The following is a 233693-nucleotide window of genomic DNA, read 5'->3' as shown; positions in this document are numbered from 1 at the left end:
TCCATGTTTACCCAGCTGTTAAATGCTGGAGTATGCCTCTAAATCAGACTACTAGACTATACATCTAGTTACAGGCTTGTTGCACCTCTAACATGTGAGCTCCTCGGGGGCCTCTGAAAGGCAGACAGAGTACTCACTCCCAACACCACGCCTTCCATGTAGTGAGCACTCAGTCTGCGCAGCTGACTTTCTCCATGGATGAATGAATGAATGCTAAAAGGGGCTAAGAAAAAGAGTCACCATGTTTATTAGCATCTATCTTACAATGTGATTTCATTTTCAGGAAGATATTTTCTTCACTAATAAAATATCCCTTTAAATTACCATTTTGAGAAGCATTTAAAACTCATTACTTTTGACCCAGTGATTCCACTTCTGGGGATATACCCTATGAATCCCAAAACACCGATTCAAAAGTATACATGCACCCTTACTTTCATAGTGGTGTTATTTACAATAGCCAAGATCTGCAAACAGCCTAAGTCCATCAGTAGCTGAGTGGATAAAAAACTGTGGTACATTTACACAGTGGAAAACTACACAGCTATAAAAAGAAGGAAATCTTACCTTGTGTGACAGCATGGATGGACCTGGAGAACATTATAATAAGTGAAATAAGCCAGTCAGAGAAAGACAAATACCATATGATCTCACTTATATGTGGAATCTAATGAATGAAATAAACTAACAAAAAAACAACAGAAACAGAAGCAGGGACAGCTGTTAGTGGGGAGGGGAGGGAAGGGAAGGAGGGGACTGGATGAAAGAAGGTGAAGGGATTAGCTAGAAAACATGTATGCATAACTCATAGACACAGACAACAGTGTGGTGATGGCCACAGAGAAGCGGGGGTGGTGGGTGGGTGGAGGCAGGCAAAAGTGGGGAAAATGGGAGCATCTGTATTAGCGTCAACAATAAAAATAAATGAAAAAATTAAACACATATATATTTTTCTCTGAGTGGTTATATTTCAATGGAAAAAGTGTACAGATGCATAGAGTACTTGCCAGTTTCTATATAAGCAATACTCTTCCTTTTCCAGTGAGCCTCCCCCAAATACCTTCCAACTGATCCGTAAGATTTTCCATTTCCTCACACCCTAACCTGCATTATCAAACTTTTTATTTTTGCCAATCTGATTGGTGAAAAGTGCTCTCCTTTATATTTTTTCATTTGAAGACTCACATGCAGTTGGGAGAAATAAAAGAAATCCTGTGTACCCTTTATTCAGTTTCCTTGGCAAGTAACATCTTACAGAACAACAGTACAGTTTCACAATCACGGTGTCAACAACACTGGCCAGATGGAGGACTTTCCATCACCACAGAGACCATCTCACTGCCCCTGCGTAACTGTAAGTGCTTCCTGCCTGTCTATTCCTAACTGGTTCTCCCTTTCTATAATCTTGCCATTTTAAGCATGCTACATAAATGAAATAAGACTGTTTGAAACCTTTCACAATTGGTTTTTTGGAATTTTTTACATGTCCTAATTTGTCAAATATGTAATTTGCAACTATTTTCTTTGTAACTTATCTTTTCACTGGCTTTAAAAAAAGAAAATATTCTTAAATTTTGATATGTTGTCATTTATCAACTTTTTCTTTTATAGATCACACTATTTTGGGGGTCAAGACTAAAAACTCTAACTAGCCCTAGATCCCGAAGATGTTCTGTTATATTTTTCTTAAAGTGTTATAATTTTATATTTTCATTTAAGTCCCTGATCTACTTTAAGTTAATTTTTTATGAGATGTAATGTTGAGCTCAAGGGTCATTTTATGCTACAGGTATCCTAGCACCATTTGTTGAAAGGGCAATCCTTCTTCCACTGAACTGCTTTGCAGTTTTGTCAACAATGACAACCAACTCACAACTTTTAACAGCTGAACCTAAAACAAAAACAAAAACAAAAACAAACTAAGCAAACAACTAGGACAGGAACAGAATCACAGAAATGGAGATCACTTGGAGGGTTATCAGCTGGGAGAGGGGACAATGCAGGAAAAGGTACAGGGAATAAAAAGCATAAATGGTAGGGACAAAATAGAGAGGAGGAGGTTAAGAATAGTATAGGAAATGGAGAAGCTAAAGACCTTGTATGTACAACCCATGGACATGAACTAAGGCGGGGAAAGCTGGTAGGAGGCGGGGTGCAGGGCAGAGGGGAATAAAGGAGCGAAAAAAATGGGACAACTGTAATAGTATAATCAATAAAATTTACTTTAAAAATGTGAACCTACAATTATCTTTAAAAAGCTTAATTAAAAATAACATGTTTGAAGATGAAGGGAATGTTTTGGAACTAGACAGATATTAATAGTGGCACATCACGGTGAGTGTGCTGTATGCCAGTAAGCTGCATACTTTAAAATGGTTGATTTTGAAGACTATACTTCCAGGGAGCATTTCTATAGATTGTTTAAATGGTGGATTTTGTTATGTGAATTTCACTTTAATTAAAAAAAAAGTGGTAAGATTATTGGCTGCAAGGTTCCAACCCATATTTTATACAATTCAAATAAGGTTTTCAAAGGCTGTATAAAAAGTCTCTTTTCATCACATCATCTTGGAACTTATTCTTTACTCTGTGTTGGGTTATACTTTCCAGATCTCCCAATGCTGGCTAGCTACCGTCCTACTGTCTAACCTCTGAGGGAAACATTTTTCACAGTGAGTCCACATGTAGGCAGTTAGAGAAGTTTTCAGTAGACCTAATATTTCCTGGCCATCAATTTCTGCATGTCCTTTGTCACCCTTTGAACATCATTTATATTCTCACTTGTCTTCATCCTTCTGAACTAAAGTGCCCTGAACAGAACATTCTGCTACATCATGGGCTGATCACTGCCTTTTCCTCTGAGCACGCAGCCCTGGAACAATGTATTTTATCACTTTTCTGGCAAAGAGTTCATGGGTCTCTCCTAAATAAAAGCAACATACTGAGTCAAAGGCAGGAGAGTCTAAGAACTCCATGACTTGCTGAATTTCTAGACTGTCCTGTACTGGAACTTTTTCTTTTGCATCCACTTTAATTAATAGCAGAGAGGGTCAATGTTTAGATCTGATCCCCAGGAATCCTGGAGATGAAATGTGGGTTTATATTATTAAGACCTACCTTTAAAAAAATCAATGTGGTATTTGTATTACTACATTCAGATCACATCCAAATGGCTGATCAAGGTCAGTCTGGAAAAAATATATTTTTTTTCATATTAACATATTTTCATTCATACTTAACATATTTTTAAATACTTTCTGGAAACAAAAAAATGAGCCTTTTACCTTCAAGTCATCTAACTCAAGACACCCCAGTCATGGCCACCCCAGTCATAACCCTGGCTCATGTGGCTCAGTGGATTTAGCACCCAGAGGTCACCTGTTCGTCCCCAGTCAGGACACACTTCTAGGTTGTGGGCCAGGTCCCCAGTTGAGGGCATGTGAGAGGCAACTGATCACTCACATTTCGATGTTGCTCTCCCTCCCTTCCCCTCTCTCCAAAAGTAAATAAATTAAATCTTTAAAAAATTGTTAAAAATGAAAACAAATAAAATTACAAATTTAGTCCAGAAAACATGGCAAACAGGAGCTGAGCTTTGCACAGTGTCCTTTACTCCAACATCTCAGCATATAACAGGGCTGACATGACTGGAAAGGAGAGGAGACATTTGCATTTCTCCGCAGATTAAGCTCTTCCTCACCCCAATATCCTGAACAGAGATGAATGGTGAGAGAATAAAAGTTACAATATTACAACCTGATTTTCATTCTAATTCACTGTTACCATTCGTTTATGTCCCTATTTGTCATTTCTTCTTTTAAACCTTAATGGCATCTCCATCAGGTAAAGGCTAGGCAGCTCCTATTAATGCATTTAATCCCTTTTTCCCTTCATGTTGTCATGAAGCTTCTTGAATAGTTTTCCCATAGTGTGCTTTGCTGAATGTTTTCACTCCAAGGAGATAACTGACAAATCTTCCGTGAAACATGTCCTACCTTGTAGTAAGTGTGGGACGTACCATGTACTACCTCTCTCTTCCGAAGTCATGATTTTTGTAAGTTCATTAAAATATTGGAGAAGTCCTATAATAAAGAAGGGTGTTTAATTCTGTTTCTTAAACTTATTTTGGCCATAAAATATCTTGTATGTATTTCCCTTAACAGCCTTTCTGGAACACCAGTGCCTGGAATGCTGTTATAAAACAGCCTATGTGTGATGGCTGCATTATGTTCTTATTACTGTATTAAATTTGCAATCTCAGAGTATACCAGCAATTTCTCAAAAATAAAATATAGTTGTTGATTTTTGTTTCCTTCAATGGTTATTTCTTTTGACTTCTCTGAGGTGGCTTACACAGTCACAGTCAATAACATACACATTTTTCAAACTCTTCTCTGTGATTTCTTAATTCTTTATCAGTTTTATGAACTAGATATCTCGACTTCCTTCTGCATACAATTCCCAGACTTCTAAGCTGGCATTCAGAGACCTATACCATACAGACCCAACCTTCTCTTGCATCCATAGCTCTTTCTAATCACATCCACACGTCTCATTTCTCTATTCAGACTGATCCACATACCATCCCACCAAAATATCTGGTATGTTTGCATCTCAGTGTGTGTGTTCATGCTGTTCTTCAGGAGACTGCTTAATATCTTACAAATCCCGAAAGCTGACCCAGCCTTCTCTCGTCATTTTTTTTTGGTAATGTTTCCCCCCATCTAGACTAAGCTCTATATGGACAGTAGCCTTGCGTGTTTTTCTAATTGCTAAACATCCAGCTCAGCTCAGGATCTGATCATTCTTAGATGCCTGATAAAAAAAGATACTGGGTTAAATGTAAATATTTTGAAGTTCTGTAGTACACATGTCTCATTGCCTTATGTATTGATATTTTGTATTTGTGTGTGCTGCTTATGTTGATAAGTATCAATTTGGTTTGTGCATCACATTAACCACCTGTATGTACAAGTTCTTCAAGTGCAGAGCTTGAAAATTATATGCATTAATAATGCCCTCAGCAGCTGGGGTGAGCACTTGTACATAATAAGCGCTGACTAAATTTTGATAGATTGGCTAGTTAATTTCAGGAACAGCAAAAGTCTCTTATCTCCCATGAAGCTTTCCTGTGCTGTGGCAATATTGACATTCATTTCCTGACCCCTTCCTAGCAGTTACTGTCTCTACAACTCACCTTGGCTTGTATGTGTAGATTTGTTTCACATGTGTTTCAATTTTCTTTTATAAAGCCTGTACATTTTGAAGGGTGAAAAATCTGTTTTTCATGAAGTTTTGTCTCCTACACAGGTGAGAACAGAGTAGGAATTGGTTAAATGGAAAGAAGCTGACATGGTCATACTACATTATACTTTATTGTTATTGGCATTTATGATACAAGGTTACTATTCTAATGTTTTACGCAAATAAAAATGACATAAAATACATAATACACTTTGATAAATTTAACCATACACAAAATGCTGAGTGATTGAAACTATGTTACATGTATATTTTACAAGCAAAAGAACAGAGTACTTGAATAACACCTTTGGATGAAATTTGTCATTATAATTTGGATGTTATACATTGTTAAATATGGATACATTTAAAAGAATTATTATTTATAGGCCCAATTTTAATATTTAAAATAATGAATACTGTGTAAATGAATACTTACAAAAATACTTTTAAGCAAAAGCTACGTTCTACTCATTTTACTTAGCAGTAACAAAAATATATATTCCTCTGAAACTCTAACAAATTTGCTTGAAGCATTAGGTATTCAAATTTAAATGTATGTTTTCTACAGCATTTTATCAACTTAATGTTCTCCACTTAATACAGTATATATACCTCAATGGTATTAGAATAGGTTTGCATTACAAATAATGTTATTTCAAGTAACAAACATAGGCCATCATTAACACAGAAGAGACACTGAGAAGGTGTTGACCAAACACATCCAACACATAAATAAAGCCCAGGTGCTCTGCCTCCTGCAGTGATCTCAAGCACATTTGTTGAATGAATACACAAGTGAGTGGCATTTATTCAGTTATTTACAACCAAAATTAACTACAAATTACAAAGCTTTCTACTTCTAGTAGAGATATCATTTAAAAACTCAACACTTTTATTTAATCAGCTACTTCTTCTGGGCAGCAAAGTTGGGTAAATAGATTCCAGGCTGAGTGGCAAACTACTGTCTGTGAGCAAAAAGATGCTGTACCAGGAGGTCTTACTGTACATGGAGACAGCTCTGACGTCTACAGAGCAGACATGCAATACACTGAACAACTCCTTCTATCGTATCGTCATACAAAACAAAAGAATCTAATTTCTATGTGTCACTATAAAAAATGAAAAGCAGTGAATATAAATGTATATAAAATGCATTTTATATACACTAGTAGACTTAGTAGACCTCGGGCGTTTCTTCTCAGTGAGAGAGGCCAGCCGTCCTGAGTGAAGCGGGCCACGTGTCTGTGTAAGGACAGATGGAGGAGGCACAGGCTGAGCAATCTTCCCCGCATGCGCAACCTGGCAGCATGAACTCCGGGATCACTGCTCAAGGTACCTTTGAAGTAGTGACATTTTTCTAAAACCAAAGTCTAACCAGCAACATTTATGGAACTGCAGCACCTAAGAAAACTGTGGCCATTACATACAACGGAATCAGCCTGAGCCCGTGCTTGGCGCAGCCCCCTCTCCTAACTTGCCCCGCCTCTTCAGCTTCCTGCGGGGTCAGGCATCCTGAGGCTCGTCAGTAAAACTTCAAAAACTTAGTAGAGTACAGAATATTTTCTTAATCAAGTTCAGATCATCCTAAACCATTTCAAAGCTCTTTGCCTTTATATGTTAGCAGAGCACCTAAAAATTCATTCAGCAAGTTGGTTAAAACATTTACATGTTAATGAAATAACTACTACTGACTTTGAGTAAGGAAACTGTAATTTAGTGCACCAATTCACTTACAAATAAGTCTTTTAAAATAAAGCCTCCAAAAGTTCAGAAATAATTTAGTCACATATTAAAGTTAATTTCAAAATTAGTAAATACCACTAATTAAAAAAAACATAAAATATGACCTGTAAAGTAAAATGTAAAGTAAAATGACTTAAAGGTGATTCATTTAAAATTTCAATATTGTTTTCCAAAAACACAAGGGAATAAAAATATGCCCTGGAATCTCATTAAATTGTGCTATATAGAAAAAAAAAAACCTACAGGAAGTAATGGAAGAATACTTTAGTATTTTCAGTACAAATATATTATCTCCAAATCCATGGAGTAACTAATTCTCAACCAAATGCTTTCACATTAATAAATACCATTTTTCTTATACAATATATGTTCCCAAAGGGTTGAAAATAGTTTGTTTTCTTACATTAGTTAACATACCCCTCAGGGTTTTTATACCCATGTACTTTCTTCATTTTTTACAGTTAGTGTCAAGATCAATTTTATTTCTTTCTAAATTTAACTATCACAAAATTTAAATGAGTAGAGTGAGAACCAATGTCATTACAATATTATATGCAGTTGACCCTGAACAATGTGGGGGTTCAGGGGTATAGACACCCGCTCAGGCCCCACAGTCAGAAATCCTTGTATAAATTTTGACTCCCCCACACCTAACTATTAATAGCTTACTGTTGGCTAGAAGCCTAACTGAGAACATAAACAGTTGATTAATGCTCACTTTGTATGTTATATGCATTATATGCTATATTTTTATAATAAGGTAACCTAGAGAAAATAAAATATTAAGAAAATCATAAAAAAGAGAAAACATATTTACAGCACTGTATTCATTTATTGAAAAAATCTGCATGTCAATGGGCCTGCACAGTTCAAACATGTGTTGTTCAGGGTCGGCTATGTATTATAGTGTCATGGGATTTAAACTAGTTGTGAATGCAATACTGTGCCTGCAACTGAATCTAAGTGGCCATTGGAAAAAAAATTTATTTAAAGAGACAGAAAATAGTATGAGACTTCTTATATTGGGATATTGGCTCCTAAAATAAAGCTTATACTCTAAAGTAAACATTACTATAAAATATAGAGAAAAAGAGTATGAAAACTAACTTTCTTTTTCCTTTCTTCTCCCTTTTTAAATAATAATGGGAGTATATGTAAAATTCTAGTCCCTAAAATTGCTCATATACCTAATATTAAATTTTGTAAGTGTGATGTTAGAAATCTTTGTAAGATATAATACAATGTTTAGGATGTACTGATGAGGAGTTACTCATTAACTCATAATTTTGAAGTGGTCCCAAGTTAAAACACCAATTTTCTACGCATGACCTTCCCTTTTGGTGGAGAGAGGTAGGATGTCCAAACCCAGAACATGGAAGAACTACTGTCAGGCTTCAGCAACGCTTAAAGGAGCACTGGTTGTAGAGGGGTATATGAGCATTTAGGTAAACCTATTCTAAAAACTCACAGCCAGTTAAATGTCCAGTGTCACACAGAGGTACATCATGGCATTGAAAATTGTTTTATTCATTCATTAATCAGTCATTTATTACTGTTACCACTGCTTTAGAATCATAGTCAAATTTTATATGATGTACTATTCCAGACTTTCAAAACATACCTAAAACTGTTACCTTCAATTTGAGGAATATTTTCTTTTCATATTGCAACAGCATTGAGTTACCTCAAAATGTGTATTCAGAATGTTTAAATGTCCTGGCAATCTTAAGATTTTCATATATTAAAGGTATTTTACAAATTTTCATTCACCTTTTTTCTCAATATAAGATGTATAATTTAATGGCAATACACTTCATGTAACTCCTACTTTAGTAACAAGTAATTGGTAACATTACAACAGTTCTGATGGTAATAAGAAGCAGACTTCCTGGGTTCAAATCCTGGTTCTACCACTTGTCAGTCTCATAGTCTTGGGCCAGTCACTGCGCCATTGTCTGCTCCAGTTCCTCAACTGTGTAGAGGGGGTTATGAAGCAAGTACCACCTCAGGTCGTCATTATAAGGATGAGTGAAGCAGTAACAACAAAGTGCAGGTAAAGCACTGGGATGTTTTGCTTGGCACATAGTGTTAAAACTTATCTGTTTTATACAATGTTTATTATAACAAAACATGACAGTGACTAATGATAATATAAGCCATTACTAACTTTGGAGCATTTAACAAATGCCAAGCACTTATTAAAGTAGATGCTAAGCTTATACTATGTTTAACCCTTAAAATAATAGTAAAAACATTATATTACAAAAAGTGTAGGTCTTTAAAAACATCCTAATGTATACATATCACCATAGAAGATAATTTCCCCCCTGGAACATAGCAAAGTGTCACCAAAATGTTTAAATGACCCCTTCATCCCTCTGAGAGATTACTGCTTCCAGGATCATGGTTAGAAAACACTAATGACAATATGAAAAGTACCTGCTAGTTAATCAGTTTTGCTCACTTATCAACTCTTGATTATATGGAATATAATCAAATTTTCAGTATGGGAAAATCACAATTTACTAATATCATGGAACTTTAGGATTACTTGCTGATAGTATTGAGAATGTAAAGTCCCTAAAAGTAAAGGATATACTTAATATAGATATTTAAGTTAAAGTCATCTGATTAATACAAAGTATTCAACTTTTTCTTTGAAAACTCTGATGTTAGTTTCTTTATTTTTTATTAAACATATGAACTTATTGCAAAAGTTTTAAGATCTTTTGTGCCAAATAACAATAATTATTACCTTGGCCAGTATATAAATATCTCATACATCTCATATGTAAACCCAGTATTTTTGTTATTCAATACACAACTGCTAGCCATGAAGGTTTTTAATGATAGCTTGAAAACCATAAACAAATTTTATAAATTAAAATTTAATAATGGTTTGTATATACTTTAGTTATGAAAAGCATTTCACATACTAAATTAGTCTGAGTTCATAAAATTATAACAGTCACAATATGGACATTTTAATATTTTGAAAATTATGAATTTGAGCTCAGCATTACTGTATTCACTATGCTAAGAACAATGTTGTTTTATCAATGTAGAAATGATAAACACTATGCATAGAATATGCCTTGTGCTCCCATGGATTACCAAGGTCTCTAATAGTCCTTCTAAAATGCAACAAATAAAGCTTTATTTTCATACCTAACATATACACCATGATAGAAAAATTCTGGGCATGGTGTATTCTGTTAAGAGTCTGACATATAAGAAAGCCTTAATAAAATTAAGAGTTTTAGAAAGTATATTTTTTAAGTTTAAGGTTGAGTTTTTAAATGAACTCATTTTTTCCCTTTTTTTCCCTCATCTTCCTTCCCACCTCCCCAGTCCCTGCCTCTTCCCACCCCCTGCCACATTTGACACAGCATCTGCCCACATGGCCCAAGACAGCCACATCCACTTCAAAGACCAGCAGACAGCAGGGACCCCTGGGACCTTCCAGGAGCACAAAGAAACCTGGAAGCAGCAGGAAGAGGGTCTTGACAGAGGCCTCAATCACTCTCTTCTCCTCTACTGACAAAAACACTCTTCCAGAGAAGAAAGCAAGCTCTTTGCCTTTGACACAGAGACCACTTTCTCTGATACAGAGGAACTGAGAACCGAGGACACCAGCTGTGGCTTCTGTAGTGTTTCTGTATGTCTGAGAAAATGCGGCCACGTTTCTTCAGGGACGGGCTTCCTTAAATGGAAAGATCCATTATTACGGGTCCTACTGGGAGAAGACAAAACCAAATGCAATAACATAATTTCAATAAATGGTAGAAGAGGCACGATAATAAATTTTTTCTCTGGTATTTTTTCCCTAATTTTCCGGGATAGATTTTACCCTAAAAATTAGTTTGTGTCAATACAGAGAGAGACCAGGTTGCGAATGAAGGTCTATCCATTTTCAGCAGAAGTATCTAAGTACAGGCTGATCATTAGTTATTTACACCATGGTGAAAGATTTAGAGAAAAAATTCTTTTTTCATATAGCGTGGAGAATGTTTGGCCCGCCAGTCCTTTGTCTAGTCCAGTGTTCAGAAGCCTCTGCTTGCCTGGTTCCTCGAGGTTCTCTTCATTCCTCTCCAACAGGGGGAGGCGGCTGGCACAGCTTGTACAGCCTAGAAAGGGGCACGACAGAGTGTGACAGTGGCCTGACATATTGACAGTACTTGAAATGTTTTTATTAGTATGACAAATACATTAGTATGATAAACACATTGACAATAATTTCTTGGTTTGAGAGGCATGACCATATTGCCTATTTCACTAAAAATCGCATATGAATTAGCAAGCTCTGGAATTTCAGTTCTATTATTGAGAAGATACCATGTCTCTGCACACAAGTATGATGACTGGTTGAGCAACGCTGCTTTTGTGGCACAGGCAGCTTCTGCTCCGATGCCCGCTATTCCTCTCACTGGCGGCAAAACTGATTCTCTAATTCCACAGGACGACATTGTTGTAATTATCATAATGTCTATCATCATCTTGTAGCAAGATAACACCTGTCTCATAGGGGATCTACCAATTTTTCTAACCGGTTGTAGAAATTGGCTTCATTATGTACCATCTGGTGGTACGGCAGCTGGTTGTGGAATGGCTGCATGGCCAAGTCCTGAATCCTGAACATGGAAGGCACAATTACTTGGTTTTCCTAAGATATACTGTATTTTTCAGACTATAAGATGCACCCCCCCCCAAGTTTGGGAGGAACAATTGTTGTTAATGCTGCTGTTGAGTTCTGTTTATATTTACATTGGTGAAATATTATGTTATTTATATTATTAAATATTTTACTACATTTTTTTGCTTCAAAATTTTTTTTCCTATTTTCATCCTCTAAAACCTAGGTGTGTCTTATGGTCCAAAAAATACAGTGTATGCCCAGCTTTGCCCATCCTCCTCTCACCTGCCCACAGAATCAGGTGGAGATGCAAATAGGTCTGGGAATCTAACTGAATCAGTGGAGACATTGGGAGATTGGAAAATGTTAGCTCTTTGAGTCCCAGGTCAAGTTGCTTGAGACCATACAGCCTTGAGGCAAAGTTCAGGGAACTGGCCTAGGATTATACAAGTTGTGCTCCATGCCCCCTCACTGCCCCTGCCAATGGTGGAATCCTAACTCCAAAACAAAAGGGAACAGAGCTGCAATAGTGACCATATAGGGCACACCCACTATTTAAGGCTTAGTCTGAAAGATCAGCTGGCTTAAGGTGCCTGGATGTTGGACTCCAACTGTGGTCCTCAGCTCTGCTCATGGCCATGCTGGTTCTCCCTCAGAGTTTGGTCTGATGGTCTAAAAATAAGGTGCAGGCTCCCACTTTGCTTCTTTTTAAAAGCACTCTAAACCCAGGGGTAAATGAGTTGTTGACAAACTTAGCAAATTAAAAATTTTTTCTCCCTTCAACACTTAATCCTATGCTAATTCTAAACCAAAGAGAAAGAATGAGAAAGATTTAATATTGGGTTAGAAACCTAGTTCACAAAGTGAACTTTCTTAATCTGGAAACACATGGAAGAACTTAATGCCTTGGAGGTTTGTAAAATATACTTCAAGTCTGGAAGGTATTTAATGCTCCACACGTCAACTCCAAGGAAGAAAACAAATATTGAAATAAGGATATCTCACATCAGAAAGGCTATTTCATCCTTCCGGAGAAAAGAATACATTAAAATGAGCTGGAAGACTTCAAAGCTGCCTTTTTTTTCCAGCTAAAGGTTATGGTGTTGCTTCAAACTGCCTTCCCGGGCTGGGATAGCAGAATGATTAGAGAGGTCTTTTCCTCTTGAATGCCTATCCTCTCATTTCCCAACATGCTGCCTGGTGAGTGGGAAGGTGCAGTGGCTGTCCTCCTGCAGAGCAGACACAGTCAGGTGGGTGAAGGACATCCTACCTGGCGAGATCTGGACTGAGCCATCACAGTCGTTTACTTTGAACTGCATGTTCCCACAGAATGTAACTAATGCCACTGGGCAGGTGAGTCTTTGAAATGTCTCCTTTGCAACCTGGTGAAAAGGCTACTGCCTATGATCAGCTAATGAAATAACAGCTCTGGGTACTGCAGAGCTGGGCAGATTCAGCTTCTGTGAGGCTTCTTGGAAGCAACTCACGGTAATTTGAATTCAAACACATTTGTAATGGAAATTGTGGGACTTGGGGAATTTAGAACAAGCAGATGAAATCTGGAAGTAAAATGAAATAATAAGACTTGGACTTTTACTCTGCATGGAGGCATTTGGTTTGGGGCAGCTAAATTGTTGGGTAATGGCAGTCTTTGTTTGCCCCAAATTTGGGGGCTCTTTCTTTTCTCATTCCACTCATGCACAGCAGTGGCCCTGCACAAAAAAAGGTTTGGTCCTGGCTCCACTTCTTTTCCTGTTGCAGCTGGTATTTCAATACAGCCCAAATCTAAATCTGCAGAGTAAAGCTTTCAAACTGCAGTCTATAGATCATGCTCTTCATCTTTGTGCATGGCAAAATACAAGTTGTGTTAAAAGGAGCCACAAAGCAAATGTCTCTTCCAAGGCTAAAGTCCAACAATACTCTGCCGCAAGGCAATTTCCCCATTATACAAACGTTAAAGTGTCTCAGAGGATGAATAACCTGACTAAATAAGGTCACATAACAAGAACTGGGGCTCAAACCATCTTGTCACTTTTAACCACTATAGTATGCTGCCTCTCAATTATACAAATTAAAAAAATAAAGCTTTCATTACACAATAGTTTAGAGATTTTGTAATACAATAGAAAATAAGACTAGCATGCCATTCCATCTGAAATATGGTATTTAGTTCTTGGTGAAGATATGCTTATTGCTCTGAAGAACCAATGCACAAAAGGAAGGGGATGAACCTTATTTGTCCTGCTCACAAAAGCATCTCCACATGGATGTCCCATTGATCCTTAGTCTGAACTGTACCACACTGAGTTTACAACCTGTTCCCTATAGGTGCTCTTTTTGCTGTGTCTTCTATCTCAGGGACCAGAACCATTAACCCCTTGTCACCCAAGCCAAAGATTTGGTGGCCATTCTAGGATCTTTCTTTAACCCTTCCTTCTTTATCTAATTAGTGTTCAAAGACTATTAAGTCTGTTCACTAAACATTTCTCTAATTCCTCCTCCATCTCTATCCTCAATACTATTATAATCTCCATTCAAGCTCCTGCCTATATTTCCTCTTAGCATTCCTCTGATGGACCCTCTGAATGTGGCCAGAGATAAATTTTAAAATTTGACTATTCCAGATACAAAGAGTGCTTATTAATACCTCCCTATAGTCTTCAAGTTAAAATCAAAACACTTCAATATCTCATATGAGTCTCGTTGTGGTCCAGCCCCTGCTTATGTTTCCAGCCTCACTCTGCATCATTTTTTAAACACATTCAACCATCAATCACAGAGGTCTCGGTGTAGCTTTCAAAGTGTGATGTGTTATGCAGGCCTTGGCCTCAATGCATCAGCTGCATAGGACATCTATTGCCATGCTGGCTGGGCCAGAGCTACTCTGCTCCTCCCATCTCCCTTCCCCAGGCTGAGGCATGTGCCCCCTTCTCTGTATTCTCATGGCAATCTGTGCCTATTTCTGCCACAGTTCTTAACTGTATACTATTTCCATTTCATTCAACTGCCACTCTATTGTTCATATCAGTGACTAATGGAAAAGACTGTATCTCTAGTTTTTAACAATGAACCTGACCCCTACAAATGCATAGCTGAAATTCAATAGATGTTTGCTGAGTGAATTTTTTAAAGTGAAAGAAAGTAGATGGTTTTAGAAAAACTATGAAAAGATTGGTTAGAGATTAGAGTCAAATATTATCTCAGGCAGAGGTAGCAAACTTTATCTCCATGAAGACATTTGAAGAAACAGGACCCTGGATTTGCCTGTGGGTGGTCTGGCCTTAAAAGCCAAATGTGTTTTTCAGTTAAATGCCTTTGGGAAAGGAATCCTCCTTCCCAGCTGGGAGGGAATCCCAGCCCCTTTGTGGACCTTAGCACTCTCTTACCTTCTACCTATTCTTATACTTAAGTTTTATTCACTTCATCTCATCTCTTTAAGTGAAAGCTCCTTGAGTGGTTAAACTATTTCTATCTCATGTTTAGCTTTCCCACAGAGGATAGCAGAGTGCTTTGCATTTCTTAGGTCCTCAATACATATTTGTAGAGTGAATGAAAGAATAAATACAATAAAATTTAAAAGTTACTCTAGCTCTCTCTCTCTGAAGACTATTATTCCCTTGAATAAAAAAGTCCACTTTATAACTGGCACATTTTATTGAGTTTTATTTCAAGTGTTTTAAAACACAACCCAATAAACAAAAAAGTGAGTTCATCACTTTCTTTTCTTATATTCAGCCTTCTATTGGTTTATTGATTAGGATGCTAAAGTCTTATCCTACCCCAGTTTATTATTGTCTATAAGCTCTAGCTAAGAAGACCTTGCTGAGGTATTATCTTGTTTTCTTATTGTAAATTTAACAGTGCACTTGGTCTATTATTCAAATATACCATATCTGTTCCAGGTGCTAGAAAATGAATTCATATGTGAATGGTGAGTGATTATTTAGCAAAAGAGAGTCTTAGATTCATCTAATGAACTGTGAAAGATAATATAAGTAAGACTTGAGGATTAAATAAGTTTAGGAGCAGCACTAAAAATAGATGCAATTAGAACATGAAGGCTTCATCCGTTTTTAAAGGAAAATATGTTTTGTTTTTTTAAAATACTTTCACTGCCCACACAGATTTTCTGGAATGAAGAATAACTTCATAAATGCTGCAGTTATCATTTTAATGCTGGTAACTGCTTTGTACACAGAAACAAAGAGTGTCTCATCTACGGCAGTGCTTGGAGGAGCCTACTTTTTGTTAAAATGCAAATGTATAAAAGCAACCAAATGTAAAAATATTACCTAATTTTTGTCCTACTTGAAGTAGGACAGATGGCCGCTTACCCTAATGTCACCAGGGAAATCAAATTACCAATATTTCTTTGATGGTTATTGCCACGTTCATTTCTTTTAAAGGTGGATTAGAATCTTTTCTTATGATGATATGTAAACTCTGAATATTTGGTTTACTAACAAACAAAATGTTAATTCATTCATGTATTAATTCACTCACACATTCTTGAAATCAGATATTCATACATAGGCACTATGATGAGCAATGAACAAAACTGAAAAACTGAAAACATATTCCCTGCCTCCAAAGAATTCCTATTCAAGTTGGGCAAAGGGACATGTCGCAATATCTCGCAACACAATTAGGGTTCTAATCGACCAATACAGAAGATGCTAACGAAGCATAAATAGGCAGAAAACTCAACCAAGGCTTCAAGGAAGAAGTAACATCAAAGTTGGGTTTTGTGGTTAAATAGGAGTTTTTCATACAGAAATAGATGGGAAATGCAATCATGCCAGGGGGAATAAATAGCATGCACGATCATAAAAGTATAAATGAAAATGGCATTTTGGTAGTATGACACCATTGGAATATAAATTTTCATAGCAACTGTGTGGAGTTTTGTTTTTGAATTCATAATGAAACCTACAAAATAAAATAATGCCAGGACTTGCTGTTTGCTCCTCTCAGTTTGCTTCAGCTAAATTTCCATTTCACTCTGAGAGCATTTATGCCTTCTCACATTTAGTCACAAAATGTTTACAAGGCCAGTTGCTATGACTACCGTCAGTTCCACATGGGGCATGACCTGGAGCAACTACATTCACTGAGACACTGCCCTGGACAGGGTGGAAGCCCTTTGGGAAAGAGCAGAGCTGGGAAGTCACTTACTTACCTGGGAGCGGACTGCGGGGTTCTGTCTCTGACTCCCAGATTCTTTGCGGTATTCTGAACTCTTGCTCCCTGAAAAAAAGGTAGGGAAAATCACTCTTAGTTCTCCATTGCATTAGTAATTAACATACCGTTAACATTTGAGTGTAGAATATTTATTCCAACCAGGTATTTAACATCAAGGGAGATGGGTTGGGTAAGAAAAAAATCATCATCTGAGCAGTTTCAAAATGAATGCTTTGAACAATCAAAACATGCTGATACATTGTTTAAAGGGATGGGTATGTATTCCAACAGCCATTTAAATCACTTGAAATGAGTTTAAATACAGCTTCCTGTTCACTGTTTCATCTATGCCTCTATTCCTAGAAGCAAGCACTACGTAGGACAGTAGGAAGTGAGCGGGTTGTGAATACCCGCTGCGCCTCCACTTTCGTGGAACAGGAACCACAGCCCTATCGCTCAGTGTGCCTGTTTTGTCCTCACTGAAGAGTTAGCTATTTTAAACTTTATAGTATTTATCAAGAAAATGGTTTGTTTGTTTGTTTGTTTATATTGTTGTGCAATTACAGTCGTCCTCATTTTCCTCACATCACTCTCCTCTGCCCTACCTACCCCCATCTTCCGCATTCAGTCCTTCCCTTCCCCATTGTCTTTGTCCGTGGGTCCTTTATACATGTTCCTTACATGTTCCTTTACAATACCTTTATACATGTTCCTTGATGACCCTTCCCCTTCTTTGCCCCATTATCCCCATCCCCCCACCTCTGGTTATTCTTTATTCTTTAGTTTGTCAGTTTGTTCTTTATTCCCATGCAGTTCTAAAACAATGTCTGGACCAGGCATATTCACGTAGATTTCTGAAATGCAAGAATTCTGCCTCAAAATTTATAGCACAAAGACAATGTACTTCAGTAATGAAAATGTCTTTCTAATCTGTCAAGTTCATGAATGAAGCTATAATCACTGTTCAGTTCCTAATGGGAATTAGTTATCACACAGAACAAAACACCAGAGTGTGGGATGAGAACAGATAAAGAGGAGGGGTCTGAAGAAAGGTCTGCAGCTCTCTCCTGCTACCACATTCTAACTTACGGGAAGGGAAAGAAGGAAAGAAAAAAGGGAGAGAGAAAAATTCTCTCAAAATGGGCCAAATACAGGAAAGCAAACAGAGGAAGGGGTGGGAGGGGGTAGCAAAAAGAGATGGAAAGGAATTTAGGAATTGCAATTAGACAGTTTTTTTAAACAAAAAAATACCCTTTATTTTGAAGTAATTTTAGACTTCAAGCAAAGTTGTTTATAAAAGTAGAACAGAGAATTCACATACTTTTTTATTTGTTTCTTGATTTCTGTCCTGATAGACTTGGGTTATGCACCCCTTACAGAGCTTGCCTGCTGGTGCCGATGGGGTGGTGTTCTGCCTACACGAGTGTCCGCCAAGGCACTGGGCGAGAAGGGCGTCCTCCCAGGTCCTTGGTCTTAGTGCCCAGTCCAGTGCCCTGATACCCTGATACTGTAGCTAAGGAACCAGAACCCTCAGAAATCCAAGTTTTTACTAAAATGGTCAAAAAAGAATTTTGGGGTAGGCTTCTACCAAAGAATACTTGAAATGTGTAATTATTAGACAAATAACTTTAAGTTTATAATGTAAATGGAAGTGTCTACCTCAGCCTTTTATTAATCAGATCAGTTGGTTATCCTGAAGATTATTATAATCATTACAAAAAATTATAAGGAGCACATTACCCTTCCTTCTATCTTTTATCTTTCCTTCTAACTCAAGCAGTTAGTTAAAATAATTATGTAAAGTACATATACAGAATCTGTACGTGAAAACTATACTGCAATTAGAAATAAGAATAAAAAATCATGCTGAAAAAGTTCTCCCTAAAAAAAAACTAAAGATCTTAGAAAATATAAATCATTAACCTGGCAAATATTCTATTCAGTCTCTGGAAACAGTCTCAGTGGTTGAAAGGCCAAAGGAATATCTTTCATTACACTTACATCCCAACTACTGGGATCTCAGGCTGGTAGGAGTTGGCTTGCAGATTGGATCCCAGCCAGTAATCCCACTGTCTGAAACTGCTGCACACTGGTCAGAGGATCAGCAGCAGAAGGATTATTGCAAAGGTCTACCCTGGTTTCTCTAAAGAAAGGGCCTGGGCTCCATAGTCTTTCACAAAGAAGGTGGAAAGTAGTACTTGTCTCTCAGAACCACTTAGAGATGTCATAAAAACTTGAAGCGGCAAACAAGCAACAGAGGAAGGGTTAGGATTCTAAATGTATTTATTCAAAAACAATAGGAGGAAGATGGAGTGATAAATACTAAAAATGGTGTGGATTAGAAATCAATAGGGGTTTTATATGGAACTTTGTAACATTTTAGTCTTTTTAAATCATATTTTATAAATACATAGTAATGTATTAATACAAATACAATATATATTATGTTTTAAAGAGGTTCACACCAGTTAAACAAGTCATTAAGACCTACATAATATTGTTTTAACTTTTTCTATTTTCTCTATCCCCATTTTCAGTTATGAGAATTTCAAGGTTTTCAATGTTTAAGTCCATTAAAATATATATGTAGCCAACTCATAATTACCCCCTTACTAGATTATTATTGAAAGAGGTTAGTACAGTCTCAGTCTCCCATAAACCACAATTTTGAGGCGGCTTCTGCAAGTTTGATTGCAAACTTAATCTAATAGTAACAGAGTGAAACAGAAAGGTTAGGCTCTTTCTGTATGTTTCAGCACCCAAGCTCCAATCCAGATATAACCAATCACAAGTTTACCTTGGCCTACTTTTTAACACTGAATTTGTATATCCACACCAAAAAGTTCTTTCTAAACCCACTACATTTACATCTGTATATGCTCTTTTCCAGCTGAGCTACAATGTCGTGTGCTTCTCATGGAACAAACCTTCATTTAACAAATCCTCTTGGAGCTTGTGAAACCTCGGTTTTCATTCTTCCGGTCTGGGGTCCACAACCTGAAGCTACGATGTACGTGCATCTGCCGTGCCTCATGTCTGTGCAGCAGACCCCAGGTCAGCACTGGCCTCACTTCTGTTTGTTTGTTTGTTTGTTTGTTTGTTTGTTTTCTCCCACCCCTTCCCCAGTCTATTCCCTGCAATTCCCAGAAAGTGACATGTGTCCTTTTATGTCTCCTTCTCATTTTGCCCCCCAACCACCCCTGCTCATTTTGCCTAGCCAATTCCCTTTTTTTTCTCCAGTTAACCTCTTAGACATCCTTTTATTCAGGTTTTCTACGTTTCTTGGACATCTGCGCTGTCTTCTTCCCTGGGATTGTTTCTTGTTCATGTCTTACTCTCTCTCCCTGGAAAAATGCCCATGCCCTGCAGGCACCTGCCAGACACCTGATAAGTGAACAAATGAACATTGAAAACCCAGGTCCTGTAGAACAACTCCCTACAATGTGAGTGAGGCTCACCTGCTTCCGCATCACGTCTGTAGCCTGCATAATGTAGCGAGGAGGCAGTCCGTGGCTTCTGGCCAGAATGATGGCCTGCTCCACTGTCACGCTCAGGGTGCACCTGCATGTAAAGGCAGGGGCAAGTCAAATCCCACCGGTTCCTGGTAAGCACTTCAAGACAGAAAATGCCTCCCCCAAATTTACCACCTTGGGGAGTCACTCATTTTCCCTTGGGTATCTCCCATGAATACATGATATATACATGTTTTATTGTATATTTACAATTTGATGTTTTTAAATTTGTTTATTTTTTTCTTCTTAATCTGTCTCTTATTACAAGGGTCTCAGCTAATAACTTGGAAGAGTAAAAGGAAATTTAATTTTCCTCCCTTACACTAATTTCAAAATAAAAAGCACCAGGCAAAAGTAAAGCAACTGGACAATAAACCATTGATTTTTCTACATAGTACCTGTTTAAAATAGATTCTAAAGAGCTATACTGGTGGGGCCCAAAATTAAGTATTTAAATTTAAAACAAACCCATAATGAACTATGTTTATGAAAAAGTTTATACACAGAAAATTAAATAAGCAGAAATATAATAAATTCTATTATCAGAGAGCATTCTTTGATTCATAGGTCGGCACTCAATCCACTGAGCCACACTAGCTAGGGCAAGAGAGCATTGTTTACTGATACTTATGTAATTAAAAAATGACTTCTTAATATTTTTCATTCATATTTATAAAAAATAGATCTATACTGATTAATGCTCCATCGCTTAGAAAAGTAAACAGTGAAATTAATATTCACTAAGATCAGAATTGATTTGAAAAGAAGCATGTTTCTTGGACTCAATCTGAAAGACTGTAAAATTTTCCAAAGGAACCTTTCATTTTGATTAGTTATACAGGAATGTGGTGCCCAGAGCAGCACTGAGAAAATTCAGAACTCAGTCCCTGAGTTCAATGATTGGTGAGCCTTGTGTCTTTTTCTTCCCTTTAAAGCATTTCTTTTTATTTATTTATTTTTAAAATATATTTTATTGATTATGCTATTACAGTTGACCCATTTTTCTCCCCTTTATTCCCCTCCACCCTGCACCCCCCCACCAGCATTCCTCCCCTTAGTTCACATCCATGGGTCATACATACAAGTTCTTTAGCTTCTCCATTTCCCACTCTATTCCTTACCTCCCCTTGTCTATTTTGTACCTACCATTTATGCTTCTTATTCCCTGTACCTATTCCCCATTCTCCCCGTTTCCCCTCCCTGCTGATAACCCTCCATGCAATCTCTGTTCTTCTGACTGTGTTCCTGTTCTAGTTGTTTGTTGGGTTTTTTTTTTTTTCAGTTTCAGTTGTTGATAGTTGTGAGTTTGTTGTCATTTTACTGTTCATATTTTTGATCATCTTTTTTTTCTTAGATAAGTCCCTTTAACATTTCATATAATAAGGGCTTGGTGATGATGAACTTCTTTAACTTGACCTTGTCTGGGAAGCACTTTATCTGTCTCTTCATTCTAAATGATAGCTTTGCTGGATACAGTCATCTTGGATGTAGGTCCTTGCCTTTCAGGACTTCTTTTATGTTCTTTCACACCTTTCTTTCCAGTAGCTCTTAGGGCCTGTGGTTAACAATTTGTTAATAATTTTAGGTGCTAACCTCTGAAGTGTTTTTTCAAGGGTAAGTTTTGTATACATTTAATATAAATGCTCATTATTTTTAGATGTTTTTCCTAAAATTTATATCAGATATTGTTTTTATTTCACTTTTCAATTTATTATTATGTTGATGCCTTTTCTCCATGTCTGCATTTATCTCCCTATGGTTTGGTGTCTTACACATGTATTTTTCTAGATCTGTTTAGTTTTTCCCTACAAACGAAAGCAAGTTCTATAATGCAACTGCTTATATGTGATGAATATCTAACCCATTTATCCTTGGTTATGAGGTGGTACTACAGAAGTCTAGTATAGTCTGATTCTGATGAATTAAGGAAAAAAGAAGACAGATTTAAAATGTTACTGCTGTAATTTTAGAAAGAATTTGACAAAGTGCAACTGCATTATACACATAATTGCATTCTAAGGAGAAACATGTTACGTTCCATTGGTTGTTAAATGACTTGAAAAGCAGCTTCCTCATTAACATTACAGAGAATTCTTTGGAAAGGATTAACAACACATATTCAAAGGCTAAGGTTTTATAATTAGCTTCTAGTAGTGCACGGTGTTTACCGATACTTAGTGTGTGAGCGTGGTAACAGCGTACATTGTGGTTTTGCATGTATCTGCTGCTGTGAGACACCTATGCCCCTGAAGGCCCAGAGTATCATTGACAGTTCATGTTTCAAATCAATTTTTTACAAAGCATTTAGGTTACTTGACAGAGCATAACCTTATTCTCCTTCCTTACTTCTCCTCTACTGCAATTTTAAGTCTTTATTGATCCTAACATTTTAATCAATAATGCTCATTGCACTAGCTGAATAAAGCTAAACATATTTTTTATCTTTTTCTAGTCACACTGAAATATTGGTGTGAAATTTCTTCCACCAGCATATCCAAAAAGTCAGCTTTATCTATATTTGCTTTTCATACTAACTTTTATATATTCCAATTACTGTAATATGCTGTATATAAGGTGCCCTTTTTTTGCCCAAACTTTTGAGGGAAAAATAAGGATGCACATTATACATGGGTAGTACTAATTGTGTATCTAATTCTCTTATTTATGCTTATGTGTTAAAAGTGTAACTCTAGAAATCAATAACAATATCCATATGCAAGATAATATACTGGAATATGATCATTGTTTTATATATAAATAAAAATGAATTAAAGAACTAAAATGAAAGATTTATTTCCCTGAAAGTTTGGGCCAAGAACATGGGTGTGCATTATACATGGCAAATACAGTACATCCCTAAATTAATTTACACTCATTTAAAAGTGAGACATTTTATTTTTTCTTTATTTTTTAAGTTAATTTATTGTTGTTCAATTACAGTTGTCTGTATTTTCTTCCTACCCCTCTCCACCACCCCATCAAAATCCACCTCCCTCCCTTGCTTCCACCCTCCCTCTTGGTTTTCTCCATATGTCTTTTATAGTAGTTCCTGAAAACCCTTCTCCCCACTGTCCCCTCCCCACTTCCCTCTGGCTATTGTTAGATTGTTCTTAATTTCAATGTATCTAGTTATATTTTGTTTGCTTTTTTCTTTTGTTGATTATGTTCCAGTTAAAGATGAGATCATATGGTATTTGTCCTTCGCCACCTGGCTTATTTCACTTAGCACAATGCTCTCCAGTTCCATCCCTGAAACACCAATCCAAAAGAACATGTGCACCCCAATGTTCATAGCAGCACAATTGACAATAGTCAGGTGCTGGAAGCAACCTAAGTGCTCATCTGTAAATGAGTAGATCAAAAAACTGTGGTACCTTTATATAATGGAATACTACACAGCAGAGAGAAAGAAGGAGGGCCTACCCTTTGCGACAGCATAAAAATAAGACATTTTAAAAGAAACGTGCAGGTCAATGTGGGACACATTGCCTGTACCTGACTCACAGTTGATGTTTCCAACGAAAGCTCAGTCTTTGCATCACAGCATCTCAGAAATCCATTTTTTTAAATTAAGCTTGTGAAAAAAACCTTGTCCTAAGTCCACCACTTCACTGTTGATATGTCATTATTTGCCTCATAACTTTTTATTATCTCTCAACTATCTCAATCTGAATGCCAGATGGGAAAACTCAGTATTTGCAAGAAGCATTTCAATTTGGGCATTCTCTGAAAAATTCCAGGTCCCCAAAGTGGCATGTGGTTTTTCAGTGGTGCATTCATGTATACACAGAGTCAGGTTTTATGAGAGAAGATTTGATTTTGTAGGTAGTTCTCTGATTACCAGTGAGACTGATTTGTTAACCCTGGCTAGGCTTGAGAGTGAAGGGAGAGTACCAAAGGCCAGCATCCTAAGCAAATCCATTCAGTATGAGATTTCTTGTCTGGCCTGCCAATTTCCTTCCTAGCACAATCCTTGTTCTAGCATTAGACAGGAAATTAAACTTTAAATAAATCTGTATTTTTACTCCATCCTGAAAAATACGTATCTTCAATTTTTCAGCTGCTTCTACCTGCAATACCACTTAAAAAATTTTAGACAACTGTTTTCTTGGGAGTAACAAAAAGAAGTCCACAGAGTAGAAACTGTTCTTCATAAAAAGACAAATGTAACATATGCATTGAAGAAAGCTGTTCCATAATTTTAGCAATAAGACATTCTAAGTAGTAGCTCTGCTTAGGACATACACCTGAAGAAGTGTACTTAACAGGTTGCAAAATTATGCAGAACTCAGTAATTTCCCCATAGAAAGAAAAGGCAAGGGGTCAATATATCTGTCATAATGAATACATCTTATTGACATATTTTGTATTAAGAACAAATACCACATCACTCACAGATATAGCATAGATTTACTATGTAAATATAATCTGCACCTCGTTGGTCCAATTTAATTTGAAAGGCACTTTGATTTAGCAATACTGTGGAATAGTCATAAAGTTGTCACTGTGTATTGATCTACCCATCCAACCATCCAACAAATATTTCTGGGTGTCTACTTTGTACTTACAAGTGCCATTAGGTGCTGTCAGAAGTGGATTTACTATCGAAATAGAAAGGTTGAGTTTCAGTGTCCCTTACTTGCCTAGGAACCTGTTTACATAGTTACGTGCTTTTAAAAACTCACGAAAGCAAAATATTTTAATTGCCTTTTTAGGCAATTAAAAAGGCAACCACTGTTGCCTTTTAATATCTCAACTTCACTCCAGTGTGTTCTGTACTGTTCAGCCTATGGTTATTTCTGGAACTAAGCTAAATGAAGTAAGTTAAGGATACATGTAGATTAGGTTTACTGGGACCTATGAATATAATTCAGTCACTTCCATTTACAGTTAGGTTATTATAATATTCTCATGTAGGAATAGATTCTAGAGTATACCTATTGCCCACTATACAAATTCACCCAGTGCTGAAAAGGAGGGGCAGGACCACAGGCTGCAATGAAATATATTCACATCCTGGGGCACCCAGGACTGTAAGTGTGTGTGTGGAGGAGGGGAAATAAGTTTGTAAACACAAAGAGCAAGAAATGTACTAATGTCATTTATATCATTCTTTGCTACTGAGCTCATTTAGTAAGTCTGTCCATATGAGCTCACATGGGCAACACATAATTTAGAAAATCTGAAGAACATGAGCTTGCATAAATCCCAATTCCTCAAATTCCACAGTATTTTTAAAAGCTTTCTACTTTTTATTTTAGAGAGATGTTCATTAAAGTAATTCCGTGGTAAATTCTTTTATAAGATTTTGATGTTACAGGATTATGATAATTACATGGAGTTAATGACAAACTTCTACCAATATTATTTTATAAATTGGGGTTTGGTTGAAGTTGAGTTTATCCGACTATAATTTGGTACTTGCTAATATGAGGCTTTTATTTCACATGTCTGTTCTAACTGATCTTAGACATTAGCTATCAATTTTATTTTATGTGTCCAACTGTGAAGCTATGGGTCAGAAAAGCATGTGAGATGGTCTCCTATGTGCCAGTTCTATCTAGAGGTGCCAGGGATGAAAATGACCGACATCCAAACCTTCTCCTCAACTAAGTCTCACTGCAGAGACAAAGCTTGGCTTCCTATGTTGGTTTAAAGGGACAATATTATATTTCAACAATTTATCAAATCATATCTAACACACTATATTTAGCTGAGTTTGTAAGACTTCAAATCTTACTTGGATCAAATTATATGTATGTCTTTTAAAAAACATGCCAAACATGACATTTCTATAGTAAATTAGATAAAGGATTTTGAAAGCTAAGGACATTCTATATATTTGGTCATTTGCCATGATAACAAATAAAAACATTGGCTGTACTCTATTACACTTTCAAATCTCCACAGGTCTACTGCCTCGTTCAATGTTGATTCTAATTGTACTGAACAAGGAAGCCAATCTCCCAAAGGTTGAAATATGTTAAATCCAACACTTGGGGAGATGAGTCACACCTTTGAGTCCACAAGGGTGGCATTAGTAGCTGAACCTGACATGGGGAACCAGAACAATGAGAGGTTCATGGCTTTGAGCTCTGTTTTCCTGTGGTGAATTTGTTAATTCTTAGCAAGGTCATGGTCAGAAATTCTAACCTTTTGCTTGGTAGCTAATGATTATATTGTTATCTCTTGAGGGTGACCTCAAATATCCTTATTATTAGTGGAGGAGGGACATTCACATTCTAGTTATAAACTGATGTTAAATAAATCACATGAAAACCTTATGCAATGAAGATTTTTTAATTCTGAGCCACAATAATTTGCCATAAATTAACATAATGAAGGTACTGAAAAATTTTTTAAAGTAATTAAAATTACTTTTCAAATGATACTTTGTTTTTATTTCTCTGTTTTTATGTTATTTCATTTTATTTTATTTTAATTAAATTTATTGCTAGTGACACTGGTTAATAAGATTATATGGTTTCAAGTACACAATTCTACAATATGTCATTTCTATGCTGCATTCTGTGCCCACCACCTAAAGTCAAATCACCATATACTTGGCCCCCTTCACTCTTCACTCCCCCTTCACTCCCCCTCACTCCCTTCCCTCTAGTAACCACCATCCTCTTGTCTGTGTCCATGAGTTTCAGTTTTACATCTCACGTACAAGTAAAATCATATGGTTCTTAGCTTTTTCTGACAGACTTATTTCATTTAGCATAGTATTCTCAAAGTCCACCCATGTTGTCTCAAATGGCAGTATTTCATATTTTTTATGGCTGAGTAGTACTTCATTGTATCCATGCACCACATCTGCTTTACCCACTCCTTTGCTGAAGGACACTTTGGCTGTCTCCATGTCTTGGCCACCACAAATAATGCTGTAGTGACCATAGGGGTGCACATATCTTTGTGAATAAATGTTTTCAAATTTTTCAGGTAGATACCCAGAAGAGGGATTGGTGGGTCTTTATGGTAACTCTATTCTTAATTTTTTGAGGGACCTCCATACTATTTTCCACAATGGCTGTACCAGTTTACATTCCTACCAGAAGTGAATAAAGGTTCTTTTTTCTCCATAACCTCTCCAACATTTATTATTACTTGTTGAGACTGAACATTGCTTTCAAAATTTCTATTGGGCTCCTCAATAATGTTACATACTGAATTACAACTAAAAACTATCCTTAGAAACAAAACCTACTGGAGTCACTGACTTTGGGGAGACATGTTGTGACTTCAAAGGTTACTTGAGCAGTGATTTTTCACTATGTTGTGCATGAATATTAAAATTGAGGCACTTGCACAGTATGTTAGCTTTTTGTGCCAGTGCAGTATAATTAGTAGAATAATATGCTGTGAGAAAAAATATGATATATGAAAAACACACACCCAAAGTCTTAAGGCATGTACTGGGGTTTTCTGAGTTTAAGGGACTATGTGTCACACAACAGTTTTAATCAACTATGGAAATGGCAGTATTATACATGAGACCTTAATAATCTATGTAAACTGGCTAAACAATGAAACTCATTATGAATTATTTGCATTAATATGAAGGTTAATTTGATTTTATACTGGATAAATATAAAGTAAAATAAATACGTAATGATTCTGAAATCAGTGAGCTCTGTATTGATATTGAATTCTATCCAATGATAGGAGTTGGATTTTGTTTTTCAGCTCTGGACTTCTGAGTGTCTGGCTTCATTTTCACCATCCTTTATAACTATGATGCTGCTTTTGGTCATGGGAACAAGAGTGAGAAAATTCCCTTAGGGTAAATGCATCAATCACCATATATCTCAACAGCCTGAGGCATCTATTATTTTGATAATATTCTTCACATGGTTTATATGTCTTTATATAGTTACAGGTCTATATTTACAAGCTTACAGATTTATATCTTAAAAACATGAAGTCATTCTTCCTTATTCTATGAAGTCATCTTCTTTTCTCCTTTAATTAAAAGCCAGGTTCATTATCTTTATTCAAATAACTGTCACATATAAGTTATTAGGAATCTAATCAGTTGTCATCTCTGATCCTACAGCATGGGGTAAAAGTAGGATTCCAGTTGTTTTTATAGAAAATAATATAATAATTAATACACAATACAAGAATAAGCTCTGTGTTTCATGTACTCAAAACTGGAGACCTATGTTTGCCCTGCCCTATATACTATGCTCAAGTTACCTGCACAGCATCTAACATTGGAGAGGAATAATGAGCATGTATTCCAATCCCAAGAGAATGAAGTGGGTGGAAAAAAACTGGACTATCAGAAGCTTCTACTGCTATTTGTATACCACTCTGTTACACACAAAAGATTTCTATGACAGATGGAAGGTATCTGCTTATCACTTGACAATATTTCTCAGTTCAGAAGCATACATTTGCATACATTTGCCACCCTAACAGAATCCGTTTTTGCACTGTCAAAATGACATGCTGTATGTTGTTCTCCTCTGTTGTAATTTGAAAAGTCTATATCCACCCCTCTGTGATTTCACTTAAAAACGCAGTCCTTTCATTGTCTTGCTTCTATTGTCATTGTTAAAGAGACCTAGTGTCAAACAGTGTGGCTGCCCGGCTTCCCCCTGCAGCTCTCCTGCCAGGACCTGAGACTGGAAGTTTTGAGGGAGGCACAGTTCTCTTGTCTCCCTGGTTTGGTGTAGCACAGTGTTTGGAGCTTGCCAGTGCTCCATACATAGTTTTTTCCCCCAATTAATGAAGGAATAAACAAATGCTAGCTCCTAATTGAAGTCCTAAATATTTGTCTTTATTCTAAGATATACTGTACTCTGGGTTTTGACACTAGGAAAGAAAACCTCCTACACCCTTGAATTCAAAGGGAGCCTGTTCTGCTGCTCTGACTTTCTATAAGCTATCAAGAATTCTAAAAATAAGCTCCATATAGAATAAGATTGTTTAAAATCTTATAACCTAGTCGTTACCCTAAACTAGTTTAAGTATATTGTAGAAGACAGGGGCAAACAGGAAAGTAATCTCCAGGAATGGTTGAATAAGGCTTGACATTTCTTTACAGGGCGGGGTTATCACCCACCCATCTATTGGCACCCAATAGATGTGCCAATTCAAATGGCATTGAATCTGAACAGAAACAGTGATCTTGTTGTTCAGAGCTTCAAACCAATTTACCCAGGTCCCTTTGGGACCATGGGTCCTTCACAGGGGAGCTGGAGGACCTGCCACTGTTTCCTCCTCCTTCCTCCTCTTTCACTTAACTCAGACATTATTGTCCTTTCTGAGTCAGTTTCCATACGATTTCTGTTCCTGACTTCTTAGATAGTGAGTTGATTACTAAATCTTTTTATTGCTACAGTCTGTCCCTGTAACTCTAGCCAATCTCACCAGGGTTGCATGTCATAGCGACTTTACATTGATATTCATTAGTTGGTTCATTATTTCATTATTTAGCAGACTTGAGCTTGGATGGTCCCACAGCACAGTAAAGAATCACAACCTAGCCTCTGTTTCATAGCAATGCTTTGAATTTTTTATTCACACCACTAATTTGTATAATGAGTAAAAGTACAAATCACATATTACATGGTCTGTTTTTCAACAGTTTATGTAAAACAGTAGATAGGGAAAACCATATTATAAAAAAATAGGGTCCAGAGTTCTTTGTATTCTATTTCTTATAGATCAGACAAGTTAGCTCTTGTATTTTTCATACTCCTTTTTCATCCTTTCATGGCCTATTACTATGACTTTTTCCAGCTTCATTAAGAAATCACTGAGATACAACATTGTCTGAGTTTAAGGTGTATATGTGTTGATTTGATATACTTATACATTGCAAAATGATAGCTACCACAGCATTAGCTAACATCGGTATCACATCACACATCTATAGTTTGAACACTTAAGATCTACTCTTACCATGTACTGTGATTTTTAAAGTAGTTCTTACAGGAGTTCCTCTCTTTTAGTATGATTCAGTCATTTTAAACATATGTATTCTGTATTTCTAACTCTAATTCACTATCAGAAATACAGATTAAGGTTGAAAAATGGAGCATTCACTGGTGCCAGGTCCTGTAGTATATACTCTCATATATATTGCTAACTTAATCCTCATGCCAACTTTTTTTTGAGAAAAACAATCATTCACATTTCACCCACAAGCTTCTGAGAGACCGGGTGATGTAATCTGGGTCACACAGTGAGTAAGGTGTGGGGTTCAAAACCAGTTTTCTGATTCAAAATTCAGGTCTCTTTCCATTATTCCAAAATTGTAACATGTCGATGACTGCATTTAGAGATTCCAGCTCTGCACAGACATAATTCAACAACCACAGTCTTGGCTCAGCATTTATATTTAAATGAATTGTTTTCAGAGAGACTGATTCAGCCAGCCCAAACCACTTCTCTATGAATGCAGATCTCATCACACTAAAATGGATGTGTTTGTGATTAAAAAGGAACTAGATGTGAAGCATGTTTAAAAAAGTATATTGACGGTAAGGCAATCAAGTAGTAAAAATAAATGGAAGGGAGACTGTGTTCCTTCTCTGCGACAGATTTACATTTTTCGGTATAAAATACACTGTTCTGTATAGAGAGTGTTCATTCCTGTGGTGATGTCATTTATTCTGGCGTCTAATTACTTTCAACTACTGAGCACAGGGCACCACTCTGAAAAGTCTACTGACAATTAGAATGAAGCACCTGATTGAACAAACTAATTTTTGAATGTTGCCCGGCTCCCTTTTACTACCTCACACAGAGGGAGAATGGTACACCCGAGGGCTGATGCTGGATGTTAAATACCGCTCAGCCCTGGAGCAGCTGCTCCGCTTCTGCACAGGCAGAGTGTCTGTGACATTACTATGCAAGGGCCACTGCTGGCCTATTGACCTTTTCCACCTTGGTCAGCCTTAGCAATGCATTTGTGACCAATTAAAAGTTTGGCAAAATGGTCACGGGTCCACAGGGATTTAAAAAACCCAACCCCTGTGTCCTTGATCCCTATAACAGAGAAGACACTTTTGTTAATAAAACACGTAAGTATTTTTATGTGAAAAAGGGGCAGATTATTTATGTTCAACAATGAAGACTTCACTTATACACACACCTACACACACAGATAAAATATTAAATATTTACACTCTCCCTTTAGGAAAATGTGAATGACAACGATGTAACCATAGGAAGATCCATAAGCCAGTAATCATTCCGGCAAGTTTCCAGTATATTCTATAGAAAGAACTTCCGGATGTCTACTGATGCTGACAATATTATTACTTGACTCTTGCCAGACAGTACTGAAGAAACCTTCCCGTGACTGCCCTGGGCTCCTAGGTTTCACGGACCGAGAGCTGAAAGACAAGGGGTTGCTGAGTGTTTGAAGAGACCGCACAGTGGTGGCAGGCAGAGCAGGGCAGGGTGAGAAAGAGCTGAGCCTAAGCAGAAGTAAACAGAACAGCGGGAGTGAGATCCTAGCAGCACACTCAGAGCAAAACTGAATACCCCACTTGCTCTGTATACCTTAAGGCAAAAAAAGTCATCAAATGTAAGGAGCACATCTTTAGTAACGCACATGGGATTAGCCATGAAATTTTCATTGAAGATAATCGGACTTTCTATTGCAACTTTCAATACATGCCCTGAAGTTCTCAGCCTAAGAGGCCTGTCCAGAAAGTACCCCGTCATGTACTACGAGAATTAGAGACATTTCGTGAAGATACAAGATACAAGAAATACTATACATAAGACAATGACACCTCAGTCCCCTTCAAAGTGGGAACCTTGGGACCTCACACAGTTCTCCCAATTGCTATCAGCTGTCCATCATATTTTCCTGAATCTCATCACCAATCTGAAACCTCTTCCCCTTCAAAGGTGATTTTAGTTTTTGCAAAAGCCAGAAGTCACAGAACACCAAATCTGGGCTGTAGGAAGGCTGAGTCACCTGGGTGATTTAATGTTTTGCAAAAAAACTGCACGAGATGTGATGCATGAGCAGGTGCATTGTCGTGATGAAGCTGCCAGTCACCAGTTGCCTATAGCTGAGACTTCCTGAATCATGAAGTTTCCATGGAGGAATGTTCAAGCTTAACTCAAAATGATACAGATTCACTGCTCTGCTTGCTAAGTCATTTTGAATGTGACAGCCACACAGTACACATGTTCACTCAAGGGCGACTACTACCCCCACTGACTAGTACAGTGAAGTCATCATTGTTCACACATGCACATTTCAGTCCACTCTCCTTGGCTGCCAGGTTACATCAATGTTGGACAAACGGTTCTCATTATATTCACAATGGTTGGAGTTTTTCCAGATGGATCTCATATGTCTTTAAGTCAAGGCTGAAAAATCAACAGCTAGGCAAAAACTCCCCCATCCTTCATTCTTTCTACTCAGGAACATTAGGGTGTGTTTCCCTTTGTCTCAGACTCATGGCTGTGTTTAGCGCAGAGGTGTCACTGACCTCTGAGTAACTGAGCACTCAGGCTCTTGAGGAACTATTTGCTATGCTGAAGATGTGTATGAATATGAAACATCCCCATGTAAATTAGGCCTTAGCCAACAGGTTTGAATTTGCTTCTCCACATTTTAGATTTTTCAGCCCGACAGGCAGCTACCTGAAGTTCCTTGGCATTGCCTCTCCATTCCCACCTTCTCTATTTTGCTCTTCGACTTTTGTCCTTGTTCCTTACAGGTTTTTAAAAATGACATCAACACTTAAGGGGTGCCCAGTATGAGATTTCATCTCTCTCCCTTGTTCTTTGATACTGGACCATAGTTGTTTTCTCTGTTTATCCCAGATACCAAACAGACTTTTGTTTGAATATTTTCTGACATTTCTGGGGGATGTTCCAGTGTTTTATTCCATGGCTCCCCTTAGCAGGACACACAGAGGACTGGGAAGCAGAGAACTAGGGAGAATAATACTCTTTATGTGCTTCTAGCAATTCTTTCTCAGCTTCCTTGGTTGGCAGCTGATTATTCTTTGTCACTTCTGTGACTTCTCCTGCGTTATCTCTTCTTACTTACAATACCTAAGTGTATTAATTCCCCAAAAGTTCTTAGTAATATTTCTTTTCTTTTTTTTTTAAGATTTTATTTTTAGAGAGAGAGGAAGGGAGGGAGAGAGGGGGAGAGAAACATCAATGTATGGTTGCCTCTCCCACACCCCCCACTGGGGACCTGGCCCACAACTCAGGCATGTGCCCTGACTGGGAATTGAACTGCAGCCCTTTGGTTCACAAGCTGGCACTCAATTCACTGAGCCACACTAGCCAGCACAGCTCTTAGTAATGTTTTAAACCCTGCTCACAAAAATCTCTGAGAAGTCTTCTCTGACCCAGTCCCCTTGTCCTCTCCCTGTGCTAATTTATCAGCCCCTCAACCCTGCTTCTGGTTTTCCATAGCTTATTGGTATGTATGTGTGTGTGAACATGTTTATGCATATGGATCCTTTTACTCCTTGGTGACTATAAATACATCAGACGTCATCCCATATAGGTCCACCATGCACATCCAAAACTCGGCAGGTAACAGATTAATTCAATATCCCTCTCCACGATCCCCTCAAAGAAAAATGCAGATTTGCCCCTGTGACAGGCCCCTTTCCCTTGCCACCTTCCCAAGCTGGACCATCGGACCGTCAATTTCTGTTCTCTGTTTCTCACCGGTCACCTTGTCCCGTTGACAACCATTTCATACCTTTCCCATCTATTCCCTCCCCTCTCACCTCAATGCCAGAGTCTTATTTTTGGGTCTTGTCATCTCTTACTGTACTATTGTAAAATCCCAGCTGTTTCCCTGCCACTATTTTTGCCCTATCATAGACTGTAAGAGTGACCCTCACTTTTAAAAATACCTACTCATGGTATTCCTTTGCTGCAGCCCTTCACTGGCTACCTAGAGCCTTCAGGAGAGAGTCCCAAGTCCTTAACCTAGCAGGCAGGGCCGCCCATTCTCCAATCCCGGCTACTCTGCTAGCCTCATCTCCCAGCTCCACATCCCTCTCATGTCATTACCCACAAATAACAAACTACTGACTGTGACCTCTGCCCATGCCATCTGCTATTTTACACCTGGGGTTATATTCCCACACTAGTCCTTTGCCATGAACCATCCTTCTGCATTTCCATCACCTGGTAAACATTATTCATGCTTTAAATCCTGCAGCGGGCATTACCCCACACTCTCCCCACTACCAGGATTCAAATCTCACCGCTCTGTGTTTCTCCTGAGTTTGTCAGGTCACTGATTTAACATTAATATCGGAAAGGCCAAAATTGCAGCTTCCTTCCTGCAGCCTTCTCCACACCACCTGCCTCCTGCTCTGGGCTCCCAGAGAAAAGAGGCAATTCCTCAAGGGCAGACAAAAGTGAAGCAGCTAGACTTCTCTCCTTTGGGGGCTGGGAAATTTGGTTTCTGACATTCATTGGAGGAGTTATAAAGCCCCCAGAAATGTCCCAGAAAATGACCGGGATTTTATTTTGCTTTTAATGTAATTTTGCAGATTTATGAAAAACAGTATAGTTTCTTTAAATAAGTTTTGCAGAATCATGCCATGCTTAATACTTTATAAAGTAGATTCTGTATTTATCACTGTTAAATAGTTACATATAAATAAATTTTAGTGAGGTAAACACTTAAACTTTACTCATATGCTCAAATAGTAAAATTGGGTTTGACAAATATAGATATGAATTATTAACTATAACTAACAATTAGTTATAGTTAGTAATATATTAATTATAACATACTAAATATTAAATTTAATATAATTAGACAGTACAGATATAAATATTAAATACAACTAGTTATTAAATATTTAGATTATTTTATGAAGATGTGTTTAATATATTATGATTACCTAAACTTTCCCAATTTTAATGACGAAAAGTAAGCATGTACAAGCTCTCGTTTTAAATGTATTGAAGACAGATGGGTGTAACAAAATGACCAGTGATGTCAAGTACATGCGTGCAAAGTACACCTAAAACTAACACAATGTAACATTGAATGTAAACTGTAATTTTTTATTAAATGCATTGGGGTACATTTTTCAAATGTACAATTCAAGAAAAAATTGTCGGTGCACTACATCGTGTGCCCATCACCCCAGGCAGCGTCTCTGTCTGCCCACCTGCACTTACCCCACCCTGCTTTCCCTCTGGCGGTCACCACACTGCTGTCTGTGTCTGAGTGTTACATATATCTTTTGTTTAGCCCCTTCATTTTCTTAAAAAATAGAATATAAAAAGAAGGCGCATGTCCTGAAGCTAAGGCTCGTTTGCACACCACCACACGATACTGGAGGTCAGAACTAGACACCATGGCAGGAAGCCGTCACTCTCATAGTTACTGTTTTACTTTTTTCACAGTAATCCAACTTGAAAAAATAATGAACATTAAAAATAACAGAATTTAATGTACTAAGTTTAAAGCTTCACATCAATCGCAAAGAAAAATCTAGGCAATATATATGTAAATTTGACCTCTTTAAGGTAGGGAACTTTTGTAGTAGAAAACTTTTTATAAAAGGTAATGGGTAAAGATAAAATAATGAAACTGCTATCGTCTTTGAAATATTTGATTTCTTCCTATAATTTTAAGGGAATATACATATATTATTTATCTAATTGTTGAAATTAGCATAAATTATGGAGTTTTATCTGCCTATTTTATGATTCAGTATAATTTGAAATTCTAGGCTTACTTTTCTTTTGTTTCCTAGTTTTATGGAGGTACAATTGACAATTAAAAATTGTACGTATTTATTACATACAACTTGCTGACTTATTATACATATACATTGTGAAATATTCATCATAATCAAGCTAATTAATATATCTATCACCTCACATAGTTACCATTTTCTTATTCTTCTCTTGTGTGTTTGCGTGTGTGTGTGTGTGTGTGTGTGTGTGTGGTGAAAACACTTCAGATCTATCTTCCTAGCAAATGTCAGGTATATAATACAGTATTCTTAACTACAGTTATATCATTGTACAGTAGATCTGCAGAACTTACTCATCTTGCATAATTGAAATGTTGTGCCATTGACCAACATCTCCCCATTTCCCTCCTCCAAGAGCCATTCTGCTCTGTTTCTATGGGTTTGAAAGAGCAGTTAAGATTTATACTTATATTCTATTGTGAGTAGGATGTACTCACATTTTGTCTTTCTCCCGGAGTCCTATTAGTATAGCATTTTACTTTTTTTGTTCTAAAGATTACAGCACACTATTTTTGTTTTGATTCATTAATGATTTTATTAGATATCAAATATTTGATTAAATCATAATCATAACCTAGCTGTTAAAGAGAAATAATAATAACTACAGTTATATTTAATGACAGTTTTAAATGTCTGCTCTGTCATTGCTAGTACTACCCTTATATAGAAGAAGAGTTTTAGACCAATATGTTTCAGATTCTTGGCTACAGAGCATAATTTTAGAGCTTCTTATTGGGAATGTATATTATCTTGGCATCATGAGTCAGCAGAAACATTTCTTCTGTTCTATTTAGTCATCTTCGTGGAGCTTCAAAATTCAAGCACTTCTAATCTTGTTAGTGCATCTCTCAAGTCATTTTTTGCAGCAAAAGTAAATGGATACATTTGAAACCTACATTTGCTTATTGTAGTAATTTTTTTTCTGTCCCACGGAATCTAACCTACATATGGAAATCTCCAGAGTAAATCTCCTTCCTTTTACTTGATGTTTCAAATTACAAGTGGAGAAAGATGCCACTTTATCATCTGCCCTATTAGGGCTCTGATTAGGTTACCTTGAGTGACCCACTTTTGTAACATACTGTGCTTTTTAAACAAGGCTTGTTTTGTCCATTTGTCCTCTGATGTCATAGTGATGACAGAATAAAATGTTGAAAAAGACCTTTAAAGTTCAAACAAAAGTGGTTTTCAAAATTGTTCATTGATAGTTACCAAAAAGGTTTTTTAATTGCTTTATGAATAGTGATTACACTGTTCATCATCATTTGAAATAAAAACTGTTTCATTAACCAAATTGCTAATATATATTTTTCTTTAGTTGTTTTGTATTTTAACTCCCAGATTTCATTTTTCTAACAAATGCCTATACTCATGCCTTGAGTGCTATACTATGGTCAAATGATGAATTATATAAACTTCAGCTGGTTGGGGAAGTATTAGGTGGGACAAGAGTCTCAAGGTCTGGGCGTTCCTTACTAAATGTTATTCTTGCTAAATGTTAAAATGTAGCATAGTATTTTGCAGTTGTAGATCCAAATGGATGAGCTTGACAGCAACTCAACTAGTTAGGTGTAGCAGATCTCAAAGAAGAAATCAATGTATAATTAACCAAATGGTGTATATGAGCAATGGCTATGCCTACCTTTGGCGAGACAGAGCTTTGGATATAAATCCCGTCTCCTTTGCTTGCTGCAAGTAAAGAAACTACCTTGTGACAACCATGTCTAGTTCTTGAATAGAACATCCCAATCAACAAACCCCTTGAGTTCTGTAACAGAAGGGGAAGAAGATGACTCTGAGAATTTCACCACCCTTTGTAATACTGTCCAATGTGAAAACAGCTGTCCATAGCTCAATTTCCAATTGCTTGGTGTTCATCACCATTGTTTTTCAATGATGAGAACCCGCATTGTCACAGACTATTTCTTTCTCACACCCGGCTGTGGCTCCAAAAGACACAGTGGGGACCCTGACTGGTACTGGTGAACTGAGGATGTAGTGACCTCCTCCTGATGGCACTGTTCACAAGACCCCCTGGATGTTAGTAAAAAATACAGGATCTTACTTTCTGGAAAAAAAAAACCAGCTCTCACAACAAAGCATGAAGATAAAAGGTAATTTATGTGTACAGACCTCCGAGATTTTTTATTTTGCTTTATTTTATTTTAATTGTTGTTCAAGAACAATTTTCTGTCTTTTACTTCCATCCCAGACCACCCCTCTCAGCCCTCCCCACCTCCCTCCCATTTCCACCCCCCCAGTTTTTGTCCATGTGTCCTTTATACTTGTTCCTGTAAACCCCTCCCCTTTTCCCCTGAAATTCCTTCTCCTCTCCCCTCTGGTCACTCAGCCTGTTCTCTGTTTCAGTGTCTTTGGTTATATTTTGCTTGTTTGTTTGTTTTGTTGTTTTAATTCAAAGACATCGCAGGCAAGTCAGAAGCACGAGGCTTGTGCTCAGACCACGCCTGTCTTTCAGGGCTACCCATGGGCCCGTGGCACCACTGAAAACCCATTATTCATGGTTACTGGGAGTTTGTGGACAAAAGCCATCTGGAATAAATCTACAGGGAAAAAACTGATTCCAGATCTTTTGCCATCACTAGAAATTTCTCTGACATACCTTTTCAGGTGGCCTCTGGAGTTTTCCACCCACTTGTTCACCCTCCTGAAGCTCATGGAGTGAGAGGAAAATGGCATCTTTGTGTTTGGACACACTAAGCCTGGAGCTTCAGGTTGTGTAACATTTTTGGTCTACTGATTTATATTGGTTAAAGAAAAACAGTTAGCTCTGAAGCAGGGGGTGCAAATAAAGAACCAAAGCAACATGAGACACCCACGCTGAAGAAAAGGATGCTGCAGTATGAGGGCCATGGGAAATTTGGAAATCCCTGTCGCATACTTTTGGATTGCCTGCACCAAATAAATCACTGGCATGAGGCCAAACGAGATAATTAAAAGCCACAGTGCTGACCCAATACTTTATTTATTTATTTATTTATTAAGATTGTATTTATTTATTTTTTTTTAGAGAGAGGGGAAAAGAGGGAGAAAGAGATGGAGAGAAACATCAGTGTGTGGTTGCCTCTCCCACACACCTCACTGGGGACCTGGCCCACAACCCAGGCATGTGCCCTGACTGGGAATTGAACTGGTGACCCTTTGTTTCTCAGCCTGCGCCAATCCACTGAGCTATATCAGCCAGGGCCCAATACTTTAAAAATGTTCACTTAGGCAAAAAAGTACAAAGTTTCACTTTGTCAAAGAAGTAAAGTTGTCTATAAGGCAGGTATATAGACATTATATGGCATACATCTTGGTAGCAAAGAAAATTCTAAAGACATTCACATGTTTGTATTTGTTTACCCAAGAAGTGTAAATTAAAGCACTACTGAAATACCAGTGCACATCTAGGAGAGAAGCAGGATATGCACAGGGGTGGGCAAGACCAGGCCCATGGTTGCTTGTATGGAAAAAATAATACAATAATTAATAAATAATAAAACAATAATACACTCTGTCTCATGTACTCACAACTGTAAAGCCTCTTTTGCCCACCCTTGCAGATGGGGTTTAACACCCTCCGCAGACAAGGGAAGGGTGAATGGGCCCCCTGCTGCCCGACCTTCTGGTTGTGTCGTGCATGAGGAAAGCCCTTCTGGGAACCTGAGGAATGATGTACAAACCAAAGAGGTTTACAATCCAGTAGTTCCTCCTGGAGGATATTTTTGCTTTCTGTTAGTTTAATGGAAAATGAAATTGAAATTTGAACAGCTACATAAATAAAGATGCCTTTTATGTACAAAGAATAAAGAAGAGAAACCACTAAACTAATAGTTGAGTAAACTGTGTGGAATAACAACTAGTTGTAATGTTAAGTAACAAATGAAAGTGATAATGACAAAGTAAATGTGTACATTTTGGAAATACATGTCTAGTTGCTATGAGCAAAAAGCAGATTACTAAATTATGTACAACAATAAAACTATGTTCCAATGTGTGTTGTTTGATACAAGTTGCAAGAGATGATATAAAATGAAAGTTTTAAAAAAGGCATGTCAGGATAGGAAATTTTGGGAATTTTTCATTATTAAACTACTTCTTAACAGCATGTTTATATTGTTTAAAAGGCAAAATCTGATGTGAAAAAGCGATAGTCCTGTTCTTCTACTACTGAAAAGCGATTTAAGGTGAGTGAATGATGGAAGTGAGTGTGGGCAGGAAAGTCCGTCAGGTGAATGTAACTCACACAAAGGACTATCCTAGGAAAGAGAATGTAATAAAAGCAAAGCTGGGCTAAATGCTGGGAGAAGATGTTAATATTCATCCTGAATAGAAATTCCAACTAATCTCATGTTCACGGTCGTATGCAGTCCCGCCATGTAATTCAGTCTGCATTAAAACGCCTAGACATTACTGCTAATCAAGTCTGTCTTTTCATACTGAGAAGCCACATTCTCCTCTCTAATATCAAACATATGCAGTATAATACAACACTTTAACAATATTTCAGATTCTTTTTTTTTCAAATAAAATCAGAACAGGTAGGAAACTAACCATCTAACACGGGTATCATATAGTCAACAACTTCTCATCTTGATTTTACAAGTAAATTGTAGAACCAGTCTGTGTAACATGTATCCTGACTCACACTGCGAACTTCTGCCCTTGGCTGGAGGGAGCCCTGTCCAGTGTGAGTGCAGGTGCGGGTCCAGCTGGGCTCCTCTCTGAATGATAATTACCAAGGAGTCACTTTATTTTTTATTAAATTTATTGGGGTCATATTGGTTAGGAATTATTTTAGAACCAATCTTATGTTTTAGAACCAGTCTTACGTGGAATTTCTGTTTCCAAAAAATTATAAATTGGCATTTTTATCATCATGAAAAATCTAAGCATAGCCTTCACCAAAAGATCAAAGATAACACTAAACTCCCATTTTATCCTGCAAAATGGGAAAACCAAACCTGACCATTTTCAAATAGTTTTAACCTTCAGGTCAGCATCTGTCATGGGGAATTTGTGTACACACCTCAGTAAATGTCTCCAAAATGAAGTAACTGAAACTGTATTTATTTTGAATTGTAGAAATGGAAAACATCAAACTACTTTGAAATTCCAATGTTAGTTGTGATTTTAACACACTTATCAATTAATACAGCAACTGCAAAATAGCTGTGGGGCACCATCTTCTCCTACACAGCATCAGTCAAGTTCTCACCTTGGCTCACGGAATATCTGAGTATCATTTGAACAACCTGGCCAGGGTTCCAGGGCTGAATGGCAGATTTGTTTGCATTGACTTGCAGTGAATTAATCAGGGGGCTGTCACAATGTATCCAGGCCCTCAAATGACTATGTTCTTGCACCAAAACACAAATGATCAAGGTGATGGCCCTTGGTTGAGGCCACCATGGCCGCTGTGCCATTCCTTGAGCACATGAGGCCCACCTCTCTGTAGCTCCACATCTGCAGGACTGCTCCCGTGGTTGACTGAATGTTCTTCCCCTGAGATTTCTGCTCGATTCACTCCAGTTTATGCAGGTGTCTAATGAAAGCCCCCCGCCGGAAGGTGCTACTTCTTCCTTCCCATCCTGTCACCTTCTACCCCTCTGACTTCTAATCTTCTCTGTCTTTATTTCACCTGTCACATTACATATTTATCTGTTTACTTTATTATCTGTTTCCCCAACACAATGAATGTTATATGAGAATAGAGACTTTATTTTTTCAATGCTGAATCACCAGCCCCTAGGACAGTACTGTCACATAATTGGTGCTCAATGAATATTTACTGAGTGAATGAATAACAAGTGAATATATAAATGAATTAATGGGGCCAGAATGAATGAACATGATCATAAAAGGGGACATCACTTTTCTGCTAATACAAAATAAGTCTATATATTTAGTTACAGAAAATGTTTTCAATTAAGTTGTTAATAAGCTTGCAGCAGAACACAAAGTACATGGTAATTAAAATAAAGAGGGAAATTCTGTATATTTTGTCAGCCCCCCAAAATTGTAATGCTCCTTTCAGAAAAATAGTCTTGCCATATTTCATAAGCCAAAACATGATGTTTAGGACTTAAAAGCTAAAATTCAGGCATACCAGTTGAATGGCATTTCATACATGAGTACCTGCTGCCTTGAATCATCTTTTCTCCATTTTTGCCCCTCCAACCTGATGCAGCCAAACCCAGTTCACCTGCCAGCTTCTCCATGGAAACTTCCCAGTTCTAACCATCACACAGATCTATTTTCCCTCTGCATCATATTTTTTTCTTGGTAGCTTCCTAGATCATTTACATTTTATTGTAGTCTTGATTTGTTCTTTTTATCATAGCTTTTGCTATCTTGTTGTTATATTATTATTAATAATTTTGTTATTGCTTTCTGTTGTATGTTCGTGCTTTGTCTCTAACATGAGCATCACCACTTTGTTACCCAGCCAACAGCACCCACTGCAGTCCACTGAATGAGTTAAGTACTAAGTACATTGTGATAAATACTAACCACCATCCACAAATCTAACTGGCCTAGAACTAAGAAGAGACAATGACTGATGACAGAAGGCTCTCTGACTTCTCAGATTATAATGAGGACTAAATTCTTCCCTATTTTTCCATTTATATGGTTTCAGTTCCTTTTGAAAATGGAGAGTTGACAGAAGAGGAGCAAGTAATTATTTTTAAAAAAGGCTTGATCTGTGATACTGCACTCATCATTTGGATCTGATGTAGCTACATGAAGTCAGACACCTACCTTGGCTGTCCCAAACAGAGCACAGTTGCAGAAGACAAACCACTTGGATAGGACCCATCTGGGTGCCCCCTTACATTTTCAGGAACAACATACTATATGGGTTATTGGACTATAATTCTGCCAGGCATGAGAAGGCAGTCATAACCCCAAGACAGCATCCAGCTCACAACATCTGGGTAATAGGGATCCAAATCACTGAAGAGTGATAGGATCACCAAATACAATGAAAAGCATTTTGTTTAATTAGTTGGATCAGTTCCTACCAAGCAAGTTGCTACAGTGAATAAGGTCAATGCAAAATTTTGTATCTAATATATAAATCTTATAATGTAAATATAAGGGTTATAACACTCTGGGCCACAATGGTATAAATGCAGGATTGCATTCATTTGTATGAATAAATAGTCATGGAAAATATAGGAACTAAAGCTAGGAATTACTATGTAAGAATTATCTAATTCCAAAATTTTCTTCCAAACACATGAGTTCTTTGAGTGTTTCCACTTAAAATGTCATGTTGCCAAAATGTAAACCCAACCACCAAATGAACTTGGGCACACTCACATACCGGTGCACGCCGCTGTTGCACATGATGACGTGGCACGCCCCCAGCCTGCTGCACAGCTCCGATGACACCGACAGCAGCCCCACGCCCGAGGCGCTGCACGCCGTGTTTGCACAGGTGGCTGTGCGCTTGGATCTGATAAATGAAGCTACCAGGCGATAAAGTTCATCCAAGGCATTGAGAGGCCTCATGAGCTGTAGAACAAAGAGACAAACATGAAGTTCACATGTTATGGGGAACAAAATCCTTTCAGATGGAATATAATTTACTGTTGTTATAACTTTCAATGAATGGTCTAAAATACTTTATTATGGAGGTAACAGAATTGGAGACAACCAATATTTATAATTACATACACATTTCTCAAGAATAAGAGCAGAAAAACTAAATAAGGGAGGAATGTGCATTACAAGGAATAAATAAATGCTATCATTTATTTTTACCTTATCAATGTAGGCAGCCTTGGATGTGGAATTGGGTGGTGAATTTGACTTGTCCAAGTAGAATGCTCTGTGAGAGTCCAAAGAATAAATGATCATTTATTGTGAAAAAAGTTAAAATGCATGAAAACATATACAAGTTTCACTGACTTCCTTTTAAAGACAATGAAGTGTTGTCTTAATGTTCAACCAAGTGTTGAACACTAGGGTGGGTGGGATTGCAAAAAAAAGTGAATAATTTTCAGTTTCAAAACAAATGTTTAAAGCTACCAGCAGCTCCATTAGATATTATGTGTCCTCAGAGAGATTACCCAATTTGTCTATGCCTCAGTTTCCTCTTCTGTAATTTGGGAATAATATTAGCATTTACTTTACAAGGCTGCCAAGAAGATTATGCATTAATGCAAATAAAATGCTTAGAATAGTACATAGCACAGAGTAAGTGCTCATTAATATTTGCAATATTTAATATTATTATAAAAGTTGAAGAAATGTATTTTCTTGTGACTACTGGAGGATATTATCCAGTTTTCATTATTGTGCAAGTGTGTGATTATAAAATAATACTCAAAAAACTAATTTTAAAAAGACTACTGATGGATTATTTCAGATTGGAAGTTAAACCTCTTCGAGGATACAATGGCTCTCTTTTGTCACCAGGGTGGAACTGGTAACTACTGTTTTAATACACTGCATGGAATCCCACCTAGCAGTAATGTTGTTTGGGTTTTGTCTAAGATCAAGTAGTGTGGACTAATCAAGTATTACACTTTACATTAGGAAAGCTTTAACAGTAACTTCTAAGTGAAAATTAGCTTATTCATCTCTCAAAGACAAACAATAACAAATGTTAAAACAGTTTAGCATCCAAGATTCTTTGTTACTCATTATAATTCATTTTGAACTTGTAGATTGCCATTACCATCTTGGCACAGAGGTGGTCCTTCAAAGCTGGAACCCACTGAGATATCTCAGTAAGATGCCTCTGTGCCCTTCCTCAAGTGTGCTTGGTACACAAGTCCATGGACAAATTATTCCCTCAGCCTGAACCCCACGGCTACTTTTGGTCCCGAACACACAACACTTCGAGGAGTGTGGGGACCAGAGGGACCCAGGACAGTGTTCAGCTCAGGATGACTGGGTACGGGAATGTGAACCACTGAAAAGGGAACATCCACCAAGTGCCATCAAAATAGTTTTGTTTACCTGGTTGAGTCAAAATCTACTAAGAACACAGGATGGAGAGCAAAATCAAAGGAACGTGAACTACTTTAAAATGTTCCGGACTTTCCCCAGCACCAGGAAGAGACAACAATGACCTAAGAAGATTGCTGTTGCAGGAAGAGGAAATGAGCATGCATTGTGTGATGTACAAAGGACAATGTGGCTGGAGCTCGGCTGGAATGAATGAATGAGCAGCTTAGAAAGAGGCTTGAACAGGCATGCTCTGTAGGGCCTTGTAAACCCTGATAAAGATAAATATTTAGGCATGGATTTACTTTTATTTATCCAGAGAGTTTCAAAAACAGAAGACAGGCTGTTTTATATACACTTTATTGCTGTGCATAAAAATCCATGTTCTCCTGAAAGAACTGAGTGCCTTTTTATTTCAGTTATATAGGTAGGTACACATTTAGGTGAATACTGTGAAAACCTATGCATGCACCCCATCTTTAACAATCTTAGCATTTTGCACTTTGTTTCTCCTTTTAAAGAAGTGAAACAGTACAGATATAGATGAGCCCTTTGCTGCTGACCCTTCTCCACTCCCATTCTGGCTCCAAAGGCTCCCTCCCCGAGGAAATACCACCTGGAAGCTGACACGTTACTTCCACACTTTACAAGGTCACCCACATGCTTGGCACAAATGGAGGTACCGAAGAATAGCTGTTTTCTCTTTACTTCTTCTTCTTTAAACCCACACATTCTTTCTAGGCCTGCTTCCTCAAGAAGCTCATTATTTAGTTAACATTTTTTGGTCAGTGTCCATCAGTATACTCCAGCACAGAATTTTAGAATTAAATTGACAGAAAATTTTTTCGCCTCAATACTGCTTTGGGATCTGCTCGCAGTCCACTTGTATTTGAGTCTTGTCTGTATTTTTTCTCTAATAGGTTAAGATTTTCTTTTTATCCTCAATGTTCTAAAGTTTAATCACAAAATGTTTAGGCATTGATTTTCTTATATTTATCCAGAGAGTTTCAACGAATGCTCTCAACATGAGGGGGCTTGTCTTCCCTTCTAGAAAAATCTCTGCCATTATCTTTTTACAGAATCTCACGTGCATTCTCTCTCTTTCTCTCCACACAGATACACAGACACACAGACATTCACAAACACAGGTGCACTTTCTTTTAAGACTTTATTTTTCCATTATCACATTTTAGATTGTTTGCTAAGTGATGCCTTTCCAATAAAAAAACTCAAGTATGGAGCTTATCCTTTCTAAAGAGAATTTTATTTCAATAATTAGCTTTTTGTTTCCAAGATTTCGGCCTATTCTCATTTTATTGCTACCACTAAAAGGTAAACTCCCTGATGAGAATGTAAACTTTCTATGTTGTTATGGATTTGATTTACTTTTGTTCACCGCAGCAGCTCTAGCACCTAAAATAGTATGAACTTAATAAATATCATAAACAAATGTTTGGACAAAAAGGTGAAGGGATTAAGTAAAAAAAAAAAGAAAGAAAACTCAACAACTCATAGACAGGCAACAGTATGGTGATTACCAGAGGGAAGGGGGAGGTGGGAGGAGGCAGGAGAGAGTAAAGGGGGTTAAATGGTGATGGAAGGAGACTTGACTTGGGGTGGTGGACACACAATACAGTGTACAGATGATGTGTTATAGAATTGTACACCTGAAACCTTTATAATCATATTAACCAATGTCACCCCTAAAAATTCAATATAAAATAGTCATAGAAAACAAAATAATAATCAGATAACTGACTCTATTTCAAGATTTTCCTTTTTTAATGGATTGCAATCTTTTGTTTATATTTTGAGCATCTAAAATATACTTTGCCAGACTATCCCAACATTTTAATTTCTTCTGAGTCAAATTTACTTCCAATTGTCAATTTTGTTGGCTCCTTCATAGTGTTAGGCTCCCTCATGTGGTTTGGAATTTTGTTTTGCAAGTTCATTTGCAGTGGGATAATTTTTAATTTTTGTTTTTAAATAAAGCTCCATCCCCAACCTCTCATCATGCTTATCTCACAAGTGATTGTGCGCTCACCTTGTGCCCAGAGACACCCCTCTACAACCACTCACATTGTGCTGACACCTGGGTTACGACTAGCCGCACCCCTGAGCCAGTGAATGACTTGGTTCGGTTCCCAGTTTAATTGCCACATCAGCTTCCTCCACCACCTCAGTCCCTCTTCCGTCTTAAGTCCACAAGAGCTACAGTCTCTCAGGAAGTAGCAGAGAGCAGATTGTTCATCTTTTGCTCAGAAATGGAAGAGTTCTTCTCTACGCCCTAGTTTCCAACTGTGGGGCTGGCTCTGGATCTCCACCTAGTGTGAAATGACTTTAATTTCTCATTTCTGTGAGGAAGTAGTATGGATCCCTCTTTCCACCACCAGAAGGCAACAGGCCGGGGGCTTCAGCACAGCTTACAACACATTGCTTGCATTTCCCTCCCATTCACAGGTCACTAAGATGATAAACTGTGGCCTCAGCTGTGACTCTTACATGTTCTGCCTTCATATTTCATCTAGCACTGATATACCTTTGGAACAGAGGTGGTGCTTCAAAGCCAGAACCCACAGAGCCACCCTGCTCAGATGTCCCCATGCCTTCCTCAGGTATGCTTGATAGAAAAAGAGTCAACAAGTTAGTTAGCCTCCCAGGGTCTCAAGCACCACATCTTTGCAATGGATATTAAAACTGTCCTACGTATTGATAGTACTGTAGTAAGCAAATGGGCTTCATTCCATAGACAACTATTATTCAAGTGCACACAGTAGGAGCCCTGTAAGCCAAAATGCCCTGCTTCCAAGGCCATCTAAAATATTTTATGATCCATGTAAACATGAAAATTAAGGTAGATATTTGGCATCTACATAATTCCAGGACCACTACACAAACAGGTTCAGGTCTAAAAGGAAAGCAACCTTTTTTGGGTCAAAGAACAGTATGATTTAAATGGCTTACTCAGGAGCATTGGCTGTGGAAACAGCAGTTCTTTTTTACCCTGAATAGTTCGGGAAGAAAAATATTCTGTAAAAGTCCAGGGATCATTAGTACAACAGTACGGTGATTATCAGAGGGAAAGCGGAGGTGGGGAGAAGGGAAGGAAAACTTCACTGCCGGAACCTGCCACTACAGCTGGGCATGTGGGACACTCTTCGTGCTTTCTGAAAAACGTTCCTTAAAAAATAAAGTTAGGAGCAGAATCATGTTAGTATAATTCTACTACATTTACTTAAAATGACTTGGCATATATCTTCAACTTTTCAATGGGGCAAAATATTTAAAAACACAGTTGATGAAGAGAGCCAGTAGAAAAAATAACTTTTATAGATTTAAAATAAATAAGTGAAACCTTTTTCAGAAACAACTTCACCTTTCCTATATGGCAGAGCTAAAGTAGAAAAATCATTGTATAATATAACTGCACCCTTGAAAATACTCCTAGAAGGGAAGGGCTAACTACAAATTCAGAGTTAAATATATTACTGGTCCAGACTTGGGCAAGCAGCTAATATTTGTTAGTCCATGATCACAGAAAGAAACAAATTATTATAAAATATATCGATGAGCTGATGATGTCTAGAGAAAATAACCATGAAATATAGATGCCTTGTTACTGTCAGGAAATTTATATAGCCAACAAATATTTTAATCAATTACTTCTTAAAATAAAAATTTGGAACTGAGACCACAACTAATTTTAGGTATGCCCTAGCAGGAGAAAAGTTTGTTCAGCCCGATATTTCACTATCCCCAAGGTCTGCAGGTATTGACATAACTTCTGTCTTTTTCAGAATATGACAAACTGTGGATAGGAAATGAATTTCTAATGCACTTCTCTTAATTGCAAGTCCTACAGTGCCCCTTAATCAAAATTTATGAGAAAGTTAATGGCAAAATTGGATTAATGCCAAAACTGACCATAGATTATTATGCTTCTGAGGTTAGTAAGAATGAAGTCATGGTCCTTTGTCTCAATGCAGCAAATTTTATTAAGACCACTTTGGAAGTGCTGCTCCTGTTTTATAGAAGCTGAACAGTAAGTTTCCTTTCATGTTGGATTCCATCAGCTTCACTATTATAATTTTATAAATGGATATATTATAATAATATATTTCATTAGTCCTTATGGATTAAAATACCAGTGAAAGGGGTGATAATGTTATAAATTACAATTTGTACTGATATAAAAATGCCCAAATCAAATAACTACAATGAAAGGAATCTTGAGTAAACTAATCTCATACAATCTAATAGTGAAGACAAGTACACAGGTATCTGTAATGCAAGGTAGAAGTGACAGGTAAGTAAAAGGCACAGGAAGTCACTAGGATATACTTGCATGAGGAAGGAGGAAGGCCACATAAGAAAATGGCACAAGAGCTGGACTTTGACCCATGGATGGGATTCCGGACAGGTCCAAACGGAGAAGCAGCATTTCAAGTGGAGACAAAACCATGAACAATGGAATGGATATAGAAGTAGATGGAGTCGATTAGGCTGAAGCCAAAGTTCACGTAGGGAGGGAGAGAGAATGTGTGACAAGTATGCTAGGTCCATATTATGACAAAATTAAACACCAAAGTAAAAAATTGTAACTAAGTTATTGAGCAGTGGCCCTGGCTGGTATGGCTCAGTGGATTGAGTGCTGGCCTACAAACCAAAGGGTCGCTGGTTCAATTCCCAGTCAGGGCACATGCCTAGGTTGTAGGCCTGGTCTCTAGCTGGGAGTGTGCAAGAGGCCACCACACATTGATGTTTCTCTCCCTCTCTTTTCCTACCTTCCCCTCTCTCTAAAAATAAATTTAAAAGTATTTAAAAAAACAATTTGTTAAGCAGTAGAGAAGCACTACACAGTAAACATTTAGCTACCAGCAAAAATGTAAGAATAAAAATTATGTGATATATAAAATATGAAAATTTAGGGAATTCAGAGCTTCAAGAGATCCTAGAAATGAAAAAAATCACTCAATATTCATAACAAGACCATGGTAATATAAATAGGGAATTGATGTTTGTCATGAGAGAAAGAAAATGAGTTTGGGGAACAATGAGATGTAAATTAATATACTAATTTAAGAATCAGGAGAAAGTTTTGTTAAATGGGTAAAGACTTAGGATCATAGCTCTAAAGGGACAGGCTGGTGCTCCAGGGATGGTCAGATTTTTATACGAAGAGAGACAATGCCAAGAGCTTGAGGTAAAATATTGAAACTTATTAATTTTGTCATTGGAAATACACAGGGGTTACACAATGACAAATGTGACATTCTTCTCATTTGTCACTTCCTCCCTTCCTTTTCTGGGCATCTTGGGTTATATGCAATTTTCCAAGAGGAATGATTAAGGCATAAGAGCCCCTGGCATTTTATTGCAGGGAAGAATAACTCCAGTATTCAGCTCAGATCTCTGCTATATTCTTGTTTCTTCTCCAGATCATTGCTCATGAGATCATCTCTATTTTTTTTAATAATCATGGAAATTTCTCACTTGGCCAGACTCATCTATACTTCTCCTAATATTATGTCCTATGCCAAAATATTCTAAACTGTCAGGTAGCTTTTGGATTTTAGCATTTACTCTGCATTTCAAAAAGGAACTCTAACAGTGTTTGCTTAATTATGGCTATTAGTCATAGAAATGATTCAATATGTCATTATAACAGAGGTGCTGCAGTTGACTACAGGTGTGCATAGGTGTCTCGTGTTATTGTTAAACTGCATTTGACTACTGTAGCACTGAAATTAGAAAAATTATTCTACAGAAAATCTTGTTAAAGGACACTGATCTCTTATACAAATAAGTATCACCAGACAGGTTCAACTTGAGCCCACGTAAGGGGAAAGAACACATGATGAGTGAGTAGGCAGGAGAGTGGTGATTTGCACCTCCACACCAACCACCTTCCATGCCCATAAACATTAGCCTTGACTTCTCTGGAGCAGGTTTTACTGAAAGTTACGTGAAGAGAAATCCTGAATAATGAGATCACCTTGGATTTACTTGGACAAATGTGTGTTCTGGCTCATCAAAAATGGAGGGGACTGTCATTAGAGAACTGCCTATTACCAATTAACAGCTACATTCCTACTGGAGCATCAGACAAAACATTGTTGGGAGGCTGATGAGACAACTGTGTAATGACAGAGGGCAAGACTTGCCCACATTAAGAAAGCACCGCCAAGACCTCTCTGCTGCCCCAACGGCAGCACTGCAGTGTCAGAGGTAATGGAGATGTTTCCCACTGCTCCCTACTGCGGCTGCTGGCCTCGTTTCACTCTCTGTTTCACGGCCTTAATCAGCAACTTGACTGGACTGGAATTCTATTCTCTGCTTTCCAAACACTCCTTTTCTTCACTTTCCTTCCGTCCCCCTTTTCACAAGTCTGCCAGAGTGATGCCCCTTCCCTGCATCTGCAACGTGTACACGTCACCACAGACACCACCTGCTATTACAACCTGCATGCAGTCTACATGTTTGCCAATGGCAACACCACGGCCCAGATTCGGACACACATTCACAGCAGAAACACACAGAAATGGCAATTCTTTGAAATAAGAAAACCTTTCCAAGAATAATGTTTAACTATGTTAGAAAAAAATCTCATATGCCCAGAAAAAAAACAGTAAAGTCCACTCATATTTCTATTTTTTTAATTAATTTAATAATATATCTCCAGAAAGTGTGGCACTTCCATGTTAAAGGGTAATTATTAGGTTTAAAATCATATAAGTCTTATATGGCTCAATTTTTATTAAGTTGACAGGTTAGGTCCTTCTCCACCATGTTTGTATTCCTTATTTGACTCCAGTCAGCCTTCAAAATTACCTTTCTAAAGCATAGATGCAAACATTGTATTACCTCATTTGAAATCATTTGAAAGTCGAACAATGATTAAAATAAAATTTAAAAAAAAGTAAAATAAAATCATTTGAAAGTCATTTAAATTTCCCTAGCATCCAAAGTCTAAATTTGGGCATTCAATGCCCCAAATCCCAACAATCCACCAAGAGATCGCCCATCCCCTCTCTCCCCTCTTTGCCCTGCATTTCATGCTTATTTCCCCACCACACCATCCACATGAAAATCTCCCCGCCTCCACTCATATTGTGTCCTCTGCTTCGACTCTGTCTTACCTCTTTCTGCTTGGCAAAATTCTTCTGATCCTTCAAAATCCTGCTCAAATATGACGTCCTCTTAAGAACTTCTCCACTCAAACAAATGTATCTCACTGTATGATACTGAGTTACACTCATTCTGTCATCTTTACTAAACATCATACTCTTCAGTGGGCAGAGACCCATTTCTCTCTTTTTTTAAAAGATTTTATTTATTTATTTTTAGAGAGGGAGGAAGGGAACAAGAAAGACGGGGAGAGAAACACCAATGTGTGGTTGCCTCTTGTGTGCCCCCTACTGGAGACACGGCCCCAGACCCAGGCATGTACCCTGACGGAGAATCAAACCAGCATCCATTTGGTTCTTAGGCCAGCACTCAATCCACTGAGCCACACCAGTGAAGGCAGAGACCCATTTCTTAAAATTTGCAGTTCTACAACCAAAGACAGTACCTGACACATAGCCTTGAAATAGTACAGAATGGAATTGAATTTTATGTCATGAAAGTGATAAAGGAGGTGAAATCACCATAGTATCCAGCTACTAAATATACATGTGACCTAATAAAGGGAAAGAAATATATTAAATGTCTTAATTTAAAAAACAGATAAACTAATTATTATGCATATTAAAAAGATTTTTTGTCTGCAAGGAGTCTTCTTAAGCTTATAAATTTTAAGCTATATCTCAATTAACACTGAAGCATGATATTTTTTAAGATAAGTACTTAACAATCTTCAGGACTTAAAATTAGAGAGAAAGGGTATTTAATAACCCCTCCTCAGTAAGGGACAACTTTGATCAAAAGAAAAATATTTATATAGTCCCTAAAAAGCCTCACAACAGTGCTGACTTCACCTGAAAACAATGCTAACAGCCAAATCCTTTCTTCAGTTTTAAGTAAAAAATACTAAAATAAACACGATTTAGTACTATTACATTATTCACACTCTGAACACTCACTTGGGTTCTTTTTTCCTCTCAGTCACACAGGTCTGTACATGTCTAAATTCCAGATCATGTATTTACTTATGTGTTCAATGAACAAGTCATAAGTCAGACACAGTGCTGGCAGTGGGGATAAAAGGGTGAAATAAGAAAATATTTACCCACAAAGAACTTATGTTTGGGAGAGGGCGATAAATAGGTAACCCAGTCCAGTGTGATGAGTGATGTAAAAAGGTTTGGCAGAGTGCTGCAGCACATTTGTGAGCACATTAGGATGAGAAGTTACTAGACAAAGAGAAAGAATGGTCTTTATGGCACAAGGAGAATCTTAACAATGAGAAGAGGAATAGTTCATTGAGACCAGGGACCTTAAGTCTGGGTAACACTATTTAATTCCCTGGAGAAGGGGCAGGAATGAGAAATGACATGAATGAATGAATGAATGAATGAGGAAGCAAGGAAGGAAGGAAAGAAGGAAAGAAGGAAGGAAGGAGGGAAGGAAATGCAGGAACAAAGAAACAGAAACAAAGAAAGAACCTGAAGGAAGAAGGGAGGTGGCGATAGATGGGACAGAGGTCAGGGGCTGGAAGGAGGCAGTGAGGGAGAGAGGGGAAGAGAGGGAAAGAGGGAGGGAAGGATGGGGGGGGCACTCTATGCCTTTTTTGGTAATGGATTCTCCCCTGTTGAATTAGATGGAAATGAAGAATAAATCATGTGAAACTTAAAAGAAATTTTCCCTTGCCTTAATTGTTGATAAACTACTGTGAATATGTCTAACCTTCCTGAAATCCTTACGGCATTCAACAACAGTTGAGAGTAATACAAATTATTAATCCTGCACAATGGCTTTCTGGACATCAGGATGTGTTCTTAATGCTTTTCATTCAATGACTTCAACCAATATTGTCTGAACATCTACAGCAGTATAAAACACTGGTCCCTGTTTTAGGAATACTGCAATGAGCAAGAGACAAAGCTTATTCCCTAGGGGACGTGAACACTCAGATGGGAACACATCCTTCCTTCCCTGGTAAGTATCTGAAGAGCATGACTCCAGTAGCCTTCCTTTGTGGGAAAACAGAAACTGCTAATGCTGGTTCTTCCTAAATCTGCTTTTCTACTATGGAGCAGCCCTGTCCCCTGTGTTGTTTCCAATAATGTTTCTTCACCCAGGCACAAGACAAGCTTGCTATCCCTCCTTTGGGATCTGCTCTTAGCTAGTTTCCATCTTTGTTTAGGGATGGAAACACGTATATGAAGGCGACATCTCTCACCAGCAACTATTTATTTTAAATCCAGCCTATTCTTCTAACTCAGTGCCACTCAAAATGTGTCTAATGGACTTAAAAAATTGCTAGCAGGAATTTAGAAACTGCATACAAATTTATATTGCCTCAACACGCAAGCATTCAAAGCACTGGTCTTACTGACAAGGGCGCAGACCCATGCAGGAAGCCCCATGCTGTGCAACTGCAGACCAGTCGTGCACAGCAGGACTGCATTGCAACACATCATGTTTGAAGGTTACTATGAACCAAAGGTGTATAAAAATAGAAATCAAACACGCGCATTCATTTTTTGTTTAAAACTTGTCATCTCCACAGTTTTAATTGTCAATCGGAAGTTGAAAAGCTGGTGGTTCAACCTAATTAACTAGAAAATGCAACTGGTAATATTTAGCCATAATTTACAGATGACAATACAATGTCACTGGAGTTTTGTTAAGAAATTGCTTTTAAATCTTTGCTTCCCTCCTATCAATATATCTCTGTGAGACTGGATTTCTTCTACTAGGAGGGTGGAAAGACTATAGCGGTGCATTTCCCCCTGTAGGCCTGGCCGCTATTCCAACCCAACCCAGATTAGTCACCAAGGAAGAAACTAGCGCATTTCTCATGCTGAAAACTTTAGATATTGGTATATGCAGTGTTGTTCAGAGCATATGTGTACGTAAAGACACACTGAGTATGGAGAATTGCGATGTCACTAATAACTTATTTTTGAATGCAGTATAACAAAAATGACTCTCATGGCACTTATTTATTGCCTAAACTAAAGCATCTGGTAGCATTCAAGTTCAGCAGAGCAGAGCTGAATGTGAAACTTTCCATTTTAATTACACATGGCATTGAAAGTTTCTGCTTCCCACACCCTCACTGGAGGTACTATCACTGCAGAAGTGCGCTGCACTTCTTGGTTGTAGCAGAGTTGGCCAACCACATTTTCTGTCTTTAGGCTAAATCCAGCACTGGAAGCACAGCTGATATCCTTCTGGATTGAATGGCTTCTATCTTCTTACAGTTCTCTGGTGTGAATCAAATGCAATATCTGGGTTATTCTCATGAGTACCTCTGTACACAAAAAAAAATTCTTCCAGCTCCATTTTGCATAGCTGTTTTAGGCAAGTGCCCTCTATGTTTTCCCCACTGGGCAGTGAGATCAGCTGCCCCAACACCCAGCTCCTTGGGGAAGCCCTTCATACTAACTTTATTCTTTGAGTAAGCTCCTTGGCAGGAAGCCCATGAAACCCACCTTCAGAAACAAGTTTTTGTTACTCTTTACATTAGGCAAGTATTGAGGACTGTATAAACCCTCTCTCAGCTAATACTCATAGCAGCCTACGAAGCACCACTAGTTCCAATGGATGAATAAGGACATCAGGCTCAGAGACAGGAAGAATGTACCCCAGTCATGCAGACAGTCAGTGGAAGAGTGGGGACTGGAGTACAAGTTTGGACTCATTTTTTTCAAAGAAGATTTCATATATTTGTGTTGTATTTTACTCTTGTTGCAAGTGACTACAACTTCATTAAGTCAGTTCCCCAAGCCACACATATCATTCACTTGTTGGGAGAAGTAGTGAAGCATTCAAATAAAAGCCTATGCTTTGGAGCTGAAAATATCTAGTGTGAGTCTTGGCTCCATTGTACAGTTCAGTGAGCCTCTGTGTGTGTGAGATGCTAGCACCTGGGAAATCTCATGCATTATCGTGATTTGAACTATTACCTCTGTGTTAGTGACTCCAGCCTACTAGACAGAGCCTCTTGGATTCAATCCCATATCTCAAATCCAATTAAATTCAGTCTCTTGACACTCCCAATTCCGAATCCCCATTGAACTCCTCTGGTTTTGTCACTATCAGATAATGATACAGGCACACAATCCAATGTGTCTGTCTCCTTCTCAATGCAGAATCAAAACATTTTCAATCAAGATTTTTTTCCTACTTCCCAAATATTTCTAAAATCTAGACCTTCTTCTCCATTTCCATTTGCTTCAACAACTTCCTAACTAATCTCTCAGACTCTAGTCTTGTTCTCACCTCTGATTTTTCCTCAGTGGTACCACCAGGATGCTCAGTTTAAAATGCATGACCCCTCCCTCTGCACCACTTAAAACTCACAAGTGAATCACCTCACTTACAGGCATAAGCCTAAGTCCCTCAGCTGGTGTCTGAGATCCCCCGTGGCCTGCTCCTGCCCACCACTCCTGCTTGCTGTCTGCCCCTCGTCACTCATCATGGCTCTGTGATGACTTTGCTGACATTGTTCCCTCCCCCTGAAAGGGCCTCTCTGCCCTCCTTCACCTGGTCCACTCACAGTTATCTGTCAGTGCTGCACCGTGCTGAACTTCTGGGTCTTTCCTAAGTCCCCTTTTCTGCATGCCCTGTGCATGTACCCTCTTACTTGTGCCATGGTGTTTAGTAGTGGTTTGAAGTAACCTGATCACTGCATGTACTCTCCCTCTCCTTTAAGATTCTTAAGGACATATTATCTGATTCATCTCTGTATCCTAATGCTGTATGCATTCCTGTACTTGAATAAAGTACATAATATATATTGTTGACCCATAAAGAATATTTCCAAAATAGAATGGGAGTGGCTATGAGGACCTGCTGCACACTGGTGTTGGAGTCCGTCCTATTCTCCAGGAATGGTGTTCTGCTGACGCCGTCATGTCGCTCAGGAACCCACCACAATTCACATTGGAATGTGAATTGGCAGTTCACAGTGGCAGTTCAACTGCCCAAACTTTTGGGCCTTTACATGTGTACAAACATTCATTAATCATCAATTAGTAGATACCTTATCAGGAATGGGCAAATAAAAAAGAAAAAGAAGGTGAAAATGAAAAACAGATATACATTAAAAGAATATAAGATATGACAGGATAAAAGCTGTAATATAGGCATTGAAGGGAACACAAAGAAAAAGATTAACTTAGGGAGGGATGGCTTTTGAGGTATGCCAGGACCGATGGGTAGGAATTAGCCAAAACAACTGAAATTAGAGTCATTCTGGCTAAAATGACCAAAAGTCAAGCAAAGATGTGTTTTATTTTCTTCCTGAATGATAGTCAGAATCTCACAACTACAGTAGAACTTTGCCTTGCATTGAAGTTGTGTGGTCCATGCTAATTTTAGAAACATAATGCTCAATTCTACACACAAATCACGATTTTTAGTAAGCCCATATTAATTTCTTCTAAGTTACAATAATGGTTTTTGAATCAAAAGCTCTGGGCCCCAGCTAATTTCCTCATTTGTGCAGAAGCAAAGCTTTGAGAGGATAACTTGTGATTGGTCCCCCACCTTCCGTGGGACATCCACCAGACACAAGAAGTCTGAAGTGTCAGCCAAAGGAACCGAACAAAAGCAATGAAAAAAAATTCACTCAAAGAACTTGACAAAGATGCCTTGAATACATTTTTTAAAGACTGATTGTCCTTGTGATGGGCTGAAAAAGTCAGCAGAGTTAAAAATAAAAATCAATCTTGCTTCCAGAAGCACTGACAATTCTTCCTCACAGAGTATATATCCTTAACTGAATCTTCAGGTGAAGCCTATTTGATCCTTAACATCTCCAGCCCTCATTTATCCCAGAGGAAATTCTGAGCACAAAGCACTCTGTGTTTCCCTTTGCTTTAGTGAGACAATGGGCTTTCTTAGCTTAGAGACAGAGGTTATTCAAAGGATTCGTTTTAAAGATGATTTTACCTGCTTCTGCTTGTAAGCCAGGGATTCTATTCATCCTTGATGAATATTATCACAATAAAAGACTTATCACAAAATGTGAAAGCACAGTTGTTGAAATCTCACTTGCTGCTCTTATCTAAAGATTGTATTAAAAATTCCTTTCATGTAAAAGTAAAATAAAGATTAGACTTAAGTACAAGCAAATTAATTAGTCTGAATGCAGATAAGAAAATGTGCAGATAAATTAAACAAAATCACTTGCATAAATGTAAATGCGGCTACATGATATTCTCAGAAAGCAATGGTGGTGACATTTCAAGAATCATAGTATTCTTCAAATAAAGGAAAGATATTGCTTTCAAGATTGTCACTATAATTTCAAGTTTATCTGCTCTTGTCTCACGTGAAACTTATGAACCTTGGTTATGTTGATGAATTTTCTTGAGAGAGGTTTCCAACAGAGTCAGCATCTGTGCCCTTCAAATGGCCTAGAATGTTCTAGATATAAAAAGTAGACTGTATTCTGGAATAAATTCAATAAAATGGTAATAGCACAAGAAAAGAAGACTGCCACACTACAATTAATCTGATTTCTAATTCAATTCAACTGTTTTTATGGTCCTTACTATGTACCAAGCACACTGGCGACTAGGACCAGGTTGCCCTCCTATGTATGAGCAAGGCAGACAAGTAACTCACAAGTCAAAATAAAACAAATGAAAAAATAAGAGGTTTTAAAGCTTTAAAGAAAGTGACTAATTCCAGCTGATGCTGTAATGACTGAAGGCTTCCTGAGGGAAGATAAATTGGAGATGGGTCTTAAATAATCAAACCCTCATGAAATGGAAATGAAGCTGAAGCATGCATTGGTGTCAGCTGGGTCCAAAGAAGCTGAAGAAGAACTGATTGTAAGGAGGTACAGGTGGGCACATTGATTCTGTTCGCTCACCTGTTTCATGGCCCAGTTGCTCTTCAATGCCAACCTCCACACCACTGTTATCGTTTCTCCGTCCCCCCATGTGATTTTCACACATACAGAACATGCCCCTGACCCTACCCTTCTCCCATTCCCTTTCCCTTCAACACCGAAACCTCAACATCTTTTTCAGATCTCAGCATAAGGGTCACACTTCCTCAAACAGTTTGCTCCTAAGGCCTTCAACCACTTCCCCATCCTGCCCCCAGGTAAGATTGATTCCCTTCTTAGGCACATGCATAGCACCTTACACTTTCCCTACAATATTTTCCCACATACTGCTACAAATTATTAGTAAAATTTTTGTGTAATGTTTAGCATAACTCAGGCGAAATGTTCTCGGAAGGCAGCAATCTTGCCTTCTGGGATACCCTGGTGTGAAGTGCTGTCCCTGGTACTTGGTAGGCACACGGGATCGGTTAAAGAAATGTAAGTATCTAGCAATTCCTTGACTATTACTTTGTGTGAGAATTTGGCACTTGTGTATGACTTATATTTTGTAAATATTGGAGCCTTTATATATATCACATATGGGAAAGAAGTGTACAAAACATTTAAGCAATATAAATGAATTCAAGTTCTTTGTAAACTTAGCTATTTTTTCCTGGTATTGAAGAACCACTTCTCATATAAAACAAAATTTACAACTCTAAAAACTCTGTGTTCCTAATCTGAAAACAGAAGGAAATTGAATGTCTACATTCAGTTTACAGTTTGTCTTAGAGCAACAGAAATAGGGATGCATCTTAAGGAGTAAAAAAACAGAATTCATCCGAAACACAAACTAGAAAAGAAATATAAAACTGCAATAGGGAAGATGAATATGCATCTGAAATATTTCCAGTTAATTTAAGAAGAAATCCCAACACTTAAGAACTCTAAAGCTACAGCTTCATTAAGAAAAAAAATGGAAGGATAAAGGAATTATTTACATTCCAATTAATGGTCTCTCTTACTTTCTTTCCCAGGTTTTATTTTTTTTATTTTTTTTAATATATTTTATTGATTATGCTATTACATTTGTCCCATTTCCCCCCTTCCCTCCCCTCCACCCTGTACCCCCTCTCCCACCCACATTCCCCCCCTTTAGTTCACGTCCATGTGTCATTCTTATGAGTTCTTTAGCTTCTACCTTTCCCGTACTATTCTTGCCCTCCCCCTATCTATTTTCAACCTACATTCTATGCTACTTATTCTCTATACCTTTTCCCCCTCCCCCTCCTCCCACCCCCCCTGCTGCTAGCCCTCCATGTGCCCTCCATTTCTGTGGTTCTGTTCCTGTTCTAGTTGTTTACTTAGTTTCTTTTGGTTTTGCTTTAGGTGTGGTTGTTAATAATTGTGAGTTTGCTGTCCTTTTTACTATACATGTCTTTTTCTTTATCTTCTTTTCTTAGATAAGTCCCTTTAGCATTTCATAAAATAAGGGCTTGGTGATGATGAACTCCCTTTAATTTGACCTTATCTGAAAAGCACTTTATCTTCCCTTCCATTCTAAATGAGAGCTTTGCTGGATAGAGCAATCTGGGATGTAGGTCCTTGTCTTTCATGACTTGGAATATTTCTTTCCAGCCCCTTCTTGCCTGTAAGGTCTCTTTTGGAGAAATCAGCTGACAGTCTGATGGGAACTCTTTTGTAAGTTACTGCCCCCTTATCTCTTGCTGCTTCTAGGATTCTCTCCTTCGTTTTTACCTTGGCTAATGTAATTATGATGTGCCTTGGTGTGTTTCTTCTTGGGTCCAACTTCTTTGGGGCTCTCTGAGCTTCTTGGATTTCTTGGAAGACTGTTCCCTTTGCCAGATTGGGGAAGTTCTCCTTTATTATTTGTTCAAATAACTTTTCCACTTGTTGCTCCTCCCCTTCTGGTACCCCTATAATTCGGATGTTGGAACGTTTAAAGGTGTTCTGGATGCTCCCAAGGCTCTCCTCAATTTTTTGAATTCTTATTTCATCATGCTTTCCTGCTTGGTTGATTCTATCTTCCTTCTGGTCCACTGTATTGTTTTGAGACTCAGATTCCTTCCTTCCTCTATTGGCTCTCCTCCGCGTATCTTCCTGCATCTCTTTTATGGTAACCTGCATCCTTTCATCTAAATTGCACCCAAAATCAACCAATTCCGTGTGCTTTCTGATCACCAGCATTTTGAACTGTGCATCTGATAGATTGGCTATTTCTTGGTCGCTCAAAAGGATGAGTCCTGGGGGACTGATCTGCTCTGTTGTACACATGTCTTATGTCTTTCCCTGTCTCTCCTATTTTTTTTTTTCCGGTCTGGTCGCTCTTGTTATGGTGGGGGGCGGAGCCTTAGGTGTTCACCAGGGCTGGGCGCCCCAGTCGCTGGATTGTGACGTTATATGTGGGGGCGTGGGTGGGGGCGGGACGGGAGGGAATCAATGGCGGCAGTTCAGTTCTCCTGGGCCCAGACCCTTCCCCGGGCTCCTGGGCTGCGAGCTCTGCTCTAGTCCACAATCGCTGCCCCACTGGGTCCGCCAGCCGCAGCTTGCGTACTCAGGGATCACCGCTGTGTTCTTGCGCCCGGATGGCTGTCGTGCTGATTCCGCGCCAAACTTTTTCCAACCTTCGCGCGCCTCCGACCCGCGCCAGCCCCGCGCCCGCTAGGCTCGTTGTCTCCTACCAGTCTGGATGAACGGGTCTACTTCAACTTCTTGGCTGTCCGACTTCCATTCAGATAAATCCTCTGTCAGTTCTGTGTGTTATGCTGACCGTAATTTATTGTTGTTCTAATCTTGGTTGTGTGAGGAGGTACGGTGTGTCCACCTATTCCTCCATCTTGCCGGACGATTTGAGTGAGTCTCCCCCAGGTTTTATTAAGTTCACACTCTTGTTGATTTAAGATAGTTTCCACAGCTCCTCATCAACAGAATAACCAACATCTCCCATTTCAAGCTCGGACACACTGCTGTCCAAACAAGGGATGAGAAAGAGTGTTAATGAACTGAAGGCTCTGAGGGAGAGAAGACTGGGGAGGGAGTCACATGTCTGGGCCTGAAGATGAGGCATGAAGGCTGCGGTCCCACTGTGCGTTATTCACTCACACTGTGTGATAGCCATATTTAAAGACATGAAATGGCAGCAAGCCCATGATGTCCTTCACATCTACCGCATGCCCGGAGAACACATTCAGTGACAATTTCTTCCCCCTCAGAGTGGAGAGAAATGACACACTTCACAGAAGAGCTATCATGGGAATAGCCAGGACTTCTGACCAGACATTTTTCAGTTGAAAAAGATTGTTCACAATACATGTTTCTGTGATTGGCATTCATATAGCATTTCTTATGAATACAAATAAAATATCATCTATCTATTTGTTATATAAAATGTATTTTGGCTCCTTAAAAACTTTTTTTAAAGAAAAATGTGCCATTCCATATCCACAAAAGCACACCGTAAGAGAATTCATGCTGTGAATGATTTTCTTATCTACCTTCTGCAAAGATGTTGACTTTACATTTAGGTATCCCAAATCATAAGCCCTAAAAAGTTTCAGTCTGAAGCTGCTGCTTCACAAAAATAATAAATGACTTCAGTAACTAGTATGCAACTTGCTTCTTTTTGATTTTTCTGCTTCATTTTACTGCTGGCTTTATAATAAAAATAATATTTAAAGAATGATCTAGAACCTTCAAATTGAAAGCAGTATGTTAATACAAGGAATAATGTTCACATCTGCATTACATTTCACCTCACCGGTCACCATGCAGTGGCACTTTGGGCCAATATCCAGGACACATTAAAATGAAAGGGTTTGGTAATGATAAAGCACATTTATGTAGGGCAGGAAAAAAAACAAAGCTAATGGGGATGATGGCTTATGTCCAGAGGGAATGAATAAAAATGAAAACCTAAGTTGGAAAAAGAGAATAAAATAATTTGAGGATGGTGAAAGTAGGAAATGAAAATGCCCTATCTTGACTTTCTTGGTTAGAATTTTTGAGTTAAACACTTTACATGCTGTTATTTCTCAATAATCAGAGGGAAATCAATCAAGAACTGACTTGGCACAGGAGGGAATATTTAGACATAGCTGTCAAACATTTCTAGTGGCTTAACATTGTCCGTGGAGAGTAACAGTGAAAGAAGGCCATCTTTGGGCCACGGGTGTCAGGGCTCTGGCATAGGCGGCAAGGACGCCCCAGGTGCACTGCCTGGTCCGAATTCCCACAGAGACTGAGGAAGAGTGGTCAGACCAGACAGCTGGCCTCTGCCGGCTGCATTACTGCCTCATAAGAACTTTAACCATTTGGAATATTGCCCTCGTATCTGCAATAGAAGGCAATTAAGTAAAAATGTTCCAATGGCTTCTACATTGTACTTATAACAAAAGCTGACCCCCTCCAATAGCCCACAGTCCTACATACCTCTCAGCAGGTATCATCTGTCCCAATGCACTAGAATTCCCCTGACCTCCTGTGTCTTCCTCAAACATGGTAAGCTTATTCCCAAGATCTGTGAGCATCTACTCACTGTTTTAGGTAAGATCTTCCCCCAGATTGGTAAGGCTGTCTTGTAATTAAGGCTTCTGTTCAAATACCACTTAATATTTAAGTCCTCCCTGACCACCCACTCTAAATGACCAACCTCCTAGGACAGCCCTTGTTTTAGACTTTCATCCCTGTATTTTTCACTGTCTACACTACTTTATTTATGTGTTCATTTGCTGTCTTTCCCATTCTCTTGAGAATCAAAATGTCATGAACACTGAGTGAATGACGCAGTGATGGCACAGAGTCAGAGCTGCTGGGGCACCTGTTGACATCTGAGACCTCATCAGTCAGTGACACAGAATTTGTTTTAGTGTATAATGTTCACTCCACACACTGAGACGGCCTGGTGTAGCCTTTAAAGAGGAAAAAAAGGCCTTTGATTTAAATCCAGTTCTCACTACTTATTATCCAGGTAAACTTGTATGTTTCCCTTACAGTGGAAATTATAATATGGAATTTACTGTCTAATCAATCCACATAACTCACCTAGCATCAGTGGCCTTTAACATGTTCTTAAAAGTTGGCAGGTATTGTGGCTATCACTATCTTTTCTTTTAAGTAGCAAACTATTCCCACCTATTATTATGCTGTTCTGGAAAAATCTCTATAACTGGAGTGAATCCAATGCTTATGCTTGTCCAGCCTCCTTACTCTGCACTTTTTGTGACAGTCCACTGGTCTCTGTAGTGTTGAACTCATCAACAGTGGGCACGTGACGTGGGTCTGGCTAATGACTGACTCCTCAGGACTATGCTGGAGCTCTCAGTGGGAGAAGTGGGGACCATGAGGGCCACCTTCTCTTCTTTGAATGTAACACTGGTCTGTAGTGACCATCATTACCCAAATGTGAGACAACCCTGCCTGAGAATGAAGCCCACAGAGAGCAAAGGAGTACATAGAGGCAGAAGGGGAGAGAGTTTCTTAAAGACTCATATCCCTGGATACAGCTGTGCCTGAAGCAGCCCTGTTCCCTGGATATACCTGTTATCTAAGCCAACACAGTATTTTATTTATACCAGTTTGAGTTTGGTTTCTGAAATATGTTGTCTGGAGAATGTTTTCTAATAAAATAATAGTTTATTTACTTATTTGTGTTTGCTTGTTGTAAGGCTACGGAAATAAAAGCCTTTCCTGAGGTCAACTTAATAAACAAATTTTAACATCCAGAATGAAATGATTTTCAGTGATAGTGTTAAAAAGGCTGTAGGACTATGAGGAACTAGCAATCCCTCTGGGCTATTTTTTAAACAGGGACAGTAAGGGGCTTTAAAGAAATGATCAGCGTTGGCCTCTGGCTCCAAAAACCGAGAACAGATTGCCAAAGAGCAATTTCGGAGTGTTTGTGGTTATGCAGAAAAGGAAAATTAAGGAAGAAATTAACACCCTTATTCAAGAAATAACAGGAAGAGAAGGCATTATTGGAAGTAAAGAGGAAGATAAGTGTCCTCCTGTGCAAGAGAAATCTAATATGCAACGAACGGATGTGCTGCAGGTGATTGCTGACAAGGGCGCATCATCTATACTGAGGAGTTTGTACTTCAGAAATGCTTTTTCCAGGAAAGATACATTAAAGTGTTTTCTTAGCAGCTAGCATGCAATTAATACACATGCTGTTTATCTTTTTTTTAATATTTTATTTATTTATTTTTTAGAGAAGGAAGGGAGGGAGATAGAGAGAGAGAGAGAAAAACATCAATGTGCGGTTGCTGGGGGTTATGGCCTGCAACCCAGGAATGTACCCTGGCTGGGAACATGCTGTTTATCTTAATAAAATATTTAAACATCTTGTCATGTATGTTATATACAAATATACATTATTTTTGCTTTTTTTAAAGAACAAAATTTACATGGGTGAGGTGTGAATGCTATTCTACAGTCCCTTCTTTTACTAGTTATACCTAAATGATCTAATGCAATTAAAGGTTTATAGAGAGCTTCTTATGCAAAGTACTTTGATAAACACAATGGAAACACCAAGATAAGCATATTCCTCATCTCAAAAAGGTTATAAAAGAATACATTTCACTTATATGTGGAATCTAAAGAAAAATATAAGTGAACAAACAAAACAGAAACAGACTCATAGATACGAAGAACAGACTGATGGTTGCTGGTGGGTAGGAGGGCTGGGATACTGGGTAAGAAAGGTGGAGGGATTGAGAAGTAGTTAGAAAATAGTCATGGAGATATAAAGCACAGCATAGGAAATGCAGTCAATAATATTGTAATAACTATGTGAGGTGCCAATTGGGTACTGGAAAATCAGGGGGTCCACTTTGTAAAGTATATGATTGTCTAATCACTATGCTTTACACCTGAAACTGATACAAAATAATGCTGAATGTAAACTGTAAGTGAAAAATTTAAAACATACACATGCACACACACACATATACACACACATTATAAAAATGATTAAAGAAGATGAGAGATCTGTACACATAATGTATCTTTGGGGAGAAATACTGAACTCTGTAATAGCCATAAATAAAGTAACATGAAGGACTGCAAGAGTGACCTGACAACCCTGTAGTTCAAGGCCTCGTTTACAGTACGGACTGCAGTGCCATCCATGAGATTTTTAACAAGTTTTCAAGTGCTGCTGGTGCTGCTGATCTGGGGATCATCCTTCGGGAGCACCCGGAACTAGGGAATTGGTTTTCAATTCTAGCTGCATGTTAGACTCTCCTAGGGGACTTCTAAAAAAATCTAATGCCCATGCCTCACCCCAGCCCAGTAATAAAAGAAAACTATTTTATGAAGGAGACTGGCTATACTAGAGCTGGACATGGAAACATATGAATAGCAGTTTTATAAACAGAGACAGAGGAAGCAGATGCTAAGTGAAGGGTGAGAAGTTGAGGAAGAAGGAAAGGACAGGGAGTGATTAGAAACAAAGAGAATTGAACATGGCTGATGCATGGGCAGAGCAACCAAATCCTGGGTCAAGTCATAACAGACCCGAACTACACACCAAGGAGCTCGTGGCTCCTTTGGAGCAATAAGAAATCACCGAATGCTCTGAGCAAGATACTGACATGGTTCGAGGTGGTTTAAAGTTATTATCTGGAAGCAAAATCCTGAGCAGATAAAACCACCCCAGTTTTTGGAGAAAGATCAATTAGGTGCCACAGCGATGACCTAGTACTATTTTCTCAAACTGGACTCCAGGGATGTATTCTCAGGGCCCATGTGTTCTACACAAATGCTTTAATTTTGTGTCCTTATTTGAAAGATAAGAATCTATTTAGTCACACAGGCAAAATTTCTCTTTTCTGAAGAGAGTATGCAGTGGAGAGATTTTCACAAGATTGAACTTAGGCTTCTTGAGTTAGTATTCCTTAGTCAGTAGACATACTGTTTAAGATTTCAAGATCAACTTTATTTTTTCCTGTGGAAGGAGTCGGTATATCTCATGTATGTGAGACAGACTGATCTAGACAAGGGAGTAAAATTGGGGCAGCCTCAGAGACACGTGGGTCAGAACCATCAGGACCTCCAACTACAATTTGGGCGGAGGAGAAAATGAGAAATAAAAAATATGTGGGGGGCTTTAAGACTAGAGCTTCAGAGGATAATAAAATGCTGGGAAAAGTAAAAAAAGCATAAAATTAGGAGAAGAGAGAGGTTTGTGTGAGGCAGAAGTAGAGGAACAAAGCAGTTTTAGTGAAAGGAAGCCTATCCATTGGTCATAACCACATGAACCAATACCTGCTCCATGTCAGGGACTTTGGACATTATTTTCACAGTTTAACCATATTGCAGACAAAACCAAAATAATGTCACAATAGTATTTTTGAGTTATTAGGGCTTAAGGTAGAACAAAAATATTTTCTTTAAAAAATAAGAGCTGTAATCTGCTAGTAATTTTAAGAGGCAATCTGTTAGCAGAGTAATATTAAAGGAGGGAAATATATGTGTAGAAAATTCAAGCTGCTGAATTGTAACACTTATTGGGGTTAATTTTCTCTGCCATTGATCACTGTTAACATTATGTTTAGAGGGGGAAAACAGTAAAATGCAAACATTAACATCACATGTATTTGAAAGTAGGTATATATTTTTCCGATACCATGTACAAGTTTCATCCATGTTAAACATCCATTACCCATCATCAATTCCCTTCCGTGTTACACATCTTCTTTCTGTATGAGGGGTCAGTCATTCAATGGCACATAAAAAAAAAATTTTACCCTTAATCCACTGAACATTTTGGAGGACACCACTGTAAAACATCAGTGCTTTTTCCCCTGGAAACAGTCAATGAAATCTTTAACCCCTTGCTCGTCAACAGAAATTAAAACAATAGCATGAAAACTTACATTTTTTTTATTTAGAAAAAGAGTACCCATTAGAATATTTGAAACAGTAAACCCTAAACAGAATTTTATATAAACTGTTTTATATCAAAAAAATATTATGATTCTTCTAATATAATGAATAATGTCAAAATCTCTAATTATCTGTGCCTGTCAACATATATAGAAACTTTTTAAAAAAGATTAATGACCACATACCTGAGCTTCTGGTTGTATTGTTTGACCTTTTCCAATGAGGCTGCATTTATTTGAGCTTGAAATTCTTCCACTGAAACATTGTCTTTATAATAATATCCTTCCATGCTCTCCAGTGCTATGTAAACAAGTAAATGTACTTTTCAATTTCTCCACATTTAGTGTGATTTTATTAATTATTAGTAAATGTATTAAATAGTACCAACATATGCAAGAAACTATCTTTCACCAAACCAAGAGTGAATAAAACTCATTTTCTGCTCCCATAATAAATAACAAGCATTTGATGATTCTCTGTTAAGTAGGGAAAGGTAATTTCTAATTTAAACTGTCTTCTGTTTTTAAAACATTTTGTATATGATTTTTGCAATGCTAAACTCAAATTCGTATATTATTAACATGTAAACACAAAGACATACACATACATATATATGTATGTATGAGAGGCAGAACTGTACATTAACATACAGAAGAGTAAAAATTGATATTGTCATTATGTATATTCACATTCTTTTATAGCTGTGATTAAATTATGAAATATTAGTGCAATAAATAAGCAATATAGATAAAGTGAAATCTTAGAAAATTGCTTCTACCCCAATGGCTAGTAAATTTAATTAAAAATAAATAAGCATAAACATATACATAAAATATTTATATATATATAAATTCCATCGATTTTAAAAGTCTTTTGATTAATATAGATTTCCTTCTTAACTAACATTTTTGGCTAAGTAGTTCATTTTCCTTTAAACTTTATTCAGTGATATTTTTAACCTTTTAGAAAGGAAATGAATCACATGGACTTGCCCAGAAGTACAAGATTTCCTACAGAGAGGTTGCCAGCAACAGAAATGGCAATGGAATCAATCTGATCCAATGTAAATTATTTCCCCTTGAAATTATTATTACTAAAGAGCCTCACTTATCAGCAGACTATTTCAAAATTGATTAAAAATTAATCTTATTTTAAAACTTATAAATGCAGTAGTTTCTGAACTAAATAATAAGGTTTTCTTCAACTGACAGAAAGGTATCACCATTTGGAGGGCAAAAATAAGAAAGCCACTGCTAATTTTAGTTGTGCAATATTTTCTAAACTAGTCAGATTTCCAGAGCATTGAAGAAACAACACAACTTTCAGAGTATTGCCAATTTTGAGATTTTTAAAATAGAATTATTGGCCTGCAATTGAGAAAAGCAGTTGTGCAAAATTAGAGAGAAAGCCTACTATATTTACGTCAGTACAGGAAATAAAATCTGTGAGCTTGTTTCAAGGATTGTTTGTTTATTACTTAAGATTTCTGCATTAATTAAAATATGTGCATTGGTTCACCCAGCTTCTGGTCATGAATACACACAAGAAACTTTTAAAAAAGCCTTCCTAAAAAATCACTCTTCAAATACATGCCACATTCACTTCCATTTACAATATATTTGTGAAAAGCAAATATTCCAGAAGTATTCAGTCTATCAATGGTCAGACTTCAACATGCATTCCTCTTACTAGGGGTGAGGGTAATTATGAAGGCTCTTGCATTGGAGTGAAACCACCACTTCCATTCCTTGGTACCTATATGACCTTGGGCATGTTAATTAATATCTGAGAGTCTAAGATTCCTCACTTGTAAAATGGAAAATAAGAGTATTGACTAATTACGGTTCTTGGAAAAGAATTGAGTTAAATAATAGGAGTAAGAGAGCCTATGACTACCCTTACCATTCATTACCCTTGTGTTTCATGTATGAGGCAATGGGCCTAGTGCCCTGCAGGCATTATCGAATTTTCAGGACCTACAGATGATAAGTGAGTGTGCTTAAGGAACGGAGAAGTTGTGGGAACTGAGAGGAGGGTCTATATAATGACACTTCAACATGTGACTTGAGACTGGGAAGACTGGAAAAACAGTAGGAAGGAGCTAGAGGGGAGCAGGGTGGGCGGGTGGGCATGGGGGGCGGTAAGAAGAGAACACCTGGCATCTAATTTTTATAAAAATCTGGATGGCTCAATTTTAACCAGAATGTCCAGTCCTGCTCTAAAACTTTGTCATAATATAAAAGCAAACTGACATTTTCATTAAGTTTCTTGACAATATTTCCAAGTTAACAATAGTTAATATAATGTAAAAAACTTTTTTTAAAGAGAAGAGAGTCTCATAATTTGCCAAGAGCCTCAGCAAAATTTTATGGTATCTGCATGGTGCTGTGGGGAAATGAACAAAAAAAAAGATGAGTTCTACATTTTAAAAGTAAACTTTGTATGGCAAAGTAGAGAAAGAAGAACATTTCTCCTTTACGTCCATAGCTTGGTTATTTATTGTTCAGAAAAAAATAAAATAAAATTACATTTTACCAAATTAATTTTCTTCTATTCTCAGAAAAGTAGGTTAAATATATAATGTCCAAACTTCAAAATTTGATCTCTCCTTCGCATTTTCCTGTCCAGTTACCTTCATTCTCATCCTGTGGACATCTTGATTTCAGACTTCTAGCTTCAAGAACTCAGAGAATTCGTTTCTGCTGCTTTAAGCCACCCAGCTGGTGGTCACTTGGCAGCCCTGGGAAACTAACACAAATGCAGTTCTGAAGCCTCACTTGGGGAATGTGTGCTTTCCATCCCTGAACTCTGGCTCTGTGGGTTTAAAGGTGCTGATACCCAAAGGGACACACTTTCCTTAGGAGACAAAGCAGGGATCCCACTGAACCATAAGCTGTGCTTGCCTCCTGGTCATTGGATGCTCCTTGTGCCAAGGTACTAGCAGTCAAGAAGAGTAAATACTACCATGGTGAGTTTAATAGACCCTGATCATCATAAGGATACTTCCTTATGGGCTATTGTGATATAATGAGAAATATGTTTGGACTATTGTTATGTAATGAGAAATATGTCTGGGTCCAGGTAATCCACTCAGGTACCTCTTGATACTCCCTTGCCCACTTTTGATGGTGACTGGACAACTGCAAGGACCTTGGCCTGACAAGGACATAGTGACCAGGGAACTGGCCCCTCTGGGATAAACATCTTAATCATACCACAGACACCAGTGGGGGTTCAGACTAAGAATGAGGCTAATTTACAATGAATAGCAGAAGAAGAAAAATGAAATTCTATTGCAGCTCCAGACCAGCTGTAACAACAAGGCTATAGCTGTCCATTTACATGTTTCTTCTAAATTATCCTCCCAGAAAGGGAGGTCCATCAGTCCTGAAGGACACGCTCCCAATCCTTACAAAAACAAATGGATCTGAGAGTGCCAGATGAGCACTGTGGCAGATGCTCTGAGAGTCACCCACTCAGATTCTCCTTCAAAAATAAAGTGCTTGTTGCCTGGTTGCTATGGCAGCCAGAAGACATCCTCAACTGTCAGCTCTCTAAGGCATCTGCAGCCTTTGCTACAGAACTGTCCCACCTAGTCCCATCTTTTTCAGGGGCAACCTGCATTCTAATGATCTAACAGGGCAGAAGCAAAAAGGCCCAGCCCCATTTCCCAACTCCCTAGAATCCAGAAGCATCAAACATCTGTGAAATGGATTATTCTAGTTAAGCAAACATCTGGAAAATTGCACTGCATTTCATAATCCACATAGACCTGTGTTTTCTCACTCCCAGTGGACATTTAGAATCACTTGGAAAGTTCTACAGTAGACTGGTGTTTGGGCTCCACCTCCCAGAGATTCTGATGTACTTGTTTGGTATGGGACCAAGCATGGGTATTTTCTAAACCTTCCCAAGGTGACTAATATGCAGGCAGTACTGGGAGCCACTGAGTGACAGAATGAAAACAAGCCAGGGGGAAGTGGGTAGAGGAAGTGACCCTGACATCTTCCTTCACTCTCACTTTTTACTTCCTTTATCTCACCAAGGGCTGGGGGATCCCAACAGAATTAATTCCCTGACCTGTAGGAAGTACTTAATGGAAGGTTGCTTTAGTGTGATCTTCACATTCTAGCTTTTGGTTATGCTCTGTGCTGACTTTCCTGACTGTGTTTGAGCTCCTTCCCTTAGAAATCAATGTTTGTGCCCTCCTCTGCCCAAGGATCTGTCCTGGCAAGAAAACTGGGAAGAAGGCAGTGCATTTGCTTCCTGTTCTAAGTATATGATACCACAGATGACTTTTGGAGGGTTGACTTTAATAAATATCCCAGGAAATTTTCAGATTCATCTAATATTTCTTATTGTTTTATTTGCCAGGAAAGAGCCATGTATACCTGTACACACAAAACTAAATCCACCCCCCATGTAAACTTTCACCCCAGAATAGACTCCATTTGGACTCTCTTCCATTTACCACTACTTTCAGTTTCCAGATGGTAATCTCCACTCGAACTAGAGCTGTATTTACTGTGCTTCCTTCAATCTGATAAATACTGAGAGCTACTAATGGTTCCTCATGGAAGCTTTATCAATGCAGAGGAACTTCTGCAAGCCCTTTCAATAAACTGCCTTATCAAAGAGAGATTCCTAATGAATCTCCCTAATGAGACCAACAGTTTTCCAGTCTTTACCTGTCTGTGACCTCAGCTGCAGAAGTATGTCTACTGGTTCTTATTCAATTCATTTTTTAATATTTTACTGCTGTGTAAATATTTGCTGTAGCTGCTCTTTCAATTACATTTTTAAAGTGATATTGTACTTGCTGAAATAATAGATACTCAGGGATTTGTTTTAAATTTGTTTTAGCCACTATTATAAAATAGAGGTTACTTGCAAAGTAATATTTTTCCTGTGCACATTTGCTACTGGGTGTGAATATTCAGCTATTTATGGCTGATATGTCACACAGGTAATAATTTTTTTTTAGAAAAAATGTCTAATGCCATCTGTTATCTCAGTAACGATTGAAAAGGCAGGATTTTAAAAAAGAGACAAAGGAAAAGGAGGGAAGGGGCTTTAATGACTGACTGTGAGCTCTAGTAGAGCTCTGTGAAAGTTAACATCCCAGACCAGCATCCTCCCCTCTTCTAAAGCTGTGTCTCTACGATGGCTTTTCACATACTCTAGGCTTACCAGTTCTCTTAACATAGCTCCAAAGGTCTATTTCTGCTCAATTTTTTCTTTTTTACTCCTTTTATTATAGAATCTTGCAACACCTTTATGAACCCTACTATAGTCCTAAAAAGAAAAAAAAAAGGAAGGGAGGGAGGGAAGGAGGACTGGAAGGAAGGGAGAAAGAAAATGCCTTCTCTTAACTCCTAAGATCTTCCCTTCACTGAAATTTTCCTCTGCTTAAATGTATTCTTGCCTAGAATCCGTTCACAATGGTCATTGTTTTCAGAATTAATCTGCATGTGGTACAAGCAGAATTTTCACTTGGTAGTGAACTTAGATTGTATATGCCTGCCTGTTCTTCAGTTACAGAGGTTGATTTTATTCCTCTACTCTTCTCATTTTTTATTAGAATATAAAAATTCCACAGCAAAACCAATGCAGGTCTTGAAAACTCAAAAGAAGAAAAATGAAATGTTCTATGGTACCACTCAGAAAATTGATATAATCTGTGACCACAGCATGAATTAAAAAAAAAAGACATAGACTAGAAGGATCTACACAATAATCTTGACTTCTGATCTTTTCTAGGCAGCAATTATGCCTCCAGAAATAAAAAAGACCTGGGACTTTTCATTAGAAAGCAGTTTACTGCAAGAAGCTTCTCATTCATGTTAATCTTAATTTTGTCTACTGCAGTTGAAACTCATTGCTCATTGTCAAAGACAATCTATTTACAAAAGAAATAGATTTCATTGACAAAACTGACAGAAAAACTCAAAGAATAAGAAAAATCATTATTCACCCAATTATACTAAAAGCATTTTACATACACATAAGTAAATACATGCATGTATGACATAATTGAGACTATAATTTAAATTCTTTTTTACAATCTGCATGTGTATATTGTTAACCTTTTTCTCTCATAAAATATCTTAATCATATGACTTTATTGGTTCTACCACCATTTATGCCAAATTAATTTATCTTTATTTCAACCACTCATGTCTTGTTTCTCCCTTACAAATAATGCTGCAATCTTATTTTATAAATATTTAAACCATACATGATTCTTTCCTTAATAAACTTTCCCTAAAGTAAATATATTACTTAGACACTATGCAGGAATTCTTCGAGTTCATGAAAAAAATCATGATGATGATTACAATAAAATTTATTTTCTAAAATTGATCAAAATAAAATAATTTGTCACATGAAGCATAAACAAGGACGTAGCTTACCTTGAGCAAAAAGCACAGGGTGAATTTTGAACCCTCCTCCATTCTTCAGCCGTTGTGGCAGTTGTTCAAAATGGTAAGCATCGATGTAGAAGTAAACCTTCAGAGCTTGCCGGCTTCCTTCCACTTGATATGTAAGAGGGACGTCTAAAGTGACATTTAATGTTATATTATTTCTTAAAGTCAGGATATGCTACATAGTACATTTGTTAACCTCTAAAAAGAATCCTGAAAATTACTAGAAACTAAATATCTTAAAAGTACCCCTGTTTATCAAGTTCAGAGTTATTTAGGGAAAGACCATAAATCAGTTTCTCATTAGCTAAAGCAACAGATCTAACATGGTACTGTACATAAAATCCTGTAAGAGGAAACTTCGTTACACTTTGACACACCAGATGTCTCACTTAACTAAATGAGAAGTTAAGCTAAACATGGTTTAGAATCACAATCTATAATGGCCACTGCCTCACTCACATTTCAGTGGAAACGAGCCCATGGGGTACGCTTCTTAAGTAGTGTGCAAGAAATTGAGTGCATAACAACTGTTATCAAAATCTGCATGGGCTTTGCAAGCACCATTCCTTGAGCCCGAGATCAAAACTGGATCATCTCTATTGATGCCCAACAGTCATTAGAGATTATCTGTCTAAATTCTTTTAGCTTTTTTTAATATCTTAAATTTACTTACTCAAAAAAAAAAAAAACCCAGCTAATTTGAGAAGCTAAAATGCTGCAGGAGTATTTCACAGGGCTATCATAAAACCTTTTCATTTTATGATAATTTGCCATGATAAATAATTTCCACATATTAAAAAAGTAATGTAAAATCTCTCTTAAAAGCTAGAATAGTCACATTAACCAGTTAAAAAATAAGGCCAAGATTTAGTGGACATTTAATATATGTTTTTGTCTCAATATTTATTTCTAATAATATTGAAATAAAACTGTATAAAAGTAGAGTTCAAGGTTAAATACCCTTAATAACAGATTCCAAACTTCTTATTAAATGTATATAATTCTGCATATCAATAGAAGCATTGTAATAACATCTACAAGTCTCTTTTATTCACATCTAATACTGCTTATTTTGCTTTGCTTCTTTTTTCAAGGGAGATGAAGGATTTTGGTTTAGAAAAAGGAATAAATAAATTTCTCAGGTAAAGATTTGGAAATTAACTACATTTTAATCATTGGGAAAATCCATTTTTTGTTTTCCTGATTCTAAAATGAAGAAAAAAGATACATGGACACCAAAGAAAATAAAGATTTACGTTGCATATTTTAAATATTGGTATCTTCTAGCTCCCCTTTTAATACAATGTCTTTCATGCACATTTTAATTCCATTTCCTTACTCTTTGGCATCCACGCAGCCAATTTCTGCATGAGCAAATGAATAATGTTATTGAAAGGAAAATAATAATGCAGTAGTGAGTTCCATACTATAGGACTAACAAGATCAAATAAAGATGATTTACCAGAAATTAAGAAACTGAAATGAAAATAACGATGTTATTGAATTTAAAATGAGGTAAAAAACTAAGAGTACTGTGTAAAAGAATGGAAACCCATTTCTCTCAAAGTATTAAGTGCACCTGAAAAGTGTATAATAATGTGGAGTTGAAAATCACTGCCTTTTAGTTATAATTTATCTTATTTAGTTATAATTTATATTATTTAGTTATAATTTAGCTGTGGAAAACAAACTTGATGATTAGGACTACATAATGATTGAAAGCTTCAGAAACATTATTGCATAAGGAAAAGGTCTCTGGTTCCATCCTCTAGAGATGCATCCTTGAGAGAAGTTTCAATGGCGGGGCCCCATCCCTGGAAACAGGGGCCCCCATCATGGAATGGGCCAGTGAGTTTGAAAATAAGTCTTGGACTAGGAAGTTGTTAGTTCTGTTTGCCTGAACTGCATTTCCTTTTCCCTGGACAGGGTTGGGTCTTTCTTATCCTTGAGATTTCAGCTTAAAAGCTACTTCTGCTGAGTGCCCTTCACTGGTGACTTCTGAAAGGGCCACCTCACCCTTGTTCTTCACGCCTTACTTATTCCCTGTGCAGGATTTATCACAATTTGTCCCTAGTTGTCTTTGTTGTTGATTCCTCACTTGTGGTCTTCAAACTAGACTATGAGCTCTGTGCAGACAGGGACATGTCTATCAGGTTCACCAAGGCACCCACAGCTCCAGGCACGTATGGATGGAGTGCAGGCTCAAAAAGATTCATTCCCCTAAGAGTTCCTATCAAATTACCTTTATCACAGTTGGAAAGGGGAAGGTGTGCTGTCATTATACTATTCTCCAAAAACATAAAGATTTTCTTTAAAATTTAATTATATACAACCTAATCATTTAGTTCCTTTATTCTTCCTTCACCAATTACATAGGAGGTGGGAAGTACCTTGGACTTTTCCTGTACTGAAGTAGGTCAAATTGTCCATTCATTCCTTTGTACTTCTCCCTGGGCTCTAAGCTTTACGCCAACAGGGACTTTGTTTCATGTAGTCATCATTATATCCCCAGAACTGAGTTTAACACTCAGCATGTTGTATATATGTAACAATTATTTCTTTGAAGAAAATGAACTGTCTTCAGTCCAGACATTTGAATTCTACTTGCTCGGTATATGATATTTCTTCAGAATCTCAGTATTCTTTAATATAAAAACAATACTATGAGTAATGTTAAATATAGCTTTTTAAAAAGAATACGAAGTAGTAAATCAAGGAGAATGGATTGGAATATTTACTGACTACTACGGTGAGCCTTATTTAATACTAGAGACTTTCAAATAAATATATTACTTTATTTAAACCTCACGAGCCTTTGAGTCAGGGAAAGACAATATTCTCATGTTTGTGAATAAGAACAGAGCCAGGATCTGAACTAAGCTTTCTTGATTTCAAGGTCGATATTCCCTTGTTCTCTTTATATCTTCCTGCCTCTACCCCTCTGCACTCAGTCCCTCTCTCAGAGGCATGCAGCCAACTTGCTTTTGTCACAGTGACACCAATTAATTAATCAATCTTGTTTCTCTGCTTCTGTAGATATTAAATCACATGCAATTAATGACAAAGCTATAGTTTTCTTACCCACATAACTAAGATGCAATGACCCTTGAATACAGAATCATCCTCTTCTTTCCTGATTATGTCATTCTAATTAACTCTGAATGATAACTATAGTCCTATTATCGCTATTTTTAATCTAGTAATGTAGCAGTGGAACTACTAACTTTTCACTAGGTGAGGTTATGCTTCAGGGAAATACATAAAAGTGGACTGTCACATGCATCTCACAATTTTTGTGTTTGTCACAGGTTCATCATTATTTACATACTAATGTTACTTAATGGTCTTAATCATTTTCAATATGCCACAGTTAAATCTCACAGTAGATATGCAATAAGAAAATATTTTTATCAAGCTTATGATACTAGTTCCTCTTTGGCTTGTTCGACAAACCAGTCACCAGGAATGTCATATTTAAACCATGGAAAACAGTACTATTGTGAGCTTATAGTTCCTTAGGCAAAATATGGGGAAATAAATACATTAAGTTATATTGTAAAAACAAAGTTTCTTTAACTTTAGTGAAGTTATGCCTACATTTCATTAAGTAAATGAAAATGTATTCTATTTTATACATGCCCACAGAAGACTATACAATTTGTTCAAATAATATTATCCTTATCAAATAATCCCCTTTATCAGACAAATTCTCCCTTGAATATAACTTCTATTCCTAACTGTTTAATTCATGTTCTTGTTCTCTCATTTATCAGGGAAGGTGAAACTTGAATAAAATTCTGTTCTCTTCCTTCATAATTTAATACCTACAGAATAAACTAATTTTACCACAGCCACCCTCAAGGTCAAGTCACCACCATCTTTCACCTGGGTCACTGCAGTAGCTTCCTAGCTGCTCTGCTCTGGCGCCTGGTAATTGTATGTTCAACACAGCGGTCTGAGGCAGCCTTTAACAGGTAAGGCAGACCATGTCATTCCTCTGCTCAACGGCTTAATTAGAAAGGCAAAGTTCTCTCACTGGTCTGGCCTCCTCTTCCTTCTTACCTCTTACTCTTTTTCCTTCCGTCCCTCCACACCAGCCATACAGGCCTCCCTGCTATTTTGAGAGCACCGCTGCACCGTTCCAATGAGTCTGGGACACCTCCTTCAAATGTTTGTGTGACTCACTCCCTTAAGGCCTTCAGCTCTTTGCTCTCCTCCTATAAGGCTTCCCCCCACCCCACCAGCTTGTTAAACGTTTGTACCCTTTCATCAGCTCCTTCATTTTCATCCTTTGTTTTCTCTCATTTACATTATACATTCATAGTATTATCTTCTAACGTATTACCAAGTTACCTCATTTGTCTTGCTTCTTACTCATATCTCCCTACCTAAATATCAGCTCTGTGAGAATTATCCATCTGTTTATTCTCTACTTTATCCAACACCTAGATTAGTGCTTGATTAGAGTGGGTGTTCAAGGAAGTTTTGATGAATGAATGAATGAATGAATGAATGATAATCATTCATAAATCAGATCACGGATTAAATGAATATTTATTGGGTCCCTATTTATTATGCTAGACATTAGAAATTTGAAAATAAGTAAGAACCTTTCCCACCCCTGGAGAAGTTAACATCTACCATAATATATAAGATCCCCACACTCATGCATAAACAAGAGAGAAAAATAACAAATTGCTAAATATTTCTTGGACTCATATATAAATTTTAAACCTACTTACAACAATGTTGAAATAGTAAATCAATGATAATGCGGAAACTAAAAGATATAGAGATTAAACCCTACTTATTGCTATTTCTCCAAATGTATACTTCTAAATTGCAGGTATAATGATGGCAAATTGTTAAATCAAAGGAATGCTTTTCAATCCTTCAATTTATTAAGTAACTTCTTTGCAACATTACATACAACTATGTTCTGTTGAAGTTATCTTCTTCTTTCTTCACACTGTTAGTTTTCCCTTCCACTGTCATAATCATAGAGCCCTTCTGCCTGTGCAGTGCATATACTTCACTGATACTTATTCATTCATTTCCTTGGGAAAAAAATGTTGCCTTTTCTGTTCCAGGTACTCTCTTGGGTGCTAGAGACACAACAATGAATAAGATAGGAAAAGGTTTTGCCGTCTTGGATACTGTAGGAGTTAACTAAATGAATTAGGATAGTTATCGTGATTATATTTATACCCATTAAAATGATTGACACTCAGATGAAGTGATTTTCAATTTTCATTTTTAAACTAGCAAAAATACAGAATATGTGTCTACTTCAAATTCAAATATAACTTTTATCAATTATTGTCAGATCAAATAATTATAATGTCTTTCTGAACTGGTTTAGATCTAAATTGTATACATTGTGAGCATAACATAGGGCTCTTCTGTTTCTTACTGGCCCTAAATACCTGTTTTCACTGCCTGCTAACACATTCTCTAAGGAACAACAGAGATAATGAGTGTGCACTCAATTCAGGCAATTTTGCTACATACTTAAGAAAAAGTTTGGGAATCTACAGGGTTTAACCACACAGCCAGATATATTAGGGCAGTTCTTTTATTTTTTAAAAATATTTTGATATAAAAGCAGTACAAAGAACAATTATCCTATGGTCCTATTCGTATGAGACACAGCACAGGCAAATTAATAGAGACAGAAAGTTGAACAGAGGTTACCAGGGACCAGAGGAGAGGGTAATGGGAACTTAGAGCTTAATGAGTATGGAGTCTCTGTTTGGGAGAGTGAAAAAAATCGTTGGAAATGGTTGCACAACATCACGAATGTACTTAATACCACTGAACTCAACACTGAAAATTGGTTAAATGGTAAATTTTATGGTATGTATGTTTTACTGCAATAACAAAAACAAAAAAAGAAGGGAAGAAAATCTTGCTAGCACAAAATTTGATGTACGTGCTCAGAAAGTTCTGGAGGCCAAACTAATAGGTAAAACTAAATGTTAAGAATTATCTGTAGACTTAAGTTATATATTCCTCACCTCCAAATTGCTCTTATTATTTTCCCTACACATGATATTTTATATAAAACAATTTAAACTTCATATTAAATATATTCATATAAAAGTATTACCATATGTTGTTTTATGACAAAGAAATTCTATAAAACATTTAACTACGTACTTGCAACCAGTGGTTCTTCTTTTGATGGTTTAAAATAAAAAGAGACCTTTTCCAAATCAAATAGTGCAACCAGTGTATCTTCTAGCATGGCCTGTTCATCTGTCTAGAAAGAAAGAAAAAAAACAGTACATGATATTATAGGATTGTGTCAACCATAGCATAGCCTACCCAGCCTAGCCTAGCCTGGCAGAGAGTACCATGACATTACCAGATCCAGACTAGCTGCACTTGTGTTTCATTCATATACAAACCAAATTATCAATGCTTAACTAAGTTTGCTGCCTTAAATAAAATGAATAAATCTCTCAAAGTTATACATTTTGCTTATAGTTTCCATTTTCTCAATTGTCTAAATGGTTCTACACAACTCTCCAGTCTGTTTTGTAGGTAGAGTCTAATCATATTTATTTTGTTTATACTTACAAACATATCTGTACAAAAAAACAATGCTGTTTGCTCTAAATTTCTATAATCTTATTACAGCTGAAAGGTGAAAATGTTGTTTTATTAAAAAGCCAAAGTACATAATGGTCATCCTATTTTATAATAATATAACCTATGCATTATTCATTTTGCAATTTATTAAAACTGTGATAAAGGCAATTTACATGTGTGTGATGATTTTTCTTTCAAAGGGCTTAGTGATAAAACCATTCTTACCTCACTTGCCTTTTTTGGGGCCTTATCCTACAACCTTGTGAATGTGAATCTGATTTGTTTTACAGCATGTTATTTTCCAGCTTAGGCAGGTAAGTCTAGACGTGCCAACAAGTTTAGTGCATGTCTTGGCTATATCACTCTCCTAATAATAGATTCTGGCCTTCCTGTGAGCAGCTTAGTGTATTATCTGGAGTCTTTTACTGATTTCCTCATGAAAGAATAGTGAGCCTTATCATATATACTTTTCTTTTAAAGATGACATTTGTTTCCTTAAGAAGTCAATGATCCTTTATAATATTAACATGCTTTACATATATTTTTAAAAAGTTCTTCTAAGTTTATAGCCATATTTTGGGGGCAGCATTAGTAGAAACTGCAGAAGAGATGGTGAAGAATTTTCATTGTGTGACAAAGAATCACTGAGTGGAAACCAGGAGGTTAAGAGAATTGTCACCTTTAACCTTGGTGTGGTACTGAATACAGTGTATACAGGACAGGGGAAGTGCTGGATAAATGCTCACTAAACTTTTCCTTCTTAAAGTCCTTTGAAGCAGAAGAAAAATGCCATGAACAGAACAGAAGGACAGAACTAAAGAATCACAATTTTCCAGAAGAGGAACATGAGCAGGAAGGAACGCCCCACAGGGGCTGGCCTCTGATTGCTTAAGTGCATGCCACAAAGCTCCAACTGATATGACTGAAGCCACAACCAAGTGACCAGGACTGTGCCCTGGTCACAGCTAAGAGACACACAGACCACCAGAGCCTGCAGCTCCCTTCACAGGCATAGGAGGTTTTTATGCTCTGGTTTCAGAGGCAGAAACAATATGGGTTTCTTTGATTTTTTTTCTTGCAACCTTCAGATTTTTAATCCATTCTGCAATAAAATTAAATGTTTTGCAAGGGCAACATAAAGAAAATACAGTTTTCTTGAAATCCGATTCACATACTATAAAATTTACTCATGTGAAGTATATAGCTCAGGGGTTTTTAGTATATTCACAGAGCTATACAACTATCACCACCATCTAATTTTAAAATATTTTCACCACCCCAAAAAGAAATTCAGTACCCATAAGCATTCACTCCCCACATTCCATCCTCCAATTCTTAGCTCCAGGTAACCACTGGACTACTTTCTGTCTCTAAAATTTGCCTGTTTGGCACATTACATAATAATGCAATCACATGGTATGTGGTCTTTTGTAACCGGCTCACTTCATAATATTTCAGCATTTACTCATGTTATAGCATGTACTGGTACTTCATTCCTTTTTACTGCTGAATAATAAATAGTCTACTGTATGGATATACCACAACTTGTTTATCTACTTGTCAGTTCATGAACATTTAGGTTGTTTCCACTTTTTAGCTATTATGAATAATCTCTCTAGAAACATTTATATACAAGTTTTGTGTAAATATAAGTTTCATTTCTCTTGGGTATTACCTAGGAGTAAAATTTCTGTGTGATATGGAAATTCCGTTCCGAAATTGCTCCACTCCTTTACTTCCATCACCTCACTGACAATTGTGAGTAACTATCTTTCTGGATTATAGCCATCCATCCACATCATGTGACAAAGTATCTCACTGTAGTTTTGAGTTGCATTTTCCCAGTACCTAATGATGCTGGTCATCTTTTTTTTATGCCTCTTGGCAATTTTCTTTGTAGAAAAACCATTCAAATCCTTTGCCCACTTTTTGAGTTTCCTTTTCATTGTTTAGTTTTTAAGAATTCATTATGTAACCTCGATATGTCACTTATCAGATATATGAATGATAGATACATAAAATTTCAAATAAAATGAAGTTTAAAGTTAAAGTACTGGCACTTGATTAGACAATGGTGGTGTGGAAGTAAAACTCAGAATAGAACTAAAGCCTCATTCACTCAACACTTAACCCCTACTATATGTTAGGAGGTGGGCTTCCTATGTTTCATAATTTCTGCTTTTTAGGCAATGGGATTAATTAATATTTATTTTTAAACATTATCAAAAGTTCCTTATTTTAAAATTTTCATTAATTAAATCTTTTATTTGGTTGTATTAGCAGAGTCTTTTCAAAAGAATCTAATTGTTTCTCTGAAGTAGACGGAGGTAGGCTTCCTTATCATTGCAGAACCTTTTATGACCATGCAGTGATCTCCTCCCTATCCTCAATGTCACTGAAGAAAATCCGTAGTTTGATGTATATACTCGCGTACATTTGTATAACATCTTAAGCATGTTACTTGGTAGCTGCATTTTCTGTGTACTTTAATAGATAAAATAGCATCTCATGTTCAAAATCACCATTCTTTTTAACTAGCACCTTTATATAAAAAAGTTTACTATATTTGCCTTAAATATCATGACAACTATCAGAACTACAGAAAGTATGTGCAAAAAAACTCTAAGTTCACCACAGTGTAATTTATCAAATATTTCGAGAGGCTTTCTTCATACCCACTGTGGAATGCTAACAGACGGAATACTCAGTGACTAACATTGTGACTAACACAACGTTCTTAGATTTAACAGGACAAACATGCACACAAAGGAAGGGAAAGGAATCATTTAACACATGCAGATTTGAAACAGATTGTCAGACAGTATGACGTGCAAGTTGTCAGAGCTCTCTATCAAGAACATTCCAGAATATCAGCCTCAGTGGGAGGTGGGGTTCCATCGCATGCCATCTTTTCTGGACTGAAAATAAGGACTCGTAGCAGGAAGACTTTTGTTCCTCTAATGACCTTTTCAGTCAAGAGCTTAGGGATGCAGGAATTAATAACAGATGGAGGCTTTCACAGCTGTTAGCAACCACTGAGAAGAGATAAAAATCAGGAAAGAAAAAATTCCTCCTCCATGCCTATAAAAACTCTATTTGCCCATGGAAAAAGATACTCTTTTAAAGTAGCTGAATGACTGCTGACACAATCATGAATAACCCCTTTTATTTGGAAATACACTACAACAGAAGTTTCAGTTGACACAGACCGTGGTGTGCACTGTGTCTCCTTACCAAGTTTGGTGACAGAAGTGACTGGAAGTGGAAAAGAACGCCCGCGTTAGCGATCTGCTCCAGCCACCGCCTGCTGGCTTCCCACGTCTCCATCTCGTGCTCTCTGCTGTTGTCGAACATCTGGTTCAAGGCTGCCATGAGCTGCTCAGAGAAGGCGCAGACGGTGGCCACGAGACTCTGGCAGAAAACCACGTCTCTCCGGAGCTGTGGCTCACTGTCTGTGATCCAGGAGAACATCAAGACAGTTTTGAGAAATGTCATATGAATCACACCAATCCATGAAGCACTTATGCTTGCTGTTATTTCATCCCGGCACTAAACTCACGCCCTGCGAGGGATGTGAATTGGGGCTCTCCGAAGGAGCACATACACTTGAGCAAATTTATTTTTCAGAAAACATTAAATACCAATATTTAGACACATTAAAATAAATTGTCTTAATTGATATTGTGGCTTTATTTTGTAATTACTAAATTGCTTTATAAAACCCAAGGGGAAAAAACTAAGGCTTCATTTATTTACATTTTTCCCCCTCAGGGTCCACAATTTGCATTTGTTGCACGAAACTTTCCTAAAGGAAACTCAAAGCTGAATTTTTCATTTTGTACTGGCAAGCAAAATACAGTGTTATTAATAATACATTTTCCCTACTACACCTATTAAAATATTTATGTGAAATACACATGGGGAAAGAGTATCAATGTCCAAGTGTCTGTAAAAATCAGCAAATCTGTATCTCCTGAATTTGCTGTTCAACTTCACAAGTTATAAATATGTCCATTTCCTAAACTCCTACATTGCTTTGAAATAAGTAATGCACTTAGAGTTTTAGCACAAATTGATTTTCCCTAGGATTCTTATTCTGCACGTGACTGGAGTTATCCCTGACCTACTCCAAAGGCATGTTTACCATGCGAGCTCCGCTCCTGGGCCCCAGGCTTTTCAGAGGGAAGAGGCTGTGCCTCTGACAGCCTGGCCACAAAGGGTTAACTTCCTTGGGTGGTTGGACATGTACAAACTACATAAATAATATAATGCCAAGCCATGTACTATATACATTGAAAAATCACTTCTACTAGAAGAACAAAGGTAAACATAAGCATATTCCCAAAAGCCTACTAAATATTTTGAGAGCTCAGACTCTTCTGAAACATCTTATCCATATTAGTGTATCACACAGTATAAATGCTGCCTTTATTCAGTGTTGAATTAATGCTTTATTGATAAAAAGGCATAATTCATAAGCTATTTACCAAGAACACAGAACATTTGCTTTTAATAACCATTAAAGTCATGTGTACACGTAATGTAAATTAAAAATATTTAATTTTATAATATAATTTTCATTTATTAGGTTAAACTATAAGAATTTGCTATTTTTGCAGGTCAAAGTAGTTGAATATGGCAATTCCATATGGTTCAACTTATTAATTTAACCAACAACATGTGTTAGACATTTTCCTTAAGTAGTTATATACCATGGGCCCTGTTCTAATAGATGGAAAAGAATATTTTATAAGTTACTATAAAATAGCTAAACTGGGAAAGAACTCTGTCCAAGTCTCAATTAAGTAAAATGCAAAACACTTATTTTTTTGTTGTGCATAATTTCGAATAGAATGTACACATTCAATAAATATTTACTGAATTAATAAATGAAAATAAAATACTAGAGTAACTAACAGACAAATGAATTAAGTGAAATGGAAATGTCTGAGTTTATTCTCAGGTTTCTTGAAATGCCAGGATTTAGTTCCACTTAAAAGGGTACTTCAGACAGTTTAGCCCAAAAGTGCAGCTAGAGGACTGAGGTTCAAAACTGAGACTAAAGAAGAAGCAAAAACTGCACTATATCTTCCTTGAACATTATTGCTTTGCTTTTTAAAAAAATAATTTTTGAATTTTTTATTGTTTTTAATTTATTGACTTGAGAGAGAGAAAGAGAAACATCAAATTATTGTTCCACTTATTTATGAATTCATTGGTTGCTTCTTACATGTGCCCTGACCCGGGATCAAACCCACAACCTTGGCTTACACCACCGAGTGGTGCTGTAATCAACTGAGTAACTTGGTCAGAGCTGTTGCTTTGCTTACGTGTTGTTCTATAATAAAGCAGAAAATCTGGGGCAATTGTAAAATATAGTTCAATAGCTTTGGCAGGAATATTTCCACCTATAACCTGAGAATAATTTCTTCATAAAAATCTGAATGAAAAGAAATCACTTATATCAACAGCAGAAGGATAAGGCCTGGAGATGGAAGGATCTGGTTCCACTGTGAGCTTTAGGACTTTGCCACTACAACGATTATTTCCAAATTGCTTTTGAGAAGAAATTCTCAGAGTTCTTGTTCTATTTTAAAACAAATACTTAGGTGTTTCTTCTACTCTCTGCTACTAAATTCTACATGCATTGTAAGCCAAATTAAAATTTTCATTTAGCTCATTATCAAATCAGAACTAATCACACACAAGTTTCATGTGTTCATCAACTCAAACTGTTAACACTGGATGCCCCACAGGAATTAAACAGCACAGCGGCTACTGGGGGTGCACAGGAGTCCGAGTCGGGGCCCGGCCATGCCTGTGCTCCCAGTGGATTGAGGATGGACAAACAAGATGCCTTCGGTACACACTGCCATTGAAATCCTAAACCTATATATTTTCAAATAAAAAACACTTAATAAATTCTTATTACTTCATGAGGTGATTTCCAATTGCCACCTTCCAATTTTTAACAGAGTAAATGACTAGTTTGCATAGACTTCAAAATGCACATCATATATTAAGAGCTTTTCAAGTGATTTTTGACATGTTAGTATCTACCAGTGAGTAACAAGGGTAGAAAACTGAATAGCGGACAGGGGTCTCTATCTATATCCAACTCATGTTTACAGCTTCTCAACATATCGCTTCCACCCATCCCAGACAACCAGCAACAATCTCCACAAGATAGTTGTGAGAATATCATAAAACAATGCAGGATAGTGGCTGCACAGACCCCTCTGAGCCACACCGTACTGGTCAGTGCTCCTCAAACACGAACTGCCCTTCCAGCCCACACTGTCAACCACAGGCCTCTGGATGCAGGCCCTCTTTTCTCCCCGCCTGCAAACTTTAACTCATTGGTCAAGGTAATGGGGGACCTCAAGAGTTGGAAAATTTTAGTTTTAAGTTAATAGTTAATAAGCTTAGTAGTTAATGCATATAAAAAGCTATTGTTTCAGGAACTGAAGGTACAGCCCACCCTGACTCGAGGAGACCACAAGCAAGTCAACCTTTGTGCTCCAGAAGAGACCACAAGCAATCAAGATGGTATCTGAGCTGTGTGTTCCAGGGAGAGACATCCCACCACCCAGGACACAGATGAAGAAAATCACCCAGGACACAGAACACAGATGAAGAAAATCACTGGTCAGTGGAAGGATGTTAGGGAACTGGACTGCAGCTTTTATCTGATTAAACTCTTTCTTGAATTCCAAATCCCTTACCTACTTTTTCCTCCTTACAAAAAAGGCTGACTTGAATGGAAACGTAAGACACTCTTTCAGGGTACATAACCCACTGTCTTCTCAGATCGCTGGCCATCTGACTCAAGTGTCCATAAAGATTCAATCTCTGTATTTGCTTTTTGGGTCTGGTGGTGACAGGCAGTACAAACACCAAATTTTCTGGTTTCAGAGTTGACTTACTGAACGTCAGTAGGTATTGCAGGTGAAGTCTAATGGTGAGTATGTGGATTGGCTTTTTCTGACCTTGAGAGGCCATTTTAAGTTCAAGATGAGGATTCCTCATGAAAAATTCCAGCAAAGCAAGTTTTAAAAAGCCTATGTGGTTAATTACTATTCTTGCTGGACTTATACAAATAACCAGGCCAACTTTATTGAAACTAGAGTTATTCTTCAAATAAGTCTTAATTTGGCTATTTTTGATAAAAATGAGGGTCATTTTAGAGAGAAAAATGATTTAATAGAAACCATACTATACCTTTATGGATATTAGATTCTTGGGCTATTGTCTTTTGAGTTTATTTTTAAAAATTTTCTACCTATAAACTGAACTGGATCCTGAATTTTACTAGTTTTCTTAAGTATCTGGCTGCAACCCTCCAAACTAACATTTTCATTTTCCCATCCTTTGACTTGGAATCATTGAGAATTAAAGCCACCCTTTTCCAAGGCCACGCAAGCTAACGTGGAACAACCTGACACAGACCTCAGAGAAATAACAGCAGCTCATCTACAGACAGTCTTCATAGTCTCCATGCCTGTTGTAGAAACATCACCAGGGACATTTGAACTGCAGACCAGTAGAGTCAGTCAGTCACTGCCTGACCCACTCCATCTGCAAATTTTCAGACCAACATCTAAAAATCTTGACTGCCTGCCTTTAGAACTCAAATAGCTGAGATTATAGTCTGCTCCAATCATTAACCTTTGTGTTTCTTTCATTTCCATAGAGATGCCTCATTAAATTCATGATCGCTTACACCATCGGCTTAACTTTGGGAGCCCACCTGCATTACCACCTCCTGAAATGAGATACAACTGTTTACCCAACTGAACTTTTCTCAAGACTAAGGTCGTTTAATGAGATACAGAACACTAACTACCAACTCCAATTCAGGAAGGATCTGTGGGGGTCCAGAATGAGTCACCCCAAGATGTGCCTCTGAGCCATGCAGATTGTTTTGAACTAAAGGCAACTATAGCAGGCACACACTCAAGATAAACTTCCTCTTTATTGAACTGCCTGGAACTTGTATAGGTGCCTTGCCTATAGGAGGGCATATATACTAAATGTTTGTTCTTATCATCCTACAATGGCCCTTTGAAGCCCCCAAGGTACATTACCTCATCCCTAGCTCAGAATGTCTAATACTCCTCAATCCCTCTTTCTGTCTCTGAATCTCTCCAGCCTGTGGGGTCTCTGAATCTCTCGTGTATGTAGTGTTACCATACATATGCATATTTTAAATTTGGTTATTTCCTCTTGATTAAAAAAAGTCATCTAGAAACTTACTGATTATGGGCATCAGATGTTAATCCTCAAGTTCCCCTCTCATGTGAATTTTCAGCATTTTCCAGGCCTTTGGCCAATATTTCTCCCTTTCTAGTTAGTTTCCTCATATGTACAAATCTATTCTACAGTTATTTTTATTTTTGTAAATTATAAAGAATGACACATGGTTCTACCTTTAAAAAAAACTCTGAACTATTAAAATATTATCTCCCCCTGTGACATTTCCCCTTTCCTGGAAGTTCTGTGCGCTTCTATCTGCAGCCAGGGCAGGGCATCCCTGTACTAAATGGCTAATGACCTACCCTGGTGAGAACTTGTTTCATGTTTGTGAGCCCCAGGGCCCTCCAGCAAGAAGGTCAGGGGAAGTGGCATATATCATATAATATGTGAAGTACTCTTAGACTTTAGAGGCATATAATCTGCTTTTTTCTACCCATTCCACCAATTTTAAACCACATAATCGTGTTAGATTCTTATATGTGAAATGGCATATTCCTAATTCTTATATCTGTGGTAACAATAAATAAGATACAAACATTTAGAGCACTTAGCAAAGTGAAATTTTAGCAAAGTGAAGTCGAACAGCATTATTATAATGATTCTTCTTTTCTCTAGCATCTAGCAGGGGGCCTGGCAATGAGTGGGTGCTCAGTTGTATTGCTGATTGGGGAAGGAACATATGATAAGTAAGGAAACCAAAATAAGCCAACTCCCAGCACAAACACATAGGTCTTTTCCTTTGATTTCTGCAGCTGTTTGAAATTCACAAGTGTCCATCCTTTCCAAAGCTATTCTTATTCTTCATTTTTATCGATAAGAACTACAGCAAGAATCACAAATGCTGCTTCTGGCTGCTAGCAGAAGAGAAGCAGAGGACTGTATTCTTTTCTGACAGCTTGTTTACTTCTTTTGCAGAATAAGTATGCTCTTGTAGTGGAAATACACTAAAAAGTTGATTTTTAAAACTTATCAAGTGATTCTGTTTCATTTCAGCCTACATAAACTTATTGTCTACAAACATGTTTTAAAATATTAAGACTTCATTACTCTTGACTGTTTTAAAAGGTCAAGTTCAACAATTATCTGGCTAATCTAAAAAAAATTAGATGGTTTCTTGATACACAAGCAATCCCAGTCATTCTTCTGAGATGGTACAGAGAAAATAAAGCAAAATAAACAAGAAATAAAGAAGATCAGAAAGAGGCAGGAATAAAAGTGAGTGAAGAAAAATATTTAGCAGACAGTCTACCCTTTTCAAGTGAAAAGCGTAATTAATTTCTCAGCCAACAATATGGAATAATTTGGTTCTGTTTTGTTGCCATGCTTTGTATAAAAGGGAACAAAGAGCAAGTGAAAAAAATAGAAAAAAGTAGAATTATGGCAGGAATAAAAAATAAAATTTAAATCACAATAAGGATCTGTAAGAAGAACCATTTGAATATTAATGAATGAAGTAATACATTCCAGGACCACTTCTGAAATTGGCATAAGTTTGAATTTCAAATCTTCCCCCTTTATTATTCATGTTCTCAGTAAAGCATCTATTTGCCTAATCTTCCAGATGATCAAAAATATGTGTTGAATGAATACCAGGTACTAGCTATTATTAATCTGTCTGATTTTTAATTTTAAGTGTTTGATTTTTATTTATTAATAATCACCTGATGATTAATTTCTCCTCTTTTAAAACTGTGGAAAATAGTGATATTCTATTATTACTAATAGGACCAATGAAATACATAAAAATTAGGTCCATCAGCTTTGCGGTTATTAGTAAAACTTAAATGTAAGAAGTTTATGGTATTATTATTCATTCAAAAAGCAAAGCAAAAACATTTTAAAGGCAAAAACCACTCAACAAACACAAAGGCCCTCTTGGTTAACTTGGCTCCTCCTCTCATTTATTTATAATTTAAAATTTCCAACTGTGGTAGATTGTACAAGTGGTCACAATGCCCTCCCTTGCCTACATCCATGCCCTTGGAATATGATTTTGAGACGAGGCTCCTCCTATCCACAGCTCAGTCCATTTCCCCAGGCCTTGAATCGGAGCCCACCTACACCCTTGTTCATATCTAAAAGTTAGACACAGTTTCTCAGTATGTCCCATTTTCACAAATAACTTTATCAAACCTGCTTCCCTTCTCTTTTTAAATTGTATTCTATATAAATGCTTATGTGTGTTTTTGTGCTTCTACTTGTAATTGAAGGTGAGTATACATTTTTGTGTTTTTATTAAAACTAAAGTTTTCTTTCTAACTTCACAGGACTCTAGAGAAGGTAGGGATCATATTTCCATCTATTTTGCTGATGGCCTTGCCTTGATATCTATCATGAAATTTTCTAAGGTCATCGTCCACAAGAATTTTAAATAGTAAAAATAATAAAAAATATTACCTGAATATTCAAGAAGTGCCAGAAGTATTCTACACTTCACTTCTGCAGAGAAAAAAAAATATATATCACTTAACTGTTCAGTCTTTTTCTGCTGCATTTTAACTGCACTTTAATAAAAACCAGCACAATCTCATTACATAAGATGATAAAAGTTCCATTTGCTTGAAGTGCTATTCTTTCCTATTTGCCTATATAAATTTTACTCATTCCTCAAGACCCTAAAATGCCTCCTAGACCTGAATTACGTGAGCCTGTGAAACATTATTCAGATCCTACTAACTCTGTAGGTCTTCCTCAGCTGCTACAGCTTACATGATATTTATTCTCTAAACTTCTACAGTTGTCATAGTCTTGATCAATGAACTATCAAACAGTGTATTTCTTAGTGATTTAAACTTTTAAATATCATATAAATAATAAATACAACTATATACATTATATTATGTATTATATATTAGAATTATAGTTTATATGTAATTCTATAGATTATTTTTATAGAAAATGTGGAATATATATAGTCTTCCTTGCCTATCTTAAGTCCAGATACTGCCCTAAAAGACAGAAAATTACTAAATGTTTCCAAATATTCATCCTCCCAGCCCATCTTCAAACAGGGCCAATCACAAATATTTCATAAGTTTCAATCAACCTCATTTCAAATATTTCAATCAACTTCATACTCATTACTATGTGTCTAATGAGTTATGTGTCCATTTACTTTAAATTGGCAAATAGTTTACTAGCAGTAGGTAAATAAAAAACCTACAGAGTTCTTTACATGCCCAAGATTATGGGAAAAAAACAAAGGTTAGCGTGCATCCTATTCTACATAAGTTCACAATAATCAGAGCAACAAAATTAACCAACAAGAAATGCAGAAAATACCTGAGAGCATTAAATTTTACAAGTGAGACTGCAAAAACAAAGGATTCAGAGGTCTAAATTTCTTAAGCCTATCAGCCTTTAAAAAAATATAATGATCATTTTTGCTACTCATTATTTGGGGGGATTTTTAAATGTGATCTTATAATGTGCCTCAAGTAACCTTTATATTTAGCTATAAAATAAAAACACAGGCAAGAAACCCAGCTGTCAAGAACAAAACAATTCACTACACAATACAATTGCTGTGATTTATTTGGAGTTTTTAGCATCTGTACAAACTCCTCTACTGATCTCTAAATAATACCTAAGCTGTTATATTTGAGTACATTTCTAGGCAGAAGATTTAGCAATCACAGAAGAAGGCCTCCAAAAATGAAGAAACTGAGGCCCCAGGGGGTTCAGTGACAGGCTCAGGCTCTGTGGAGTTTAAGAGCTACCTTTTATCAACGTTGTTAAAGAGAAAACCACAGACCCAAAATGGTGTCACTTGTGCTAAAGCTCATGATTCCAAACCTAGGTTTAATACTGACTTAACTGCTGTTTCAATCTTTCCCGAAAATACAACCATAATCAACCGGTCTGGAACTTCCTGGTCAAGCAATACTAAGGCTATCTGTTGAGTGAGCCTTCTCCATCCCTCAGAGAAGGAAGAGGCAGCCTGCATGATCAAAGCCCCTGCAGTTCCCCTTCCTCCAAAAGGAGATGTTCTGGCCTCTTCTTTTGTTAATAGCTCCCTTGCCCCACACCTCTTCCTGTACAGACTTTCCATCTTGTACACCCCCTCAGAGCACCCTTGTAGTCTCAATTGCAAATCACTTAATAAAGCCAATTAGATCTTCAAAATTACTTGGTTGAGTTTTGCTTATTCACTGTATTTAAAAAACCCAGTATATAAATCTCTCTAATTTTCCCTAAAATAATGGTAATGACTGGAGTTATGCTGTAATTTTGCTGAATAGTATGTACCACATCCAAATGATGTACACATGACTGTGGAATAAAAATTTAAACACAGCTTAATACTCATTTATTTTACAGGTTCCTTGGCCTTAGCACTCTTAACATTTTGGGCCAAATAATGCTTTGCTGTGAGGGACTGTCCTGTACATTGTAGAAAGTTCGGTAGTACCCCTGGGCTCTACCCACTAGATGCCAAGAGTATAAATGCAGTTGTGACAACCAAAATGTGTCTCCAACCATTGGCCAAAAATATTGGGAAGCAAATCACTGAACTAGACATTAAAAAAAAATTAAACTTCTCATTTCATCTTTTTCACCATAACTGTGTTGGCAACTCTCAGAATTTTCTACTTAATAACTCTGATCCTAAACACACCATCATGTTTATTGAAATTGTCTTGACGTTCTAGCTCTAGTTGAAGGTTTACCAACTACAGGGTGTTGAAGAAATACTGCCGTGGTGGGTAATACCACCACCAACTCAGAAAAGCAACTCTGAAAAAGAAACTTAAAAACAAACGATGCAATCTGTGTCATTTGGTTGATTCTCACACAGATGCACAACTGACTTTTTAGACTTTCTGTAAAATTTAGTTTCATGACTTCTGTGAATCCTTGATAAATTTTTCTGTTGTTGTTTCATGTGATAACATATGAAACTCTCTCCGTATCTCATTTTTCGTATTTGTTGCACACTTATTTCAATCACTTATTCTCCATGATACTGGTCATTTAGATCCTTGAAACACATGGTTCTACAATCGTATTCCTTCTTTCTGTCTTCCTGCATCATACTTTATAGTCCTTTTATTTTCCTCTTAACATGAAACACTGAAACAGCAATCAGAGCCTTACTGAACTTTTGGTTTTAATGGGTTTTTAAATGATGACTGCGGACGTCATGAGCTGTTCTTTGCTTTTATCCTGACCTTCAACAAATTTTCTGAGGTTCTGAGCAAGATTCCGGACGCTGCTGGGAAGATTCCAAGGATCCTGCTTGATGTGAAGCCTTAATCTTTTTGGACAACTCAGCTTTGGTTCCATTTCCTGCTGAAATTCTAAATAAACACACAAAAAATGTCTCTTAACTCTCAACTATTTACCAATTAGCAAGATTATAACCTTCAGAATCTTCTCCTTTCCCTTGCTATTGCCCTGAATTATCATCATTGTGGTAATTTCTTTGGCTACATCACAGGTGAAATATGTGTTAAAGCCAGAAAGCCAAACCTCAATATTATTTTCTTACACATGTTTAAACAAAGGAGCAAGTTTAGATGAAAAACGACACTTTAAACACCCTGAACTAGACCTTGGAACTGGAAGCTCTAGGTCCTGTTCTGTTTGCCCTCCCGCACTCCCAGCCCCCCTCCCCCACCCCTGAGATGTGAGCAAGTAAGCACCACGCGGGATTTCAGCCTCAGCAACTCACTACTTACACCTCTTCGATGAACTCATTTTTAATTCAGTCTGACCCTGATAAGCATGAAACATTTTAACATTCATAGAAGCCTAAAAGGTCTGATACTGAGTTCTTCCTTATCTTCAAAAATTATCAAAAAAGAAGTAGTCCGAAGTTAAGTTATGAAACATGAGCAACCAGAACTTTTCTTCTTGTACTATATATACTCTTGCTTCATAGCTACGTTGTCCACCACTTTTCCCCCAAATGTTTCTAACAGTTGTTTTTTAAGCCTTACCCTGTAATCCTCGGCCTGGGGTAAGGTGCTTGGTTTGCTCAAAGGCTCTGACCACAGCTCGTCCTTTTAGAAGATTGGTAATCGAATCCACCTAAGAAAATAGTAGAGATTCTATGAGTTATATATTCTCATAACATAACATATTTTTCCAAAAGTAAATCTTGCAACATGTTTTTCTTAAATATGATTATTTTGAAATCCCGTAATTCTTTATGAAATCTACCTTTAAATAAAGTATTGGAATAAATTCACCTGATAACATTTGCAACATTTCTTACTAACCTACCATATGTTAATATAAAATATAAATTCACGTCACAAAAGAAGTAAATGTTCTTGAGTTATTAAAAAACTAAAATTTATCAAAACTATTTTCAAAGTAGTAAAAGATTCTACACTATAAATTCTGGCTATGGATATCAATTTTTTAAGAGTATAAAACAGCCACATGAGCCCTGAGATAATCTTGTGCTTTTTGAAATTAAAAATAAAATCAAATAAGAAATGTCATAAAGGATTCTGAAAACCCATACAGAAACAAACAATAAAAAGAATAACTCTTGTGTGTATAACTCTTTACAGTATTCCCAGGACTGTAAAACACTTGGCATTACAATGATCCTTTGGGTTAGTTGTCTGAAAGAATATTTATTCCCATTTTAAATTGTGGAAATTGAGATAAAGTGGTGGAGGAACAGACTGGGGCCTTTTTATTCTCATTTCAAGCTCTTTTCACTACGTCTGAAAAAGAGATTCCTGATATTTTGATCTACAGAGAAAACACTCATGACTGTCCCAGTCTCACCTGGCTGAAAAGATGCTCAAGGCAACTATGTATCTTGTCCTGTTTTTCATGAGAAATGCGAACACTTAGTGGAAGTTCATCACCTAGATATAAGAAAATCATCACTCTCACATTTAACATTCCAATTTATTTTAATATAAATAAAATTTTAAAATTTAAACAAAAAGCTTCTATTCCATACATTAGTTCTCATGTTCAGAAAATGAATTCCAGAGGGGAGAGTGGAGGGAATTTCAGGGGAAAAGGGGAAGGGTTTGAAGCAACTAGTATAGAGGACCCATGGACAATAACAAGAGAGGGGGTGGAAACAGGAAGGAGGTGGGGAGGGCTGGGGGGGTTGGGCTGGGATGGAGGTAAAGTGCAGAAAACTGTACTTGAACAACAATTAAAATAAAATTAAAAAAAATGAAAATGAATTCCAAAAGATTTCATAGCTATGAGGATATCAGCTTACTGATCCTTGGAAAGTGAGGTAACAGCAGGCCACACAGAAAGAACACTGCACTGTGTTAATTCTTCTAAATGGCACATTTTTCTAATGGTTGAGATAAATTACAGATTTAAAAATTAAAATATATCCTAATTGGCTGAAAAGTTTTGTTTGCAACACAAACAAAACAAGATATTTAGGAGGCATTTATATCAGCCAGTATTTTTCTCACCTGCGTCCAGGCCACTTCAGGTTCACCTACTGTCACCGAGTCCTTAGTTTCAAAGCCCTTCCCACCTCAACGCCCAACCAAGGAGCTTAATGCTTAGGAAAGCCTGCCTCCTGTGCACCTATCATCCTTCACAGTATCACAGAAAGACCATAAGACACATACTAAGATAATTTAAAAATCAGTTGTTTCCTTCATCTCTTTTTAACTCGCTGCTTATAATGGGCCTGGGAAATGAATTTTAACAAGCACGTGACACTGAAATGCAACCTGTGCCATCATCAGGGATGGCTGATGAAGCTGAACGTGCATTAGGACCAAACAAGGCAGTCCTTGGAGAGAACCTGCAACTGGACTAGCACCAAAAGCACCAATGCCTTCTCTAAACGCACCTGAGTCCATGTCATCGCTGTGAAAATACGAGCTGCACTGGCTGCTGCAAATGCTTGTGAAGGAGGCGATGGAATTCCTGTTGCTGTTGCAGTCGCTGAAAAGGAGTTAGTTACAGTTACTTTAAGACTGCATTTGCCACACTTGCCCTGTGATTTCCTATGAGAGAAACTTACTAAACTGGAGCTATATTTATTAATGTTTTGTAGAAAATGATGAGAGAGATAAGCTTGTCTCATAGTCAATCTTTTTTAAAAATGTACTTAAAATTGAATATTTTAAATTTTCTCATCATATAACATAATCTGAAATGAATTTTTAAAATGCACAGTTACAGAAGTTTTTCTAAATGAATAGACATAAAACTAGGAGTCAAATCAAACATAATTCTTCATAATCTCTTTGATGGTATATGCCTGTAGTTAATTTGTTCATAGAAACAAATAAAATCCTGTTTCATGATCTCTGCCTTTCAGTCCTTCCTGGCAGCTTGAAATACAGCTTCTCAATGGCACTCTGAGCGCCCTGAGCGGGACCAGGGCCTTCTCACCACCTCAGAGCTCAGCACAGGATTCGAACCCGTACACGCTCGACACTGGGGGATGCTGCAGGGAAGGTTAAAATGGTTGTGAGTGAATGTGGATATACTACCGATATCTGAAATAGTGCAGGAGACTAAATAAATATTTTTTCCTCTCACCATAAATAAAAATTACTTATTTAACTTTTAAATTTCATGTAAAATGTCTATGTGTGCCAACAGAGAGACTGTGAAGGTAATTTCAATTACTTGACAACTTGAATTTGAGGTGAGAAAGTATTTTTAGACAAGTAATTTCCCTCCAGAGAGAAACCACAGGTTCCTACTAAAGAGTATACATCCTTAGAAGCTAAAAGTAAATGAAACAGTAAAAGTGGTCAATCTGTGTGATATACTATTAAATCTCTAGGAATAATTAACTCCTATGTGTTTGTTAAAATCCCTTCCACATAGAAATTGGGAGAGTAGAGGGTTAAGAAAGATCATGTGGTTTCTTAAGTAACTTAGGTAAGTACTGTGGGCCTTAGCTTCCAAAAATGTAGTTAATATCAGAACTGGCCACATATGATTGTGGTGGGAATTATGTGAGATCATTCTGTTCTTCCACATATCTTGTAAAAATATGTTTTTAATAGCTATTAGCATGCACTAAACATCTCTGATGCAAATAACTTTGATTGAACAGTAATTACTTAATACCTTTTCATTGTGAAACACTGTATAAAAAATAAGAGTGATTAAGAGAGTTAGCACCTTAGTTAATATAAATAAAATGAGAGCTGCTGAGGCTGAACACATAGCATAGACGGCAAGCTACAACAGTCCTCGGTGACATTCCAGGTGACACAAGGATTTGAAGGAGACAAGGCAATCTCAGTTAAGAAAGTTCACTGGAGGAGCCATCCTTTGAGAGTCTAGTAGGAAGATGACAGATTCTGGATGTTGTACGGTGTGACGGATTGAAATGTGTCCTCCCAAGACTTGTTTCTTGAAGCCTAACACTCAGAACCCCATCAAGGGACCATATTTGGAGTGAGGATCATTAGAGAGGTAATCAAGTTAAAATGAGGTCATTGAGGTGGGCCCTAATCCAGTATGACTGGGGGCCTTCTAAGGAGAGAAAATTTAGACACAGAGACATGCTCGGAGGGAAGAAGATGTGAAGAGACAGAGGGAGAGGACAGCCGCCTCCGAGCCAAGGGGAGAGGCCCGGAACAGAGCCCTCCCTCCCAGCCCTCAAAGAAGCCAACCCTGCTGACACCTCACTTCCAGACTTCTAGCACCAGAACTGTGAATGACAAATTAATAAATTTCTGTCATTTAAGCTACCCAGTGCTTGGTACTTTGTTACATCAGCTCTACCAAAATTATACAGAAGGCATGCAAGGGCAGAAGAAATACACAAAGCTGGTCATGGAGGTAAGCCAGTGAGAGTCGTCCAATTAGCTCGGAACATAAAATATAAGATGAAAGGGGAGCCAAGCAAGACAAAAGGAACACCTGTTCACTACCTGACTGTCCAATACTCAGAAACAAATATTGGGGAAAACGTTAATATAGGCACAACTTGATTATTTGCCATAAATGTTGCACAATCTAAAAAAGAACAAGTTTTCCAAGTTAGGTGCACACAGCTGGAGAAAAAAATGCTTTTTCAAAATTACTCCTATTATAAAAAAGAAGCATTTGAAAGGTTATGTTGTCTCACCACACTTTGTCTGAGATTGGTCAGAACTAGCAGTTATTTTGTGAGCAGTAAACAAAAACAACCATCAAACTGTTTTTTCAAGACCCGTTTGGAAAACACAGAATCACACTTGGCTTCGTGGATGAAAGGCGTTTAAGGAACTAATAAGTTACCTGTACGAGTCTCTGTTGCTGATGGTGTCATGGCCTGAATCTTCCTGCTCGTCTCCTGCCACATTGAAACAGACTCGCTTGCTGTTCCTTTCCCCCTTCTCGTTGTCACTGTCTGGCGGTGCTATGCATTCAGATGTCTTACGTTCTAATTTAGGAGAATACATTATCGAAGACAGAAGGCTGCAGCGTGATATAAAAAAAAGAAAAAGTGCACGTTGTACAAACTGGCTGCTTACTTGTTGATAAGACAGGCTTACAGATATGTCTAGAGTGCATCTGTGTTTCACACGAAGTGAATATCCTGCCTCATGAAAAAAACTGTCATATGAAATTTACTATCTCCTCTCAGAATAAGTAATAGAAACAGCACACAATTTAGACTAGACGCTGTGTTTGAATCCTGGTTCTCCAATTTATTAGCTTTGTTATCAAAGCAAAACTACGACGGTCTGTTGGACATGTGTGAGATGGGAATAAAAACAACCCCAGGACTGCAGTGAGGCTAAAATGAGAATGGCACATTCCCTGCTACATTCCGGGACTCACGTCTCTCCTGGCCACTATCTACTACCACCACCATATGAAGATACTGGGGAAACTTTAAATGGCTATCCAAATGTCAAAATAAACAGTAAATATGCTTTAATACCCTCCCTGGCTTACCCTCAGATTTTAAAAAAGCCCCCTGCCCACCCAGGCTTGTCTCAGCTGTCTCCCTGGCTTTCTCCATTTGTCAGTCCTGTCTCATGGCTCAGACCAACAGGAGTCCTGGCCCTTGTAATCCTAAAATGCTAATCAGAGCCACACATGAGGCGAGGACAGGAAGCCAGCAGGGCTTCCTCCCACGTCATCTGCAGGCAGCCTGGATGAAGTGTCACAAATCTGCCCCAGTGAAGGGTTCTTCCAACTTGGCTCAAGGCTAAAATGCCACCTTCAGATGCTGAACTGCCGTGAAACTCGACTTTCGACTGAGGAGCACAGCTTCCACCCCTCTAGTCAGGAATGTTTGGCTGGAAAAGGTTTCTGTTAGAACTAACTCAACATGATAGAAAACTGGAATTGGTCTTTACTATCAAGCAAGATGCTATAAAACTTAAATCACATCTGAAAAGGGGACCCACGTGTGGCTTCTCCAACTAACCATCGCCTTCTCATTTACGAAGGCGCAGTGACGTTCTGTTCTGGTCAACCGCACACGCACAACACGAGACACTCACTTCCCACAGCAATGTCCTGCTTGTTTTATTTCAAGTTCAGGAAAAATGTCTCAGATCTCTTGTATCTCTTGTATTATGTCCCATAATATCAAACCCAATGCTGTGTTTGAGCAAAGATTTGTTAAGTGATTTTTACTAATTAATTAGACACATTCATTGTAGTATGCATTGGTCTCAGTTCTGTGGGTACCAAAATTTACAAAACAAAGAAAAGCCCCTACCTTCTTAGAACTTAAAATCCCAGGAAGAAACAAACAATAAACAATTAAACTGTCTAGTCAGTACATCAGATAGTGACAAACTTTAAGAAGAAAAATCAAGAAGAGAAGGAAGCCAGATCCACATCTTCAAATTGTGTAGTCTGGTACGGTCTCCCTGTGATAGGGTACCGGACCTGGTAGTTTGTGGGTTTTAGAAAACAGGAATTATCAGGAAGCTGTGGTCCATTGCTCAGGGCTCTGTGAGGCTATGTATTATTTTAAACACAGTTTCTATTTGGAAGGATATTTTTATGTCTTGTAAAACAGATGGAATATGCATTCAATCCCTCCACCCAAAAACTGAAACAGGAGACAAACTCCAGTTACCCAAGCTGCACGCTGCACGGACAGATAAACCCTGAATACCAGAGTTTGCAGGTGTTCTCGTTCCGCAAGGGTCAGCTGTGCTCCATGTATCTTTTAAATGAGAAGCCATGGGGTAAGCATAAATATTTCTTTCCAAGTCATGTGAACTGTATTCGTATTTGCTTTTCATTTGAAATAGCTGCAATCATGCCTACACTGACCCTGTGGGAACAAGTGCTACACTAACAAATATTTGGAAAACAGTATTTGACACTATGTTTTTGCATAAAATTTCTAGATTCTTGAAAGCAGTAAGAAGGCATAAAACTTAACATGTGTGCATGCGGAAACATCTTCCTTTACTTTTGCTCATGCATAATATTAAGCTACCTACGGTAGGTCCATTAATTCTGAATTAAAATCCTGAGCAGCCTGCCATTCCAAGTCAATCTTTTCCTGATGCCCTCGATTAATAGAGTTTTGTATTTTGCATATCATAGATAACATTTGGTGTTAGCTAGGCTGAGTACTTAACAGGCATTAATTCATTCAATCCCTAAAACCACCTTATGAAGTTGGTACTATTGTTATTATCATTATCATCATTTTAAATTTGGGTCCCCCCTTGTATACATACACTTTCCAAATTCAGCAGAACACCCTTTCCCTTCATGTCACTCTGACACTCTGCAGGGAGAAAGGTGGTCACTAAAGCTGTACCCCACATCCCAGCTCTCCTGGACACTGGACTGGGTGGCTTCCCCGACCCCTGTGATGATGGGAATGACCATGGGACTTGCTTTTATTGTGAGCAGAGGTGACATGGGTCCCTTCCAGGTGGACACCTTTATGCCAGTGTGGTCTGCCTCATTCCCTCTCCCTGTTCTGACAATCAGAGGCACCCCAGTGATGAGGGCTGAGGGCCTGGACTCCGAGGGAGGTCACTGTGGAGCAGAGACCCTGCAACCCAGGTGGGCCTGGAGAGGGAGCAAGAAAGAAACCTTGTAGTGAGACTTTTGAGTTAACACAACAAGGAAGTGGATAAGAAGAGTTGTACGTAAAGCAGATGCCTAAGAAAATGTGAGGTGAGTGACGGGACACAGGAGTATCTACTCTACAGAGCCTCTACACCTGGGCCATTAGTCCGACACTTAAGTGCCTAGAAGGCCAGACAGAGAGACCTCAGGGAGCAGGGCTGAGCAGGCAGCTTGCCAATTTCCTGGGACAGAAGGGATTAGTGCCACAGGAGTTCAGGGAACTGAGTTTACTGGGAGAAGGACAGGAGCACAGGTAGAGCCGTGCAGGCCACGATGACACATTCAATATTATTTTAATGGCACTGCAATGCCATCAAATGGTTTTCAGCTGGGAACTAGCTGATTTCCCTTTCCAGACCCTGCAGCACAGGTGAATGTCTCATGTATCAGAGAGAGGCACGCTGGAAGCTCCTACAGTGGGCACATGCAATGGGACGATGGTGTCCCCTTCTAAGGTGACTGAGTAGATACATTCTGAGGTATAATTGACAGAACTTGATGGAATACTGGAGGTGAAGGGGAAGGAAAGGGAGTCAAAAATGAGACCCAGATTCTGGCTTCATGAACTGAAGAGATGGGAAATACTTCACTGAGCAAGGGAAGACCTTGAAGGTGGAGGGCTTGAGATGGATTTGAGTATGGGAAAGTCCAGAATTCAGTTTTGAAAAGAAATTTCAGTTTGATGTGTCTGTGATACTTCCCAGTGGCTCGTTAGCCACATCACAGAGGGACTGTGAGAACAAAGTCAGTGCATAAAGTGACGCATTGTGCCTGGCGCACAAGCACCTACAATAAACGTTAGTTTGCATGACACTGTGCCCTCTTTTACACATTTACCAGAAAAAGGCTTGGGAAACCTCAAAGTTAATTCCACCACAGCCCTACCATCCACATCTGCAACCCCCAGCTGGCTGAACGTCCTACAATGTGGTTTGTTCATAGCTCAACCCTGGGACGTCGGGCATCTGTAAAATTAAGTTTGTTCTCAAATTCCCTATCTTCATTAGCCCCCAAAGCTCTTTATTTCTTTCCTCCCTGCATTTTGAAATACCACAGAAAGTTTTAGACTGTCCATGAATTATTTTCCCCTTTATTTACATCTAGTGCCTAAGTGTCATTAATCAAAAAGTAGCCCATTAAAAGGCAAAGTATTTAGTGTGCCACCAAGAATCAGGAATCACACAGCCTTGATTTAACCCATAACATCACCTTATTTCATGGTACTAGACAGCAAATCCATCTCTAGTTCCATTTTTGGACCTGAACAAAAAGGGAGGATTCAGCGGAATGCCCACATGTTAATTAAAATTTTAGTTCTAGGAGAAGTGTTCCCACATGACAGGGTGACCAGATGCCTGAGGAAGGCACGTTCTCCACAGGCCCTTTCACCGGAATGAATGGCTTCTGGGAAGGCTAGCAATGTTCTGAGACAGTTTCTCTTAAAACTTGGCAAAGCATCTGAGATCTGCTTCTCCACTCAGCAGAGATTTCTATATCTGACTAAGAATAATTACTACATGGTGAAGAAATTGTTTGGTAACTAGCTTTTCAAATAATGCGGTAAGCTTGACTGCACTGCAGCATCTCCGAATTCTAGGGGCAATGGGGAATGCAGGCTCCTGGACAACTGTACTATTTAAAGTGATTATACTGCACATTGAACTATGTGGAGCGTGCTTATATCTGTGATTAAATTACATGGTGCACACAGAGAAGATCATGAAGTTTTTCAAATCATTTGCTCATTTCATGTCACTTTCCTAATAAACATGCCCGGTTGGGTAAAGGGTTTTAAAAGAAAAGAAAAGACTAAAGAAAAGAGTGAAGTTACCTATTTTTATCTTAAGTAAAAATAGGTAAACATTTTAGGTAGTTTTGGATAATAAATAACTCCTTTCTGCAACTAATGCTTTAAATCTATAGCATTTGACACCAAGGAAAGGGAGCTCCTTGGCTCTAACCGTTTTCTTGAAAAATATTATCTACATTAGCAGAACTTAGAAATAAAAAGTCAAAATATTAACACAGATGGACAAAGCCTGGAAAACTGCCAGGCAGTACTGAGTAGTCAGTGCATGAGAGACCTTGTCTCTGCAGCAGCGTGCACTCAGGCACATCAATAATCCTGCCGTTGCCAAAGGCCCCTTCTGAAGAGTAGGAACAAAAACTCTAGGCCTGATTGGAAGTATGGGATTGGTCCAGATGTTCTCCTAAAACCCTTTGAGATCTAGGATACATGATTCAATGCCACTATTTATGGCCTTATTGCCTATAAATCTTCTTATATGCACTTCCTAAATATTTCAGAGGAAAAAACTAATTTCTAATACAGAATAACTCATATAATAAAATCTGATTTATTAAACAAAGGAAAATATAATGCTCTAAAATATGAACTTCTCTGTTACAAGTTCACATGGTCATTCTATGATAATTCAGAAGTATCATATAATTGTTTAAAAATAACTTCCTGTTCTCAGAAACCTCAAACTATTGAATTCAGCTGTGAGTGGGACAGTCGCAATATAACATACAAATATTATGTCATTTTTAAAACTTAGTGTATTAGACATAGGAAAACAGAATTGTAATTCTAAATTAACTCATTAAAACATCAGGGAAAAATATCCTGGTAAATAGTAAATATTTATAGATAATCTTACAGAAATAATGCATCTGATATAGTGATTTTGATCTCTAAATGTGTAAGATGTGTAAAATCAGAGGTCATGTCAATTAAAACTTCATTAGTGTCTAACTGCAACAAAGGCTTAGAATAAGCTCTAAATATTTTGTCAAAACTGCATTACCCATGGAAGTATGGGAAGATGTTGGTGTGCGTGGACTATGCAACAACACCTGATGGCAATGTAAATCTGTAATTTCACAAAGAGGTTCAATAAAAAGAGGATTAACAGTGCTTCTATCATTTTCAGATTCTACCACCTTTGGACAGGCTCAATAATTTCACCCCCTCGAATGGTGAGCAAGTATGATGTTACACACGATGTTGACTGCTTTTTGTGTTCATTTTTATAATTGCCACCACAAGCTTGTAATGTGTTATTATTATTCGTCCTGTTGTATATACAAGACACTGTGCTACCCCACACGTTGTTTTGACCGTACGGAGCTGCCTTCACGAGATATGATGCAGAATCACACACCACGATGTGGCACATCGTCCTGCAGAGCTCAGGCGACTCTCCAACTGTTAAACTCTTCAAGAATATTCAGAGTTGATTTTTTCAGAAAAATTATGATTAACTTCCTTTGTCTTGCTTGGTAAAATCTTTCAAATTACTGGCACAGCTATTTGGGTTACTGCTTACTGGATCTTTAATTCAATCAGAAGTGAAAAAAAGTGTTGGTCATTGGTTCGAAGGATACGATGTTTGGGATTTACTCATTTAAGAAGTGTAAGGATTTGTCACAGTTTATGTTTCTCCTCAACATCAAGCATGTACACGTACAGCAAATACCGTGCCCTGCTCTGTAGTGGCTGCATCTGTAAAATCCTCACACACGGTTAATAATCTTTCAATCATACTTTTCAATTTAATATTTTCACACTAAAATTTATTTGGTGTTTGCCTTACAATAAAATTTTGTCATTCTCTTCACTGGTATTTAAGGCTTCCTGAAAATATATATGTATGTATGTTTTCATATATATGTGTATATATATGTGTGTATACATATATATTTGCCATGTTTTATCATTTCTAAGTTCTTAGAAGAGGATCTCTCTGACCAGCAAAAGTCTCCTCCATTTCCAAGAACTAAAGAGAGTGATAAATGTTCAAAAGTCTCATTTTCTACAGCTACATTTAAAAATAAATTAAAAAAACTTACTCATCTATTTGACACACACACATCTCCACCTCTTTCAGTGCAGTCTGAAGTTTGCCCAGCAGTTTCTGATAGATATCTTGGGTTTCTAAGTCTTCTTCTTTTAACAAATACCGGAGCCCGTGCCCATCCTGCTGTGACAGAGACAAGCCTGAGGGGGCTGCCATGGTTGTGATGGTGTGCTGAATATACACCATAGGGCTCAGCTTCCCTGAGGAGGTAAAATCATTCCACAGTAGTAGTTACTGCCTTTAACTTACACTCGCAATCCAGGGCAATTCATTTGAGAGGACCAAGCTTACATCAGATAAAATGCCAATCCAAGACTGAGTTTAAAACATATGGGACATTGCAATTCAAGGGGAAGAATGAGTTCGATCCCACACCCTGCTGAAGTGGTGGGAATTACATCATGCACCTGTATTTTTCTCAGAGTTACAAAGCCATTTCAGAGTAATGGTTTTCATAGCAAAATGAGTTGTGCCTATCATGAGTAAGAAAGGCAAAACAGTCAATCCTCTTAAAAGAAAAATAAAATAATAAAAATGTATACCCCATTTTCATTCTGTAAATGCTTATACGTGATTATCCAAATGATCATGGTGAAGAATCTTTCTTTTTTTTTAAGATTTTATTTATTTATTTTTAGAGAGGAAAGGGAGGGAGATAGAGAGAGAGAGAGAGAGAAACATCAATGTGCGGTTGCTGGGAGCCATGGCCTGCAACCCAGGTATGTAGCCTGACTGGGAATCGAACCTGCGACACTTTGGTTCGCAGCCTGCACTCAATCCACTGAGCTACTCCAGCCAGGGCAGAATCTTTCTTTACAAAAGTTCAGACTTGCTTACACCCCAGAAATCTATCCCATGTGAGGGATATGGAGACAATTATGATTGATGAAATTACTTTTCATGATCTGACCAAGTGTCAAAAGCTAACATACCTTGCTCAGATTTGTTTTCTTTATCGTGAGCATTGTGCTTCCTATTATCCAGCTGAACACCAAAAGCACTCCCCAGGGAGGTCGATGTTTTGGGATAAGAAACTTCCATTACATTGACATGGCAGTTGGTAGGGCAGAAATCACTGCTGTGCAGTGGAGATATTTTAGATTTGGCTTGTTTAAAGGTGGGCCAAGCTCTGTTCTTTAGTACACGAGAAAACTGCAAATTAGAGAAGAAATACACAGCCATTGAACACAGGGATAATACAAATGCTTCATTCCCATAATCTGTAGCAAAATCAAAACAAAATTAAGTCATGTCAAGTGGAACAAGCAAAATAAATTATAAGATGTTAGAATTTGTTATGTTAAAATTCACACATTTCTTTTTTTTTAAGATTTTATTTATTTATTTATTTTTAGAGAGGGAAGGGAGGAAAAAGAGAGAGAGAGAGAGAGAGAGAGAGAGAGAAACATCAATGTGTGGTTGCTGGGGGTCATGGCCTGCAACCAGGCATGTGCCCTGGCTGGGAATCGAACCTGCGACACTTTGGTTCACAGCCCGGGTTAAAATTCACACATTTCAATAAAGCAAAGCAATATGGGCAGCAAATGCATATGATTCCTTTGAAACTCTGACTGCAAGGTAGGTGCTAAAAGCAATTAGGTGACCAATATCACTTCCTAGGATTCAAATGCACAGACTCCTAACAGCTGAGAGTCTGACAGAGAAATTAGTGTCTTAGGACACCAGTATAGGGAGGGTCTCTATCTTTAAAGTGAGGTGAGGTGGCAGAATAGGGTAGCTATCAGGTCAAGGGTGGAAGAAGATGGGATTATTCCAAATACTGTCAGACAGCCAATCCAAACCTGAGCAGGTTAGACAGCAAGGTGTGGTGCATTTGACCCAGAATGGCAGGATGATGACAGACAGAACCAACTGTACTTCCCACACCTTCTCTTAATCACTGCTGAGCACTTGGGTCAGGATCAGCCTGAGGACTGGAGTGGACTCTGCTTTTATGCCATTGAGAATAAAGCAATACTCAAAGATTTACATGGCTTCTAAGATAGCCTCTCCACTGCTTAAGACCTCACAACCCAAATCCATCCAATTCCTGCCAAGTTCTCTACAACTACCCAAAGTCTAATCACACCTATCTTGTATATATCTTACAAGCTCTCTTCCCTTGCTCCCTGCACTCTTGGTCTTCACTCAGTTCCTCTCATGCACCATCTTCTCTCTCTTTGTACACACTAGTCAGGATGCCTAGAATGTTTTTCTCCCCCTCATTACCAAACTCATTCCTATGCATTTTTAAGTTCTATGAAATCATCAAGGAGCCTTTCAAAGATCTGGTCTAGGTTCAAAATCTCTGGTTATGTGCTAGCTTATAGCACACTGAACTCCCCCCCCCCCATATAGTTACAAATAATTTGCCTATTTCTATCTCCCATAGCATGTGGTAAACTCCATGAGGTCAAGGCTGATGTCTGTCTTGTGCATTGTGAACAGACATCTCATAAAGTTGAACTGGATCCCAGCTTCTAAAACAAATGGAGCAACAAGAGCCACCAGCTACTTGTGTTGTAGTTATGTTGTTCCAGTACCTGATGCGATGCTGGGTAAGCCACGGTCTTTTTATCATTCTTAGTATAATCAGGGGTATGGATTAAATCAGCTCTGTGCTCTCTTCTTGAAAACTATAATCAGATCCTATCTATTTATTTTACTACTAGAAGAGTAACTTTGGCATTGAAAAGGATAAAAATAAATACTGGTTACTGCTAACTTTTGTAGGTAAAGTTCAAGAAAAAAGATATGACATCAAAAATCATATCTTGAAAATATATGCTCAGCATTAGAATATGAACTATCTTATGTGTACATTAAACTGTGTTTTCATGCTTAATATGCATATAATTACATGTCAGAAGCTATATAGCTGAGTAAACTTCTAGGACATAGTAGGATCTAAATGCAAATGGATTGAAATGCAGGGCACTTATTAACATAGTTACTAATGAATTCAATAATAATGCAAACTTTAGTCAGAAGTTCTTTCCCACTATAGTTGAGGCCAAAAATCTCAGATAAATCTCCCATGGCACACAGAAAGGCTCGGAAATCAATTTTATAATATATGGATATTATGCCAAAGCATCTACCATAGTAGGCAGTTATGCTTCTCTTCTTTCATTTTAACAAACATCCATTCGTTCAAAAATATGACGAGAAGCATCTATTTCAGATCTTGTGCTAAATGCTAGGATTACAGCTCTCGCCAACCTGGAGTTCATGCTCTCATAGGGAACACAAATAAATACAGTATAATATTATGGCTACAGATAACAATTATTTTATTATAAATACAATGACAACAGTGGATGAGCTTTGGAAAAATAAAGGTCATTGGTGACCTAAAAAAGAGCCATTTCAGTTACGTGGAGGGGACCAGAGCCCAACTTGGCTGATTGAGAAGGAAAGGTGAGGGAGCCAGCAGGTATAGAGAGCACATACAGGTAGCTCTTTTCAGGACAAGGGTCAAAGAAATGGAACAGTAGGCAGAGAGGTATATGGAGTTCAAGGGAAATATTCATTTTTTTAATATAGATGATAGGAAGGCATATTTGTATAGTGATAGTAATAATTAACTATTGAAAATGGAACTTCAGGATTTTAATGCTAGTTAATTCATGAATTATTGACCATGACAACATATTTAAATCCAATTATAATGACTTGATTAAAGGTCAAAAATAATACAAAGGTCATTCAACTTGTCATTCAGTGCATGCTTTCTCAAAGAGGCTTCCTCTAAAAAGTTACCTGTCTAAAGTTACCATCTCACCATTTCCCACCATAGCTCCCTATCTTGATTTCCTCATAACTCTTTTCAACACTTGAATACCCCCTTTGAAGATATTCATTTACTTCTTTGCTCCTTCCCCACTCAAACATAAGTGCCACCAGAGGAAAGATCTTCTGTCTTTGCTGCCATTTCCTGGACCCAAGGACAGTGCTTAGCATATTAAAGGTGCTAAAAGGTATCAAATACATGAAACAATCGATCAATTTAAAACAGCCAATGTTCCATGTACACTCTGAATAAGGGCTCTGATCCCTCTGTTAGGAGAAAAGGAGAACTATAGTGTAATTCTAAAAGTGGTCTTTAAAATTAGGTGGCCAGGATTCAAAGCCCAACTCTTATCTTTTCCTAGTAGGTAATATAATTCTTTAAGCCTCAGTTATTACATTTGGAAAATACAGAATAATTCTCTGGCTTACAGGTTTGCAAAGATGAAATGAGGTAATAGATTAATAGGCATTTAAAAAACTTTAAAAGTGTTGTATAAATGTTATCATTTCAATAAACTGGTACATAAATAAGTAATGAAAATATCAGGAATTGAAATAAATTTGACATTTAAATAACAATTATATGTAAAATATATACATAGAACTTTTACCTTTTTATAACTGGATATTCTCTGACATATGTGCTCAACTTTTTCACTGCAAATGGCACTGAATTTACTCTGAAGGTCAGCGGGAATCACCTCATTTAAAGAGTTAAGGCTGGTGCAGTTTTGTACAAAATGTTCATCGCTTTTAGCCAGGGCTTCAAGAATCTGTAGTTGCACACACATGCACATGCAGGCACACATGCAAACAAGACAGAACAAGAAAATGAAACCTTTACAATTAATCAAATAAAATGTTCACAATTCCCCAGCACAGGTGGAATTGTCCACAGACTGCTCCATGGTCTCCTTACAACTGCCTAGGATTTCCGTGTTCAGGGGCGCCCTGGCAGGGAAGTGATGGGCTTGCGTATTTGGCATCTTGTGCTTTGCCCTCCGCTGGCTGTTAACAGGCTCCCTGAAGGGGGTGAGTACACGTCTCAGACTCCTTGCTGGATAAATCAGTACACTTTGATGTGGAAAAACAATGCCTATATGTTACTCAGAACATTTTTTCCTCAACTTTGTAGAAAAATAAAAACTAAGGAAAAACAATGCAACAGCCTCCCTACTTGCCCAGTACACAGAGTGCATTTAACAAATGTTTGCTGAAGGGATGAATAAATGAGAAGTTCTCTTGCAAAAGTAACAGTCAATGCTACCTGCAGTGTCTGAGCTGTGTCTGACAAAAAGTATCCGATTATGTGTCCAATTAATACATCTTTCTGGCTCCTTGAACCAATAGTAAGGCAGCGTGGGGCTGTAGATGTGTGTGTGTGAGCACGCACGTACATACCCTGGATCACTGAGAATTTCCAATGAATTGAGAATTATTTATGTGTCATATTTATATGTAGCATTTTGATTGTTCAAAGATCACAAGGATTGATTACATCCTTATGTAACATTTTTTAATATTTTGTGAGAAATGTATAGATGGCATTTTTCTGAACTCCCTCATCACCTCCACTTCTGTCTTACAGAGTGTGGAGAATGAGTTATTTATTTAATCCATTAATTATTATGGAGTGTGAGTTACTAGTCTAGAAATGTGAGCTCCCTTTATCATCTTTGACTTTCTTTTCTTCATGTGTGAAATGGAAATACTTAAGAGTACTTACTAAGTTATACAGTTGCTATATATAAGATAATCCATGTAATACTGTAAATTTGAAATAACCAGAAAATGAGATAAAATAATTATAATAAGTAGATCACAAATTCTTACATGGATCCCCTTTAACAGTTTAATGCAACTGGAAAGGTGCTGCATTTTTAAAATATATGTTCTTTATCAATAGATACATATAGTGGTAAATGTAATCAGAATAACGGGATTTTTTTTAAAGATTTTATTCATTTACTTTTAGAGAGAGAAGGGAGGGAGAAAGAGAGAGAAATATCAATGTGTGGTTGCTGGGGGCTGTGGACTGCAACCCAGACATGTACCCTGACTGGGAATCGAACCTGCGACACTTTGGTTCGCAGCCCGCGCTCAATCCACTGAGCTACGCCAGCCAGAGAATAATGGGATTTTTTAAGTTGACTGTCAGAATAGAAAACAAAAAACATTAAAAAAGTATATTTGAAATAGTACATTTATATATTTATAATTATTTTCTCCCACTAAAATTTTTTTAAAAATACAGCTATAAATGTTTTAAGTCTATCTCAACTACACATACATAAAACAAGGATTCAGATGAAGAAATAAAGGCAGTGAAGCTATGTCATACTGCTTACTCATAATACCTGAATCCTCCTCACAGGGTGATATAAAAGCAGACGAAACACTGAAGTCCTAGCCTGTGGAGGGTCCCTTAGGAGTCTGATTGATTTCCCTTGTGGAAGGATCATGGAGAGCAAGCACAGGATCCCCTCTCACTCCCTACATAATTCATACATTTGGATGAAGACTTGCTTCTCTTCTCCCTATCTTGCTACAGTCTAAGGACTAGGGATGATATTCTTTACTACCAAGAATTATATCAATGTCTGAGGATCTATACATAAATAATCTCTAAGCTTCATGAAATTTTATGAAATAAACGAGACTGGCAGAATTTTTTGTAATGTATTTCATGACTTCAAATACTCTTCAGAAGATTATATACATTTTTAAAAGCACACCTGTTGTGAAAACCATGTAAATATATACATGATACAGGTAGTAACAAACAGCAAACTTACTAAACGCAGAGGAGACTTACCAAATCAACTAACACTCCCCTGGGCCACAGTCCCATCTAACTTAGCACGGTGCTCCAAAAAATATCAATGAAAACGAAGAGTGTACACATACTGAGTACTGGGAGAAAATAGAAGTTGAATAGGCTGATGGATGAAACATACACAACTCTACATTTTTTAAGGTGGGAGTGGGGGAGGGCTTCAGTTGCTTTACTTAGAACACAGTCCCCTGTTCCCAGAATCACCCTTACCTTAGCAGTGAGGCTGAAGAAACCCTTGGGCTCAATCATCTTCTCCACCACATTGCACTTGATCCCAGCAGTGCTGTCGTACTCATACACGACCCCGTACTCCAGGTGCACGTTATCCACCGTCAGACTCACGTGCTCCTTCTTCCCGTCGATGATGGCCATGGTGTTGAACTTGTCAATTACTTCTGGAGTAAAGACAATTTTAATTTTGCAAATTAATGAAAGGTTTCTTAGTCTTTGCAAATAATTTGAGTCTCTTTGAATGATTTTAAAGAGTTCTTTACAGGGTGGCTAAATCTGATGTGCTAAATGAAACATCTAACCTTGTTAACATTTTTTAAATGAACATTTTTTAAAAAGATGCTTGAGTGATCCAAATCTCACCATTCTAACATGACTAGTCTTATCTTTGCATCTCCATGTTGATAGATAGACCATATATATCCCTATTTACATCAATCTAAACATTATCCACACAATTTTTTATTTTCTCATTAAAAACATACATAAATTAAAGTCAGCCTTCTTAAAATTGCCTTAAACATTGAATGAATATTCCCTGAAAGCAGGAAAAAAATACATGGACATATTGAAGAATCAGAAAGGAGATGAAATAATCATTTTTTTTTCAGCAGAGAGGGCTCCTGAATTCTCCCAAATAACATCTTCTGGAGATAGCTCATTGAGGAAATTTGTCATCATTCACTATAATAACAGTTGCATCTGAAATGTCTTCTTATAGGCTTTGGTCTACAACCATTCAGCTAGTAAAAAACAAAAACAAACACACATCTAAAATCTTAAGTAAGAACCACCAAGAATCCTAATATTAAATATTAAATAAGCAAAAGTAGATTAGTTTATTTAAAAGAACTAAGTCCTAGAACAGTGAAAACAGCACACACAAAATAGGCAAAAGCAGAAAAGTGGTTTACCTTAAAATCATTAAGTCCTTGAATAGCCAGAAATCAACTTCCAGGGTATTTCATCAACATAATCTCCCTTTCACTGTGATGGCAATGAGGATTAGCAACAACTAAGTCTATATGGGAAATAAGAGCCTCAGGATAAGGTCCTGAGGTTCATCCTGTTTTAAGCAAATGAGAGTTGATTTATCATAACAAGCTTGCTGCTCTAATGAGATTATATATTTCTAATGCTGTCCATGAACTGAGTGGCTCAGTCATAGTGGCCTTCTAGGATTGGTGGGGAAACAGCGTGATGTTACACATTATGTTGATTGCTTTTTGTATTAATCTTTATAATTGTTGTCAGTGTATACAGGGAATTCTCTACCTAGGCTGGTTTTGAAGAAACTAAAAATTTAGAGTCACCCACCAAATATATGAGTGAAAAGATACCAGGAAAATGGAAGAGAAGATTCAAGGATTTCTGTTAAAAACTGAAACAGTAATTCAAGGCATTTGTCAAATGGAAAGTAATTGCCTGGGCCCCTTTCCCCTTGGTGAAGAAGCCACTGGATACAGCAATCTGCTGGTTTGCTTCATGGAGAAAAAAGAATGATGGGTCCTTATCAAAAGGTCTCTCTTTCTCTCATTTTCATATCAGTTTGCCTCTTTCATTATTATCAGTGTCAGAATACAGTAGATGTTACTTGAATCAAGAAATTATTTCCAGAGGAACTGTGGACCTTCTAAACTAAGGCTTCTCAAATATTAGTGTGCATTCAGATCAGATCTTATTAACATGGAGATTCTGAGTCAGCAGACCTGGGGTGGGATTGAGATTCTGCATCTCTCTCTTGCTTTAGGTACTGTTGCTGCTGCCGCTGTTGCTGCTGTTACTGCTGCTGGTCTGCAAAGCACATTAGAGAGGGAAGTCCTACACAATATATAAACTCAAAACAAGGAAAGATATTATAACTTGGGTTTGAATCTTCATTCTACCTTGTACTAGCTTGGGCAACTCCCTTAGCCTTGATTTCTATTCTGATAAAAGGAGGATGGTGATAATGGTATCATCCTTATGAGATTTTCTTTTTTGATGACTTTATGAGATAATCCACATAAAACACTTAGTAAAGTGACTAACAAAGTACAGCAGCTATTACATGTTAGCTATAATCTATTATTATGCTTTTGACATGACATCTGTTGCTGACAATGACTTAAGGAAGTGACTTGAATGGGAGGGTGGGCAAAAAGGTGAAGGGGATTAGAGATACAAACTTATAGCTTTAAATTAGTCATAGGGTTACAATGAACAGCATAGGGAATGCAGTCAATAATATCATAATGACTCTGTATGGTGATAGATAGTTACTAGACTTCTCATGGTGGTCACATTGTAAAGTATATAAATTATGTCAAATCACTATGTTGGATACCTGAAACTAATATAATATTGTATGTCAACTATACTTACAAAGAGCTTCACATTCTAGAATGAAAACAGAAGTGGCTTGAACATAAGGGATTCCCAATAACTGGGAATAGGCACAGGCACATTGGATGATAATACTACTATAAACAAGGAGAAAAGAAGGAACCCACCTTCCACTTTGCAGTCAAAAGCATCGCCTGCTTCATCTCCAGGGGATTTGGAGTTAGATTTTTGAAGGTCTTCTTGAGCACTCTCAAGGCTGTTATAAACCCATTGTATGGAATCTTGCTGGAAATGAGGAAGGAAAAACCTCAGAGGTAGTGGTGCTTCTTAAAGCACACACCCATTTTATAAACCTGCTTCAGAAGGAGAGCTGACAATCTTTTTCCTTTTAGTTTAGAAAAATAATAAAATTTGAAAAACAAAGAAAGTCAACATGAGAAACTAATACAAAGTGGGTTAAGAAATACAAATATGTAGTAACAGAATAGCCATGGCAATGTCAAGCACAGCATAGGAAAGGGAGTAGCCAGAGAGCCTGTAAGCATGACCCATGGACACGAACAGTGGTGTGGGGAATGCCTGAGGGACTGGGGAGTGCTGGCTAGAAGGCGCCAAGGGGGAAAAATTGGGACAATTGAAATAGCATAATCAATAAAATATAATTTAAAAAAGAAAGTCAATGGCAATGATTGTTATTAACAAATTGACCCTTCAAAGTTTGAAATTTTATCTTCTGAAGGTATGTTTTTATGTAAGATACACTCCCAAATGTCTTAGTTAAATGCTTTAAGTATATCTTAAAATAAATTATAAATTACATTTTCAATAAATAATTGTTAAATAAATAGTTTTTTAAAGAATCACTCATCTATAATCATACAAACTATTTAAATGCCCTCTTGTCACATGAATTTTAATACATTTAATGCTTTTTTAATCAAATTAATTAAAAACTTGGAAGGACATGTTTCATCTTATTGGGTTCTAAGCAATATAACTATCTTTTAATCCTTCCATGTCATAAATCATACCATATTTTAATTGAGATAGCAGTCCCACTCTTATTGAGATAAATGGGAGAGATAATGGCTATCAAGTAAATGCTTTCAGGGTTATATTACTTTAAGTTTATATTTTTCCTAGGTAAGATGATAAACTGAATTGTGTTACTGAAGTGTGATATAATTCACACTATCCATTTTTCTCCTGCATCATTAACTTCTCAATTGTGTTTAATTGTTATATCTCTATGCATCATTAAAATGCTAGCTCATATTTGATCATCCAAATTCATCTTGGTAACCTGCTGTGTCCTCGTCCTCCAATGGCCCATATCCCCCAGCATCCACACTTTTATGGTAACTCCTTCCCACCCTGACTCCAGGCTTGGTCATGTGGCCTGATTTTTCCAAACGGATATTAGAAGTATGATGTAAATAGTGAGTTAATTGATCGTAACATCCCCTCTTGAAATCCAAACGCCATGTCAAAAGGAAAACCCTGCTAATGACTGAAAGGAAGGCCACGCAGCGTAGTCCGGAGCGAGAGGTGGCCTGCAGCAGTGGCATGCGGCCAGGTCAGGGCCCTCACAGGAGCCAATACCAATCACCCGCAGAATCAAGAGAAATAATCAATCACTGCCGTTGTAAGCCACCAAGTTGTGGGATGGACTGTTTGTGGCAATAGATACCTAATAGAGCATGTTACTCATTTAGTAAATTTTTCTCTCCATTTATTGTTTTTCTTAATCACTTTATTGATCAACAACACCTCTCCAAGAAGGCAAGTAGAAAAAAATAAAAAGGAATAAAAGTCAAATCAATTTAGTCACTTATTAAAATTCTGATGTAAGGGGAATGACTTGATAATTTCAGAAGTGCCCTTTTAAAAAATTCTCTCAATAATACAGTTCAATAAATATTTATTAAACTACTTACTATCAACCAGAAGAACCTATGCATTGATGTGTGAATTCTAATTTGCTATACTAGTCTGACCTTATTAGTAAGCAAAATCAATGAGCTATTTTCTTGTATGTTCAGTATTTTGCAGGGTATCATGCTCAAACTATAAGAAAATAGCCACTCATCTTTCTGGTTTGGACACAAAAATCATATTCTCAAATCCAGAAAATAGTACTTCACTACACATAACAGAAAATACACAAAACCTCTCCTTTGAAGTGTTTTGCATTTAAAATCCTTTGGCATTTAGTTGAGTTAAATTTTCTCTTTTAGTCCAATACTCACTCACATGTAACTCATGACATAAGCTTTGTTTATATTGTAATTTTATTTCTCTATACCACTTGAAATTTGGATCAGAGGACAGTGCTAAAAATTTTAAATAATGAAAGCACATGTAGGTATTTTCTTTTCATAGCCAAATTCAATTGCCTAAATAAGTATATCCAAAATCAATTTCAGATCCCATAAAACCCACAAGTTCTGCTTTTCATGAAATCTAAAAATAAACATTGTAAGCACTTATAATTCATATATACAGACACAGGAAGACCATTCTATATTCTAAAGTAATTACAAGGGTCAAGAAAGCAGTTTAAAGCTTTGGGTTTCATTTTGAAAAAGTTAGCAATTTAAAAATGCAAATAGCAATGAAAATGGAAATATGCCAGAGCACGTTTTAAACAGGTGGTAACACTACAACGATAAAGTTTAACCATGTAAGCATAATCAATTGTAACTATGCCAATAAAGCAATCATGATGAGATTTACAACGCTGTGCTGAAATGTGAGCCTAAGAGCGAAAACCACAAACATCTCCAGAACATCCTGTGTTGTCCCCTGGGGTTTGTCTGCGAGCTTGGAATTGGATGGAGATAAGCTGAGAGGCAGCTCACCTTCATTGGCCTCCTGTACTTCCTGCAGGCTGTGACATGCGCGATGACACTGGCATGCGTCTCTTTGCTGACATTGATCCCGTTGACTTTGATAATGCACTGTCCAGGGTGAAGACCGGCTGCTGCGGCCACAGTTCCTTGAAATATGAATGAAAAAATTGCCAAAAACTAATTTTAGGGATAATATTTGTTTTTATCACATATACAATAAGGAAGGTCATCTTAAAATATGATAAAGATCTAACTAGGGCGTGTTTGATAAATTTGGTTCTGATAGCAATGCTCTCTCAAAAGTTTTCTGCTATTTAACAGGCGATTCAAGCCGTGATAAACAGAATATTTTTCCATCTCCCTATGAATTAATTTGAAGGGATACTGAGAAGTAACCTTTATAATGCTAATCAGTTATTTTCCCTTTAAAATGTCTAGTCAATCTAATTTTCAAAATATGCATATAAAAATAGCAAAATGAGAAAGCCAGAAACATGCTGTATTTATCTTTCTTTAGTTTACATCTCTAAGTAAATGGTAATGGAAATAATACAATAAAGATAAAATAAAAAATAGTATTCATTTTCATTTCTAAAAATGCCAACAATTAAAAGAAATTCTCAAGTAAAAAAAATCAAGTCAATTAGCAACCACAAATGGACTGGGTTTGCTAAGGAAATTAAGTCAGGATATGTACAAAGGGTCAGGAACCAGAGAACTGGTGAAGAATAACATTAATCAGATAACATCAACTGTCCATAATTTATTTGGATAGAAATAGACTTAACTATGGAAGTGGCATATCTTAGCCAGGGGATTAAGATTTTCAGAACTGCCCTGGCTGGTTGGCTCAGTGGGTTGAGTGCTGGCCTGCAAACCACCAAAAGGTCACCAGGTGGGCTCCCGGTCAGGACACATGCCTGGGTGGCAGGCCAGGTCCCCAGTTGGAAGTATGCGAGAGGCAACCAATTGATGTTTCTCTTACACATCAATGCTTCTCTCCCTCTCATTCTCCCTCCCTTTCCCCTTTCTCTAAAATATAAAATCTTTAAAAAATATTCAGAACCTTCCAATCATCATTATTTGGTATTCTGAACAAATCAACATGTACAAAGCACCATTAATAAAAACAATGAATACAACTAATATAAATTACTATAAAATTTATCATGAGTATGTTAGAAGTAATTTCTCCCATGGAAGAATTAAACATCTAGACGGGCATAATTTATAGTCAAGAATCGTCTTCTCACTAAAATTCACTCCCAAAAATATTAAGTACCTTTTCTAGGCTGGACTGATTTTTGGTGGAGTGAGGGACATTCCCAACAGGAAGAACAGCCTGAAAATAGGCACTGGGTGGAGAAATAACCAGACATTTTGGAATATATAGGCAGTTGGGAGTGTGATCTTAGAACAGAAAGAGACATGGAGAGCAGAGCAGAGTCAGGCTGTGAGGCCCAGGGTGCTTTGTGTGAAGGCCTCAGAGTCTGAACCTAACTCTCTACGGATGAGGAAAAACATTCAAGAATTTTAAGCAGAGAAGTGACATGATCCCCTGAAATGGGCCGAGTGTCAATGGAGTATGAGGGGATAATACTGAGTGTTAAGGTGCCCGGGGGCCATTACGTGTATAATAAACAATTAAATCTGGACTGTAGAACTCAGGAGAGAGGTCTGGGCTGGAAATAGAAATGTAGAAATGCTCTGAAAAGAGGATCAAAAAGATTGCTTATGGAGAACAAGAAGGCAGGGAAGAGGATGCCAATGGTTAATAACTCAACAGATGAAAAGATCAGGCAGAAGAGGAGTAGAAGCAAAATCTGAAAAGTACCATCTTGGGAATTAAGAGATGAATGGTTTATGCAAATGGGAGTTTTCAGTTTAAACAAATGGCAGAAAAAGCTCAGCTAAGATAAGGATTATCAATATCCATTATATTTTCCAGTTAAATCCATGATAACTCTTACAAGACAAATTTTGGAGACATGGGTGGGAGGTGGGAGGAGATGGCTATAGCACTGGGTTAAAATTCAAGTAGGAAGTGAGGAAGGACAGATGAAAGAAAATTTTGGCCAGTATTTCAGGAAGTTTGTCTATGACAAAAATGAAAGTTATTACAGCATTAGTCTAGAGCTGAGCTTTTCAATCTTTGTCATGCAGACATATCACCTGGGGATCTGATTAAAATGCAGATTCCGACTCAGTATGTCCTGCATGGGGCCTGAGATTCTGAATTTCTAACCAGCTCCCTGGTGGTGCCCATACTGTGGGTCTGTGGATCACATTTTGAGTAGCAAGGATCTAGAGGAGAAAATAAAGGAGAGGTTTTGTGTTTGGTGTTCTAGTTTAAAATGGTTTTGTTTCTTGGTTGATTTTAAAGGGAAAGAACTGACCCTATAATATAATAATCTAATGAAGAGAAAAAGCTAAAAATTTTGGAAAGTGATATCTGACAGTTCAACACTCCAGAGAAGGATCAAAGAGATGGGATCCAGACATCTGTGGAGAGATTAACCTTGAACTCCAGAAAAGAGAAAAGACCTCTTACTCTAGAGTGGGACAAAAGTTGGTGGTGGTGACCCAGCCAGAAACATGTGTGCACAAGGAGGGTGTGGGGCTTGGAGGGCTTCACACCTGAATTTGTCTGTGAGGTGAAAAAGGAAGTTCATCTTGGGAAACAGGTGGCAACTATGAGGAGAAAAAGAGGGAGCTGAACAGAGACAGATGAAGATCGCAGAGTAGTCATACAGGCCCAGTAAAGACAAGACTGAATTGGGATGGATGACACTAATTCCATTCCTACGACAGTTTTTCCCAGCTGCTCAGGAGAATGAGCAAAGAAGGTGCTTAGGTTGATCTGGCCTGGATGTACCAGAAATGACACGGCCTGGATGCACCTGAGAAATAAGGATGAGGGGATCTCGATGATGCAGCAAGAGGGGCTGAAGTGACCCACCATGGGGACAAGGCTAGCTAAGGAAGGAAGTGCAGTCCTGAGGGGTATAACGAACCAGGAGAAAAAAAGAAGGATCCAAAAAATGGAAGTCCCAAAACTGAACTGAAAAACAATCTCAGAACATCAAAGTTGATGAGACAAAAATAAGAGACTGTCATCAGAAACTGGCATATTGGAATTTTGGATTCCAAAGGTGAAATTCCAGTAAGTGATATACTCTAGTGGTGGCCGTGAAAAAGAGCTGACAAGTGGAGGAGAAAGTCTCTTTTTCTTATGACAAAATCACAGTGCAAAAAAAAATCACTGAATAATATCTTTTTCTTTAATATACAGCTGAAAGGAAAAGCACAGGAGCATTTCTTTTACTCTTCAGAAACAAAGAGCACCATGACCAGAGTTGGGCATACCATTCCAAAGGGAGAACCCTCCTCTCTGCGTGACATTGTACTAGGGAGTGAGGTTTGACATGATTTGCTCAGGTCTGCACTTATTTGATAGTACTGGTAGTGTGACTTACTCCATTCTGGTTTACTAAAAATGAAGAAGATATCTGATATATCAAATATCCCATTTTAGTATAAAATATATCCCATTTCAGTTTGATAATATTAATTAGTTGTTAGAAAGGTTTTATTTCTTTATTTTTTTGAAATGTTTACTAATCCATATATTTTAAAAATCTGAGTGAAAAAAACAAGCTTTTGAAATAAGGTACATTTTTGTCATATATACACCAATGAAAGCATATTTACAATCTAACCTAGCATGTTCTTGATAAATTTGATTCAGATAACAATGCCCTCTCAAAATTTTCTAGTCTAATGTTTGGGTGATCATCTTAAGGTGCTTTACAGTTTATATTTCTTTGTAACAAAACTAAGAATGCCTTTTGATGAGATAAACAAATGGCCTCTTCTCCTTATAGTGACTTCTTACTACAGCCCCAAGGTATTTACTACATTTGGCAATATGAGATTTAAACAGTTATTCCCTTAAATCATTACAATGTTAGTACGAAATTTAAAAGTACATAACAACAAGAGTTATCAATAGCTATTTTGTCCATTACAAAAAGAGGATAAAATATAAACAAAGATTTTAGTCACTAAAATTATTAAATTTAAAATGAATTTTATGGTTTATAAAATGCATGGCTTATAGGAATACTTGAAGTAATCATTTAGTGATAGGCCATAAAGTACGTAAATCATTCTTAAACCTAAAGCCTATATCTCTGAATTAGTAACAAAAACACAATTATTTGCTGTCAGAGAAAAAGACAAATTATATCCTTTGGCTAAATGGAAGCACAGAGCAAAGTGATTTTAGGAGGCATCATTTGCTTATAAATTATTTTAAAGACTTTATTTATTTATTTTGAGAGAGAGAGGAAGGGAGGGAGAAAGAGAGGGAGAGAAATATCAATGTGTAGTTGCCTCTCGTGTGTCCCCTATTGGGGACCTGGTTCACAACCCAGGCATGTGCCCTGACTAGGAATTGAACCAGTGACCCTTTGGTTTGCAGACTGGCACTCAATCCACTGAGGCATACCAGCCAGGGCTGCTTATAAATTTTTAACAGTGATACATATGCCTTACAATTTTTAAGAATTTTAAAAAAATATTATTTTAAGAATATACTACTATTGACTTAGTACTATAAAAATATGATGGAGAAAATTCATAACAACATTATTATACACATTTTAAACACAATCTTCTTTATCAAAAAATACCAGAAAGGCTGGGAAGCTGTTTACCACACAGGTTGGACTCACCTCTTCCTACCGCATGCACAACGGACGGGCCATATCCCCGGATCTGGAATCCAAGCCCCTCAGCTGAATCTGGGATTTTCACTGTCCTAGAACAATCGGAAAATAAAGTCAGATGACTTCAAAATGCTACAATTGGATAAAACAATAATTGTCCACACTTCTATTTATTCTTTCAATACATTTGTATTGAGAGTCCACCATGTGAAAAACTCTGGGTTCGAAATCCTTGAAGGAGGTACGGTGGTGCATGTCCTTGCGAAGGCAAATCGCAGACACACCCTGCTGAGTTCCTCACTAGACACAGGCATTGCATAGTACACTATGAATAAGGAACAGGCCCTGGGTTTAGACACACTACACTTTGCTTTTGGTTGTTGTTTGTTTTTTTAGAGAGAGAGAAAGGGAGGGAGGGAGGGAGGGAGAAAGAGGGAGGGAAACATCAATGCAAGAGAGAAACATCAATTGTTTGCCTCCTAGACACACCCCAATCAGGGACTGAATGTGAATCCACAACCTGCGTACGTGCCATGACTGGGAATCGAACCCCAACCTTCTGGTATATGGAACAATGCTCCAACCAACTGAACCACACAGGCCAGGGCCACACCGTACTTTGAATCCTCATTTAGTCACTTGATAGTTGGAAAACTTGAATGAATTCCTTAACTTCTCTGAGTCTGAGTTTCTAAGAAAGGTGATGGGTTAAAATTTACTTTGCAAGGTGTCAATGGAAATTAAAAAAGATAGCTTTGGTAAAAAATTGCCCTGCATTGTGCTGTGAACTACCTATGTAGGTACTTAACGAAGTGGAAGCATCTCTCCTTCGTTTACTATTACAAAGAAGACATCAAGCACTGAGAAACCTCTTTGTTAACATTAATATAAAAGAAACACAAAGCTAATAATACATTTCTACCTGTTGGGAACTCCATCAAAAAACAACAACAAAGAGCTAGTTATAAAGAGCAGATATGTCAAACACTACATCAAAATATTTTAAGAATATGATTAACCTTAGTATTTATTCAGTGGAATTTTAAAAGATAATACATCAAAGGTAAACCTGCATAAGTAAAAGAAAAATTTTCAATGAGTCCACATGGAAAGGAAGATAAAGGGATGGAGAACTTGAGTAAGCTGTCATGGCAAATCAGTGAGGGATGTCCAATTTGGTACTAACTAATGAGCTACTCCAGAGAAGGAAGCCAGAAATCAGAAAATGACAATGAAAAGCAGAAAACAGGACATAAGTTGGAACCTCATAACAATATTAATGAGTATGATAAATTGCAGAGAGCAGACAAATGAATACAACGCAATAAGTGTTGATGGATAGCCCTTGATGCCCAAGAAACAAAAGTGTTCTCCAAAAGTTGATGAATGAATCACAAAATAAATGCAACAGGAACATTAGAATCTCAAGTTGGGTACAGCAGCTCTTATTTGCATCTTTTAAGCAACACAGTGGCTAAAACACTTGAGAAACCCAGAGAGTGCATTTAGTCCTGAAGGCAGGGGCTGGCACTGTAACCTAGAATGTAACATAGGCAAGCATTCAGGCATTCAGTCACAGAAATGCATATCATCTGTTCCAGGAAACCTTGAAAGTATTACTACAAATTAGATGATATGCCATGAAGTTATCTGCACATTGGTAGGATGGAGGGCACATAACTAATTCATTTATCCTTTATCTTTAATTAAATATTTCTTGGTATATATAGCTGTATCTGTTTTCTCTGAATAGCAACTTGTTGCTATTGTCTGTCAAAGATACACTTGAAAACAGAAGATAGTTAAGGAAAAAAAGAAAGAATAAAGACATTTTCTGAGCATGAAACAAAAAAATACAGGTAGCTCATGTTTCTGAATATTATCAATGGAAATTCACTTTTGTTTAAATAACTTAGAGCTTTCAGATTACAGTGGCTTCTCAATTCTTTTTAAGCAAGGTTTTCTGTCCTTCTACTATGCTACAGAAGGCTGACCCTATTCTAATCTTCTAGAATATTATTACTATTCTCTTAATAAAATTTGTATGAAACACCATGAGATGCATTTGGTCATAATTTGGGGACTCCCTTCATAAAATGCTCTGTGGAAAACCTGTTTTCCTGTTGGGAACACTATGATGCTTATTAAAACAAAAATTAAATTTATGTAAGAAGGATGGTCTATTTCCTGCTACAAAGCCACTGAAAAATTCCTTGATATTATCTGTCTTAAAATACAGCTATATTCAACAGAAAAATTCTGTTGTATTTACTTCTCATATTGATTGCTTTTCCCCCATACAAGATACTTCATAAATCATAAGTAGCTATTGCAAGAAAATATGAGAGTGATTTATAAAAATCATATACTAGAATGAAGACATAAAGGAAAGGTTATAAATTTCAAACAAATTAAAGAGAAACAGAAAAAATAAGTACCCCATCCTCAAAACAGTTTTAAAATACAATGTAAAATATGCTCTTGATGTAATAAAGAAGCAATGGAAAAAGTGAAATGAGAGAACAGAAAAACATCGTAGATCACATCACTCGGGTACATGTTATGAGCTGAGCATGTCACTAAGTTCTTTACAAACCTAGATTTATTTAGAGTTCTTAGCAGCGCCGTGACATAGGCACTCTTATCATCCCCATTTTTTATGGATGAGGATGTTGAAGCAACACAATTAGCAAGCAAGTGGTGGAAGAGAGCCTTGATCCTGGGCCAGAAATATCATTCTAGTTACTGTACAACAAACTCCAAGGGAATAATCAGAAGACCTAGGTTCCAACCCTCCTCAGCTAGCAACTACTTCTAGGACTGAGGATTTGCCCAGTCTACTTAGTTTTGACGCCCTCTACCTGCTGAAATGTTTGTAATCAGACCAGTATTCGTAGGCTTAAATCAGGGGTTAAGGGGCCATGGGAAACCTTCATGGCCACTAATGAATGCTTAGGAACACTACTCCCTTATTCCTTTCCTGTTAAATGTCCTCAAAGTGTCCAGAGGTGGGCAACTAGGTAAGCCTTATCCCAGAAAGGGTTGGATAAACTGGGAGCATAGAGATCGTATTGTTTTAGAGATGGCATTATTATGTTTATTTGCTGCTCTCTAGCCCAAAGTCCTTTTATATTAGTAACTTGAACGAGTCCCACTCTTTCAGACACCTTTGTATGCTGTTGGTAGAAGCATCTACCTTGATGACTTACTGCAGAATTTAGCATATTACACTGCATTTTGACTCTTAAGATAAATAAGGCACCTAGCTTTGCTGAATATATATATAGGCAGGGAAGAATATTATATTACGTATACTTAGAGTCTATAAGTAGTTAAAATAAACTATTTAGTTTTTGAAGTGGTAACCTTCATCTATCGTAAAAATAATGAAGTTGCTTATCACAATGGTAAGTACAATTAAGTATTAAATAGTAATTTTGATATCATCATTGTATACTAATACATTATGGTAAGTACTTTATATGCATTATTTCAATTACCTAATTGGTTAAACACATGGAAACCTGGTAAGGGAACATGAGATCATCGATGATTTATGGAAGAGAAGCCAATGTCCAACAAGCATATCCATAATATCTTATTAATTTTTTCTAAAAAATCATAAAGTATATCTCATTTTGTAAATAAATGATTGTGCATAGGTGCCAGTACTTATAAAATTCAATTAACACTGAATTTCAAAAGAATAACAATGTATATAATATAAACAAAACTATAATTGTAACCTAATCAACAAAACAAACAAATGAGCAAAATAGAACCAGAAACATCGAAATAAACAAACTGCCAGTGACCATAGGGGAGGGGAGGGGGTAACAGAAGAAAGAGAGGGAAGGGGCCAGCAAAGGAACATGAACAGAAGACTCATGGGCATGGACATTGGGGGGGTATTTACTGTGGGACTGGGGGACAGGGTAGGGGTGAGCAATGGGGAAAAGGCAGGACAACTGTAACTGACCAACAATAAAAAGAATAACAATGGTTATTTATGAATGATATGATTATAGGAAAAATATCTTCCTTTAGAAAAGTCTGTACTCTAAATTTCCTATAATGAACATGAGTTTTTTCTAATTATAGGCAGACATATTTTTTAAAAGAATGGACCTATTTCTAAGTACACACAGGCATGAAAGACCTTACCCCCAGTCTGGATCCCATCTCCTATCAATGTTTAATTATCAATGGTGTCAAATCAACTCATAGCCCCTGAAATTCTTAGAGTTGAACATAGAAGAATGAAATTCTTTAATATCAAATGCACTATTAGTTTTCTTCACTCATAGTCAGACTCAACCCAACCCAGAGGAAAATGTAGGCAGCAGAGGGAAAGGATTATTTCTGCTGAAACTACCTTATTTAAGTAGAAAACATTTTATCATCATTAGCAATGTCGTTTTTCCCATCACTTAAACACCAGTATTAGTGATGTGGGTTAGGTTTAAATGTTCTAAGCAATGAGATACTTAATTCTAGGCATTTGCTTAGTTAACTTTTCTATTTTGTTCATCTATGTATAATTTATTTTTAATCCCACACAAATCGTACAACTTACTCCCTTGGCTTTGTGCTCACAAGAACTCTTAGAGGCTTTCTGCTGTTTAAGCATGATTTCAGGAAGCAGTCCACTTCATTGAAAGGTCTCATAAAAACTAGGTCACCATTAATAGCAAAAATTTTTTTCCCAACTTCCATGCCAGCCATCTAAGAGAGAAGTAGCAAGAAAAAAATCAAATTATATTTAATAAGGGATCTATTTTTTCCCAGAATTAGAATTTGAAAAGGTTTAGAACTTACAGATTTTGACATTTTAACACATCTGCAATGTTTTTATACAACTTCGTAAAACAGAACTGTGGGCAAGATAACATTTATTCTCTCTGACCTAGTTTAAAATTTGATCACCCATCTTGACTAAAATTCTCCCTCCTCCCTCCCTGACTTAACATTATACTCTTCCCATGACCCTTTCTTCTGCTGTATTTTAGTTATTTTTTACATTTCATTCTTTTTAACTATAGTCAAACCCCAAGTTAATTTTTTTTACTGTCTTTTCCATGTACATCCAATTAACTCAGAGAGTTTCAATCTCAATACAGATGTCAATGACAACCAAATGTGCACCGTTAGCCTGAGGAGGTGTAAGTGTCTCCAGGGCAGGAGAGACAAATGGCCCAGCATCCAAGGGGGAGCACTTCAACAAGAACAGACTACAAGATGCTGAAAAGATGACAAAGAAGACATTCTCTCTCCATGCCAATCATGCTGCTCTTCTTAACCTACACTACTGCCTTTAAACAATATGCTCTTTTAGTTAACAGATAAATGATGGAAATCTGGGAGGAAGCATTTAATCAGGGGCAGACCCAGATGAAGCTGTGCTCTAGGAACATCCTCTGAAGCTATCTGGGAGAAACATTGCCTACTCACAGAAAAGTACTAAAAACAGTCATTTATTGACCAGGCCCACTAACAGAGTATGAGTTGACAAGAGTTACTTTGTTTGACATGAACGTGCTGTTCATTAAACCTTGTTTTACGTGAGTTTGTGATCTGGTAAAAGATAGAGACCTTGTGCACCACCAGATGAGTAGATGACTGACACTTTATTACTAACCGTAAATAGATTCAAAGTTAAAAGCCATGTTTCATTCATTACCACCTTCTCTATGAAAGATTAATTACTGAGAAGTTTGCTGGGGGATTAAGCATTTTAATGCCAGGAAGCAAAGTGAGAATACTTGAATTCTGATAATTATTATCAGAGGAAATTTTGTCTGTTTTGTTCATTGCTACATTCCCAGACTCTAGAACACTGGTTAGCATATAACAGGGGCCAAATAAATATTTCTGAATGAATGAACAAATAAATGATCAGGAGATTTCTTGGTTTAAAAGGCTGGTGAGGTGAGAGAACATCAGTCAGTATTAACCCAATTCAAAAGTAAGTCAAAGCATGTGCTTTACTGATGGAGGTGCTATTTGTATGACAGTCCAAAGTGATAGAAAAATAGACACAGTCCTTAATTTAATGGAAGAACCACCTGACATATATAATATAGTCCCACCCTATGCAGTCTCCACAGGGTTACAGGCTGGCATTAGTGAGCAGGGACATCCCGGGGGCATGGAATGAGCCATTCGGCCTCTCAGGAGATCAGGAGGGGCACAGCTGCAGATATCGCCAGTACTCTCCCCCAGCTGCACCTGAGTACCCAGACACGGGCTCCTCTCACAGACTTCAAGAGCATTTGGTAGAACCTCAGAATAAGATTATTCAGTAACATTATTTTCAATAAAGATACTTAAAGGCTGATTTCAATTAGTTTAGAAATCTATATTTATATGTCATGGGCAACAAATTTAAATAAAAATGTTAATTTACATTACCTCAGCATTAGACCCCTTTTCTACCAACTTAATTATTGGAACTTTATTTTTGTCTTCTAACCCAAAACCATAGCTGCCTTCATTGGATTTAATCTGAAATGCAAAATATTAACATTATTAATAAAGCAAGTAGGAAAAAGTTTGCAAATTAACCAGAAATAATATGCATCACTACCAAACATGTTTATGTAATCTCCTGCTAATATCTAATCGAGAAGAAAACATTAGTAAAAAACTTACCAATAGTGATTTAGCTATAACATTTTCCACAACTTTTAAATCATGTTTCATAAGTCGATGTTTCATATTGGACCCTTCCATTTCCTCATCCGCAAAAAAACGGAAAAGTAGAGGTTCGTCTTTGAATTCACTTTTTTCAAGGACTAAGGAAACAGAGATATATTCAAATTGTTTCAATTAATCCAAAAATCCAACTCTTTGTCCAAACTGATAGACATTCAGTAAAATAATACCAGTACCATGGCCTCAATCTGACACTCCTAGAACAAGTTACGCACACTATGATCCATATGATAATTTTCTATTTCTTTGTATAATTTTCAGCCAATGTTTCCTTTAATTTACTGTTACCTAAAAACTTTTGAATTTTTAATATAAGGTATTTTTTCAATGTTAACTTTTTTATACTTAACCAAGTCTTTCAATTTCCACATTAAAACCTAAATTTAAATAGATTATATTAAATAAAAAATTTATACATTCCAAAACATAGAAAAATATAGTGTTTTGAATTTGTAGTAAACATTTTAAGTATGTTTTTTAATATCCCGCACAATGGTGGGAAAATCCAGCTGGATTAAGTGTTGTCTTTGTGTGTGTGAGCAGCTCCCTCTGCGGTCGCTTTGTTCTAATGCTTCAAACCAGAAATAAGTCTTCTGGGTGAAATGTGATTTTAGTTTTCGTTAATTCCTCGATCTCTTCTGTTTAAAAGCATTGTTTTCAAATAACCTTATTTTTGCAAGGGTCACTTTTTCCCTTTCATCTGAACATTAACATTTTCTTTCAAATTCAAGGTTTATGTTTTATAAGCCTTTTTAAAAATAAGGGTTAATACCAATAGAAAGCATTTGTATTTGGTGAGCTACTGAAAGCAGTCAAAACATATTAAATGGGGAATCTTTTCTATTTCCATTCACATTCCTTAGAACCTTGAAGAGAAGTTTGTTGGGACAGGTGATTTATCAAGCCAAGGAGTTAAAGGGGAGGCAGTGGTCCCCAAGCACAGCAGAGATGTAAGTCTTTATGATGAGACAGACCTGTGTTTACATTCCAGGTCTGGGATTGATTCTGGTTTAACACTGGGAAAGTTACATAAACTCTTTGAACTGCAGTTTCTTCATCTGTGAAATGAGGACCATAAAACCTTCCTCATAATGTTGTATAAAACCAAAATGAGGTAATAGTGTAAATAACTTGGCATGTAGTAAGCAATTAAAGATAGTAGCTATTTATTTCATTATTTTTATAGGGTTCCAAACAATAATTATTGACCAGGTAATTGTATGTACTTACTGATTTCTGGATGAAAGACTGGTTGGCAATGTGAGTTAATAAATGAAATTATGGACCACAAGTTAAACAGTAACATAAGTCATAGCTAACGATAGAAATGAGAATATACGTGAGATCGAGTTAGGTCTTGTCTATGTAACATAAGCAGTTTCCCAAAGCTCACATGGTACTTTGCTACTGTTTTCCTCCCCAAAATGGTCTGTCTAAAAGGAATAGGAGAAGAAGACATCAGAAGGGCTAGGCATGAGTTGAACTGATTGTGCTTTACTGACAGAGACTTTCATAGGAAAAACCTTTGTCGTAACTCAACATTTTAAAATGTGTTGAAATCAAATTATTGTTTATTTATTACTGCTTGTTTTCAGCTTAAAATTATAGTTTTAATTCCCTAGAATGATATCATTGCTTCCATTCAATGGTTTGCTCTTTAAGGATCAATATTTCTGTATCACAACTGACACTGTGCTCTAGAGATAGTGGAATGTAATGGAATTCCCAAAGTAATATATAATAACCATGGATGCAGTCAAAATTGCTGTAACTTTTGCTGCAGTTCCTTCCTCATAAAAAGGTAACAACCTTTTGAAAGTAACTGACAAATAGGTATCAAATATTTGACAAGTGCTATGAAATACATGTCTATAAAAATATATATGTGTGTGTGTATATATACACACACACATATAAGCAATCAAAATAGATTGTTTAGGTTTATGAAATCTCTAAGATGTTACATAGAGGAAAAACTAAGATGTTATTTTTTATAAATTTAAGGGTAATTAAATCTTCAAACAAAGAAAGAAAACTAATCTTTAATTAGTAGCCAAAAAAACAGATTTCTTCCAGAGATTTATTATTTTGTTCTGTTTAAAAATATTTTTATAAAAAATAAGAATATGTAACTATACATAATTCTCACTGAATCGTTTTAATACATTCTAGCATTCAGAAAAAGTGAGTCTGATCTGAAATAGTTTCAAAGCATATAATCTATTTTTCTTCAGAACACCTAAACTCAAGCCCTTGCTCTTCTGGAATCAGTTCTATTCTAGAAAAAAAATGGACAAGTAGTCATGACAACCGGGAGATAACACAGATGTGGTGACCCCACGTGCACACAGGGCAAGGCCCAGACAGTCTTGCTGGTCTGTCTCTAAATGACTTCACTGGAACACTGAGATATTCCCAGAGTCCTAACAAAAACAGAATGGTAACATACACCTGTAAGCTCCCAGAATAAACATTCCTACCATGGTGCATAAATCCGTTGTCACAGAGTCCAACGCCAAATATCATTGCCTCTTCTCTGGTACGGCAATCCCCCTGTGAACCATAAAAGCACCATACAGGTTAATAGGCAACCGAAGGCTTGCATCTCTATTAGCACTAAGCTGACAAAGTCATTCATATATTATGGTATGCATTGCTTTCATAAACCCACAATATATCTATTTGTTATAAAACATTCACTTGATAATGAAAACATATCCCATTGACATTAATATTCTTCAGAAAAACCATACTTTATTAAATATGAAAAATGTGAAGTGCCTAAAATTTATTGCTACCAAAAATTATTCCTTTCTTATATTTCTTCAGTCCTGTATCCCAATTTTGCATCAAGGAAATATCCTGTACAATGAAATCACATTAAATAAAGCTAAGTAATCATTATGTGTGATCTCAGCTAACACTTCCCTTCTTCCAAATGGCCTTGCTCTTTAAACCCCTAAAGAAACCTACTAATCTAGGGTGACTGGCTGGTAAAACCCTTACAGTAAATTGTTTGGCTGAGCCAGCAAATGTAAGCTTCTTTCTCATTATCTTGCCTAGAAAAAATAATCAGAATGTATAACTGAACAGAGAAAGAAAGCCCAATGCAACCTCTTGTCATGGTACCTACTTTATTCATTTAAGTATGGATGCATATACACAAATATGTAAGTGTATACGTATGTGTGTGTATGTAACCCTAGATTTGTATGTTTTACAGTTTAAGAAGTGCTTTCCACATATTATCTCATTTTTCCTTAGTCCTTTTCGCACTCAGGTACTACCTAAGTGCGCTACCTTAGGTTAGGTAGATTAGGCACTACCTAATCTGTCTTCTCCCCTCTGTCTATTCCACATCTGTGTCAACACTCCAGCATTTCTGCATCTAAGATTATCATAATTTTTGGTACTTTTTCCAAAATATGCTGTTACAGAGTTAAATTTTATTACACAGAAATGCCATGTTCCAAAACTTTAAACGGGCTCTCTTTTTTACAGCCATAACACATGAAAATTTTCTATTTGACTTTCAAGGACATCCACATCCTGGCTTCATTCTCTCTCCAGTTTACTTTCTAAATATGCACACCTTTTGCTCCAGCCAAGTTGGGCCCTACTCCTGCCTGAACTCTGTGCTTATTTTCCTTCTTGCTTTCACTCATGTAATTACTCGCACTTACAATGCCCTTCTCCTTACCCTTCACCCATTTAAACACTAGCTTTCTGTCTATCAAGGACTAAGACAATTCTACCTCATGCTGTGACACCTCCTACCCTCACTAATTCTTCAGTTAACTAACAAAACACTTACAATCTGTATCTGCAGACAATGCATCTGTGTCCTTTTCAAATTCTAGCTGTTAGGTAACTTTTATGCATTCATTTGAAAGGTATTTATATTTTTGCCACATAATATGCCAACTGATAGAGATAATACAGTAAAACATTTGAACATAAAATACTTTCCTGCCCTCAAGAAGTTTGAATCTAATGAATGCTACTTAACATGTGGTCTATAATAACTACCAATGAGATATTATACTAGGTACTGCCCTTAGTACCTAGTACTAAGTACCTAGAAAAAGGTTAAATAGGTCCCTGCCCTTAAAAATGTGCATGTTAGCACACTTTCAATATATTACGGTATTTGCTGAAACAGATACACCCAGGAAACTGGGACCACAGAAGAGGACCCTGGGCCCAGTGTGGAGAACCCAGCAAAACTTCCTGGGGGAGATGACGCTGGAGCACAGTCTTAGAGGAGACAGAAAAATCATATCAATTCACTTGAAAGAAGGACTTAGGACTACTTCCTGTTTTGTTGGCTTGTTTTATTTTAATCATTAAAGTACTTGTGAAACTTACCATAAAGCTTGTTTATTAATCACTTACATTTGGCTGATTATCTAATTGATATGCAAAAAATACTATCTAAAATGTTTTGGTATCCATATGCCTGATAAAGATCCTATTTGTGCCACATAGAACCAGTGAGAATTAAAAAGGGTACAACAGAAATGACTTTGGTTGTGAAGAAGAAAAGCATTATTTAATTATAAAATATGACTGGCCCATAAACAAATTACAACTTACATGATTTAAACGATGTTTGAGAAGTACATTAGTGTACTTGCTACATAAGGAGTTGATTTCATGGAATATATTACTATACACCATATTGTATTAGAAGCAGCACAATAGCGAGTGAAAGGTGTATTGAGAAGGAAACGAGAGTTACAATATTGTCCAAGATGACATCATATTGCAATATATTGCAGAACAGAAAAACTGTCTGATGCAGACCATACTCCAAACAATACATAGACTAGCATACTGGAAATAATTCTGTACTCTGGCCTCTAAAGTTATCCAAATCAATTAAGCCTATGAAATTTAGCTGCTTATTATCATTTGTGAGTATTGGTGGAAAGAGACCCTTACTCTTTACATTAGAACTTTATTCTTCTCTTATCATTTCATTATCTTGCTTTCATACTCAAAGCCAGCCCACATTTTCCTAATCTGAAGCTAAGCAATAAGAGTTAATTATGTCCAATGCTTACATTTGAATAAGTTTTACAATATCAGAATCATGACACTTATGTGACAGAGAAGAGATGACATACATGTACAGCTATCACAGTAAGTAGCAAATGTGAAAATACAATCTAGAGAGAGTGAGTGCCTTGTCCAAGTTTGCATAACTGCTTAGCAACAGAGCTGTCATCAGATGCCAGGCTACTGAGTCCCAGTCCACTGCAGTTTCTACAGACATGGTCATAACAGACCACTAAGAAACCCTGAAGAAAAATACCTGCAACTTGGTTCAGGTTTTAAACAACTTACTCTATTCTTCTAATGGTCACACTTGGAAAGTAAAAATGCCAAAAGAAAAAAAGATGATAACTGACTTCCCAAGTCAGAAGTTTAAATATTTATTCACCACCAGCTTTTACTTCAAACAAATGTTCTTCAGTTTTCTCACATAACCAACTTATAGTACAAGTTCATGTGAATCTTGTTGCATTATAGTTCCTATGTAAAATCCCAACTCTGATGTTAAGTACAGAACCTATTCCAATGACACACATGGGCCATCGTGTTAGAAAAGGCTCTGTTTAGCATAATGCTTTCCAGTTATGCTAAGCAAAATAAGCCAGGCACTGAAAGACAAATACCATTATGATCTCACCTTTAACAGGAACCTAATCAACAAAACAAGCAAACAAGCAAAATATAATCAAAGACACTGAAATAGAGAACAGACTGACAGTAACCAGAGGGGAGAGGGGAGGGAATTTCAGGGGAAAAGAGGAAGGGTTTACAGGAACAAATATAAAGGACACATGGACAAAATCAAGGGGCGAGGTGGAAACAGGAGGGAGGAAGGGAGGTCTGGGCAGTGAGCTGGGATAGGAGTAAAAGGCAGAAAACTGTACATGAACAACAATTCAAAAAAAAAGAAAAAAAAGGCTCTGACCTAGTAAACACATTATATGATGAATTAGGGTTTTATCTAAAGATAATTGTCGGGGTTTAATACAAAATCTTAACTTCTACCCTGGCTGGCGTAGCTCAGTGGATTGAGCGCGGGCTGGGAACCAAAGCATCGCAGGTTTGATTCCCAGTCAGGGTACATGCCTGGGTTGCAGGCCACGGCCCCCAGCAACTGCACATTGATGTTTCTCTCTCTCTTTCTCCCTCCCTTCCCTCTCTAAAAATAAATAAATAAAATCTTAAAAAAAAACTTAACTTCTAAATAGAATACGTTTAAGTGCTATAAAATACAAACATAGGTGGTCTTGGATAGTTTAGAAATTAATATTAAAATACAATCTCAAAATGCATATATATAAGCAAATGTGGGTTAAACATTAATATTTTATTTTTTAAAGATTTTATTTATTTTATTTTTTTTTAGAGAGGGAAGGGAGGAAGAGAGAGAGAGAGAAACATCAATGTGCAGTTGCTGGGGACTGTGGCCTGCAACCCAGGCATGTGCCCTGACTGGAAATCGAACCTGCGACGCTTTGGTTCCTAGCCCGTGCTCAATCCACTGAGCTACGCCAGCCATTAATATTTTAAACAAAAATAAACACCTTTATGGTTAGTATCAAATGTTATTATTCACCTGTAACAGTAAGTAGGCCACTTTCTTTAATAACAAAACAGTAAAACTGTTTATGGAATTGACTCAAATACCCAAATATAATGACAATATTTCAACCAAGCAATATTCTGTTTTCCAAAATTGTATGTGGTCGATATCACTTTTCTTAGTTTTTTTTAATCAAAAGAAAATATTTGATCACTTATTAGTTGATCTAGTGTAATAAAACATTTAAATAAATTTACATGTGAATATCTATTATGATGGGTGAGATGCCCTGATTGGCAAACACCATTTTCCCAGCTCCCATATTCTAAGAAACAGAATAAAATCACAACAAATTTTGTACTTTCCTATTTAAAATGAATGGAGGTGGTTATTAAAGTTCGTAGTATGGAAGCACAATTATTATCTAACAGAGAAAAAGGCATAGGAAGGCAAGAATAACTTGCTAGGACTATTAAAAAGATACTTTAAAACAAATTAGTGAACAAAATAAGCAAAAAATTTAGTGCATATCCATTGCTTCTTTTCAGTGGTATTCAGATCACGTCATTTTTTATCTAAGTATCCCATCTGATCATTTAAAAACAGGAATATATTCTTGAAAGATGACATAGCACAAAAATTAAGCCTGAAGACCCTTCAGTCAAATAAATTAAGTAGGTTCAAATCCTAACTGCTTCATATTAGCTGTATGAATTGGTCAAGTCATCTCACTGTGCCTCATCTGCAAGTGAGGATAAAAAAAAAATACCCAAATAACATGCTCAAGCTCTCATCAACAATGACCATAACTCAGCAACTTCTTTTTGTCTGCTTACCTGAGCAATTAACCAGTCTATCAGTTTGTTGGCCATGACTACAGATTTGTAGGTCCTTAAATGGTAATCTTTATCTCTACAAAAAAAAATAAATAAAAGAAAGAAACCAAAACCATTAAGGAAGGAGATAAGTGAGCACAGAGAAACATTTCATGTAGTACGTGCTACATTCAGGAACATTTACTCAATGTAATCTGAATTGATTGTCCACATTACGTGTAAATAAGAGAGGTTTACAAGGTCTACACAACACCTGAAAACTCCTCCTCTCCTACCAGTAGAGGAGACCCTCAATGATACCAAAGCAGGACATTTCTTCTTTCACATTTTCTTATATCCAAGTAGGTTATGACTGCCATGTTACCTGCTAATAACTTAGTAGAAATACAATATCTCATTAGTAAAAGAACAGTAAAATAGATTTTTCCCCTTTAAATCAAGATAGATTCTGCAAAACCTCTCTAAATGTGGAGAAGAAAGCAACTGTTTAATTCTCAACCCTGACTTCTCCGGGAAGGCTGTACTTGCTCTGAAGGACCGTCCATTTAGCTCGGCTGCCATGGAAGACCATAGGCCTGTCCTATGGTAAATACACTGAGAACTATGTCATTCATTTTGTCATGATCATGTCACATCCCCAGGGAACCCAGGTAATCAACTGTCCCAAATCAGACTCCTTTCAGCAGACTTCCCAGATCTGAGAAATCACTCAAGTTTAGTTAGATGTCAACAAAATGCTGGTGATCAGAACTAGACCCTGAAGGCAAAAGGCAAAAGACCCTGAGTTTGCAGGCCTGGATCAAAAGGGAGTAAGAAAGTGACAGTCTTTTCAAATCGTAAAAAAATCCTAATTGTGAACAACTTGAAATTAATGAATAATTACTTGCTATATTCAGAGTTTCTACCCTCAGTCAGGGATTTCCAATTAATATTTGCATCATTTTACCCATTTTAATAAAGAAATCTCTGAAATATGGTTGAAATTTCTGAGATTTCAATAATAATTGCACAAGGTTAGCCAGTAATCAACAGAAATTTTTTTAATCTTTTAAAATCTGTCTCTCTGTTGATACCTCACCACCCAAGAAAAAGTTAGGAAGGAAAAAGTAAATCTATTATAGACCATATGTTGGTTTGTGGGTTCTTCACCCAAGTAATTTTTTTTCATAAGCTGAGTTCATACATATTAAAAGCCCAACTATCATAACATTCCATCTGTTTTATGGTTTTTTTCCCATAAATTTTCCCTAGACAACTCACAAACAATTGTCATTTTTAGCCAAAGAACAATTCCTTCTTATCAGCTCTTACCAAGTGTAACTTCTTGATAAGAAATCCCATATGGCTAAAATATATTTTCAGAACACAGTTTCTCACATTCAAACTCAGTATCTGTGCAGATGACATTAAAAAATTAATTGTTATTGTTTTCTATTAGTTTGGCAGAGAAAATTAATTACCCACTTGCTAATGAGTTAAACAAACTCCTTTTAGTATTAAATTATTCAAAATATTTGCAGGATGTCTATGCCAGAGAATCAACAAATGTTGGTTCTTTTTCCTCTTTTCACCTTGTGAAGCCTGCCTATGAAAGTGAAGAGGACACTCCCAGAGTAATGGGCGAGATCCCCTGTCATCCCTCAGAACCCACAGTGTGTTCTCTCTGAAACATTAGTGGGCGATCCCCTACACTCAAACAGCAACTTCTGAAATGTTTTTATTTTTAATTAAGCTCTGCATTTCCTTGGAATTGGAAATCAGAAAGAAAACTGGAAACACTGTACATCAAATATCTGAATTCTATAGCCACTATTGAAAAGCTTCTTTATTCGTTCTGGAAATTGCACATCCATATTTGTTTGCATACAAAATATGTTTGTCAATAAACTCTGAATGATATCTGGCCTTTTGAAATTAGTTCAACATTACATTCTCTCAGTTAGTGTACATCAGTGTATATTAAAAAGCACAATAATACTGCCGATGGTCTCCTGTATTTTGAATCATTAAAACATTGAGACAGCAGAAAAATGTTTTCTGCTGTCTTTCTAAAGAGACAAACTGAAAATTAATCCTGATTCCACTTAAAAATAAAAGGCATAGCTCTTCAGAAGGAAAAACACAAGGGAGAATAAAATTATTAAATTATACTTATTAACTTCAAAGTGATTCCTTTTTTTTAAAGATTTTATTTATTTACTTTTTAGAGAGGGGCAGGGAGAGACAAGGAGAGAGAGAGAAACATCAATGTGTGTTTGCCTCTCTAACTGAGGACCTGGCTCACAACCCAGGCAAGAGCCCTGACTGGGACTCAAACCGTCAACCTTTTGGTTTACAGGCTGGTACTCAACCCCTGAGCCAGCCACATCAGCCAGTGCTCCAAAGTAATTCTTAGTTTTCAAATATAAAATCTTTCCTTTGAATAAAGATCATTAGAAGGAAATATTGTTAAATAAAATACACACTCAAAATTGGATTACACAATTTAATTTAAAATTAATATACAAGTAATCATAATGGTAAGTATTTATAGTAAACAATACCTCCAAATCCTCTCCCAATCAGTTATTATTTATTAAATGTTAACAGAATATGGGTCATTTCATTATGAAGTCAACAATTTATGGTGAATTGAAGGTAAATAATTTTAGAAATTAAAAGAGTGGAAGAAACTATATATTAGAACCTCAGAAAATTTATGCATTTTAAGATAAATTATTAATCTTTAAAAATAAAATTTTTCACTTTTGGGAAAAAAAGCACAGTGTTCCAGGTGGATAATATTTACCTAATATGCAATATAAATATTTCATATAAGTTGCCCATAACTTAGCAACCAGACTCACCTTATCACTGGAGTAAATAAACTATGAAGACGGCAATATAATCGTACACCCTATTGTAAAATAAAGATATGTCAAAAGCAAGTATCACTCAAAGAACATACCAATGACATTTTGAAATAAATGTATTTATTTACTGTTAATATTTTGGAATCATTACAAAATCTCAACCAACATATGTTATTCATATGTTACATTATAATGTAATACATACGTTATAAGTCATAGAGATAATATGACTTAAATCATTAAAAGTAGGATTAAATTTGCTATAAATTTGTCATATACATGACATACATATACACAAAGGGTTTTTTAAATTTTCCTTAAAATACAAAATATTAAAATATAAATATATATAAAAAATATACAATACAAAATACAAAAATACAAAAATTATAGCTCAATATTGTATATAGAATATTAAGTATATATTTTATACATATATTTATAAATATATATTTGTAAATATATGTAATATATATTTGTAAAATATATACTTAATATTAAAAAGTACTTAATATTATAAAGTATATTTGTAAAAGATTAAGTATATTTGTATAAAATACAAAATATTAAGCTATAATGTAAACAAAATATAAACCTATGCAGCAATATATCATACTACTGGTTCACTGCATGTCAATATAAATTTTGTCAAGTGTACAAAGAAAAATGATATTACATTAAATTTATATATCTGAATTTTTTTATTTATTCATGTACCATGACCACTTATTACTACACATAAAATAGTTTGAATGGATATAACCTTTTGAATGATGCAATTGCATTACTTTCATTGAGAACTAGGTCAGACAATGAAAATATGATTTAACATTAGAATTCTTGAAATAGCAAGAAGAAATTGAGAGGTTCATCATTTAATAATTGTCTGTACCAGAAGAATATTTTAAGTCTTTCAACAGCATTTTATCTGGCCAAACTATGACATGAATTCTGCTATTGATTAAAGGTTGCAGAAGCTCTTACCTTTGAAATCACGTCCTGCATCTCATTTCTTGGATAAAATGTTCCATCATCATAACGAAACCTATATAACATCTGTTCTGGTTTGAATTGATGTTTATCAGTAACTAAGAATATAAAAACGATACATTAAAATACTGACAATCTAACAGGTGGCAGCTAAAAACATTTATGAACTATTCCCAAACACTGAAACTTTAGTTTTACCAAATGCTTTTGTTTTCCTGACATAGTAATGCAAATCCAGTATTTAGACAGTAAGATTCATGATAAGATTTGGTTATATAATACATTTACCATTTTCATATAATGACTTAAGAACTAAGTTGAGGTTAGCAACATTTAGCTAGCATATTATATGTATTTGTGTGCATTTATACATATAAATATAGAAGTCTGTGTTTTCTATTTCTTTACAAGGCCACAAAGTTGGACACAATGTGCTCTTCGAAGAGCAGATATTCCGATTTATGTTGAGTCTCCGCCCTACAAGTGAGGTTTAGCATTTATCTGTTTTATGCCACAGTGATCAAGCTAAGACCACACATACTCCAATATTGACCCTAGATCCTATGTTTAGATCCCCAAAACAGATTACATAATTTCAATATGTAACTGATTCCGAAATTTTAACAGTTTTATTACAATGAGAAATGCTTTCCTTTTGTGTCACTGAATTCTTTTCCTCTGTGGAAAATGAGAGTAGTCATCCTTCTCTTGCATCCTTAGAATGAAATTTTCATGTTCATAAAAACTCCTGTTAAACTTCCTCTCAAATTTTCTTTTTTCCAGAAGTCATTTTATAGACAATTTTTTAAAATGACTGTTCTAGAAAGGAAAAACCTCAAATGGAAGCTCAAAGAGTTTACATGAAAATGCTTCCTTCACAGGGAATGCAACATTTGCAGAAGAGATCATGTGTTGCAATGGCCTCTATTTTCATGATTAGATAGAAGGCTCTGACCTTTACTTTTTGCTAACAACATTGTAGGGGGAGAAAAAGCTGTCAGAATTAAATCTCATGAACTACACTTGGTAAATACAGAAAATAAAGCCAAAAGACTTACAAAACACACACACGAAGTTTCACCAATTTTACCCCAACCCATTGAAACCATGTGCACGGCTTGTACCACTTGTAGTCATAAAATTGAGACAAGATTGCTGCCCACTCCCTTCCCCCCCAAAAAAGATAGACAACCCAGCCATTTGGCATCTGCTTTCCCAGAATAAGCCCCCAAATCTAAAAAATGCATGTATGAAAAATAAAATCAAGAGAAATATTTTGAAATCAGATGGCATCTTTCAAGACCAATTATTTATTTCTGCTATGCAATCTACCTATTCCCATTGTTATCCCACAAGGCTCACTGAAATAAATTATTGTCTCAATAGTCCAAAATGCCAGGAAATGTCAAGTCCAAGTTCTCTTGCCATAGTAAAACACATGATGGCTTAACCTATTCTAAATGCAGTGCTAAACCCTCAGGCAAGCTCCTGTGGCTTTGAGAATTAATCTTGGGTTCATTTGCACTGCTACATGTTGAATGACTACCTCGTGGGAGCTCTGACTTGTAGCATTCACCAAAGTTCTGTGATGTGAATGCTCCCACAATGGCCAATTTCAAGCTGCTAAAACAGTCACTTATCACAGAATTAGACATGCAGTGACACACTATCTAGTATTTCCCTCACACAGAAATAATAGGCATAAGTAACACCAAGAACATAGTTAACAATAAAATATAGTAAAATAATTAGGAAGTGATGAGTTTTATGAATATATTAGCTTTGTTTATAATTTATGTACCTCTATGTGTATACAATATAGTAAAATAATTAGAAAGTGATGAGTTTTAAGAATATATTACCTTTGTGTATAATTTATGTACTTACATGTTTCTATAACTTAAATTTTAATAATAGATGTGTTTAACAATCACCTTACAAATTTTTAAAAAATATTTTATTTGTTTTTAGAGAGAAGGGAAGGGAGGGAGAAAGAGAGAGAAACATCAATGTGTGTTTGCCTCTCACGTGCCCCCCACTGGGGACCTGGCCTGTAACCCAGGCATGTTCCCTGCCTGGGAATTAAACCTGCAACCCTTTGGTTCACAGGCCAGCACTCAGTCCACTGAGCCACACCAGTCAGGGCAAATTTTTTAAAAATTTAATTATCAGCTCTTTTGAGCTTACACAAGCCAACTTTATCACACCAGTGGATATATATAACAAATGAGGTCTCTGAATTCTTATATAAGCATTTATAATGTAAATAGTAGCACCAGAAAAGAAGAATATTATCATCATATCACAGAGAAACCATATGTGCTTCAACCCATGAATTCCTGGGATAGTAAGGCTTTGCCTCTGATAGAGTTCTCAGCAGTATTTGCAACATGAATAACAGCAGTAATAGTCTACTTTCTACGTTTTTTTTTTTTGCTTGCTTTCCTTAAAACAGATGGTTCATTCAACTTTATTTTGGGAATTCTATTTTCACTAAAATGCAGCTGGAACCACATACTAATGAGAGTAGCATGTGAGGCTCATATTCTTCATTCTAATAAAATTATTGATGTGAAGTTGCACAATATGTTTTCTTACATCCAGTTTGGGGGAATATGTTAATGTTAAACACTTAAAAGAGGTTATTTCCAGTGACAAAAATTCTGTATGCCAAATCTGACATTACAACTGATCAAATCCTGAAAACAGTAATAGCCCAGGCCCCTAAAATCAAACTGTGGTAAACAGAACAATATTAACAGAAAGCGTCATAGTTCTCAGAAAAAGAGTTAATCAATTTACAAATATCACTGTCAAAAAGATTTAAAATCTCATAAGATAAATCATCAAACGCTTCTAGCATCTGAAATTTCAAAATAAAAGTCGTGTTGTTGGAGAAGAGTGAGGCCTGACAGAGGGGAGGTAAGTCAATTAGGACTGAATTTCTCCCATCTGGTATCTCTTTCAAACAAAAATTCCTATGTTACTGTTGTTATTTTTTCTTTTAAGAGGGAGAAAGGGAACTCCAGAGGATTCCCATCTGGACATATGATAGTGTGTGGCATCAGGGGCACCCAGTGTGGTGGGGAAAATAGGGAGGATCTAGTCTGTTTTCAACCCACTTGAACCTCAAAATACGAGAGCCAAGCATCCACGTTTACTCATAATTCCCAGTCTTTTTCTCCTCTCCCACATTTTGCATTAGGCATTCTCTAAGCTTTTATCCCCAGTCTCATTATCATTGCTTTCTTGTTTTTTGTTTGGTGTTTCTCACTGATGTTCAGAAGAATCTGATAACTCATTGAAATGATTCCCAGCTCTGTCTCACTCTCTCTACCCTAAGCTTCACACACACATCTTGTACATTTGCCGGGCACTTCTCCACAGATGTCTCATATCTAACCCACAGCAAATCTTTATTTTTTCTCCCCAGTGTGCTCCTCCTCCTGAATTAGCTCTTTCTGTTATCCAAATAGAAAGCTCAGAATATCTGATTTTGCTCATCATCTTCCATCTCCCCCAACCAGTTAGCAAATACACTGTTTCAGTGTCATCCGAATCTCTGCAATGGACTGCTCTCATGACACCCACTGACAACACCCAGGTGATGCCCTCGTCCTTCACTCCTGGGGATGGACTGGGCCCCCAGTGCACAGGGCCCTCTGCAGTCTCTAACCTGTCTGCTCCAGGCTCCCCATTGCTGCATTTAACTCCAAAACCAAGTCTGATCACTGGCTCTTAAAAGGGCCCATCAGCTTCTCACCTTCAGAATCAGCCAGAGATACTACAGCCAGGGAGTTAAGACCTTCTGGACCAGGTGTTTGTCCACCTTTCTCACCCTGCCTCCTGCCCCAGTATATTCATCATGGAAGTATATTGTTTTGCTACATGAGACTGTGCTAGTTCCTGGAGAGGCTACCATGAACCTCCCCTCTGCTCACTTGAGCACCATGTAACACTCCCCAGGGTGGGATGTCCTCCTTCCCTCTGACCCTGTCAGGGTTCTGTGCATTCTACGATGCCCAGGGTTAATCCCACTTCCCTTGGGAAGCCTCTCCAAATACTCACCATCCCTTCCTCCACAATTTTAGAACACTACCTGCATTTCTGATTCTTACCTGTGTTATAATTTTTCATTTTAAAGTTAGCAAATATATCACTATCAACCTGAAACACGGTTCTACATATATTAGCCACTCCAGGTGGGGGTGTGTGGGGCAGGGGAAAGTAGTGGCAGGAAAATGGAGACAACTGTACTTGAACAATAATAAAAAAAGAAAAAAGAAATTAAGAAAAAACATTGAAAATATATAAGCGTCCTATAATGTGGAGAATTTTTATAAACTGAACTAATCAATGGAACTAAGATACATGCAATCTATGGAAAAACAGAATAGATAAGCAATTAATAAAATAATTACCATGGTGTATAATTCCATTTTCTAATAATGCTTGCCCCAAGTGAACACCTTCTTCAGGCCTGTGAATCTCTCCAATTTCCAACAGCCATGACACAAATTCACTGTAACAGAAATCCAATGAAAAGATTAAATAGTTATTTCATCCCCCCCAGAAAGTCTATCTGTGTCATGCATTCATCAAACAGCTATGAAAGGAGTCTCAAAATATAAAGGAATATTTTCAGTGTATTTCAGTATACATTTTTTCATATACATCAAGCCCACAGTTACTTAAATTAGACTCTTCTAGAAAACCCATGTTCACACGTTCAGACTTACCTTCACCATACTTAACAACAATTTAACTTATTGAGACTTCTAATAAACACAAAGGGAAAATCTTAAAGTAGCTTCAATTATAAGGTTACCATCCACATAAAGGCAAATTTGGGACTAAAGAGTATACAAAAGATCCTAAATATAGCTCAAGGACAGAACCAGATAGAGTAATAATGACCTAAAATAGGAGATAAGCTCCTTTTTAAAATATTTCAATTACAGTTCACTCTCAGTGTTATTTTACGTTGGTTTCAGGTATGCAGCTGTACAGCTGAATTGGTTCAGGTAGACCAGCATAGTCTCGGGGCTGTGAAGTGCAGAGTGGGGAATATAGTCAACAATGTTGTGATAATGATGTTTGGTGCCAGGTGGGTACTGGTAACATCAGGGGAACACTTTGTAAAGAGATAAACTCTTGAATGTGGTTTTCCAAGCACAGAGAACCAGTAGGCAGGAACTCCAAGAGGGCAAACAAAACAAAACTGCATGTCCCAAATGGCAGACAGAATTCTAAAGACATCCTCCCAGCCCATCAAGAATCCCACCCCTTGGTTTTTTAATCACACCCTAATGTAGGCTAATGTAGGGAGTCCTGTCAATGGATTTTGCATATGTAATTAAAATCCCAAGTGAGTTGACCTTAAAATATGGAAATATCCCTCGGAGCCTGACCAGATCACTTGAACCCTTTGGTGCCTTGGAAGCAGAGACTTCTTAAGCTGGTAGCCTAAGAGGAAGTGAGGAAAACTAAAAGCTTAAGAAAGATTCAGTGTGCTACTGCTGCCTTTGAAGGTACAGGGGCCTTGACACAAGGAATGCAGGCAGATTCCAGCTGAGAACAGCCCTAGCCAACAGCCAACATAAAATGGAGCCTCATTCTTTTATAAACAGGAAGGACTGAATCCTGCCAACAACCTGAATGTGCCTGGAAGTGGATTCTGCCTCGGGATCTCAAGATAAGAGCCCCAGGCCAGCCCACACCTTGGTTTTGGCCTTCTGAACCCCAGAGCAGAAAACCCAGGATTGCACCCTGGACACCTGATGTACAGAACTGCAAGCTAACAAACAGGTGTGGTTTCAAGCCACTAGGTGTGCGGATCATTTGTTTTGCTGTAATAAAAAATTAATACACATCAAAAGACATAGAAAAGTTTTACTAACTTTCTCAAGTTTTAAAATTACTTGGTGAATTCATTGTCTCTAAACTGTCATCCATAAGGAATACTGCAGCTTCAAACCATCATTCAGCACTGCCTACCACACACAGCTGCTGGGGCTGTGAGGGGCCATGGAGGCCTACAGCTCTCATCCATCACCATTTGAGGAGGGGTGAGGAGCCCCAGGCATGGTAAGTAAGAAGGATGATGCTTTATAACACCTAGGAGATAGCGCATCAGCTCAGTAGTAAATTTTTTAAGACCATCTGTTGTCATTAAAAGAACACTAAATACAGAGACATTTTACAATAAAAATTTTATCACACATATATTATAAAAATCTAACCTTTGACATTTTACATAAACTAATGAGTATATTTTAGGGTGGTTTCATTTTTGCACAGAGGCGAGAGAAGCAAAGCTACAGAGTGTAGAGAAATTACTTTTCCCTTTATATCATCAAAAGCAACACATTTAGATAAAGTCAAATAGCCAAGGAATATGGAATTGTAAATATGATGTCTAGTCTAACAAGTACATTTTAAGGAAGAAGAAGCACCATCCAAGAGAAAAAAAATAAAAGAAGTGAAATACAGGATAGCAGTTAAGATTGCATAATTTGCAATAAGACAACCTGGATTCAGATCCTGCCTCTGCTTAATAGCTGGGCAGTGCTGAATTAATCAATCTAGCTCTCTAAACCTCAGGGTTTTTGTTCCATAACAGAAGTACTATCCACCTCTCAGTGCTGTTACAGGATTAAATGAGCTGATGATGTCAGGAACCCAGCACACTGCCTGGCGCATTGTGAGCACGTACTAAGTGTCAGAGATTGACAAGTGCGTTGAGATAGCTAGTATATAGCTAAAGTGTAATCTTACGCTCTGACATCACCAAATTCCTCAATATGTCAAATTCAAATGAGTGAAAAAGCACATTTCAAGTGCCGCTATAAATTAGTAGTATAGACGAAAAGGGGCATTGTAATAAATGTAATCAAAAGTAACTTCACGGGGTAATTTGATAATAAATTCCTAACTGGCCAGGTCATGAGGGACACAGGGGGCAGTGTGCCACTATGGAAACAGACACAATTAATAACAGCTAACATTTATTGAGTCTTTTATGTATCGGGCCCTCTGGGGAATACTCTGCATATCATTACAGTTAACTAGAACCACAGCCATAGGAGACAGTGTGGGTAAAGGGTTAACAAACTCCCTCTGCTTCAATAAAGACAAGTTTGACCCTGGATTAACTTTCTGACCTTGTTCCCCTAGAAACCTGGTGAAGGCAGGGTGTCAGGTGCATTAGTAGGCAGGATGGCTTATGGTAAAAATGACCTCAATGGCTAAACTACATACTCATAACACCTGATGAAAAGCCAGGACTTGAAGTGATTCTCTCGTAAGTAAACACACTCTTGTGGGGGACCTTGGAAGGTATATCCATGAGGTTGTTAGTAGAAATAGTGTCTTCTTTGTAATATGGGGCTTCTAAGCCAAGGGGGGCTCACATTTCCTCATTCCCTTGCATAACAGCCATCACCCGGGGAACTAGGAACACTAGCAATACAAGCCCGTTGGCAGCCGTGTGGCCTGCTGCGAGGACCACACTCACTGGAGAAGAAATGCCCTCCCTGCAAACAAAGGTGTCCTGACCTCTTCTAGTGGGGCTGGGAGCTGGTGTGGCCCATGGTGAATCTGTGTGTCTGCATAGCTAATTAGTGATACATTCTGGTAGGTATTATAGGTAAGCGCTACAATCATCTTCATTTTTAGAAAGGAAATAAAAATTTAACTTTTCCAAATCTCAACTAGCCACTGGCAGGGCCAGATCTGCAGACAGTCTGATTGTGAAGTTGGGGCTTTGAACTGCTACTCTAGCCTACTTTAATAGAACTGACATTGCCATTTGCTAGCTGCATGAACTTGAGCATGTTAAACTCCCTGATCCCTAGTCTCTGAATCTTTATAAAATATAAGTATGTACTCAAGGATTAGAAACAACATATAAAAAGAATCCAGCCCAGAGCCTGGCCTTCCTGCGGGTACCTGAGGCACCACCCTTCCCTTTGGCTCTGCCTGCTTAACCCAGCAGGGACTGCCCTCGTGCCACTGTCTGCAAAAACCCAGGGGCACACACGGTCCACCTGCGCTCCACACCCAGGCCACTTTCCTGCTCGTTGCTCCGTGCCTGCCCCTCACATGACCCACTTTTTCAGACTCTTCATCCCTAGCTTTTCATCCTGAACCCAGCTGTCAAAATTCTAAATTAATTGGTTGCTTAGAATGTGTTTTTCCAGTTCTTTAGTCTTCTCTTTCAGGCCCTGTACTCATGTCCTTGCCAGACTCTGTCCCCTACAGGCAAACCCACCTGCCTGCCTGCCTGCCCAGCCTCTGCCTCGCCCTTGGAACATAGTATATCAGAAAGTACTGAAGTCATAAATAAATGAATAAATGCCTTAAGTTTCCTTGTCATGGTTCCCAGCTGTATGACCATTCCCTCACCCACTATGGTCCAGGAAATGCAGATAGTAAAGAAATATTAAAAAATGCTTAGGAGAATATTTTTAAAGGAAAACACCACATGAGATACAGCCAGATTACCAACCCTACCTTCCAAGAAAGCATTTAGGGAACGTAGTCAGTTTTCTTTTTCTGTCTTTGATCAGATTTCCTTGTTTGCACATCATTTTATAAAGTTTCTCACCCTGTTCAGAGATCATTACCCAGGTGTCTTGCTCCATTCCTAATTTTAAACCTATCGAAAATAAAACAAAGGACAGGTAACTGAAAAAGTCTCTTCATGCACTCATCATTAAACAAACATTTACTGCATGTCTACCATGTGCTGGGGCTGTGCACACAGAGCTCCGTATTATAAGGGCTTGGTTTTCCAGAAGCTCATGGGATACAGGGAGATAGTGGAGGCAAGATGCCCAGGGCCATTTGACATCTTCGTGCAAGGTGTGCCTCAAAGGTACAGAGACTAAGTAGCATAAATGGTAGGTAGAAAATAGACAGGGAGCGGGTAAGAATAGTATGGGAAATGGAGAAGCCAAAGAACTTATATGTATGACCCATGGATATGAACTAAAGGGGGGGGAATGTGGGTGGGAGGGTGGGTGAAGGATGAAGGGGAGTAAAGGGGGGAAAATGGGACAACTGTAATAACATAATCAATAAAATATATTTAAAAAAAGATGTGCCTCAAAGGTACATGGCTTGGCCAGTGGAGGCAGAGCAGCGGAATCTCACACTCTGTGGACCCCTTCTGTAGGGCTCAGTCAGCACAACTGAACTGTGTGGCCCCAGAGGCAGCCTTGGAGGGAAAATTGTGATACAATAGAAGCACATTCAGAGTAGCTCCCTTATCTGAGAAACGGCCAGAAAGACTCTGCGGAAGGGCCCTGTTTGGATGCATAGGCAGGAATAAGATTTGCAGAGAGAGAATAAAGAGTCACAACAGCTAGCTGAGGTGAAACAGCACTGGCAGGAAGCCCTGGGTTTAGGCGAGAGCACAGGAGATGTGCTAGTGAGTTAGGCAGGGTCCTTGTTCAACTGCAGTTCAAGGCCCTTCATTCCTTAGGTATTGGGGAACCCTCTGTTTTAATCAGAGGGGGAGAAGGCAGGGTAGTGCAGGAAAGGAAATATTGTTGCTTTGGAAACTAAGCTCCAAGGACAGGCTGAAAGGGAGAGAATTTAAATAGAGGGAGACTATTACGAGGAAACTGCAAAAGTTCAAGCAAGTTCAAGCCCCTACGGACAATAATAACAACAAAGCTGAGAAATATGTAGGAGATGGTACTGGGAAGAAACACCACAAGGTGAATTGTATGCATGAAGGCAAGAGAAGAATCAGGATGCCTTGCAGGCTTTAGACATGACAACTGAAAGGGGGGTGGGGGGTGGGGCGTGGACAGTGGGCAATGTGTTTAAGTAAGGAGGAGCCAGCAGCTGAGCACACTGACTTTGGACACTGAAGTGGAGTCCAGGGTCCAGTGGAATACATAAGTAGGAAGCTCAGGAGAGAAGATAAGTCTAGACATAAAGATTGAGAACTTGGCAGTATAGAAGTGGAAGTTGATCTGGTGACCCAGGTAAGGAATCGAGTTGAGAGGAGACAGTGCCAAGGCGGAAGTCCTGGGAACACTGCCACTCAATCAGTGACACTTTCAAGTACACTGTTGCAGAAGAAGAAATACTTGGAGTATTTTAGTCTTCCAGCTACAAAATTTCTTACTAACATTTTATTTTTTACAATATAGGAGCCATTAACATTTATTAATAATAGTGAATAATCTAGTAAGAATTGAGCCTATTAACATGAACAGACTTATAGAATTATAGAATTCTTTCTTTCCTCCACTCTTTTTCCCCTCCTCCACCTTTTATGGTGGTTCTTGGACATATCTACATACACAGTCATTCTGAAAAATATAAAGCTTCAGTATTATAAAAATTCAATTTATCTTTTAAATAATTTGATATGTTTGAATTAATTGCTAGATTCAATAAAACTCAGGAGTCTATTATACATTCATTATCTTTGTCTTAAAAATTCCTATCTGGTTCTTCATCCAATATCAATCAAAGGAGTAAGTATTTGGAAATTCTTAACTAAGAGTTAAGAATTTTAACTAAGGCAGAAAGTTTGTTCATTCTTCAAGGGAATATATCTGAAGATAGAAAGGGCTCTTCATGTTCTAAAATGTTATCACCAATGAAATGTTTTATTCCTAGATCTCTGGGGAAAGGAATAAATACTGTCATGTTTCTTATCAATTATTTGATAAAGAAACTAGTAGCTGTACAAGCATCTCTATTTCCTAGCTGAATTACAGGAATATGGTTACTTGCAGACAAACTCCACATAATTGAATACTGCCAGGCCAAATACTTCCTGCAAATCTTGCTAAAAAAAGGAAGCAGATTTGAGCCAGGCCACCTCATGTGAACAAGCTCCTTATTGGGTTATATTACATTATATTCAATGGCACTGTAACATTTTCAAAAAGTTAATATATACCCAAAGTGTCTTCTTTAGTAATGAGGACACTAATGGTCTAAGAATTTTCGATGTCCTATTAAATATACAGAGAAGAATTGTTGGAGGCACTGTAATATTGCATATTATTGAAGCTTGTCTCATAAAGGGAAACTCTGTGATGATGCTTTAGAAATGGCAAGCATAAAGTGCAAAGAGCATTGAGCACATTTTAAAGCAACTGAAACTATCTGCTGTAGGCTGAATGTCTGTGTGCCCCAAATTCTTATGTCGACACCTAATCCCAGTGAGATGGCATTAGGAGGTGGAGCCTCTAGGAGGTGATTAGGGCGTGGGAATGGAACCCTCATGAATGTGACTGGTGTCTTTATACAAGAGACTCCAGAGAGAGCCCTCTTGCTCCTTCTACCTGGTGAGGGTACAGCAAGAAGTCCTCATATGAGGAAGTGGCCTGTCACAGAACACAGAATCTGCGGGTGTCATGATCTTGGACTTCCCAGTTTGCAGAACTGTGAAAAGTAAATTTCTCTTGTTTGTAAGTGACCCAGCCTGTGGTAGTTTGTTATAGCCTGAACAGACTAAGACACTACTAAAAAAGAAACACTGCCAGTCACAATACACTTATTTTGCTAACTATATAAGGTTATCCTTGTCTTTTATTTTAGTAAGTAACTGTTGAAAGTATTCAGAAAATATTTAAGCATGCAGCTTACATCACACAGAAAATTCAAGTGAATATTAAGTACCGTTTACTGTCTTATAACTTTTGCCCATTATCTGCTTTTCTGCTAAGTTAGAATCTTCACAATGTACAATAGTACCCAATGCATATACCTACTTTTTCGTCTTTCTCTTTCTTTTAAAATAGCTTCTAACCATTCATGTTTCTCTTCGGGTGTTTTTGCCATACACACAAACCACTTGTTTTTTGCTGTGTTATGTATCTTCCATCCATTAACCACAATGTGTCCACTGCTATGGAAGTCGGCTGGAAATTAAGGGCAAAGGTGAATAAGCAAATATTATATATAGTATCATATCAATGCAATCATTCAATTCACAAAAGTTCCAAAGCCAATAAATTCTTCACATTGTGTTTGCTTTATATGTGTGTGTTGAAGAACAAAAATATTAACACAATGTTTGTACATTGAATGCAGTCCATGCCCGGTAACAATTCCCAACATCGCCCCTCACAGGCTCTCGCTCCCCTACATCTGACACAGACACACCGAGGACAGCACTTTATGCCCATCCCTCCAAAGGCCCTAGATTCTTACACATCTTTATCTAGTGCTCCAGTTTCCCATGAGCTCAGTAACCAAGTAATCAATAGAACATTCACTCAGACAACCAGGGTAGTTGGCATAAATGTTGACAACCAGGTCATCTGAGGGAGAAGGAAGGAAGTGAGACACAGGAGCTCTGCTGTCATGGAAAAAAGGGAAGAAAACAAACAGACTGCTAAAGCAACAACGTGAAGAGTTGACTGCCTTCCCCGTCTCACTTCCACGTCCAGCAAAATGCGGGCTTTAGGATGTTCTCTTGAGCATTCGGGTTACAGAAGCAAGAGAGTTGTTCACATTTCAGACAGGTAGCATTCTAAGTGTCATTAAACGGTCTCCTCAGAAAGCTATAAAATGAGCTACTACTGCCACCTTACACACACTAATGTGCACACACCCTGTCATGGAAAGGTAGCCTGCCAGGTCCCATATGTGATCATGGGAGTCTGCAACTGCACTGAAGTCTGCAGCACAGAAAGGGGCTGCAAGTGTGAGATTTCTCCCTGTCCCTGCAGACTGACAGCCCCACCCCTTTATCCCGCCATCAGCCAATGAGGATCATCTCCACAGCACAGCTTGTTCCCAAGGCAAGTGCCCTGTCTCAGGAATCACCTGAATTGTGCTCATTGACTGTCTTTTTCTCATACCTGCAGCAACCACAGTTCACTATTTTAAGTACTGGACAAGTTGGTTGGAATGCTAACAATAAGATAAAGGAATGGCACACAGGTGAGGATTTGAAAACCTGTGTTCCTGACAGACTATAAACACCCTGCTCCCCTCTGAGACCCAGGAATGACAACAAAGGTTTGGGGGGGCAGTGCTAATCTGCACCCCAACCCCGTGTTTAAACTATTACAAAAACATTTCTCTACATGGCAATGAAAGTCATTTATCAACAATTAATATATTTTGTATTATCTTGTCTTTCCTCTTAGAAGCATACCTTTGAAATTCTAATTAAAACCATTGGGAAAAGTGATTCAATTAACTAAGCATTTATATTATAGACTTTTTTCCAAATAGTAAGTAATGTATTTTAACTTCATTTTACTTAAAATTTGTGACTAATCATGACTTCCATACCTTCAAGCCTACAGAGCAAAAGTTCTGTGAAGTAAAAACTTAAAATGAGCACTTAAAGTTACACAGACCACCTCCACGCACAACTTTCTTGTACAAGCAAATCAGCAACCTGTTTATATTAATAATGTATGTAGAGTTCAACTAAAGCTAGAGTTTGCTATATTCTACACTGAATATATTAGAGAAACACAATGTCACATACATGCTTATAACACATTGCATAACTTAAAGAAAATCAATTCACTCACTAACTGGTTTCTGCATTCACACTCTCCAGACTAGGAGCTGTGCGTGCCTCTGCACATTGCTGTTCCTACTGAGCTACTTCTTTGTATCTTTGTGTTTAATGTCAGTGTATTTCAGCCAAATATAAACTCCTGTTACGACAACAGTCCTTCTCTGCCTTTCGCCTTTTTCCTCTGACTGCTCTACCTAATGAAGTATTTCTAAGCTCTGATGCACTGTATGTGAATTATTCAGGGGAGAAGTCTGTCTTACAAGGAAGTTTACCATCAAGCCTTTCACTGTAAATCTCCTCACTCACCTGTGCCATCGTCCACATTCTCCACCTCCATCACCTCAGTATTGATCCGGCCACGAAAAAGGTATCGATGTCCATCTGTAGATGTCTTGCTGTTCTTCAACCGTCTTGTAAAGGAAGGAAATCACAAAATCACTATCACTCTACTTAATGGAAAACAATATTGAAGCAATATAATGTAAGCAAATCTTTGAAAAAGAGGTACTGATTCAATCAATGGTATCAAATGTTAGGCTCTTGGTGTTTTTTATCTGTGTCCTGCCATTCCTAACAGCACTGGTTGCTTTATGAGAGTTGACTTATTTCTAGTTTTTTAAATAAACTGAAGCTCTGGGCTCAAAACAATATGAGGTGGGTAGGTAAACATGTACTTTTGCTCAATATAGGATATCAATGGTGCCAAGTCAAACTCTGACAGGCACTAATAGTGGGATTAAAATTTCCTGTGATTTCTTTCACCTTCAGTTCTTGTTTTTTAGTAAGTAGCTGGTAATTTCCTAGTAAAATTCAGTTAGTTCTTATGATCCCTCTGTAAAGATGTTAACTGCTGGTTCTTAAGCATTACCCAGTTGAAAATATTTTCCTATACTGTTTATATGGAATATAACTGTATACTTATTAGTAATTCTCTTAATACATTTATGTTCCTTCAAAAAGGTTTTATTTACTCTCAAAATAGTTCAAAACATTCCAACACTTTGCATATAGTGGGTTCGGCACTGGCCTTTAACCTTTACAAGTATATAAGACAAAAATTTACAAAGTTCAGGTTTACAGGTGAGCATTTGTAATAATGAATTAGATATTGTGTGTGTTTATAGTTGAGTCACTAAATATTCAGGAGAGATTGTTTTAAAAACTGAATCTTTTCAATTAAATTTAAAGGGAAGATTGTAAGGAATGGTTCAAGAGGATTAAAGATTACCTAGTCACTCAAGAGGTTGCAATTGCCCTGAACTATTCAAGTTGACTTATTGATGCAGTCTAGGTAACAATTTAACATGTTGAAATCATTATTCATTTATTGTGTGGCACAGACACACCAGCAAAAGCCACTACATAACTGTGCACCAACTCCAGTGTTCCCTCTCCTCTCCTCCTCTGTAGTTAGGTACCCGCCATGGAGTGCAAGGAGGTAACACGAGGTATCTTCACAGTCCCTGACTTCCTTCTTTGGAAAGGAGTATAGATGCCTGCTTAGCTGTCTAAATGATCCTCATGATCTAAGCCTTCATGATCTTGCACTTTCATGCTCATTCTGAAAGCGATCTCCAAATGCCTCTCATTAATAAGCCAAAATAAATGCTATAAACCAGGATTTGGGCAGGGTAACTGTAAAAGTTGGCATCACTGGAGGCCAAACATAAAGAATACAAAGCCCACTAAGAAGCCAATAGCTGCACATTCTCTTAGGTAGGAAATTGTATCATCGTGTGCTACAAAAAAGAATTTCCTATAAGTTGATACATCATTTTAAGACCAATCATATTTTGAAAAGCTTAATATCCTCGATGACAGTTTTAGTCACAGGCAAGTAATCATGGTTTGGAATCTATCATCGGGTCCTATTTTCCAAAGTATTAATTTTCTCTGAGATTCTGCAGTTAACTCTGTACAGGCTTTTTTTATATTTCACTTGACCTGCAGATGGTAAAAGTCAATGTGAAGTTCTAGTAAGCATGTATCGGTACTGTAACATTTAGTTCAATCAAACCTTGGGTCCCTTCAGAAAACGGCTCTACTGAATTTTAAAGATTAAAAAGCCAATGGCTTGAAAAGAATTTTACTCTATACTGTAATGTTGAGTACTTGCATATCCTGAGTCTATGACTTCCTTCCTGAGTATGTGTTCGAATGGTCATTAGGATGAGTGGACAAGAGTGTTCACAAGTTTGACCCTATCCAACAAGTACCTTCTGAAAAAAAATCATATCTATGCTTTAAAACAAACAGCAATTACATCAATAACATTAATACATTCTATTATTTAACCATGGCTAATCTATACCAGGGACTTGCTTGGGTTTTGTTCATTCAATCATTTATTCACTTATTCAACAAATAATTCTTGAGTATCTATTACATAACAGGTCTGCTCCAGCCTCCGGGAAACAGTAATGAAAAAGTAGCAGGACCCTTGTTCTCACGAACCTTACAGCCTAATCTTATAAAAGTGGTAGAAAATAAACAAATAAATTATGGAGAAAGTATCAGCATACACTTCGCAGATATTGATAAGGTGGCTGGGAAGCTCCCCTGGATAGGGTGGTCAGGGAAGACATTTCTGAAGAAATGACATTTAAATGAGATCTACAAGACATAAGGAACCTGGCCATGTAGAACTCAGAGGGAGGAGCAACTAGGAAGGAGAAAAAGCCAGTGCAACATGGAAGAAATAGAATTCTTGATTTCTCCATGGGATATAAAGTACAGCATAGGAAATATAATCAATAATACTGTAATAACTGTGTATGGTGACAGTCAGGTACTGGAAATATCAGGAGGAACACTCGGTGAAGTATATGATTGTCTAATCACTATTTTGTACATCTGCAACTAATACAAAATAATATTCAATGTAAAGTATAATTGAAAAAGTATTAACTTAAAAATCTCCACCCAGATTTCTGTATTTCCTCTCCTAAAACTGTTCCTCTCCCAGTTGTCCCTATACATTAGTTTCCTTGATTCCAAACCACAGGCGTTAGCCTTGGGTCCTATATTTCACTCATCCTCCCACATCCAATCCATTAGAAAACCTCACTGATTCTTCATTTAAAACACAAAAATCTTCTCACATCTCTTCGCCTACCCTGGCCCAGCCCACCAGTTTCTGCTCCCTGGGTGACAATGGTAGTTTCCTAACTGGACCCACCACATTCTCATTCAGTGCTTCACGATTTGTGCTCTATAGTTTGTACCAAATAAAGATAGGAAAGTGTGTTAAGAAGGAAGAAGTGCCAAATTAAGCTAAATGCTGCTGAGAAAACACGCACAGAGCAGGAAAGCGACCACTTCCTTAGAAAACAGAGGTCAATGGTGGTTTTCACATGAGCAGTTTAGTGGAGCCTCCAGAAGGCTCCTGGGGAGGCAGTGTCATCGGTGGACGGTCACAGTCACAGTTCAGCTAGGTGTCATCAGAAGATGAAGGGGACAGTCATGGGACAGACCGAGCATGTAGAAGTTTGCAGACGAGACCGCGAGTTCCCAGGACCAACCACAGAGGAAAAGGTGAGACCTGTGAGATGGACAAAACTTCTGAAGTGTTACCTGTGTACCCTCCTACCTGTGTTTTCTTTTGCAATACACCAAAAGATTGTCGAAAAGGAAAAACACCCGTTCTTGAATATTCCCAGAAGAAATCTTCAACAGGACTCCACACATGAGCATTTCAGTGCAGGTGTCGGTGATGTTGGACCCCTGAGCCGGGAAAAAAATGGAGATGAGGTTTGATCACTTTGTATCAACTGTCATATGTAATTCTTTTTTTCCTTAAAAGCATATTTTGTTTATTTGAAGATGCAATACATGGACAGAATGAAAGTTCAAACAGCACAAGTATTTATACACAGAACTCAGCTCTCCTTCCCTTCCACTCTCCTTGTGTTTGGTCTCAGATGATACAACTGCTGCTGAGAGATTCTGGGTCTCTCTTAGCTATTTTACATATGCACGCATACATTAGCATCTGTGGTGCGTGTTACCTATGTTCTTGAAAAAGGAAATGATTTCAAACTGGCTCATAACATTAGTGTTCTTCATAGTCCTTTCTTCCTCCTCTCTTTTCCTGGTATGGGAAAAGAGCTCCCTGGGCACATGGCAAAGAATAAGAAAATGTTTAAATTTTTAGCAGGACTCAATTTATAGACCCAGGCCTAGGATAGAGAGGAAAAAGAAAAGAAGTAAAAGAAAAAAATCTATGTATTTAAAGAGAGCAACCTTCCACAGAGCTTTTCACCATACTTATGAAAACTTGGCACAGACACACAGTCATTAAATAGGCCTTGCATACCCGCTAAAGTCATGATTTAGTGACAAGACTGACTCTTAACACAAGAGCAAGCCACTCAAAATTCAATGGAGCCACAAGAAGGAAGGAGCCTGTGCCCCTGAATCCTTCACGCAGGAAAACCGCCTGCTGAGTAGGACAGGCAATGCACTGCTGTGTGAACTGAGCATAAACATCTACTCTGAGCCATTGTAAATACTGTAGTCGATCAAAGCTGGTGCACTGAGTCAGATTTTTTAAAAAGGATATTTTCAATAGAGATCTGTTAAATGTGCTTTATCTACAAGAATATTTCCATTTTAAATATGTCTGGTCTCCTTAAACCTGGGGGTAAATTTCTGATTTTTTTTAAACTTAATGGTTTAATTTTTATTTTTAATATTTAAAACTCAGAACATGAATTTTAGATTGCACATTTCCACACTAGTTGATATAAGTTTTCTGATCAATTATAAATATTTAAGTTAAAATGACAATTCATAACTATAATAAGAAACTTCCTAAAGGGAAGTTAATTAAGACAGTGTTATTATGCTAATTTAAGTATATATATTACAAATACATTTTAAATTTTTTTAAAATTTTATTTATTTATTTTCAGAGAGGGATAGGAGGGGGAGAGAGAGAGAGAGAGAGAGAGAGAGAGAGAGAGAGAGAGAGAAACATCAATGTACGGTTGCTAGGGGTCATGGCCTGCAACCCAGACATGTACCCTGGCTGGGAATCAAACTTGCAACACTTTGGTTCGCAGCCCCTGCTCAATCCACTGAGCTATGCCAGCCAGGGCTACAAATACATTTTAAATTTTAGATATTTCCCTCTAAACCTGAAATAAGATATGGCTACAAGCATTAGATTGTGAGTTAAATGTCAGGAGCACTAAAGCCTATTACAAGGAGAACATCGGATGAACAAGCTAGGAAATCAAGCCAGGCAGCTCTGTGGAAGAGATCAAAGCCTCTAGGACAATGGTTCTCAAATTTCAGAGTGTAGAAGACACACCTGATGGGCTAGTTAAAACTTAGCCTGGAACTACCCTCCAGGCCATCCTGCAGGTGCTGATGCACAGAGTTTTCCACCAACACTTTCAGCAGCACTGCTGCGGAGGGAGGCTTGATTACCTGAGCTCAGGTGCTCAAGTGTTCAATGCCACAACCATGCTAACGGAGACAGAGGTGAGCACACGTCTCTGCTGGAGGCAGTCCCTGCTGCCTCTCCTGCCCAGGCCCAAAGGGGTGTCATCGCACATTCTGGGGTCACAGTTACACCTCCAGTGTGTTCCATCCCCACGGAATATTTCATCACCACTGAATATTCACTTAAATCTGCAGAAAGGGCTTTAAAATCTGGATAGTATTTTGTCTTTATTTTGAACACTGATGTCAATTTTTAAATATATTTTTCACAAATCCACATTGAGTCACTGAACAGCCATGTATATAATAAACACTTATACCTAGGTGAGCACTAAGGTCAGGTTTTGACAGTTCTATACCATGCCAATGTGCTGAGTATTTTCTCCTGGTGTAAACCTCTGACATCTGGTCTTCCTAATGCTAAAGTTTTAGAAAAAAATGTTTATTGAATTAAATTAGTTTTGTAAACTGTTCCATGGGTCACCACACCTTTGTCAGGGGAAGCAGACTCTTGCACTGAGAAAAAACTGCAACCGTGAAAAATGTACAGCCCATGAGAATAATAAACTCCTGGAACAGGGTGCTGGTGTATCACATCCATAAACCAACATCTGAGAGGTAAGATATGAAAAAAGAATTACTTTTAAAAATAAGAGGGCTTTGCAAAAATCATTAATTTTGAACTGCCCCAAAGCCATTACATATAATGTAATAAGTATATGTGCATATTTAACAGATACTTTTAAATAATGTTTTTACTCTCTGTGATTCGGAGTCCTGCTGTCTGTTAGCAGTTCCTTAAAATATAACCAAAGTGATGTACTTTTATCTTCTAGAATTAATGTACATTTCCCTTTAGGAAGCTAAAGTGATGATGTAAAGTCAGAGATGGTTTGTTTGCATTGAATTACACATATTGAATTAAACACTGTAAAACCCCCCACTAGGAAGTTACATGAATGACTGCTTTCATTAGATCACGAAAGGAGGCAGGCTGACAGTTCAAGGTAGGAAGTAATCATAAATAAACATGTGACCAGTGATGGAAAACATACTCATCAAGGCCCCTCTCATTCCAGAAGCCTCTCTTTCTATCCCAAGCTGTGCACCTATTTTATTCCTCTCCATCACCACCAGCCCCACAGTGCAAACAGTGAAATACGCTGAGAGGAGCCCACCTGTAAATGTTCATGAGAGAAACAGCACCTGCATTGTAGTAGTACACCTTTACAATGACTGAATTTCAAACAAACTTCAGGGTGTTCAATTATAACCACAAGGAAGTGGAAAGAAACTCACAAGGTATATTTGTGTATTTGTGAGCCATAAACCAGAACAGGATGCTACAGATTATTACAGAACATCAAAGTAGCAGAATAATGAAACAAATACTGGACTTTAAAGAGAACCATGTCAGAATCACTGCCATTAAGCAAAACAGCCAAGAGTATCCAAAAATAGTAAGAAGCCACTAACAATTAATACATAACTACAATGTAATTATATCTGCACGTAATTACCATTCAATCCACTATGTGTCAGAAACTGTCTTAGATGCTGGGACCCAGAACTTGAGACATGACCCCAGCTCCCATGAAACACGTACACTAGTGGAAGAAATGGAAATGTGAGCACAATTAAATGCAGTGTGATCATTTTAAGAACAGAACATCAATAAAATGAGGGTTGGTATGAGTGAACAGTGATTAGTCAGGGATGGCTTGTGTGTGTTTATGATTATATAAGCTTATCATTAATGCTATAGTTCATTCCCTGTTGTGGTTTCAGGCTTCCCTCATTCCCCAGTAATTGCCTTCTGTGAATTTATGAAGCACACCATGTAAACATCACCCTGCAGTATGGCTGAGATCAGTCTGAACGGGTAAAGCACACAATGACTTCAGTCACAGACGGGGACCCAGAGCAGCCCACTGGGGCCCCACTGCTCACCACCAGCCTCTCTTCCTGCTGTGTGTGCTTCAGGTTACAGGATCCAGCAACAAAATAATAGCAATTTGGAATCTAAATTGTTAAGTTGAATAAAGCTTAAAGTTCAGTCTAGAACTTGAAATATATCACAGGCTGCCAATTAATTATATGGTCAGTATACATGAAAAACTATTCAATTTCAATGTAGCATTATAGAATTTAATGCAGAAGTATGCTAAATTTCATGAGAGGACACCTGGTTGGTGCCAAAGTATACTTTCAGAAAATGTCAAGAGCCAGAAAAGGCTATCAGAAGCATGTGTATTTATTATTTCATGGTTTCTTTTCTAATTTCCAATGTTTCTTAAACATTAAAATCATAATTTATGAAGAACTGCAACAGTTCATTGCTGATTCTTTGCAGCTACAAGGTGGCTGATTCATTGCTCAACAGTTCATTGCTGATTCTTTGCAGCTACAAGGTGGCAAAAATCATTGTAATATGAAACCATTCACTGATTATCTGACCCCATTATCGGCTCTCTCTGCTTAATACCAGGGGCTATCTCATTTATCTTGTCAATTCAAGGCTGAATGTCAACATCAGAGACACAAAGAGTGACTGCTGAGAGGAAACCCTAATCTGGGGAAAGACTAGCGATGAAAGAGGCCTTGAGACTTCCTCCCTCACACAGCAGCAGCGACGGAAAAGACCGACCTGCGCTGCTCCCCTCCACGGGGAGGAGCAGAAGGCGGACAAGAGGGACAAGCCGAAGGGCGCCCATAGAAGAATGGGTTCAATATCAAAGGAATTTCTTGAGAAAATTAATGAAGCATTTGAATATTCTTTAAAAAATACTTTAAAGCTACTAGGAAAGTTGAATGTGAAATAAAGAATATCACATTGCTTTATTATACAATTTTGTCAGAAAATGTATGCCCTCTCCAAAAGAAGACTTAGCATTTGATTCACTCTTTTTGAGATTCAAATTATTAACAGAAAATATAACTTAAATCCTGTTACATACTAGATAAAATAAACTAATAAACTAATTTTCATTTCACTAGGATAATGTCCCAATCAAACTTTCCCCCTGTGCCACATGTGAAATTTTGCACTCCCTTTTATGTGGATTCACTTTCAGTGGTCTTTTCCCCAAACCACTTACCCTTAAATAACAAGGACTATTTATAAATCAAGTCTACCTCAATGTAGGCCAATCGTACTGCTAAATCACCTCAGAGAGGAGACAAAAAGAAACAGGTCTCACCATAACTTTTGCAAGCCTCACAGTCACGAAATAACAAGAGATCATGACTGGGAGACACTGTCAGACATACACTCCATCCAATGGACACAGCAAACAGATTCTGAAACCACCAAGAGGCGATTTTTCAACGGTCTTGCAGCGTTGTATTTCTCCATGTAACAAGGTAAGCAATAGGTGTCAGATTTCTATTGTTTCTTCTTACTTTCTAAATCACAATTATTTTCTTGAATCTAATTTTTTCCAAGACTTGATATATTAATAATTCACCCTCTGATCTTTTATTGTGATGTTTTCCCTGATTTGAGAGATCAATCATATCAAGGATATAAAGATGCATTACTAAAGATATAATGTTTACTGATACTCTTTTGTCAGTATCATTCCAAAAATTATAATACTACAGTTACGATACTATCAATCCACCAAAAAACGGACTAAGAACAGTTCTGTTCTACAAAATGAATCAATGACCCTGATTTAACAGTTAATAAATAGGTTTTCAAGCAGTGATTACTGCTCTACAATTACCTTTAGTAGAATATCTTGTGGAATGTTTGGAATGTTGGATAAGATATATGACTGAGATATCATAAATTATATTAATAAAAGCTATACTTCAAATATGAGCAATTACAGCACCTACAGACCTTCTGTGGTGGCAGTCACTATGTAAATGCTAACAGACCTAATTGCTGGAATAGGCAAGTTTACCTGAGAGATTTCGACTGTAAAAAGCCTTCATGTGATGAATGGGGAAATAAGACCCTAAATAATTAAGTAAGTTATTTGAAATAACAATTCCCCTAAAGTGGAAATAAGGCAAGTTCCTGGCATATCTGACTCGGATCCCATCCAAGAGAATGCTAGTTACTGGAGCAGGAGTCATGTCTAAGGTGGTCCTAAAGGTGTGCAGGAGGTCATGGAAAGAGCTAGAAGAGGAGCTGGTTCCCAAGGTCAGCTCAAGACTCTAAGCCTCCAAACTCTTTGAGAAACTCTGTCCTATGACTGTCATGCCACACTGACGTGTCTGTCCTTGGCTCTGCCCTAACCCCAGGAGAGCCACTCTAAACAGATGCAAAGCTGTCTGTAAACTGAACAAACCTGTTAGCAATCCAAAGAAAGCTCTTTAGCCAACCGTTCCCACTCCCTCCCGAGCTGGGATTCATCCTGGAGACTGTGTCCCTCTGTCTTGTGACCTCTGTCACAAGAGGTCCCATTAGATAGCAGCTGCTCCTAATCTTCCAAGGAGGCCCAGGCTGAGTACTCGAACAGTGTGCCCTGCCTCTCTAAGGTGGTGGCCTGAGATGAGAAATCGGGTTCTTAACACAAGTTGTCAGCCAACTGGCAGGGCTGTGCTCCAACCTGCAGTCCCTTGAAGTCCCCAAACTTCCAAACCATTGTGTGGCTGGGACTTGTGCAATCACTTTCAAATCTCCTCAAGGAGACTCTGTGTTGCCACTCTTTTGGGGGTCCAACATTCATATTGTCTCCTGCTGGAGCTGAAGTCACAGCTGATTTCCTCCCACCAGTTTCCTCAGTATCAACGCTCTTTCCTTGCTCTCCAGTGACTTACACCCAGCGAGCCTGGTGAGGTCGAGGCACCCACTGCTACAGATCACAGATGACACACGATGGCCCCCATACATTCTTCCTTGGAGTAACCAGAGTGTACCGTATAAGAAACATCAATACTTTTTAAATAATCGCTCATTTCTACAGGAGACTTGATTTGGGGGATCTTGTATGAGTAGGAAACAAAAATATCACAGATCCCACTTCCATAAAGAGCTGAACAGAGACTGTGGGGCTTTTGTTTTGGTAAAAGGCCTGGCAAACATCACCGACAAATCCTTCAATTTAAAGCAAGTTCAATGTTTCATCCAGTATTTCAGTGACAACAGACAGCAAAAGCAAACTTTAGTCCATTTTTCTCAGCCCAGCAGGACAACCACTCCCCGGGAAGGAAATTATCACCATGAATCAGCTGTAAAACACATGACCGTTTTGATTGATTGGAATAAGTAGCACTTGTGCTGAATGGGGGTCACCCTGGACACTCGAAATGGAAGAATATAAATGAGAAGGAAGCTAAGTCAGATCTCAGTATTCATTTTTAAAAATTCATGGGAAAAAAATGGATAAAGAGGAGAATTCCCTGAGGTCAAAGTTTGAGATTTCTTCGCAAATCTAATGGCTGTAATTTTAGATGTAAGTGGAAACCAATACACTGAAGATAAGAAACAAATTAGTCATTATAATGCCCAAACGATAAAAGCTACTTGGATTTATGTGATACAGTATTTGGTTAGAAATACTTTAAAACTTGTTCATATTTTAAGAATATTATGATAGTTGCTTACTTTACAACAATAAAAATGTATCCCAGTCCAAAGCCCATGCTCATCTAAATAAGACAACCGAAAGACAGAAATTTTTAGTCTGTCCTACAAGTAGCACTAAAGTAATATAGGGCTCCAACCCACAAAGTAAATGGGATTCAATGTTACCACAGCTGAAAACACATTACAGATTCTGAATACCTCTCTTCATTGACTTTTTTATAATTTATAAAAAATCTTTCTTTAATAAATCATGAACCCATAAAATTTGTCATCTTGAACGGACCTTAAAAATCACATCAGAGCTACTTCATTCATTTTAGAAATGAAGAAATTCAAATTTAGAGAGACTAAGTCAGCTTACAATGAAATTTATCATTGCACCCCTAATTTATAGTCTGAAAATAGTATCACGGCACATGTATGGAGCCTTAGTCTCTCTCTGTACTCACTCCAGGATTCAGGCTATGTGCTTTTTGACCACAGTTAGTACAGGAGAAAAGAATAAACCCAATGCACAAATACTGAAGTATCAAATCTTATAACCCACGCAGTATTGGCTGACTCTCTTACAAAGCTTGAGGATAAGCCAATTAACTACCACTTTAAAAATATTTAAAAATAAAAATGACAGCACTTTTCAGAAATACTTAAAGCCCCCTAGCATTATCTAGGAAAACGACCATTTATGGTTCCATCCAATGCCAATCCATTCTACACACAGCATGAGAAATAGCAAAACCAGTTTAAGCTTAATTGTTGAAACAGTGACTGTACCTCCCAGCCTTCTATGTGAGACTGCCATTCCTCTAAAACTTCTAACTTCTCCATCTGTCTCTTGGCCTCATTTATGTTGGAACAGACGGCTTTCATGGCTTGGAGGGCTTCCATCACCGCTGCATAGTCACTGTGTTTCCTTGGAGTCCGCTTCAGCAACTCCTGTTTATACACAAAAACAAATCACCCTTTGATCTCCAGCTTTCTGGTACAGCAGGTTCAGACTGACCAGGAAATGAAAACTGCAAAGATCGTGAGAGCCACTTTCAGAAGTGACATCACAAACTCCACCAAGACTGAGATAAAAAGCAAAAGACTGAATCAATTTATGTGTTATTACTGTAATACACATTTTTGTACTTTAATTTTTCCTGAAAAATTATTTTGTTCTTAAAAACAAAATTAGAGTTCTCTTTTCAAATTGTCAAATATTTCACCTGCAGCATGTAATTTTTTAAATAAGTTTGACTTTGGGTCCAACAGAAGTACATCTTTGTATGTTAATTTCATTTTCCTAGAGACTTAAACAGAATAGTAAATCTTTAAATGAATATGGGCCATAATTTCAAAAATAATTTAAGTGCCTTATTTTCTAATAATTTTTGAAGAAACTACAAAAACATGTCATAAGTAAAACTTTTAAAGAATGCCTTATACACTAGCAGAATAATTTATAAATTCCACATTATTCCATCATTAAAAGAACAATTTATGCCATTTTCACAAAATACTCAAGTTCATTCTCTGCTATGAATAAACTGCCATACACCCTTCAATAACTTTATTTTTGTTTTTGTTTTGGGACAGGGTTTGTTGGCTTGTTATTCATAGTTTGTTTGTTTTTTCCATTCAGGATATCAGAACTAAAGTGATCTTTAATCTTGTAAATACATTAAAAGGGCTTGTTAGTTGTTTAGAAACACAAAATTAAACATTTTCACCCACAGTCTAGACGGCTGTGACCACATTGCTTTTTAATTAGTCATTTGTTTCCTTACTGCACTGCCGTCACCACGCAACTAACACAATTACAGAAGTCCTGAGGCGAGTCGCTCTAAGAATTTCCTTAATTTTTAACATACAGTGGGAAAATACGCAGTTGCTATATTCTCTGGAGGTCTGCTATTTTTCACAAACTTGCCATAAACTTTGACCCTGCATTCAATGTGTTCAGACTCTGTTCTTCAGAGCAAGCCCCAAACGCACTCACGTTAAATCACTCCCAAGACAAGGTCTAAAATGTTATGCTGAATCACAAATACATAAAGGAGATAGGCGACCTTTTCCAGAAATTCTGATGAGTAGAAACAGTTGTAAATCATGTGAAGAGAGCAAATCAGTTTGCAAGATATGAGATTTGGAGCCCTGTGGCATTGTGCCCGGTGAGTATCTGTGGAGTCTAGACAGGACTTTAAATCGTGTGAAATAATGAGAGCAATGACTAGTACAATCTTCTCTCAATTACCTGCCACGCACCCTGTTCTGATGGGCCAACCCAATAATTTCAAACTCCACAGATGAGACCAACATATCTTTTCTTTAAAACACAGCCTAACCCCATAATGTTTTTCTCTGAGTAAATAAAGCCCTCCAAAATCAAAGAGAACACCAGCACAATTTTTCAGCTGCTACTGCCAGAAAGAAAAATATCAACACCAACATATCTACTACACAGGTAAACATTTCTTCATGTTTCTCTGTGAAAATAATCTCCCCAAAATTGGAAAAGATGTCATCTTCCCACTGCTCAAAGGTGCTCTGAAATAGCCTCTTTTTTCCTAAGTAAGGACTTATCCATGATTCTAGCTTTTGAAATGCCAGCTCAAACACCTGAGATCATCCTTATCAGAAATGAGTGACTTAGAACAACCACTCAATATAAAGCATTTCTCTTAATATCACTATGCTTTCTGACTTTTAAAACAAACAAATCCCTGGGACTCTGAAATTTGGGCCAGGAGTAACTGCAGTGATAAGCACACATGCAAATCTGAGTCACCCTGTCAGAGGTCCAAAGAGACCTGAGGGACAGCAGGCACATCCGTGCCAGCCCTCCCATCCTCCTGCCTGTGTGACAACTCTGCAGAACTTGAGATGTGAGTCCGCTTTCCCAAGCAACTTGACTTTCTTTTCAATAAGAAGAGATCCTTTCCATGAAATTTTACATAGAAACCCAATTTATGTAGCTGGCAAAAGTCATAGTAAAAAGGGAATTTTTAGTTCAAATTCATAAAATTTATTTCTTAGAAAGTAAATCAATAAGAATACCAGTTAATATGTCTATAGCATTTCTGAGTATTTTTAAATTTGGATGACCAAGTAGTAATTAATATGTTAAAATCAATCAGAATAAAATATGTATGAATAATAATGGCTAACATTTATGAAATATATACTATGCTAAATGGTTTATATTAAATAGTTCAATTAATTATTACATAATAATTTATATACACATCTATATAACCATACAGATATGCATATACATACATATGCATATTCTTGTAGGTATATGCTATAATTTCTTCATCATCATCATCATCATCATTACCCTTCTGACTCACAAGTGAAAACCCAAGGCTTTAAGAGATCAGATTATGTGTTTAGTCAGGCAGCTATAAGCAAAACACTCTGGATTTGAACTCAGAATTCTGTCATGTGCTCAACCACCACACCAAACTGCCTATCCTGAGGTAACAGTTCCAAAAAACATTGAACTGTTCTCATCAGTTCATAGGCCCCTGCAGTATAAATAATAATTATGTTTTATAATATGTTTTACAATATGTTTTTCATAATGGAATGTTGATCATTGTAAGGAGGCAATGTCCCTACAACCATTAATGAAGCATTTCCTATCTCCCAGGGGCAATGTTTTCTTGACCTTGTCATTCTACCCTCATCATTTACTGTCACATGTGACCCCCACCATTCCCTGTACTAATGATTTAAAACCAGGCTCTGGAATTATGTAACTTTGAGTTTCACTTCATTAGCATCAGGAAGGCTCTGAATTATGTTACTCTGACCTTTACTTCATTAACATCAATATTAAAGTAAATTAAAAAAAAAACACCAACTGAGAATTTACTTGAGATAAAGAAGATAAAGTGCTATACAAACTGGCCATAATGTATTTAATGGGACCTATCTTGAAACTAACACCCTTACTCTAAATGAAATTCAAGTATGTTTTCTACAAAGAACACTTTTTGTTCCTTTCCTTAAAAGATTTGTTTCCTACTCCACATATAAATTAGTGACAAAATAGTCATTTTAATTGAATTTATTGGAGTGATATTGGTTAATAAAACTATATAGCTTTCAGGTATACAAGTCTACAAGATATCTCCTGTATATTATATTGTGTGTTTACCACCCAAGTCAAGTCTTTTTCTATCACCATTTCTCCCCCTTTACCTTCTTATACCTTCCCCTACCCCAACGCCTATGAATGCCCTTTCTTTAGAAGGTCAGACTATTTAAAAGAAAAAAATATTTTAAAGATTATAAGCAAAATATGCAGGTAAAAGGAAAATGCAACAATAAATATGAAAAATACCTTTAAAAGAAGAGGGTACTTGCATATTCTTTGTATTGGCGTCACCAAGTACCCCTCCAGGGGGACATCTGTGTTCTTCCGTCCTCCGAGCAGCATGCAGTTCTAGGTGGAGACAGACATGATTGATTACGTTTTTAAAACCTGAAGCCGTAAAACTTTCTTCCATCATAAAACTTTCTTCTGAGAAGTTGTGAAAGGATGTCTCCATATAGTTTCTTTCTCTGAGAAGATCACATTCAGTCACAAACAACATTTACAGGAGGGAAAGAGAAATATTTTTGCCTTTCCTATTAGTTATGGAAGCCAAAATGTGTTTTTGGATCTGTATCTTGAAAATTAACTCACATATATTCTCCTGAGTATAAAGTCTAAGGGAAAAGACCAAAGCAGACAGAGATGGAGAAATAGGTAAATGGATGAATGGATGAATAGATGGGTGAATGGATAGATGGAATGGATGGAATGGTTGGGTGGGTTGCTGGGTGAGTGGGTGGGTGGACGGAGGGATGGGGAAAGGGTAGACAGATGCATAGATGTATCCTCCTTCTGAAAGGAGGTAGTGGTGTTTCGTAGAAGAACAGGCCTAAAGACAACTGGGTTCCAGGTGTGCTCTGCCATTGACTAGTGATGCAACTAGACTGAGACATGGAAGAGTTTTTATTTTTTTCCTCAAAGCAATAGCAAAAGCCCGAGTATCATTATTTTGGGGCCAGTTTCCCAAGCCCCAATTCCCACAATACAACACAGACAGGACCAGGTGACATGTGCACCGGTACAACAGGAGAGGGGACCTGAGGCTAGGGAGCATGGATCTTCTGTAAGGGCAGCACGCATGTCTCCCCGTTCCACAGAAGGAAGACATGCATCTCTGAGACTGTCTGTGCTACAAACATCATTTAAAAGATGAGCAGAACAAAGGGAGTCAGTTCCTCTGATGAGAAAGTGTGCAGAAACACGAGACCCATGGAGAATTGCCTCCCAAGACAAACTTCTAAATAAACAATGCATCAAAGAAATTACAAAGGACACTAGACATTTTTAAAAACTGAATGAAAATGAAAACACATGTCAAAATGTATGGAATGCAATTAAAGCCACACATAAGGCAAAACTCAAAGCTTTAAATACCTATAATTAGAAAAGATAAAAAGGTCTTAAAGACTCTCAACAAACTATGAATAAAATGGAACTTCCTCAACCCCACCCAATAAAGAACATCTACAAAAAAATCTACAGACAACATCATACTTAATGATGAAAAACTAAATGATGTCCCCCAGTGATGAGAAACAAGGCAGGAGTGTCTGTTCTTACCACTTCTATGCAAGGGGAAAAAAAAGACATCTACATTGAAGAGGAGGAAGTAAAATTGTCTTTATTCTCAGATGACATGATCTTATATATAAAATATCCTCAGGATTCCCCCAAATCTTCTAGAATTAATACATGAATTTAAATCACAAGATGGAAGAACATAGAATATACAAGATATAAGAATACACAAATGTCATTTAAATTTCTACATACTAAATTTTTGGGTTACTAAATGAGTAACCCAAAAATGACATTAAGATAATTCTCATCAAGCCCTGGCTGGCATAGCTCAGTGGATTGAGCACGGGCTGGGAACCAAAGTGTCCCAGGTTCGATTCCCAGCCAGGGTACATTCCTGGGTTGCAGGCCATAACCCCCAGCAACCGCACATTGATGTTTCTCTCTCTCTCTCTCCCCCTTCCCTCCCTAAAAATAAATAAATTTTTAAAAAATCTTAAAAAAAAAGTCAACTTTAAAAAAAAAGATAATTCTCATCATAATACCATCAAAAAGAGTAACATACTTAGTAATAAATTTATCAAAATAAGTATAAGATGAATACAGATATCTTGAATATAATGACAAAAGCACAACCATAATGGAAAACATTTAATAAACTGGACTTTAACAGAATTTAAGACATTTGATCTTCAAAAGACAATATTTTTATTTTTTTAAGATTTTATTTATGTTTAGAGAGAGGGGAAGGGAAGGAGAAAGAGAGGGAGAGAAACATCAATGTGCGGTTGCCTATCACGCGCCCCAGATTGGGGACCTGGCCCACAACACAGGCATGTGCCCTGACTGGGAATTGTATTGGTGACCCTTTGGTTCACAAGCCCGCGCTCAATCCACTGAGCTACACCAGCCGGGGCCCACAAGACAATATGTTTAAATGAACAGACAAACCACACACTGGGAGGAAATATCTGCAAATTATGTCTGATACAGGAACTGTTCCCAAAGCAAAGTCATAGCTCAATATAAGATAAACACTGCAGTTTAAGTATGGACAAAAGATATGAAAAAGCATTTCACCAAAGAGAATATATGAATGCCTAATAAACACATGAAATCATGCTTAATATTACTGGTCATTAGAGAAATGCAAATAAAATCACCTTGAGATACAACTACATGCCCAGTGGCATGGCTATAATCGGAACTTACAATACCATGTGTTGGCAAAGATACAGAGAAACTGCAGTCTTCATACACTGCTTGTGGGCATGGCATAGCCACCTGGGTAGTTCTTAAAAAGTTAAACATGAACTTACTATGACCCAGCAATTCAACTCTTAGTATCTACTCAAGAGAATGAAAATATGTGTCCACACCAAGATTTGTACAATACATAGTGTTCATAAAAGCATTATTTGTAATAGCCCAAACTGAACATTTCCTGACTTTTCTACACTAACAAATCTCTCTCTCTGAAATGAGCTTTCATAGGCAGCACCATAAGGTCCACCACTGTCATTGTCACTTGCTGACCCAATGTTCATATCTGGCAGTGACTACACAAAATGGTACAGCCACCCAGTGGAATAGTATTCGGCAATAAATTTGAGTGGAATATAGATACATACTATAAAAAGGATGAATCTCGAAAACCTTTTACTCAGTAAAAGAAGCCAGGCATAAAGAAGTATACTTTGTGTGATTTCATTGATACAAAACCTCCAGAAAAGGCAAATCTCCAGAGACAGAAAGCAAATCAACGATTGCTGGGACAGGAGATGGACTATAAACAGGAATGAAGGACTTTGGGGGTTAATGAAAATGTTCTAAAACTTGATCATGGGGACGGTTGTTCCACTCCACAGTTTGGTCACTAGGAACCTGTGGGATTCACAGACAACACAGAATCAATCAGGAGAGGGCATTATCAGTGTTCCCCACTACTGGCCTCTCCCAACTCACTTCCTACATTATCGAAGGACTCTAGCTCCCTAGGCTGGGTATGTTCAAGGAGCCGCCCCACAGCAGTTTCTACACCACAATGATGCTGTTCCTCAGTGCTTGGTGGGCCTACCGGCAAATAGCAGCACATGGTAACACATAATATTCTTACCAAAAGGAATGTCCGGATGGTTCTAATTTTGTTAAGTTCAAGAAGCAATTTTTGTGCCTTTTCATGGTTACTGCAATATTCATCATAGATACGGAACTTGTCTTTCTGCAAATTCAAGTAAGAATGAGAGTTATTTTATTAGCCACTTTGAAATATTAACCCGTGTGATGTTTATGAACCAACTTTATTAAGTGTTTACTATATTTTACAAGCTATGCCGTATGTATGTATATACATTTCTTTCCCCTGATCCATAAAGAATAGTGTTGGAAAGACGCTACACACATTAATTATCATCCAATATGATGTGTGCAACAATACATAAATGAACCACGTGGAAACAACTTAGAGAAAAGAGAGCCCTTAGCTTTGCTGAGAGCACTCAGACGCAGTTTTAAAAGGGAAATAACGTCAGAGCAGGGTCCAGAGAGAGGGGTCCATGATTCCCAGGCAGGGAGAGGAAGAAAGTACGTTAGGTACAGGGAAATGTGTGTGCCAGTTTCTGCAGAACTCCAGAAACACAGTGCCCTGCAGTTCACAGGCGCCGAGCTGGGCTGTGTGTTTAAGACACTGAAAATCAGAAGAATATTCATCAACAGGTGAATAAGGCAAGGAAGCCACTACATAGGAGAGGTCATTTCAGAAAGATACAATGTTAGTTTACAAAAATAAGAAAATGTTAGCTACATTTTAATAGCTGTCATATTGTAAGAATTTACAACTTTACGTAACTCCAAAATACAAAACTGGAAACAATCAGTGGAAATTGCAAGGGAGTGATGGCCAGGGATTAATATAAAGATTTTCTAACAATTAGAGCTGCCACTACAAGTGATCAAGTTAAAAAAATAAACAACTTTCACAGATACTGTAGACAGGATACTTTCAAAACAGGAGGAATTTTGCCATTATGATCTCTCAGCTTTCCTCCATCTGTGAGACTTTCTCTAAATATCTATGGTCAATATCTATCAGAGAAGTACCAATCAAGGAGGAAGGCAGAAAGTATATTGATCAGATATTAGAACAGAAGTGTGTCCCCTGAAATTTTAGAGACATGCAGAAAGAAACAGAGTGTACGTTATACAGCCAGTAGAAAATATATTGAATTACTTATTTTAAGAGATGATATGAGCCAGAATAAAACAAACTTAAGAAATAGTTTAGCTAAATACATGGATGACAGATTGATAGTGTGTTACAGAGGAAATGGATGTCAGGGTGGAAGATTCCCAAGCACAGCCCTAAGCTGAGATAGCAACCACTCCAGCTGGCAGAACACTAGAATTCTCTCGTGAAAGCGAATGGTCTGCGTTCAGTGGACTAAACACGCCTGGCTTCCAGCCGTACCCAAGGAAAGCACAGTTCATCTTCCTCCATCCAAGGAGCCTCTCCGTTTAACACATTGTATGCGGGAAACGTATTTATACATTTTACGTTGATGGGTGTGCGTGATAAAAACTACCCGCAAACAATGTGTTAATATAATTATCTTTATGGAATATTTTCTGATTGCAAAAGTAACATATACAGAGACTGCTCACTACATACAGATTTAGAAACTACATAGTTACCTTTATAAAAGACTAAATAGAAATTCAAAATAAACAAAAATTGATACAAAATACTCTTACATATTTTTTAATAAAACATTAATTGTGTAGCATATTTTTAATCCTCACCTGAGGACATGCTTGCTGATGTTAGAGGGAGAGGGAAGGAGGAAGAGAGAGAGGGAAAGAAACATCAATGTGAGAGAGGAACATCCGTCAGTCGCCTCTCCACGTGCCTCAACCGGGGACCAAACCTGCATGTACCCTGACCAGGAATCAAACCCTCAACCTTTCTTTGATTTAAGGGACGATACTCCAACCAAGTGAGCCACACTGGCCAGGGCTATCACATTTTGATAAATATGGATTCAAATTATTATTCTGAAAATTAGCATCAGTGGAATGGCATAAATAGCACTTTTTTGAGACAAATATTTTTTAGTTCTGAAAACAATTTTCACCATACAGGTGGCTTTTCACTTTGCAAATCAATTGCATAATTTTTTTTCAGCTATTGTGTCCAAAGCGATAAAAATGACCATAGGAGCCTGAGGTATAATGTGAAGCAGATAAGTCCTGACTTATTCTTGTGCACTGCTCAGCACACCCTTCTGAGACACCATCCTGGAGGAAGATCCAGACACAGACACATGTGCGCCTCGGGGGACCGGGTGTGCGCACCTCCAGGTTTGTCACCAGTTGATTAACAAGGGAACGTTTTCACTAATCAAAGGCTCCTCGAGCCATTAAAAGAATAAGAATTTTCTGCCTCAAGAGAGAAATGCTCTATGTTTGAGAGAAACATAAAAATCCATTCATTATGAACAGCCTGAATATTCATTAGAATTCAAAGCTACAGAGGATGCGAAGAACTAACTTGTTGGGAAAAAGAAAAGGCTGTTTATTCTTCACTGAATAAAATGGATGATGTGAGGCGCTCTCCCATTTTCTGGCTCCAACCGGAAGATTTCATTGGCCTTAAAAGACCCCAAACTTTTGGTGTCAGATTTTACTTCTAATGCTGAATTCCCACATCCCACTAGGCCAAAAGCTAAACCCTCGAATGTAGGCGGAAAGAGCTTTTAAAATAAACAGAAATTTATCCTACAAAGTGAAGAAAGCAGGTTCCCACTTCTTGCTGAGCACTAGGTTCAGGATGTAAGCATTCTTCCACAACTTGTAAGAATTCCTTATGTACTGCAAGGATATCTTCAATGTTTGAGAACAGTATCTGTAAATAAATGAACGTGTCAGTAAGTGCAATAGTGAAACAATTTAAAAAAAGAAATCTATGCAAGTATAGTATTCTCTTCCAAGCTGAAAACTTCAGTGGGTAGCTATCTATCCCTAATCCATTTCTTCCTCCCACCCAGCAGGCAGAGTACCAATTTTGTCTGGACATCCTCTCCACTCCCACACAGCATTGAAAACCAGGACCTATTCCTGGCTCTCAGGAAAGCCTAAATGACTGAATCCACCAAGCATAGTGGTCCCACCCCATTAACAAGAATGGGCTCCAGGTAAAACAGGGCAGGCAGATTGACTGGCAGGATCTTTGATCCTAAGAAGGGCATCCTGGAATGGACAGCTCTTTCCACCTCTGGAAAGATGCTTTTGTCTGGACAGTTCTTGGATCATTTTGCAGTTATGGGAAGAGCCAGTCCAGGGGCAAAGCTGATAAGCTCAATGGAATAGGCAAGAGCTAGAAAGAACCTGGCAATCAACTTCCCTGAGATACCAGTCCTGAACCTGCTCTTCTGTCTGGAGCTCCTAATATGAGAACCAAAGTATCTTCAAGTCAATTTGAATAATAGGTGTCTTTTGCAACCAAAAGCATGCAAACTAAATGGTAGGAGAATTTAAAAGTTAGTATTGAACTTACAGAGAAATAAAGCAAGGAGAGCCTATATATTCCTTGGAAAGTTTTTATTTTCAGTAAAGTAAAATAGCAGGTTAGCATCAAAAATAAGTATTAATGATGATTTATGCAACCTAACTGAGTAACAATGACTATAGCAAAATTCATCTTCATTTCCCATCCTTTTTCCCCAAAGCTCTTCAAAATCACCCTTCCCTGAAGTTTAAAAAGAAATGCTTATACTTTTGTTTCTGAGTTGCAGATATTATGCAGACTCTCTTTTCTGCACCAATGGACCATCCAAATCATCTGTTCCTTAGTGATTAGAGGCTGGAAGCCGCATCTGCTCCCATCCCATCTTCCTGAGCCACCTCCAGCAATCGTCTGACACAGAGCTCAGCGCCCTGCCTTTCACAGACACTAAGGTTCTTGGTCTTGAGTTTATTTTTCTCTCTCTTTTTGAACTTTCTCAAACCACTGGCAAAAAAGAAACTCTCTACTATGTCTCCTACTCCATCCTCTTAAATCCCCAGTCGTTTTCCCAAACTCTGGCTTTCCTTTTTCTAATTTTTGCCCACACAAGTGAATGGCACAAGAACTTATACTGAGACTGAAGAAACCTCCTCCAGATGGAATTTTAGCTAGGGGAGACCCGAGTCTGGGCTGAGGGCTGACTGTACCTCCTCACCTTCACTGTTTCCTCTGTGACATTTTTGTCAACTTTTGATGCTGCCCACTGGTTCATTCGGTGTAAGAATGCCTGCATGGAACAAGAAAAGATATTATACAGGTTACATTAAGTTAATAAAATAACTGTGTTGATCCAACTTAAATTAAAGTTTTTATAAGAAACCAAAGTTTAAAAATCCAATAATTGTTGAATATAATAGTTTTATTGTAAATGGGGGATTCCTTATGCATTGCTGCTCCTACCTGGGAATCATATTTCCATTACAGTTTTGGGCCAGGGCCACAAGGGATCATGTACATGAATTAAATTTACCCACTGGAGACTCGAAGTTCTGGGGCAAACATTTGGAATCAGCTGTTTCCTAAACTTCTAAGTCTTAGGAAGCACAAAAGACCAAACAAAGTCTAATAAAAAAAAGTGGAATTTCTAATAAAAAACAAAAGGGCCAGAAATTCTGAATTATCCCCTTTTGAACTGAGAGATCCTGAGAGAGGGAGGCAGGGGAAGAGAAAGTGACTTCTCAAAAAGAGATGGAAAGATATCCCTTCCCTTTGTATCTCGACTCCCCGACATTTTAGGGAGCCAGAATTTACATTTCTGGAATCAGCTCTGACCTATGGTAGACCAATAAGTTCATCAGCATTTCAAAGATCTGGACTTGTCTGGATGATCATTGAGCTTTGACCTATTGCTAAATAAGCTATTATTTCTGAAAAGGAAAAAAAAAGTGGAATGAGTTATTTATATTGGGCCTTAAAAGAGAACATTTAGACAGGAAAGGAGAAGAGACTTTCCATCCAGCAAAGTTAATCTGTGACTTCAAAATATTGTCTATTGACTAGTGCCCAAGTGAGTCCACTCTTTCCCTTGTCTGTCTGAAGGACTCTCCCCACTGCCTGCCAAGTCAGAGTATAACTGAGCAGAACACAACTCCCCAGGGCACACAGAAGCTCCAAAGAACTTCTGGATACTGTATCCAACAAAGTAATGCACCCATTTCTGGCATAATAAGCATTTAGCAGATTAACAAAACCCAGGACTGGTCATAATGTTCCAAAATTACCACCCTCAAGAAATTGCCAGTAAGAGTATAAAATGGTGCATTTCTGAGAACAACCTGACAACATATCTCAAGTTTTTAAATGGGCATTCCCTTTAACTCAGCAAATTTAATTCTCTAGAAATTTATCCTAAGAAAACAGTCAGACAAGGGGTTCCAGTGTATTCATTACACTGAAGTAGAAACATCAGAAATAACATAAATGGATACCAGTAAGGGAGTCATTTGATTTCTTTCATACATTTAGATTTTAGAACACATTGAAAAAGTATAATAATAAATGGAATGCTATAAAATTACATATACATATGTGTGTATGAAACAGTTGCCTCCAAGGTTTGGTGAAAAAAATTTACAAAGTGGCATACTTGATATGCATGTACATATATGTACACACATACATATATACACATACATACCAGTATATGTACTTATATACAGATGTGTAATGTCCGTATGCACGCATCCTGAGAAAAACACGCAAGCAGGGGTTACCTCCAGGTAGTCGGAAAGTGACCTTTGTGTACTTCCTCATTTTTAGACTATTGGACTGTGAGCATGTGATAACTTTTGTAAAAAGAAAACCAAGACTACTTGAAAGAAACAAATAAGCCACACACAAGTCCTGACTCCTAACTTTAGCTTCAGCACCATTTTTATTCCCTATTCAACCAATTCATGTTTCATATTCTGTAACAGCAAAGCTATATCAGTACTAACGGCTTCAATAGAATAAAATAACTCAGCTGAAGTAGATAAAATGAGTAAGAACATATTGGATGTTACCTTAAATTTTTATTTAAAAAACCTGATACAATTTCTTGAACTATTTTTGAAAATTACAGTTAATTAGCAATGGAAACATAAGTTTTGGATTTTCTGACTTTAAGAGCCATTTTAATTATTATTAGTGTGTTTAATTTTAGTTTTGTCTTTCTTAAATATTTTTCACATACTCGTACCAAAAATGCTCTTTAGCCCTTTCCATTTAGTCTTAAATAACATGGGTCATTTGGTTGCCTGGTTTACATTTCAGTACTGACCACACAGTAAACAGGTAACCTCTCATGCAAGCAAAGCTTCAACTTCCAGTCTAGATTTATAAACCTTTTCTTCATAAACTGAATTCAGTCACATCCTGAAACCAATAATTTAAAGTAAGGAGGTAGTAAAAGTGAATCAAATATGAGTTAGAAGGGGAAATATAAACTAAGAAAGTAAACTACATCTTTATCTGACTTTATCTTCTTATCCTCTGACAATGTGGAACTTTTTGCTTAACTGGAAATGAAAGAAAACCTGGAACTTACTAGCATTTCTGACCAACTGTCTATGTTTCCCAAAAGCCTCATTTTATACAACAATCAAGACAGATTTGGGATAGTCTGATGAGAGTGCCAACTTATAAAAACTGGCTGACATTTTTTACAAAATGTGTAAGTCTTCCTTGATAAATAACATTTTGAGAACCCTCCTTTACCAGCCAGTATCTGAGGAGCCCATTCAGACTCTGGAGATTAGGGCCTCAGTCTGTCTCACAGCAGGCAAGCAGGCATCCATACCATGGTCACGAAGCCATGGGAGGGGTTACCATACTGTTTGTGCCTGCATTCAGTCATCCTTGCCACTCCGGAATTTCATCAGAATCAGATCACCTTCATTTTACTACAACTATATGGAAAATAAGCACTGGAAAATAGCTTTTAATGCTAGTGGTTCTCAAACTTTTTATTGTGTATAAGATTTGGGAAGTTTCTTCTAAATGCAGATTCCCCGGCCTAGCCCCAGAAGGTCTGATTCAGCTGACTGGTTTAGGACCCAGAAATCTGCATTTTAAGCAAGTTCCCTTGAATGCAAATCGGCATTCTGATGCAGTTGGCCTACAGACCACATTTTTATGACCATTTCTTTATTCTTCCAAAGTCTGAAAAAACAGACTTTGAGAAACAAATGAGTCCAAATGCAAAAAGTGAGTCTATTATTTCACCTTGACTTTCAACTCTGTCAAATTCTATGTACAGCATCCTCTCACTCAGCCACTTGAGATTGCTAATGCCCCACCAGACGACCCTGCCCTCCCCCAATAATGAAAAACAGTCTGGGAGTAGACAGGTCTTAATAATCTCTGAAGACTGCGGAGGTGCAGAGACAGGTGAGTCAGTTAAGAGAGACTAAGTCATGTATGGAAGAGTGGGGCTTGCAGGTGCCCCTCCAGGTGCCTTTCAGCTGTCAGGCATGTCAGCACGCACTCCCGTGCCAGCATTCCCCTAACATGATTCTGTCCAATGTATTCCAGAGATCACTGTAGTCACAGCAGCCCTTTTCCTGCTCAGAGAGCAGAACTCTTCAATTTGCTCTATGTATCGTTTTCCTCCTCTCAAGTGTTTGATAAAATACGCCAAATGCTGAATATTAATTAAAGTTTAAGAAAGCAAAAAAAAGTCAAATTTGCTACCAAGGAATAAAAAAAAGGAAGAAAACTCATTGAGGTACAAGGAGATGACAGCAGTCCCCTCCCCCTTGTCTGTCCACTTGCGTCACTGACAGCTCGGGATACACCTGCTAATTTCCCCATTTCAGTGTGCTCAGTGATCCCTCTCAACTCATTTTTGTCCTCTGCACTTTTTTCATTTGTCAAGCACACAGAGTAGATCTCTCTGAAGTCCCACAGATGTTAACCGTCTATACTTTATTTCTAGGAATCTGATGCCAATCTGAATTTCACAATATTGTACAGTCAGTAACGTTATTACCCCTACAAATATTCTACATTCAGAAAATTAAAATAATCATCTTAAAATGTGGCTACTTATTATAGATAGAGATGGGTAAATTTTACATATAAAGGTTGAAAAAGGAAAAAATTTAAGAGGGGTCACACTATTGTGGAAATTGTATACTCATTTCATGAAAATAAATGGAAAAAATAAGGGTAAATATTTTCCTTTTAACTCTTGAATTTAAAATAGTATTAACACATCAAAACTCTTTAGAATGTCATTTCATTGTGGCTTCCTGAAAGAAAAACAAAGTCCTAATAAATGAAAAAGACTTGTCATCTGGGTTTGTCTTGAACAACTGGTTGGTAATGCTACCATTTTTGGAGGGGTATGAGAAGCAAAATGTGCTCTGGCAATGTTGAGTCTGAGATGACTATCAGACACCAATGTAGAGATCTCAAATAGGGAGTTAACTGTACCAATCTAAGGTCCTGAAGAGAGAGCAGAGCTAACGGTAGAGGTGAGGATCACTGGCACAAAGGCATAACACAGGGAAAGTATACATAAAGAGGGGAGACAACTGGCCCCAGGCCACTGGAGAGAAAATACAGACGGAGAAGACAAAGGCCCCAGGACAGAACATCGGGGCACTCCACCATTTTTAGGTCCAGCAGAAGAAGAGAAACCAAAGGAGGCAAGGTAGGAGTAAACCCAGAATGTGGTATCATAAAAGCCAATAGTAGAGAGGGTTTCCGAAAAGAGGGAGCGGTCGACCGCTTCAACAGTGCTGAGAAATCAAGTAACTTATAAATACACACATGACTTGACAATACAGAGGTCAGTCACTGGTGACTTTGACCAGAACAGTTCCCAAGGGAATGGGTAGAGAGCAAACAGAGGACGTGAAAATGGAGCCATTGCCACAGAACAGCTTTTTTAACTTAAATACTACTATCCCAAGTCATCCCTCACATCACATATTATGTTCCTTTAATACAGCTTCAGTAAGTAAAGCTCTTCTAACCTCTCCAGTCTTCTGGAATTCAGCCTTCCCCAAACATCTATTGATACCCATTTTTTCAGTAGGAATGTTTCCCTTAACATGAAAAAAATTAAGAGACACACATATCGTGGTGCTGATATTAATCTGTCGACTTAACTACGTATTAACAACAAACTATTGGAAAAAAATTCAGCAATATTTATACTATGAGCCAGGCACTATTCTTGGCAGTGGTTCTTAAATGTCTCAGGATTGCTTTATGCTTTTAAAAATTATGGAGAACCACACAGAGCTTTTACTTATGTCTATTACATCTATCAATGTTTAACATATTAGAAATTAAAACTAAGAAAAAATTACATTTCTATCCAATAAATTAATTTATTTATAAATTTATTAAAAATAAATTATAAACCCATTATGCTAATTATATATAACATATTTTTATGAAAAATAGATATCTTTTTCTAAAATAATTTAGTAAAAAGTATGATACTGGTTCATATAATTACAAAGTTCTTTAACATCTACATTAATAAAAAATAGTTGAATTCCAGCCTGGCTGGTGTGGCTCAATGGATCGAGTGCCAGCCTGCAAACCAAAGGTCATCAGTTCGATTCCCAATCAGGGCACATGCATGAGCTGCAGGAAGTCAGCCATGAAATAGAATCTGAAACCATACCAGTTAATTTTTCGTACTCTGTTCCATTAAAACCCATTGATCTATCTTGCAATTTAAAGGAACCTTTTATCAATGTGTGGTTTTGCAAACTTTTTCCACATTGATTAAGTTATGCAAATATTTGAAATATTGACATATTTCATTATACATTATCAAAAATCCACATCCCATTAGTTAGTATAAGTACCCAACTCATTAGGAAAATCTTTATTAGGAAATTGTCAAGCTCACAATCATTGACATAAATTCTCCAAAATTCTAAATGCAATTCATTTGCAAGCCTGAATTGTATCATCATCAACAAATATTTTCAGTTGTTCTCCTTCAAGTGACAGGCTCACTTCATTTTCTTTTGAGAAAATATCTGCGAAATACCTCACTGCCCTGACACTGAAACCACGGTTTGCCTCACAGTTGTTACCTCAAGTCAATATGATGTTCCATAGCAACTCAATCACACAAATCCTTTCCCTGGACACAACCGCCATATTTGAACAAGCAGCAGAAGTACTTAGGTGTACTTCCCATTTTGTCACACAGAATAACAAAAAGACAAATGCTCAAGAGCCAAGATTAAATAAAATTAATAATTTTTACAGCTTTATCAAATACATTCTTAAGTGATGCTGGCTGCCTCCCCCCGCCACCTCATGACCATGAGTGGGTGACAGTGAAGTGTACAGTGACCACTAGCACAGTTTGGTGCCATGCCTTGATTCACACTAAAGCACCAACAGCATTACACACTATTGCTTTTGCACCACCACTGCAAATGTCAATGCAGAAAAAACAAGGAAATATAGTTCAGCATTATACCAAGATATAAATATATTTCAAATATTCCACAATTTCTGGTGGCATTTCAAATCAAAGTATGTTTCATGGTATCACTTAGTGATCTTTAGGGGATAAATGGATTTCTAAAAGGAAGTTCAGGAGCTTACATGAACATACTTGTAACAGTTTTTCCTTAATAAGATGTCTGGTAAATTGCTGTATTTTTAAATATTATACAAATATTTACACAGAGAGGCCAGTAGGCTATTGTGTCTCCAATATAATACTTGATTCATATTGTGCTGCTCAGGAATTTACGTTTGATATCAGATAACAGAAAACACAGCACAATGACAGAGAAGGTTAAGTGGGAAGTACAAAGCACATAACATAGATAATATTCTCAAGCAAAATTTTTTCACTGGCACAGGAAACTGGTCATTTCCCGAATTCAAAATGCAGAATACTATTCTTGTTGAAGTCGGTATTCAAGAATTCAGTTCCCATGAAAAGGAGACGTAACAGTGGGGGGAGGAAAAGTATGTAAAGCTAGAAAACAGCATAGAGAAATGAATTGAGGATGCCAACATGGGGATTCGAAGATTTGTCTCTTCCTGGATCCACTGCCCTCTTTCTTCTCACACATTTTTCTCACTGTGCAATCCCATGAGAGAGAGAAAAAAGATTTTCAAATTTGCTTCATCATACATACTTGTTTCAACTAATATAAAGAACTTTTTATTAAGAATTTATATGTCTGTGTTATTGTTTCTTTAAAACCTGACTTCTGAAATTGTCCACTCTCATCCTCAAAGCACGTACATCTTTTCTGCCAACACCCTGTTCCCCTTCTGACTCAGCATATCGCCGTCTCTTTTCTCATGCCCAAATATTCAATATTCTATCCAATCCTTAGCCTGTAGTTTTTTTTTCCTTTCCTTTTTGTTGTATTTGAACTCCATTGCTAACAGGAAGTAATGTGTAGTAATAAAAACAATGTTGGGCTAACATAGACAAATAGATCAATGCAACGGAAGAGAGTCCAGAAAACATCCTGAATAAGAGAGAATTTACTATTTGAAACAGGTGGTACTTTAAGTGAGGAAAGAATGCACAGGTGTTGAGACAATAGGCAGCTGAGTCTATAGACTTTGGAAAAATATAACAGAAGACAAGAATGTGAAGTGGTTAAGAGCTTCAACTCTGGTGTGCCTGGGTTCAAATCCCAACTCTGCCAATCACTAGACATGGGACATCTCAAAAGTTACTGCCGCTCTGAGGCACAGTCTCCATTTTGTCAAATGAGAGGAATATGACATCTGCTATTGAAGCCTTGTTCTAAAAATTAACTGATTAATATAGGTAAAGCAACTGGCACATCAAGGACTAATATATAACATTTGCTATTATTACTACTTTTTCTATTTCATTTGACATCACCAAATATACTTGCTAGATGTTATTTTTACTAAACAACTGCACACTTCATTTCTGAAGGAAGACCTGCAAGAAGGAGAATCATTCTTTTTTGCAACATCCAGTTACAGTCAATGCATTAATAAGAGGTATAGGTATTGTGTATGTATAAGTATGTAAAATTTTTGAAACTGTTTTTAAGCCATTCATAATTTTTATTTATAAGGTTCTTTGTAAAAATTATATCAACAATCTGCAAGAGGGCAAATATATAAAAGCATCTGCTATATATTCAAGAAATATGAGAAAAAATAAATAAACTCAATTGCAAATCTGGGGTAACAATTATTATCAACAATTTTATTGTTTCAAAAACTGAGAAGAAAATAAAATATGAAATATAAATACTTCTACATACTTCATAAATCAAATAGGAGCCAGCAAAATCCTATTAATGAGTTCATTTCCATGAATATTGGCTTGCAGCTCTGTCAACAGCTGAATATTCATGAGGTAAGCTAGGTGCAGGTAAAGAAGAAAACTTGCCTTCCAGGAAAAAAAGCTATGGAAACTAAAAACTATTTCATGCATGTCTTCTGTCTGGGTCATGTGAAATAAATAAAAGAAAAACTAATGTTCAAACTTTGAGTTCTGTTATATAATCACAAAGAGTCAACAGAGTTGCTCAACTTCTGAAAAATGACAATATCATCTAATATCAAAAGGTCTTGGTATCAGAGGACCTGCATCATCCCAAGTCCTCCCAATAAGCAGCCTTTCAGGGATGTGCGTGAAATTGTCCCTGGGCTGAGTACAGATAACTAACATGGTTTAGGGCAATTATTTGCAAGACTTGGAGCTTGAAAATGTGTCATATAAAGATAAACTGAATGGTAAACTTAAAACCTGATCAGAACTAGGCCCAATATTTGGGGGTGAGGGGGTCTGGAATCCCTAAGCACCCCAGCAAGCAGACTTCAGGTAGTGGTGACAGTATTCATGAAGATGGGAGTATATGGTACAATGTCATGGAGGTGAAAGTGACCCAAATAGATGCTACTTGAGGGGAAACAAGGAGAAGAAAGAAAGTGGAATCTAAACAGAATAATTGTTGTTGTCATGGCCTCCTACAAAAGCAGTCAGATTTAGGTTCCACCACAGAAAATGAACTGGAATAAAAATCAGAAATAAGGTAGAATCCCAGTTTTATAGTGCAATGTGGAAGCAGATTCTAATGAGCCTGAAGCTCTCTCATCCCAGAATGCTCCATTCAGGACAGCAAAACTAATCACACATGTGGCCTCGCAGGTGGCCAGGCATCCTCTTCCTGCTCCAGCTTGGTCAGAACTGCCTCTGGGACAATTGGGAGGCTGAGGACACAGAGCTCAGAGGCCCAGCAAACTGTGACTGACCTGTCTCCCCCATGCCAACTGTAAAACTGCACATTCTGATCAAAGAATACAAAGAATAATGGCAGAACCTGGATTGCAGACTTCTACATTCAACATTGTATCCTGACTGAATGGAGAGTGGGCATCCCATTGGAAACTAATGTCTACATCCTGAAGAATCAGCATGACTTACTTCTTGTCCTCAGATGGAAAAGAACAAAACCCTCATAGTCATTGTCATGGTCAATGAGATGAAGAGATAGTCACTCCACGCCTGGCTCTGCTGTAGGCACTAAGCAGGTACTGATAAACAGGCCAATTCTTACAGAGAGTAGACATTCTAAAGACAAACCACTGAACACAATTTCAAATTCAGCTTCAGGTGGTGGTGGTATGGTGGAGAATAATGAAACGAACTAATGGGAAGAGTGATGACCTGACAGCTGGGGAAGAACTCTCTGATGAGGAATGATTTAAAGAGAGGCCTTGGGGAGCTGAGAGAGTGAGCATGGAATTATCTGGGCAGGAAGAGTAGGCAGAAACAACAGCAGGTACAAATGAAACAGAGGTGGCCCAAAGGCAGGGCTGAGTGGACAAAGGGGGTTAAGGGAGGAGGAGAGGCGTGGGAGAAGTGGTTGGCATAAAGGGGCCTATCACAGAGGGGTCAGGGCAAGGACTTGACATTTTATTCCCAGGGTGATGGGAAGCCCTTGAAGGGCTATAAGCTGAGGACTGGGTCTAAAGCCCACTACGGCTATTGTGTGGAGGACTGACTATGGAGAAGACCAACTGGGTTTCCTCAGTTGAGGTGAGGAGACACAGTCAGAATCTGCGTACATGTTGAAGCAGTTGCTGGCAGGACTTACTGATGGACTGGACATAGACTGCGAGAGAAGGAGAGAAAGCCAAGGTTGCCTGTTACCTTTTTGGCCTGAACACTAAGTAAACACTGGTGCCATTCACTAGCGTGGGACAGGGCTGGAGAAAAAGCACCGAGAGTGCTCATCCTGTGAAGGTGCACACATAAGTGACAGGGCAAATGCAGCCGACGTGGCTACAGGGCAGAAAGAAATAGCTAACAGCTAATGTTAGGCAACACTAGCTCATAAACTATTAAATATTAAAAGTATTTTAAGTCCACATTTTGCAGATGATGACTTTCTACAGTAAACAAGGGCAAAGAGGCAAGACACCAAAGAGATGAGGACATTAAAAGAGCACTGAAGGTGCTGGTGATCGTGTCCGCCTTCTGTTAAGGTTGTGGTCCCAAAACACTCACCTTCTTCCCCTGCTCGCCCTTCCTCCCATTTTTCATACTCGGTGCCTGTATCCTTACTGTGCCTCTGCCTAGAGGCCCTTCCTCCACTCCCAACTTGGTCCACTTTCACTCTTTAACAGTCACTCAGGTGTCCTCTTCTCCCTCTCTGTAGCCTTGCACTACCTCCCCAAGCTGGGGATGGCCCTGCCTTCTGGTTTCCGGAATGCCCTGTGTGCTTCCTCGTGATTGCATCTCTGCAGTATCTGCTTGTATTGCATATATGCACTCCTTTCCCCCAATAGTTGAAGCTCCCTGAGGACAAACATGACAGTTTAACCATCTCTGTCCTCAGAACAACTAGCCAGCACTGCGCACATAGTAAGAATTCAATATTTGATGAATGAATGATAAAATCTGAGTGCAAGTTAAGATTAAGGACCATTTGGGCTTTAGGAGCCAAAAATAGCATCACCTTATACAGAAGTGGAAGGAGTAGAGAACAAAATTAGAGAGCTAAGGGGGAGAAGATAGTGCAGGACCTTATTGGCCATTATGAGACTTTGACTTTTACTCATAGTGAAGGGTTTTGAGAAGTGTTATGACTTGGCTTACATTTTTTAAAAAATAAGCATAGTAGCGTGTTGATAACAGAAAACAGGATTCAAGCTCAGAAGCGGAAAGAGACATTGGAGACATTGCATCCCTCATCAGGTAAAACGGATTTCATTAATATCCACCTCCATAATGAGAAATGTTTTATACACACAGAGATGTACACACACACAAACAATTTCAATTAATAAACACTTATCCAAAGTATCCTCATTTCCATTTCTCAAAGTTATTTAGTGGCAGTTAAGGAACAGCTGCACAGCTATTCCTTCTGTTTTATGTTCCTCTTTGTCATTGAAATGTTCCCTCCTGTTCTGCTGACTGAATTAGGGAAGCCATGAAAAATATTACTAGTAAATAATGTCAACAATTGCTTTCCTATTGTGCACTATTTCATTAAATTAAGAATAAATGAGATGTGGTCATACTTACTTTATAGTTCCTTTTTTATTCCAAAGTAATGTCAATAAATAAAGACCTCCCAGTGCCACAAGTCCATACTTGAGAGTATATCAGTTCAGAAATGAGAAACATAATACATATATTTATATAGAGATTGCTAATGTTTAAGAAAAATATCAAACATTATTTAAGTCAAGAAATTGCTTACATCAATACCTACACTAAGTAGAATGTTTGATGTAAATTGACACAGTCCTTTTTATCAGGGGCAGGAAATACAAACAACTTTGAATTTTCAATACAGCTTAGGTCAGTAAGGACAGGCACAGCCAATTTGATGTTCGTTCACTAAATCGTTAAGTTAATGACAGCACATATGAATGAATGGACATGAAATAACTACTCATTGCCAGATGACCAGAAAAGGCAAGAAAGACAACTACAGAATAACTAAGGTTTCTGTTCAAATTTCCTATTTCTATGAAAGTTATAGCGAAATGATAGAGTTCATTTTTTTCACCAGCTATAGAAATGATCTCAACTAATACCTCAATAACCCTGTGAAGTTAGGTGTAATCTTAGCTCCATTTCAACAATGGAGAAACTGAGCCTAGAAGTACAGTTAGTCCTCATCATCATCCACAGGTTCTTGCAAATTTAAGGGAAACCATGTACAACAAAACCACAATTTGACCTTAGGCTAACTGACAGAAACAAGTGTTAAGTTCCTAAGGCATATTTCTGATCACAAAAACATTACCAAACTTCTAAATGAAGACCCAAACACTTCCCAAATATTAAACGGTGAAACAAATGTGAGCTAGACATACAGTTAAGAAAGATTTATAAAAACAAGTAATAATAGTTTTCCAACCTGCTTATTCAACGTCAGGGTCACAGTGGCCGGAGTCTGTCCCAGCAGCTCAGGGTGCAAGGCGGGACCCACCCTGAACAAGTGCCCTTCCGTTCCCGGCCTCTCACACCCACCCACACTCAGTAAGAATGGAGCAATGAAGACACCCAGTTGACTTCGCATGCACATCTCTGCGATGTGGGAGGAACCTGAAGGACCAGAAAAGAACCCACACAGAGGTAGGGAGGTACAAACCCCGCAGAGATAATTTTTTGGCCCTGGAATCAATTTTTTCTCATCAATGTTATAACAAAACAACATCAAACAAAAACGACATTATTGGAGGACCTGCCGTAACCTCTCCGAGGTCAAACAGCCAAGAAATGAAGGAGCCTGGCTTCAATCTCTGCTGGACTCAGCACTAGCACGCTGACCACTGACTGGATGGTTAGAGCCATACTCCCTCACAAGTAAATTAGAATAGTCAGGTCACGAGATCTCATGCAGGGGCCAAAATAAAACAAAATTATACTCAGTTTCTAAATTTAATTTCCAAAGTTCCTATCCCTGCCTTGGAAAGGATATCACTGTTTTCATATCTTTTAGCAGAGAAATAAGTCTCTTCTGTTTGATTGTACTTTTTTCCTAACTGAATAAAAAGCACAGAATTTGAGTAACCTTATATTTCTGTAACAGAATATTGCTTACAGAAGAAAATTCTCCAGAAACCCTTTCCTCTTATCCTAATTACAGCATGTAAGTTAAGAAGACCACATTAAAGAACACAAGACAATTGAGTACCTACTTTCAGTTAACGAGTTCCAGCTGATACCAGGGACAGGCAAAGGTCTTTGTGGTGACATACCACTCACTAGTTTGACTTGGCAAAACTGTCCTTATCTGAATGATCTTTTGCTATTTGGGGAATTTAGATACTTAAAGGGTCACTTTGTTTTAATCAGAAATTACTATATGAAAAAACTACTACTTAGAGGAATATAAGGGGACTTATAAGGGTTTAGGAAATAGGATCTATCCCCCAAGCCTTGAAATAGCCTTCAGATATCTTGTAAGACCAATGTACTAATGAATTAAAAGTAGCATAAAAATCTCTGTTAAAGCTGACCTTTAGAGTTAATAATAACAATTACACTAAGCACTCATTCTCCAGAGAGTTCACTGTTCTCCACACAGTGTTAAAATGTGAGTTCCTTAACCAGCATATCTTCCCTAACTATCATAGGTCCAAAGTTGCTAACTCAAAAGCCATATAACTATATTTAACCAGTTATCAAACTATATTTACTGCTTTTCTCAACTAAAGGATCAAAAAACTCTGTTTTCTACCATGCAATTGGCATTATGATTTTAAATGCATTAGTGACATTTTCCAAATCTCTTAAAACTAGGAAGTACCACACACACTTTAAATAGAATGGATTTGTATGAGGTAAAGACCTATCTATGAATATTCTCAACTTCCTAAGTTCACACATATCACAAATATACTACCAATAAGCATACACATTCCAGTAAGTTCCCATATCACCAGTAGGACACTGAACGCTTCCACTAGGACAAAGAGCCACTGGAACAGCTTTATGAAGGAAATTAGTCTCTTCTCCATGCATTTAAAGTGAATATTTTAAAAAGCTTTACACAGAACTTCTGTGTTTCAGTTGGGATATATAAAGTTTCAAGACACCATTGCTTCCACTCTAACAAGCAGAACAAAATAGGTGACAAAAATCATTTCTCAGAGAGCGAATAATGTGAAAAATCCAAACAAAATAAATTCCAGATAGTGGTGAGCCTTTCATAATTGAGAAATGACCAGGTATGCTGCTTACAAACCTGAAGGAGCTATAGAAGGAATATGAATGTTATAGCTCAGATTACAGAGAAATTAGCTCAACTTGTCAAGAACGTTTAAAGACTACATCTGAAATTAGAATCCCAAGAAGTCCCGGCCACAAGCCAAGTTCACATGCACCAGCCAACTCTTTCTTTCCCACAAGGCTTCACCAAGTGCTGAATGTGCTGAAGGGCAGTGTGTAAAGACTGGAGACCAAAGCAAGAAAGCTGAGAAAGATCCCCAATGGAGCACATGAGTGCTCTCCCAGTGCAAGGCAAGGACCCGATGAAAGCTGAGGACCACACATTAAGAACTGAGGTTAAACAACTCAGCCCTCGAGAAGTGCGTGCTGTAGTGCATGTCTGAATGTTAGGCTCAGGGAAGCAAGATGGAAAGAGAACTCTTGAAGTGCAGGAAGCCAGGTGTGCTAACGAGGCACTAAGACAACAACTCAGGAACAAAAAGTTACTTGGAGTGAAGGTAACTAGGCTGTAAACATAAAGAAAACTCAACATCCTCTGGTCTCCAAACCCTGCAAAAAAGTAAATGCTGTTCCCATATTCAAAATGTTTGAAGCCAGTGGTGAACAAATGAGTGGAAGGTAAAACTTTTATAAAACTATTTAATAAAAGCTTAAAATAATATCATTTACAATTGCATCAAGTTATCAGATAATGATCTAAGTAATGATCATTATTCCTTAGTAATGATCTAAGAAAAAGAAGTGAAAAATCTCTACACTGAAAATTACAAAACACTTCAGAAATGTACAGAGAAGATCTGAATAAATGGAGATGTGCCTTGTACATGGGTTGGAAGGCTCAATCCTGGGAAGATATCACTTCTCCCAACATTGATCTATAGATTTATCACAAACTCAATCAACGTATCAGGAGGGTCTTTGAAAAAACTGAGAGTTGTTTCTGAATTTTTATATGGAAATGCAAAAAAGAATTGACAAAACAATCTCAAAATAAATAGAACAGTTAAAAAAAACTTATAAACACTGATTTCAAGATTTACTATAAAGCTACAGTAGACAAGATAAGGCTTCATGGGCACAGGACAGACAAATCTGTGAAACACAAGAGTACATAAATAACTTCAAATATACAGGTGAATTGATTTTTTTACTAATATGCCAATTGGATTCAATGGAGAAAGAAATTTTATTAATAGATGTTGCCAGAAGAACTGTACATGCATCTGGAATAAACAAAACAAACCCCAACTCCTACTTCCTTCCTTACATAAAAATCAATCATAGTTTACCACGGACCTTAATGCAAAAGAGAGAAATACAGAACTTGCAGACAAAAGAGAAAAATGTATAATCTTGGGATAGGCAAATATTTTCAAGACCAAAAAAAGTATTAATTATAAAAGAAAAATGTACAATAGCTTTTATCATGAAAAAAAATTTGCTCCTATCAAAACATCACTAATTAAGGAAATAAACAGTCAAGACACAGATTGGGAAAAATATCTGTAATATATCTATCTGACATGGGACCCTTTGTAGAATATATAAATACATAAAATCAATAATAAAAACAAAAAAACTCCATTTTTTAAATGGGTAAAAACTTGAACACAAAAAGATATAGCTTACGTAAATAAACACATGCAAGAGTACTTGAGATCATTAATTACCAGGAAAGGGCAAATTAAAATGACAGTCAGAGCCCACTAACTAAATGCCATGAACTAAAATTATGAAGACTCAGAATTCCAAGTGTTGGCAGAGATGTGAGACTGGAACTCTCACTCATTGCTAGTGAGAATGTAAACTAGTAAGTGCGGCCACTTGGAAAAACAGTTTTTGGTCTAAATGTTCTTTTAAAAAAATTTTATTTATTTTAAATGTATTTAAATGGGTAAAAACTTGAATACAAAGAAGATATAACTTAGAGAGAAAGAAGGGAGAAAGAGAAGGAGAAAAACATCAATGTGTGGTTGCCTCTCACATGCCCCCAACTGGGGACCTGGCCCACAACCCAGGCATGTGCCCTGACTGGGAATCAAACCAGCAACCCTTTGGTTGGCAAGCTGGCACTCAATTCACTGAGTCCCACCAGCTGGGGCTAAACTTTCAGGGAAAAAAAGCTTTTGTTTCAATTTTTTATTTCAACTTCTTATTTATTTATATTTAGAAACAAAACTGATTATTGTATTCCAGGTTATTATTTTGCATACGGGTATCATTATTGCTTTCTAGAGCTATACCTTTAATACATAAGTATAATAAAAGAATTAAAAACATGTATATAGGTAAGGAATAAGTACTACCTGTGTATAATGCACACACTTATTTTTCCCTAAAAAATTTGTGCGAAAAAAGTGCACAGTAGACAAAGCAAAATTTACAATACTACATTCAGTAACAACATATTAAGGCCACTCCAACAACTGAATTTTTGTTACAGCATCTGTGCCATTGCAGTATCTGTCCAATGCAAACGATATGATTCCTGGGCTGTGCTAATTCAGGCTTTCACCTATAAATTGTAAGCAGTGATTTCAGCCAGACCACCTACTGATGGCCAGTAGGACACATTTCTGAGACAGTAAATGTAGTCTTTGGCCTTGGAACGCAAGAAAACAAGGCCTGGCTTTGCATTAGATGCTGCGCCTCAACTGATGGACTCTCCCAGAACCAGATGACAGTAGGCGAGCCATCATCAGTTTAAAGTTACACATAGGTGCAATGCATCATTCCTGCAGACCTTCATTTATCTTTGTAACTACTATCTCTCAGCCATTCATCTTCCTAAAGTCATCCTGTGACCCCAGTCACTTCCCCCTTCAATCACCAGTGTTATTAATGATGACATCTGCACACACCTGTCTATATAAACTCAGTCCAGCCTCAGGACCTACACTTCAAAGTCCAATTTCCCCAGGAAGATTTCCTCCAATCTTTAGACCCGTATATTTTTTCTTAATGGATTGCCAAAAGAATTTATTAGATAAAATGATTATTTGACATTTAATCTCATATTTGAGCATGCTCATGGTGATTGGTACTGTATAAGGTACTCAAATAGGTATAGAAATGAAGCAACATTCTAAAATTTCGAAGAGTAGTTTTAAGCCATAGTATTTTTTTTCTCAGAAACTGAAATTATACACAAAATCCTCCTCAATCATCATAGAAGACCAAATGGATGCTACTATCTAGTAAGGGGACACAGTCTAATAAAGTACGACTTACGGTCAGACATGGTCAGGAAATATAGCCAAAACAAGGCATTAATTTGAGAAATTATCAGTATTTAAGAAAACAGTATTCTTAGATGAATATCCATCTATAAATATTTACAAATCTACAACCATTTTTAATAATTGTTTCCTCACCATTAAAAAAAAATCAAAACATTCTGAAATCTCATTACAAACTTAAGCCAGATAGTTTTAAGTGGTTCAAGTTGTAAAATAAATAGTTCATAATCTTCCAATATTATTTTTTAAAGTAAACACTGAAGTTTGTTCATAACCATAGCATTTACAATTGAAATGTGCTCAGCAGACATTTTTCCTAAACAATAATTACATTGCCTCTGGTTTTCGCAGGTACCAGCTACAAATCCTCATACCCTCTAAAAAACTCAGTGTTGTTCCTAAGGCAGTTCCTATTTCATTTAGATGAATCACCCACATTAATGAAATGTGAACCACTGCCATAGAGGCTATGGAAAGTAAGCTTTTGACTACGTCTAAATCAAAGTGCTAATATTCAGATTCTATGGTTATACTGCCACTAACAATGATGTTTTTGGCAAAATACTGTACTGCAGACATTGTATGGTTTCTATTCTTTTAAACTTGCTAAGGTGTGTTTTATGGAATGGACTATAATGTGGTATATCATGGTGAATGTCTCATGTGATCTTGAGAAGAATAAATAATCTGCTGGTGGTGAATGAAGTAGTCTATCATATCAAAAAATAAACACGGAGAGAGGCTGTCTAAACCATTTTATGCTGTATTAGAAAATTAAAGAAGAAACCCGTGTCTTAAAAATTGCTTATAAAATCCTCAATCTCAAAGATGTTTTTAAAAGAATCAAAATCTGATCAGAGTTTACACAATTTCCCATAAAATTATAAAACACTCTATTTCTCCAAGCTCTTAAAAGTTTCTCAGCTGAACTGCTTCTTGAATAAATAAATACTAAGGAAATGTTCGTCACTCTTCTCCAGTGAGGTTAATACACAAGCACCAAAATTAGAAATTTATCCATGAATACAGAGCAAAACCAGGATGTTAGTTCAACTGCAGGGGTGAGGGTGGGGTGTATATTTTAACACTTGTGTCTATGACATCATGACATCATGATACTCTCCATCCTTGCTGAACCACAAAGACAGCAAGGAAGCCAGGCAGCCGTCCACGATTTAACCTCAGACCAACCAATGTGTCATTCTGTACCCGCAGCTTAGCTTTGGCCTCATGGAAGACCTGTCCTGTCCTGGAGCGTGTCAAATAAACAGTGAGTGCAGGTCAGTATAGACCCTGTCTATGGGAAAAACCAGTCCCTCATCGAGAGAATCTCCATGATCCCTTTTCATGGAGGGATCAAGAGCCTAACCCATTACTTGTCCTACCTTTTTGGAAAATCTCTCTTTGACTAGGCCTTCCCTTAACAAGCATGAAAAAGCAGTGAAGACAGTGCCATTTGTAAAGAGGCTTGCTATGTTTAGAAGTTGGAAAAGATCTATGTTTAAAATCTCAGGTAATTTAGATTACCTTTTAAAAAATCAGATCCTGGCTACCTGGGGGCCACATACCAGCCAGGCATCAACTGACCAGAGTTGAGGGGTGGTGGCCCTCTGAGTGCCCCAGTCCCCACCACTCCTAAATGTTTGCCCATAAACAGCTTTGCTCATTTGTGTTCCCTGCCTCACCCCACCATGAGCGTTTCCCTTGAACCCCTTGGTATGAAGGTTAATCATGTGAATTCTAGAACCAGACTACCTGGATTTAAATCCAACCACTTACTAGTTCTTTCTGCTCTTATTTTCTCCTGATAAAATTAGAGTTATAACTACTTTGTAAAATTGTTAGGAAATAAAATATAGTTCTGATATCAATCAAGCACACAGCCCAGTGAATCCATAAATGTACTTGTTAAGGAAGACACAGACACACAAATGAGGCTAGCTTTAACTCTCGCTATTCTGGCACATTGCTGTGAGGTGTTGTAACCTCTTGGAAGATTTCATCCTTAAGCCAAGGCAGCAGGGCCCACAGCCCCAAGTAGCAAGATCTAGGTAGGCTGCAGGGGACCTTGAAGGAGGTGACTCACTGAAACCATATCATTCATGCCTGACATTCTCCTCTTAAGGCCAATGATGGTTCTTATCTCTGGCTACACATTACAACCCCCTGGGGAATGTTTAAAAACCAAAGGAAACAATGCCTAGGCCTTACCCTAAGCCATGTACATCAGAGTTATTGGGGGAAGCTGATCTAGACAAACTTTCTGAGCTTCCCAGCCACTTCCAATATACAACCAGGCTTGAGAACCACTGATCCACCCATAGGCAGCACCAGCCCTACCCAGCAACTCTAGGTCTCTTAAAGGTTCGTTGCAAGGGTTCTTATGTTTACAGTTGAGCAGTTTAGGAGGTTTTTAATCCCAGAAATTATTGGTTCATGTGGCAGAAAACACTCATTTATTAACTTGCCTGCATTTGGGATGTGTGAATTATATGTAAATATACTTGGAGAAATAGGAAGACAAATATTTATGGAATGTGATTATTTCTTAAAGTGTGTCCTTACATAGGTTATTTTAAATGCCTATTTAGGTGCACTTCTATAGGCTTACGGGTAATAATTTCGCATCTTCAGCAATTGGTTGAATTTATCAATACCACAATGAGTAATTAAAGAATGACAGATAAGCTATTTTCACTTAATACTGAAATAACTTTAAATTGATATGGTAAAGTCATAAGTTTTCTACTTAAAGTGGCAAATTCACCAATAGTTTTGCATGAAATATAGAGCAACAATAGTTAGACAATGCTAATATATGTGTAAGCTGTGTGCTAATTTGATTAAATAGTACAATTACTTATCAAACTGCAGTAATGTATCCATAATAGCAAAGTAACACAAACACTAGTCATTCAAGTAGTTTTATGTTGAGAAAATAAAATATTATTTCATAGTAGTCTAAATAATTTAACCAGATCTAGAAATTTTTGATTCTTAAAATATTTAAGATTGAGAAGTTTTTAAAATATATTTAAAGACCATTATTAAGCAAAATTTAAGTAGACATACCTAACAAATTTAGGGATAAATAATTTTAAGGCAATCTTACTATTCTTTCTAGTCACCCAATTAGAATGACACTTGTATCTAAATGTAAATTTATTTTTTAACGATTTTATTTATTTACTTTTTGAGAGAGGGAGGAAGAAAGAGAGGTAGAAAAATATCAATGTGTGGTTGATTCTTGCGCACCCCCTACTGGGGGAACCTGGCTCACAACCCAGGCATGTGCCCTGACTGGGAATCGAACCAGTGACCCTTTGGTTCATAGCAGACACTTAACCACTGAGCCACTCCAGCCAGAGCTAAATGTAAATTTAGACTGGCTCCATTTATTACAGTATAAATCTTTTTCATCAAACATTAGCTTTCTTTTCTTATCTCTTTTTCCATATTCATATCTCAGTTATTAATTTTCCCCTCCTTTTCCCAAACCATTGACCACAAATCCAGATGCCTGTAAGGCATTCTGATCACATGAGTGAGCAAAGTGGTCATAGGTATCCAGGATTTCAGACAGAGATCACAGAATATCAGCCTGGAAATCTGGTCCATACACAGGATTGGTTTGCTTGCTCTGCATTAAAAATTTTGAAAAACTCAGATAAAAATACAGAATTTCAGTTTATTGTGGAAAAGCAGGAGCTCTGGGAACACTGGAACCATGCTGCCTCTTAGCAACAGTTGGCAGGAGTAGCGCTGGCCCCTGGGGTGGGGGACACAGGCTCCCTCCAGCTTGCCAATTCCCACCACCCACTTGTCATGTACACATAACCTGCCTAGCTCCTGGATGCTTCCGAGTTTCTAACGCTCCCACAAAAGGAGAAACTCATCAAGTAAGAGACCATTTGCTTAAGCCCAAGCTCAGATGGGGGTCTGGTAGATGAAAGGTACACAGTGGGCAGCATCCCTGGGCAGTCAGGAGATGGCAAGGCAGAATGGAAAGAGAAGCATCGTGGGGACCTGTGCATGAGTCATGGGCTCCAACACTGTCAGCAGTGGGAACCCAGGGGGTGGCTCACTCTCTCTGATCAATCTCTCTCTGGAGAAGACAGTAGTGAGGACACACTGAAGTGAGGAATGCATTGTGCCAGGCATGCGGCAGGGCTCAGGAGACATAGGAAGAGGTAGCAGGGAGAACATGGACTGTTGGTGGGGAAAGCTGGCTTCAGATACTGGCTGTACTCTATTATCTCCAGGAGCTTCAGTTTCTTCATCTGCACAACTGAAATCTAAGGCTGCCAGGAGAGCATCAGTTGCAGAGTGCATTCACCTCCTTAACTTATCGTCAATCCTCCCACTTAAATATGATCTTGCTTCCACACCAGGGTGAGGGAGGAGGTGGAGAGCAGATTAGAGTTGAGGGGAATGTCACCATTCTGGAATGCAGCTGGGGGATCCTGGGCAGCTGCTGAGAAAAGATGGAGTGTGAGCTTCACAGACAGAGAAGGGCCCCCACGGGCAGGAGAACGTGGGGTAAAGGACATTTCTAGCAAAGAGAACCATTAAGGCCAGACCCAGAGGCAGAAGCTACCAGGTCTGTTGGAGGACAAGTGATCAGTCCAGCACATGTGATAGAAGCATGGGGTGGAGGAGTGAGGAATGGAAATGTACCTAGAGAGGAATTACAGATGTCTTCCAGGGCCAGGCTGTGACTTCATTCTGGACACATTCAGGAACTGAAACTTTGCATCCAGTGCACGTAACTCTCCCCATGGAGAGATTATCACAGAGTCCCTGCACAAGTACAGTGAGTTGGAGAGGAATAATAAATATTCTCAAGGCACCCAGACAGTACAAAGAAAAAGAATCAACCTTTAAGATTCTTAAAGCTGGCAGCAGCTCCCAGTTGATCAGTTTAGCATTGGTAGCCAAATGCCTTACTAACTTGGGTTTTAGGGAGAGTTGACAGGCTTTATATCATTCTAGAAAGAAGGAAATATTGATGATAAAAAGAAAGCAAACATAAACACATCAAAAATGGATTATTTTTATTTCTTTAATCATCTTAAAGTTTGATTTCAGTGAATTCGAAACTCCAACACAAGACATTATCTCTATTCCTCTGCAAGAGCTGAAAAGGGTAACATGGGTCACTCGACACCCTGCCTGTGCCTCTCAGCCCCAGGTGGCTGGCCCTGTGTCCCCAAACTTCCCAAGGTCTCTGACACCACACTGGGGCCAGGGAAACATAGTCAAAGGCCCATGGAATGACAGAAGTGATACAAATGTTATACAAGTATAAAATCAACGACTTGATCCCAGTGTGAAAAATGCCCATGAAAAGTGTTAGAGACCAATCCAGCTGTAATGTCTGCAATGGCTGAGAACAGGAACTCTATCACAAGAGTTCTTTGATTCAAATCTCAGCTCTGCCACTTACTGCCTGGGTGGTCCTGGGCCATTGCTTAATTTCTCTGTACCTCAGTTTGCCATCTGAAAGAAGGAAAGATATGGGTTTCTACTTCATGGGGATATTGTGAGAACTAAAAGTTTACATTCACAACGCACTTAGTACAGTGCACACTAAGCACTTTCATTAGTATAACCTGATTAGCCCAAAAAAGACCTTAGGAAAATATGTTAATCTTTTCCCCATTTTTCCTGTCTCCAGCCAAAAGAAACATTATGAAAATGAACTTTTCTCTCAATATTTTTTTTGCCAACCAAGTGAAATTAACCTTGAACTTCCATCTCCCAAGTGACAGCTGGCCTGAACGCTTTCCTCCACCACAAGAGTCTTCCTATTCACAAAGCTTCCTGGAAGCCTCCAGTAGAGCTGTGTTCCCAGCAAAAGACCTCACAGTTCCAATAACAGACTTAAACAGACATCATTCTGGTTATCTCCAGCTTGTGTGGATGGAGCGGCGCCACTGCCCACAGGTAAATGGCTGACCCCAGGACCAGCCACCTGAATGCCCTGCCCGGACATCACTCTCAAAACAGCCACTGCATCCTCCCTGTTCCTGCAACTTCCAAATGCATTTGGCCATCTAGGAAAGAGCACCCTTCCTACTTCCCTTTCAGCTTCCTACACTCAGCAGCCTTCCTGAGCATTCCCTGTCTCTCATTTCAGGACTCAGAGGACGCACTGCTTAACAGGAAGGGCCTTGGTGTTCTGGAGCAAATAGCTGTGTTCCCACCCCTGACAATAAGGAAAATTAAGCCTCATCAGTGCACACGTAAATCACCGCACAGCTAAACTGCTCTCATCTTGACACTTGGATCCAAAGTGAAGTACCTTTTCAATAATTCATCAGATTTTTAAAAGATGACTTGGGTAATATCCATTGCAAATATGTTGGCATCAACATTAAGTGTGATCGAAAGACTGCACATGTTAAAATTAAAGCACACATAGCCAATAGAATTAGTATTTATAACATTATGTCAAAAAATTAGAAATAACCATTCTTAAATAGAGGAAAATTAAATTTGCCATGAAGCTACTTTTTTAGCAGAAGCATCCCCTTTATTCTCCTCTCTCTAAATCGAAATCTGTTAATTAGTTTGGCAGCAAAGCCAACCAAATGCCGATGAGTGTTCACGGGGCTATTGTATTTGGCTATGAAAACAAGTCATGATTAGGAAATCAACATGGGAAGTATACTTTAACCATCCAAAGGCATTTTCTCTGCCTAGCAACTGGCAAGAACTTGGTGTGTTTTTTTCTGCTTCTATGTCATGTTGCTCTGGTCAGTGGAACAACGTGGTCACTACAAAAAGAAAAAAAAAACTTCTGCATTTAAGCAGCAGCACAAACTACAAATTTAGCCTGAAAGCTGCTGTGCAGGGACCTGTGTGACTGGGCTCGGTGCCTGCCGCCTGCCAGTTACTCGCCAAGAAGACCGGCGGTGGGGCCCTCCGGCTCCCCGTCCTTGGTTTCCCTCTCACCCCACACTGCAGCTGGGGACCTTCAGCATTTCCTCTCCTGGGAAGGCTGGGAATGGACTGTTTTTATGAAATGAGCATGACCCAGAAAGGCATTCAGCATGATCAGCTTGGGCACTTGAAAGAGTCCTCAGCTGTACTTCCCATCCTCAAGTGTTTGAGCTCCTGTTTATTAAAGCACAGCTTGAACCAGCGGACTTGGAGTCTTCCAGCAGAACAGCAACACATTTTTGGCACTAAACCACCACAACTCCCAGCTTCCGTTTCTCCACAGGAAATCAGAGAAATTAATTTCTTCTAGACTACCAGAAGTAGTTAAATAAGCGAACAGCTCACAGTCATTATTTAATCAAATGACACAAAGATTCACAGATATGTACACTCATCAGCATGACACAGTGACAAAGTGCTCTGAATTAGAGCCTCACATCCTGAAATCAATACCACTCCGTCCACTTATGTTATAAAGTGCTTTGCTGTTCAATTCAAAAAATACAGTTCCACAGTTATTTGTTTTTTTAATTGTATTTTTTCATTTCCATTGATTTCCCTTATACCCCTCCCCCCAGCAATCATCATGCTGTTCCCATGTCCATGAGTCCATTTTCCTTTTTGCTCAATCCCTCCACCCCCTAACCTCCCCCCCATAGCTGTCATCCTGCTTTCTATCTGTGAGTGTTTGTCTAATTGGCTTGTTATGTCAGTTTGTTCATTAGATTCTGCATACGAGTGAAATCATATGGTATTTGTCTTTCTCTGACTGGTTTATTTCACTTAGCATAATGTTCTCATGGCCCGTCCATGCTGTCGTGACAAAGAGTAATTTTTTCTTTTTTATAGCCGAGTAGTATTCTACTGTGTAAATGTCCCATAGTTGTTTTATCTACTCATCTACTGATGGACGCTTAGGCTGCTTCCATATTTTGGCAACTGGGGTTTCTTTGGATAAATTCCCAGAAGTAGAATCACTGGGTCATAAGGCAGATCCATTTTTTAAGTTTTTGAGGTATCTCCATACTGCTTTCCATGGTGGCTGCACCGAGGCATTCCCACCAGCAGTGCAGAAGAGTTCCCCTTCCCCCACATCCTCCCCCGCAACTGTTGTTTGTCATTTTAGTGATACAGCCATTCTGACAGGTGTGAGGTGACAGCTCATTGTGGTTTTAATTTGCATTTCTCTGATCAGTGATGTTGACCATCTTTTCATATGTCTATTGGTCATCTGTATGTTTTCTTTGTCTATTCAGGTCTTTCGCCCATTCTTAAATTTTTCTTTTTAATTTTGAGTTTTATAAGTTTTTTTATAAATTTTGGATATTAACCCCTTATCAGATGTATCATTGGTGAATATGTTCTCACATTCAGTGGGTTGTCCTTTCATTTTGTTGATGGTTTCTTTTGCTGTGTAGGAGCTTTTTACCTTGATGTAGTCCCATTTGTTAATTTTTTCTTGTGTTTCCTTTGTCTGAGGAGATATATCAGATAAAATATTGCTTCAATCAACATCTGAGATTTTACTGCCTATGTTTTCTTCTAGAATTTTTATGGTTTCAGGTCTAACATTCTTGTATCCATTCTGAATTTATTCTTGTGTGTGGTATAAGAAGGTGGTCTACTTTCATTTTTCTGCACATATCTGTCCAGTTTTCCCAACACCACTTACTGAATAAACTATCTTTAGCCCATTGTAGGTGCTTGCTTGTTCTATCAAATATTAATTGACTTTAAAAGTATGGGTTATTTCTGGGCTCTCTATTCTGTTCCATTGACCTATGTGTTGGTTTTTGTGCCAGTACCATGCTGTTTTGATTTCTATAGACTTACAGTATAGTTTGATGTTAGGTAGCATGACTCCTTGAACTTTGTTCTTCTTTCTCAGGATCAGTGTTGCTATGCAAGGCCTTTTGTGCTTCCATATAAATTTTTGAAATATATGTCCTAGTTCTGTGAAATATGTTATTGGAATCTTGATAGGAATTGCATTAAATCTATAGATTGCTTTGGGTAATGTGGACATTTTAATGATGTTAATCCTTCTTATCCATGAACACAGTGTATGGTTCCACTCATTTGAATCTTCTTCAATTTCTTTCTTCAGTGTCCTATAATTTTCCAAGTGCAGGTCTTTTACATCTTCGGTTACATTTATTCCTAGGTATTTTATTCTTTTTAAAGCAATCATGAATGGGATTGTTTTCTCAATTTCCCTTTTGATAGTTCTGTATTTGCATATAACAATACAACTGATCTCTGGATATTAATATTGTATCCTGCACTCTGGTGAACTCATTTATCAATTCTAGTAGTTTTTTTGGTGTTAGGGTTCTCTATGTACAACATCATCAATTATTTGTTAAATACTATGTGACAGGCACTGAGCTATCTTCTAAGGAATCAGTGACAGATACATCATAGTCTATCCTCATGGGTTAGTGACCTAGTAGGGCACAATGATACTCACAGAAATACTGGCATTAAAGTGCATTGCATATAAATTTATTTTCAAGGTTTAGAAGTAGAACAGAAGATGGAATGATAAGGTTCTTCTTAGGATGAAAAGGGTGATGTAAAAAGGCTTTGTTCAGAAGCTGATACTTTAGGAGGGTTCTAAATGGACAGAAATTCTTTAAGTTGACAGAGAAGAGCACTGGAGACAGGGGGAACAGCAGGAACAAAGGTATGAGGATACAAATCTCCAGAGCAAGCACTGAGCACAAGCCTGAGCTAGGTGGGCACCTAGTATGTGCCAGGCACTGTACTAAGCTCTTTACCTGTATTAACTTGGTATTCACAACAATCTATGATTTGGGCGCTCATATCACCCCCGTCTTACAGATGTGAAAGGTGAAGAAGACAGAAATTAAGAACCTCTTCTATGGTCACAGAGCTTTGATCTGGACCATGTGGATCCAGAGCCTACTTCCCTAATAATTACTGAGGAGGCATACAGTAATATTTAATGGGTCATCAAAGAGTAAACAAGTGGAAAAACTAGCATATTTCTGGAGCACAAAGTCAAGGGTCTGGCAGAAGGGAGAGAGCAGGAGGCCGGATACTGCTGGAAATTCCAAAGGGGAGTGACCTGGGAGGGCGGAACGCATGTGAACATTCTAGATGAATGAACACGGTCACCTCTCTGTACAGAAAGCTCACTGCCATGGAAGGTGGGGACTTATTTGAGTCAGTAATAGAAGCAGTAACCTCAAATTAGGAGGCTATTACAATAACTCAGGTATGAGAGTTTTAGAATTCAAGGTAAGTAACAGTGAGGATGGAGAGATGACAAATATTGCAAAGCACTTGGACATGTAGGCATCACTGAGCCAGGCTGGCTGGGCAATGCAGGGGAGAAATGTGCACCCACATGTCTGTGGAGGTGGGTCCATTGAGGGAGCATTTAGTCTTTTCTTCATGAATGTCCTCTGGGGCACAGTAAGTGTGACACAAAGTCTGGATTCTTCACCGCTGATTCACAGTTGTCGGTGTGCAAACACCCAACAAAGTTGCAGAATCTGCTTTCATTAATGTCTGTTTTTGAAGAACACAATCATAAAATTTTCAGAATTAGCATATCTATTTTCAAAAACCACTATAGACTCTATAAAGTAAACATTCTAAGGATGCTTTTCAGTATTACAGGGAATCAGGAAAAAGGGGACGAAAATTAAAGGTTGTTAATGTGGCTCAGTTCAAACAAAGACCAAGCATCTGCATACTCAAAGTGAGGTTGTCCAAGATACACCACGTAGACATGACAAAGGCCAGGCCAAAACTGAGCTTTAGGTCCTTTGGAGAGGATAAGAGAAATACACAAGTAACTATTACTTACAGCAGGACATAAGCAAATAAAGACAGACATACTCCCTTTCCAGTTTGAAGACGGGAAAAAGTTTATAAAGTGGTCAGCATTTTAGATCTGCTTTGAGAGTTTGCAGACATGACCAATAATACACAGAGGGGCAAACACTGTCAGCTGTTCTCATGCATAAAAATGTGAGTTCACTCATGCAATCATCAACTTGCTACCAAATTCCTAAATGGAATGCATATGTTTTTAATATTTCCCCTGTAAAGAATGAAGATTCTAACACTTTTCAATATTTCATTCACTAATTGTCCCATTCACTTCCATCCTTTGCTACTTGAGGGGAAATGAAAGTGCCATAGTGCACACAGTGTGAGCTTTGGAGCCATACTAAAAATTCAAGTAAAAGAGCAAACCTTTATTAAGCATCTACTCTGTACTCCGTGCCAGACACATTTAACCCTCACAGCGCACCTCACAACATCAGCACTTTGAGATGGTGGAACTAAGGCATAGAGACATTATGTCACTCTCTCAAAGTGACATAGCTATGAAATGTCACAGCTGGACTCAATCTGTTCAACCCCAATTTTTCACTGGCCAAAGGAAGAGCCACCCCACCACCCAAGTGGGTTGTGAGGGTTAAGGCATTGAGAGGCACTCATTTCCCAGTGGCTGTGATTATAATTGAATGTGTCTCAATTTAGCAACTAAGTCATTTCCTACCAGTCAAACCTCAGATAAAACTTCTCAGCACAGAGCCCTACCTTACACCCAGGGTTGGCTGACTTCAGGGATCCTAAATACATTCAGCAGGGGCCATTGGGTTCCCGCACATCTTAAGGATAACAAGAGTGTCGTATTTACACTCTCAGACATCTTCTAGTGACAGTGAGGGTCACTAGGTGATACTCCCACCTTCACAGCATTACTGACAGGTTCTCACTCATTTTCAGCTGGAACATTCCACCAGGAACTCGTTATCTTAGAGGTACAGTATGTACCCCAACATTGTTTACTTCCCTAGTCACAGGGAAACCTATTAGAAAGATCCTCTCATCTCAGAACTACATCTACTCCCTGGACTTCGTTTAGTGGTTGCTGTCCTCTCTCCAGACAGTTCTTGCTTTCAACAACCATCTTGTCACCCTCATTCAGTTAGAGGGTTTAGAGCCTCAGTTACCTGCAATACTGTTCCCAGACCTTTCACTGCCCTGGTTACCTTCTGCAGTCATTCTGTTCCCTGCAATTATCTCTTAAAATATGATGCACAGACTAAAGGAAATGCCTTGATGGAGGGTAGGAGACACTTTCTCCCTCACCCAGAGCTTCCCGGTAAGACATTTGCTTAACAGTCTCATAACACTGTTCCCTTCTTTTAAGCATTTGCTTAAAATGCCTAACATCTTTTTCCTAATAAATGTAAAAATTTAGAAAGTTGGATTTATAACTTTAAATTTTACATTCCCATTTTCAAGCTGTTCTCTCTTCCAATCAAAAAACCATTTTTTGTTGCTTGCTTCTGTCATCAACCACAGTAGCATCTATTCCATCCAGCTGCACTCTGCGATGTCACCTGGGTCAAGCCAAGGCGCAGACAGCCACGGCCAGCGCCCTGCAGTGCTCTGCTGGAGGTCTCCCTCCAGATGGCGTGCCTGTGTGATGTGTAGCATCTCTATTTTAGGAAGGCCAACTGATCTGCTTATTGTTCTGAGAATATTCCTCTCCTTCCTCACATTCTTTTGTTTGTTTGTTTTTTAGAACACCCAATCCTATTCTCTTTGCTGATCAAAAGTTTATCTTTCCTTCAATTCCTCTCAGTTCCGGAAAAGGTAACCAGTTTCCAGATTACTGCAATGCCCCAAGTAAAAAAGAAAGGGAGACACCTGCGGGAAGACAGGACTCTTCATTTCTGGCAGCGGGAACAGTAACTTACCTCGTCCCCACGCTTCTCCTCTCCTCCTCACTCCCCTGTGCTTTGAGCTCTAAGCAAACAGAACTTACCGCTTTTCTGAACAAGCCAAACTTTTCTCATCTCAGCTTGTGTTACCCTACTCCCTCTGCACACATCTCTCTCTCTACTTCTTCATTCAAATTCCTATACTTCCTTTAAGTCTCAGTGACAAGTTCATCTGCTCTCTAGAACTTCCCGCACTCCCCTTGGCAGAATGAGTGGCTGTGATCCTACTCTGCTCACGTATCTATCAGATGTCACATTGTAAATGTTTGTCTACATAGCTGGTATTCCCAGTAGACCTACCCCAGGGCAGATCCATGTCTATGAAAATGGAAGGACCCAGAGTAGTCCCCCAGGAAAAGACTCAACAAATTTTAATGAATAAGTAAATAAATGAATGGGAAGATGCAAGAGACATCACAGTATTTAAAAAGAAAACATACTAGCAATTAAAGAAACAAGGATAAACCAATATATACAATGCATGGATTTGTTTGTAAACAAATATATTTTAAGCTTGGTAGTTAAAAAGATTCTTTCATCTTTTTATACATCCTGATTCTTCAGAGTTAGCAACATACAAACTATAAAACCATGTGACATTAATTTGAATCTCTGTGCCATTCAATTTTTTTGTCCAAAAGCTACACTCTGCCAGGCGTGGTGGCGCGGGCCTGTAGTCCCAGCTACTCAGGAGGCTGAGGCAGGAGGATTACTTGAGTCCAGGAGTCCTGGGCTGCGGTGCACTATGTCAATCGGGTGTCTGCACTAAGTGGTGCGGATAAATATGGTGGCTTCCCAGGAGCAGGGGTCACCAGGTTGCCTAACGAGGGGTGAACTGGCCCAGGTTGGAAACGGAGCAGGTCAAAATTCCCGTGCTGATCAAAACCTACACTCTACCAAAAAGGAAAAAAAATTCTGGCATATTGGAGTTAAATTTTTCCATATGAAATTTAAGTAAATATGCTAGGGTTAAAAATAATCAGACCTTGACCTAGCTTATATGAAATGGTTTTATCATTGTGGTTTTTCAAGTAAATAGTCCAACTGTTACAGCAAAGTACAAGGAAATTTCTGGAGTTGATTAGATGTGAAGAAAAAATACTATACTTTTAGTACCCATTAACTTATATGACAGTAAATTTTATGAGACAGCTATAAACACATAACACATCAAAAGAGAGAATATGTATTCTAAGACTATTTTCAAGTTACACACAACAATATAATTTGTTAGTTCTTTCCTAACAAGTGATTCACTGAAGCTTAAAACCCTTAGGTATGCTAATAGTACACAGAAACCTTAGTTGTTCATTAGTATCCTTTCTTTTATCATTATAAGAAACAAAGTGATTTTCTTTCTCACACTGTTTGCAAAACAACAAATAATAGCTCAGGGCAAATGAAATGTTTTCCAATAAGAGGTTATTAATTCAACTGACATGCCTAATTAAAAGGACATTTCCTATTTTTTTCTTTGCACTTAAAGACTGGAATGTAAGCTCTATGATTAATTTAGAACATTTTCAGAGAAGCCATTTTCACATGTGCTTTAAAACTTCTAAAAGACCAATCAACATATATTTCCTGAATGACAATTCTAAACTTGGACCCTGCTTTGAGAAGAAACTCGAATTTGAGAAGAGCTCAGCCTGACGTTTCATCTTTGCTGCTCATGGCACCACCGCGAGGACTAGAGGGTCTGCTGCTGAGGCGGCTTCATCCCTCCATCAATTACATGATGCAAGGCATTGTGATGAAAACAGAAAAAAATAAAACCTAGTCCTTATACTCTAAAATGGCCTATAAAATACTTAGAGTTCAAATTAACAAGTTCAAAACAATCATAACAATTCAAAAACCGCCCAACAGAAAGGTGTACATATGTTTATCAAAGACATATCTAAGACTGTTGATAGGAATACTGTCCATAATAGTCAACAATGGGAAACCACCCCAAAGTCCATCAATAGTAGAATGGATAAACTGTGATACATTCATAGAATGGGATACTACACAGCAATAAGAAGGTCTGAACTACAACTACAGATAAATCACACAAATATAATGATAAGTGAAAGATTCAACACACAAGACACAAAAGAGTATATAATGGATAAACCCATTTTCATAAAATTCAAAACCAGACAAAAACCAATCTAGGGTGCTGGACGTCAGAACGGTAGCTGCTCATGGATGAGGCCATTACTAGAAGTGAGTGAAAACAGCTTCCAAGGTGCTGGCAATCTTCCGTTTCTTGATTCTGGTGCAAGTTACACATTGTGTTCAATTTGTGAAATTTATTGATGATTGACACGCTTCTGTATGTTATGTTTCAGTTATCTCTTGCTATGTAACTAAGTATGCCAAAACTGAATGGCTTAAATCAACCATTTATTTTTCCATGATTTGGAGAGTTAGGAATTTAAAAAGAGCTCAGCCTGATGCTTCATCTTTGCTGCTCGTGGCACCACTGTGGGGACTAGAGGGTCTACTGCTGAGGCAGCTTCATCCCTCCATCCATTACATGTCTGGAACCTCCGTGAACCTCTCTCTGTCTCTCTCTCCATGGTATTTCATACTTCAAGTCCTCCCCATATAGCTCAGGCTTCTCATACTATGATAATCTCAGAATAGTCGCACTTCCTATGTGGTCACTGGCTTCAAGAGGGAGCATTCCAGTAGCAAATCTTCCCAAGAGACCCAGACAGAAGCTGCACAGCCTCATCTGACCCAGCCTAGGGAGTCATTAGTCAACAGCAATTTACAAGGCCAGTCCAGGGTCCAGGAAAGGGTGCACATAAAGTGTGACCATGAGGAGGTTTTATTCATTGGGAAGATAACTCTGGAAATTAGCTGCAATATTGTATTACTATTATACTGAAAGGTAAACTTAGGCACTGCTGCTTCCCTGCCAGGCCATTTATGGTAATACCCATCCAAGTCTTTGCTCAATTTCATTGCTCTCTTTTTCTCCTATATTCATTTTATTAAAAAACTACTATACATAAGCAAATTTAATTGATAAAAAGGTATATATAACATTTTTTTTACTTTCAATGCATTGCTCATTCATTCATTCATTCATTCATTCTCCAGGTTCACCATAGAACTAACATTACATGAGGAATTAATTATAGAGAACAAAAAGGTTGAAAAAGGCACAGTCTCTACTTGCAGATCCTTGGCAAAAAACACAGTAAGTAAGACGGAGAGACAAAAAACTACAGTCTTCTCATAGGTAACATGAATCAGATCCATTGATTCATTTGTTCATAATAGTTCAAAAGACTGGGAGGCCCTGACCAGAGAAAACCATGAGTCTGGATTGGTTTTCAATAGGTCATGGTAAACCATTACCCATTTTTGATGTTGTCATATAATCTGATGGCATAAAAGGAAGCATAAGTAAAAGACATATCCATACATTCATTAGGAAATTTAATTTCTTAGCAGCGTAGGAAGGATTTGGGGAATAAGGGCAGAATCAATCTTGATTACTTACAGCATATATTATAATTAGCCAATAAGATACTGAACATTCACTATGTAACAGACACACACTAGGTTTTTGAAAAATATAAAGGAAAAGTGTGTAAAACTTTAGAGAAAGCGAATGCACCTTAGAAGTTGCAATGACCAAAAGAGCCCCGCACTTGGTGTCAACACTCCAGTCTACTTCCATTTCCCATTTAATTCTCACCAGCCAGGTGTTCCGAGGCTCTTAATATTACTCTTCCCAACTGTAAAATGTCCGACTTGCTGTATTATCAGGCACAAATATGGTAACTGTGCTTTGTTAACTGTGATATTCATGCCAATAATTATTAGAGAGACCATATAAATGGCAATGCAAGAAAGGAATACTGAAGTGATGAAATGTGTATTGTGAATAATAAAATATATAGGCCGTGATAAAAAGTAAGAGTGGTATGGGATAGATTAGGGAGGGATGCCATTACAAAAGAGTGTATTTAAATCAGGACCTGAAAGTCAAGCAGAATATAGATACTCAAGAAGAGGAGAAAAGTTATCCCAGCAGAAAGAATAGCATAAGCAGAGGCAGAAAGGCAGGTAAGCAACATGTCTGTTTGGATTACTTGAGAACCAAATTAACCACACAAGAAGGATTCTTAGGGGTAGCTAAAGTTTGGACAGATATGGTAAGGATATTTCTATAAAGGTTCTAGAACATCAAGTTGAGAAATCAGAATGTGAAAATCAAAGATGTGAGGTCTATGACAAAAGAAACAAAAAGGTGAAAGGACTATTTTTGAAAGATTAATATGGGCATGTTGGCTGGATGGCTATCACTCTGCCTGCTCTCTCATTGTTATATCTCCCTTGAAGAAAGGGTATTTAATTCATAGAACAAGCAGTGGAGGCCTGTGGACATTTGGAAATATCTGGAGATGTTGAGAAAGGGGAATCAATAGGGCATTGAAACTAGTTAGATAGGGGTGAAAAATAAGGAGACAATGATGACAGTCTTCCAGCCCAGGGAGACTGGAGGATGCCAGTTATACAAAGATGGAGAGAAAAGGAAGCTAAGTATCTTCTAAGAGAAAATGATAAGTTTGATTTCGCAGAGGAGTTGTTGGGGGTGAAAGTGAGACATACAGTGAAATGTCCTGTATGTAAAAGACATGACCTTAGGAGTCAAGAGCTTAACTAGAGCAATATATTTCAATTGAATTTTATTTACATAAAGGTAATTGTAAATATGGCAGGGTAGGGTAATTTTAGAGGCCTAACATGAGGAGCTGATAAGCTTAGTGGAAAAAAACTAAAAATTGTGTAAAAAAAGGAATGAGAAGCTAAGAATGAGGGTTAGAAGCAAAGAGAATAATTACAGAGGTTCATCATGAACCCAAAAAGGACACCCTACAAAGAGGGAACACTGATGACAATGTCAAATGCCACAAGGAAGCAAAGGGAGATCAAAACTGGGACAGAGTTAAGAGGAATAGTTAAAAAAGGGCTATCAGAAAACTTCAGGAGTTTTCCTTCTAGAGAAGGGTCAGGAAGCCAGGTTGGGAAGGGTTCAAAGAGGGCATGAAGCAGTAAATTCAAGTAAATACAGCAATGTGGGCAAGGAGTCTGAGAGCTTCAGAAGAGAATTTCCACAGCAGCTTGTATAAGTGGTAAGGAGATGCCGTCAAGGGTTCATTCACATTTTCAATACCAAAGGCCTGCCTAATCTGATGGCGAGAATAATCCTCAGGACAGAAAGAACTTAAAGGGACACTTGTTTTTCTTTCTTCATATAAATAATAATGGTGTAAATTCTCTGGAGATCGCCAACGGACTTTACTTCAAGATTTACTGCAACCAGAAATCAAACTATTGCTATTACAGCCAAAAGCAAAGGCATCTGAGCCTCTCACACAAGTGAACTCTAATTACACCTTCAGGAATGAGGGATGAGACAAAAACAAAACAAAACCATTAAGGACATCACATCAAACCTTAGCGGCTTCCTTGCTCTTCAAAACTCCCTTAGTATACAGATGCTTTTATTCACAAATCGGACTTTAGAAAATAACCCTGCATATCTAATCACAACAAAGAACTTTGGCAAATACATCAGTCCCCTATGGGAATCATCCAAAGACTTTGAAATATTAATTTCTACAATATCCTTATTTCCCAAAGTAGCATACTTCCTTTCCCACATCAAGAGTACTTCCCACTAATCACTATTGTCTTATTGCTCTGCTCAGATACATGGAAAATAAATAATTGACTTCTCTCTACCTAAGTTAAATCAAAACTTTAACATCCTTTATACTACTGGTATTTCTCATTACTATTGAAAAGCATTATTGGATAACCACTGAAGGTCATCACTTTATAAATGCAGTCTCCTACCTAATTTCTTTTCTCGTTAGCTTCTTTTTCAATGTTTAGTTACCCCTTAGTGTTATAAGTTAATTTTGTCATGGTATCCTGTCTCATCATTTATTTTATTATCAATATTATTTACTTTGTTAAGCTCTTAATATTTATAGATTTGACTCAAGTTTGTAGCTCGTTACTAGATCTTCAATATCCTTCCAATATTTGGAAAAAGTTTCAAGAATTTTTCTCAACAAATGGTCTTAAAAAGTATTTCTATACCTTAATATGATATTGAGTACAACTCACACAAATTCATCTCAAAACATTTATAAGCATGTAGTATGTGCTAGGAATCATTATAGGGGTTGAGCAAAGAGCAATAAGCTGTCATGAATCCCTTTCTTTTCCTAAGGAGCTCACTTTCTAGTGAGAGAAGAAACAGACATAAAAAATAATTAAGGTATTTAGTATACCAGAAGGGCTTTAGAGAAATTCAAGCAGGAAAGGTGAATGGAGAGTGTTGCACTGAAAAGAGATGAGTAGTGACTTTGAAATATGGTAGTCAGGGAAGGCCTCACTAATACCTAAAAGAAGCAAAGGAGCTGACCATCTGGGTTTCTGGGAGGAGAGTGCTCCAAGCAAAGGGAACAACAGTGCAAAGGCCCTGAGGCAGGAGTATGCCTGGCATGTTCCAAGAGCAGCGCGAAGAAGACTGTGAGGCATTGAGCAGACACACCGGGAGGAGAGGCAGAAGTTCAAAGCTGAAGTTCAGCGTGACCGCCAAGGGAATAAACGTGAGTAGAGAAGGGAAAGGGTCAGAGCAATGAATGCTGGGCCTCTGGGAAACATAACATGTAGCTTCAACATCACGGAGAAAAGCAACCAGTAAGGGACACTGAGACGAAGGAGCACAGAGGCAGCAGGGAAGTCCAAGAGCACAGTGTCCTGGAAGAAAGTGAGGAAGAAAATGAAACACTCCTTTAGGTCAAGTAAAATGAGGACTGAGAGACTCACCCCTGGATTTAGCACCATTAGTGACTTCAAGAAAGGCATTTTTGGTGGAGTGTGGAATTAACACAAGTAGGGCTGGGTTCAACAAAAAATCTGAAGAGAGTAATGTTAATTTATCTGTGTCTTTAGCCTAACACTTCTTTCTGTTCTCAGAATAACCAAACTCTGCTTTCTTCTACACAAGAACGTTTCCTTTGTCACTTATCTTCAAATAACCTTGAACCTGCTGTCCATCTGGGTTATCTCTATAATAATTAATAATGACAATAATAATACTAATCTTTGCATCCTCCTTTATTACAAAGTACTCAAAGTCTATCTCCACTCCTTCTCCCCAGAACTGAGATAGCGCTGGGAAGCACAGGCCTGGGAACAAGGAGATGTGTGCTCTCTCACAAACCGGTGGGCCCTTCTGAGCTTCCTTTCATCTTCTTTAAAACTGCGAGATTAATCCTGTATCACCAGACTGTTGTGCGGGTTAATGATAATGTAATATAATAGACTCCCATCATGTGGGAGCTACTTGACAGACATCAGTTAATTTCCCCATTTTCCTAGTAAGCAGCAGAAGGACCAGATATCAGATTTATGTATGTGGAAAACTAGGGTAAAGTATGGAGGGGGAGCATCAGAAAATCCCTAAGCACATTTAACTGCAGAAAAAAAGCAGCGTTCTGGCTCATGATTGTGGTCATTCTGCCTCATTTTTGGTCATTTTGACCAATTTAATAACATCTTTCTGTCTAGTGGTGATTTTTGAACTACTCCATAAATGCACTCCAATTCTCAAGTCATTCTGTTTTCTTCTCTGTCACCTCAGAGCTCTCTCACTTTTCAAGGAAGCAAGCATACAATTTAAACCATGCTGATCAAATTTTTAGGGGCATGTTGGAAAAACATTATTTATCTCCTCCTTGATTGATATATATGTTAATGCCATTTTGTTCATTTCCCTGTATTTCTCAACCCTACCTACACATTAGAATCAGCTAGAGAGCTTTTAAAAAATATTGATTCCTGAGTCCCCTTTTCCCCCTATCCTGAAATTCTACTTAAGTTGGTCATCTAATTAAGAGTAAGGCCATCATCATATTCCCCACTGATTTAGTCTTCTAACCTCTGTTGGGCTCAATAGGTTGATCTCTTCCAGTCCCCCGGTTCCCAACAGAGCCACTCCTACCATCTATTGCCTGTCTAAAGCCAGTCTGCCAGATGACTCTTCCTGAATCAAGGCTCCATTCTGTGATTCCCTGGCTCAGCAATGTCCCCTAGCTGTTCTCCATTGTATACTGATAGTTCTCAGCTGCTTCTTCTGACATTCAAGGCTATCTATCCACCACCATCTGACCCCAGGCCACCTCGATCTCCCACCCCCATTCCTCTACAGCAGCTCTTCAGGCTGACCACTTTAATCATTGTTCCACAAAAGCAAAACAGAAGAATGAGATGGCCTCTTCAATAATTCACATAGAAACTCAAACACCACAGCCCTTCATTCTTTGTCACTAGAGCAGTCATTTTCAACCTTTTTCATTTCAAGGCACACAAAATAAAATTACTAAAATTCTGCAGGGAACATCCAAAATGTATTTTTGCAGATCTCACAAAAAATAGGTATAATTTTTATTAATTCACATTGGACAGCTATTGTTGTGTTGGCTGTTGTCATTTTTTTATTTGACAATCCAAGAGGAAAGAGGTCAGTGCCTCTGACTAAATAGTCAAGTATGGCACGTTTTAAAAATTCTATGGCACACCAGTTGAAAATCACTGCAATAAAGTGACAGATGTCTCTCTCTGGTATTGATGTTTCTTCCTCCTATTGATGTTTCTCTCCCTCTCTCTCCCTCCTTTTCCCTCTCTCTAAAATCAATAAGCATGAGCTCCAGGTAAGGATAGAAGGAAGGGGGGAAGGCAGGAAAAAGAAGGAAGGAGAATCTATTTACATTAAGTAAACTAGAATAAGAATCTAATTGCCAAATAGCTTCCAATAGCTGGGCCCTGGGTGGGCAAGTGGAAGAAAGTACCCCTGCACCACCAGGTCCTGTCCTGACCCTCCAGGCTCTAATCGAGAAAGTTCTGAGCAGCTTCATGTATGACATCAATTGCATCACAGTCTCATAAGAAGAGAATGATTTTCTTATTTATTTCACATTTCTTACTCTGAAGTCAGAAGTGGGATTATCCCTTGATCAAAAAAACATGAGTTTGTAGCTACCAGTGTGAGAACTCTTAACTCCAAGTGTTTTTGGTATATTTTCCCAAACTAGAAGCCCAGCCCAATCTCTGTAGGAGGTTGGTGGGCCTGAGAACTCAAAGTAAAATGCCAGCCTTTATTTGTAAATTGATTCCATCAGAGACATAGAAGGGTGAAAATAGATTAGGGGTATTGTTATTTTTGCTGGGATAATTAATCCCATGTCACTGAAAGGCTGATGAAATTACAGTATTTTTCAGATGAATAGGAATGGCTCTCATTTGAGGTTTGGGGATTTGGGAGTTTTTAATCATTTTTGTTTTCAGTTTGGTGTGGTATTTCGAAGGCCGAATTGTATCTGGACCTTATCCTGTGTTGCATGAAATTTAGAGACTATGACTCCTAACAAGAGATCCTAACCTTACTCTCAACAACTATTACTCAAGCATCATCACGTTAATAAAGAAAGCCACTTTGCGCTGTGGTTTCCCAAAATGAAAGAGATAACTGATTTCTCTCTTCTTTTTTCATACTTCCTGAATCTCTAGCCTAATTATATCACCAGTATAAACAATCAAGGAGAAGAAGTATTTAAGGTGCTGGGAATTAGAATAAATCGAGCTGTAGAAACTTGCATTGAAGGGTGTTAAGGCTGGAGTCAGGCTCAGATGATGGGCAAACGCCTCTGACTCTGCCCCTTTGGTCTGGAGCAACCCATTTTACCTCTGTGCACTTGGGACCATAAGTGAACTGAAAGACCTTTTTAATGTTCACACAGTGGTAGCAGAGTAAGCTTGCTGACCTTAGACAAGTTGTCGGGAATCTTTTCAAGCTTTTCCTAAAGTCTCAGTCTCTAGGAAAGACCAGACTTGATGTATTAAGGAAGGTCTTTGTCTCTCTTAAGTACACTTATAAATAATACAATAATCATAAAACATTAGTAAACTTTCCTAGGTGGACAATGGACTAAGGGAGTAACGACAAACTAATTGGCTCAAATGATTATTCTAATCATCTCAGAAAGTAAGTTTAATAAAGGCAGTTAAAATCTACCTCTCCTTGTTACAAATATTGGTCCCAATCTTTATTATTATGGGATCATCCATCCCTCAGACGTTATCACAAGCCTGAAGTCCTTACCCTAAGCTACGGGGCAGTCCAGGAAAACAGTCTGTGCCAGAGGATCCTGAAAGTGAAGGATGCCGGGCAGGACCAGACCAGAGTGCATGGGAAGGGGCTGAGCAGCAGGAACTACATTTCTCAAGAGTAAAAGGTGGCAGAGATCCTCCGAAGCTGCTTCCTTGGCTCCGTGTCACAGAGAACTCAGCTGTGTTAACCCCTGACCCCATTTCCTTTCATGACCCGCTGAAATGTCCAGATGTTATCTTAGACCAACTTCTAAACCCAGTGATCACCCCCACGGCAGTCCCTGTGCTCTTCCTTAATGAGCACCATCAGCAGCGCTCAGTGCCGCCTGCTGGGGGTGCTTGGGGACCCGTGACCTGGATGAGTGCTAAGATCCTGAGCAGAGCCCGCAGCAGAAAATCTCAGAGCCCTAAGAGCTACTGATGGCACTGAACACTTGTCACAGAATTAAAGGGAAGTTCTGCATCTGACTTCCCTTCTAGACACGGTATCTTACACTATCTCATTAAACAAATCTGCTTGCCTTTAAGGCTCACTGCATATATTCTGCACACAGTCTTGTGGTTAGTTCAGCATAAAGCTGTTAGTGCTTAGGGCTGATTTGTCCCACACCACATTCTCAAAACCAGTGCCACTGATACAGGCGAGATAAGAATACAAACTTTTTTTCTTTACTTTGAAACAATCAGGCAGACAAGTCACAAATAGCACAAAAAAGTGAATGGAAAAGATTTCAACCTTCTGTGGTAATTGTGTTTGCACTTCCTTTTAACTTTTATGATGTATTAGCCATAGAATGGTCTCTAAAGAGAAACGGAAGAGGAAAACACAGAACCTTATCAAAAAATACAGGCAGCTAAATCCCTTCCCTTCAGTTAGTAATAAGTCTATTTCCTCTCCTTTGTGCTACGAATTCAGGGAACCAAAGAATGAAGCTCCACAAAAGGCTGCTTAAAAATATCACTTATTGAACTAACCAACCCTGAACAAAACTTCAGCCCCAGACTCTGAGCTCCTCGACTCTATTAACAGTAAGGCCCCCGAGATGCTGAGGGGAAGGGACTATTTTCCACAGTCCTGACGTGACCTTCCCCTCCCCCACAGTCTCTGGCTGTGGCTCCCAGACACTTTATAGGCCACAAAGGGGCTGCATCCAGCTGTCCTCATTTCTCAAGGGAATCACTTCCACGGGGAAAGCAGGGAGACGGTACTGTAGGAACAACGAGTGGGGAGAGGTTGCCAGGAACACGGCTTACCCTTCCTGTTCCCTCTCAGGGAAAGACCTTAAGCAACTGAAAAAACGTAGGGAAGGGCTTCATACCTTCCCTTTTAACTCACATTTGGGCCTATCTAAAGTAACAATTATAAAACTGGCTTCAGATTAAAACTGGCCGCTCATTCAAGATCTCTAAACCCTCATCGACACCCACCCCGTTGGGTGCCTCAGTCCAATGAGACTGAAGGACAGACACTCATTTCCAGCAGAAGCTTCTCAGCGGCAGTGCCCGCTGATGACGGTGACAGCCTTGGCTGCAGTTCCCACTAGATGGAAAGCTGCTGTGACCGGAACCAGCTGGCAAACATGCTACAAAATAAGCTCCTCGATGGCATAAACATGTAACAGAAGGAGGTAGTGGATTTTCAGTTTGCACTGCCAAAAAAATATACCTATTATGTTCAAGGCAATGTACTGAGAAATGCCCACTGAAGAATTAACCAGTGAAAGCCTTAAATCTTAGTCACAATGCTTTTGCTGATCTGTTCTATTAACTTTATTAGCAATGTACATCTGGGTTTTATTTCATTTACAAATTAGAATTATACTGGAGAGTTAAACAAGAGATCTGTTTCCTCTTGGATATCAACTCTTAAGGTTAACGGTATAAAAAACACATTATTTTCTAATATTTTTAGAGACTTACAGAAAAAAGTGTGACAGAAAGAAGTCAATTCCTGCCTTTTCCTCCTATAAAATGTCAAAACACAGATTTTTATTCTGCCTCTGCTTTGTTCAATTTCTTGCTGTTTATGTTAGCTAATATACCATATATTTTACTTTTTTTGTATTGTATATCTTGGTTTACAGTGGGAGCTCCATGAAAGCAGGGATTTCTAATTCATATATATGTATATATATAAATTTATATATATATATCCTCTCAGGCTAGAACAGTGATTAGCACACAGTAGGTGCTCAACAAATATGCTTTGGAATATTAAGAATCAAAGTATCTGGACCTTATGTTTTTGAAAATAATTATTGGAAAAGATAAACTGTAGTGCTCGGCATACTAGGTTATTATTTTAAATTACCCGACTCAAATTATACTGTGCTGAAAATAAGGTTTTTTTCACAAATTAAATAAGTTGTTTTTGGAAATGAATCAAAAATCACTCTGAGTCCATTCTGTAGTAATTTTTTACAAAATTTTTTATTTCTGTATTTTAAAATTACTAAAACTATTATTTAGCACATGTTAAATACTAAAGAAAACTCTAGAATAACATAGAGGAGTTGAAATGTTGAATCTGGGTAGGTCAGAAGAAAAACATTTGTAGGGAAGACATATAATACAGTATAAAACTTTATATGTTTTTCTATTTAACTCTAGTTAGCAGACTTTTATTTAAAAAATTTATTCAAATATCCTGGCTGACCACCTGGCTTAAGTTTTCATAATGCCATTAAAGTTGTATCTGACCCAAATCTTCAACTCTATAAATGTGTATGTTTAAAATTAAGAATCCATTCAAGTGTCAACTAAACTCTCAATTTTTCTTCCAATCTAACTTATCCTGTTTCTATAATTAAGTCAACATTAAGTATAAACTTGAAAAATACCTTAAATCCCAATGTATATTTATTTGCTACCCTCAAAAATTTCACCATACTGAGAAGGCACAATTAATACCTGGAAATCATTACCTCACTGAAAAACATACAGCAGAAACATCAACTTCTTGGATTTTAATTGAAAGCTACACTCATCTATCTGCAGCATGAGTCCTTTTGGACTCAAAGAATATACATAGTTGTGCTGTTTGACCTTGGTAGAAACTGAGGAGAACACCCCTGTCTATATAACATGCCTATTTATCAGACTTCGTTCCATGATTACTAGAATCCTAGTTCCTCTGTCTCATCTAACCGATCAAAAGGAGTAGTCCTGCCAACAGAATCCCAGCAATAACGATCATTTCAATTATGGAGTCACTTCATTTGTGCTTAAATTACATTACTGCCTTCTACCAACGCAATCTACACAATATCCACTGAATGCAGAGCAGTGCACACATTTTGGAGAGTAGAAAGAACATGCATGAGTGTGTGTGTGTATAAAGTTAATCCTTGCCTCAAATATCTTCTGATTTAAGCCTGTATAGGATAAATATGAGCTATATTTAACACCTAAAAACCAGAGTTCAAATCTATGAAATACTAAGTAAATAAGTACAAAGAGATCCAAAATAATCATAGAAGAATTAAATTAAGCTAAACATAGTCTCAAATATGATGTGCATTAACAGATAACCAACATGAGAACTAAGACTGGCTATTTTTAAAAGGTTCATTGTGTGTCGTCATTTCTCAGAGGGAAGCTCATGACCTCTGGATGATCTTTGGCTCCTGAGTACTTGCCTGGCTCTGACCTGTCTTGGTTGACCATCAGCATCTGTTGCTCTCTTGCTCTTGATAGTTTGCCTGAAATGAACTACTGTTCCTTCCTGACTTCTAGCTTCTGTATACTTCCACAGTGAAGTTCTGCGTCTGGATTCCAACATCTGCCTTGGTTTGCCTAGTCCTGATTAATCACACTGGTCCCACAATCTAGAAATACCCAGGCCAGAAAATCACCGGCTGAATCCTGGAATAGCTGTGCAATCCACTCGGAATCTTCACCCTCCCACTTAGGAACGGATCACCACGCTCTCAGGTGTGAGTTACCATGATGTATAACTTCAAGGTAGTTGTGAGTTATACATGAATGTGTAGCACCTGACACGTACAAACACATAATAATTGATGATTTCAATGTTATCCTGGGATACTATTTTAGATACTTCAGAAAGATCAAAAAATTACACAAAATCTCTAAATCCTCCCCAAATTCTTCCTGTAGTGAAAGCTAATGGGAGTGAGGGGAACTTTAGGGTACTCTTACAAACATATGTGAAAAGATAAAGATTAGATGGATTTTTATGTGACTAAGAATATATTATTTTAAAGAAAAATAATTCAAATTATATTTTAAGTATGATAGACTCTTATAGTAAAGAAATTCTGGAATTTTAATATAAATGATTTTCTGAGGACACAAGCCTGAAGAATCAATGGGGCCCAATTTGCGGCAGAGACCAGAGCATAATTTGTCCCTCAGTATCAATTCTCCAATTCTTTATTTTACCACAGAACTCCCCAAGCTGTACACATGGCTGCCCAACTCACAACACACTTCCCTGTCTCCTTTGCAGCTCATTCAGCCAAGTTGTGAAGTTCTCTGACCAAGAGGATGAACATGAAAGTGACATGAGGAGTTTGTCTCACATCCTCTGCCCCTCTGGGTCTGGAACGGGTAAAGGGCCCTGGCATGCCAGCTTCAACCATACCAACAAGATCACTCTAGCATATTGGTTCCCCAACCTTCTTTGCACAATGGAACCACCTGGAGAGACTACATAAAATACCTATGCCTAGCTATCTCTCCTACAGACTTACATTTAATTAGTCCTGGGGGATGGCGGAGAAATGATAGAAGGAACAAGAGTCTCTGAATAACCTGATGGAGCTGGGCTGCTTACTCTTCTGGAACACTGCTGGGGAATAGTACCAAAAAACTAAGTAACCAGAGCTCTAAGAAAGAATGAAAAAAAGGCCGGGTTGATTACATATAGCTTTCATAGTCACAAACAATCCTTCTGTGTCATTTAAACTACTGATGTTTGGCTGCAGTGAAAGTAAGTAAACAAATATGCTTATAAACATACATTATAAACACAAAAATTCTGGTCTTCAAAAGAAAGAATATATAAGTACAGGTAAAAAAAAAGTTGCACTTTCTCTAAAAAAAAAACCACTAAAGTATACCAATAGCAAAAAGAGTGTGGTTTTAGCATAATCCAGATAAATCATTGGTAAACCAGAGAAGATTCATTAAAGAAAAACTAAAAATAAAATTTAAAATATTAAGACTAATCAGTTAGACAAGAAAAAGGTAGAAAAAATATATTAAAGTTTGCCAATTCATTAATAATTTGCATAAATCAATGACAGCTTGGAAGCAAAATGGGAAATCTCAAAAAGATCATTTTAGGACAGAGTTAGATAAATACTGACTTATCTTACAGGTTCATTTTTGATAGGTTACAAGTTAGACTGCCTTAATAAGGAAATGGACTCCTCCTGTTTTGTTGCTCTGTCATCCTCCACATGTGACTTCCATTTCATGGTCCCAAATGGCTACCCATTACCTGCCATCACAACCTCACACCAGCCAGGAAGAAGGGGAGAGTGCATGCTCCTTTGTTATAAGAACACACTTTATAACATTTCTGCTCATCCCACTGCCTAGAACCTATACATATGCCCACATCTAACTGCAGCAGAGGCCAGGAAACATGATCTGAAGCTGGATAATCATGTAATGAGCTAAACTTCTATCAATACAGAAGGAAAAAATGCTGGCTATTGGGAGCAGTTAGAAGTCTCTGCCAGAGGTCTATAATTAAAAGGTATAAAAAAATTGAGATAAAACCATGTCTAGAATATTCAAAAATGTTATCAAATGTAAAATATATAAATACTAAAAATATTTCTATATAAAATATTAACATATATTAAAGTTATACAAAGTCAAACACGACTGAGATATATGTACAGTGTGCACAAAAATGAAAGTCCTCTTTCACAGTTTTACCTCTGGGGAAGTAATGACTTATTAAAGTAATCTTGGAATACATGGGTATGGGACTACCATTTAGGTGAAATGATGCCTTTCTATAGCTCCTCTCCTAGTGCGATTGAGAGAAGTAAAACTTTGGAATGGAAGATGTCATTTCTGGAAGTCTAAGATTTCTTTCTTTGGGGCAAATGAGAAAAAACTAGAATCCAAGGGAGCAAGGCCAAGTCGAGGCATTTCAAGGCATCAAAGGCAAACACCAACATTACTTGCACAATCACTAAAAATGTGTCACCATCTATAAAGTGTCTCCTACTGGCCAGAAGACAACTTAAAGAGGTAATTAAAGAAACAAAAGTGGCAGAGCACAGCCAAACATAGATATCAACCCTTATTTGACTGTCTCAGAGAAACAAAGTTTTCGGATGCAAAAAAAAGTTTACCCATTCATATTCTATATGGCTATATTTTGCTAAAAACCTAGAGAATATTTTTATATCAGTATTCTAAATTTAACCAGCTGGAGTCATTTCTTAAGTATTATACCATTTAACCTTTTCAGATGAAGGGTTTGCCTTTTAATGGAAAATACGCATTTTGCATTAATGACGGAACACAATGTCCTTGGCTTAGATATTCTCCCACAAAACAGGTCCTTTTTTGGACATTATACTTAGCTATACAGTAAGGCTAGAATACAACAAATTTATTCAAAGAACCAAAATCTGAAATCATCTACACTAACTAGAAGTGTTTAAAAGTCATTATCTCAACTTCATGTATCAATTTTCTTAAAATTACAATCATTAAATTCCTGTATCAAATGAAATAATTCATAAGAATGAAAAAAATAGAAAAAAAACTTAGATATCAGTATTTGACTGATTATGCTTAATACTAGTGGAAAAGTGACCCATAATTTTAAGCAAAGAAAATTTACTAAGGATGTCTTTCCTGTATTTTGTATTATTTCTATAATGTCATAAATCAAAGAAATCTTGATTTTAATATAGGTAAGGCAATTTTAATAAGTTGAGAATAATAAAAATTCAACTATTATGAAAAGTAAATTCACAGATTTTCAAAGAGCTAATGTAAACCAAAAGAACTATTCTTAGGTCAAACTAATTGTACTCAGAACAAATATAATGTTATTAAGAATTAAAATACAATACCAGAAAAATTGTAAAAGAACACTCAACAGAATGCTGTTAAAAGACCAACACTGAGAAAAATGTATTCACAACAAAACATTGTCAGATAAATCAATGCTTCTTTTTAAAAAGTATCCACAATGCTTGCTGTGTGCATTAAGTGTAATATAGAACTTGTACAAAATTTGTATCATGGTTTAAAATTATTACATCAATATTTCCAAGGTTTGAACCTCATCATAATAAATGTAATACATCAGGAAAGCTTACTTCTCTGTTTTGACTTTTAAATTTATGTCACATTTAAGAAAGTCACATTTTAAAGAAATAATTATACAAAGATACTATACAGAAGCCCAACAAACCTCAGATGTCTATGTTCAATTCCCTTTACTCTTCCTGAAAGTGTATGTTCCAAATCTTTACTACCGTTTTTAAGGCACCTCACTCTCAACCAATACAAACAACAAAACAGAAACAAAGCAGAACACAAGGAAAACACAAGTTCGACTCCACAGAGAAATAAAGGCCACCAGGTAGATACCTCCAACTTCCCTGTCCCCTAATGTGACCCTTGGCTTTACACCCTTCCCTCCTCCCAGAGGAAAGCATCCCTCTGTAGCTCCAAGACCACCCTCCCTGCATTCCTGAAGGCCCCTCTGGCCTCCCCAGGACCTTTATTTATTTGTCAAACTCTCCTGTGTGCTTCTAGGTTGGAAAAGGAAGGGGTCAGGAGGAGGCCAGGTGGCCTAAGCAAGTTCCAGGCTCATTCTGTGAGGTAGGAGAGACAGGGGAGAGAGAGAGGAACTCAGAGTTGGGGAAGGGAGTAAGAAAGAAAATGCTGACTACCTACCAGGACCTCACCACAGGAGCTGATTAGAACTTCCGGCCAGCCCTGTGAGATATCGTATGTGTCTTCCAAATGTGGAGCTAGGCATAAAGAGGCTATGGAATTTGTCCCACTTCACACAGTTTGTACATGTCATGCCAGGTCTTCAACCCAAATTATCAGAATCCCTAAACCAATGCTTTCTACCTTCACCCCCTTGTCCCAGTGGGGAAGGTGGGGCGCTGGAGAGTGTGGAGGTACACAGGCCATCCCAGCAGTTCCACAAGCTCACTAGAGAAGCAGCAAGCAGAACTTTTAAAAATATAGAAGAGACAGCTTGCTCAGTCTTAGTTCTGCAATGACATTTTGCTGTGTGTATGTTCCACAGCATGGTGGCTCAGTGAATCTTGCCCTGGTTTGCCAGAAGATGCACCTGACTTCCACCATGCTCCTTAGTTCCCTTTTTATTATTTCCTCCTCCTTGGCTATACACATCTTCCTCAAACATCTTGGACAAAACCATCCTTTTACAATACTAACCTACTTCTTCCCTTGCATTTACCACCAAGCTCCTTGAATAGTTTCTCCACCTTCTTCATTTCCTCAGCTTCCACTCATGTCTCACCTCACTCTCAGTCAGGCTTCTGCTCACAGCCACTGCTGAAGCCAAAACCCCAATGATGCTCTAATCACCAAACCTTCCATCTTTACACCACCTACTTCTCCAAAGTTGACACTTGAAAGAAAGCTTTCTCTTGGGAACTAAATCCTTCCTGGCTGTCAAGAGGTTGTTTGTTTTCACTTTTGAAGGACTCAGTCTGAGTCGCCTGGGCACTCTCCTCTCCCTCCGACCTTTCAGCATCAGCTCTCCAATGCCCTACCCTTGGTTTGTATGTTTTCTTCCTCAAACTGTTCCCCTGTGTCATCGGATGCACTCGACAGTTTCAACACAGATGACTAGTTAATTTCTAGCTCTCTAACTTTTGCCCAAATTCTTTCCTAAGTTTTATCTTCCTGTCTTCTGAAATCAGAATTTGCAGCTCAATGTGTCCAAAGCAAAGTTCCCTTTTCTCCTCCTCCCAATGCCATTCTGTCTCTTGCATTTCCTTTCTCATTAATGACACAACCCATCTTATCTTGGAACTAGAAACCTACACCCGCCCTGTGTTCTCCATTCTACTTACCTTCACTTCTGAGTGAACACAAAACCTAGAGTTTCTATCCAAGAAACCCCTCCCACTTGTTGGGTGTTTGTTTTTTTGTGTGTGGTTTGGTTTGGTTTGGTTTGGTTTGGTTTGATTTGCCATCTTCTTCATTGCATCTACCTTAAACCAGACATTTTACATTTCTTACCTGGGCCATCACAATGGCATAAACTCCCATTGGGTAACCAGACTGTAGTCTTTGCTCCTCAAAACCATTGACAGAATTTTCTTGCTAAGAAACAAAGCTAATCTCAACAGGTTCTATTTTCCCATTAACACCATCAATCATAATAAGATACACTCATGCAAGTGAAACCATAGACTAAAGACACATCCCTCTGCATGAGGAGTAGGCTCTGACCATAGGATGAATACTTCAAAAATCAGAATTATGAATGAATTCCAATTAGTTTATGGTATATTTACTGCAAAAGTCAAGACATTTTAAAGGCAGCTTCCCAATGCCATCCTCCTGTGTGCCCCTCGAGCTAAAGACTAGAAAACGAAGAACCCAGTCAAGTCAGCCCAGGAGTAGTGCCCCACCAGGGGGATCAAACAGAAGCTACCCAAGGGCTCAAGACAAAAATAGGGCAGAATCTGCAGACCAAATGAGCAAGATGACTCTGATAAGGGAAGAAATCTGTATTACACAAGCTAGGCTATGCTTCTTTCATGTTGTTTCTAAGATTATTGGCCTATGCTCTCCTTTAGTAAATAATAACAGCACCATTTGAAGGTATAACCTGGCCCAGATTAAGAGGAGCAAGAACAAGTCTTCTCTGTATGCTTGGGTGGACTGTTGCAGAGGCAGCACGTGCTGAGGGCTGGCGAGGTGGTGGAAATAGGGCATGAGGAGAAGGAATCTGAAGGTGACACTCTGAGACACAGACTCAGGGAATCGTGGCCTGGCAACTTCTTCCCACAGGAAACCCCTGCTCAGTGCCAACTGTGGTGGCACCTGAAATTCTTAAACTTTTTTATTATTTCTTTTTAAAAAGAGCAAGCAGCCTTGGCTGGTGTGGCTTGGCTCAGTGGATTGAGCTCCAGCCTGCAAACCTAAGGGTGGCCAATTCGATTCCCAGTCAGGGCACATGCCTGGGTTGCAAGACAGGTCCCTAGTGTGGGGCACATGAGAGGCAAACACACACTTATGTTTCTGTCTTGCTCTTTCTCCTTCCCTTTCCCTCTCTCTAAAAATAAATAAATAAAATCTTTAAAAAAAGAAAAAGAGCAAGCATACCTTTATAATTGACTTCCCAATGCCTTTAGTTGAAATTGGAATTTTAAGGAGTGAAATCCTACTCAAACCAGACTGAACTTTTCTCATCCCCTGTGAACACCCAAAAAGCATATGGAACTTTTTATCTCCCCTAATGAAGGATATTTCAATGCCCACTGCATGCCAGGTCATGCCAGCACACCCAGCATGCCATCCCAAGGTCACACTGAGCATGCTACATTGTGGGGATGGGTAGTTCTCTTCTTTTTCTGGCACATTCCTCCTCAGCCTTCAGGAACCAGCTTTATTATCACCTCTTCCCCAAAACTTCTCTTGACCGCAGATTGAAGGCACACCCTAATGTCTCCCTGCTTCTTTGCTTATCACTCTATTGTTGCACCTCCCACACGATACTGTGATTATTTGTATATTAAGGGTTGGGGCTGCACCATGAAGTGGGGTGCGGGGGCACAATACAGCCAGTAACATAAGCCTTAACATAATGTGTTGAATCAATTAATCTGTGCCTGGAATAGTTAGATCATGACTGAAAGAAGTTGTTTTCAGATTCATTCAAACTGTTTCGTTTGCTTTTGCTTTATTTGCCTGTTTGTTTTCTTGAGCACCTGCTGTTTACAAAGCACTACTTTTAGGCCAAGAAAAGCATACATAGGAAGTCACTATTCTCTTGGAGTTTACCATCCAGTTAAGTGTTGTTTCTCAACTTTAGCAAAAACACAAATCAGAAGAAGGTGGAGCTATGCTAGAAGCCAGGGTAGAGAGCCTGAATCCACACAATTCAGCTCCCCTGAGCCCTTTGTGAGGACCCTGTAGCCAAAACACAGCACCCTGGAGCTCTAGAGAGCACCATTTGAAAGAGCTAAGGAACACATATATCAGACCAGATAAGGTAATAAATATGCAATTGTTTAGGGTGAATTGTAAAGCACCATACTTACTACAGTTGTTACATAGACATAAAGTGTTCTTACTGTCTTAAAGACCACTGAGCACTTACAGAATAGCATGGGAAGGAGTGCCCTGACAGAAAGAAATGCAGGGTAGGGAGCCAAGAAGAGGCTCTGAGACACAGCACACAGGTAGAGGAGAATGTAACAGAGACAAAAGTTATACACTGAGGATGAGCAGCATGTGTGGCTCTGCATGACGACTGCAGCACCAGAGTGAACAACGGTGACTATTCATCAAGCTCTCCGGGAGCCATTTTCTGGGCTGAGCCCCATGCGTACATCATCTCACCCTCCCAGCAACCTGGAGACATTTACTGTTTCCCCACTTTCCAGATGAGGAAAATGGGGCTTGAAAAGTTCAGGAATGTGTCCAAAGTTATTGTGGCATATCTGACGTTAAAGCCTGGGCTGATAACAAATTTCAGTATCTTTAGTTTATGGCAAGACACCTAACTTTGTCTTAAAGTGCCCGTAGTGTGCTGATTTGCCAGGAACAATCCGTTTCCCATCGTCATTGTTAACAGCACTCTCACTCTCAAAAGTGTCCCCACTTAGACAAGAACGAACACGGTCATCCTGCCTCAACACTGCTTGCTACAGTGAAACATGTCTGCGCAACTGTCCAGGCCCAATGCAAAGCAAAAATGGGAGGCCTTCTGTTCAAAAAGCAGAGAAAAAGAGTGTTATTAAAGGTGCTGAAATACGAAGTTTTTTCCTTCTTTCTTATATCCACTCTGCTCACACTCCACTGTCCTACTGGACTTCACTTGCAAAAGACAAGCTCAAAGACAGAATTCGCAAGAATTTCAAGATGGTGATGGCAGAGCATTAAACCTAGCACAAGGTCCTTCTGAGTGCTAAGCCCGATGCAACTGCTATGAAGTGAGACCCACGAGGTTGGCCCCGATCTACCCTTTTTCCATCCACTCAGATGGTTCTATGAAACCATCATAAACTTCACAGGCCCTGTGACTAGGGTGCAGACAGGATGCTGGCTGCAGCCTACTTTTGTCAAGACTTAGGACATTAAATACTAGGTCTACGATAGCATTTCTCTAGAAGAAATGTTTTATTAGAGTATTTCTAATGAAACACAAAATTTCATTTCCCAAACAAAACAAGAATATATAATCTATTCAGCCACTCTCCACCATTTTATTTTTGACCTAAAATAATTAATCCAGATAATGTAATCTATCCATAGTCTCCAATAAAAATTTAGAATACAGTGAATTCAAATAACACTGTGTTAGAAAGTTTTTAAACTTCAGTGCCTGAGGTAAATCATGTTCCTGTTTTAAATGAAGACACAATGTTTAATTTAAAATATTTTGTTACAAAAGTACATATGTATATGAGCTTAAGTAATTATTCCACTATCTATACAGACAAAATGTAAGAAAAAAAATCAGAAATTTAAGGATTAAGAAATTGTCCTTAAAAATGGGTAGAAATTTAGAAGATGGGTCAATTTGCTTGTTTGTTCATTCGTTCGTTCATTCATTCATTCAGCATGTACTGTGTACCTACGAGGTCTCAAGCACCATACAACATTCTGGGGAAACACAGATGAATAAAATGTAGCCCTCAAGAAGCTTACATCCTAGTAGAATGAGACAAAGGTAAGGAAATAAATGCATAGGCTGTCTTTGGTGCTAAGGAAGAAGTAACCACAGGGCAGAGAGTAAGTACACAGCAATGAGCACTCTAACCTCGCAGGGATGCAGCAGAGAGAGAAGGTTCATGAGAGGTTTCTGCAGGACTTGAACTAAGCCTGGAAGGCCCAGTAGGAATCCAGCAAGTAACTAAGGGCTAGGGAAGAGCAAAAGAGGAGCCCTGAGAAAGCATGGCTTCCTTGGGAAGAGAGCCACTTTAAATGACAGCAGCAAACTTAAAGGACAGTCCCTTGTCCAATCAGGAAGTGTGTTCCTGGGTGGCAACTAGAGAGAGAGAGCCCGTGTACTGAGTCTATGTACAGAGAACAAGGCCATGTTCACGGACTATCTGGGACTGAGGTGGCGAAAGGCGCTCTCTCCTTCAGAGGTGAAGGGTTGGAAAAGAGAAGAGAGAGGAATCAGAAGTAAAAGATCTTAGTAAGAAACATTATCCCCTCAGGCCATACGATCATTTAATCAAGGGCAATAATACCATTGTGTTGACTTATTTATGGGCCCACAAGTAAAAATATGTTCTTGGTAAAATTATGTTTTCTATTTCTTTGTAATAAAGATAGGTGTTACCTTTCATCCATGTTAGTGGCTTGAGGCAATGACAGAAATCTAAATTACTAAAATAACAAATATTTAAATTTGACTTAAGAATGCACTATCAAATTTCTGCAACAAATTTACCACAGTACTTACTTCATACTACAGCTAATTATTTTAAATTACTCTTATTGTTTGTCTGCATTTCTAATTATTCCATTAGGATGAACTTGTGCTATAAGATGAATTACCAGACCACAGGGTTTAAATATTTTTAAAGCTCTTGGTACATATTATCTTAGGCTAAAATTATAACTAGATTGACTACATCAACTGAAAGTAAACAAATAAAATACATGGAAATTAAATGTTACTATAAATAATTCTCAAAAAAGAAAATCTAATAGTATATTAAGTATCTCTTAGGATTTGAATAGTTGTAAAACTATACAGAAGGGTGAACTTTTGTTAAGGATGACTTTTGGGCCAGTCAGTGTGCTTGTGTTTACGTGTGTGTATAACCACATATGTGCACAAATAGTAGACAAAAGGAAAGGAAAAGTCCATAATTTCTGAATCAGATGAGAAGAATGAAATTATAAGATGATCTGCTTATAAATAGGAAAATATAATTTATTTTATGTCTCCCACAATCTCTTACTTAGCTCTGTATAGCAATTAGTTTGCAGTTTTAATAAGCAGGTGTTAACATTAAAGGGAAAAATGATATTTTAAATAAAGATCAACTTGGTTTTCAAGGTAGCTTAGGTTAGCTATTTCTCTAAATTAGGAATCTGCACAGTATCTTTTTCATAAGCTTTAGAAAGGAGTAACTAATGCAATTTAAAACATGATTCAGATTTTTGTAAGTCAAAGGACTTCATTACCACCAAAGTTTCGGAAAGCCATATTTGAGGTTATTAAAAGTCAAATCTCCTTTAAAAACATGCCTTTTTGACATTGTTGCATGGAAGTGTACGATTCTACTTATTACCAATTACCAGTATATTCTCAAGTGCCCACATATTTCTAAAGAATGTAGTCCCTGGGGCTCAAGTAGATTGATTTTAACTTGTGAAATTAACCAGAAGCCAACCCATGCATCTTAAGTCCCTTGAGAAAATGTTCTTTCCTTTTTGCCATAGCTAAGCAGTTAATTTCCTCTATCATAATCATAAGCAGAAAGCTTACACCTTTGAGAAAACCGAGCAGGAAGTTTAGCCTCCGAAACATTTTCCTTTGGACCAGGGGTTTCCCAACAGGGTGGTGGAAGAGGAAGGTTAGAAGCTTTGGGGGAGACTGCAAAGGCTGCAGCTCCTGAGTCTGAATGATACTCTCCTGGGCATCTGGGTGGAGAGAAGCCAATCCGCAAATTCTTTGTCTTTGCAGCAGTGAGTAGAAAAAATTCAACTTTTGAGTGATGTCTCAGAAGTTTTTTCACTCAGTTTTGCCCCTCCTGATCCTACAATGAATGAACCGTTTACAAAGGCAACTTCCAGAGAGCCAAGCTGAAACTTTGAAACAAAGTTCCTGCCAGTTCTAGGAAATCTTGAAGTTGTTTGACATGAGTTTTATTATGCGCCTCTCCCGGGCTCAGTGGTCACAGGGGACCCAGGACCTGAACGGGGACTGATTTAAACCAGGGGTGGGGGAGGAGTTAGTAGGACTGGGATGGGGTAAGCACTACATGTGGCTTTAATATCAAACAGCTGCTAGAGATCATAACCCCACTGCTCTTTCTGTGCCTACCCTCCATCAGAATCCTGCTTCAAAGATTATTCTAACTAAAGGGACTTCACTGCCATGGAATCTGAATAATGAACTCAAACTCTAGAAGAATCAAAGATTTAAAAAAAAACTAAATGTATTTGAATGTAGCAGGGTGATTTTAATCAGCAAGTCAAAGTCCTAACAAAATCCCCAGGGGAGAAAGAGAAGGAGCGACGGGGGGGGCGGGGGGGGGGGCGATGCCCTGAGCAACCGAGCAGGCCAGGGCGGGGGTAAAGAAGAGTAGGTAAAGATGAGGGCTGCCGGGATTCCCTGAACAGGCGCCTTCTCTTATTCCAGCTAACTTTCCAAACTAGCAGTTCTCCGAGGCCCTGGCAACACCGTGCATCCCCAGGTATTAAACTTTCCCCGCGGGGGCCAAGGCACCGTGAACCTGGCATCCGAGCCGGATTCAGGTGCCCGCGAGGCTGGGACCCGTCCCTGTCCCCGCGCAGACAATGCGGCCCGCGCCCGCCATCCCCCGGCGTCGCCCTGCGCACTCACCGACACCAGGAACTCCAGGGTTCCCACGTAGTCCCGCTCCGTCTTCTGGAGCTCGCTGAGCACACACACGCGCAGGCGAAGCTGCTTCTCCTGGTCCTTGGCGCTCTCCGAGCGGCCGTCCGCGCGGCTCTCGTCGTTCATGGTGGTCGGTGGGACCCCCGGCTGGCGGCAGTGCTGCGCGCTGTCTGGTCCACGCGGTGGGAAAGGAAAGTTGATGGCTCCGCAAAGTCCAAGGAGGGACGGGCGACTTTACATGCTGGGTAGAGGATTCGGCTGGGGCGCGGGGACAAGCCGGGGCACTCGCTAGAACTCCTGCGTGGGAGGCGCGGGGCGCTGCGGAGGAAACTCCCGGGAGATGGGGCTCAGGCCAGGGACCTGCGCGCCTGGCCCCAGCGCTCCGGCCTCACACGGCCCCGGCTGGAGGGGAGGCGGCTCTGGCAGCTACAGCGGTGACTTGGACATTAATCAAATGCTTTGTGTCCATGTGACTCCGACCCTTTACCCTTCGCCAAATCTCAGGAAAAAGGAAACACAACCCTGGGGAAGTGTGTTGCGTGCCAGCTAACTAAACACACACACACACACACACACACACACACACACACACACACACACACACAGTTAGTACTTGAGATGGAACTAATGGGAGATTCCCA

General features: G+C 37.9%; 1 protein-coding gene across 2 annotated transcripts; it reads right to left on the bottom strand.

Moving 5' to 3' along the window:
* Nucleotides 1–5367: 5367 nt before the first annotated feature.
* PREX2 (phosphatidylinositol-3,4,5-trisphosphate dependent Rac exchange factor 2) lies at nt 5368–233445 on the bottom strand. Of its 2 annotated transcripts, XM_045861068.1 has the most exons (41): nt 233038–233445; nt 177119–177190; nt 175681–175803; nt 174702–174716; nt 173020–173124; nt 169632–169733; nt 166070–166231; nt 157895–158028; nt 154612–154715; nt 152534–152683; nt 149304–149448; nt 145211–145311; nt 140784–140887; nt 139794–139843; nt 136948–137023; nt 131991–132063; nt 129448–129590; nt 129208–129300; nt 127373–127521; nt 122803–122888; nt 118076–118212; nt 115382–115499; nt 112869–113053; nt 110434–110595; nt 106963–107182; nt 106023–106230; nt 99348–99527; nt 96949–97043; nt 95898–95980; nt 95093–95183; nt 94322–94450; nt 91548–91589; nt 84129–84346; nt 80460–80562; nt 74286–74429; nt 68058–68172; nt 43821–43887; nt 43381–43571; nt 20260–20362; nt 16800–16867; nt 5368–11114 (listed from the first exon to the last, which is right to left on the bottom strand). In XM_045861068.1, exons 1-41 carry the CDS (start codon nt 233176–233178, stop codon nt 11069–11071), a joined length of 4833 nt encoding a protein of 1610 aa, XP_045717024.1. In that variant the 5' UTR covers nt 233179–233445; the 3' UTR covers nt 5368–11068. The 2 variants fall into 2 exon arrangements, with proteins under 2 accessions (XP_045717024.1, XP_045717025.1); XM_045861069.1 differs by lacking the exon at nt 174702–174716.
* Nucleotides 233446–233693: the final 248 nt, after the last annotated feature.

This window comes from Phyllostomus hastatus, unplaced genomic scaffold (genome assembly GCF_019186645.2).
Source record: "Phyllostomus hastatus isolate PE091 unplaced genomic scaffold, TTU_PhHast_1.1 phas_scaffold_21, whole genome shotgun sequence".
In the NCBI taxonomy this organism is placed as follows: Eukaryota; Metazoa; Chordata; class Mammalia; order Chiroptera; family Phyllostomidae; genus Phyllostomus; species Phyllostomus hastatus.
Note: the sequence above shows the minus strand (reverse complement) of the source record. Positions and strands in the feature narration are given on the sequence as shown.

Bases quoted from the DNA above. Each gene is read 5' to 3' on its own strand.
- PREX2 (XM_045861068.1), bottom strand. From the start codon at position 233,178: ATGAACGACGAGAGCCGCGCGGACGGCCGCTCGGAGAGCGCCAAGGAC. The intron at 158,029-166,069 runs GTACAGTCACTG...TTCCCGGCTCAG, and splicing joins CTCACATAGAAGGCTGGGAG to GGGTCCAACATCACCGACAC. The intron at 154,716-157,894 runs GTAGGAGGGTAC...TTCCTTTACAAG, and splicing joins TATTGCAAAAGAAAACACAG to ACGGTTGAAGAACAGCAAGA.